The sequence below is a fragment of the Archocentrus centrarchus genome, chromosome 20 (genome assembly GCF_007364275.1).
Source record: "Archocentrus centrarchus isolate MPI-CPG fArcCen1 chromosome 20, fArcCen1, whole genome shotgun sequence".
Lineage (NCBI taxonomy): Eukaryota > Metazoa > Chordata > Actinopteri > Cichliformes > Cichlidae > Archocentrus > Archocentrus centrarchus.
The window spans coordinates 28,381,231-28,606,804 of record NC_044365.1 but is presented as its reverse complement, the minus strand read 5'-3'; the positions used below and the strand labels follow the sequence as shown (position 1 = coordinate 28,606,804).

Below are 225,574 nucleotides of genomic sequence, written 5' to 3'. Positions count from 1 at the left end.
AAACCGAACTGAAACTCTAACTCTATTAACAAATAATCACACAGTCATAGTCTTTATCATGGAGAGGCCAGCTTTTCAGAGAAGACGCAGTGATTGCACAGTACTGAAAAAGGTTAAATACAGCATGAGTGTTGATTCTTTGACTTTTTTTTTCCTCAGTCAGATGATCAGATGCAGCAGAGAGCACTACCCTTATCTGAAGGACTGGTATGTGCTAATTTCTCTTTACTTTCACATCTTCTATCAAATCCTTTAGTTTCCCTTCGGAGGACACTATCTCAGAGGAGGTCTAACAGAGGAAATCTGCATTATGATCACAGGAAGTTCAATACCGGAACAAGATAAGGAAAAAGGCATAGCAGTATGAGAAACAGAGAAAGAGAAGAAAAAGACAAATAAAGGGGAATTAAGTGGTGTGGAAAGGGATGGTTGTGACAGGTCCATTTTTCATGCGAACACCCCGAGGGAATAATAATTTGGTACAAATGTTCACATGGGCAAGAACAAAGACAAATCTGACAATATTTTTTGCACAAAATCTAATAGAATCAAATTAAAGTGATGAGATTTCATAACCAAAAAGACCAAGGTTACCTTCACTCTAACTTCACTTTAGCTCAGCAGCAGAATTGGTGACGCTAACCTTTCGCACCCATCTATTAAATCCCTTCCAAGTCTTCACTACATTTATCATATCATATCCTATCAAATCATATCATTATTTATTTCCTGTTAAAAGAAGTTTTTCCTTTCCACTGACATTAAGTGCTTGGTTGCAGGGGGGTTGTGCAATTGTTGGTGTTTCTTTCTAACATTGTAGGGTCTTTACTTTACAATATAAAGCACCTTGAGGCGACTGACATGAATTGGCACTGTATGAATAGAATAAAATAGAATTGAACTGAACTGAATTGAAACATATGAGTCTGGGCAGACATGGATATTACAGACAGTCTGACTGGTTTGCAGACGCATTTTAACCACAAGTTGCAGATCTTATCTCAGAACACAAAACATAGCAGCGTTAATCAATGCAAACTGCATAACTAGATGACTAGATTACTGATACAAATGGTGACATGATGTAATTGTCGCAGAGACATCGGAAAAACACTCTACATGGCCCCGCAGGAGCATTACGGTGTGTGCAGCTTCAGGTGTAGAAACAAACAATAATGTATGCATATTGCAATTAGCCTTCAGCTCCAAACTGTACAGTTGTTGTGCCACAGCTAATTCTAAAATATTCCATCCCACAATGCTGAAAACAGAGGCAATCAACAAAATGTAGGTCAACAGCAATCACTGTAAGTACTTTAAATGCCATTACAAATGATTGCGTGGCAAATATTTTGGAGCTAGCATAGTCATCTTTGTTTTCAGCGAAATGGAAAAAGAGGAGGAAGTATTACACTGGAAATGAGCTTGTTATTTCCACACATGTATAACTTTGTGGTAAACTTATAACAGTAGTACAGGCTGTACTGCAGGGCCATGACTCCATGAGTCTTCACCATTTATTCCCCAAGCCCTAACTGGCAAACTGAAACCTGTTGTTTCTCAAAGCGACAGTCTATTTATTTGAAGTTTGAGTAGCTTAATAGCAGTCCTTATTTTCTGCAGATCAGTGCAGGAAGGGGTCAGGCCAGCAACAATAATAATGTTGCAGTTTCCTCTTCTCAATGCTGGCGCTTGACTTTAAGCATCCTCAGAGAAAAGAGGCTGAATGTGTCCAGGACGGGATGAGGAAAAAAAGGAAGGCTGAATAGACGAGCTCACACACTATCCACTGCACACAAGACTTGACGCACATTATCGCACAGAGAAACAAGAGTTGTTTGCCTCTGTGGTTGCGGGTGTGGTTGTGACTGTCTTATCCTTGTAGGCTTTGTTCAGACGTAAGAGACAGTTGGAGCGGGGAGGTCCCACCCACCTGAGTCACTCCAGCCTGCCCGGGGCCATCTCTGTCAAAGGCTCCCCTAAAACCCTCATCCAGGTAAACCACTCTTGTTAGTCACAGTCAGAGGGAGAAAAAGCCTAATGCGGGGGAGGTGGGGACTGGTTCTTTGTGGTGGCAGCAGCTGCCAAAAGGTCCAGTGAAGCTTTAGTCATAGTAGATCTTTTGTATATGCTGGCAAAAGAGAAGATACCACATCGCTTACCAACTAAGTAAAAGTAAAAATGAAAGCATCTGTGTTAGACCAGTGCTTCACTAAAAAGGGAGACAGCTGTGAGATGGTCAAAGCACAGGAATGCAAATGTGTGCATGTGTGCTAATCCCTGTGTCTGGGGTTCTCTTAGGCTGATAGGTCCCGGCGACACTTGGCTGCAGCTGCAAACAAGAAAAAGACTAAGCGCAATAAACTCCGCCCTGGCTCCTTCTCTCTCCTCAGCAACAACAAGGAATCCACCCCCCTACAGGTGAGTCACCATGGCAACCCCTGTGCAGAGGAACAGCTGAGGCCGGATGTGCAAGCAGAGTCAGAAGGCCGCCTTATTTGGTTTTATTGGATCAGTTTGGTGTACTCACCTGGCTCATCTGTCTGAAATGGCTTTTTTGATATCAGGCAGTCATTCAGACGGCGCCATTTCAGTCTTCTGTGTGGGCAGCCATAATATCTGTGAAGATGCAGAAATAACACAGCTGTAAAGGACTAACACTGGTGTGTCTGGGATCACCTTTTCAGTTAACCAGAGCGAGGAGACAAGTGAAGCTCGATCCGAGCAAGAGGGGGAAATCGGGTCGCTCTGGAGCGTTCTCTGTTCTTGTGAGTCATTTGTCGCGTTTATTATCCTACACGGTGCGTTAACGATAAAACTCTGGCATATTTTGTTCAAACGACATGTCCCTGTGCTCTCCAGGGAGATCCTCAGACCGATGGACAGAACGACAGAACCGAATGGAGCACATAAAAGACGAGTGCTGGAGAGCAACAATGTTTCTTCTCATTCTGGCAAATCCTAACATGGGCCCGTGCACAGTGGAAATGTGTCCAGATTTAACCCCAAAACGTGTGGAGAAACTGCCAACTGATATGGACAGCATTTACAATAGAAAAACCTCTGTTCTTATTGTTTTAACTGTAAGATAGCTTACATTTATCAGCCAGCCTACATTTATATGGATACTTTTATATACAGTTTTTAATTTCTAATATATTCCTGCATGTTTTTGCATCACAAAAGATCCCATATTAATATTCTTCTTTGCTGTTTTGTTGTAACCTATTTAATCACAGATTCCTTATGAAGATTGGGGTTATATTTTTGCAGAAATATTTCCTGTGTTGTTGTATCAGGTTTCAATAAAAGTTTAAGTAGAGACATGTGGTGTCGAGGTTTTTAAAGTTTAAGCACTTTATGCTCCACTGGAGGACTGCACACTTTGCCCTTTTCTCCAGAATAACCTGTTATAGTTCTATTCAGATATGAAGGATTATTAATAGGTGCATATCAGGGAGGTTGAAATGCCAGTAAACCTCCAATTACAGATGGCAAGTGTTACAGGTATAGTACATGGCTGGCCATGAAAGCAGCAGGACAGACCAGCAGAAACCTCTTTTCATTGAGAGACCCACTGATCCATTAACGGTACAGGAGCCAAGGGCAAATGTGTGAGAGGGGAAAAAAAATCCAAAAATGTAGACCAGACCATCTGTTTCAGGAGTCAGGCTTTTTTCTATTTAAATATCTTGTGTCATTTTTAAATCATTTGGCCTCGAATGGAAACACATTATGGTCTAAACCAGAAACTCAGTCTGAGTGTTTCTGCAGGACGCTGATGTAAACGCAAACGGAGGAAAGCTACACCGAATGAATGAATGAATGAACGAATGTACAGAACGGTGGGTTGAAAATCAAACAAATAAAAACATTAAAAATGTACACAGAAAATCCCAAACATGAGGCAATCTGATGGAGAAAACGAGCCAGGCATAGAGTGACTCATCCTCCCCTCATTTACTGATCAAAGCCCATAGCTCATGACGTAGATACCCAGTGCTCACACTCTCATTTTTATGGTTTTATAGACACAGAGGCACACAACAAAATGCTATTTATTCACTTGGAATTTTCCCCAAAGCACATAATCGGCACTAGATACGCTTCAGCAGCTCGCTCTGGGAGAATATAAGGCCCTGAGCCAGTTGTTCAGTCACCAGATAACCTGAATTAGCTGGTTGTGAGGTGCCTCTGTGTCGTCTTGGTGACAACCCACAGCAGCATGGCATCCTGATCGCTCCGAAACACTGACGCAAATTAAGACCAATATCTGATTAATCCCATATCAGAGCAACGAGGGAGACACAGCCTGAGTCGACTCCTATGTAAACACACACACACACACACACACACACACAGATTTCTGTGACAGCTGCCAGCAGGATATCACTTGACAGGCTGTACCCTTGAGCTAATGCATCCTGGGAACTCCTTGTTGATGACCTGATAGAACAAGGAAATAGTGTTCAAGTGTACACGGCGTGCAAACAGACACATACTATAACCAGACATGGATGCTTTAAAAAGATTTCAGCTTTATAAAGTCATTTCCTCTTAATGATGTAAACCTTTTTTTTTCTTTTTTTGAGGGTGAGTCTACAAACTGTGCGTCATTGTGTGTGGCCAACACAAAGTGATCCTCATAACTGTGTTTCAGTCATTGCGGTGGTCATATTGATGTGTGTGTGGCATTGTTTCCACTCTGCTGTGGCAGCAGTCATCCTTTTGAGAACAAAGCTGACGATAATCACGGCTAAAAAAGTAACACGGAAGCACTGAATCTATAGAATTACTGTAGGAAATGACCCGATCTGTGTGACACGCAAGATTTTCCCATGAAAGCTCAGTCAGGTTTATGCATGTAGTTTGTGGCTTGCAGTCAACATCTTCAATCTCTGGAAACCACTGCGTAAGTATTAGTTTCTTGTTGATGGGAGCATCTCTTCCCAAACAACATGCAATGTGGGACAAACACAGTCAAAAACAAGTTCTATGAAAGCAGTGGGTAGAAGTCTGCCCTTAAGGAAGCCAGGTTTTCTTATATTTCAAGGATGAGGCTAGTTTTCATTTTAAATCATATATACAATTGTGCGTTTTGGTCATAAAAACTTATACCCACCAAAAGCTCAAATCTGGGAGCAAAAAACAGCAAATTTACATGATGAGACACCAGCAGCAACTCAGATATTTCTGCTGTTGTGCTCATATTTCCCCCCAATTAGAGAAAAAAAATCAATCACATCTAAGTGGGAGCATCCTGGAATGATGAATAAGCATATCAATGGCACTCCTTAGAGAGCACTTTTTGGCATGATGACAGCACACACTTCAAATGCAAAAAGAATATCTGTTTAATGAAATCTGATTCCACGGCTATCAGGGGGGGTTTTGCCATTTGTTTTTCCCTTTTTGTTCCCACTCTGTTATGTTTGTCTGTTTTCTTTCTGTTGTTTTCTTCCTGCTCCTGCCTGGGGACATCTCACCTGGCTTGCACGCCATAGCTTGAGAGAGCACCCACGTTTGAACCCCCGCTTTTGTGAGCCAGCGGTACTACCCGCGTAGCCACTGTGGTGCCCATGCGGCAACTCTCTCAAGTTAACTCAGCTTAATTAGCCAGGGTATTTACTGCTTACCTGATTGTTTTCTCTGTGCTCCAGAGCTACCTAGACTCTCAGTCTGCTACTCATGTGACTCCTGCCAACCAGAAAAAAACACCCGTCAGTTCCACTTACAACCACCACACTCCCTGTGAAACCTTTCTCCAGCTCACCCCCTGCCACCTTTGTACATCAGCCTGCCCGACAGTCATTACAGTTCTCTCTTTTACAACAAACACCTTAAAACCTGTTTCCCCATCTGAGTTTGGGTCCACTAATTGCCTAAGTTACTGTAACCAGTGGCATCTAATCTAGAACTGCTGATTCTAAGATTATGGACTTGAAAATGTGATATGTATTTGTTTATTTATGACATCCTTATCATGCCTGGAAGAGGATTAAGTGTTGAAATATGTTTCACATTACTGTAGGTAGCAAGCTGCAATAATGTACACCTATAAGACATTGCAAGTTACTGAAGTAACCGCTCTAAAATGAAAAGCTTGCTAGTTACTTTCTGAACTTACCAAATTGGTGCAAAGATAGTTTTCATGTGTAATGAAAAATCATTGCTAGTACTCTGGAAACATTTAAATCAGGCATCCCCTTCATACAAAGTGATCAGACTAAATTAGTGACTGACAGCTTGTGTTTATCAGATAGACTGGCTATGTTTGACTTCTCAGATCTGATCATTTGCAAACTTTGGATAATGCAGAATAAATTCAACTAATATAAATGATGACAAATTGAGCCAAGTTTGATTAAACTTAGCTTAAAAGTGACAAAAACCCAGCAGTGAAGACTGACAGTCGAGACGAGGTTCTCCCTGCTCAGTATTCCTGGGGTGATTCTCATCTCTCCTCTGTTCCCCCTGACCTCAGACTGCGGCCACGCTCGGGCTGAATTTGACTCCTCCCCTTCATCTCCTGCCACTTCCCATCAGATCAGATCAGATTCGGGGCGTTGGCTGTCTTCCCTCACCTCTTGTCTCTCTCTACTGTCGACTGACATCACCTCCCCTAAGCAGCTTCTCTAACTCTGGCTGTCAAAACTTCCTCTAACTGCTGTCACATCAGCCCAGCGCTGTCACATCACTCTGACCCTAATGAAGAAAAGGCAGTGAGAGAGGGAGAAAAACAGATGTATATGTGATATGTGGAAATCCTCAGTAATGATGGTGTGATGGCAGTTCAATATATCACCCTGCTGAACTTTAAACATGTACTGCAGCAGACAGTTTAGGCCATTTATGGGCCAACACAGAATTCATTGACTTTTTTCAGGCTCTGTCAGCCCCTGATAATAAACAAAGCCTTCTTTTGCACTTCCAGAGGCAGTCTGGCACCTGCAATCCCTACATGTAGTCACGGAAAACTAATGTACAGTCTCTGACACTGCCTGAAATATGACTTTGAATATAACATTCTAGTAAACATTACAGTAATACAAAATGTTGATGATAGAATATTGTAGCAAGACGGTTATGGACTGAAACCACTTACATAGCTAATTATTTGTAACTAATTGTGTGATCAATTACTGATCAACCTAAAATGTCAGCAAGTGACAAAAATTGCATTTTAACATTTTAATACAAGTCTGTATGCTAAACATAAAGTCAAACTTTATGATTAGCACAGATTAGCTCAACTTAATAGAGAAAAAGGTTGCTTAAGTGACCTATTATGCTCATTTCCAGCTCTTCATTTTTATTCTTGGATTCATGGTATAAAACAATCCTTATTTATCTTACACTGAGCCTATGTGCAGCCCCTCAGTTCAGCCACTGGCTAAAACGAGCCATTTTAGCTCCTCTCCCTTTAAGCTAGCCATCTCCTGATTGGCTGCCGCATGCAAACCAAAAGTTTGGACAAGAGGTATGTTGTTGTTGTCACAACCAGAGCCTCAAGCCTGAGATGATCATATTAAGAGTAGGGGCATTCTTTGACGTCAAACAGAGCCAAGAGGAGAAAAAAACTGCTGTAGCCTAAGAGTTTGGAGCAGCCTCGAGAGTGAGCTTTTGGCTCACAGAGAATTTTTGCATTCATTATTTGAAACTCGGGCCAGGCTTGATATGGGCAGTCAATATTTTAATACTGTACACTCATGGATCACTTAGGTGTTGTACACCTCCAATTACTCGTGAGTGGCAACTATCTTGGTGAAGCTGTCCTGTTGATGCCAGAGGTCAAAGGAGAATGTCGAGACTGTTTCAAGCTGATAGGAAGGCATCAGCATCTCAAATAACCGCTCAATACAACCAAAGTATGCAGAAGAGGATCGCTGAACACACAACGCACTGAACCTTGAAGCAGATGGGCCACAGCAGCAAGACCACAGGAAACAGGCTGCAATACCCACGGGCTCACCAAAATCAAGCAACTGAAGATTGTAAAAATGCTTCCTGGTCTAATGAGCAATCGATCTATTTCTGCTGCGACATTCGGACGGTAGGGTCAGAATTTGGTATTAAAAAACATGAAAGCATGGATCCATCATGCCTTGTGTCAGCAGTTCAAGCAACTGTGGGGCCTTAGCACCAACTGATCAGCATTTAAACACCACACCTTAGCTGAGTATTTGCGTATTGTTGCTGACCATGCCCATCCCCTTACGTACCACCTTTTGATGGCTGCTTCCAGCAGGATAACAAACCACGTCATGAAAATCAGATCATCTCAGTCTGGTTTCTTGAACATATGTTGTTGTTGAACCTATGCCACAAAGAATTAAGGCAGTTCTGAAATCAAACGGGGGTCCAATCCGGTACAAGCACGGTGAGTGTAAATGACAGGAAAAAGCTGAAACAATCAGCTTTAGAGGTTGCGTGGCCTAAAAAGAAACAGCTAGAATCAGGAGGTCACTACCTTGGCAAAGACATTCCTAACCACACAATTGCTGCATTTTTTTTTTTTTTTTTTACTTTCTTAATAAACAATGAAGTGTATTTTGTTGTATATAGATAGATCTACTCAGTTTCAGTGTTTCCTGCATTTTTATTAAGCTAAGTTAGCATTTTCTTTAGCTTAAAATTTTATGGGCAGATATGCGAGAAACTTTTGCCTTCTCACCTAACCCTCAGCAAGAGTTGCACACACCTCAGTGAAATAGGTTGGCTAACAGAGCGCATAATGACTGACAAAAAACAAAACACGGGAAAAAAACACTGTTGTTCTTTGCAGCCATCAGATCATCAAAGTAGGTTTTACAGCCTGTTTTCATGTCAGTGGCAACGTGCTAAATGCCACGGTGGACTGATGGAGGGCTGAAAGAAAAACAGGATTTTGTCTGCTTCTTCTCAAGGCACTTCATCCGTGTAGCTCTCCTTGAAGATGATGGATGCCTGCTGAGTCACTGCCATGCCCCAAATCTCTGCCCTGCACAGCACATTAAAGCAGAAAATATTGCTGAGTTTGACCCGCTGCCCACTATATAAGATCCATGGAAAGCTGATTTATTAAGAAGAGAATATTCACGGACAGTGTGAACCAATTTCATAGATACAGATTAAAATAGGATGGCAGAGAGGATAATTTCTCATGGAGGTATAATTCAGTTCCAGAAACAGGGTGTAAAAGGAAGAAACAGGGACAGAGGCAGCGAGATGAACGGATCCCGTGGTGGGTTCAGTTCAGCCTGAGCTAAGTACGCTGGAACTTCAGTTCCTCTCATTCGCTTTTCTCTTTATGACATAAAGGTCGTTGCATGCTGTGAAGTGGACAGGGCTGTCAGCAGAGACAGGAGCTGAGAGGACAGCACGGGGAGTTGGGCAGGCAGGGGAGGAATTCCAATCAGCCTGAGCCTAAGTTCTCCTAAAGGCTGTGAAAGACAACTGTGTCCACGCAAACTGAAAGAGTCGGTCAGGAGGGATGGACGGCCAAGCAATTGGTAATAAAGGTTAGGGAGGTAGGAAATAACATACCGCTTGGCTCTTGCTTCCGGCCTGCACTTCATTAACTTTGAAGCCATTTGTGAAAATTACAGGTCTTAAAATGGCACAGTTATGTCCTTTAGGTGAAAACAAGGGTGGAAAGGAACATTACATTCCTCAGTTACATTCCTCATGGGCACAGGAGTAATGGAATCTCTGGGGCAGTAAATATTATGAATAAGCACCATGAGAGAGCAGCATAACACATTAGGTCACTGTCTCTACGTCTACAAACCGCCTCGGGGGGCCTTTGGTGATGAATAAGTAGAAAAGTCATTTTGGCTTGTGGTCGGGAAAGAAACCTGCTTCCACTTTTCAAGCCAGTGTCGTGCGTAGACGTCTTTTTAAAAGACCAAAGTGACACAAAATAACTTCTGATTACTGGGAATGATTACAGCTTGCAAGGTAGCGCAGGCTGCTGATAGAAATCATGCACGCCTTTTCATTTCATTATCTCTCAGTCCGTAGCTGCCTCTGTATCACACGCTTATCTTTGTATCTGTCAGAGTTTGCAGAATAAGTGCATCAAAAGGTAAACATCCCTCACCATCGCCGATAAAGAATAAATTACCAGATGTTCTGTGGGAGCTGAGAAGAGGAGAAAAATACTGTCAGAACTTCCAAAAGTTCAACTCCAAGTCCATGAGGGCGACTGGTGCCAGCCAGGCCAGAAACATATTAATATTTTTATTCGAGCCTCAATCTCTCTTTGAACCGCAGTGTGGTCTCACTCTGAATTTTGAAGTCATAAATAAATGTTTCAAAGCTGCAGAGCGGGTTGAGTTTTAAAGGTCCAGAGAGGACAATAAATCATTTGGTCACACGTACTGTAGCTACGCCTGGGCCTCTCTGGATCAAACAGCTCTCTCAGCATCTGTGCACCACTCTATTACACAGGTTTGAAGTTCAAGGTGAGAGGAAAAAAAAAAAAGAACTGTGTGAGGACTTATATTCTTATAAGTGTTGCATAATCCAATTGTCATGCCACAGACATATCACTGACAAGGTGCGTAACGGTTCAGGCTTACTTGAATTATATCATCTTTGTGAATTAAAAAAAGCAGAACCACCAGATCGTCTCTGGTGGTTGTAAATCTACATGCTCAAACATCCCTGCAATCAAGTCAATACCAGGGATTCTTGTTCTGACCCCCTAGAGGAGAAAATTATAGCTGTGAATGTCATCCACAGTATAAAATAACTGCCGAGTCTATTTAGTGGCTCATTACCTGTCGGGTACCACTGCAATAATTGTCAGTGTAAAAATAAAGACTCACATGTGCAGGAGTGATACTAGTACTTTAATATTTTATCTCACAATGCTGTTCAGCAGATTTTTTTTTCTTTCTTGCTGTCACTAGCAACTGTTCTCAAAGTTAATTTGCTGTATTCACTTTAGTACAAACACAACTTGCTAGAGATTGCCCTCTTGTGGTAAATTTCTATAACGCACCATGTCTGAGCCATTACCATGAACATTATGACCCCTACATACACTCATCAGGCATTTTATTAGGTACAACTTGCTAGCACTAGGTTGGAGCCCCTTTTGCCTTCAGAACTGCATTAATTCTTCGTGTTGTAGTTTCAACAAGTAGCTGAAAACATTCCTCAGAGATTTTTGGTCCATATTGACATGATGGCATCACAAAGTTGCTGCAGATTTGTCGGCTGCCCATCCATGATGGGAATCTCCCTATCCACAACATCCCAAAGGTGCTCTATTGGCTTGAGATATGGTGACTGTGGAGGCCATTTTAGTGCAGCAAACTCATTGTCATGTTCAAGAAATCAGTTTGAGCTTTGTGACATGGTGCAGCCGTCGGAAGATGGGATGGACATAAAGGGATGGACATGGTAAGTGATAGTACTCAGATAAGCGTTTAGGAGTTTAAACGATGCAAAAATATTCCCCACACTATTACATCACCAGCAGCAGCAGCTTGAACTGCTGACACAAGGCATGATGGATCCATGCTTTCATGTTTTTTTTTATTATGCCAAATTATTACCCTACCATCTGAATGTCACAGCAGAAACTGAGAATCAGACCACACACTGTTTTTCCAAGCTTTTATTGTGAACCTGTGTGAATCGCAGCCTCAGTTTCCTGTTCTTAGCTGACAGGAGTGGCAACCGGTGTGATCAACAGCCTGGCCATTCTCCTCTGACCTCTGACCTCAACAAGAGATCTTCGCCCCTAAAAACTGTCACTCAGTGGATTTTTTTTTTTTTTTTTTCCGGACCATTCTCGGTAAACCCTAAAGATGGTTGAGGTAAAAATCCCAGATGATCAGCAGTTTCTGAAATACTTAGACCAGCCTGTCTGGCACCAACAACCATGTTCATTTAAAGTCACTTAAAACATTTGCTGATGCTCGGCTTAAACTTCACCAGGTTGTCTTTACCGTATCTATATGTCTAAATATATTGAGTTGCTGCCGCTGATCAGATTATTGTGTTAGAAAGTAGCTGAACAGGTGTACCTAATGAAATGACCAGTGAGTGCACACCTTTTCAGTGTACATTTAACAGTCTGCTCATACTCACATCTACCACACAGACAGAACTGCATTAGTACCGTGCTGCCACAAACCACACATTCTTATTAATAGCAAATGTAAGAGCAGGATGAACAAGAACGTCCTTTGCATTAATCATATCGTCCCCTGGTAGCATAGTTTCCACAAAACATATTTAGTACACAAAAGAAGAAAAAACTACAGATGTATTAAGTTGGCTTTATTTTTATATTTTCTTCTTCTAGGGGAAGAAAACACATGCTGAACCTCACCTTCACCACGGAGACAGCTTTGAGGGCATCTATCTACCAATACAGATGGGAAGGAAAAAATATCTACATTATTTTTATGATAGCAGTACTTTTTTTCTGTAAAATATCTCCATAAATCAATACACAGAAAACATATTTTCTGTTAACTCAAGCACATTTAAACATTAAAAAAATCTTCCGGCAAGATTGCTGTTCTGCTATATAAACGCAGATATTATTGATTGATATTGATTATTGCTTTGTTTTACGGAGCTTTCACTGACTGAGAAGCTGGAGGTCTCGGCTGTATGACTGGAGGGGCTGTCTCTCCGACACCCAGCTGTCCCCCCTCACAGAGGGTGTCGTGGTGGGCTTGGTCCCTCTCCGAAGCCGCCAGCATTACCTGCTTTAAAACAGCTTGGTATTTCTCATTCATCCGCTTAAGTGCGGGTTCGTAGCTGTTGCACTGCGCCTTGACTTTTCTCAACTCCTCGATGAGCCTGTTTCTCTCCTGGACAACCTGCTTATGTTGCATCCGGTGGAAGTCTCTGGTTTTCTGCACTCTTCCCAGAGTCCCGGCTGCTGCAGAGGCTGCACACCTGTACTCCTCCATCTCCCTCCGAGCGGTTCTCAGCTCGTTTTCCAGACGCTGGTTTTCAATATACACGTCTGGTGTCACTCTGAGAGCATCTGCGTCCAACAGTCCTTTCTGCATCATCTCGCTCCACTCAGTCTGGAAACAATCGAGCGTTTCTGTCATGCCCATTTGGAAGAGAAAGTTGCTTAAAAAGTCAACCAGGGCTGGTGGCTTGGATGTGCTGTTTGCTGCCCTGGGCCTTGCACTGCCTTCTGCCCGGTCCCATATGGCTTTCACCGTTGCTTCCAAGTCTTCTTCTCCTTCCCTTAAACTACATTCGTCTTCTACAGAAACCTCTTCACATTTAAAGCCGTCGTCACTGTCAGCCGGCACTTCGTCGCCCCTCTTTTCTGCATTTTTCCAACCAGCATCCATTGCCTCGTTTTGAACCCAGCGACCGAAAACTTGATGTTGCTATGGTAATACAGCGCTCACTCAACGCGAGATTTCACAAGTTCGCGTTTGCCCCGCTCCGTCAGACATTAAACAATCATGGCGGACTACCGAGAGGCGCCCTTGGCCAGTCGGCCAAAAACATTGGATCCAAAGGAATATTTCAACCTTTCCGCGGAACAGAGGCGTGCCGAAGAAGCAAGGGCTGCACTACGCGCAAAGCTGAAGCGGCAGTATCAGCTACAACTCAATAACCCGCACAGAAAAGAGGTCATTGTAAGTGGCTACTTGCTAGTTAGCAATGTCACCCTTGAAAAGGGCTGAAGTTAGTGGCTGGGGTGCTAACGGGTAGCATTAGGGGTACACCGAGAATAATGTGATAGAAAACAATGACTGTATGCATTTATTTAGTCTAAATTTCAGTTGCGGTTATAAACGCGACCTTCCTCGCCGCGCTAGTCATCATTACATTATGAAAAATACAGTTTTTGAGCCGATCTCTGCGCTGCAGGACAAACTACAGTTTTCCTGATATGTTTTTAACGCTGTGATCTGGTCGAGTTTGATAAGTCCGCAACTGATTCAGTAACATTTAACTTCTTATACTGCTAGGTGACAAATTAAAGGAATAATATGGGGATCTGGTGGCTCTGTTATGCTTTAGGAGGCATTTTGCTGGCGTCGTTTGGGTCCACTTTAGTGTGAAGAGTGGCTGTAATCAACAACAGTGTTGTTCTGAGTGTTCATGCTTTTTCTGTGATGAAACACGACTTTACGCCTTGGAGTAGCCCCGATCTCTTGAGCACTAGGGATCACTGAACGATATGATCCATATGACAATAATTTGAATCATGTCCAAGGCTGCGGCCTCACCGGATCCCAGCCCAGCTCGACACCTATGGGAGATTTTGGACCAAAGTGTTTAACAGCGTGCTCAGCCACACGATCATCAAAACACCAAATGATTGAACATATTTTGGAGTAATGATGTCAGTCCTTACAGTGGAGGTCCAGAAACTTATAAAATCATCACAAATGTGCTTTAAATCAGTTGTAGCAGCCCTGATGCTGGTTTTCTCATTGTCACCAGTCTGGATATACTTTGGTTCTTTTATAATGTCTTTATGTATCTCAGTTTTGTAATTTGACTAATTCTCTTTCCATTTATACTGTATATGCTGTGATTGTTTTAAAGGCAGATATTTTGACAGGGCACATTGTTACTGTTACATTTATGATGGCTTTGTTTTATTCGGGTCATGAAATTGGCTATTAAATAGAAGTTTACTGGAATCATAGCAGCTAAATGTAAACCAGCTGTCATTTATGGTATATGTGTATACACTATATTGCTAAAAGTATTTGCTCCTCTGTCTTCACGCGCACATGAACTTGAGTGACAACACATTCTTAATCCCTAGGGTTTAATGTGATGTCAGCACACCCTTTGCAGCTATAACAGCTTCATCTCTTCTTGGAACGCTTTCCAAAAGGTTTAGGAATGTGTTTATGGGAATTTTTGACCATTCTTCCAGAAGCGCATTTGTGAGGTTTGAAACCGTTGGATGAGAAGGCCTGTCTCACAGTCTCTGCTCTTAATTCATTTCAAAGATGTTCTGTTGGATTGAGGTCAGGCCAGTCAAGCTCTTCCACACCAAACTCGCTCATCCTTGTCTTTATGGACCTTTCTTTGTACACTGGTTGTCATGGTTGGGCCAAACTTCTGAAAAACAACCCACACCATAACCCCCCCTCCACCAAACTTTACACTTGGCACAATGCAATCAGACAAGAGAATGCATCTCTAGAGTCCAGTGGTGGTGTGTTTTACACCACTGAGTCCAATACTTTGTGTCGTGCTTGGTGATGTAAGGCTTGGAAACAGCTGCTCAGCCATGGAAACCCATTCCATGCAGCTCTCTACTGTTCTTGAGCTAATCTGAAGGTCACATTATGATGAGGTCTGCAGCAATTGACTTTGTTATAATACCACTAACAGTTAACTGTGGAATATTTAGTAGTGAGGAAATTTCAGGACCAGACTTGTTGCACAGGTGGCATCCTGTCACGGTGCCTCGCTGGAATTCACTGAGCTCCTGAGAGCGACCCATTCTTTCACAAATGTTTGTAGAAGCAGTCTACATGCATAGGTGCTTGATTTTATACACCTGTGGCCATGGACGTGATTGGAACACCTGAATTCAATGATTTGGATGGGCAAGTGAATACTTTTGGCAATATAGTGTATGCGTATAGATATATATGTAAACAAGTAGTTTTCCTGATGTGATATATCAAAAGGTGAAATGAATGAAAAGGTCAAAATGACTCATTGTTCTCTTTTCTGTTGTTTCCTGAGTTGTCCACTTAAAAGTATAAAGGATGGTAACATTATTATTTTGGTTGATTTGTTGTAAATGTTTGAGTCTTTTAGTTTTGTTTTTCCTGATATAAATTCTACATTTACAAGTGATTACTAATGTCTTTGCATTCTTCTGTCTGTACAGGAAGACCCTGCCCTGACACGCTTGGTGTACGCACGAGCCAACCCCTACACTCACTTCAGGCCCACAAACAAGACCTCTCTGTTGGGTGCAATGATTGGACTTGTGCCTCTCTTTGCCTTATACTTTGTCTTCAAGACAGACAGGGTATGAGACAAGAAACACAGCAGTTCCCTCACTCTTTGTCTGCTTGATATTTCAAGGGTAATTTAAACAGTAATGTAGCTCAGCTGTGTTTTTTCATTACTATGTAGAGAAATAGAACTACAGTTTAGGCCCCACTGACATTCAACAGCTGTATAAAGAGCACATGGGAGACTAGAACCAAAACAGGAACAGTAGAAACTATGAGATAATAAGAATAAATATCCAAGTGTTGTTGGAGGTTAGCAGAATATCACTACATTTACTTGAGGAAATTAAATAACTCTGTATTGAACACGTGGTTACTTTACAGTGTTATATTAGTGGTCTTTTTTTTTCCCAGCCACTCTAATAAATTGACAGTACCATTTACAAACCATTTTGAGTATTTGGCCTGGGCATTCGTAAAAAGTGATTTGGTGACAAATGCTATCATAGAAACTTGAAAAGCTATTTAGTTGATGATTGGGACTCATTATTCTCATGTAGGTGCACCTTTGATCTGGTTTTCTTTTTTTGACACAGACCCATTCAAGTTAGAAATGAATGCCTCATCCAAAATGCTGCCTGCTTTCATTTTCCGCCCCATTGTCATGGAGATTCACCCGCTAAGTCCTTGCCAATTGAGATTTCAGGGAGAATTTGGTGCAATTGTCACACTGCTGGGCTATCATATTCCTGTCCCACCCACCCTTCCCCCCACATCCTCCCTCCCCATTTCTGGTGAGAGGAAAAAGGGAAAAAAAACTGCTTTAAAATCATAAAACAATCACGAATAAAACATGCGGTTGGAGAAAATGTCCGCAAAGTAAAGAGGGCGAGGGCGATATGACTTTGTTTCTGTGGAAACGGCACTAACCTATCATTTATTTGTCGTCTGTTTTACAGAATAGGAAGGAGGAGAAGATTAAGGCCGGTACCCTCGAGCGCAAGTTCAGTTTGTCATTTTGAGCCTGGATGTAGAAAGAGATGATGTCCATGTGTTTAATTGTTATTAACCGAATAAAATTATATTGTCAAACAGGGTTATGTGGCTTTGATTTCAGAGGCTGACGTCAGAAGGGTGGGAAAGCACAATTTGCATATCTGCAGACATATTTGCGTAAACACCGGGGCAAGCAGGCTCAGCGTGGAGACTGTAAGAATGGATCAGTAGATACAAATAGCTGTCACATAAGTTCAGATTTGCACAGGAAAAGAAAATCCAAGACAGCTGATGTTAATGATTTCTGGTTCACATAACGCAAGGCTATATACATCCAAGAAGATATTAACGAATAATGGCAAAATTAGTACAACAGTGGCACAAGGGGAGAATATATCAGGTCATTAGTGGTCCTGCCAAACCACTGTTAGTAAAACTGAATTAAGGTTACCTTTTTATTGCGCCTTAATTTCCAGTTTAAAAGTGTTCGTGTGTCACGCTTTGGTTTCACACTTTACGTGAGAAAGAAATTCTTGCTGTAATTCTGTCAACGGTAACAAATAAAGCACTGGTTTGTTACATTTATAAAGTGAAATTTTTATTTTCGCATAACATTTGTTTCGATTTTTGGCTAAATGTATTCTAAACCACTGGTTTTCTACTGTTTGCCGGGCTTCCAGTTGGGGTTAAAGTGGCTGCGGAGAGCTTCCCAACACTGGTAGTACTTCTTGTCGAGCTTCTGGCATGTTTGTAAACCCCATTTAGTCACCGCCATGCTGAAAGATGACTCAAACATAAAAGCCTGGTGACAGAAGAGAGAGCATGCTGTGGTAAATGATATTGACTGGTCATGCTTTTAAGTTTCTGTTTAACCATAAGATCATGTGTATACATGCATCGTGTTTTTTTGTTTTTTTTTACCATGGTTCCCTCAGCCACCTGCTCTGGTTTGAGTTCAGCAGTGCTGTTCTTCTCAAAGCACTCAGCATCGGGGCCATGTGGGGTCATTATGCTGTGGAGGCTGGCCCCTCCTGGCTGGAAACCCTCCTCTTTGGCCTCATAATGGCCTTTGATCAGACCCATGAATTCACTCATGCAGTTACCTACGATGACAAGCAGGAGGTGCTGTAACACAGCAGAATCCTGTGCAGTTTGCAGTTGAAACAGTGGACACTGATTTCCACTAGATGGCCTTATAGATCTGTGATGAAATCGGACAAAGGGACTGTGTGGGGGGGGGGGGGGGGGCTCCATGAAGGGAGTCATACAGCAGGTGGTTTGTTCCACCTACTGTCTTGACACTGGCTGGGTAAATGGACATGTTAGCTTCTGGCTGGCTTGTTTCAGTCCATGATAGACTAAAATTACCCTCGCTAAGACAGAAAATTTGACATTTCCATTCAAATTTGCATTCAAATTCAGCTGTCTTAAGAATGCGCAATTCATTGTTTCTGCCTTTCTCCCATGCCCTGTGAAGTGGTGGATAAAGGCCCATTTGTGTGTGCGTGTGTGTTGGTGTCTTACGGTGATAGTACGGTGGGCGGAAGGTGTGGTCAGCAACACCCCATCGTGGGGGGAAGATGACAAAGTCGGCAATGGCAACACCTGGTCTTGTGGATTTGGCAGTCAGCACAGTAAAGATAGATGGATCCTATAGGGAGATCATAAATATGTTACAGCTGAGGCACATGGCTATTTACATTCAAAAGTGCTGTTAGCATGTCCTTAAACATGACTCTCACCGCATGGTCGAAGGCCACACAGTTGATAACCATGAAGTTCTTCAGGTGTATTGTAAGGCGTTTGTAGTTACCGTGCCAGGCGACCACATTGAATGGCGAGAAATCCTACGTGCAGCGCACAGAACAAAACAAATAAGAGGAGTCTACCCAAGCAACAAACACAAAAGACTTTAAATTGAGCTTTTCACAGGGAAAACGGAACAATGAATAATGCCTTTGTAATCTTAAATTCCCAGAGAGAGTACTTCTTCACATAAAGAGAAAAAAAAAGCTGGTCATAATGAAAAGGGTTGATTGTGAAAGAGGGTGTGCTTTTTTTTCATCCTTTCTTCTCTTTCATTCCCCCTTTTCTTTGTGATACGAGGCTCCAGGTATTATGGGGGTAATTGGCTTCACAATCAAACTTTCCCAAACTTTGAGCATTTTGACGCTCGCAGCAGCGCAGTTACGGGGAGAGGGAGCAGCAGCAGCAGAGGGTGCAGAGATATTTCTTTATCTTGATTGTTAAAACCACAGCATTTTATATAGTTTCTCTGTTCTGATAATGTCACTGCGAAAAAAGACATTCAACAGCAGCTCTAAAATCAATATAGTTCATTACAACTCAAGCTGCCTCCATGCTGACCTCCATGTTCCTCACACACAAGCTCACGTGCATTTCTGCTAATACACACTAACAATAAGAACCGGCAAATGCATATACATACACAGATGCGTTCACACACATTCATGACTAATGAATACCAAACGCAGCTTAAACACACACTCAATTGACAGTAGTCGACATACAAAGAGGCCTTCGGGAAATCCAGTGCAGGTAATTTCTTGGACATTCATCTGTGATAACTCCACCACATTCGATTAAATGAAGGGGGAAGATGGAGGCGAGCGAGCACTTGCGCACACATGCACACAAAACACAAACATATTGGTCCAGTCAAGCAAATATAAGTTAATTTGAGCAATTTCGGCACTCTGCGGGGGAACAAAACAGCAGGACCAGGCAGGAGCAGCAGCATTTCCCTTAGATGAGGCCTCTGCCGCCCCATCTTATTTTCTTACCCCTGTAGCCTTTCTGTCCACATTTGGGGAAGAGTGGACACCAAGGGAAAAAAAGTGTTCTCTGACCCCCACCCAGCATATAACTGGTGGCAGATATTCAACTAGAAGCAGCGAGGAGGATGGGAAGAGGTCTATTTTGCTTCAAAAAAGACAGTATCTTGCCCTAGTGTACTTCCTATGATGAATAATAACAGTGTGGTTTGACATGGTTTCCACGGTTACAACCCCTCCAACCCCCACCCCTGACAAACCTCTCCTCCCGCCTCCTCCCTGTCTCAGTTAAAAAAAAAAAAAACCTCCTGTCAGACATATGTGTCGATCCAATTATGCGCCAACAGGACATTTCAGGAGGGGAGGATCATTCCCCGGCTGAAGATGTTTGAAATTAATGCTTAACTTGAAAAAGGTTTTTCCCTACAAAGCAAAGCTTCACAGGTACACTGTCTGCAGCTCCAGAATGCCTTAACTAATTATGAGTGATTAAGACTCATAAGGGAGTCGAGGCGGAAACCTGCTGAATGGATAACAGCTAATGCTCGATATTAAATCATCAGGGATGGCAATTCAGTCGGCAGGAGCAGCTTAAGGGATCATATGCTTCACTTGGACAGTTTCCTGTTAGTCACTGCGGCAGTTCGATGGCGTTCACTGAAGCAGACGCAAACTAAATAGGGGTAATAGGGCAAGTAAGCCACATGTGTGTGCGTCCCTGTCAGACAGCAGGTTACAGTGATACAGATAAAGTTGTATGCCACAATAACCACTGTTGGCAGGCAAACAGCTTCCACCTGGTATTTATTGATGCCGGTGTAACCAGTGGACACCTTTTGCGATCCTCATACCAAGCAACTGGACACAGGAAGTCCCTCGGGTTGGCCAGGCCATTGGCTCCTGCAAAACATACACAGTGTCAAACTGCAATATTTGATCATAAACCAAAGTTTTTGCCAAATTAAAATTTTGGAGTTATGGCAGCATTAGATTTAAGTATGATAATAACTGTGATATTTAAAAATAGGAAATTCTCATATTAATGTAATATCACACATATTCATGCAGTTTCTCCTGACTCAAAATGGGCCTTTGGGGTGTGACCGGGCATGTACTCACAGTTGGTCTCATATAGTTGAGGCAAAGAGCATGTTTAGATTATTTAACAGAATTCAACGCATTTTTCTGCTATTTAAGCCATTTTATAAAGAAAAATCTATTTAGGTTAGAGTAAATGAACCTAATTATGGGAATTCATCCTAAAAGTCATTAAAGTCCATCCTGAGAAGAGAATAAATGTGTTGTGAACCGAATTTCATTGCAATCCATTAAAACAGCAGTTGAAACATTTCACTTAAAGCAACAATCTTAAACAGATTACTACAGCTACAACTCAGGGAATCACTAAGGTAAACATTATCCTCTGAGAACCGTGAGCGGTGGAGAGACTGGCTGGAAATCAGAACGAGCCACACTGACACTGGATGGATTTGCAGAGAAAAATTTCAAACATCAACGGCACCTTCCAAGAAATAGATTTAAAGAGGCTGGTGTGCACATTTCAAGGAAAGGTGAACACATATACGGCACTCATATAGTCTTGCAAATAGCATACAAACCTATTGGTCCGAGGTCGGGGAGTTCAAAATGGGCACCATACACCTCCAGTATGTAGCCTCTGGTTTTCCCCAAACACATCCACTCTGAAGCGCATCCCTTGCTTAAAAAAAAAAAAAAAAAGAGAGAGAAAAAAAGTGAAAAGTGGCAGTGAGAAGAAATTTTGTCCTATTAAGTATCAACAGTGTGCTGTTTCAATTCTGAACGGACTTGGAAAAACACACGTGCTGCCTGTCCAGGTGGTCAGGCTTTCAGTAGCTTAAACCTCTTTTCCACTGTTGCTTATTTTTGAGGTCACTTCAAAAAGCACCAAACAATGCCTCTCTAAATATGGTAAGTGGGTGTTGGGGCAGACAGAATGGAAGATTTCTTTGAAAACCGGGGAGATGGAAAACATACAGCCCACCTGGATGACACAGATCTCGTTCGGCTCGACCATCATCTTCCCAAACTCTGTGGTGATCAAGATCTCTCCCCTGCTGAGGGACTGCGCACACAAACAGACAAAGAAAGAAACAGAGAAAAAGAAAATTTGAACAAGAAGGCAGGCTGATGCTTGAGCTATCATTGTTCTTATGAAAGATGACAGTGAAAACAACAACAGCCCTTTTTTCCTCACCAATCAGAAAGTCTCCGTCTGAGTTGTTGAAGCACCTAGAACAAGGGGGGAAAAAAGGATCAGAGGAAGGCTGGCAATATTTTTCATTAATGAAACGTGTCCTTTTCTCACATTAATTTGTGTGCAAACACGCTCTCACCTGTCGACCATGGAGGTGTTGCAGGTGTACATGTGGACACCAATGCCACTACGAGATTTGGAATCTCCAGCACCGCAAGACGGTATGTAGACCCTGAAACACACAGAAGGACACAATCCCAACAAATCAGATGAAATTTTTTATTTTAAAAGAAAAAGAGAAAATAAAAGATCTTGACCTACAGCAACAAAGTCCACTTTCTTCTCTGTAGTTTTGGGAATGGTGAATGGCAGCCATCGAAGCTGTTAAAAAAAACAAACCTCAGAGTCAGAATCTGCTGTAACAAATTTCACTGTGAAATTACAATAAACTACCTAACAACTGTTATTTTACACTGGCTTGCTTTTACAGCTTTTATGTTTGTTTGTTCTTTATTTACTAGATTACTTACTAGCTTGCTGTTAATATTTCATTTACCAACTATTAGTATTTACAGTATTTACCTCTATTTATGAAGAGCAGTTCTTTGTACAACCCATTGGTTGCAGAGTACCTACTCTGTATATTCAGAGAACTTAAAGATTAGTTCAGCTTCAGTGGCTGTATGGTAAATATGAAACTAAAGCCATAAGACTGAAAATGGAGGGAAACTGCAAGCCACTCATTGTGTCACATACCTAGTTTTTGCATGGTTTAAACAAGAGATACCACATTAATGTGAGGTTTAGAGGAGAGAATAAGTGGAGCTGCTTACATCGGGACAGCTAATTGCTGTGCTAAACTTAGTTAAGCTGCTGGCTCCAGCTTCATATTCACACACAGACATAAAAGTGGTGTTGTAAGAGTTTTGATTATCAAGCAAATCCAAAATGAGCCACAGCTCCTTCTGTTGATATACCTGGTTGGGATCAGGCTCCACTTCATTCCAGTTCTCTGTTAGATCCCCGCAGGGAAGTGGGGTGAATGGCTTGTGTTTAACAGATGGAAGGATGCGGTACAACCAGCTAGAGAAAGAAGAGGGGACAGTTTAGTTATCCATAATGTCTGGGATCCATTTAGGATTACTATAGACTGACTTAGGATTCAAACAGAGATGGGCACCTCCTCTTATTGGCTGGGCGTGGGCAGGTGAAGGCAGAGCCAGAGAGCTGCTCAGCGTAGAGGCCATAAGGGCAAACCTGAGGATTATTCTGTAGCCACATGGAACAGTAACACAATGATAATGTTGTGATGTGATATATGTACAGCATATATATGCATAGGTATGGTGATCAATTAATCTTATTTTCAATAATTAGAAAAGAATAATGACTAAATAACAAAAGGAGCCCAGTGTGCGTTTTTCTCCGAGTGCTACCTGTCCCTCGGGTAAGGATCCAGGACAGCGAGGGTCTTCAGAAGAGAACTCGTTCCCGAAGCCACTCATGTACTGAAAGAGACAAACACGCATTGAACACACAAGTGGAGCCAAGTTGAAGTGAAAAATTAAAAAAAAAAAAAATACATCATGCAGCTTCATTGTAATGCAGGATAAATGTGTTCATGCTGGTTATAATTAAATTTGAAGGCTTGTCATTAAGGCTTGTCTTTTTGTTAATTGTTGTCATATTGATTCACATTAGATCTATGATAAAACAAACTGCAGTTATGCCAAATTTCCCCCCTTGCAGTCATCCATTATTTTGTGTTATTGTGCCACAGAAAGAGCCTAATTACACTTGCATCCTCTGCAGCATGTTTTGATCAATGTTTCGGCTACGATAAGGGTGTTGCTTTACATCTAACCTACACCGGCACTCATCGTGACTTCTCTACCACAAAAAAAAAAATAATAATTTTTAAATCGCAAACTTGGCACAGTATAAACGCAGCTTGCTGAGTCATTGTTACTTTGCAAGAAAGCACACTCGCAGGCACGGATGGTTTCCATATGTGCGCGTTCATGTGCCCAAAGAACATGTTTGGAGGCTCCAGAGTGTCCCATTGTGAAAGAATGCTTTGAAAGTCTCATTTCTGTCAAGTTTATTAGAATCTGAGTAGCAAACTAGATTTGGCGATGATTCCAGCATCACTTGGATTTTTGTTAATAGGCTGAAACCATTCTCCTATACCCAAATAATGATCCTACCTTATAAAAAATTACTCTAAGCACAGGGCCAATACTGAACTTAATGGCCACAACGCTGCAGCAATGCCAATAAAACGGGGGGGTGGGGGTCAAAACACGGTTTTTGCCTTGAATTTAAGCTTTCACACTGAAATCTGAAAAATTCTTCTGCACTTCAAACCACATCTGGGCAGCTGCGGAATGCAGCACTCTGATTGGTTGGAGGGAACGCCTCCCTTCAGTCAGCGGCTGCTGGAGCCGTGATGGGTTTGGGGCGCTTTAATTTAGCACGCCTCTGGTGCAAAATAAAAAGTTAAAGTGCCCCCTTTTTCTTTATTTCCTGACTAATACAGAACTGCACCCTACTTGCACATATATGCACAGTACCGCTCTTTTAATCGACACAGATCCAGCTTATAAGCCATAATAAATGAATAATTACACATTTAGTAATCGTTTTGCTTCAAGTAAATGCTGCCTTACCTTGAGTCCAGCCATTGCGTTGTTGTTAAAACTTTTCTGGCAGCTGCTGAGCGCTTCGAAGTGGTTACAAATTAACTTTTAGTTTTTCTCTTAATGTTTTCCCTTCGTCCAAAATCCACTTCTGGGCGCCTGCATAGCGATGCGTGGACAGACTAGGAAAAGGGGGCTGGGATTTATACACTTTCTCAATCTGGGTTTAATTAGGGTTTAACTGGCTCTGTGACGCAACAACTGGGAGACATGTAAAGGTGAACGGACGGGTCGGATGGTCAAAATGTGCGCAAACAAGGGCCACTGTCACTGCCAAGACAAACAAGAGCCAATATGTGAAATTTCTGATGCACGTAAAGAACAGTAAGGGATTAAAGCTCAAGTAATGGTTTTTTTTTACAGGACAGCGATCCTAGCACTGACAGCACATGCAGAGAAAAATATAAGGATGCCAGGTAGTTAGAAGCTTGTAATACATGGAATATGTTATATTATGATATCTATTAACAACGTGATACAAAAGACCCAATATAAAACCATTAAAGGGTTGTGCTGAAATTGTGGTGACCTCATGCGCACTGCTTGTGCAAACACTGGCGCCATGCACATCCTCACGTCCTGCAAAGCAAACATCTAAGTAACAAGAGTTTATTTAATTCTTTAAGTTCCCATATTTGGTGTGTAGCCTACTATTTAACATTAGTGTTTAGACAAGCAGCAGTGGTGCAAATGTGCCATCAACCGCTGCCCCCCCCAGCCCCGATTTCATTGCTTTCATCAAATTCACGTTTGCCGTGCTTGACACAAGCACAAGTGAGTTATCGTTCCTGTAAACCCACGTAATTAATTTATTTTTCCTAAAACCAGGATTAGCCTATATTTGGATGCCCTCTGCCCGCTGCAGCGAGCCCGTCATTCCTCATAAAGTGAAAACAACAGCACGGGGGCTCTAAAAGGCCTATACATTACTTCACGCAAAATTTATTCAGTTCATTTCTTGAAATAGGTGGTCAAACGAGGTGTACCTAATGTCCCCCATGCAGCATGTATCAAAAAGAATCAATTTCGCCTCTCTCATTCTTGCCTCGCTTCCCCTGCTTGTCTATTTCTTTTCTCTTTTTTGGGTGGGTGGGGGTAGGGGGGGTGCGCTGGGGAAGGGTAAATGATGGCAATTCTCATAGCGAGGCGCAAATAAACTCGCCGCGGCAGAAGTAACTGTTCTCCGGCGAGGCGTGCAGTCAGGCCCGGGCCTCCCGCTGGCAGCCAGTCAGGGTGCTGTGCCAAAGACGAGAAAGCCCAATGGCAGGAAAATATCACGTCCCAGTCTCCGGAAATTGATCTGCTCCTTGTATGGAGAAAGAAAATGAGCGATTTTAATTTCATCCCCGAGTCTGATGATAGAATTCTAGAGTATCTGGGTCCAATCCGGATGGTGCCTGTGTGTTTTAAGAGAAGAAGAAATAGCTGGAGACGGGGAAAAGGGACTGTTGTTGCCTACTGACAGTTATATCTATGCATGCGTAAGTGGGCCATAAATGCTTTGTTATTAGATGCCTGCTGAATTCAATGGTTTGATGGTAAACGGCACACTCACCTGGCACAGTCTATCCCAGTGTGCATAAACAAGCAATCTCTCTCTGTCTCTTTCTCTATCACACACACACACACACACACACACACAGAGAAAGTATTCTGTTTTTGTGATGGCATCTTTAGCCTTTCATATCACATGCAGGTGCACACACTTTTGCCCCCTTAGTCTTGGTCTTACCATTAAAGGTTCAGTTCACCCAAAAGACACAAAAATGAATATTGTGTCAAATCCCCATGCATGGTTTTGCTTTTAAAGACCAACACCATTGCCCCAATACAGCATGATACACCCCAATTCAAGATATGATGTATCTGTCAAGAATCTGTGCCCAGACCTTTCTGTGTACTGCTTTTATTGTGACAGTCATTAAGGATGAAACATTGTTTGCTGCTTTGAGAAGCACAAAAATTACTCAGTTGGATTGGAGCATTGTCAGAAATCTCAAATAGAGATTACCCATTAAAAACATGTTTTCCTGGTATGTTATTAGGTTGAATTCGTCCTTTAATGAATGTATGCTATGGACTATGCATAGTAATACATATAAAAATGATATGTTGCCCCATCCCACCAATTATTTTCAAGCAAGCATTGTCTAGATGCTGCTGATCAAGGACTGTCTACCCACACACAACATCTTACCTGACCAACACAATGGTATTTTTATCTTAAGCAAGTTAGCATTGGGGCCTGAAGCATTCACCATACCACACAAAACATAACGTACTTTTAAAATTTACTGTTTATATGCTTAAACTACAGTCCAAACGCATTCCTGGTGAGTTCAGGGTCTCTAGTTTCACAATATAATGATGCTCATTTTGTAAATCACATTCCTAATTTGTGTCCAAAATGATGATTAAAGCATGGTACACTTTAGCTGCTGTCAGGGAGTGTCATTGCCATGGGGCATGCATGTGAAACTAATCCACGTGAATGCCAGGACCCAAAGCTTCCCGTTAAAACACAGAATTGTAATAGGATGGTCGATGCTATTCCCTCCACCTGTGAGGGTCTTTTAATGTGGCTGAGAGGTGTATGCTATATCCATACTAGTAGTTAGAAACTGTATAGATGAACAGCACTTTTCATTTAATTAGGTAGTGGCAAGTAGCAACAACTAATTAGAGTGTGCTTGTACATTTTCCTGCTCTTTCTAAATCTTTTCTTCTTTCAGCAGCTGCAGATCTGATACTGCTCAGAACAGAGCCATCCACTTTATACAGTAAAGCTCGACGTGCCTATAAAAACCCCACAAAATACAGCCTTTTGTTAGTCTGCTGATATTGCACAAAATGCAACCATCAATGCAAATGATGTCAGCAATTTAGAAAATGCTAGTAATGTAATTTGTTCTAATTAGCTGCTTCTTTGTGTTCTGTAGAGCTGCTGCCACAAATACAATTTGCTCGACACATTAAGAAAAAGAAAACATTAAAACTCAACTTTGTGAAGGACATATAAGTGCACGCGCCGTCTGAATTGTTACCATTTGGTGTCATTTTGTGTATCAGTGGTAAATGACTGCTGTATTTAGATGTCACATCTGGATTCTTGCATTTTGTAATTACAGCCCTGTTATATACTGTTGCGTTTTAATGTTAAATGACTCCTGACATGAGCCTTCCAGTAGCAAACACACACTCACAGACACACACACGCATTTGACAGCTCCATTTAACGCTGATTAGATTTGCAAGGACGTGTAGTATACCCTCTCTGTGGCTCCTGTGTCTACTCTCTCTCTGTCTCTCCCTGAGTAGGTTGAGTATCTCCTGAATCTTATCTATCGTGGTAATGTTATGCAAATGGTTTAATATGAAGATAAAAGACTGTTGCAGCGTGTGGCGCTCTCGTGGTTCACAGCCTCGCGTTTCCAGGACGATAGCTCTAACGAGGAGGGCACTATTTGGGAGTCATTAAATGATGGCCTTCCTGACATGCACCCGCTCACCACCACCGCCACCCGCCCCGCGTTGGCCATTAAAGCGGCTCACACCCACACCAAGACACACACTACAGACACCTTTTAGCGCCAGCTCCCAGTTTCTTACACATCACAGTGTCACAGAATAGAAAATTACACTCTCCTCCCACAGAGAAAATTGCTTTGGAATTGCTTGGTTATAAAGATGTGCTTTAAAGAGAGGGGGTGCATGCAATAAAAAAAAGGACACACACAAACACAATTACTTAAGCACTCTAAGGACAATTCTTACAAGTTAATCAGAGGATTTACCAATTATTGATGTCAAAAGGATTTTGTTGTGTATGTGATTCTGGCCTATGTTTGTGTACTGCATGTACTCATCTTTGCATTAAAGGTATTTAGTATGCATCCTCTCTGTGTATGTACCACACACACAACCACGTACGCACACACAAACTCAAAATGTGCTTTCTGCAAGGGCATAGATGAGTTATTAAATTTAAAAAAAAGAGAGAGATGCAAGAAATAGTTGGATTTAGGCAGGGATAACTGAATGAAATGCTCCATAGCAAAGGCACAAGTGGACTATTGAAGACAACAGGGTAAAAGATGTGTCAGCATCAAGAGACAAGAGAGGCGTGAGCGAGCTGAAAGGGAGAAAATACAAAGTGGAAAATAGCAGAGAAGACAAAAGGGACAGAAAAGATACAAGATGGCAGCGCAAACACAAGTTAGAATGAGCAAAAAATAGGAGATTAGTGGCTATATAGCAGAGTATTACATGATGGGAACGCTCTGCCTTGCCCTACAGAGTAAAAGGTATAGCGTATCTCTAACTTCTTACATTTCCATTAACTACAAAATAGTTTAAAAACACAGAATCTCCTTTTTAACTGCACTGGTTTTGTAATAAGTGCACTCTCTGCCACAGAGAGACAGCCAGCAAGACACTGAAGTGTTAGTGAGCCGGTGAGATAGCTACAATCAGCATTTTACAGTAATCTATTTAGAAAGATGACACTATCTTCCCATGAGAAGAAAAGTGATGTAAAATGGATTATAAAATGCAGAAATGTGACTGTATCTGTAAAAACCAGGAGGTCTTCCATAATGTCTTCCAGCTCTTCTCTCGAAATGAGCTATGTAGTTCATAGGTACAGAGACTTACTGAGCCACAAATGTCCACCTGCAGGACATTCTGTCACACTGTTTCTGGACCCTTCCCAGCAGCACATCATCACAAATAGAATTAGCTCCCTGGACAGAACCAAAATGACAGTCCCGGGATGTTTGGCAGGAAGTGTAATGGCATTGGGGAGCCGGTGGTGTTTTCCTTGTAGGGGAACCAAAAGGCAGCAGTGCATATCAGTCCAGGCACTTGCTGTGGTGCCAGTTATACTATTCACTCCTCCCTCTCTGGAGTGTGTGGACAGGTAGTGTGGATGCCTCCTCTAAATCTGCAGTTTAGCTGAGGTAGGTTTGAGGGGTGGCCTAAGATGTGAAGAGGAAGACTTGAGGTGAATGGTCTTTGGACAAGGAATGAGTGTGTTCAACATCAGAGAACGAGGAGGGTGTGTTTATATCTGTGTGGTTTTCTTCTCAAAGTGTGTGTTTGACTGGTGCAAGAGTGTGACTGATGTTATATCAATCTGGGAATGATTGTGTGTGAGTTTCCTTGTGTGTACGTACAGATGTGTACATCTCTGTCTGTGTGTATACATGAGTATATCTGTGTCTGTCCCCAGCACCATCATTAGGTCGTAGGCAGTCCCAGTGCTGGGGGTGTAGCTCGGCTGCTCCTGCGGCCTCTCGGGCCAATTTAGGTGGAGAAAAGCACTTCGATCCTGGCCTGCAAGTCTGAGGGTCCCCAGCGGGAGGCAGCGCAGCCCTGCAATCTATATTGGATTTATTCCTTTCCCATCTACAGGCCCCACACACCCCACAGAGAGGAAGTCTCAACTGCACTCTCTCTGTCTCCTTAGACAATATGTTATGGTACACACATGAGTACACATAATCGTGTAAACACATACAGACACACACATGGAGACACACTCAGATGCACCCACACCTAGTCCATCTTCAAGGCGCACTCCCCCACAGCAAGGAAGTTATCATGGCACACTTTCTGTCACTGTGGGAGTTGCACCGGGGTCAAGGTATACTGAGATTTGTGACAGACAGCAAGAGAGACACAAAAGAGGCAGTCAGGGAATCATCCAAGCTACTGAAACACTGAGTTATGTGAGGCTGACCATTGTTTCTCTCATGGAAAATATTGTTCAGATTTACAAAGGCCAAGGTTTAAAAATGCACTTTTATCACATTAAAGCGAGAAAAAAAAGAATTTACATAAAACTCAGACAAGGTCAGGGAGAAACGAGGTTCTTAATTTAGTCTAATCAACTGTCATTTGCATCGCGCCATTTGCGCAAGGTATTGCCACTAACTGAATAAATGGACTTCTTCAGACTCAAGGGGGGGCACTCCGGTTTTGATAAGCTGGCAACATAACTGATTTGCATATATTACTTTGATTATCTCATTACTAGGATGATTCTTGCGGAATTTTTGACACTCGCGCAATCGAATTAAAATTAAGGCACGCAATCAATAAAAGGGCAACGCGCCTGTGAAAACACACAGCGCCCCAGGTTTGTATGGTCAACTAGTGGTGATGATGAGGATGATGATGTTGACGGTTATGGTGACGATGAAGCACGATGACCTCTTCAGCTCACGAGCTCCTGGACCACGCTGGAGGTTTACGAGAGTCTCGGGCTCTTGATTCCTGTGATCAAAGTAGTAATCAGTGGAGACAATGGGGGCCGTGAAATTGCCGCTCTCGTGTGGGTGACCTATCCACCTGCCATGAATCCAAGAGTGGCCCGCAGGCGGCTCATGTTCCCTCAATCGATAATAGCGCTCGCATCTTTCCTCCGACTCAACCCATCTGTGGAATGATGAAATCATGCGTAAAGACGCGCATGCAGACACTTGGATGATTTGCGAGGCGGTAGCCACAATAACCTGCACATTTGGGGGGGGGGGGGGGGGGGGGGCATACAGCCGTGGATGCAGCCAGGTATCATCTGCCACCAAACCCTTCAAATCTGGACTCCTGGCCGACATTAAATACTTATTATTACATTTAATGGTTTACCAAACTACATGCCGTCCATATTCTTCTTGGTTTGCTTTTTGTTCTAATGTCAAAATCTATTATACTACATTATAACAAGTGGCCCATTTGTTGCCATACATAATTTGCTTGAGAGAAGGAGACGTGGAACTCCTTCTCTCCTCTCCTAATAGACTCTCCCTCGTCTGCACACTAACCGGGAGCAAAGGCACACGTCCACGTTTTAAATTCGTGATGTAAATAATTATGGGTCTGGAAATTGATTTCCTTACCACCTCCAGCAAACTAGGCCTCCAAAATCCCCCCCAAAGAAAGCTACTTCTGTTGAAGCATTAAGTCATTAATTATTTTCCTTACATAAGGACAAATTATCGAGTCAGTTGAACGAAATTAGAACCCTTTGTTTCTGATCAGACCGCATTACCGCTGGAAATTACGGATGATGGCTGCGTGCGCGCTCGCCTTTGTTGTTTCGATCATCGCCTGTCGCTCTGAACTCGCGCTAACAAAGTCATTAAATTGACTCCCTCTCGCTCTCATTATGCGGGCTGTTAATAACCGCTAATTAACTTTGCTTACGCGCGCCTTAAAAGCCTCCCTCCTCTTCCAACACACACTCGCTCCCTCTCTCCTTCTTATCCTGCTTGGCCTCTCAAGCAGAGCAAGTGTCCAATTATGTCAGAGCGCAAGGATGGATGGAGGATGAGCCGTCGTCACCAAGGACAGTTGGTGCAACATGGCGATGCAAAGCAGAGGCAAACTTGAGGGATAAGAGAAAAACGACTGCAAATTAGGATAAAATAGTATGAAATGTCTCGTGTGCTGACCTGTCTCCCAAAGGTGGGTGGAGGTTTCAGCTTTTATTAAATTTAATCCAGGAAGGACCACGCGTATGCGTGGGTGGTGAAACTGGCAATACAGACAGTAGCAAAGACGGAGTAGGAAAGCGCAGTTCCAGATGGACGGTGCGATGTGGACAGAACAGGAGCGTCAATATATGAAGTGACTCTCACCTGTGTGTGAGCAGTTTGCTATGCCGTCCAGAAGATGGCGCCAGTTGAATGACCTGCTAGGCGCACCACAGCCTGCTGGACCTAAATGGACTTATTAGTATCACATCTCTGGCCTTTCAGAGAGGACAAGGCACGAGCTGCAAAAAGGCCGAGGCACCACGCGCCACCGCACGCTATTAAAATGCATGCACTATTAAATACTTCTGTTACACTGGCCTTCATTAGAGGAATCTTCCTAATGATTGAATATATTAAGAGGAAAAGGACCTCTGGACTTCCAGGGTCTAATACACAGCGGCGCAGCCACTGTATGTGCCCGTTAAACGAACGGAAAAGCGCACAAACCGATGTTTCCCCTTGGATGTTATCAAGTTAGGATGTTATGAAAATACAAGGGGGGAGGGGGCAGGCGGTGGTGAGGTGATGCTGAAACTGAAGGCGGCCTCTTTCCGCCATCTCTTCACCTGCACGTCAAACAGACGGAAAACTGAAAATGTGAAAATTACGCTCAGGCTATTCCGTCCCCTCTAATGTATGCGCGTAATTAGTGCATTTAAACAAAGCGCGGATGTCCTGCTGGCTGAAATGGCGGCTGACATCTCTTTTTCCACAGGGTTAATAACAGTGTGCGGATAAATGAATCAAATTGTGGCCCCCAAATTACAGAGCGACTCTAAATACCCGTCTGTATTACGCACGTCTGTTTGTGACCGCGCAGGGAAAAGGCATAACATTTTATATTGTTATTACACTCATTACATTGATTTGCGTGCAAATAAACAAGCTCGGAAGTTTGTGACACCGCAAAAAGTTGCAGATAGATTAAATGTGACACCATCCGTGAGGTGACAGCGCGCAGAACTGCATGTTTTATAAACGCGGATGACAATAAGATATTGACTGTTGTCTTTGTGCTGTCTCATATCACCGATCTAACAGGCCTTAGAGGAAATGTGCAGCACGAAAGGTTAATATTATCAGAAAAGCGTTACCTTTCTTCTTATGTTACTCTGGTACCGACACTTCTATGAAAGCACCTATGTTAACTTTTTCTGCGGCTCTTAAATGGGGGGAAAAGAGAGAAAGATGAAAACTGAGTTAGGTGGGTTTACCTCTTCTGATACTAAGCGACCTCCACCTTAACTTAACTTTTCAGAGATCAATTGCGCTCTTATTCCAATTCCAATCACAAAAAGGCCATAAAGCTCTGACTTAAAAATAGATAAAAGAGAGGGGGAGAAAAAGAACAACTTGTGCAATCTTGGACATATATTTTATTGTTATTTTCGTCTGCTGCGAAGCTCTAGCTGGGCAGATACATAACCGAGGGGGAGAGAGAGAGAGAGAGAGAGAGAGAGAGGAGAGAGAGAGAGAGAGAGAGAGAGGAGAGAGAGAGAGAGAGAGAGAGAGAGAGAGAGAGAGAGAGAGAAGAGAGAGAGAGAGAGAGAGTAAATTGCAGCTTGCTGAAGTTTTTGGATTGAATTCTGAAAATGATCCTTTTAACAGTGATGGGCTCTGAGGCGAGGATAGGGGTCATGCCATTCACAGCGGGTTTAAATAGACTTTCATTTAAAATTACATTCTCGATCCATCTCTCCATCTCTCCCCCTCTCCACAGCGGAGTCCCTGCGTGCCATCCCGGCTCCCCGTGTGGCGTCTCATCACCGCGCGCCACCCTCACTTTTTAAGTCAATCCCCCAACTCCAGCAGAGAGCAGGCAATTGAAGACAGACAGAGTAAGAGATAGATAGATAGATAGATAGATAGATAGATAGATAGATAGATAGATAGATAGATAGATAGATAGATAGATAGATAGATAGATAGATAGATAGATAGATAGATAGATAATCATATTAACCGCATTAATGCTTACAGTTCTATCAAAATAAAATGTTATTTTTAAAAGCTACAAAATTCTGATCCATGTGTTGATATTTTAGATTTCTATGTGACTCAGTCTGTGACATGGCACTCGCAGGTGCTGTGGTTTAAACACAAACTCCGCGCCAGATTTGTTTTCATGTTGGCACAAGGATTCAAGCCATGTGCTTGAAAAATATAGACAGAAAGAGAGGAAAACGATGTCGCCTACAACATGGTCCCAACAGTACATTAAAGTGGAACAGTAATAATAAATACTAGGGAAAAAACCTATTCATTATTATTATTATTATTATTATTATTATGCTATTGCTGTTGTTAATTTGTAATATCTATACATCATTAGAAGAAAATAAAATCAGTCGCAATGGGCCCTATGAAAGAGTTAATTATAAACATTTCTATTACCGCCCTCTGCCTTTTATGACTAATTATTCTGTTAGTAGCATATTTTATTAATGTAGTAATATACAATAAGAATATAATCTACATAGCAAATAGGCTAGCTGTTAGTAGGCCTTTCTAAGTCTGGCAGGGCAGATGACTGTTTTATTCAGATACCCAGTCAGCCTGCGCCAGTAAACCAACAATATCAGCTAAAAGAAATTCAGGTATCATTAATTTTATCATTTATGTGTGCTTTTATTTTGAAACGTAACATATGCAGCCAAAAAAAAAAGCTTGTGAAATTGTGAAACTGTGCCATGCATGTGCAGTACTTTTCTCCAAAACTCATTGTGCTGGTGACATTGTTGCCCTTGTTAGCCTGTCAGCAAACCTTTGCTCATGCAAAACATACTCGTTTTATTAAATCAGGCTATATCACTGGTATATTACTGTGAGTAAAACTGTTAGAGAACATTTACACCAACAAGCAGGAGAAGCCGCTTTTTAGGTGCTCTGGCTTTTGCAGCTTCAGCCGCTTGAGTTCGTTCCGCGGAGGAACGGAAAAGTCCATGTCGGGTTTTGATGCCTCTCCCTCAAATTAACTTTAATCGTAAAATATATAAAGCAGCTGCGCGCTGTCTCTCTCCCCACATACACACATACGAGCCAATCAAGCGCGCAGTAACAGCCCACACGTAGCCTATGCTGAGCGAGCGCGCGGAGCGGAGAAGCGCCTGGCAGACCCGGAGCGCAGGGCGAGGCAGCCAAACCGCTGTCTGTCATTAGCTGGGAGTGTGACAGAGGAGTGACAGAGGGGAGAGAGGAGAAGGAGGGAGGAGTGAGCGGTCCCGGTAAGCAGACACACCGGCCTAAGAGGACAGGAGAAAAAAAGAAGATCGCCGGACCCCGAGAGAGAAAGGGGAGAGAGGAAGAGAGTGGGAGACTGACAGGCGTTACCAAAAGACGAACCGAAGCGTCGACATGAGCGGTCAGTTTGAGGAAGATATCCACAACCGGGGTGAGAGGAAGAGCAGTAAATCCCCGACACTGCTCTCCTCTTACTGCATAGACAGCATTCTGGGCCGCAGGAGTCCCTGTAAGGTCAGACTGATAGGGGCTCAAAGTTTGACGGGTCTGCCCGGCAGAGTGGAACTCGACAAGACCGCCGACGGTAAGTTTATTACTGTGAATGCTGCAAGCATTCACAGTATTGTTCTTGTTTTAAAGTGAAAATTGGCAAGGTAGCTTAAACTGGTTATTTGGCAATATTGTAAGGGGACAAACGTGTAATAAGCAAACTAATTTAGACCTAAAGTCTGTAGGAAAATCGTCTACAGGAGTTGCTTTAGTGACGCTTGTAGGTGAGCCCGTTTTATCCTGAATAATCTCTTTTTGGTGTTTCCTCGACTAAACCGGTCATTTACATGCGTGGGAAAATATTAAACTTTATTTGCTCCTTGAAGAAAAATGAGCTGCCTATTTAGTGCCATTTTGTTATTCATTATTTTGACATCCTTCACCTGCTTCTTTCTCAGGGCCAACGAAAGAACCTCTTTCTCTCAGCGCTGACATGCACCTGCCTCCTAAGCTGCGCCGACTGTACGGACCTGGTGGGAAGTACCTCCATGAGCACGCAGAAAAGCTGGACAGGGAAAGGCTCCTCCTGGAGCAAGCCAGCGAGAATCTCAAAATCAGCCAGGCGCCACAGGTGAGCATCAGCCGCAGCAAGTCCTACCGAGAGAACGCGTCACTGAGCCGGGGAGAGGGCGATCAGAGCCCCGGAGAGGCCTCGGAGGACGGCAGCATGGGACTGGTGGAGCTCGGTCCGTTGAAATTCGAGGAGGACGCGGGAAGGAGGAAGAGGGCTGCGGGGACGCGGTGGCGCTATCTCCGAAGGACGAAGAAAGGGAGAGCTTGAACGCCGGGGATGGGGACGTGAGGGACGGGGAGGACAGCGTGTGTCTGTCGGCGGGCAGTGACTCAGAGGAAGGGATGCTGAAACGGAAGCAGAGAAGATACAGGACTACCTTCACCAGTTACCAGCTGGAGGAGCTGGAGAGAGCGTTCCAGAAGACGCACTACCCCGACGTCTTCACCAGGTCAGAGAAATGAAAACTTGAAAGAGAAGTGTCTGGAAAAAAATATATATTTTTTTGGTTTTTGTTTGTTTTTTTTGTTCTAAAATTTTACCTATAAAAAAAAAATCTATTATTAGCTGTTCAGTTATTCTGCATTACTCCTTTACAAATTAAAAGGCGACGACTGTAGGCCTATCAAATCAAATTTTAATTGCCATATAAAATATCTATATCTATAACTGTGTTGCCCCACAATACATAATAATAATAATAATAATAATAATAATAATAATAATAATAATAATAATATCTAAGATTTAAGATTTAAATAAACACGCATAAAGCGTTTAAATATGCAATATGTTCTTTAATAATTCCATGACTGAAGGTGATAATTAATTGCATTTATTTTTAAATAAACACATCCCCTAGCTCATAAAAATTTTTTTCAGAAACGGTCCCAGTAATTCCACGCGTCTGTAACAGGACACTGTGCGGATCACAGCTCATAAAATACCCCACACTAAATCCGTGCTTTAAATAAGTGAACACAATGGGCCTGTAAGTGCTAACAGGAAGCCTTTTTTTAAAACCCATGCAGTCCTATACAGTGTTCCTGCGTGGAGGAATAATTAAGTGGAGCAGCTCAGGTTACCTGCTGGACATGATACTGCGCTAAAAGTTAGGGCCTAACCTCAAACCCAAGGGCAAGTGTACGCGCACTTTGTTCAGACACACACACACACACACTGAAAGAAACGCAGAGCTTTACAACCTGATATTTTTGCTTTTTTTCCCCCCAAAGTTGAATTTTATTTAAATTGTTTTTTGGGATCTTTTTTTTTTTTAGTTTGGACCAAAACCAAATAAAATAGCCCAATAAAAAAAAAAAAAAATCACATTCCTCTTCTGTTGAATTGACACTTTTATGATTGCTGTTGGTTTCCTCTGAAACATCAAGACACGAAAAATTAATTTTTCCAATTTTCCCATTTGGGATTATTCATATTTTTTTTCAATCGATTTACTTTAAGGTGACTTGTAGGTCTAATTTGGACTGCGAGCCCATCTTGAAGCTGAAGGGAGCGTCAATTGCTTTGTGGCAGGCTAGTTTAGATGTCATTATTTCAACCATTATGTTGTTACGGTGACAGGCCTTGGCTAAGGAAAATCTAACAATCACTAGGCCTATTTCTTTCCATCCGTGACAGGGAAAATAGAATATGGCTATGGCGTCTTTCTGCAGTTCATGCCGGGGAAGAGGGAAAAAAATCAAGCCTATTTTGGTCGTCTATTGTTGACAGTGAACAACAGGAGGGGACAAAACAGCAATTCTGCGTTGCTTCCAAATGGTGGCCTGTAACCTTGAATCTTTTCTTACTGTCTCTCTCCCTTTTCTCCCTTCCTCTTTCTGTCTTTGTTATTCTTTTCAGAGAAGAGCTCGCAATGCGCCTGGATCTCACCGAGGCCCGCGTTCAAGTAAGTGGCTCCATGTTTATCTTTTATCTGAAAAGAGAAGGCTGACTTGTAAATCAAATACAAGGGGGAGGAAAAGCAGCATCCTCTGGTGTTTTATCTATCCTCTGTAAAATGTCTCCGATATGCCGCGCTGGATAATAACCGGTGATATGCGTCACTGATTGAGGATCAACGATTACGGGCCAATTTGAGGCAATAATTTATTACAGTAAAATGTGTTAAATGGCCCCAGTCGCTGTGCGGGGAAGGTCCTTCCTGTTATTGAATGTTATTACACGCGAACAGGGGACGTTTTAGTGGCTATTAAGCGGAGGCTGGCGATTCATAAAAAGCATACTTAGTGCAGGAGCAAACACTGTCTGTATTCTTGGTGTTTGAATTCCCATCTGAGGGGACAGATAGGGGGCGAGGCCGAGGTGTGTGTGTGTGTGTGTGTGTGTGTGTGTGTGTGTGTGTGTGTGTGTGTGTGTGTGTGTGTGTGTGTGTGTGTGTGAGGGCAAAAAGATGTGAGGATTGAGAGGAGAGATGGGAGGGAGAGAAAGAGGGGAGGGATAATGCTATTTGATTTCCCATTATGTGATTGCAATAGACCCGCATTGATCCGATGCTTTGCACTTGGGAGCGAATGAGAGACCATTAAAGGTGTTTGCCCCCCCCTCCCGCCCCCCATCCCACTCTCTCCATGCATCCATCCATGCCTCCCTCTCTCTCCCTCCCTCCCTCCCTCCTCACTTTGCTCTGAAAGCGTGGCTTGCATGTCGAAAGCCCGGGCTCATAACCAGAGAGACAGTTCAAACACGGTGGAAGCTCCGAGATGTTATGGCCGAAGGTAAAACAACAGATGTCTCTTTAGGGGCCGTAGGTGAACAAATCACTTAACGGGCGCCATCAGGAGGTGATAAAAACTCATAAATTCCCGAGGGGCTGTGTAATGCTAAACAGCCCTCTGGGAATAATGCGTCCGTGTGTGTGTGTGTGTGTGTGTGTGAGAGAGAGAGAGCGTGTGTGTACGCAGTCCCTGTCGCTCAAGCCCGCTCTGTTCAGTCACTTTCCACATGTTGACATTTTGCTCATTGTGAGAGCCCCGTGCTTCTGCAGTGCAAACTGGGCAACAGTGGATGCGTGGGAAAGTTAAATACTCTCTTGGATGGAAGTCACTCGTTCGACGTCTCTTAAGAATTTAATTTAAAGCGCATTAATTGTTATTGGAGCCAGTTCAGCGGTAATTTTCTGGATCTTTTGTTAACACCGCTCTTAATTATCTCTCTCCACCCCGAAGCCCGTCTAAAGGGAGGAGGGTTTAATTAGACAGAAAGTAGATTTAAGGGACCGTGAGCGGCAGGGTTTACCTTGCATGTAATTACCGGTGACTTTCCGCCTGTTGGCCACCATCTGAACTAGACAACTATTAGACTACACTGACACAACATTCAATAGAGATTATGTTAATTAGAGTGCAACATTGCTGTGAAGTAAGAAGGGATAGTTATAGATGTAGTTTTAACCTGGATTACAACTAGGTTTAGCTTTTGAGCATTTCCTTTTCCTGCCTCTATGTAGAAAAAGGAACCATTTAGATTATTCTTTTGCTATTTTTGTTTCTACCTCTTTTACCACTTAATGGTATAGAACTATAATTTATCTTCTGTTGTATCTGTCATCTTGCTTCTAATGTGGGAAAAACTGATATTAATCTGTGTGTCATCTTTTTCTGCCCTCAGGTGTGGTTTCAGAACCGCAGGGCCAAGTGGAGGAAGCGTGAGAAGGCCGGGGTGCAGGCCCACCCGTCAGGCCTGCCATTCCCAGGGCCTCTTGCAGCGGGCCATCCTCTCAGCCACTACCTAGAGGGAGGGCCCTTCCCTCCTCACCCGCATCCAGCCCTGGAGTCTGCATGGACGGCTGCCGCAGCTGCAGCTGCAGCCTTCCCCGGCCTGGCTCCACCGCCTCACAACGGCTCTGGCCCACCCTTGGCAACCCCACTCGGCCTGGGCACTTTCCTGGGCACAGCCGCTATGTTTCGCCACCCTGCCTTTATTGGACCCACTTTTGGCAGGTAAGCTGGACTGATGCACAGACCTCCCTTGGATCTAATATGGGTTCTTTTCTACAAATCTCTGCACTTGTTGAACTTTGCTCCTGACCGCCAATAAAAAAATGACCTTCGTGCATTTTACAGTAAATGACAACTATTTCAGAGGCAGACACGTGCACGGAAAAATGGAGAACAGCAACTGAGCTTAAAATAAACTCTCGGCACATCATGTAACTCTAATGACTGATGTTTACACTAATCCTCAGTCACACTCCCTCACTGTTTATCTCAGTGTCTGATTACAAATATGTTATACTGTTAACCATTCACAGTGGCATGTAATCACTCTGTCAAACACCTTAATAAATTAACAGAACGTGTGATTGTGCAAGACAAGCTGTGAGGAGGGGTGACATGATACTCTCCATATGCCACAGTTACCTTCTCCATTATACAGCATTATACTTTCCATTTATCTTTTATATTAAGGAAATCAGCATGCATTAGATGACATAAATCTCTCCAAGGAGGAGGTTTAAGAACCTTAATTAACAGGCAATGCTGTTCCGCTTTCTATGTCATCACACAGACAGCATTTTGGGTCACGCTGCACTCTGATGTAGGAAGCAGACAGACAGTGAAATGCATAAATTACACTTGAATATGGTTTTAATTTAAAATGCTACATGTAGGCGGCTGCATTTTGGTCTTCTTTCAGGCTCTTCTCCAGTATCGGTCCTCTGACCAGTGCTTCCACCGCTGCAGCTCTTCTCCGTCAGCCCGCACCTCCTGTAGAGAACCCCTCCCACACGGGCCCCGTCCTCCCTGACCCATCCTCCTCTTCCTCCACTACTCCTTCTTCAGCCGCAGCAGACCGCAGGGCCTCCAGTATCGCCGCGCTGCGCCTCAAGGCCAAGGAACACTCAGCTCAGCTCACCCAACTAAACATCCTGCCCACCGGAGCCGCAGGGAAGGAGGTGTGCTGAACACTCCACACCAGCTCTAGACCTCTCCGTCCTGGGCTTATGTCCCATTCCATGATACCCACCCACCCAAAATGCCCCCAAACACCTCATTCATATCTCTGGAGGCTGAAGTCCTGATGTTACCCCCACCTCCCATTTTAAACTGTCCCTGTTACCTCACCCCCCCAGCCCCACCCCCCCAAAAAAGCACGACCAAATTTAAAGGAGCACTGGTTTAATAAGGTGTGTGTTTGTGTGTGTGTGTGGTAATTGCAGCTATTATAACATTGCTTTACACTCCATACACACTTTTCTGAAAGACAGTCCACTAAATTACATATTTTTTTTCCACTGAAAGAGCAATTAGAATATTTTAAGATGCAGTTTAAAAGAACTCATTTTTAAAATTATTTCTTGATTATTTCACAATATATTATACATGAACAGGGCTCATTTATATACCATATGTATACAAAAATATAAATAAATAAAAATAAATAAACATATCACCAGTGGAGGAATGTGGCAGTTAATTTACCAAAATAATGTACCTAAGTAAGTAATTAGTTGAGTATTTCTACTTCACTTTGCTACATTTCAGAGGCCCTTACATTATTTTATTGTAATATAAAACTACAATTTAATTAGAAATTTAAAACTTCCCCCACAATACTTTTGAAAGTTAACAAAAATGTTTACAACTATTTCCACTCATTGTAATCCATTTTAATCTAATAAATTCTGTTCATAATTAAAATAACATAATGTGTATGACACTAACTCTGCGTTTTTAATCCACCGTTTCTGTGCATTTTTATAATTATGCTTCTCTGCATTCACTTATTTTGAAAACACTTTTTCTTTTAACTGGACTGTCTTTAGGCTCTCTCTCTCTCTCTCTTTAACACACACACACGCACGCACACACGCACGCACACACGCACGCAGTGAGAGCTGGAGAACCGCAGGGGAACCCAGACTTTTAGAAAGAAATCTTGTGCTACTTCAAATGTGGACAACGCGAGTGCTCGACATTAACACTGCTTAATCTGTATGCATTGATGTGGGCTGAGCAGGTCTGCATCTATAACAAAGGCGTGTTGGAGGAGGTCCACCCTGAACCAAAGGAAAACTGTCCATAGACCTTCCATAGCCTTCTCCTCTCCACTGCTCGCCTATCCGACAGTCACACTCAGCCCTCACATTCACATATACATATATATAGATATATAGATAGATAGATAGGCCTATATTTTTAAATCCCTGTATCAATTCAGTGTGATTTAAGGTGGTTTGAGTCCACGTCAGCGCGAAATTTCTGTAAATTTACGGCAATTTTCTCCTCCCTGTCTGATTATCGCAGCAGTGGCATTTCCGCTGGGTCTGACTGCAGGGCACGCGAGCAGCGTTGAGATCTGAGGTGTTTCTTTAATGACCTGACTGTGTGAGAGAAAACTGTACATATTGTGTAAAAAAAAAAAAAAAAAAAAAAAAAAAGAGGTGGGTGGGAGTACAAAAAAAAAAAAAGATTTTCAAAACAAGGTCGTGTATATTTCAAGAGACCGTGTTTTGATCCTTTGCACTCGGTGTAGTGTTTAATGAATGTCGCCCTGTGTAGAATTCCACCCGTGTTTATGAATTATTAGGTTTTTAGATAATTATTTATGTCAAAACCTTTCCCCCTAAGGAAATGAGTGAAGGACGTTTTTTTTCTCTTCTTCTTATTATATTAAGTGATTGTAAGTTTCCTGGTTTAATATAACTAATTTGAATAAATTACATTGGTAAAATTTGTTATCGTTTATTATTTCAGATTCCTTTAGGACTCACATAGGTCTAAACCAGGAAAATTAAATAATGAAATAATGCGAAACAGAATATTATAGAACTATTAATAAAATGTGTTATGAAAAAAGCGCTTTCTGTCTTACATTGAATATATATACATTATTTTTTTAATTGATGCCATTGATGCTATTAGAGAGCAATGTTGGAATGTAAGATAAATATCCATCCAGCTTCACTAACAGGTTGCCTGGTGTTCACCATGCCTGCAGGCCAGCTGAAACAAAGAAGAGGAATTTATGGAGATGCAGCTCCACCTGCAGAAGCCAAAATCCATGAGGTGTTTAATCCGGCGCGCTGCGTGCGTCTATCCTCTTCAGTGGAGTTGACAAAATACTGACCATATATTCATGAGCTTAATCCCCAACATGTGAAACGCGCGACAAAGGAGAGGGGTTTTCAATTAGATCGCCCACTTTATCTTGGGGGGCCCGTCACAAAACTTCCTTTAAAACCCTTTAAAGGCGCTAAATTGGTCTTAACATCTGTAATGCCGTCTCGATGGAAGCGAGTCCCCTTTGTCATTAATGAAGTAACAAACCACTTCATCAAACGGCTTTCACACACACAACCTCGTAGAGTTAATTCCCCTCAATCCCCCTCTCTCCATTGGATTTCACTATACTGATGCGGGACTATTATAGCAATCAATGGTTATTCTCCTCGGTGCCCGACCAAATCGCATGAAATTACCCTGCGGATTAATGTAGCCCCTGTTTTTATTGTGTGGATCTGTGCTCTCCTTATCCCCCTTCGGTGCTCTTGCTTTATGGTTCCTATACCTGTTAATCACTCAATTTACTCCAAACATGCAGGAATCAGATCCGGTAGGAGACTGATGGGAAGATGTATCTAAATTTATCCCAACACAGCCTCAGACAAAGTCACCCAGCTGCTCCTTGGAGCATAATGCAAAAAGGGAGAAGAAAAAGATAAAAACCAATTTTCTCCTATGTGCCCAAACCACCATCCACGATGTGTGAGAGCGCCATGTTTTTTAAAATTCCCATTCTTTTGCTCAAGCTCAGTGAAGCGTGTGTGGGTTTTTTCCCCCTGTATAGGGTTTTGATGAGATTGTCCCGGAGAGTTTTAATCTTATTGTGAATATAACTAATGAATGGCAAACCAATTTGTCCCTAATATCAGGGGAATGCCAGGAGGCGGATGACCCGCTGGGAGCGAGGCTTAAACTTTCTTTGCAGCGCAAAAAGGCGAGAAAATTGAAATGCTGTCGAAGGGCAATGGCTCTGGATTTATAAAGTCACACTTGTTGGATGTGTGCCCTTCCATTCAAGACAGGCCTCCACTTGGGATTAGGCCAGGAGGCTCCTTATTGCATGAATGACCATGATAATGAATGTTGATATAAAAATGGGACCGGCTGTCCAATCACGAGCTGTTTTCCTGCAAATTGGCAGCAAAAAAAAAAGAAGATAAATCTGCATTATCTGGTGGATTGCGTCAGTGCATCGGGCCTTACTGCTGCCGCCCGCCTCTCACAGGTAAATCCAAACGTCCAGAAAATGTTCCCCCACCGACTTGTCTGCCCATTTTCATCATTTAACCCCCCCCGCCCTACCCCAAGCTGCTTGGACTTGATTTGGTCTGTGATTTGGATTCTCCCGGGCCTCGTCTCTCCCATCACGTTCCTGCCCGAGAGAATAGGCCCAATCACTCCACAGCCTCAGCCGGATCAGTCCTCACTCAGTCCCCGGGAGAGGAGCTCTAAAAGGCGCTTTGATGAACGGCTCCCCCTCTTTCCCCCTCCCCAGGCGGAGAACCGGCCCGATGAAAGACCTGAATAGCAGGGCCATGGCTCTCCGCTCCCCTCTCGGATCGCCCCTTAATTCCCCCGTCTCTCTTGCTCTCATCCAATTAGCTCAGTGTATTAAGCGGTTTATCGTCTCATAACCGCCCTTTCAGCTCCAACAAGGGAGACACTTTGCAATAGGACCAGCTCTCCTTTTGACACCCTCTCTGGTGCTTGTATGTTCCACCGCGCTATGAATAACAGGGACAGAATAGGGGACTAATTCCCTCATCAAAGCCTACCTTGTCCATCGCTGGTCAAAACGACAAGCAATAAAGCTTAACACGACAATACAAAGAGACTTGTTCGACCTTATTAGCTTAGCAGGGTCAAATTAATGCAGGGGACTTAATTTGACTGGTTTACTCCAAAGCGGGAGGACAAAACGGGGGCCCTTACTCAAAAAACCTGCAGTCTGATAGAGAGGGGGGGAAACAGGAGGCCTGAGCACATCTACTGTGAGATGAGGTTGATTAAACGGAGAGGAAAGTAAAGAAAAAAAAAAAGTTAGTGAGGGAGAGGTAGCAGAGCTAATATGGTTTAATAAATATGTAAAGTTATGGCTGTAAATGCATGCAGACACTTTCTCTCACACGCAGCATGTTCTATCCATTGCATAGTGAATCACGGTTTAAGTGTTCAGCCCACTTAAGGTTGCCTTCACAAGTCACAGTGGTTTGAAGTGATTTGTGAGGCGTACAGTGTTTATGGAAATGCACACGGTAGGATGGAGTAAAAAAATTCCCTCGACTGTATTAACACAAAGGAGAATTCTTGGAGGAAAACGCTAGAAACACTTGAAGCAGCGGGTTACGGGTTAGAGCTGAGTAAATATAGGCAGTATTTAGAACACACAGGCTGGCATTACTATAGATTAACATGCATCTGTCAAACGTTCTAGTTCAGTCCTTTTAACATGTGTTTGCACTGGGACCAATCAGAGAGCAGGAATGATTTACGCACCAGGATTTAACTGGCTAAAATATTGCACCCTCAACTGATTACCTAGAAGAAAACTACCATGTCAACATATAGGCTTATAAAACGTCCTTAGAGAGGGCTTTATCTCCTCTGCCAGCTCCTGGTTAGACATTTATATCACAAACATATTTAGAGAATTTTCCATATTGGTCTTTTTTGTGAAAATATTTCATTAAATCCATCATCTCTCCAAACTTTGACCTCTACAGCCTGTGACTCTTAATCCAAAGCACATGCACTCTTTCAGAAGACAAAAATATTTATGCAGTTTTAAGATAATTTAATTTAGCACTCATTAGGGACGTTTATTAGCTGCAGTTTAATGCAGGAGCGACATTATAAACATTATATATAACCTACAGCAGCAGAGGGTCTCACTGTGTGATTTAGAAGATCTGGACCCTAAAAAAGAAGAGGAAAAAAAAGCTTTGTACCACAGAGAAATGAGCTACATCAGGCTGTGGACACAGATTACTGGGTAGCGTGATTGATTCATTGTTGCTTTCAGTGGTCCTGTGAAGAAATGATGCTGAAGGATGCTCTATTTAGCTACCCAGATGTCCCAATGTTATGAATTTTTTTTTCCCCTCATTTAATAAATTTGAGTTTTATCACAGCAGCATTACAGTGTGTAGTAGTAAAACAGGATATCCACCCACCCAGTTCCGTTACCCCACCCACTCTGCAAAAGAAAAAAAAAACAAAAAACACAGGACTAACTTATCCATTTACCTTTTTATTGAGGTTTCAGTATCAAAAACAATCGTTCAATATCAAAATATTCTGATCATTACAAAGAAACAGGACATAAACCCACCTGTGAAATACAACTCAGATACATAGAAAATTAGATGCTTTAAAAACCACAATTTGCACATGGGGGTGGGGGGGGGGTGAAAGAAATGAAATGACATCAGTTAAACAGAAGCAGTGGAGGAGAAGAAGATCAGCTGTTCGATACTGGGACAAAAAAGGGAGGGAGCAGCGCGTGTGGCCTCGCTCACCCCGTCACTCCCTACATCCTCCTTTACTCTTTTCTTTTATCCACTGAGCTGACTCACACACACACACACACACACACACACACACACACACACACACACACACACACACACACACACACACACACACACACACACACACACACACACACACACACACGATGAATAGTAGTAATCAGAACAAGTGTCCGATCGCTGCAGGCATCCACTGGTCTCAGAGGCTGGGGTCACTATCATTGGGTAATTAGCTGCTTTTGGACTATACTGGCTGCTCTGAGGATAAGTCATTTTTACACACACACGCACACACATCTGGGCACAGCTAGCCCTCTGCACGCACAATAGGCTGTCATTTAGATATGATTGCTGCTCCCCTTTACCATACAGAACCAGGGTGATGGGGTCAAATAACGAGAGTGTGCGCGTGCAGAAGGGGAAGGTGTGATTGGGTTTTAAGCTATATTACAAGCCCATTAGCTGCAGGGTCGATGACATAAGGGTTAAGAGACCGAGGCCTATACCTGGAAACCGCAAACAAAGAAAACAGCTGTGGTTATATGTGCAACTGTCCAGCTTTTTGAGTCAGACACTGGAGCCTCTTGGCGGCGCTGTCTTTTGGAGGTGTGTGTGTTGTTTTACTTGAGGGATGAGAAAGCCTGGAAGAGTTTGGCCAGGTTAATCTCCGAGTAGCCACTGGAGGCTAAGGCTTTGTCTGGTACTTCCTTTAGCCTCCGATAGACCTCTTTTTCTTTAGCCAGCTTGTTAACAAATTCTGGGGGAGGACAGAAAGAAGATTTGTTATTGTTAGAGTTCAATGGAATATCATGCATGCATTTCAACCTAACTATTCACTTTTGGATGACTTCATCTGCCCTCCATCTATGGGATTAAGCTGTGCAGAGTCCTACTGTAGAGTAATGGAGAGCACAATGGCTTTGTTTTGCTACTGATAAAAACTTAAGAGCATTTTACCCTTAAGTGAAGAGCTAAAAGATCCAATGCTATCTGTAAGTAACGCTATCAGTTTGAGGGCTCTGAGAGCGATCACACAGAATTGGATTGATGGGTCGATGGCAGACACACACACACACACACACACACACACACACACACACACACACACACAGAGGATCATAAGATCGATAGAAAAACCCAACAAGAGCATCAAGTCAATATTTTGTCCCCCGTTATCTCTCCAGGTGGGCCACAATAAGGCTAGAGAGATGACCATCTCAGGCAGGGCGGCCACCACAACCAAAACTTTACGATATTATACGGAGCGTCAAGTGTAGATGAAGTATCATGAAACCAAGTAATAACACAGCATCACACCAATGAGTGCAGCAAGCAACATCAGGTATAACAGTGAGCTGAAGCTGGTGAAGAAGCAGGAAAATGGGCACTGTGTTTTTATCTTTTCATTTTCAATTATAGGTGGTGGTGGGGGGGGGCTCACTCCATTCGTCACTTTTATTCACTTTACTTGCAACACTCTGGTCCTCGGAGCTTGTAATAAAACTCATTTAGGCACCAGCACCACTTATTTGTAAACAACAACAATCAGAGGGTGTCAGCAGCAAATTAAAGTAAATGAGCAGTGAGGCTGTGGAAAATTGCATGGGGCATTTTTTTATTATTATTTCCTGACATTTTATAAAACAATAAAGTGAGTAAATAATTTGCATATTAACTGATGATTAAAAAGCTAGCTGCAGCTGCGACTGTGGCCGTCTTCAGATGTTAACTTTGGACAATATCAGGAGGATTTTTTCCACAATTGTAGCACCCAGCAGGAGTCTGGGTGCTTCATGTGCACCCAGACTCATTCTCAAGACTGGAAATACAAACATTTGCTAGCAGTGAACGCACCAGACATCAACACAGAAGTTGTGCAGAAGCAGGCTAAGAGTCGGCTAATGTCTGAGTGGACTACATCGGACATTTATGCTCTCTGGTGGGCGATGCCTTTAAGAGCTGAGGGCTGCAGTGCATGTGTGAAAACTGTTTATGTCAATGCTTCCTGCAGCCCAAACTGATGAGTTCACAGTGCTTGTTTTGGTGGTAGAATTCCATCAAAGATTAACGACTTGTACTTTTTCTTCTTAAATGACGAAATGATTAAAATAACTTTGTTCTGATGAATTAAAAAGAGTGACTTGTATTTGTGTGCATGTCTCTTTTTATCTAAATCACACACTGCACACACACACACAGAGTGTGACACAGTCATCCATATGGCCGACTGTCATGTCCTCGCCATCTCCACAGCCCTATCTCCTGTCTCGTCCTTCCTGCCTGCTGCATTAGTGGCTGCTGGATAAATACCAGCCCCCCGACTGCCCAAGGGAACAAAGGTTAGATACACAGAGATCAACAGTGAGGCAGACACGCACACACACCCCAACAGAAAATACATGACAACGAAGGTAGTTAAACACTTAAAAAGCACAATATATCAGTCACTAAAGACATCTATGTGCCAAAGAAGCAATCACATATGCATGTGCGTGCAAACACACACACACACTGACACACAAACAGAAGATGGTGTGGTTGACTTTAACACCAGCAGCCACTATTACCAGATAATCCTCATGTTAGCAAGGATGGACAGGGATGAAGGGAGAAGAGAGGCAGGGAGAGGCAGACTAGTCTATTTATCTGGGGAATAGAAGGGGGGGTGATGATGCATGATCAAGCGAAAGCAATCATGTCATCATTTCTGAAAGGTAGGAGAAAATAATTCTCCCCCTCCTCACTCCTTTCTCTTTTCCACCTCAATCACTGCGTGGCGAACAGATAAAAGAATGATTTAAAAGTCACAGAGAGGAAAAGAAAGAAAGGAGACACCTTGCTGCAAGTCGGGGCACAGTGGGGAGTGCAGTTCAAATAAATAGATTCCCCCTAAAGAGTGAGCGTGAGGTGGAGATGCGAGCAGAAGAAAGGGGTGGGGAGACGCTGATACTGGGGAGGCCCAGATGTGAAGAAAAAAAAAAAAAAGGGGGCAAAAATGGCAAAAAAAAAAAAAAAGAAAGATGGACAAAGATATGAGAATAGAAAGCACACATCCGGAAAAGTTTGTCAAACTGATGAACCTGAATGAAAATTTGTCAACCACGATACCATCTTTGTCTCCGTCACACACACACACACACACACACACACACACACACACACACACACACACACACTCACACGGACTCGCACGCGCACACGCACGGTGAGTGTATCAGGGGTTATCTCTGCTCTAACTAGGTGTTGTCACACACTCGCGCACACGCTGGCGGTGCTGGGCACGAGTAGATCGGGGCTCTGCACGCTCTAACTAGGTGTAAATACAATAACAAGCCTGTAATTAAGTGAGCATGATGAAGTTAATGGAGATCGGCCATTCCGTCGGCCGCCTCCATGAATATTCTATTAGGCTGGTGGCGACGGGCAGCTGGAATAGCAGTTAATTTAATCACCACTCGGAGCACAGGGAAACTTCTTTGTGTGAGTGTAATTGCACAGAATGAATAATTGATTTGACAATCGCACCCGCGGATTTTGCCACCCCGCTTTGTATCGCCGGAGAAAGGGAGGGGAGGCGTGGAAGATGAGGAGAGAGTGAGGGAAGAAAATGGAGAGGAAAGAGAGGGAAAGGAGGAGGAAGAAGACAAGAGTGAGGAGAAAAACGACGAGTGGGAGGGTAGAAGAGGACCAAATGCAGAGCACTGAGAGGTGGCAGGGAAGCTGTCGGTAAATGGATCATTAGAAAAGCGCAGCTCAAGGACAATTTATATTTTATCAATGCGGCAAAATTACATTATTGCTCACACACGCAATCATACTGCCCACACTCAAGATTGAGACCTACGGTGTGGGGGGGGGGGTGGAGGGAAGAGAAAAGCAACAGACACAGGAAACAAGGGAGGGAGATAAAAAGGGAGAGCAGGGGGAGACTGAGAGAAGAAAAGTGACATGAAATGATTTGAAAGTCATTGATACGGGATGTTCCCAGCTAAGGAATGGACAGCATGTTTTTTTCATAGCAGTGTGTGCCTCGGTGTGTGTGCGTGTGTGCGTGCGTAATCTATTAGAGATCTCCTGCAGCGGATGAAATTACCTCCATGTTTTACTCAGTCGCAGCAATCAGGCACAAAAATGCAATGTACATGTAGATAAGACAGGAGCACGCTTGCAAATGTGCGCACACTCACAAACATACTGAAGCACTGCAGAGTACAAACACACAACACACGCACACACGAGCTGATCAAATTACGTTCTGCTTTGAATCAGAGCTCTTATGTAAAGCTATTTTCTTTTAACGGGCTTTATTATATGTTCAGTATAATGGTAAACATTCAGACTTTACAACGGTCGGACAATGCATAAATACCCAGATATAATCAAAAGTATGTGACATAATGGGTAGCATATCACGATGCATGTTTACTTTTAGTAAACAGGAAATGCAAACACAAAAGGATAAAGCCGCTGGCATTCTACGCCGCTTTGTCAATACGTTCCCTCAAAAGACCAAAAGCAACAACTTGTTAGTCATCTCTCTAACATATACACAGCTATCAAGCGTGCTGACAGTATGGAGTCTGAAAGATTGAGAGCAGCCTGCTGTGAGTAGCAGCAGTAGAAATACTACACCTAGTGCTGCAGCTAGTGGTTTCCAGCGTTGATCAGTGTCATAGACTTCCTGCCATATTTCCATGTATCCAATGTTGTCACTATTCGCCTATGCTAAGGTTCAAGCTAGCAGTTCAAATAAATGACCTTGGCAAGTGCTGAAGGTGAGACTGAACATTAGTTCAGAGTTAAATGTCAATGCAAACATTAAAAAAAAAATAATCTGAACAATAGAGGAAATGGAGTATCAACTACAGATGAATGCACATTTTGTGGGTTGGTAAGTATTTTTGGCAGCAAGCGTGCAGAGCGGCAAAACAACTGTGAATGTGTGTTTATAGTAATAAAGGAACATGTCATGCTTTGCAAGTTGAATGCAGGCAGGGTGGAGTAGATGGAGAAGAATGTCAGCAGTGATTTGCCAAAAAAAAAAAAAAAAAAAGGTTTACTCGATGGTAGAGAGACGATGTATGTCACATTGGTTGGAGACGGGAGGCGGAGCTGGAAGCTGGAGTTAAAGATGCTGCACACACCACCCAGAAGAACTTATAATATTAAAGCTTAGATGGTGTTTGTGAACAAACAATGCTCATAACTCAGTGCTGGTATACAGTGACACAGTGTGGAGTTCTGTGTATAGGATCGTATGTCTCCTCCTTGTAATCTGGGCCGTGTGGGCCCCTGGGTGTGTAATGCAGTAATCTGGGTTATTACTGCCCCAGGACTGAGGGATAACACCATAAACCTATATTTTATAGCAGCATGTGAGTGTGCATGTGTATATTTTGCTGACTTTGAGAAAACAAGTGTGTGTTGTATATTAATCATTTCCAGTGGTGTGCAAAAGTCTTGAGCCAGCCCTCATTTCTTTATATTCTGCCTGAAAAATGAGGAATAGGTGCGTGATTTGTTGAAATGTGCAAACATACATGGAAATACAGTATATAAGGCAAAAACTGAGTTAGTACTATTCAAACTAACTTCATAGCCATCCTTCCACTGAGACCATTTCTGATGAGGCTTCAGTGAACAGTCGATGGATGCACCTCAGGCCCGGTGGCAGGTCTCGGCTTAATTTTTTTTCTTCCCTATTTCTAAAGGGCGTGACTTTCAGATACTCTTCCCCTGCTGTAGATAGTTTTTTTTTAAGACTCACTTGTCCAGTCTCCTTAAACTTTTTAAGGACACACTGCCTTGCTGAGACATGCCAAGTTTTTGCTGAATAGCTCTTTGGGAATCACCTTTTTCCATAGATTCATTAAAGAAATGGAAACAAATAAATAGAATAAATAAATAAAAAAGGTGCAGCCCTCCTAGTACTACAAAAGTAAATAATTACACAAACCTTTATTTCTGGGGTTTGACAAATAATTCTTAGTCATGTCAGCTGTGAAACCACCCAGGACGGTCTTTACAATAAATACTACAACCACCTAAAAACTATAAATCTATATTACAGTAAAAGCTGAGCACAATTGAATCATTAACATCAGTAAAAGGGAAAAAATAGAACCCTATTTGCTCCAGGCTGGTATATTCAGGTTAACATATTCCATTTACTGTCTAAAAGCTTTTCCCTTAAAGTGAATTGTGCAGTGATGAGCTGTGTTTGTGTTTGTGTGTTATTCGAGCAGGACTGCAGCAGCTCCAGGAAAACAAAGTCATGGTGATTTTTCACATCAGGGCATTAAAGCAGGGAGGGAGGATTGCAACCATGCAGCGGCTGCGTAACATTTCATCGGTGAATCCCCTGAAGCGGTCACACACTCTGCCTCTCAAACAGGTTTTGGGGATGAAGCATGAAGCGAGGAGTAGCAGCGTTTAGGAAACTAAACCATCCAAAAGAAAAGAGTGAAGGACAGAGGAATATACTCTGATCCGGTGAGCAGAGTAACAAGTTAACGCGACGGTATCTCGGCGTGACTTGTAGTTATCACCATCGTCTGGTGGCTCATCATGTTTCTCCAGGACCCTTCTGCGCTGTGCGTCCCCCGATCTGTGACCCTTCAATGTGACACTTTTTCTACCATGTCAAGAGGAAACTGGGCCACTTCTCTCCACACTTGTAGCTGCTCTTTGTACTCTACTGCAGTTGCAACATACTCATGTTTAACCTACACAAGCAAGACAGTAATTATAAACATGATGTGTAATGTCTGCTACATTTTTGATACTGCAAATGAGCTCTTGTGCTGGGTGTTTATCATTTTGGTAGGGATATCATTTCTGGCCATGAGATGAGAACAGTGTCTGCACTACACTTTACTCAGTCTGTCCCTACAGGAATGCTAGCCAGAAAACTACTGACATCAGACTGATATCAACAGAAATCTGGTTGAATTAATAAGCAGACTTTTATTTTTTGCCACATCTTTGCTCAAAGTGCATCTCTGCATTTGGTTGAACTATTTGGTACTCCCTAAATTCACTTAAATGGGCCTTTGGGGGGAAAGGGGGGGGGGGGGGGGGGTTCACAAGGAACTACGCAGTTTTCATTTCAGCCTGATTCTTGAAGGTGACGTTTCTGCTCGGTGTAAATCAAAAAGCTCTCAGGAATCATGAGTTATGATGTTAAACAGACCCACAACCATCCACCATTTGCGGTTTACTGAACACTGCACAGTAAATTGTGAGTACTCTTTAACGTTAAGTAAAGAATACACTGTATTGTACTGTGAGACACAAAATGAGAAAGTGAGGAAAAGAAAGTTCACGCGGATCAAAAATCACTGCAAAGCGCAGGAGCATAAAGAAAGTCGAGAATTGATTGGCGACGATTTCTTGCATCTGGCCAAAGACAGAAATAAAAGCAAAAATGGAAGCTATAATCATGTTAGTGCCCCCCCCCCCCCCTTACAATGGTCCAATCCCTCTATTTTAGCTCCCTCCATCTTCTGAGTGGTCATCTGTTGATTACACGTTATATTTAACTCTGCTGCCTCACTCCTTCCCTGCCTTACTCAGGTCTCAGTGTGCACACTTGCAGCGTTCAAGCATACATACATAAATAACATACATACATAAAAAATTTAATCAAATAAATAAATCACTCGGCCCAGCGGCCCTTTCTAATCAAGTGACATCAATCAGGGAGAACTATGGGTAAAGAGGCCTTGTGGCTGACGCCTACTGAGTGCGCCCAGATCACTGGAGTAGCGTCTATTTGAGTCCAAGGGGGGAAATATACGCTCCATGTCCCATTATATGAGAAGGGCTATCCTTTCGTCAGCGCGCCCATTACTCCCCCTATCATTTCCCCAAATCTAAAACCTGTTTTCAATCAACACAGCCAAACGAGTGCCTGTCCAAGAGAGGGGGAGAGAGAGAGAGAGAAAAGAGCGAGAGAGCAAGGGAGAGAAAGCAGTAGAGATGGACAGTGAGGGTAGGGGTAGAGGCAGAGCGATGGAGGGCTCTCTCCTTCTTTCTTCTAGTGATTGGAGCGTTTTGCATTCTGTATGTGTGTGTGATTGAATCCGACTCCTAAATTAGGGCTGTCGAGTCGAGGAGCTGAATGTCCTTAACCCCCCTTCCCATATCCAATGCCCAGGCTCTGCTACTTTTGTGTGTGTGTATGTGTGAGAGAGAGTGCGTGCACATGTGTGTGTCACATCACTGGTGAATATTTTAAGTGCAGCCTGGGTAAAAGGTTTATGTTGAGACATTGATTGCTAATGCTATGTTGTACGTGTATTTGTGAGGAAGCTGTGTTAGGACATTAAAATTCAAAGTTCAGCAGTGGCCCTACTAACTTGATTTCACTTTCAGTGGCTGTATAGCAGAAAAGCAACACACACACACAAAAAAAAAAGAAGAGGAAAATATGACCAAATTTGGAAAAGTCAGAGCCTGTTTCACAACAAATACAACGCAAAACTTCAGGGCACCGACTGCCCCAAAATGTACCTTTTCTTTATCACACATAAATCATAAAAATCTATACTTATTTGACATTTATTCATTTTTCATTTGACATGTAGTGCTGCTCAACAATCTACTGCAGATGGTTTCAGTGGGAGCTGGCTAGTTTTGGACAGATCATCTGTAGAAACATCTGAATTCTTTTGAATATAATTAAAGTAAACGGCGCGTACGCAGCAATGCCTCTTTCAGAAATAAGTCACAAAAAAACAAAACAAAAAAAAAAGTCCAAGCATTGTGAGCATTTTCCATCCACCACCTGTATCACTCTGAAGAAGAAAGCATCCACGCACCCATGATAAAAGGGTTAACACCAGCGACAGTGTGATCTCTCCAACACTGGGCAACTCAAAACCTCTGCACTACAGGCCAGATGGAAAGCATGTGAATTAGATTTTGCATCATGCATGCTGTGTGTGTATTCTCTTACTTTTTTCATCATTATTTAGTACTTTTGCAGTTGCGTAGTCCCAGTCAAAGATGAACCTGTAGAAGCACAGCTGGTTGTATAGGGCCTTCTCGGAGTACTGCAGAGAGAACGCACACACAAACAGAGTTACTTCAACAAACACAAAAGATGCACTTTAAGGCAAAAAGCTCCGTTGTGTGCAGGTGGATGAGGAGCCTCGTGCTTTATTTGTGCATGTGCGGAATATCCCTGTCACTATTAGTCTTATCCAGCCACCTCACCGACAACGCTGCTGCTCCTTTTCTGCATTAATAAGTGATTAATCATCATTATTCAGTCAGCTGAGAACAGAGTCAAGATCATGACAGGAGAAAGAAAGCATCCAAAACAGAATAATAAAAGTGGTTTACCAGTTTGAAAAACAGGCACATTAAACATAATTCTAAGAGGGTGCACCTAGCTCAAATGACTATACTTCCCTGAAAACATCTCCCTTCCTCTGTGTGACACAGTAAAGCGAGAAAACAAATTTGCTTGCTTTGTTAATCTCCACTGCAATTAAGTGGAGCCACACGACAGCCTGCCAGAGGGAGAGAGGGGAAAGAGACGGAGAGGATGAGCAAGATGGGGGTGGGGAGGTGTGTGTGTGTGTGTGGGGGGAAAAACAGAGCAAAAGAAAGCAAGACTCGGAAAGAAGTGAGAGATGGCGAGAGAGAAAGAAAAGAGGGGATCAGGCCTGAAATACCCTCCCTCATAATAGTTTGTTGTGATAAGCCATTGTGAGAGAGGCATGTGAACAGCCGAGGCTGTCAATTTGATTAGCCATTATACTGCATGTTTAATTGCAGTTATTGGCTCGTCATTTCCCTGCTACGCTGCAGAGGGCACGCTAAGCCCCGACCCCACACTGCCATCAGGTGTGCGCCGAGTGCTTTATTATTACCACCAGGAAGAATCCCCTGACAATCCCTGTGTGTCAGTATCTGTGTGTGTGTGTGTGTGTGTGTGTGTGTGTGTGTGTGTGTGTGTGTGTGTGTGAGTGAAGCGAGTATGTGTGTGCCCATTATACCTGCCAATCGGGAATGTGCGTAATTGTAATTTCAGTTTTTACTGCTGTGGCATAATCAAGTGGCAAGAGTATCTAATGCAGCTATATGCAAACTGTGTGATGTGTGAAAGTGAGTGTGTGTGTGTGTGTGTGTTTAATGGCTTTCTATGGCTGCCCACATGGCACGCACAGCTGTTGACCGCTGATGCACTTGCCTAGTCAACAACCAAACCATGCGCATCCCATAATGGAGCCTCGGTTACGGTTGCCAAGGTTGAACAAGCTCGGTCGGCACAAACACAGCGCGCCGCTTCTTTCTCTTAAAAAAAAAAAAAAAAATGAAACACTCAGAACACACACAAACACACGAAGAGCTGCACACAAGACTCACGTTTTGAACAATATAATGCTGATTGTGGGCGGGCCAGCCGCTGCATACTGACTGACAGGTGTCAGAAAGGCGTGGCTAAAATGTTACAGGATTGTTATTGAATTTAGAGCCCCTCAACCCCACCTCACTCTCTCCCTCACACACACACACACACACACACACACACACACACGTGCACACACCTACCTCGTCATTCAGCTCAGCGCTTTGTTCCTGCACTGACACCATTTCAATTTGCTCCACAAATCTGCAGCATTTTCAGCCTGACTGCCTAAGGAGCAAACCAGCTGTGAAATTGCCTCTCTCCCGGGAGTGTTGGACCCCCCAGCCCCCACCTCGTACCCCTTGCTCCTTTGCCTCCCTCATCCCTGACTGACTACCCCCCCCTGCCTCCCCACAGATACACACAACCCCCGACCCAGCTACACATGGCATAACTGTTTTTTGCGTAAGGAAGATGTGTCAGAAGGACGGTAAAGTGGGGGAGAGGATGTATACAATAAGAGGTAAAAGTAAGAAATAAGAAAAGAGGCTAAATCATACAAATTGATCCAAATCACAGAGCAGCAGTCTAAAACGGCTCACGCAATAAAACAAGCACTCAAGACTTCCTCAGTCTTAAAAACACCTGCCTCTATCTTTTACGTGACACGCACGCACACATCCGACCTCCAGAGAACTTTTGCGCACTATACTGTCGCTCAAGTACACCAGTGAAGCAGTTAATGAAAGGTAGTCAGACAGACAATATTCTGCGAGCATGTGAGGCAGAGACAGTTCAGCAGGCCAAACAAAAACAAAAACACAGCCGGTTTACAGAGGCTGGAACGTGTGCGAGCTGCTGTAAAACTACAAGCATGCAGCGCCTTTGACGGCGGCAGAGAAATATCCCGGCAGCGGTGACACCCACAAGGCCTCGGCGTTCCACGCTTCTCTGCATGCTCTTCTCCGGCTCTGCTGCAAACATGCATTGTCAATACTAAAGCTACAAGCACTCGTGCTACTGCAGCTGCAGAAAGAGAGAGGGAGTGAGAAAGGGAGGGAGATGGAGAGAAACAAACATACATTTTCCCTCAGCTGTGAGGCCACGAGGCTTTAAAACTCTTGAGCTTTTTAGATGCGATGAGCGTTATTGCCGGTTGTGGTAGTCACGCCGATCAGCTTCACAAGACACCATAATGAGTCAATATATGTAAATCTTTACTAGGCAAACACGGCGGGAAACAAAGGCATTTAACTGGTGCTCTCGCCCGCAAGCCTCCAACGATTCAGCACCGGTAATTTCTCCCCATTGAAAGGCATAATTGCCTGCTATTTGAAGATATTCATGCTCAATTTTTGAAATTAATTTCAATTGGGGGGAAATGTAGAAATGTCAGCTCCAGTGAAAGGGATTTGATTTCAATTATCCTCGCTCAAAGGACTGTGATTTCCAAATACACTTAAGCAAAATTATGACAAGAATTTTTGTTCGGCAAAATTCAGTGTTTAAAGAGCGATTAGGCGATAATGGGGCAGCTTTGAGCCGGCAGTGAATGCAGCCGTCTCCCTCTGAAAGGCACTCAATTATCTCTGATTGCTCCCGCTATAATGTATCAAATAGAGATACCTGCTATTGCCGTAATTTGTGTGAAAATTAACATGCTGCAATTTCCACTAGAGGGAAAAAGGGAGCTCTAATGGGCGCCTGAGCGTACATCAATAAAACGAGGGGAGAAAAAGAGAGAGAGACAGAAAGGGAGGGTGAGAGGAGGAGAGAAAGAGCGAGCCAAGAGAAGAGAGAATAAGTGTAAGAGCTAAGGAGGGAGGGAGGGGAGGGAAAGAAAATGAAAAGAAAGGAGCAGGGAAAGAAAGCAGTGAATAAAAGGGGTGGGAAGGGGGGGGAGAAAAAAGGAAAAGTCAGGAGATTTGAGACAGGGTGAGAAAAAATAGCCTATTTGAGTTAAGCACTGCAGAGGGAGTGAGAGGAGAGAGGGAGATATGAAGAGTGAGGGAGAGAGGAAGAGAAAGAAATTTAATTTACTGAAAATATTACAAATTGCACCTGTGCATAACTCCCCCAAATTACCAACCAATCAAGGCAGAGTGCCTATTACTCTCCCATTACATGGAGATCAGATCACGCTCTGAATCTGTGTCCAGAGAGAGAGAGAGAGAAAGAGAGAGAGAGAGAGCGAGCGAGCGAGGAGGGAGGTGGAGGAAGAGGCAGAGTGAGAGAGATGGATGGAGGAAGGAGAAGAGAGAAGAGGCAGCCCCACAGTGATGGTAAATGTACCATGATGCAGAGAGACAGGAACAAGGAGTCACAAACAAGATACTCCTTTTACGGAAGCTCTGGCACAAACAAGTGCTTTTGGTGCAGCGTACACAAAGCAGAACCCCTAATTGTCTTTCTGGCTGTTGCAAATTTTAGACTGATAAACTATGATGATACTGGCAGATGAAAAGCAGAAAGGGAATGCGGCCAGAGTGATAAAGCAGGCAGGATGCACATGAATCTGATTGCTGTTTCAAAAATTACCAAAACTTTAATGTATTTAAAAAAAGAAAAAAGAAAAAGACAGCCTCTCAGTGGAAACTGGTTAATTTCTCGCCTTCTTGACTAGTGAGAGCAGTCCACACCAGCTCTAACAGCCATGAATGGTCTCAGATACTTTGCATAATTAGCAGCAATTAAACATGTAAGCTGCTGGACTATTAATCTCCATGCTCTGGCTCGATTCAGACAACAGTGCTGAAAAGTCAGTCTTAGCCTTCTATGAATCATAACATGAATTACACATATATAAATCTAAAGATGATAATTAGAGTTTGAATGTCTTGCTTCAGGGCACTGCAGCCTTTAGGCAGGTATTTAAAGGGCTATAGTGTGCTAGCATGAATATTAAAGGCTAATGAAGACTCAGTGATGTACTTATAACAAAAGGTTTTTTTTAGATTAATTTTTAAATGTAACTCCAGTCAGTTTATTTACACAACCTGCACTAAGTAGATACAAGGGGGGGGGACTTCCCACTTTGCAGCAACACCATCTTGAAAGAGTGGTTCAACTTCAGAAGTCTTGAGTCAGGTTTGTTCCCATATGTAAACATATCTGCTTGACCAGATACAGAGGAAGAGCTTTTTGAATCATCACACCAGCTCCCAAAATTTGAAGTCTCACTTTGCGACAGTCGAGCTCGCGGAAACAGCAACACTGTAAAAGGATTATTGCTTTAAACACGTTCTGCATCCTTCTGCACTGTGTGCCACATGTCTGCTCATTCCGACCTCACGCTAAGCGCGAGTCAGCATTTTTCTCAGGTTAAACGGTCACAGCGCCCCACCACATTAATGCTCATCAACTGCGATAGATCAGTTTAATGTCAGTGTCCAAAATGACCTTTTTTAATTCACCTGTAACGTGTGGACAAGACTAGCAGGTGAGAAAGATCTGCTCTCTCTTTCATTTCACCAAGACAGTCATCTGCTCACTCCGCCCTGCTTCTGATCAGCTGTTTGTTGCTCAGTTAGCCATCTGGTTACATGGTTGGTTAGATAAGCCAATTGGAGTCAAAGCAGGGACAGGTCTTTGCACAATACAGGCAGGCAGGAAAAAAAAATACAGCACTGTGCAAAATTCTTGAATCACCCCTCGTTTCTTTCTCTCTTTAAGAAACTGGGAAATAGGTGCAGAGATTTATCACAACATGTACACAGATATACATGGAAATACAGTATGTAAGACAAAAACTCTCAGTCAGCTTTCTTGTCATTTCTTTAAGTAGTCTTCAGTGGCAGGCCTAAAAAAAAAAAAAAAAAAAAAAAAGCTTTCGTCCTCCACTTATCCAGTTTCCTCACATTTTTAAGGACATACTGCACACCATGCTGACATGCGCCAAGTTTTCGACTAACAGCTCTTCTGTTTTTGTGCATGCTTTTAACAGTGTCCTTAAAACCATTCAAAACGCTTTTGAAATTCACCTGAATGAAAATCTACACACGTTTGGTGCTTCACTGGACTGAACTCATTCCACCTTTAAGGTCAGTGTAATGAACTGATTAACCCCCACGCCCTCAACAAGATCTTTAGTGTGCATCTGTCTGTGGAAGCAGGATGGGTTTATTCAAAAACAAAAAGCTACACATAATATTAAAATCCAGATTCCTTACTTTACCATTTGTTACCTCTTGCTTGAATATAACAGAAGTATTTGTACTGTATGTGAGGAGAGAGAGAGAAAAAAAATTCTACCTTTTCTTTTTTTCCAAATGTACTTTGATCTCAAATGATAGAGCTGCAAAGTTTTCTTGTTTAAATGCTGTATATATGCAAAGCACCTTGCAATGGGAATTAAGAACAGGCTCCAGATGAAAACCTGTTCCAAATTGTCCAGTCCATTGGAATTGTCTGCCTCCAAGCCTATCAGTTCCATTTAGCGATGCTGGCATCTTTTCCTGACAGTTGCACGTTGCCAAACAAACATTTTGGACACCTGAGTCACATGCAATGCAAATGTAACTGAGATGAAACAGTTGCGCTGATGCTGAAAACCCATGTAGACCGATGCACCCCCCCCCCCCCAAACACACACACACACCTCATATCTGTCTTGATCATCAGTAACCCACAGATTTAGACAAAAAGGCCAAGCTTCAGGAGTGAAACTGTGAGGTAAAAATGAAGACAGGCTACAGTTTTTTAGGGTAGAGAAAGGGTGCATGAACGGGCACAGAGAGTTAAATGTTTTATTCAGCCCACAGTTTAAAGTGCCATGGCCCTCAGGCACAGCAATGGCTGCCTAAGTGGCTACAGTGACAGGAGAAATTGGCCTTCTGGTTTACAACCTGTCGCCACACAGCCAGACACAGCAAAGCAGTCGGTGGGGGGGTGGGGTGGGGTGGGGACAGAGACGCAGAGCATGCACGATAAAAAAATAAATAAATAAAAAATAAATAAAAAATTTGACAGGGGACAGTTAAGGCAAAGGGTTGAAACAGGAATGGTAAGAATGGGACAGACAGAAAAGACAAAAAGTAGATTGAACTGTCACGCTCAAATTGAAAGGGAGAGTGTTTCTTTTAAATCCAGTGGTCAAACTAACAAAGTGTTCATAAGGCGGCTACCAGAGCTGGACAGACAGATGCTTTTAATGGCTAAACTACCATCCAGCTCTTAGTGCCTTCTAAACACAGGCAGGGTGGCACATGTGTGCACTGACGCACACTCATGCACACACACAGAAGCTCTAAGACAAAGCAAAGGTCAGTTTGTTTTGTTTTTTTTAATCGAAGTGTGTTTGAGGAAATGTGACACTAATGAGCAGAAACGTACAGCGCGTATGAGAGCGGATACCGCGGCTCCATAGCACCATCAACTGGAAAAGACCTACAGAGTACAACAATGCATGCTGCTGTGTAGATTTAACTCAGCCGTGCGAAGCAAAGCCACGTGTGTACTAGTGTGAATCCTGATGTTTGTGGGTGTTTGTGCGTTACCTCGGGTCTAAGCGTTGCCCTGCTGCAGGCGGGGCAGATGGGTCCATGTCGGGAGAAGGCGATGGGCAAACGTCTGATCTTGTTCTGACAGGCCGGGTCCTCGCACACCAACCAGCCCTGAAAACACATGAAACTCTTTTAGCTCGGCCAGCTGTGAAACAGCTGCAAACAGAGAAAGTTCTCCAAATTTTAGGACTTGTTGCTTGTTGAATTTGTTACATTTTTTTTTTATATGAGGTTTTGGACAAAATATTAACTTGTTTAGTTTAAAAAAAGTTAAAAAAAAAATAAAGTTTTAAATAAGTTTTAAAATACTCAAATTTGTCCATCTCTGATTTTCCATTCAGTTTTCAAAGCATTTATTACACGTTCTCCTCTGTAATACTCATTAGAAACCAAAATATGCCATAAACACATGAATTAATGTACATTTCCATCAAACAGATGAGCACAGAAAACACATTCACAACAGCCAATGTCATTACTCATTTATAAAATGTGTTGATTCACCAGTTATTTTACTGCTTATTAAAGTGTTCTTAAAAATTGGGGGGAAAGAAAAAAAAACTTGTTGTCTTCAGATGCTTTTAAAAACAGTTTCTGGTAATGAGGAAATTTTGCTGAAAATTGTTGTTTCCATTTAGCTGCTCTAATTTTGCACAACAATCTGACAAGAAATGCACTGCAAATAGGATTTGTAAAATACAAATACAAAAAAAAAAACCTGGATGAAAGAACAGAAGTTTACTGACTTCACATTCTTCCTTTTCATGCGTCTTTTTCTTTACATTTCAATCTATTTTCAGCTGCTGTGTGTCAGGGTCCTGCTCTGTCATACGGGCAGAGCAGCAGACAGCCAAAACGGCAGCAGTTAGGACCTCCTGGAGTGAGGTAGTGACCCTGGGCAGGTGCTGTGGTCTAACCCTCTCAATCTCCACATATTCTTCCAGGCCACTCCTCCCCTTCTGCTTCTTATGCCCTGTCATTACTAAAGGCGGTTTAAAGGGGAGGGGGTTAATACCCAACTAATGACAGAGCATAGGACCGACCGCCATCAACGCCTTTGCTCCTTTCCTACGTCCAGCTACCCTTCCTTCCTCAAAATAAACCCCTTCAAAACTGCTGCACCTGTCTATCAATACCACACCTCCCACCCCAGCCACACACACGCGCACACACACACACACACACACACAGTGTGGCTCTGATTGATTTTTAGGCTCACCTTTGTCTCTTGATCGGTTTTGAAAAGCAGCAGCTAAAAGAAATGGTGAGGATTATTTTCTTTACAGCTGACTTAACCTCATGAAAAACATTTTTTCTCTGTATTGGTACCTTCAAAAATCTGTTAGGTTATTGAAGGTACCAGTAAAAAGTATATTTGATTTTAAGGACATGCTTCTACTGCAAAAATGAGTGAAGATGTTGATGACATCTTTAGGATGTTTCTATGGTAAACTATCTGGACAATACAGTAATGGTAAATGGACTGGTACTTATTTAGTACTTTTCTACACTGAGCACTCAAGCCACATTCACCCATTCACACACACAGCTCTTCATTCTGTGAATTTAACTACTTTCTATCACACACACTCTCCCACTGTTGGAGCACTTTGGGGTTCAGTATGTTGTCAAGGTATGCAGGCTGGAAGAGCCAGGGGCTGAACTACCAACCTTCTGAGTGGCAGACGACCCACTCCACCTCCTGAGCCACAGCCACCCCAGTACAAGTGAGCAGCACTTCAGTTCAGCCACTATTTCTTGATGCAACTTGGGTTTGACTTGACAGTCAAAAAATAATAATTTTTTTTTTAAATTACTGTATTTATTATTCCATTCATCCATCTTCTTCTGCTTACCTGAGGTCGAGTCACAGGGGCAGCAGCCTAAGCAGAGAAACCCAGACCCCCCTCCCCCCAGCCACGTCCTCCAGCTTATTCAGGGTAAACACCAAGGCATTCCCAGGCCAGCTTAGAGATATAATCTATCCTGGGCCTCCTCCTGGTAGGACATGCCCGTGAAAACCTCACCCAAGAGGTGCCCAGGAGGCATCCTAGTCAGATGCCCAAACCACCTTAACTAGTTCTTTTTGATGTGGGAGAGTAGCAACTCTAATCTGAGCCCCTCTCATATGACTGAACTCCTCACCCTATCTCTAAGGGAGAGGCCAGCCGCCCTTCCAAGGAAGCTCATTTCCACCACTTGCATCTGCAATCCCGTTCTTTCGGTCACTACCCAAACTCGTGACCATAAGTGAGGGTAGGGACATAGATCAACTGGTAAATCGACAGCTTCGCTTTCACGCTCAGCTCTCTCTTCACTACGACAGACCGACGCAGTGTCTGCATCACTGCAGCCACAGCCCCAATTCATCTGTCAATCTCCCGCTCTTCTCTCTCCTCACTTGTGAACAAGACCCCGAGATTGGGCATTCCACCCTTTTCTGGCTGGGGACCATGGCCTCAGACTTAGAGGTGCTGATTCTTATACCCGCCGCTTCACACTCTGCTGTGAACCAATCCAGTGCGAACTTGAGGCCACCACCTGATGAAGCCAACAGGACCGCATAATCCACAAGAAGCAGCAGATTAAGATCACTCTCTGGTAGAAAAATAACTTCTCTCAAGTTTTTAAGTTTCTCTCCTTCAGGATACACATTTATTTTCTTGCCTTGCTCCCACTGATGTAGTTTTTACCAGATACTGCATGTGCATTTTGTGATGGGACTTCTACAAACCTGTTTCCAATGAAGCTGTGATGCTGTTGATATTTACTTGAGAATATTTAATGTTAGAAATTAGAGTTTTTCTTTGAACTTTTCTTCTTTTTTTTAATTTGATGTAGTGTAAAGTGTAGACAGGGGCATGCTTTCCACTGTGTTGCATCATCTCTGGCATAGACTCAACAAGGTGCTGGAAACTCGACACAATAGCATCGCACAGTTGCTGTAAATTTGTTGCACATCCATGATTTGTCTCTCGTGTCCCACCACATGCCAGAGGTGCTCTACTGCAGTACAGTGAACTCACTGTCATGTTTAAGAAACCAGTGTGAGAGGATTTGAGCTTTGTGACATGGTGTATGGACATGGTCAACAACAATACTCAGGTAGGCTGTGATGTTTAAATGCTGCTCAGTTAGTACTAAGGGGCCCAACGTATCCAAAGAAAATATCCCCCATACAATTACACCATTGCCACCAGGGCAGGATGGATCCATGCTTTCGTGTTATTTACATCAAATTCAGGCTCCACCATCTGAATGAGACTCAGATTAGGTAACATTTTTCCAATCTTGTAGCCAAAGTTTCCTGTTTTTAGCTGACAGAAGTGGCACCCGGTGTGGTCTTCCGCTGCTTTAGCAAATCTGCATCACAATTTGATGTTTTGTGCGTTCTGAGATGCTCTTCTGGATACCCTGGTTGTAACAAGTAGTTATTTGACCGCTCACTTCCTGTCAAGCCTGATGCAGTCTGGCCATTCTCCTCTGACATCAATGAGTCATTTTCGCCCAGAGAACTTCCACTCTCTGGATACTTTCTCCCTTTTGGACCCTTCTCTATAAACCCTATAGATGGTTGTGTGGGCAAATCCCAATAGAAATAGACCAGCCTGCCTGGAACCAACAACCTCAACACGTTCAAAGTCACTTAAATCAACTTTCTTCCCCATTCTGATGCTTAGTTTGAACTTCAGCAGGTCGTCTTGACCACGTCTACATGCATAAAAGCACTGGGTTGCTGCCATATGGTTGGCTGATTAGATATTTGTGTTCACAGAGAATCATTCTATACATCTTAGAAGACAAATAAACCTAATCTAACTATTCTTCTGCAACGTCACACTTTTTTTGTAATTCCATACTTAAAACTCAGGAATTTATCATATTGTGCATAAATTATTTATTGGGTACAATATGAATACCTGACAAATGTGCAATTTTTAAATACCTTACATCCCCCCAAACAGAAGTTGAAGGTGCAGACAGTGAGAGAACTGGTTCATGTAATCTACACAAACAGGCTACAAACCCCCCCCGCACACACACACACACACACACCCCAAAGAGAGAGATTTGGCCAATCTCTTTTAAATGAAAACCAAACATACACATATGTCCCAAATCAATTAGAAAGTCCCAGAGTTCACAGCTTTACCCACAATACGCAGCGCCAGGACTAATTATCCAAACACCTCAGCTGCTCTTGTGCAAAGAGCTAAGCACCATGGGAAATGAGACTGCTTCACCATGTCTGATAAAGACATGGTGCAGGACAATAGTTCATGGAGGTAGGAGATAAGGAGTATGAGAGTGGAAGGCTGTTTGTGCGCAGTCTTTTTTTTTTGTATTTCTTATGACACAAGCCTTGGCACACACCGCTGTTCCCATGGGACAGATTCACTCGCACACAAACATTCAGTGTGCCTGCAAACATATTCACTGCTGGCCATTCACATGAATTAAAATGAATTAACAAGGCACACATCAAAGACTGAGGAGGTTCAAAGGAGAAACCCACAATGCCCTTCTGCTCTGCTGCCGTGACCCCCCCAGACCCGTCGACAAACAAGCTGCACACCGAAAAAAATAAAAATTAAGTTAAGATTAAGTGCTGCAGACCTGTGAGCCACATAGAAAGGACTGAAAACAAGAAGCACATCAGGACCAAAGGATATTTAAAGAAAAAAAAAAAAAAAAACATCTAATTGAGGCATTTTGCGAGAGCGAGGGTGGGGGTAGGTGGGGGTGTACAGTCGGACGCAAGAATAAAGGCTCATAATTGCATAATTATAGCAGTGGATACCTGACACACTGAATGCAGACGTCAAATGAGTTCCACATAATTTAACCAAATAGAGGCAAGACCAGGGCACGACAGGGCCCACCACGAAATATACCCTTCCTCTGCATCCTCGCCTTTGTCTTTGAAAAAAAAACAAAAAAAAAAAAACACGTTCATTTCCTCCGAAACCCTCCGCTTTGTTACATTCTTACAATTCACTGTCCCGCTCAATGATGTAATTCATAAACCTTCCTTCATCCTTTCTATATTTTCTTATTATTTTAGTAAGAGATCCTGCAAGCGACGATCAGTTTCATTATTGATTAATGTCCTGATAATCTTCCATAAATAACTGATCGAGTGCCCAACTTTTTGTGCCAGTTTAGGCATTTTAAATGCAGCTTTGGGAAGCAGGAAACTTTATGTAATTAAAGTAGCAGTTTGACCATTTTGATCAAAGTAGTTCAGTTACCTTTGAATCATTATTGTGTAGTTATTTACAAAAACTGACAATTTTAGCTGTAAAGGGCATGGAAGGACTTTAGTTTTTTTAAATTTTAACATTATTTATCCATCCACACTGCATCCTGATCCTTAATCCTCTGAAGGCTCACCCAGGCAATGCATCAGTGAGGAATCCACCACCACACGATGATGCAGCCCACGTGTAAAAGTGCTCAGTGTTTAAACCGCATCATCATCATAGATGAACCTCCAGGAAGTACTGGTTTCGTATTATTTATTATTCAAATGTTCAGAGACGTTGATCCATCCAGTTTAGAAGATAACTGAGCAATCCTGCTCGGTACGTCCTGCTCTAACTTAGTCACAGTGACGTAAAGAGTAAAACAACCAGTTTGAAGTAGTTTCCCCAGCACTGATCTTAACTTTACTCTCAGAGAGCTAATATTCACATTTGAAAAGCAACTCAATAACTATTGATAATTGATGTTTTGTCAATCAAATAATTGATTAATGAGATAATTTGAGTTCTATTGTTGTACTGTACGAGTGGAGAAGCCTCTCTGATGTGACTTCTGCAGCACAGGAATCCACCTGCCCCCCCCACACACACACACACAAGAAAGACCTCTAACTGTTTTCTGTGCTTTTGCAGTCAACACTTCCAGCTCTAAAGTGAATAGACCTAAAAATCGGTCTACTTCACCGACACACAATCTCTCACACTCTCACACACACACACACACACAGTGAAAAGAGCTCAAACGGTTCCACTTTGTACCTCCTCCGCTTAATCAAAGCTTCTCTATTCAACAATTTGACCTTTTGTTCAAAACAGGATTATCACCTTCTCTGGTCTTCATTCACCCTTTCTCTCTCTCCCTCCCCCTTTCTTCTCTTGCCCCTCAGCCCGTTTCCAGGGGCGACCCACATGACGAGGGTAATTGCAATAATTTGTTAAATGCCATGGTAACGGTGGTTAGATGGGAGGGGTTAAAAAAAAAAAAAAAAAGAAGAATTGGGTGGTTCAGGAAACAAGCGAATCTCTCATTTTGCCAAAGACAGCGGGATGAGTGGAGGGAATGATGGCAGCGTGTGTGTGTGTGTGTGAGAGAGAGAGAGAGAGAGCGAGTGGGAGTGGGAGTGAACAAGTGTTTGCCCATTCTCAGGGAGCTGGTTTATTGATAATGGTGGGGATGAGGTGGGGTGAGGTGGGGAGCAGGAGGTAATTTCACTAATGATTAATGTCTGTGGTTGGAGCTAAAGACGCCAACACATATGTACATATATTCGTACACACACACACACACACACACACACACACACACACACACACACACACACACACACACACACACACACACACACACACACACACACACACACACACACACACACAGAGAGAGAGAGAGAGGTACTTTCACTCTATCTGCCCAGACAAACAGCTCTATTTGAACTCTCCCTCGGCCTGAAAGGAATCCTTAATTACACAATATTACCCCTCTTCATTGCCCTGCTGTGTGTGCTGTGTCTACTGCTGTTCAAGTCCTCAGTTCGTATGTGTGTGTGTGTGTGTGTGTAAGTGTGTGTTGCTGTGTGACGTGTAAGTATTCAGTGGTAGCAGCTGTTTCACACATCGTGACAAAGGGGCTGAGGGGGACTCACTACCCACACATTCACCACGCTAATTGATTTCTGTTCAGCACTGTGGGAGAGTTACCCCGCTAAACACACACACACACACACACACACACACACACACACACACAGTACATTCCACTCACTCAAGACCAAGGTGTTGGAAGCTATGAGGGGATAGAGTCCCCTACGAAGGCAGCACAGGGATCCTGTTTAATTCACTCTCAAAGTGTAATCACTGCAAACTGCCTACACTGTCCTCTGCACCTTTGTGTGTCACAGCCTCTGGATCCACGCTGTCCAAAAGGAATCTGCAGATATCAGTGTTCACATACTTTACTACCATAAATCAGAGTGCCACCGCATGGCTGTCTTTTGAAAACGACAGAGAAGTAAATCAAAGTCTTTTGCGGGAACACTACAAATCATCTTCTCAGGGTCTATATTGATATAGCAAACGTCTTGAATTTCCTACAACGGCCATGTTTCTATTCAATAACTTCACTGACACTTTAGCTAACACAGTAGTGAATTATTACAGTTCTATCATGTACTGCATATTTCTTTGGAGGATTCCTGCTTAGGGCCAACTGCCATCAAAAAAGATCACACGATGATACGGACGAGGATCTGAATTGCTTACAAAGAGGTTACTTGTAGGTTACTTGTCTAACTTTATGAAACAGGCAGACAGTCACACCCACCTCACTCCAAGTCTGGCTAACTGTGTGGAGGTGAGAAAGCAGCTCATGCTTGAACTCTCAGCTCTCTCTTTTATTTGTTACCAACCAATTGTGGACTTTTTACATGTACTACTGAGTGCAACCCAATATTGTGTGAAACTGTGGATAATCAGTCCTGTTTTTAGATGATATGATGTTTCCCTTTGCTAAAATGACCTGTTTTCCACTTGCATTCCAGTGTGGCTACATCACATATTTGGCGGGTTTTGTCTAGTTCATCCTGGGGTAACATGAATGTCTGCATAAAATATTACGGCACTCAAGCCTATAGTCCAGTTTCATTCATCTGCACTTCTTTTTTTTTTTTTAAAACCCAGAATCCAAAAGCACCATATACAGATGTAGTCAGATGTCTAACAGCTAGCAGTGCTGACTATTAACGCTATAACATTAACTCCTCATCTACCCTCCTACTTTGAGACATTTTAACTTATGATTGTTGATTTAGGAATGCACCCATCCAGCTTCTGCCAGTTATGATCTGGTACATATACCTCCGCTTATGGTACCTGGCAATACAGAGAACTGAGCTGACATCAGTGTTAAATGAATAAAGCTGTATTCTTCACTGTGAGGAAGAGAGAAATCATATTTATGGCTCAATTGAAATGTTTTCCCAGCTTTACAAAATACAGTGTGGCTAATAATACATCCAAGAAAATTAATATACTATATTTATTAGTAACTCAATAAAAGATTAAAAGGGCAAAACCCAATCTATTTGCACTAGCCTCATTTCAGCTCAGTGTAGGAGTCAGCGGCTGCTGTTGTTATCTACAGTCACTGCCAATGCACAGCTGAAAATATGTACCAGTGTAGACAGATGAGTCACACTGTCACACCTTTCATAAATGCACTTAAATTCAACCTGCAAAAATGATTTACACTAGGAAACCTACAGAGAAGAAAAAATTGTAAATAATCTTTCAAGCAAAGGGGCGCCTTGTATTGAGACAAATCTGCTTGATCTTTAAAGTCCATTATGTTTGATTTAACGTAATTTAAGTTTTTGCTCATACCTTAATGACCCAGTTCCCCACATCTATCATTTAAATTTCACCTTATCATCTAAAACTGTACGCGCGTTTTAAACTTGGTATTCAGAGTACAAATGGCCATTTAACTATTTCCACGATCATGCGCCGACATATCTTTCTGGAGCTCTTTTCCATTTTACATGCAGCGTGCTCTTTGGTTGAAAATGTCAGCATAGTGCCCTGCTGAGGTTTTCTTCATCTTTTTGCCCAACATCCTTTTGATAGCTTCTCTTAACATGACTGCATCTGTTGCATCCCCCATTGTGTTAAATACAGTCCAACCCTTTCACAGACACTTCGCGGAAGGTCAATTTTAGCAAGCTTTGACGATTTCATTACACGCAGCTCCGTTTCTGTGACCGTTTGAGCTTCTATTTTGTCAGCCAAGTCGTTTATTTAATTACTTTAGCAACGTGCTGCTGTCGTATGCAACAGCCATAAGGTTTAACAAATCTAAATGCAACGTTGTAGACCGAAGGCACACATTCAGGTTTTGAGTTTAGTTATTTGGAGTCAGCTGCACATCCAGACCTCACTCTCATACGCAGACTGGAATACAAACAGAAACACTCACAGAGTAGTATTTTTTGATGCAGGAACGGATGTCAAGAGCGAGCTTGTTGCTGATGTTGACAACGTAGTCAGCTGGGGAGCTTCCACAAGGGATGTGACAGCAGCGCATCAAACTGGGCTCCACCTTTGCCCCCTGAGAAAGAGAGTATGTATTACATCCCTGAAAAACAAGGAAACCAACACATGCAGCCACATACACGAAGCTGGCACAATGCTGTATCCAAATAAACAGACTGGCTTTATTTTACTGATGGTAATAAAGGAAAAATTAAAGGGAACCAACCCTATTAGGGACAAAAGTATTTCTATATTTTACATGAATTAAAATGCGTCTGCAGGTCCAATGGCTTCTAAGGGCAAACATCTACTAGTCTCACTGCCTTATATGCATAATATATGAATTCATTACAGCTCCATATATAACCCTGTAATGAGGAAACACAGTTTTGCAACATAACAACATGACCATTACTTTTAAACCTCATCAAAGAACATGTCAAACACAGAAGAGCTTAAAGCATCCCTGGGTCCAGTAGATTTTAACATTATTGTAGCCTGAAGAAAACAGGTCAACATGACCCCGGACCCCCGAATTGCCCGCTTGACAGCGAGGTTTATAGTTAATGCAATAAAAAAAAAAAAGGAGACGCGGTACATACCAATTACACTAAATATAACGCCTTTAAACACTTTTTCCTTTAAACCTCAACTCCATTTACCTGTCGCACTGACAGCTGCAAAAAAAAGGTTTCTGCAGCGAAGTCTGTGACATAAAAGAATGCATGTGACACCCCCCCACCCAGTCACACGCAGGCTTTTTGTTTTGCCTACATTATTCCTTTTGGGGGGAAAAGAAGCACACACACACACACACACACACACACACACGCTTTTCTACCAGTTTGAGACAGCCAATCAACTCATTTAATTTCCCTCATAGGCAGCTACACCCATGAACCCTCCCCATCGCTTACCTTACTTTACTTCTCTTATTTTAGTCTGCTCTGGATGACAGCAACCTCCCTTCTTCTGTCTTCACAATCTCCTTCCCCTCTCACACTTTCTCTCCAAAGTTCATTTTCATGAGCAAACTCTTATCCAAACAAGTTACATCTACTACACCACCTTCTTGTTAGTTACTTTATCACTGGGCAATTAAATGAAAATATGAAAGATTCAATGTTCTGTCTTTGTGACTGTGTGAGACTTATGAGACGGGGATGATATCTACTAACACTCCCACTTCTATCTACACACACCAACCGTTATCTGGACTGCCTCATGTCCGCACGCTAAATAGACTCTTGGAAAACAATTTGAAAACGTTTACCATGCCAGCTGTCTAAGCAGGCCGTTTTGTCAAAGTCTTGGTTTGTGCGGCTTTCACAGCGTGCTGATTTAAGTGCCTGCGTGGGATAACTTAATGCTCTATTAAAACTGAACTGAGGGTATTTCCCTACAGCCTTATTAAACATTTTTTTTCCCCTCTCTGGGCTTAATCTTTTCATCCTCCTCTCCTGCTACCTCCATCAAACAACTTTCCTCCTCTGTCTGTCTTTCATCATACATCACCGCCTCCTCCTACCATCTCTGGCTCTGTGTCAGCGGTGGAGTCAAGGCCCATCTGTCCTCCCCTCTCTCTGAGCTGTTAGACCATGTTCGCCACCTTAATTAACTTACTGTCTTATCGGTATCACTCTGTGTGTGTGCGTGCATACCGGCCTCTTGCACGCAGAGGAGAATTAACATCAGTAATCAGATGATTCCTGGTTAGTTTAGACTAATGCTATATTTTATTCTGACATTTCAAGATCACGTCTTGTACTCTTAATAGTAAGACGCAGGCCGTTTAGTACAAGCACGATCACTCAAGCAAGATTATTTTTGCTGTTTCTTGTGCAAGTGTTTCACAGTAAAACATACCAGCATATCTGCTCAAGTGTGTAATGATTTTATCCTTTTATGGAGCGTGTGTGTTTAACACTCCTGTTTTAATTTAATGCAAGTTCTCTCCACCACTCGAGGCCAAAGGCTTGTCAGTTTTATTAGAGTCTTCCAGACAAGAAAAAGCTGCGTGCCCTGCTCCTCATTAGAAGTTGATAATACACACACACACAAAACCTTGGCCTGACAAATGGTAGGAGATCAGTGTGTGTGTGTCTCCATAGAGCGGCAGGGGTTAAGGAAAGGCTTTTCAAGTTGTGGAGTCCAAACTATGCCAATGAAAACAGAGTCCATGCTGGAGCCAGGCAGCTGTCTTAAAATACAGACAGAGACACAATATGGAGGATGACTAACGCATGAATCCTTCACAGGAAGTTTTACTGAAATGCCTTCGGAAACATTATTCTCCCGCTGTCACACTCTTTATTCGTGTCTCTACTGATTAATCCATTACACCAGCGAAACACACCATTACTGATAAAAGCCGTCTCCTCTTTCCCTTTCAGTCGTCATCCAGATCTGTGAGGTGCTTTGCGTGTGTGTGCTGCGAACACACAGCACATTTCTTCTACTGAGGTCTGAATGTAGTTTAATACGACTTCAAATGTAACTAACAATGAGTCCTGCAAAAAAAAAATAAAACACAGAAAGAAATGCATCGTTTTATGATGGACAGCAGTAAGTTCATCTACTCACAGCTCCTTCAAAGACGCTGTCGTACAGGTTGTCTTTGCCACACTGAGGACAGGTGAAACAAAACCTGTCGCAGTCTTTATAACGCTCCTCATCAGTCAGCTGGATGGGAACTCCCAGCATGCCGTCGGCCTCCTCCTCCCTCTGGTGCTGCTGCTGAGCTCTGAACTGACTTGGGTCCAGACCTGACACGTGGAAATAAAAAGACTTGTTTTTTTAGGTTTACAGCAGAGCACGTGTTTATTCAGAGACACGACTGAAGGCAAAACTCAAATTTAGCATTTATGAGAAATGTATTGCACTGAAATTGCAAATAATTTGCAGCATTTAAGACGTTTATTAAGTAGGTTTTATGTCTGCTGGGAAATAGAAGAAGAGATCTACATATTATTTGTATCCAAGTAATGATTTAATCATTAAAACAGCTTTACGAAAGCAATGTTTTGATCTGTAGGATCTTCCTCAGGCAACTTGGTAAGTTTATCTCAAATTAACACAAGTCCTTCAAACTTTTTTGTTACTAATTCACATAATTTATCTTTTTTTTTAAGGTATAAAACATTCTTAATCTCCTGACTTCATATTGTAAAGGCTTCTGGAGTCTACAATAATTTATGATCAACTTACCCAACCACGAGGCTATGAGCACACTGTCAATACCCTCAATAGGGTCGCAGATGCGAGACACCACAGGGTGGATCTGCTGGGCCAGGTAGTACTGTGTGTCCAGAGTGAGATTCTCCTGTTTCTGAAGCTGCTCTAGAGCATAGGCTCTCTGACTGGCTGGCAGATTGGAGCCATCCTAGTGGACAAAGAAGATACATTTCTAATGTATTTGCACTGAAAACCACACAGATAAATTACTAGTGAATAATCCTCTCTTTCTCATATACACACTTTACAAATGATGTAGGAGACGGTATCGCCCGCTTTGACCCGACGGCCACCCTGAGAGTTGATCCACAGAGCCACGTGGACATGAGGGAGACTCTTCTTATCAGGGTAGTCCTGAGGATCTTTTGTCAGCGCCTGGAAAGAACAACACAGGTGGTGAAGTCAAGACAAGTGAGCAATAATGAAGAAAACAGCATCTGCAGAGCCTCAAGCCTCATTTTACTGGTGTGAAACCTAAACAGAAACAGCTGTTCCCTCACCTTGTGGATCTCATACTGGTTGAGCGGTATGGCTCCGCTTGCTACCTTCTCTCCCAGCTCCACCAGGTGTTTCTGGATGTTCTCCACAATGACATCGCGACTCTGATCTGACAGGATCTGACCAATCACGTAGCTAGAAAAACAAATGAGCAGAATGAATTTATCAAACAAATCAAAGTATTTTATGAAGAGCCTGCAGTGCTCAGCATCCCTCCTGCGCCATTTGCACGGGAAAAGTCACCCATCTAACGTACTTGCCGCATTCCTTGGCCAGGCCACACCAATCTCTGCGGACGATGTCCAACCCTTTGAGCTCCTGCTTGACACTATATTGTCCTTCGCCATGATGCTCCACCACAAGGGCGGCATATTTCTTCTTCTTCAGCAGCAAGAGCGATTTGAACACACCATCGATGTCGATCTCCAGCAGTTTGTACAGCTTGTTCACTTCCGCCTTCACCTGGGAATAAAGCGTGCACGCACACATGCATTCAGCGATGACATCCGATGCTGAAACGATTCAAAAGAAAGAGCATAAAACACGCAAGACGCGCACCTTATTGCCAAGTTTGTAGACTTCATCCAGAGACTTGCTGTTTGTGTTGATCATAATGGAGTCAGTATCTCCGTAGATGACTTCCAAATTCATCTGAGTCACACACACACACACACACACACACACACACACACACACACACACACACACACACACACACACACACACGTTCAAAAAAAAAAGAAAAGAAAAAAAAAGCAGCCATGAGCTTCAAATTAGGAATGGGGGAAAACATTTTTTTTTAATAAAACACCAACACTGAATTGCACAATTTCTAAAACAAGACAATTTAAAAGATATTTAACCCAAAGGGCACCAATGCAATTCTCCTAGAAGCTGAACACAGAAGTAACAATGCTGAGCCAGTGAAATGATTAATTAGAATAGTTTGTCCTGTACATTCTGCCCATTACTACATGAAACATCTGGGATATTAAAACAGGAACAACCTGCTAATAACTGACCTTCTGAACCATGTCTTTGGTGTGCATCAGAATCTGGAGAAGAGAGGAGACAACGGTATGAATAATGCCAACAACAAAAACAATACGCAGAGTAAACAAACATGTCACTCAGGAAGATGAAATGATTAAATATTAAGTTTCTGTGTTATTTATTGTGTGTGTGTGTGTGTGTGTGTGTGTGTGTGTGTGCGCGCGCGCGCGCGCGCACACGTTCGTGTGGACATGGGAGCAGAGCAGGTGATTTGCTTTAAATGGGGGATAATTGGCTAAGAGGGCAATTATGAGAGCATGCTGTGACAGGCGTCTTTTCAACCCACACAAATTCACAGCCAGGCGACACACACTCAAATGCACACATGCACCTTAATGACTTGTAATGGCCTTTATAACCTTCAGGGGGACTGACGGAGAAATAAGAGAATTCTGTAAACGCAGATTGACCACTGTGTGTGTGTGTGTGTGTGTGTGTGTGTGTGTGTGTGTGTGTGTGTGTGAGAGAGAGAGAGGAAAGCTCCAAGCAGCAGAGGGATCCTAACAGGTGGGGGCCCAGAGGAGGGGAGGGCAGTGTGGGGGCCTCGGGTCGCTAATCTGGGGGGGTCGGAGGGACAGAACGCAGTGTGACCTGTCACCAGCAATCTGCTCCTCAATCAACCACGGCTGCATATATACACCCCAACTCACACTGTGCTCCGTGTGGGGACAAGGACGTGGCTATTTCAGAGTGTGAGGAAGGGGCGGGGTCGGGCTTCCACTCCCTGAAACCAGAGTGGGCCGTAAGCATGCTTTATGGGCTGCTACATACCACTGTACGGCGGGGGGAGTTTGAGTCATTCAGGGAACAGCCTCCTCCATTAGGGACTGCAGTCAAGGTCAAGGTCTTACCACAAACACACACACATGCACACACATTCACAATCACACACCCAGTTTTTCACCTCTGCACTTATGCAGTGAATTTTGCTGCAGACAAAATGACTCCTGCCTGTTTAGCAGAAGAAGAAAGGTTGGAAAAGCGGGAGCTGAAAGAAGTCTTCACACAGACTCAGCCTGAGTGCACAGGTGCTCTACTCCCATAATTCTTCAATACAAAACTAATCTGACATATTTTTAAAACTGCAAAACCAAAAGTAAAAGGCCTCAAGTGATGGCTTAAAATGTGAATGACAGCTGCCTGCTGTGAGCGCAGAGTCGTTTATTTACAACAGAAAGCGAGCCGGAGGAAACGATCACCGAGAGATATAAAATAAAATGTAAAGACGGCACCAAACGTGCTGAGTTAGCTACGCAAAAGGTCACATTTACTTATGCCTTTCGTAAAATTCCATGCATTTGAAAACAATTTTGACATTTAACAGTATGAAACACTATAACTGAAGAATATAGTTTCGAATACAGCCAGCCAACTAACACAAACACCACAACGAGCAGCTCTGATGGTTCAATCTCTGGCACAGTGAACCCTAAGTTGCTCCCAATGGCAGGCCAGCACCTTGCACTGGTGTGTGTTTATGTGATTAAGACAGTAAGTCTGCAGAACACTTTACAAAGTGTTATCAAAGTGCAAGCCCGAGGTCACAGATATAATAAAGTATCCGTCTTGGAGGGAAAAATCAGGCCATGTATGCTGAGCCAGATTTTCCTCTGTTAACAGCTGTCACTGAGCAGCGCTTCAGAAAAATTCAGCTGTGCCTGAGCTCAACAGTCCATTTGCTTGAGAAGAAAAAAAGAAGAGAAAGATCTCTAAAACACACACGTGACATTGCAGAGAAGATTCCTCCCATATTTGAGTCATTAGAAGTAAAACTTGAAGCGGCATGGTTTCATTTTGCTTTCTTAGGTAATGTGATTTTACGAGGCTCAGAGTTACAATGCAATGCAGTTCTAGAACCAGAAAACGGAGCCGTTTCAAGCCAATTTATTTGAATTGGACACTGAAGTTCGACTGGGTGACGTGACTAAAAGAAAAAAAAAAAGAAAAAAAAAGTTACTTTGCAACATCAGTAAAATACAATTAAATGAGAAATGTAACAATTACTTATTCATTTCTCAGCAGACCCCAATGCATCCTGATGGTGTTTAGCCACGCTAATGTCCCACTCAAAAGAAACAAGGCCTTTATTTGAATGGCTGCATCCTGGTTCAACTTTAGCTCTAACACACTGCCAAAAGCTGCAGGAGAATAAAGGAAGAGGCAAAAAAAATAAATAAATAAAACTTCAAATTCACAAATCTGTTCCTCAGACAGACACCCTGGATTGTCTTTCATTGCTTATTGCTACTTGACACACCACACGCCCACTACAAGGCTTTAATGCACGCCTGTTGATACAGACAGTAAAGGGGAACTGCCATACTCGTTATCCTAACATCTCCTATTGTCAATCATCCCATCGACAAATCTACGAAAACGTTGCTTTTGTACTGAACTTTGAAATCTTCGCTAACACTATCAATACACAACAATATAACAATACAAAAAAAAGCACTGAAAGTGAAAGAGCGAGAGCCACGAGATGAGGCTGAAACGATGGGGGGGGGGGGGGGAATAAAAAAGCGCAGAGAAGTGATGAATGGAGAGATGTGGGAAAGAGAGACAAGTGAGGCGAGCGAGGTGAGAATGCGTTGATGTAATTGATGTGCGGACTCATTTAGACGGGTTTTCCATATGCTGTCAGTTCCAGCTGGACAGACCGCTTTAAGGAATGAACTGTGTGAAAGACAAGTCGTTTGACCATGACGCTGGAATGTGTGCAACTGACAGTGTGTGTGTGTGTGTGTGTGTGAGTGTTCATCTTTAAACACATACCAACATACACATACTATACGACCCAACGCAAACACACATCCGCGGGGGGGGGTAAAAAAAGAGTGTGCTTGTGTGTATGTCTTCACTGTGATGACTGCACCAGTCAGCACTGCGAATGCCGCTCATTCTGGGCCAAACAACCGGAAAAAAAAAAAAAATAACCTCAGCAGACGACCCGCGGTGCTTAATGTTAACCTGTTAACATCAATCAGCTTGATCGGATCAGTCTGTACCCTCGCTCAGCTTTGCGCTGATCAGATTTTGGCTCCATCTACAAAATTCTAGTTGTTCTTTCAATTTTTGCAGTCATTATTTCCTGACTCAGTTTCATCCATCTCAATATCTACAACCAGCGCAGCTGCTTCGCTTACTTTGCCCATTTTCTACAAAGTGAATTTAGATAATCTATTCAAAATCTTCCAATTACAAAGTTGCTCTTTTTCCCTCACACTATAAAACCAATTTTCTAACATTCCTGCCTCTCATCCTTTTTTTTTGGCTCCTTGGTGTTAATACAGTGTAAATAGACCGGACAGTAATTGAGCAGCTCACTGACAAGTGCTCCTGCAAAGTGAAAGATGGAGGCAGAAGATATAAGCCTGGATTTTCCACATTTGTAATCCCTGTTCCCCTTCCTTCCTTTTCAGGTCACATTGCAGGTGAGGGCTCAGATGTCAGGTTGCATTGCTTGGACTGAGCTGCCAAATAAAAAGAAATACCTTCCAGTAAGTAGAAGATATTCTACTCTGTGCATATGCAGCAACATCAGCTACTGCTCCTCACATTTTTTTTATGGATCAGTCACCCGCATTTGGCAACCAATTGCAAGCAGTTGTGGTGACCCCCTCACTTATTTTTCAAATCTATGAGGTTCTGGATGGACTTTAAGGAGTTAATGTGAATTTCTGTGCATTTTCTCAGATTTATCACAATTCATTGCTGCATTATCACAAACAGATTGCTTATCATTCCCAACCTGACCCTATTCAAACCCAAACTTTGTGCCACAGTCTCCAACCACTGTTTTCCCTCGTGAGACTGTAACATTAACCGACTCAGAACATTCACAGAGCAATAATTCCAGCTGGTACTCAGAGGCAAGTCTGACACAAATAAAGGTAAACATGGTTGAACACTCATTCCAACAACACATCATAAAAACCATTAAGGTTTGACGTGTGTACTAATTAGTAAGAACCACCTTAATCAAGAAAACTGCAGAAAGAGTGCTTTTACATCTGGAGTTTGGTTAATTTGATTTAAAGACATAATTACATAGCTACTGTAGGTTTGTAGCTTGCATTAATAATACGGTAATACTGAGTATTATATCGTCACATCCTGCATTATTAGATCTGCACTGACCTAAACCGCTGGTTCCTAAACTTTTTCCTTGCATGTCCCACTTCAGTCACTGAACAAGGTTCACAAGCCACAGCTTAATTAATCATTTAAAAGAAATAATGACAAAGTGCAGCACAACAGCATTCGTTTCCCTACAAAAATTTATTTAACTAGTTTCACTCCACATTATCCACAGCCATGCATCATATATTCTAAATTAACACTTTCAGCTGCAACAAACATAAACCTGTGACTTGCAGCAGGTTCGAGACACTGCAGTTGGTAGCAGCAGCGCTTTCAGATGCTCTAAGTTTAGATTCAGCAGTTACAGTGTGAGTGCCGTATTCCTGCAGGATTTTAACACTGACGTGCGCAGCTTACATGTGACATTTTTTAAAACCTAATGTACCCAACGAATCTGCCGTGTGACTCCAGCGCACACGGACTTCAGGGCACCAGAAGATGTACTTTGGTTAAGTGGCGCTACCATAGTTTGTAACACTTAAAGCTGCCCAAAAAAAAAAAAAAAAGTGACCAAGAGTGACAACTGCAGGACAGGTGTAAAGGAAATAATACATCCTGTCCAGCTGAATAAAACTTGGATTCCAAATCAAGGTTTAAAAGCAGCAATGGATTTAAGATTGAATATTTTTTACAAAGCCATTTAACACAAACCCATCCACACTTTTTTTTTTTTAATACCAGTCCTAATGTCTCACTGTAAAAGCTGCACTTTCCCACTGTCTTTGACTTGACTTTTCACAGCTTGTAATTCCCTTTTCATTTAGTGCTTTTAACAGTGTCTCATGTCTTTGCATGTGCACCTGTGTGCCTGCACACGAGCTGTACCCATTAGCTGTGCGTTATTGCACCCTGTCATGCTAATTGATGAGTGGTTCAGCCTTGTTGTGATATCCTCCTTTTCCCAGCTGTTGCTCAGCTTTTTGTTGGCCTCATCTATTAGGGACTTACATGTCTTGTTGTCACGTCAATCTCGTGTATTCTTTATTTGAATCCACTAATCCCCCCTACCCCCACCCCCCCACCCAAACACACAGTTACACTTCTCATCAAAATATCTTTTGTCTTTTGCCAGGCTGTCATTTTAATAAGACTATTGGTCTTAACTGACCTGCTTGGTTGAGTGATGAGTAGTTTGTAGACTGAAAGGAAGCAATAAAGACAAAAGACAAATGAGCGAGTCCCCACCCACCCATTATCATTACATTTTGAACCCCGGTGTGCAAGCGCACACAGAGCATACATCCTACTGCTGATCAGTAGATCAGAGGCGGCATGTTAAACCTCTGTGCAGCAGAGGGCCCTTGTAAAAAGAGTCTGGGGCACTGTGACGATTGTTTTGAAAAGCACTCAGCTGAAAAGCATTTTGGGATGACAGTCGGTCGACTGAAATAGCACCTGTGGAGGAACACACCACTGTCAGAGCTTTTGGGGAGGGGGGTGGTGGTGGTGGTGGTGAGGGGGTGTGACGTACACACAACACGTCCACAAAGCGGCTGAGCATGCATGCACACACACACATTTTCAAAGCTCTCTTTCATGAACACACTCACACGCAAAGATGCATAAAAGACTTACAGGCTCTCTTCTGCTACCGTGATGTTATACGTGCACACACCTCCGATCACACCCACAGAGACGGAAGATCCTTCTTTCACTAAAATGACTTCACTTGCATGTGAGAGTGCATAAGCGCAGAGACACACAGACACAGACGCACACCTGTCCTGGCAGATGCCAGAGCTGTGTTCTCATGGCTGCCATCGGGAAGGTCAATCTGTTGTAAAGCTGTGACTGATTTAATACGACCGGCCGAGATCACAAACGCCGACACCGATTGAAAATAACTCAACAATGACAACAATCCTCCTGTTGTCTGCTCAATTATAATACTGTACTTTAATAGCAGGAAAGGACACATCCTGGTATGCCCCTGCATTTGCTCTGGCGCAGGCAAAGTTTTTAATATGCTGTTAAGTAAATAAGTAATAAAATGACAGACACTTAACAACAGTAGTGGAGCCAGACCATCTTTATAGGGGTAGCACTACAGCTGCACAATTATGGCCAACCCCCCCCTCAAACAATTCTAGTGAAAATGATTGTGCCCTATATTTAGATTGTGATTATTTAATATGATTATTCAGATTTTATAAATCTGTGCCACATCAAATATATGGATCCACCCACAATGGTGACTGCCTGGGAAATAAGGGAGCAGCTGAAGGTACTTACTCAGACTCTGGAAAAATACTAGAATTACTTTTTAAACAAGCACAAACAAACACGCCACAGCCTGGTGGAAAGTGAATTTGAGAAAGTTGTCCCTGAAAGACAAAAATGTAGCAGCATGCAACTTAATATGGGACAATAATCATTTTATGTCAAACATCTTTTTTTTTACTAATTGCTGAAAGCCAACACTGCAACTGAAAACAGCACACCATATAGCCATATATAACAGAGTAAGAGATCTAACTTGCTGGATACAACACCAGTTTGACGAGCAAGTGTGCAGCCCCCCAGCAGGCTTCACCGTTGGCAGTGTGGGGTGGGCTGAGGCTGTGGCGCCTCTAAAATGTGATCTTTAGGACAGTGCCAACTAACGGTTCAGAAAGATTAAACATCATTCATCAGCTGATAATCCTTCCCATAAATCAACTCTGAAGTATATCTTAAATGACATGACATTAAAATTCACTTCATTAAGTCACAACCTCGGCCAACCTAAAGCCAAAGACCTGCAAACTGAGGAACAAGCCAAAAAAAAAAAAAAATTCTTTAAGCAGTAATTTCTCTGTTAGCTGAACTTCCTGAAAATAACATTTATTCAGAAACTGGTGTCTAAACTCCATCACGTGTCAGTGTGTGACTCCTGCAACGCAGTCACGTTTGTGAGGTCATAATCAGGAAACATCACCGTTTTAATGGAACCGAACATATGCGCAGTCTCCTTGACAAGCCAGTTAAAACCATTTATTAATTATCCACCAAGATGCAACTCTATCTGTGACCCTGACAAAAACGCAGCATGTCAGATGAATCCATTATCAATTATAATCTCTGCCATAAGCTCATTCTCACATGGCCTCATTAGCAGGTGTTACTAAGTCGCTGTTTAAACTCTGAGCCCCTGTGCTGTCCACTGTCCGCCCTCACAGAAAAGCTATTGGAGCCAGAATAGCAGCACTGCTCCCATGTGACTATTTGTTAAGTCCACTCCTATCAGGAGAAAAGCCCGCTCTTTAAGAGGACTACAGGACCATGGAAACATTGCAGCCCGCATTCCCCCAAATGCACCGGCACCGTCCGGCAGGCTTATGTATTCTTATGTCTAATTCAGGGAAATGTAAAAATGACCCCAGTGATTCTGAAACAGAAGCAGCGCTTGAGACCCCGAATGAAAGAAATGGGGGCAACAATATTTACTCACACGACATCGCAGCACGCAGTCTGACAGATGCGACCACAAATGAGACATGATACGGTGGGTTTAGGTATTCCTGCGTCTAATTCTGGGAAATGATTTGTGATTCTTGAGACAAGAGAGATGATACACAGAGGCAGAACAAGGGACACCGGGGGCAACAATATTTACTTAGACTTCATTACGAGCACACGCGCCCTTGCACACGCATACGTACAGGGGTTTAACCTAAACCAAACTCTGACCTCTCTGCACCCTCAGCTCTGTTACACAAGCCTACTTCTATCTTCACTCTGCATGCCATCCAATAATGTCAACTACGAGCTCCTGTCAGGCTGTTTTTAAACACAAGGACAGAGACTCAATTACAGCAGAATGGCTTTTAGGAGTCACCCTCCATCCTGAGAGACACACACACCTGCTAATGGTTGTCAGATTTGCCGGCAAAAGGGTCAAAGGTCAAACCAATCTGCGATCCACAACAATAAGCAGCTTCCCTCAGCCTGTGCTGTTAACATCACTGAATTAAGAGGACATAAACACACTAACACGCAAGAGAAGCAGGCCAAACTAAACAACATAAGAGTTTCTTAAAAGACGAATGAAATCCAAGCGCAGACACTTCTCTGTTTGCAGTGATTAGAAACATTAACGCCGACGCAAGAAATCTCAACTGCCGACCAGGCAAATCATGTAGTTACTCTAATCCTGCAACTGATTCCTCAGCCCCCCAGCAGAAACTTAATTCTCTCCATTTATTAGATGAATTCAGAGAGCCGGCAGCCAGCGGACAATAAAAAAATCTTCCCGGTGTGGCAAATGCATTTATCAGCCCATTAATATCACATGCGTGCAAGCTGTCTGTGTTTCATACATCCATTTCTCTGCACCCAAATGCTCTCTGGCGAACATACAAAAGAACCCAAAATAACGCTGAGGGGTTGAGGGGGACATCAATCTGCGGAGGACCCTCAACTGTGTAATCCTAAACCTTCACCTTCCTCTTAATACCCCCCCCCCACTTAATACCCACACATACCAGGACAAAACAGGGCCACAACAAATGGTCCCGACAAAGGGCAGAGTTCGGCCAGTAGCACTTGTGCACGCACACAGATGGGTATTAACACATGCACACGTGGCCCCACACACAGATAGAAGACATACCCAAGGAGTACATACAAGAATCAGGAGGAGAGATAAGTGGGGGGGTTTCCCCTCTTAAGCTGGCAAATTTGATCAGAGGGTCCACAGCCAAGGGTCTGTCAACCCCATCTATGCCTGCTCATCTAAGCCCTCCCAGGGCTGACACGCCACTGTGGCCCGCAGCCTGCGCCATCCGGCCACACCAGGGGTTAGGCCTCATTTTAAAAACGAGAGTGAGAGAAAGATGAGAGCCGGGCCAATCAATAAATACGGAGAACACATGCACATTCACTCAGGACACTCATCCAAACAGATGAAGGGAACAGAGGCGGGAGGGTGGATTTACACTGCGGACAGAGCGCCGATCAGCGTACATGTTACAATTACAAAAATAAAAAGCCTCCTAAATCATGAGATGAAAGTGGAGTGCAAATGTGACGATTAAAATGGGGGCGGGAGTGCAAATGGCAATGCCCACAAATACACTAGAAACCCAGTTATAAATGCCAGCTGGCTTTTCTGGCTCGCTGCAGTCGGAAACTACCGAGAAACTCTCGGCTCGTCTCCTGTTAACTTTAGGACTCCATACAAATGCAGGAAAACGCACGTTTTGTTCATACTATTGGTGCTCTGCTCCTTTTCCTAGACCAGTCAGTGTGCATGCGGTCCAAGAGCGATGGGAAAACTGTCCTGCAAAGTCCTATTTCGACTTTGTGAGCTCACATAAGCGAAGCATTACCTACAAGTTTCTTTGCTTTACCTAAAAACATTATTTAAAAAGTAAAGAATATCCTCAATAGCATGTTGCCTCATCATCAGTGGGGCTGTGCTGAAGCCATGTTCTTCCCAAACACATAATCTGCAATATAAATAGAGTTGTGCGGTAGAGTCATAGATACAAAGTAAACAAAACACTAAGATTGTGTGAAGTGGGATCTCCTGCTTCATCAGCAAGCCGAGGCACATGTTGTGTACACAGCACACTGCGACTTCACATCTGACTGACGACCTTTTCGACGCACGTCTCTCCAATTTGTCATGTCGCTCTTTATTTTGTGTTGTTCACACTGGACAACTCGAGAAGATTTAGAAACCTCTGGAAGCAAAGTGAGTTTCCAAATGAGCTGCAAAGCATCTGAAACCAGAAGATACGCTCAGCGGACACTTTATTAGGTACACCTTGATAAAAACCAGTGCACTCTAATATAACGCACCTGCAGTACAGCTTTCTCTATTAAAGCTTACAAAATTCAGCAACTGTCTCACGTCAGTGCTGATCTAACTGGATGGTACAGAGGCTGTCGTAAGCTCATTTTATTTTGGAAATCCCATCCGGAAGTAACACTGATCATTGCCGTCTGACTGGGATTTTGCCAAGCTTGCTGAGGCCGACCCTAATCCTCTCTTACAGTTTTTGGTCATACAGATTTACAGTCATAGAATAATTTATGCATTTATTCTCCATGACACGTTTTGTCCTGTCACCCTCCACTCACCCCCCAACTGGTCGTGGCAGATGACTGCCCCTCTCTTCCTGTTAAAAGGGAGTTTTTCCTTCCCACTGTCACCAAGTGCTCGCTCTGGGTTCTCTCTGTAATTCTTGTATGGTCTAAAACTGAATTGAGTTTAACTACATCTCTATAAAAATCAGCTGTTCTCAGGCTTTTTCTGACATGCCTTTTTCAGAAGCAAAGACAATTTCGCACCCTTTCTACCCCACAATTTTTTTAAAAAAAGAAAGAAAATGAAAAAAGATTCAAGCTAAAGGTTAGTCTAATTTTACTGTTACACCTTTATGTCTCACAGGTTTTTATGCAGCCTTGGCTGGACATGTATAATCTGTTTATTATGTGTAATCCCGTTTTCTCCATTGGCATAAGATAAAAGTATCACAATTAAGATGATTCTATTGAAATGGTTTTACTTTCGGGCTCTGGCAGTACAATCAGCTTTAAGGTGTACAGCACAGCTGTCTTAATGTGGCTCACTAATGGTGACATCTATGTCAGCATGCTCTCCAACTAAATTTGCATTTCTTGGCCTGGTGTGATAACTAACTTTGGGATTTCAGCTTTTATACACCAAGAAAAGGTTGTGAAAATAGCTGTACCTGTTCCCTGTTAAAATACATTCCAGATGATTAAATTAAGGCTTCTAAAACTAGTAATACAGGCAAGCACAAAGTCTTCAAACAATGGAAATCTATCCTACTTCTCATCTAAGAATGGCGATGCGTCCTGGATTATGTAAAGCAAGCAAGAGGTAAAAATGTAAATGAACCCATCTACCTCTGGCTGTGGACAAATACAAGCTACGAGATGTAAGCAGTGAGTGTTGAAGGACAGAAACTCCCACCTGCAGCAGCAAATCCAATACACAACTTTAACAATGTAGCTCTATGAGCTGAACAACAAGCATGACTGGAGGCCCAAACGGACTGACAAAATAACAAACAGGCACAGTGAGTTACTGCCCTGCCCTCTATTAGGGAGCACAATGAGTGTGTAAGGGGATCTTAATGAAGGAGTCCCCTGAGGCAAAGCCTGATGCCTCTGCTGAGGACTTGTACTGTTAGAGCTCATTAAATGAACATGAGTACTACCACTGACATGGTGTGCGTGTGTGTGTGTGTGTGTGTGTGCGTGTGTGTGTGTGTGGGGGGTGTTCAGTTACAATACCAGCTTTAGCTGTTTATGTCATGCAGTACACATGCTGCTTTGCACCAATTTATTGAGCGTACATGCCCCTGTCATTCCATTTGTGTGCTGAAAGAAGTGCTCACACAATGAGACTTTAAATGGAGAGTGTGAGATTCAAGAGCGCCTGTGGCATTCTGTTATTGGAAAACACTCGCATAGTGTCACTGATATCACCGAAAATAAAGCAAGTCTCTTATTCTGACAAAATGAACTTGAAGATATAATCATATTTAGAAGGAAGGAAGGAAGGAAGAGGGACACGGGGTGAGAGAGTAAGAAAGAAATCTGTAGAGACAAATGTGAGCCGGGATAAAGCAGAAAACAAATGAGAAGTCAAAGAAAATAGGGCAGAGTAAGCAGTGCTGCACAGTGTTGAATATAATGTAGCAGTGCCCTCTTGTGGATGAAAATGGGGGTATTTGTACTTTTAAAAAATAAACTAGGGTAAATCTGTATTTAATCAGTCTGAGTGTATTTTGTAGCATTCATGTTCAATCAAAAAGACGCTTTTATTAAGACACCACAGTACATGGATCTGCATAAGGAATCAGCGAAACCTTTGGGTGTCCACAAAGTCTTCAGTGCCTGCAGCGTGTTTATGTACTCACCTCTCTACCTTTGTGTGTAACCAGGGCAGCGAGTGGCTTGGCATAAAAGCGGCTGTAGCTGAATCCCAGACAACCGTACATACTGTTAGCAGTCAGCTTCAGAGCCTTCTGACGGATGTCGTACTGAGGGACAAAAATATTTTAATGGGGAAAGCGGCTAAAATATTTCACAACAGATTTAATAAATCAGATATGGTACCTTCAGCAAATGAAAACAAATGATTTTCTCTAAGCGCACAGGATCACATTTCCTGTTAATTGTAGTTACAGAATTAATAATACAGCATGTCCAAAACCACCTTCCAAGCCCAGAAGTTGACACTCATGAGGTGTGTACCTGCAGGTAGAGATCCGGGTTGAGGTCTTGCTGTTTCATGAGCTGTTTGACCTGCTTACGCCGTTCGACCAGCTTCCTGATTTCCTTGGGCAGGATTCCCATTTCCAGGCTAGGATCTGGAATCTCGGGAATTTCCTCTGGTTCATCCTCCTGCTGCCACGAAAACACGAGTCACAAGTGTGGAACTGGGAACTCTGGCACTGAAGCATTTGGCAATAAAGTTGCCGGGCAATAGGCTCAACCTGTAAACCACATCTTGACGCTGCAGTTTTTGAACACTACCTCGCTCTTCCTCCGTGAGTTGTGAGCCTCCCTCTGCACAGTGGTGAAGCAGATGTTGAATTCTTGGATGATTGAAGGATACAGACTGTTGAAGTCAAGCAGCAGCACAAACTTATCATAGAAACCTATAAATGAGAAGAAAAGAGTTAATATGACAAAGGATACATGAACAGTGTGTAACTCTTTAGTTACACACAGCGCTTACCAACTTTAGGATCCAGTACCAGCCCTCCAGCATAGGCTGCCTTCTTCTTCCTCTTGCCTCTTCCTGCATCCACATCATCTTCTCCTTCAGCCTGGAACAAAAAAAAAAAATCATCATAATATGATCAAAAACTCAGCTGTGTGTGTTACTTGGCTGCATGTTTACCGTCTCTAGCTGGGCTTTTTTGAAAGACGGTTTGTCAGGGACGATGTAGTCTTTCTCGTGGAAGGCATGAAGCAGCAGGAACTCGTTCCTCTCGGAGCGGCCTCCCATCAGAGTACGAGACTGCAGAGATGAGGCAGAGGCAAGAATTCATCTTCCAGGACATTTTCTCTCACGTACGGCTATCGAGGCTCACAGAACAAGGATTTCTGCCTCACGGAAAATGGGATAATGTGTTAGTTTGGAAGTGAATTAAGTCAGATGTCAGACTAAAGCACTGACTAACCAACTGACCATCATTCTCGTCATTCTCTTATTACTTGGCACCAACTACTAATTTTCTGGAACTGTGTCTGAATGAATGAAAACTCAGTGAAACAGTTTTTTTTCAAACATAAATATGTCAAATTGTTTTAGCAGTTTCCTGAAAACTGCAGATCCTGAAACCAACCGCTTTAAAATATGACCCTATAATTACAATTTTCGCTTCTTAGATTCAGCCGTCTTTTTGAATAACGATGCTTTTAACATTTCACCTGTTGCTTTTATAGAAAATACCAAAGTATACAGCGCACATCACCATCCAGCATAAAAACATCAACATGATTTTTTGGGGTTTTCTTGCCCAGCCCTACAGCACACAGCTCTGACATCAACAGCCTGTTTCCATACAGCGCTCCTCAATGTGACCCACTTTACTAGCTTTTCTATTTTCTGTGTTTTTAGTCCCTGAAGCCAACTTCACCTTCAGTCCTTACTTTTGCTTGCTAAGGTATTGGCTTCATATTCTTAGAAGTGATGTGATGAAGCTACCCCAAAACATTTAAGTGAGAAAACTGCTGGGAAGAAACTTCAAAACAACTCGCCAGTCAGATGCTATTCAGCAAACTGTGTGCCAAACTATTAAAAACACTGTGCATATTAAATGATGTTAAAAGAAACAGCAGCATTGCTGGTGTTACCATGACGTTGCCAGCAATATTGGTGATCTGCAGGGCGAGCGGCAGCACGTTGAGCTCACACATGATCTGGAGGATCAGCTTGGCATCTGTCCATGTCATCTCCAACAGGTAGAGGAGGTGAGGAGAGTCACTGACACACATATTCATTCATATATTAGTCTACACATATTCATCCCCACATTGATTTGTGAACAAATACATACATACAGAAACATTTAAGAAGAACAACATGAAAACAGTGGATACCACATGTGTGGTGTAATTTATTATCCTGTGCTTTTGGTGAAATTACCATTTAAATGTATTACTGTATGTACCTGTAAAGATTTTTAACATCTTCCTGGGGGACTGTGATTCTCTCCGTCTTCAGCACCTGAGCAGCGAGTTCAGTCAGATGATAACTTTTACAGCGAATCAGCTCCTTGGCTGAGATCTCCACGTCACACACCAGACGCCCACAGGTGGCGCTCTTCTCTGCAAAGGCGCTACGACCCTGCAGATATAAAAGCACCAGCACAAATGGCACAACAAACAAAAGTATTTAGTTGTTTGGGGTATTTGTAGCATGTTCGAAGACACAATTCCTAGATCATTTTTTTTCTTACCCCTAATTTTGGCATGTTGGCCCTCCTGAGGCGTCCAATTTTTGACCAGTGGGGAACCTTGCACACATTGATCCGCTGCAGAAGAACTTCCAAGTCAAATCCAAAGATGTCATGACCCTACAGAAAACAAAAATGTACAGTTTTTAATCTTGAGAAAAACCTCATAAAATAATTCATAATGACAATCTTAACGTCTCCTACTCACCACCAGCACATCAGGGTCTATCTTGTGCATCTTGGCCAGGAAGAAGCCGAGCAAGGTCCTCTCTGTAGAAGCTATCTCCACCTTCCCGTTCTAACAGAGGCAAGAAAGGAAGCATCTTGCTACTGACATATAGTCATCAATCCAAAATATGATTTGCATGAATTATACTTGCATACCATTCTGTGAGGCACTTTAAAAAAACAAAACAAAAAAAACAAACAAACAAAAAAAACTTCCTATTCAAGTTCCACGTAAAGCTGCACAATTAACTGAATTTGAATCTGGATTAAGATTTTGGCTTCCCACAGTTAAATGAACATGATGGAATGATATTGAATGTGTGCTTCAGCAATAAACCCCAAAGCAAAAGCCAATCAAGCGCTCTCTAAATCGCCACTGATGTGCTCGCATGTGCCAGTCACAGCTGTTCCCCGCATCGCGCAGCATCAAGTTTCCTGAGTGCACTCGACTGCAGCGATACAGACCATGGAAACAATCCACCAACCAAAAATAAATAAACAAATCAAATGTCTGGCATGGCAGAAAGTGACGAGCATCCCTGTTTGGAAATACTTTGGATTTAGGGTGAAATGATGTTACCAAAGAGGAATTACAAAGCGGCACATCTAACTTGTGCAACCACCTGAACACACACCACAAACTCCAGTAAGATGAATGCATGAAGGCCAAGAAAACAGTGCAGTGGCTGCTACTGTGAATCATCTAAATAAACTCAGATGTCTGTAAAAGTGAGCCGGTACAGAGCGTCAGCGAATCCATCAAGCTCGCAAAGCTGCAGTAAAAATCACCAAAGCCGTTGCATTCTGATTGGCCAAAGATAACCAGCCAAAGAACACAGAGTAACAAAGGCTTCGGGAAAAAGGTCAACAATGTGTGCAAACGATATGTTATCCCCTCGTGCAATTATTTATCCTAGGCGGCAACACCTGCGCTGTATGCAAAACATCGCAGGGAAAAAAAAAATCGAGAAGGATCCACATAAGAAAACGATTATTAACCCCAGATTTGTTTATATAATGTTTGTATACATTTTATAAGCAGCAATTTGTGAGTATGCAGCTTATGAAAAAGTGTGGACAAGCTGAGGTCTACATCCAGATAAGAACCCACCTTCTTTCTCACAGCCTCTTTAAAGTCGTAAGGAAAGATGCAGTCAGCTGGTCTACTGATCACTGAGAAGACAAACGACAAAATTACAGCTCCACTCATTTAGTCTTTTGCTTTACTTAACCCTTTAACTGCGAATGCATCCGCCGTGGCACAGTGGACCGTTCACAAACTTCCGGCAACAAATACCGTAATACTCCTATATGACTACGAAGTGCAATTTCTGAGCTTTCAGGAACCATTTGAATTTTTCCGATAGGTCAAACAGTCCCGGCGTTACGGTAAAAAGCCAGCTGATCAATGTTACTGTGATCAGCCGACTCTGCGGTGATACGTTACGTCTTCACCAGCTGTTCGCCGCTCGGAAGGGCAGGAAACCGGCGCTCCAGCGGCGATCACCCAAAGTTAAAGGGTTAACTCACTTTTTAGCAGACTCCTTATTTAACATCTTATGGATGTGGATTGCTGAAATAATTCAGTCTATTACAGAGGGGGGAAATAATTATTTGATCACCTGCTGAAGTTGTAAGTTTGCTCACTTCCCCAAAAAAAAAAAAAGAACAGTCTCTAATTTTTATCAGGAGTATCTGTAATTAATCTGTGGGCACACTGCCAACCTGTGAGAGCCAGAATTCTGGCTGGGCTGTAATACTTATCAAATACTTATTTCACTCAATCACACACAAATTGATTTCTAACTTTTATGTCATGTGTTTTTTTTCTGGATTTTTGGCTGATATCCTGTTTTTCTCCATTAAAATAAAACGACCACAGAAATTTGAGACTGCTCATTTCTTTGTGAGTGAGCAAGAAATTCAGCAGAAATTCAACCCCCCCCCAATATATATAACTATGTGTAAAAAGTTACACTCTCATAAATGTGTTTCATTTCTGTTACATTTGTGCAACATCATGAAAAAGAAAAAACTCACCACAGAAATAAGCCTGGTATGGAGGCTGAGGAGGAGCTTTATCCATATGGAAACAATAGTGTATGAGCGCAGCTAGAGACACAATCTGCAGGGGAAAATGACTGCATTAAGTCCTTAGTATATCACTCTGTTCAAGACCAATGTGAAATTTACACCAACCAACAGAACATTTGATCGTGTGTGGAGCTGGCAGTGTTCTGACCTCGTTTTGGTGAGTTTTAGGGTTCTGGACCGTCTTCAGACTGATGGACATGACAGTGAGCGGCGGAGGAGGGAGGTCTTTGACCACAGTGACCAAGTCACTCCTCAGAGAGAGAGCCTCCACCTTACACCAGCTGACGGGCTGCTTCATTAGCTCTAACATGGACACAGTGAAGTTCTAAGTTTAGAAATCAGGTTCAATATGTGATCTGAAATTTTGTGCAAAATTCCTTACAAAATAAAATTAAACTGTGACAGTCTAGATGTCCTCCTTACGTGGTGACTTGATATCCAACCAGCAAGGACCTTTAATCTTCCTGCTGAGCAGAAAGTTCTCCAGACTGGATGTATTGGTTCCAAAAATGTGGGAAAAGGTCTCCCCTTTAAGGTCCGAAGGTAGTGAAGGGAACTCAGCCTACAAAAGGAATATTTACCAAAGATTTCAATGGGACTTCAACAGAAACAGCTAAAGGCCTGGACAATCTGGGAATGGTGTATATAGGAGTCTACTCACGGAATATCTGACTTCCAGGTACTCGCACTGACTGGGCACATCGGGAATTTCAAAAGCGTAGTTCTTCACCACTTTCTGCAGGAAGAACAAAAAGAAAACACGAGACTAAAACACGCCTACATTCACACTTTACAGTCCACAAACAGGGTCAGCGCTGACCTTCGACTTGAACTTCATGATCTTGAACTTCTCAGAGAGCGTGTTGAACTCCTGGTAGACATCCATCATCCCTACAGGAGTGTCGGACACCTCCCCCGTCTTGGGATTTGTTTTCTGTTGAATACGATTCCAGCACGAATTAGACATTTTAAACAATAGATATTTCTACATCATCTCTTTACTCCATTTTGCACAGCAGCAGTAACATTCATCTTAATTCTTAGATCCCAGCAAGTATAGTTTCATATAATGAATCGAAAATTAAATCTTAGCAAGAGTTAAACAACACAATCAAAGAGCTTTCTACTTTCACAGGTTATGAATTTATCCTGAATCACAGGAACACTGATGCAGATGTTAATCCCATTCTTGGACAGATGAAACTCACATGTTCGCGAGGCAGGAGGTGCACGGTCCGCTCAATGTTCTTGACGGTAACACAGCAGCTGACATGAGACTTTGCGGACTCAATCCATACTTTTCCGAACAGGTACACCACACCTTTAATTTAAATTCAGATATCAGACTGTGCTCTACAAAGCCTGCCCTTGATTTTTTTGGGACTGCAAAGTAACTGCATTATATTTTATCCTCACTGACTCACCTGGCTGGTTGTAGAGGTCCTCAAAGGCATCCAACCAGTAGAAGCGGAAAACCTGCTCCCCATCCGGCCCCTCCACCAGCGGAAGTTGGCTCGAGTCGACCTGCACCTCGGCTGGAGCGTCGCTGGCTCCGCCCTCCTCCTCTTGTCCCCAAGAGCTTCCAATTCTGCTGGCCCTTGAAAAGGAATACAGCAAAGAAAGTGCTGATATGTGAAGCATTCCCATTTCAGTACATAATTAGCACTGTGGGTCACACTAACTGCACCTGTTATCGTCAGAGTGACTTCACAAAACAGTGAATATAAATATAAAAGGTTCCTATCACTTTAAAAAAAAAAAAAGGCATGAGGAACTCAAGTCTGACTGCTGCTGACTTGCTGGGGATCCATTTGTGATCTCATGCAAGTTGACAAGATGGTTTACAGGTTGTTTTTTTGACTGGGAGTTACTCAGAACTACTACCATCATAATTTTGGACCATAATGGATCTAGTAATTTTATTTTTGTTTGTTTTGTTTAGTTTGACTGTAGGTGGGACACAGTTTTTTCTTCAGTGTATGGTGATCTGCCTGCCTGGTTTGGACAGCTTTGGTCTTCATTCAGAGACAAACAAAATCTCCAAGATGGCATTCACTATAAAGTCGACCATTGAAGTGAAATGAATTGCAGTCATTTTCGTAATAGCCTGTGGAATAATCAGCCATCGCTTTTTCTTTAGACACCAGCATGTACAGATAAAAACACAGGGGGAATAGATGCCCCAGGTGTAAACACCTGTTTTAAATGGCATTTAAATTACCTCAGGTAAATATCAGGTTAACTTGGCTATATGCATTTTATATTTTCCTTGCCCTTGCTTCCTTTTCCACTAGAATGGAGGAGACAGCAAATTCAGTAATAAGATGAGGCTGAAGTGAACAAAACTCACATGAGGGCTGGGTCCAGAGGTTCAACTTTGGCCTCAACTTTAACCGCAGCCACTGCTGCCGCTTCAGCTTCAGACTCAGCATCATCTTTAACTACAGTCGTCTCCTCCACCTCGAGGCCAACCTCCATTGGTTCATCAAAGTCCACCCCATCAAATGCCATAGCATCATTCACTGAGTAACATGTTAACATAAAGTTAGTGCATAAACCTTTTAGCAAAAAACAGCAAAAAGCCAGAGACTTCATCTATATTACCTTCTTCTTCTTTGTTCAGCTCCTCCACTTTTATATTCTGCTTTTCCAGAGGACGAGCAGATGTGGAGGAAGGAGGGCGGGCTGCCGGCCTGGGGGCAGAGCCTGAAGGTGGTGGTCGAATTACTTTTGCCTTTAGCCCTGCAGCTGACGGTGGGTCCTGCTATCAAAGGGATGTTTCAATATTATTTGAACTAAACCATTTTATAAATATAGCTAAAGAGCTATGCTCTGATTGCTGTGATTGGGGGTTGGGGGGGTTACCTTTGGCAACTGAGGTTTGATGGAGAAGGGATTCATGGGTGATCCCACAGACCTCTTTTTCTTTAGCGTAACCACTGGTGGAGGAGTCAGAAGAGCTGGTTTCTGGAAAGACAGAAATTTTAAAAAGGTATAAAAAATAGCATATTAGGCAAAATAAAGACACCAAGAGAAGGGAAAGAAATGAGACAGCAATGTGTCATCATGCTAAAAAAGAAAAAAAAGTCAAAAAAATGTGAAATGAAAAATTGCAGGTTTTAGAAATCGCATACACAACCTAAAGTGTGCTTAACTGTGGAAAACCTTGTTATAGACTGTTGTCACATTTTTAAATGAAGCACTACTAACCTCAGAGTGCAGGTCCTGTAAGATATCCCCTAACAGGTCATCTTTGGACAAGTCCACGTCTTTCTGTAAGAGACAAAAATACAAACACATCTGGCAAACGCATGAGCAAAAAGGGCTGGGGTGTTGTGCTTTCCACCCACTGAAATATCCAAAGTAACGAGCAGGTGATGAGACAGAAATCATGACATGCAGATCTGCATGGGGGCATTTTTAACAGAAGCAGATCAAAGATGCTAGCAAATACACACCTCAGCTGGCCTCTTGACATTACTGTTCATGAACAGGTTCTTAATGGTGTTGGGCTTGGCCACCACAGATTTCTTCACACTCTTCTTTGAGTTGGCTCCTTTGGCGCCTCCTTTTCCTGCTATAACAAACAAAACCTATTCACACACCTGATCTGTGCATGTTCGGCCACAGCCTGCTCTCAAAAATGTAATCGACCCCTCGCGTTTACCCCTTTTGTCTTCTACTACATCATCGTTTAAATCATCATCAAAGATTTCTCTTCCATCCTCCACGTATCCTGTTCCATCTGGGGGGAAAAAAAAAAAGAGGGAAAGGTGATAAAGGAATTAGATCTTCATCACAATACACATATTCCTGAAGTGGAAGTCAGAAAACTGAAACATACCATCATCAATAATCCAGTCATCCTCTTGCCTCTCTCGTACCATCTTTGAGTACTCCTCCTCGTCCACTTCCTCATACACACTGCTAAATTCCTTCACCTGGAAAACACCAGCACAGATGTACAAATATGAAACCCACATACAGCATCACAGGTTGGAAAACAGCACGCATTACTGTAGAGAGTCAAAAATAGATGCAGAAAAAGCAAACCTTCAGATATGTAACCAGATTTGGTTTTTTAAACCACACTGAAGCAATCAGAACAGGTGATGTCAATACCTGTTTAATTCAGTAAGAGAAATCAGGCCGCTCAGTGGATAATTTAATCTAATTTAACGCAACATGGCTTTCCTTTCATACCTCATACTTGATCTTCTCCCCCATCTTAGCCTTCTTGAGCTGTTCCAGTGCAGACTTCCTCCCCACCTTCTCTCTTTTCTCCCGTCTGGAGCGAGACTTCGCCAAACCGCAGGCTTCACTTCCATCATCTGTGAAGAGCATCAGGACAATACAGTATGAGCTCGTTTCTCCCAACAAATAATCCACATCTGTTTGTTTTACTACTCAATTTAAACGCCTTGCTGACAGTCGTTTTATTGATTGACTGGTCGGCTGACGTCTCTTTCTTTCGTTCTCGAAGCGGCACAGAAGGTTTTAGTGGCAAGTTAACAGACCGCCACAGAAACGCTCTTCTGTTAGCCACCTTTATTTACCTTCATGTCTTCATACTTGAACCTTAACAACACTGCTGCACACTGAAAAATGCCAGCTAGTAGCCAAACGCGGGCACTTTCAGTGTAATGCCAGATAGCAGGTGTATTACGAATACGTGAGCTAGCTAACTTGTCAGCTAGCTTCTTCGCTTTCCCATCGCAAAAAAAAATAATAATCAGCGAAATAGCCATCGATACGCAAACTCACCGCCGTCCGGAGCGTCCATGTCTTTGTCAGGGTTTGACACTGGAGCCATGACGAGGAGCGTGCTTTTTGTCTTATTTATTCGTACGCTGATGGCAAGTCAACACAACAACAGAACAGCTCGCGCCAAACCGTCTTCCCGGGGAAAGTCATATGTCGGAAGTGACGCCACAGCGCGCTCAACCAATAAAATGGCACGCCGCCTCGGTTCTGTCCGCACGGTGGCAGTGTTGTGCAGTGTAAGCATTCGTTTACCTCAGTGGGCTGCGCCGTAACTTCATCTGGATGGCGCGATGTGTAAACAGAGCATGCGCTCAAAATACAGTCAACATTTTGACTCTGCAGGATTTACAACACTGAAAGGAAGTTTTTGTAACTATTACTTATAAACCAAAGCTTTAAACCAGTTTAAAATGCAATCAAAGAAAAAGAAATAAAAGAAAATGTATGTTTATAAGCAAACTTCGGTAAAAAAAAAAAAAAAAAAAGTTTTTTAAAGGGGAATTTATATAGGTAATAAATTGCATAAAGGTTTGGACGCATTGTGTCCAAACTTTTGACTGGTACTGTATATTCCAACATCAATATACACTCATATTGTATGAGGTTCAAACGACTTTATTTGTTTAATTCATTTGAATAATTTCCGGGGCATCGAATTTTGACTAAAAGAAACAAAACAAGAACACAAAAACAAAACAAAAATTTTTTTCAATCAATCAATCTATAAATTCGCAGATTTTAGCACTGGGGGCATTATTTCCCCTGTTTTTCAAAGCCTGGGTACCCCAGTGAAGTTCGTTTCCACAGCAACCAGAGCGGTCCATGGAGAGGACAATAGATTCCTGTCCCAGATTGGGGCCACAGAGACACAGTGCGTCCAATAACGAGAACACAAAGCGTGTTTTGTCCTCCAGTCCCACGGCCTATTTTGCCTTTCTATACATTAAATGACAGTGATTATTCCGCCAGGTCTTATATGGGCTGTACAGTAAGCTGCAGGCTAAGACCGGCTGTAGTATTCATGTTATTTTTGTTTTTCAGGGGACACATTAGGGCTATTCACTTTTCTCACTGGGATAACAGATTGCATGAGTTAAGCCGTTTGGTGTGAAACAATATGAGAAAGCTTCATGGCTGAATTAGTCCACCATAAGCTCTGCTATATGGACTGTGGCCCACAGTTGTCGCTGCGCATCAGCAGTGAGCAGCTGATGCGTCCTTTGGTCAGTGTGGACAGACCGCTCGCTGTTGCTCTGCTGCACTCTTCCTGCTGCGCACGAGCCAAAACAGGCAGCTTGCTTACTTTATAAAGAGCAAATCAGACAGAAAAGTGAGCCTGAATCGATTCGGATATTTAGTTTGATTCGGGGCCACCATGGTGAAACAAAGACGCGTCAGAGCTCATTCCTGTTGCGCAGCTGTCGCGCCTTTTTGCTGCAGAAGAGGATCTCTGAAGGTAAAGAAAATCCCAAATCAAATATTAGAATAATTGTTTATTTTTATGAAATTTATACTCCAGTTGTTGCCTACTTTAAAGAAATCACGGGGGGAAAGTTTGGCAAGTAGCTTGGAGGGTAAACTTATGTGAGTAGTTTGAAACTAACACTAAAAAATGGGCCAAATATTAAAATAGGATGCGACTATAGCATCTAAAAGTAACTGTTGGATTTTATAGGGGCTTGTTCTGCCTTCAGAAAAACGCATCAAAAGACATTAAGCCTGCCTGCACAGTTTTTTAACCTATTGCCAAAATTTTATTGTTTTCCACAATCAGGTGTGTCCACAAGTCTCACAAAAAGGTAAGCCACGGCACACAGGTGAAAATCCACATACTTCTATTTAAATCAGGGTTTGGCTGACAGTGGTGCCACTCAGTACTGTCTTTCACTGATGGTGCTATGGGTTGCTCCACCAATCCTCACCGCCTATACTGCCGGGCTTCCGAAGCTCTTCTCTCATTGGTTACCTCACAGTGCTTTCTCTCTCCTCTTTTCCGTCGCCATGGAGAAAGTGCCTGAGCGCGCAAAGATCGTTTATGCAGACAGGGACTCATTCACAGCTCGTAAAAAGGTGACCGGTTAATCTCTGTCTTCATCTCCGCACTGTTTTAGGTTGAATCCGTGCTCACTTGTTAATAGGCAGTAATAAGCAGACAGATCATAGCAAATCAAAATCAGATTTTTTTTTAATTTAATTTTGTCAGATATGTTTTCACGTGCAGCGAGTTCACCTTGGAGTCCAGCAATCAGAAGAAGAGTGTTCTTGTGTTTCCACATATGGCCTTAAGGGGCACTCCTGAGCAGACAATATTAAGGGCCTTTTAACTCTGGGAAGTCTTGTATGTTGAAGAACGACCGCCTTCGCCATTTAATCAATAGTGCGTGATGTTTCTTTCATTATTATTATATTATTATTATTATGGTAACTCTGAAGGCAGAGTTTTGAGGTTCCAAAAAATAGTCAGAGTGAATCCTCTGCCATTCCTCTGCGTCTCTGCAGCAGAGAGGAGGAGGAGGATGATGAGGAGAGGACAGACAGAGAGGCAGAGCAGAGAGTGGGCGCGGGGGGGGTTAGAGGAAGGAGACAGAGACAGAGCGGTGAGGAGAGAGGCATCGTCTCACTGATGCTGAGTCACATATCAAAGGGACCACAGCTGCATCCCATGAGTCTTTGGGAATAATGGAGGAGCTTGAACACACCTGCCCTCATCCCCGAACGGTAGGGCATCCGCGCCTTTTTTTTTTTTTTTTTCGTCGTCTTGCAGTGCGCATAGAGTGTGTGAGACAGAGAGAAGGGGACAAAGGGTTCTGTTATGAAACAGATCCCCCTGTAGCATGTGGCTGTGGGAGATGCTTTGAGTGCTGAGTGGACAGTGTGTGGGTGTTTTTCAGTGTGGTGCCAAAGGAGGGAAGGGGTCCAGGAGCCAACATAGGCTGAACGTCCTGCCGAGGGGACATTGCCGCAGCGAGGATACAGAACCTCCTGTGTTTGGATGCTCCCTCTTATCTCTGCTCTCTTTTTGTGTAATTCCTCACGCTGGTATAATTTATGGCTTTAATGCATCTAAAATACCTCAATTTTGTCTTTTCCTTACCTCTGTCTTCACTCCCTCCTGATCTTTATTCTTCTTAAGAGGCAGTTGCATCGTTACTGTTATGGCCCGTGTCTCCCGTGCCCCCCCCCCCCCCCCCCCCCCCCCCAGCCTTAATCCTTCTTATGCCAGATGTTCTTTGCTTGTGCCAGAGTTGGGCTTTACTGAGCGCGCTCACGCCGCCCGCCCTGATAGGTCAGGTCCTTGTGCTCCTGGTCACTTAGTTTTTAGGCTTTGCCATCTGTTGTGTTCGGATGGTGGCGCTCCGTTCTTCCCGGGCCATAGGTGAATCACGGGTGAGGAGGTTGCTCCTTTTGATGTATTTTATTGCAGCCCCGATGACTCTAATTTAATTCTGATGCCTCCATATTGTAAATAGGGCAGTTTATGCGAGGTTGTAATGAGATGACAAGCAGCAAACGGTTCATTAGGATAAGGCTGTGCAAGCAGGTTCATCTTATTTTGCTTTCGCTTGTAACAAAGTGGCAACTGATCTAGTACAGAAAGAGCATTTTATGACGGAAACATTTGAAACTTAGTGCGTTTTGCATCCGAGTGCATATAAGCGCAACCATTAAGCTTCTTTTCTCTAATAAACTTACCGGCTGCATTATTGTCTGTTACGGCAACGACTTTATACAGCAATAGCTATGCTGTATAAAGATAAAATATTTATCCACGATCCATCCATGAGCATTCCCAAAGTTAGATAATAACATGCATTTATTCATGTGGTACAAAGATGGCAACTTTATTAACTACTTTAAATGACTTATCTCCAACACTGAGGCAGGATCAGTCAGGGTCTAACTGTTGTGGTCCCTGTTGTTTGTCCTCGATTCCTGTTTTAGCCTCCTAGATCTTTATTTTAAGGATTTATGGCAATTAACAAGTCATACCTGAAGTGTATTAAACATGCGTGCACTGCACTTTGGGTAAGCTCTTGCATTGCTGGCTGACTGTTTCATCTTACTGGGATACATAGTGGAATTGAGCCGCTGCCAATGAAATACGTTTCATCTGTACTTTTGCTGCTACAAATCAAAAAGGCGGCAGTGAAAAAGGTTAATAAGGATGCCAGGGTGGGTCTTGATTTATTGCTCAAATTTGAGGTTGGGAATAAAAAGTCAATAAATAAAGGAGGCAGTTTTCTTTCTTGATTTATGGCAGTTGAGTAGTGTGGCTTTAATTAAATTGCTTTAAGGTCAATTTATAATACTTGGCAGTCATTTCCCCTCCATTGTACTGGACTGCTGATATAATATACATATGCAAATAATAAAAACTAAGTGCACTGCTAGGAAATTGTGGAAACACCAACTGTGCAAAACCTCTTCCACCTAGTTCTAGGTTTTATTTTTCCATCTATTTACCTTCTCTCCCTCAGACCACCTTTCTCCTGGTTTGTCTCCATGCCAGGCTAGTTGCTGCTCCTGGAGCACACGTTGACGTCAGGTGCCTGTTTAGTCCACAGAGGCTGAATCTGTCTCCGTGTTTTCTTCCTCCTCTCACACTCCCACGGCTTTCTGCTCTGTGCTGACTCTGGCTGTGAATGAGATGCAGCGTTTCTCCTGCAGTTAACAGATGGCTCAAAATGACAAATTTTCAGGCAGGCTGCAACACTTTGACCTTGATACAGCTCTGGCACATGCTGACAAGCACCCTTATCTCACCTGTGCTTTCTTGTCCTGTCTTTGCTCCCATGTCCCAATGATAAATGTCCCCACCTTGTTGGCTTTACCACACAAGTGCCTGTTTTCTTTTGCATTTTTCCTGGGAGGCTTTTGAATCAGTAGCGCTTCCCTTAGTATCTGTGCTGTCATCCTACACACAGGTTACAGAGAAGTAAATGTCTGCCCACGCACACTCACTGATCGATAACACTGAGTGCAGCACTGTCTGCCTCACGCTCTATTGTCCCAATAGGGAGCAGGAGTCAGCTGTGATCAATAACTTAATGGAGGTTACAGTAAGTGGGAAGGGCGTGGAAAAGGGAGGCATGCTGTGCGCAGCTGAAGTGATAGATGGGTGTGTTTCTCTGCAAAGGGATGTCTCATGCTTTGGGTGCCAAAATAACTATCATCAGTCTCCCTCATTCATTCTATGTATAACTCGGTCACTCTCTGTCTCAGACTCTCACCGAGCCTGCCATCTTTGCCAGCGAGACCAGCTGTGACTGTCGTGCACCTCATGAGAAACTCACCATCGCGCAGGCCCGCAAAGGCACCCCAGGTAGACCTCCCACTGTTTGGCTTCCTTCTGTCCTGCACATGGCCTTCTCCCAGCTTTGATGCTTTTCTTTTACCGCTCTCATCTGCATTCCTCTGCAACAGCTCTCACAATACTATTACTTCTTTTTTTTTTTACTACTACTACTACTACTACTACTACTGCTACCGCTTCCATTGCTCTTGCAACTTTTGTTTCTGTTCCAAGTGTTTGTACTACAAACTCTCACAACCGTTACCACACCCTTACCCCTGATGTTAATACTATCACTAAGACTGTGCTAACTCCTTCCACTAAATGTGTTGTTGTCTGCTGGTGCCATTTTTACCACTGCCACCTCCCATGTCCTCTTGTACTTATACTGCTACAGTAATTATAGTATGTGAGATAATAGTATGTGTTTTTACAAGATAATTGTACTGAAATGGACAAGTCATTACTAGTCCTACTCATGTCATCCCCACTGCTGGGGAGGACTGAACTTGTAATTAACGTAGGGGGTTTAACAACATATTGCAGTATCTTGCTTGCAATTCAACTACATTCATTACCACCTTTCTTTCTTTCTTTCTTTCTGTCTTTAGAATGATTATTTATTGTTGCTAGGTAGGGTAAAAATTGACATTTCGCATCACACCTACATAAATACACATCAGGGGAAGACAACTTCTTGATATACTCAGAGAAATTTTGCAAACTAATTCGTTATCCAGGGACTCTCATGTGTGGAGCCGCTCTGTGCACTCTCTAAATGCTCTTGAGTTACTTTATTTTTTGTGTAGCTAGTTACTGAAACTAAAAGTGTTTTTTTTTCTGTTTTTTTGAAGCAGCTTCAGCTACTTTTTCCAAGTAGCTTTAGTTAACTAAACTGTATTTCTCACCAAGGTAGTTTTGCTGAAGTTCAGCTATTTTCAGGAAGTCATTTGTTCACCGCTACTAGTTCTAATTTGCCCCGGGGTCGGTGGTTTGGACTAATTCAAACTCTGTGGCTCTAGATGAAGCTGTGTAAAAGTGACTTGAGGCTACGTTGACTGTTACTCTAACAGCACACCACTGCACTCATTTGTGCTTACCTGTTCCTGTGTTGTTGTACTGTTGTGTATTTTCAGTGGACCGGCCGGTCAGAGTCTACGCGGATGGCATCTTTGACCTGTTTCACTCTGGACACGCTCGTGCTCTCATGCAGGCCAAGAATCTCTTTCCGAACACCTACCTCATAGTAGGAGGTAAGACCGACCACACGCTCAAAACAACCCATACAGTTGCGTCTCACTGATACAATCTGACTTGTTGTTTAGTATCTATTCCTCACATGGGTTTCATGTTTTTCTGTATTTTCCTGCTGTGTTCTTGGAACAGTGTGCAGTGATGAACTGACTCATAAGTACAAGGGCTTCACAGTCATGACGGAGCACGAGCGTTACGAAGCGCTGAGACACTGCCGCTATGTCGACGAGGTCTTGAGAGATGCGCCCTGGACTCTCACACCCGAGTTCCTTGAGAAACACAAGGTGCGTGTGTGGGAGCTTGTTTAGAGCATCTGAGTTTTAAACAGCATGAAACATCTCGGGGCCATGTTCACAAAATATCCAGGGCCAAACGTAGCTCCTAATCAGCAAAGTTATGACAGACTCATAGCTCAAAAATTAGGATCATGGCAATTCCTTTGGTTTTAAAATTTTTGGCTTAAGAGGGATTTATAAAGATTTTTAGCCCCAGAAGGGTACCTGCGGACATTACGAAATTAAATTCAGTTTTACACTTAATTTAATTTTATGATGTTTCATTTTTACATTCTTAAACCTAATCTAATTTAACCTAGTCTAATCCGGTTTAGCATCTTTAATGCTGCATGTCGAAACATCCTTGAGGCCGGATCCTGAACCCCAAGCTGCCCGTTGGAGTGCACGTGTGTGCGTGAATGCTAGACAAAGTGCATAAAGGCATAGAATAAAAGTGCCGTGTGAGTGCTCAGAGTAGAAGTACTAGTACATTTACTATACGTATTGTAGATTTTATTTCATATTCAGTGACATAAACCTAACAGCTGTGAACTGTAGCCAGCGAGTAAATGATTTGAGAAAGATGCTGTGTTGTGAGGAAGAGACTTTCTTTATCATTTAAGGGACCTCTAATGATGAGACGCCTGTGAATACGGCCCCGTGTGTGAAATGATGTGTATATTTTGCAGAAGCTACATTTGAAAGATCCACTGTATGTTCACTTGAGTTTTCCTCACCTTGTGTTTCTCTGCCAGTGCCGTGTTTTCTTCCATACAGTACGTGTCCTTTGATTATTCCTCAGATCGATTTTGTGGCTCATGATGATATTCCATACTCCTCAGCAGGAAGTGAGGATGTTTATAAACACATCAAGGAGGCAGGTCAGTGTACGGTAATTAAAGGAACATAAAATAACTGTTTTTTTTTTTTTTTAACCTTAAAACATACCTGCTGTGTGTGTGTGTGTGTGCGTATCAGGGATGTTTGTGCCCACACAACGCACAGAAGGAATCTCGACCTCTGACTTGATTACGAGAATCGTCAGAGATTATGACGTTTACGCCCGACGCAACCTTCAACGTGGATACACGGCCAAGGAGCTTAATGTCAGCTACATCAACGTAAGAGCACTCTACAGTCTATACCTGCTGCTCTTACTGTGTTTCTGAACATCACATTAATCCAGATTTAATATGAGAAGAAGATTATGGATGCACCAATTGTGAAATTCTGGGCAAGAGCAGCAGGAGTGAAAGGGAAGGTTTACAAGGTGGTAGTAAAACTTGGTATGATGTATGGTGCGGAGATGGCGGCTCTGATAAAAAGCCAGGAGGTGGCAGAGGATGTTGTTAGGGATAGGGTGAGATGGAGACAGATGATCCGCTGTGATGACCCCTAAAGGGAGCAGCCGAAAGGAGAAGAAGAAGACTGTATCATATGAGTATAATTCTATAGATTTTGAAAGGAAGCAGAGTTCCCTCTCTTGAGATAGTAACAGGAAGGGTGTGTTAGTTTGTAACAATTTACCACAATATTTGATGCCCCCAGGAGAAGAAGTACCGGCTACAGAACCAAGTGGATCGCATGAAGGAGAAAGTTCGTACAGTCGAGGAAAAAAGCAAGCATTTTGTTTACCGTGTGGAGGAAAAGAGCCACGACCTCATTCAGAAATGGGAAGAGAAATCCAGAGAATTTATTGGAAACTTCCTAGAATTATTTGGACCTGATGGGACATGGGTAGGTAACTCTACATTACAACAAACAAACAAACAACCAAAACAAAACTGTATTTCTTTAGTGCTATGCAATGCAAAAATATTATTTGATATAAAAAAAACATGCAAATGTTTAAAATGTAAAAGTTTGTGGTGCTAAGAAATTTCTCATAACGTGATCTGATTTCCAACATTTCAATCTTCGTGCTGTCCATCTTTTCTTTCCCCCTCTGTCTGCGCAGAAACAAGTGTTTCAGGAGCGCAGCGGTCGAATGCTCTCCTACGCTCTGTCCCCCAGAGAGTCGCCCTGCAATAGCCCACCCCGCGAACTGTCCCCCCTGCGCTCCCCCTCTCCCCCATCTCCCCCCGCCCGCTGGCACAACGCACGGCCCTCGCCCCCCACCTCCCCTAAAGGAGCGTCTGCCTCCATAAGCAGCATGAGTGAAGGGGATGAAGACGAGAAATAGATGGACTGCTTCAAACACACACACAAACGCGCACGCACACACACACACACACACACACACACACTTCACTCACTGTCTGTGAAGTGCTCACCCACTCACAAATACTACTACAAACACTGGCTGAAAAACTGAAAAACAGTTATCCTCAAGGATGTTGCAAATATGCAATGCAGCGCTCACGGGGAACGCAGTTTTGAGCCGCAGAGCTAAGAAGGCATCAAGCTGGCATGTTGTGTGTGAGCAACCAAGCAGAGAGAAGGAAGGGGAAGGAAGAAGAGGATCAAGACACAATTTCAGATTTTGTAAGGACGAGAATCCTGTGCGATATCTTTGAATTTGTTTTGGATTGTCCAGCGCTGATAGAGACTGTCAAACAGCCTGCTTATTATATCAACAGGTTTTTTTTGGTTTTTTTGGGGGGGGGGGGCTCCTATTACTGTATGTAAGATCATCAGTTTCTCTTCAGGATGCCATGTTTTCTTGTGACTGCTGTGATCACTATTTTGCGTGAATAGGCACAGAGTTACAGAAACACCTTGTCTTACTTTCAGTCCTCCAGGTCGTGTAAACCTGAACGGGTTTCATTCATTTCTTTGTGTAATTTCGTGCTAGCCGAAGTGACAGAATTTAAATGAGAGACCCCCGCAAACTAGAATAGCAGAGGCGACGCCTGGATAACCTCTTTGCACACAAACACATGGCCTCTGCTGTTTTAGATCATGGTCACAAAAACGATTGAAATTCACTGATCACTTGTTTTCCCGCCACAGTTTCAGTGGTATTTCTGAAGATAGTCACACGAAATTCTCCGCAGGGATGCAGAAGCAGCCTGTATATTCTAAAGTTTTATCTGAAACATAGATGATAGGTGCCAAGAAGCTTAAGCAAAACCCAATTAGATATAGAAAACAAGGGTTTTCAGCATCTAACAACATAATTCTTAAAGCTTTGAGATGTTTTGAGATGATTGTAAGACAGACCCTGAAATGAGCCCTTGAGACTTACAGCGCCAAATATTGTGATGAAATAGAAAAAAAAAAAAACAGCCTTCATTTATTAACCTCTTGAATGTAAATTGCATCTTTTACACTCCACAAAGAGAGAAAATGTTATCACTCTCACATCTAGCCATACAAACACACAAATCTTTTGGTTCCACAGCCATTCAGTAGCCCTCACAAATGTTACGTCTCACCTATGAGAAAAAAAAAAACAAGCCATGTAATTTTAAGCAGTTTTCCATGTTTAGCAGATATTTTTTGGGGGGGCTCTTTGGAATTTGATGTCAGCCGTCCACAAAAACCTGACAAACTCTGATGATACTTGAAATATCTCCAAAAAAAAAAAAATTAAAGCTCTCGGGGTGAATTGTCAGGTTTTCAAACGCCTGAGCATAGCGCTGTTTTCCTTAGGATTACTGGAAATGTACGTTGCTCACGTCTGCCTGAGCAGACCTCTCTTCCACCCCAGCAACACAATAAATACCCTATAATGCAATGTAGAGACCCTAATGTCCTGTACGCACTACATGTTAATCTGCACTATGTGTACAAATTTTGGGAATGTGTCTTTTTTTTTTTTTTTGGAATTAATTTTAATGTTCAAATGGCTCAAAATGTAAATAAAACAAAAAAAATGTGTAACAGAATCTGAACTAGACTTTTAGACTTTTTACTTCCTGCTAAAATAGACCCCCCCCCCCCCCCCCCCCAAAAGAACACATTGATTACACACAACAGCAATTCTCTTTAATTGTAATGTTTGACAGTTGGTATCTGAAGTTCATTTCATGCAGAATCACATTATAAGAAACTTTTTTTGGTGTATGTGGATGTCTGCATGACCACCTCTTATCCAGGCATTTGTGGATACAAATCCAGTATTCAAGCTGGGATGTACAGTAGGGTGGAAAACACACTGATCACTCCACACTGGCTGTATGTACAGCATACACATTTTATATATTTAAGGAATATTTTCTAAAACACTCTTACCACAGAGACAGTCTTTAACAGTAAACTACTAAAAGTAGAAGATCTTCTTTTCAGTAAATCAAACTGGAAGAATAATATTGATGAAGATGTGGATTCTAGGTGACTGGTCTACAACAGGACCACCGCTAACCTATAACACAGCTCATCCTCTACAGCGGGATTGTCGCCGAGTATCAGTCAGACTGGCAGGTTACAAAGGCATTGGCAGTGATGAGATCTGACGGTGAATAAGTCAGTTTCCACACTGACTTAAATGAGATGAGAAAAGTAAGGTCAGTTCAGACTGGTGAAAATCTCCCATCATTCGATTTTAATAAATCCAGGTTTGGGCCATCACTCATTTAAGTTTGGTCTTTTTCAGTAGCTCCAAAAAATGCGTTACTATTAGTAAGTTCTGACCTGATTTAATTAGTTCCTGATAGAGGTCTGCAGTGATTTTATGAAAGCTACATGAGGTTAAAATATACATGTAGGATTAGTAAAGTGCACAAAAAAAAAAAAAAAAGTTCCTGAATATGATCCACGTTCCAAAAAAAAAAAGTGGATGGATTGATGCGAAATTTCAGTGCCCAGGAGGCTCTGCTCCTTTGACCACATTTTCCTCCGCTGACTTATCCAAACCCTCACCTGTGTTTTCCACATGACTTCCTATTGTATAAATAAGGAAAAATAAAGTTAAAAACGTACAATCACTAAAAGAGGAATAAAAGCAATCATGCCAAATGCAAAAAAAAAAAAGAAGAAAAAAAACAGCAAAGCAAAGGTAAACAGTGCACAATCTTGTCGTGTAAATAAACTGAAAGCCTCTCAGGTATCAGCTCCTACATTTAGCTTCTTATTCAGCCATTTCCGCTCATGTTAACAAAAGCAAAAGTACTTTTTTTTTTTTTTTTTTAAATGCAAAAACTTTGTTCAAACTTAGAAGACTGTAAAGATTAGTAAGTACCACAAAGGGGAGACAAGGCTGACTGGATGAAGCACTGTTAGGAAAACAAGTCCAAGCTGCGAGCAACTTGCTCATCCACCGCGGCATGTCGGCAACGTCTGCAGGACGAAATTAAGAAATGCAGAAATAAATGCTGCAATCCTGCTTTTTAAAAAAAAAATTAGTCCACAGCTGATGCAGCAGGTCATCCCTCTTAGTGAGGGGTTTTTCTACAATACACGGTGCTGGTGTGGCTGAAAATGACAAATGCAGTACTATTACTACAACAAGGTAAAGTAAGTTAGTACGTTTTATTGACGAGAAAGTCAGATTATATAAATATGTAATCAATATTCAAGCTAGGTCTCTCATAATCGTTGCTTTTTAAAAGGTAAGGACTAATAATGATAATTGCTACCATCATCTGAATCACAGTGAGAAGACAACTCTGGTGGCATTTCATAAGCATCTGAGAGACGAGCATTGGTCCATTAGTGGTTGTTATATCAGGACAAAGAGCAGAAATATTTGATGAGGGTTAGTACCATCTGTCGATGGTCTGCAGGCGGCTGGTTATCCTCTAAGAGTAAAGCTAAACAAAGGTAAGAAAGTGGAAGAACTTCCACTTCTAACATTCTCCCTTTTTAAATGCTCTTCGAGACGTTTTTAAAACAATAAATACGCCATACGTTCCAAGAGGTAAGGCTTTCTATCGTTGTCATTAAATAAAATCCTGACTTCTAAAGCTTTAAAAATAAAGTGTACACTTGATTCATTGCTTCCTATTATTTTCTCCTCTATAAATAATCTACTCTTTCATTTTCCCAGGCTAAAAACGGGAGTGCAGCCAAAACAAGGGCACACTGGCCTAATTGTGCGTTCAGTCAAGAGTGTATCCGAAAGGAAGGAAGTGAAACCTCCTTCTATTCTAGCTTGCACTCGAACTAACCCCCTCTCCTGACTCTGCCTGTGTTTTGTGAGAAAAAAGGAAAAAAAAAAACAACAAAAAAAAAAAAAAAACAGCATTTACCGAGAAAGACACTCAATCAGCAGTGGGAGCGCTTATTCAGCTGCACAGAGCAGCAGCCTAGTCAGCAGCAGGCCAATGTGCATGAGACAGAGGAAGAGATAGCAGTACTGCTAGAAATTAAGTCTGAGAAATTAAGTCTCTTTGTAAAAGTTCACCAGGATAACCAGCTAAAGGGGGTTAGACACTGGGGGTCTATAATTTGGAAGAGGTTCATTTTAAACCATATTTTACAGCCAGTGGTGATGCCACAACAATGAAAGCTACGCTGATGAAGGCCATTGCCATTGGGTACGGGTATAAGTCAAGGACATCTATCCTTTCAAAACCTTTAGCAACTGGAATGTGAAAGCAGGTCTAATCCCAACCCAGGCGTTTACCCAAGGGCAACATTTCATCGTGCATGCTCTATGCAGAGTGCAGGCGTTTTGGCTCCCAGGAGAAGGCTTTGCTAGCGAGCTGGGCAGAGTTATCTGTTGGCTTTGTATTTGGACTTGCTGGCATCACGTGGCTCTTTGCTGGGGTTGCTCCAGTCGTCCGCCTCGGGGCTCGTCTTGTAATGCCGCCACGCCGACTTGTTGAAGACAGGCAGACGCTCAAAGGACTCACTGGACAGAGCCTTAAAAAAAAAGAAACAAGAAACACATGAGCCAAGAAAAAAGAACTAGTTATTATTTTTTAATTATATGCCAAGAGGTGGATGGGTCTAAATAACCTAGAAGCTGGAGATGATAAGCTTAGCTCAGCATGAAGACTTTAAATGCTGGAAGCCGCCAGAAACCACGTTCATACTGTTTTGTTGGTACTAAAGTGATGAGCCTAAGAGTTCTTCTTAAACTTGAATAGTGCTATGCAGGGTGTTTACACTGATTCACGTTTTATGCTTAGCTAAGGTCCTCATCTTCTGGTTAATCATCACACTTTGAGACCTTTGATGATCACCAGCGCTGGTTAAAATGTTCAGGAAGAAGGTAACAAAGAGACGAAAAAATAAAAACAGTGGCAAGCGGCGTGCTGCTGCTCAGAGAAAGCTGTTTATAGCAACATGTAGTTAAAATCCATGAGAAAAAGTCAACCTTGGTCTGTCCACTGTTAATTGGATAACCGACTTGCAGGTAGTTTCGTGGCCATGACAAATTAAGCAGATAAAAGATCTGAGTTGATTCCAAGTGTTGACATGTCATTTGGTAGCTTTTCACTCTAACTGTCAATATGAGGCCCAAAGAGATGTGATTGCAAGGGATGCCATCAGACTGAAAAGCTAAAATAAACCTATCAGTGAGATACCAAACACTTCAGGAGTGGCCAAATCAGCAATCTGGTACATTCTTTAAAAAAAAAAAAAAGAGAGGGGATGTATTGCTCAGCTCAGCAATGCTAAAAGGCCTGAAAGACCACAAAGACTAAAGTAGATAGTGACAAGATTATTTCCATGATTTAAAAAAAAAAAAAGCAGCTTCATAACATCGAATCAAGTCAGGAACACTCAAGGAGGCAGGAGTATCATTATGAAACGCTACAATCAAGAGACGCCTGTAAATACAGAGGGTTTATAACAAGATGTAAACTACTGTTTGCACTCATGAAGGGCCGGATTAAAACAGTCTGCACAGATCTGGAAAAAAAAAAATCTTTGGACACATGAAACCAAGTATGGAGAAAGAAATAAACAGTTCATGATCCGATGGATACCACATTATCTGACAAACAAGGTGGAGGCATTTAGGTTATGGCGTGGGCATGTGTCAAAAAATGTGTCAGAAGGGTTCTGGGTCATTACTTCACCCATTTAGCTTCAACACACCTCTGTGAACCTCTGGATTCTGTAAGTATCCAAAAGTCTACAGGAGGGATGGAACGCCATTCTCTCAAAGGTGATGCTAGTGGAGAGGACAAATACCCCACAGTACAATTCAGCCATCGGCTGATGTGATATATGTAAACCATCTGATGGAGTTAAAAAAAAAAAAAAATGTTCCTACATGTTTATATTTTATAAACCAACAAGTCATTAACCCAGTTATTAAGAATAATAAAAAAAAAACCTCACTTGCAGTTGCTCATAACTCTTATTTCCCTTTTCCTTCACCTATATTTACCATCTCCTGTTCCACCTCTGCTGTCAGCTGTCACTGAGGGCAGGCTGCAAACCCAAGATACCAAAATGTGACAGAACTGCCTCAGGTGCTGTGACAAAACACTCATATCATGCACGTGTAATAGGTGTAGCAGAAAATCCTGGAATAGGAAAGCCTGAAGGGGTGGGGTGCCTCCGCATAACTGAGGCATTGTGGGGGGGTCAAGGTTCAGATTTTTCCTTTAATTCGTCACTCATCTGTATCATGTCTTGCAGATCATTGCAACATGCTCCAAATTTGGATAGCTTCCTTCACCTTCAGATAGATGACAGCATCCGTGCCAACTCCTTCCATAGAGTACAGTTTCAGATCCCCCTGGAAATATCGGGCATACAGCCTGGAAATTGGTAAACCATAGCCAAAACCAGCCTGTGTTGAAAAGGAAAATAACTTTAGATTCATGTCATGCCATATACTGAAAAATAAATAAATAAATGCATGAGCTAAAAAGAGGCTTTTGGTCACCAAGGTCAATACTGATTTGACTTTATGAGTGAGTGTACCAGCGGGACAGCTCCTGGCTCCAGGCTGGGTGTCGGGGCAGTGGAGTACATGTAGTTGAAAAGACGGTCTATCTTCCTCAGAGGAACTCCTCCGCCTCGGTCGCTGATCTAGACACCAAAGGAAAAAAAAGGGGTGGGGGGGTGGAGAAACTAAAACGCCAAGGAAAAAAAAGGTATAATGATGCACGTGCATGTGTTCAATTTACCTTTATTGAGAGGTCCTCTTTACCCAGAGTCACTTTTGTCTTTACCGGTGGTAATCCCTCCTTACTATTCTCATAAAGCTCCACTGTTGCTCTCATGGAGTTCTGCAAACATCCAAAGAGTTCATTAACTCGGCTCAGCAGCAGCCCTTAAAGAATCATAATCATGTTACACTTTAACTGCATTTAATTAGAGCTGGGCCAGTTAGGTTAGGAGCACTGACACTGGCCTGCCTACCTTAAAGAGCTCAAATAACATGTGGAATAGATGAGAGGGCACATACACCACTTGGATGGGCCTTTTGGGAGCCTTCACTGGAAAAGAAAGGAGCAGAAAGATTAAACATACTGAAAATCAGCTTCTTTTGAAGTAAATGAGGTAGTGAATCATTACAGGACTAAATCTGAACCCAATCTGTGCCCACAAGCTCTAAACAGACCGGTAACAGGGCATAGTTTAACAGTGCTGTGACTAATTATAGAGAAGAATGGCTAAATGCTATAAATGCACAAAAGCACAAAGCGCTCTTACTGTTGAATTCCTCGATCTTGAGCTCGGGAGCAGCTGAGTAGTACTTCTCACACAGCATCTTGGCAGTGTCATAAGCATCTGTTGGAGGAGGCAAAACAAGACAAGTCAGACCAGAGAACAGCCAATATTTCTCTTCATATTCCTGCTAACAGCTCACAAATGTAGTTCCTGTCCCTCCTCGAGTCACTGAAAGGGCAGCACCGGGCCCACGCTGCTGGAATTCCTTTAAAACTATCATTATGTAAACAGAGCGCTCAGCAAAGACTGATACTCTTTAGTTTGATTCGTGTCACTGCAGAGAGTGGCTGCTGTGCTAACCCTGCTTCTCATAAGAAGAATGAATATATTTGCTCAGTATAACAAAAAAAGGCAGAACCATAAATGACAAAAACATTCCCACACAGAGAGATTAGACTGCTGCTCAAACTCTGCATTAGGAGCAGCTCAGTCTGGATGCACCAGGTTAAACCGATTGTATTAATTAACTCTTGAACTTACCACTCACAACTTCTGCCACGTTGCAGGTTGGATCAATGCTGCCTATGTGTTTTGGATGTGCTGGGTTGGTATCGTTACCAAAGAGGAGTGCTAAAACACAGAGACGTGAAAATATGATGTAGCTGCACAGACGGGTCCCAGTGGCTAAACGAGACATACGTTTTAGTGTTTTGGAGACTCACTGTGCTGGTTGATGAGCATGCGGAAAGAGATGCGGTTGGTGTAAAAGCGGTCGAGGAAATACTGGACGTTGCTGCTGATGAACGGGTCAAAGCCGAACTTCTCCTTGTACTCGATGACCCCCTGAGCCATGGTGGGAACCACGTCGTTGTGGCGGTTGCGGATCTCTATCAGGAGCTCCAGGAAACTAAACATGAAATGACAAGAAACAGATTTTATGATGCACGAAAGAATAAGGCAGAACTTTAAATGCAGCCATTACTTCTTTGCAAAATGCACCGCTAGAATGGGGTTTGAACTGAACTGAACAATTAATGGAAATGTGTTCTCTAAACAGAAAGGCCTCACCACATTCCTGTCTATGTTTATCAGTGATACATGGCTGTTTAGCAAAGGGGGATTTTTTTTCCTGTATAAATACACTGTTACCTGAGCAGTCAGCAGAGCTCTCTGTGTGCTAAGAGGATTAGCTGCAGTATCAGAGGGACTCTAGTCTTAATGACATAAGTATACAACAGCTGGGTGTTGTAAAGCTTTATTTACTGTACATACACGGTGCTTATTAACTTTCTATAAAGCTAACGTTCACTCACTCGTTCAGAGTATGCGGGTCCTCTGGCTTTCTGTTCTCATAATCCAGCAGCTCCACAAAGCTCTGCATGTACCTAATAAATCAAGCAGAGGTCAAAAGTCTTCTTAACAATTAAACTATAAACCTTGCGACAATCATACTACTATAAAAGTTGTCCTCTGGCAGCCATGCAAAGAGCATTTCTGGAGGGAGTGTCTTACCATTTCTGCACTAGTTTGACAGAGGGCTGGCTAAGCAGTTTATCAGGGAGGAGGTTGACCTCTCTCATGGTGTTGGCCAGCCGCACGGGCAGCTCCTTACGCAGGAACATGAAGGACGTTTTCTCACATGCATTGTCCCTGCCTGAGGGAAGCAGAAGTGAGAGGTACAGTTAGGTCCACGAGTATTTGGACTATAACATGTTCTGTGATGCTGGTCCAGTACAGTGTCACAGTGGATTTTAAATCAACCAACATGTGACTGAAGTGCAGACTTCCAGTTTTAACTCAAAGGGGTTTAACCAAAGTTTTACATTAACTGTTTTGGAACACAGTCTCCCATTTTTAGAGGCTCAAGAGTGATTGGACAATTAAAGGAAAAGCAGTCTCATGGCCAGGTGAGGCCTGTTCCCCCATTTGTCCCCGACAAAATAAGCGGAGAAAAGATCTGGAGTTGATATCGAGAGTTGAGATTCTTTTTTAAACTGCAAAAAATTTAAAAAAAGCAGAAATGCACCAGCCAGTTCAGCAACACTGAAAAGCGTGAAAGACCACAGAAGACAACTAAAGTGCATGTTGGCAGAATTATATGCATGGTTAAGAAAAGCAACTTCTCAACAGCTAACCAAGTTAATGACTCTTTTTAAATACATGGATGGCGGTTAATGACTGCCTGAAATCTAGAACTCATGGACATCACTAAATGCTTCAGCTGCTCTCTCTCTCTATCCCATTTGTTAGGTTGGAGGGTTGCTTTTGCAGATTGCTTTGGATCACTATCCATGTGCATTGTGAACTGCTGTCTGATCAGTTTTGCAGCTTTTGGCTGAATCTGAGCAGAGAGTATAGCCCTGTACATTTCACAATGAATGATGATGTAACTGCTTCTATCAAGAGTCACATCAGTAAACACCAGCGGCCCAGTTCCACATACGTGCCCACGCCATAATACTGCAACAATCATGCGTTTCTCTTCATGCTGGTATAATTTAATTTCAGTTTCATTTTTCCAAATATTCCCGGCCTGCCAGAGCTGTGCAGATTCTTTTAGATGTTTTCTAGTAAAGTTTAGTCTGACCTTCCTGTTTCTAACACTTTCATAATCCTGTGTAATCGCTGTCAATACTGAATCCTGATTAGAAATTTGGTTGCTTGCTGACAGTCAGAGTGGCTCCTGGATCACAAGGATTTTACTCACACTCACAAGGTCAAAGTGAAAGTTAAGCCTACATGTAAGAAGGTGTATAAAAAGTAAGTGTGGCAACCTCATCAAAGAGAAGCACTTGGTTTCAATATCTAACCTTTAACCTGATATCTTAAACCTTGTCCTTGCCATCTGGCTACAGCTGTATCCACTAGTGCGGCAACATTTGAACTATACAGGGAAATCATATTTGCATGGAAAAAGGAATGTGAAGGGGGGGTTCTTGTTTTCTGTCTGCTGCGGTGAAACGGCGTGGCGCTTCCTTCACTCGGCCACACTGGTGCACAGCGGTTGAACTTGAAACGATCAGACAGGAACAAATGAGGGAAAAGTTCACCCTGACTCAGCAATATAAAAAGGGGGAAGCCTGTGAACCTGTGCGTGAGAACAGAGAAGCGTGCGCTGACTATCCCCTAGTAGACGCCTCATTTGCGCCAGGTTTAGTCTCCCTTGGTCCCCAGCAGGGTTCCTTAATGCAAACAAGTGCATCGCACTCCCTGTCACACATCCCAATCCGCAGCTGTGAGAACAAATTACGCAACAGACATGATAAGTGTTTAATCAGAGACGGATTAAGAAAAGCCTTGAGTGCTTCTGCACCATTAATAACTGTCATCTTGTGGCACATTGCGAGCCACGCTCACTGATGGGATCTCCACATGTTCTGCTGTATTCGGGGGGGAATCAAATCAAGAAAAAAAAATAGAAATGCATTTCATACCTCTGTCATTTCATAAAGCAATGAGTCATTCTCTTGAACGACCTCACCAAGACGCAAGTGGAAAAAAAAGAAAATGAGCAAGCCTTCCAGAGCAACTTGGCAACAGGAGCAGGGTTGCCCTCCCTCCACTGCATACGTGCCACTGTACCAGTCTAACCGAACATACCTGCACGCATTAGGCTGCCTGTCAACACCTGTTTACAACCTAAACAAATCCGCAGCAGCAGCAGAGGAGCGTCCCGCTCCGGGTGGTTTACGACATTCAAACGCCACATCTGACCATAACAAAGTCTAATGTTTCCTTCTATTAATAACAAGCCGGGGTTTGAATCTTGAGGTCCACAGACGCGGCTGATGAAATGACAAAACACAAGGAAACAACAACAACAGCAGCAAGGCCTTCCTCATCCCGCAAGTCCTTAAAGTCCTTAAAGATGCCAGCGGTCCATTACTCACCAAAATCCAAAAACTGCTTGATGGAGAGCGGAGACGGTGAAAATCTGGAGTAATACTCGATTTTGGGGTTGCTGTTTTTCAGCAGAGACAAGAAGATCCTCATTTTGAAAGTTTGAACGATGATGCCCCGGGTCTGCGTGAGAAAAGATTACGAAAACGCTGACAGATGCTCGGACGGTGCTTTTCTTCCAGGATCGGCCACATTTCCACCGGCCACGGCGGAGACGAAGCGACGCGACAAACCCAGAGCCATAAGGTTACACGATAGGATGCAAGCACGGACGGCTTCCTGGATCTACGTTTCTGCACGTTCAGATGAGCTCAGCGCTGCAAAGCCCCACGTCATGAAACGACAACTTCCTGTCATGCTTTTCAAAATAAACCAAGCAGCGCTCAGTTCATTTACATCGTTTTATATTGTCTGCAGAGCAGCAATACGCTACAAGCCGCAAGGTAGAAGGGTTATTTGAAGCACTGAACTAAAAATTTAGAATAAACATTATTAATGGTAATATTAAACTAAAATACATAATATTAAAAAAAATAATTTATTTATTTTAACGTACAAAAAACATGAAATAAAAAATGCAAAGGATTCTGAACTTTGCTCCATAGTCTTATACTTGCAGTATACTTGACTTATGTTAAACTTATTTTAAACTTTTCCTCACGACCCATGACTTGCAACATTTAAACACAAATTCTATCGCTTAAAACTAGTTAAAAAATACTTCATTATTGGCTTACACTTGATCAGTAAGGGTCGTTTACAAATCATTATTACACCTTTAATTACAATTCATCAGTGCCATCCCAAAAACAGATGTTTAAATAGCAACCTTTCGATTATTTTTACTCTTTTACAGACAAATATTTGACTTAATTAATTTTGGCCACGCAGTGATTAATTACCTATACCTAATTAACTATAGTGACTAATAATAGGCAATAAGAGGCTCATCATTTTATGTTTATGCTGAAAGTTAAGTTAAACTTACGTGTTTCTGTCAAATTTAGTTTAACTGATCTGTACTTGCACAAGAACATTTTGGCAAAAGGGATTATTTTTGACATCTTTGGAGAATTCTTTGTGAATGTATAATTTCTGTTGTTTTTTTTTTTGTTTGTTTTTTTTAATAATAATTTTAAGAAAATATAATCTTTGAAAAAATTGTTTTTGCCTTGGACCAAATCTAAATCTGAACAATAACACCGCACACCAATTGAGGTTATTAAACGAAACCATTTTAGTTTCACTAGCATGTTGTCGCATCACCAAAAGCTTTTTATTTTGAAGGACTCATCTATAAACTTCCTGTCTAATTGCTGTCCTTTGACGCTTTTTGGACAGCACGTACCTTCGAACATTTCGACTCAACCGCACTTGGTCGCTGCTTGCCGATTCACGGCGCTGATTGGCTCGAAACGGGGAGCGACAATGTAATTGGTCAGAGGCGTGTCAGTCAACCTTTACGTTACCTGTTTATCTGGTTGTGCAGTCACCGAGCAATGAAGGTAAAAGATGGTGGGCACAGCGCGTAAAACTGTTAACGGAGAGCAGAGGTTTAGGCACCTGTAAGCAGGTGATGGTAATTTTAAAATGAAATGTGAGTCGCTGAGCGGGTTTTGGTCTCTACTGCCCCCAAGCGGGCAATGTTTTAAAAATCCGTTTGAAACCTTTTAAAAATACACGGTGTTGGTAACAAAAATACAGTTCACTATCATGCAATAATACCACACTTAAAAAAAGAACAGGTAAAGCTTTCTGGGCTCCTGTAATTTCCTGAAAAAACTAATTAAACTTTTACTGAGACTGTTAAACTGGCTTGTTTAGTTCATTCCAATTCTCACTGTAACCCAGAGTAAAATGTAGTAAACTATAAAATGTACCTATCAGCAAACATACCAGTCAGCTTATATGAAGCAGATATTTTTCAATAATAAATGAATAATAAATTACAGTACTGTCCAAAAGTCTCAAGACACCCTTTATTTCTTTATATTTTGCTAGGAAAATGGTTAATAGGTTAATAGCAATGTACTGAAACACATGTAACATACATGCAAATGCACTTCTACAATTCTAATGAGCTTGAAACTCAATATTTGGTATAACCATCATTATTCTTCAACACAGCCTGAAGTCTCTGAGGCAGCTTTCTTGCAATTTCTTTAAGCAGTCTTTAGGAATAGTTCTCCAGGCTTCTTGAAGGGCATTCAAAGCTCTTATTTGTATGTTGGCTTCCTTTTGTTTTGTTCTCTGTCGGGATGATCCCACGCTGCTACAGTAATGTTGAGGTCTGGGCTCTAGGAAGCCAATCCATGACTGATAGTGTTATATATCCAGGTATGCTCCTACTGCATTGGCGGTGTGTTTGAGATCACTGTCATGCTGAAAATGAAGCTGCTGCCAATCAGATGCTTTCCAGGCGGTATTGCATGGTGGAAAAATATCTGAGGGTACTTTTCATAATTCCATTAATTTTGACAAGATCTCCTACACCATTGGCTGAAACACAGCCCCAAACCATGACCAAGCCTCCACCGTATTTTACAGATGGCTGTAGACTCTCAACTCTCTCCTCACCTCTTCTGCACAGATTGCTTGATTTGAACCAAAAATGTCAAATTTGGATTCATCACTCCATAAGAACTGTTGGCACTGATTTTCAGTTCAGTTCTTGTGTAATTTGGCCTTTTTCTCCCTGTTTCCCTTCATTAAGAATGGCTGTTTGACAGCCACCCTTCCACTGACGAAGCTTCAGTGAACGGTAGATGAATAAACTGAAGGGTCAGATGCATCTCTGATGTTCTGTCAGGTCTTTGCTCATTCTTTTCCCCCTGTTCCTTAAGGACATGACTTTCAGATTCTGTTCATCTGCTGTAGATAGCCCAAAACTTGGCAGATCTTGGCATGGTGTGCAGTATGTCTTGAAGAAAACTGAAGAAACTGGACAAGTGGAGGACAAAAGAAGAAGTGGTAGACCTATAAACTAATTACCTTGTTGGTGCAAAACTACAACTTTTTATTAAATTTTAAACTGTGTTGTCACAGATTTAACTAAAGAAATAGGAACAAATGGTGGTTTTTGTGACAGGCTTCTAGTAACAAAGTGCCTGAAGATCCCATTTAAAATTGGTTCTTTGCTAAGATGTTTGTATTCTGTAGAGACAACCCCACTTAATCCCTTGAGTTAGACTCCTTTTTCATGCTTGAATGAGTCATAAAGTCAGTGTTGAGTAGCATTCTTCTGTGTACTTCACAAGCCATTACACATATGGCATCAAATTAGCCTCCGTAAATCTTCTCGGGAGAAAAGAATTATGGGGGAAATTTGATATTTACAAAATAAAACCATGTCACACATATTTCTTCTAAAAATGTGGAATTCTCCTGATACCATTTAATTAAAAACATGTGGATCATGGGTGGTGTGGTTCTGTGGTTCATTGCAGATGATGTTTTGGAGGAACACTGGGAGTTTTCTGTAATAAAAATACCCAAACAAGTAGACAAGGAGACCAGGGGAGCCAGAAAAAAGAATAAGTTGCTAAAACCACCTAATGACATGTTCCATTGTCTTTTAATAAAATGAGACTAGGATAAATCCACTGAGTCTTCAGTAATATTATTTTTCCTGTGCTATGATATATTCTAAATCTTAACTCTTCAAGCAATATGTGCATATGGGCGTCTGTTTTTCAAAGATTTAAAAAATAATGGGGAGGCTGGATCAAACTTTACATAGTTATAATGATGCCTTTAAAGCCTGTGAATAGGAGTATGTTCATCAAAAAAAGGTGATATTTAATATAGAAATTCTAATTAACAGCAAAACATCCTTGTGCACGGTCCTTGGGATGGGTTTGTTTTGAAGTTCAGACAGATTTATGGAACGTGGTCGTGGTAATTGTGGAAAGGATGTGATATTTTAGTTCCAACTGTGTTTAAAGATGCAATTGCAGTTTTTACCAAGGCGCTGGCCTCTGACGTTTTACAACCCCAAATCCAAAAAAGTTGGGATGCTGTGTGAAATTTGAATAAAAACAGAATGCAGTGAACACAGAAAATATACCAAATGTTTAAACTGTATCATTTTAAAAAAATAAAATAAAATAAGGTGACTGTGAATCAAAGAAAAGTTGGGATGGGGCAACAAAGGGCTGGAAAAGTGAGCGTTACTAAAAATAAACAGATGGAGGAACATTTTGCAACTCATTAGGTTATCTAATAACAGGTCAGTAACATGATTGGGTATAAAAAGAGCATCTTAGAGAGGCAGATTTTCACAGAAGTACAGACGGGCCAAAGGCTATTTTTACATTAATATCAGCCATCTAGTTTATTGGCTTTAAATAAAATTCACACCCTGGTGGAAGTGCAAGTTACTGCAACGACATTTCATGTCTAGAACAGGCAAATCCTGACATCCACACGATTTCCTGGAGTGTTACACACTTTGCCACGATACTGGGTTGGATGGGCAGAGGTTCACCGATCTGCAAAAATCTGTGTCTACAAATCGTGGAACAATTTCAAAATAATGTTCCTCAACTTAAAATAAAAATGACTTTGAATATCTCATCATCAAAAGATTCAGAGAATCTGGAGAAATTGATACTGGATGTCCGTGACCTTCAGGCTCTCAGAAAGTTCACTGTGAGATCTGCAAATGCAGGTTATTAAAGCTCCATCATGCAAAGAAGAAGCCAGATATGAACATGATCCAGAAACACTGCTGTCTTCCCCCATTGAAGTGTGTGGCATCATCATGCCAAGATCTAAAGAGCTCTTTAAGCTCTTCAGGAACAAAAAAGAAAAAAGGTTGAAGAGTCTGGCGAGCTAATCTAAAAGATCTCTAAAGTACTTAAAAATCATCCCAGTGTAAGGAAGTGTTTAATGTGAAAACGAGTCAGAAACAGCAAACTACGATCACAGGATCAGAAACTGGTAATCAGGCCAACTGTAAAAGACACATAAGAGGTTATTTCTGCTAAAGGAGGCATTAGTCTCTGAGGCCGGGTGCTCACTGACTTCAACTACAAAATAATATTACATCTGTTGATATCTTTGTTGAATAAACTATTTTCCTTGTGTTATTGTGTTGATCAAGTGTCCCTGATTTATCTGCAGGCAGTCTTTCAAAGAGAATAAATCCAATTCTATGGGATGTACTTATTAATTTCTCATGCTTGCATGCGACCTGAGTAGCCTGTCAATCAAAACTTTGGAGTGGTTTCACAGCCTGTAAACTTTAATCAGCAACCACACGATCCATTTACATATAATTCATATTTATTCTTTTCAAAATATGCAACGTCTTAATCAAATACCTGAAGGAAAATATGAATGGCACACACACACACACACACACACACACACACACACACACACACACACACACACACACACACACACACACACACACACACACACACACAATTAGTTCTCATGGAGACTCTGATATGGCAGTCATTCTTGTGTTTTCATTGGCGTCCTGTTCTTCAGGTAAAGGATCGTATTGTCGCCGATACAGCAGCCGTGTTACCATCGTGATGATGAACATCTCCATGATCATCAGCTGCTGACTCATCACTGTGGAGGCAGAATAAGGAGAAAAACAAGCTCAGCTGTTGCAGGATTAAATAGGAGACTTCAAGAAGTCACCACTGGTGAAAATGGATGCGTAATTAAACTGATACATTTGTCGACCGTTTGAATAGATAAATATGCGGATGACTTGTCTGATTGGTGCCGATGGATGCAGACTTACTGTATCCTCTGACTGCAGCAGGGAAAGGTGGAGAGCAGGCAATGGTTCCCTTTGTAGACAAGATGTTGATAATAGCTGACTGCAGCTGGCTCAGGATCAGGACCAGCTACAAACACACAAACAAGAGCACATGAGAACTAATGGAGTTGCAGCTTGAGTGATCCTGGCAAAATAGTCTTACAAACTTAGACTATTGTTGCTACATACTCTTTATCAGGAAGAGTTCATGTATGCTTCTTCAGTATCCTACCTGGTACATAGCGTATTTAGGGACAATCTTTATCGTTTGCAGGGCAGTCTTCAGGTGTATGAACATGATCGAAACAGGCCACAGAGCTGTGATTGTCAAGACGCCCACAAAACAGTTGATCCATATTCCAGGTTCTGTAATGCCCATCTGATACATGGTAACACACACACACACACACACACACACACACCCACACACACACACACACACACACACACACACACACACACACACACACACAGTGGAGTTAATAAAAAATTGGAGTTATCATAGTTAGCAGATCTTAGTAATGCAGAGCAGTAGGTTAAAAACGGCTTTAATGTAACAGCTGGATTCAATTAGTCTTAATGAGCTGCATTTCTGCCACTGCTTCCTGCTACTGTGGTTCTGTCAAGAGAAACTAACAACAACAAAAAGACAGAAATGAGAACAACTTTATCAGGCTTTTCTATAGGTTTCAAATACACTATATAAAATCACCAGCCACTTTGTTAGGTACACCTGTTTAACTGCTTGTTAATGCAAATATCTCATCAGCCAACCGCATGGCAGCAAGATTGGCATCGTATGAATGTGGAGCTGAAAGAAATATCAGATGCTATCTGTAATGCTATCATGTTTCCGAGGAATGTGCCACAAAGAATTAAGGCAGAACTGAAGGCAACAGGAGCTTCAATTTGGTTCCAGCAAGATATACGTAATAAAGTGTCTGGTGAGTGTATTTGAGGACAAAGGATTAGCAGAGAAGCAAACATGGTGGCATTAGCTGCTCGAATGTGGAGCGTGTGAAGATTCTCGTGGCTGGAGACAGGAAAGTGGGGAGAGAGAAACGAGAAGATACATAGCAAAGTTGCCTCAGGCACATGGCATATGGCTGCCTGCTCATCCACTGAGCTAAACTGGCACCTCAACTGAGACATTTTTTTGTGTAAAATTTTGGCTCATTTTGAATTTGATGGCAGCGACACTTCTTTAAATAACTGGACCAGAGCCATGTTTACTTTACCACTGCGTAGCATCATCTCTTCTTTTAACAACAGTCTGTAAGCGGTTTATGATTGTCTTGCTGAAATACGCAAGGCCTTCCCTGAAAAAGACATCATCTGGATGGGAGCATATGTCGCTCTAAAACCTGTGCATACCTTTCAGCACTGATGGTGCCTTTCCATATGTGCAAGCTGCCAATTCCATAGGCACTAGTGCACCCCAATACCATCAGAAATGGAGGTTCTCATTCCTAGCATTCGTTTCGATGTCTCACTATGGGATGCGCCTCCCTGCGTATTCCTCAGAAGCATTTATCTCATTACGCCAATCCTGATTGGCTGGTGATCGCGATGACCATGTCAGGCGGAGCCACCCACCTTTAAGTAGCTTGCGCTACAACATAGTCATTATTCAAAAACCTCTTCTCGCTTCGGAGCATATCTCAGGAGCAAATAGGCTAGCTAGCTGAACTGTCCACAGACAGGAGTGTCAGCTAACTTCTCCGTCGCCGGGCGCTAGCTGCCTTCTTTTGCTCACCTCTCCCCGTGAGTCTTCACCATAGACCAGGGCGTTTTACCACCTACCCTCCGGTAAGGCGGTTAATTACGGTTTGGCACGCCAGCCAACACCGTTCTCTCTTTTGCTGTCATCATAGTTGGCACCCCAGCTAACGAAGATGAACCCGCCATTCCCTCACACCAGAGGAAGCGGAGACTCTGGGGCTCGACTCTGCGTTTGCGGCAACAAAATCTCGAGCAAAGACACACACCAGGTCTGCTCTTGCTGCCTCGGGCTGGAACATGCCCAGCTTGCACTCGAAGCCCCCGGTTCATGCGTGCACTGTGCCCGGTTTACCATGAAGAGTCTCTGTCGACGGCTAGCGCGCCAAGCTAGCCTGTCGGGAGCAGATCCTTTCTTGCCCACAGCCGGGACCGCGGCAGATGGTGGTGACAAGGAAGAAATTGCGGAAGCCGAACCGCGCGCTGGCACCAGCTGGGGCTCACAGCTGGACCTAGCTGCGACGGCTCCGCCGTTGGAAAACGTGCTAGAGTTGGATTATGAGGATGATGATGAGGACACCTCAGAGCTCCTCGTATCCGACGATGAGGTGGACGAAGATGAAGTTTTCGTTCCCTCCCCTCAGGCTGTCAAGCCTAACACTGCAGCCACCTCCCGGGGCGAGGACAGCGCATCAGCTTCCCCCGCTCCCAGCATGGATTTGCAGAATGTGTGCAAACGCGCTGCTTCCAGGCTGAACATTCCGTGGCCCGACGTCGTAATGGAGACCACCAGATCACGTTACGAGGGGAAGAAATTGCCCCAGGCCACCAGGGCGGCGAAGCAGTTACTCCCAGTCTTCCCGGAGCTGTTGGAAGAGATAGCGGTCTCGTGGAAGGACTGCCCGTTCAGCAGCAGAAGCCCAATACAAGGGGCTTCTTCCTTGGATTTTGAGGGCATGGAGAAGCGCGGCTTACTCCGCATGCCCCCTATGGAGCCGTTAGTTGCAGCCCACCTCCATCCACGGCGAGCAGCGGCATCCTCCAGGAACCCCACACTCCCGTCAAAGGCGGACCGTTTTCAGTCCGTCATGACTGAAAGGGCCTACAAGGCGGCGGCCTTGGCTGCTAGGGCGCTGAATGTCTCCTCCATGCTCGCTGCTTATCAAGCAGAGCTGTGCGAGGATATGACGACTAGGCCCGACCCGAGTGTGTGGGAAGAGATCACTGTGATTACGGACATTTGCCTCCGCGTGCAGCGCTGTGCAGTCCAAGCCACAGGGAAATCTATGGGAATGATGGTGTTGCAGGAACGCGCCAGATGGCTCAACCTGACAGACCTATCAGAGAGGGAAAAGGAGGACATCCTTGACATGCCGATCATGCCTGACGGCATTTTCGGAACTGCTCTGGCTTCCATGCAGCAGAGATGTGAGGCAAAGAAGAGGGAGGACGAAGCTCTTAAACTTTGCCTCCCTCGGAAAACCGAGCCGATGCCTCCTCCGGCCCCGCGACAGACCTTTGCACAGGCTGTCCCTCGGCCACCCCCTCAGTTCAGAATCCCAAAACGTACGAAGCCCCAGCTGCCCTCCGTACCCCCACCGAGGCAGCATACGGGGGCAGGCTGGCCACGGAATGGCCGGACAGCGGCTCCGCCAGGACGACCAGCGCAGCCCCTCGATCCTCAGGCCAGGAAGAAGAAGAAGGCAGCCTGACAGGCTGCTCACTTCCCACAGGTGAAGAAGCTGGAAGTTCCCTGTTCACCAGCCCCACCTGCTATGTTCCAGAGTGTGTCGCAGGGGTACCCCCGCCCCATCGACCCCTCGTCGCTGCGCGTTATGCCCCCTCAGAGCGCACACGCACAGGCCACGAGGAAAGGAGACTTTGTTTCGGGAGCAGCAGACCCTGCCCCTCTCCTGAGTCGCAGAAACACACACTCTTGTTATTTAATAAAGCATGTTCCACTGCAGCATCCAGACTTACTGTCGAGGGCGCAGTCAAAACAAGAAAACAGCACAATGGCACTGCTGCCTCGGGAGGGGGCTGCACTTCCCCTCAGGAAGAGTGCCATAACCGACGCTGTGAAAAGTTTAACACCCCGCGCATGCGCAGTGTTAACCTATTGTCACCACGGTACCCCACCGCAAGATGGCCTCCTAACACAAGTTTTAGGGGCCCCCCAAGCGGACGAAACACAAGAAGTTGCCACTTCTCTATCTCGGAGGAGAGAGAGATGGGCGGAGCTCACACCTTCATCCTGGGTACTGAAAACAGTATCACGGGGCTACAGGCTTCAGTTTGCCGTTACTCCCCCTCGTTTCTTGGGCATAATACATTCCCAAGCACGGGGAGAGTCTGCTCGCATTCTACAGGAGGAAATACACTCGCTGTTAGAAAAGAGAGCGATATGTATAGTGCCCCCCGATCAGAGTCGAAGCGGCTTTTACTCCAGGTATTTCCTGGTCCCCAAGCGGGGAGGGCGCGGACTTCGCCCTATCCTGGATTTGCGGGCTCTGAACAAATTTCTCAGAAGTTCAGGATGCTGACTCATGCATCTCTGGTACGTTTGGTGCGCCAGGGCGACTGGTTCACTTCTGTCGACCTAAAGGACGCATATTTTCACATTCCCATTTACCCTCCACACAGGAGGTATCTGAGGTTTGCTTTTCGGGGCATCTGTTACGAGTACAGAGTGCTGCCCTTCGGCCTGTCCCTAAGCCCCCGGGTGTTTGTACGCTGCACCGAAGCAGCGATAGCGCCGCTCAGGCAGCAGGGCATTCGTCTGGCTACATATCTAGAGGACTGGCTCCTTCTAGCGCGATCGGAGCATGAAGCTGCAACACAGACGTGTGTCGTCGTGAAGCATCTAACCGATCTGGGTTTCATAATAAACACAGAAAAGAGTGTGTTGTCTCCGGCACAACATATAATATTTCTGGGTTTATCTCTGGACTCGATCTCCTTCACAGCCAGCCTGTCAGCCGAGAGAGTGAAGGCGTTCAGAGCGTGCCTCGCTATTTTTCGTCTACACAAACTGGTCCGCTTCAGGTTGTGCCTTCGCCTACTGGGACTGATGGCTTCAGCCATCCTTGTAGTGCGACTCGGCCGGCTGCATATGAGGGATTTTCAGCGCTGGGTAGCTTCACTCAGACTGAGCCCCGTACGTCATGGCGCGCGGAGAGTTACACTAACAGTGGATTGCGCAATGGCTTTACGCCGTTGGCGACATCCGGATTTTCTGACTCAGGGGGTACCCATGGGCACTGTTCATTGTCGGAAAGTGGTCACCACGGACGCGAGCCTGTCCGGTTGGGGCGGTGTCCACGAAGGGCGATCTGTGAGAGGTCTCTGGAGCGGCACTCTCCAACGATCCCACATAAATTGTCTGGAGCTTCTGGCGGTGTTTCTCACCCTCAGGCGCTTTCTCCCGTTCCTACAGGGACATCACGTCCTTGTAAGGACCGACAATACAACGACGGTCGCTTATATCAACCGTCAAGGGGGACTGCATTCACGCCAGTTGCACATACTGGCACGCAGACTGATCCTGTGGAGCAGCAAACGTCTCCTGTCTCTGAGGGCCACGCACATCGCAGGCTCTCTAAATCTGGGAGCGGATCTGCTATCCAGAGGCGCTCCGCTATACGGTGACTGGGCCCTGCATCCGGCCATTGTAGAACAGCTGTGGCTGCGCTACGGCCAGGCTTCAGTGGATCTTTTTGCTTCAGAAGAAAACGCGCAGTGTCCGCGTTTTTTTCTCCTTGCGCGATCAGAGCGCGCCTCTCGGTGCGGACGCGCTCGCGGATGTTTGGCCACCCGTGCTCCTGTATGCTTTTCCTCCTCTGGCGTTAATACCTCCCACTCTGTCCAGAGTGAGGGAACATCGCCACACAATGATTCTGATAGCTCCGCTCTGGCCGACAATGCACTGGCTAGCGGAGATATATCAGCTTCTGTGCGGGCAGCCGTGGCAACTCCCGTTGCGCAGGGATATGCTGTCCCAGGCACGGGGGTCGATTTTCCACCCACATCCAGAGCGCCTGGCACTTTGGGCCTGGCCCGTGAGTGGGTTAATCTAAGCATGGTGAATCTTCCCCAGGGGGTGATTAACACTATTCAGAATGCTAGGGCATCCTCCACCAGGTCTCTGTACAACAGTAAGTGGAGGGTGTTTGAGGACTGGTGCCACGAGAAGGGTCACATTCCCTTTCAGTGTCCAGTTGGCCTGATTCTGTCATTCCTACAAGACTTGATTGACAAGCAAAAAGCCTTTTCCACAGTTAAAGTGTACTTGGCTGCCATTGCTGCCTTCCACATGGGGTTTGGTGATAAAACAGTTAGCCAACACCCTTTGGTTTGCCGTTTTATGAAGGGGGCCCGCAGGTTACTCCCTGTCTCCAGGCCACTGGCACCCCCTTGGGATTTGGCGGTGGTTTTGGATGGGCTTTGTTGCCCCCCATTTGAGCCTCTACAGGAGACTGATTTAAAGCATCTGTCCCTGAAGACTGTGTTGCTGCTTGCTTTAGCCTCGGCTAAGCGTGTCAGTGACATTCATGCCTTTTCAGCACACCCTTCTTGCACTCAGTTTGCCCAGGGGCAGGCTAGGGTACTGCTGAAGCCCAACCCAGCATATGTGCCTAAGGTGGTTGGGTCATATGTGCCAATTACCTTGACAGCATTCTCCCCGCCTCCTTTTTCTTCTGATGAAGAACAAAGGTTGCACATGCTGTGTCCTGTTCGTGCTTTGCGTGCTTATTTGGACAGGACTAAGGGTTTCCGAGGAAGTGACCAGCTTTTCATTTCATGGGCAGGTCCTCACAGAGGCAAACCTATCACTAAGCAACGGCTCTCACACTGGATTGTGGAGGCGATTGCGCTGGGGTATTCGAGTCAGGGGCTGCAGGCTCCAGAGGGCCTGCGGGCTCACTCTACTCGTGGTCTGGCGGCATCCTGGGCCCTGTTTAAAGGGGTGTCAATCCAGGACATCTGTGCAGCCGCAAGCTGGTCTTCACCTCTCACTTTCGTCCGGTTCTACAGACTGGATATCTCTGCTCCAAGTGTAGCCCAAGCAGTACTGAGCTCTGGCTCCTCACTTGGATAGGTGGACTACTTGCTATTTAGCTGGCGGTTGCTTGAGATAAGCTCGTCTGACAATACGGGAGTCTCCATTTCCCATAGTGAGACATCGAAACGAATGCTAGGAATGAGAACTTTAGGTTACTTGCGTAACCCCGGTTCTCAGAGTAGCATGAGTGAGATGTCTCACCAGACAGCCCTTCTTGCTGGGGCGAAGCGAGAAGAGGTGCTTATCTTGAATAATGACTATGTTGTAGCGCAAGCTACTTAAAGGTGGGTGGCTCCGCCTGACATGGTCATCGCGATCACCAGCCAATCAGGATTGGCGTAATGAGATAAATGCTTCTGAGGAATACGCAGGGAGGCGCATCCCATAGTGAGACATCTCACTCATGCTACTCTGAGAACCGGGGTTACGCAAGTAACCTAAAGCTTTTGAACTGAGTGCTGATAACAAGCTGGATGCCCTCTCTTCTCTAAGATGCGGCATCCACGTTTTCCCTCCAAAGAATTTCAAATTTGGATTCGCCTGACGACAGACAAGTTTTCTATTTTCCTCAGTCCATTTAAGTTTCTGGATCATGTTCACATGTGTCTTCTTTGCATGACAGAGCTTTAACCTGCATTGTGGATGGCACAGCAAGCAGTGATTGACAGACAGTGACATCTGGAAGTGTTCTCGAGCCCATGCAGTGATTTCCATGACAGAATCATGCCTGTTTTTAATGCAGGCCCAAAGATCACAGGCATCCAATATTGATTTTCAGCCTTGTTACTTGCGCACAGAGATTTCTCCAGATTTTCGGAATCTTTTGATGATATTCTGTATTATAGATGATGAGATATTCAAAGCCTTTGTTATTTTAAGTTGATGAACATCCCTCTAAAATTTTTCCACAATTTGTAGACGCAGGTTTTTACAGATTTATGAACCTCTGTGGATCCTTACTTCTGAGAAACCCTGCCTCTCTAAGATGCTCTTTTTTATGCCCAATCATGTTATTGACCTGTTGCCAGTTGCATTCCAATGTTTTTGAGATGTGTTGCTGCCATCAAATTCAAAATGAGCAAATATTTTCTCATTTTTAACATTTTATATATTTTTATGTGCTATTGTGAATATAAGATTTGTAAATCATTGAATTCCATTTTTACTGACGCTTTACACATATTCCCAGCTTTTTTTGGAATTGGGTTTGTACATGGAAAGACGGTCATTTTTTTTTTCAACTCACGCCTTTTATGTCAAAATTTCCGTTGTTCCAGAGAACAATGGAAAGGATGGTGAAGGCAGTCTTCAGGACAGCGAACTGGAAGGAGCCAAGTTTGAGCAGGAAGAGAGAGCGTCTGGATGTGGAACAAAGAAAACCATTTCATTATTACTGCTGGTGAATAATTTAACCTCTGATTTACAACCAAAGTCGATTACGCAACTCCCCTCTAACTGTCCTTGAATATTACTGCAGGATGTTTTGAACTACACAGAGTAGACTCATCTTTGTGTGCTGTAGGCATGTCAAGAATTGAATGTTCTTGCACAACCACAGCAATGCTCTGCTTCTAAGGTGCATTACTTTTTTCTAAATATATAAACAGGGCACGGTGTAGCTGAGCATGCCCAGGCTAGATCATTGTCATCTTTCAGCGCAGGATGAAAGCTTTAAAAGGATTTTCTGTTTACTTTGCACACCTGTCTGTCATTGCCTGGCATAAATGTGAAGAAGTGTTGGAGTGTGATCTGATTCCAAGAAACTATATGGGAAGGATAATTTATGTCGGACAACCTTATCCATTTTTTAAAAACCGTTTAGGCTCCATAGGATTATGGTTGGGCTGGAGCATCTCTTCTACTAAAGAGCAAAAAAGGAGGCAACGAGGACAGGTCGCCAGGGGTAACACAGAGAGGCAGAAAGCCACACTCTCACATCTGGCCTTTATTAGGACTAATATACTGAAATTTCAGTTTTCAACCTCTTAAAATCAGCACATGTCTAAGGGGTAAAAATGAAGTCTTGTATAAATTGGGGTGCTGGGTTTGTTCAAATAGTACATTCTGCAGATAGATAACAAAATAGTGCTGTATGTGTTTAAAATGGACAAATTAATTACTCCACTGTGACAAACAGTGCCGCTTGACTTTGTCCTGCCAGAAAGGGGCATAACTTTGTGTAAATGCTGCCCCACCCTGACAGAGTTGAATGACCAGGAGTGTGTTTAATCTGTGTTTGCAGAACAGGAAAGGACAGAAACTCTAGTATGAATTCAATACTCTATGCACAGAGGCTCTGTGCTTTTGTAATATTTGAACAGGACACAAACTACATCAAAGCAACCTGACATGATAGAGACTGCACAGGGTCTGTGTTTCATTAGCATTTAACGATGTTACCATTACTTGCTGTGTCATGAAGCGATTGCCCAATATCAGAGCATCAGTGGAAAACTTCCATGGAAAGTGACCACTCTTCAGTGAAGCTATTAAATACAGACAGTTAATAAATAGAAGCTATTGCACAGATTTTACATGTAATTTCAGGTCTGTTCTTTCATGCAGCTTTATGTTTGTTAAACTACAGTAAAGTAAGCCTGGATTTCAGGCAAACAAAAGTTCTCATTCATTCATCATTGCTCTGGTATAATTGTTCCCAGATTTATCTGATTGCATCCAGAGAAATTTTGCTTCTGCTGCCAAGGATAATGTCCACTGTAAGACTGGAAGATGTCCTTCATCACAAAATCAGCTTCAGTCATCATGCTGAAGACATACAAATGTTGCACGCTCTCCAGAGATCATTCATTTTTGTTTTAGGTTTGCTCTCAGCTTACAAGGCAATACAAAAGTAGAAAAGTTGTACATTGTGTCACTTGAGGATTTACCGTGTGATGGCCACATGTGGCAGGCAGCGACAGCAGCAGCAACAAGGCCCCGTGCTGATCCTCAGTTTATGTTTCCCTGCACGCCTCAGAAACGCCTCGTCGCCACCCACCTCTTCCAGCATCAAGATCAGGAACTTAAACACCACCGTGGCAAAGTAACTACAGTGAAATAAGAGGAGCAGATACAGGTAAATGGAAATGAGGAAATACGGTAAGGAAATCTAGTAAAGTGGGAAGAATAAGAGAAAGGGATCTCGGGGGGTAGGGTTCAGGAAGATTAGTAGAAAAGTAAATGAGACCTCACACATTACGTAAAAGTACTCCTGTTTTCAATTTTCTGTAGGTTCTGAGGTTCAGGTTTCACTATGATCTTTCACAGCAGGGCTCTGCTGGTGAGAGAGACACACAGCACAGTGGGGAAATAGAAAGTGAATAGGAGAGAAGGAAAGAAAAACAAAAAAGACCCACCAGCCAGAGAACATATCAGTAAACATGGTAGCTCTGGGGATCCACATCCCCAGACATGACATGGTGCCAATCATCTGAAAAAGAGAGAAGAAAGATGGAAATGTCACATGAAGATGCAGTTAAACGTGCAATCAGTGTCATCGGTTTCTTTTCTGCAAACCATTCTTACCGGTGCTGCCCCATTCACCCAGATGATGACACTCTTTTTATTGGCGGGTACTTTCCTATAGATGTAGATACACTCCTCTAAGAAGACCAGCGCAGAAATTATTGCCATGAAGGTCAGGATGCCGTACAGGACATAGTCAAAAACACCAAACTCTGAAATTAACAAAGGGAACGGAAAATAAATGAGCTGTGCTCGAATCTGAGGTGGTTGATGTGATGTTTTGCGATTAAGCTCATGGGGATTGTTGTTGTTCCTTTAATGCAAGCAAGCAGCATAAATCATTACTAGAAAATAACCATAATTGCCTTTTGCATGAAACACAAACTAACGCTGAGGCCAATGAAAATGTCATGTGGCAGCATGAAAAGCTAAGTGCCAAAAATTCATATGTAAACCACTTGGACAATTTTGGAGTTGGAGAATTGGGCCGCTGTGTAAAGTCTTCTCCAGCACATCCCAAAGGTTTGAGCTCAGTGAATCCTGCCATCCTCTCTGAATATGTCTACACCATCAGGAAAGAACGAATTAGGCTAACTGGCAGCATGGAGCTGAGCTCCTTTTATTTTAGGATGAACCTAGACCTGACCAGCTGAAGCAACCGCAGATCATAACACTGCCCCCACATGCTTGGATTGTGGGGAGCAGGCATTCAATCCAGACTCATCAGACCACATGACCTTTTTCCATTTCTTTAGAGTCCAATCTTTATGCTTCATAGCAAACTGAATGACTAACCTCACTGAACATGTAAACAAATGAAAAAATTTATTAATTTTTATCCCAAAACTTTACTTTTGTGGATCAAACAATGATGTTACAAATTTGTCATTTTCCCATATAATGTCATTTATTAGTGGTTTCTTTTAGGTTTTAACCTTTTTTTCAAGCCGTTTTTTATCTTCAAATATTGCCTGTAAAAATGGTAAAAATGTTCATAAAAAAAAAAAAAATATATAACTAACTTATAACATAATAGCTATTTTGTGGCAAAAATCTTTCTAAAATCCACAAAAGCAAAGTTTGACAGGAATAATCGATATTTTCGATTGTTTTATAATTAAAAGAAAGAGTTAGAAAATGATGCTTGTGAAAAAAAAAATTATGTTACATAGTGTAATTTGACTCTTCTGAAAATGAGTAACATCTTTCCCCACGACCACATGATATGTCTTGTGATAAAGAGGAGCTACTCACTGCATCAGTTATATTTAAATAACCTGTTTATATTAATCACTGTAGTAATTATCTAATGAAAGGCTCTTATTTTCTTAAATCCAGGCAGTGGGGCAGTGTATCTGGGATAGGTTAATATATCTGTGAGTCTCTAAAGATTTAGCAGTTATTCAAATAAACTAGACTGAAACAAGCTACAGAGATCCTGTAGTGTTGGCCTTTGTTGGGCTTCTCAGCCCAGAATGATATCCAACAGCTTTGTACCAGCAAAACAAGTTTATCTCACAGTCACAAGCAAAACTACCCTCAAAGACGTAAAATGAATCAGTGCTCGGTAAGCTTCTGGTAAACTGGGTGATGATTCTGAAAGATGAAACCAGATGCCCGTGCATGTGGGCAGACTTATGCACAGTGGAAAGTAACAATGCAGGGCAGCGTGTAAGTTCTGGAAACAACCTCAGTACCTGGAAATCAGCAGCCATCAAGTCTAATTACAAGTGAATCACGCAAGCTGATGCTCACGAGAAAGGACAATATGTTATGATGAAGCTGCAATCCTGTTTGTGACTGAAAAAGAATGGGAGGAAGGGCCGAGTAAAGGTCCCCATCTGCTGTCACATAATTAGGAGTATCCTCATGATGCGTCTCATTCTTCTCTTGCACACAACGCAGACAAGAGATGTTTGTTTGTGATGATCTCACTCCACAGGAGCTCACTCAAATCTGTATTAATTTATTCGTATTCTTCTTCTTCTTATATTTTTTGTTCCCAGATACAGGTGGCATTTTTAACTTTCCCCTTAACTACTCAAACTACCATACTCTTATCCACCTGCAGCCAGAAATGTTCACAGCAGTCTGCGTTATTCAGCAAAGTGGAGACAAAGAGTTTTGAAGCTGTTACTGATTTCTGAAGGTTTATAAAAACAAGACTCCCCACAGGCCAATTGTCTGTTTTCATTTCTTAACATAATATTACTCATATTTTTAGCACATTTGCTGGTCAAGATATGCACTCAGCAGGATATTTGTTAGAGCTCTCTGACATAATTTTTTTTAATGGACCCAAAACATTTATTTCAATTATTTCCCCCTCACACTGCTGCTGCTGCTGACATGTCTGAATACACATGATCAGTGTGTGCCTGTCCCCCCCCCAAAAAAAGGAACATTCAAAAATAATAAACAAACATATAAAAAAAAATGCCCACAGGCCAAATGGCAAAACAGAGAATAAACCTAAAGTGCAAATATGGCTGTTCTCACTTTCACACCATGACTATTGGAACCTAAAGAGCTTGAAATAACAATATTAACTCCTCGGTAGAAATTTTAACTTTCCTGTGCACTTTGTCTCTTTGCTGGCTAATGAGTTATGCTTACAGTAAAGCAGAGGAGGGAGAGTCTGTAACTGTACAAAAAAGATAATTTATTGCACACTTCACTGGTAGTGAAAAGCCGAGCACGTGGTGGCACAGGTCGGCCTTCAGTACAGTGTCAGCTGAGACTAAACAGCAAGGCAGGAACAATCTGTGTGAGAGATATCATCACATTATGTGCATGATATTCTTGTCTGCATGTTAATTACTATATTGTTACACTCCATACGTGCAACAATTAAAGCAATTTAAAAAAAGGAAATTTGTGTCTCCTAATGATGTCTGGGAGGGCGCAGTGGCCCAGATGGGTTATTTATGTATTTATTTATGAGGCCAACAGGTTGCCAAACATCTGAAGAGTCCTGTAAGAAGCTAAAAAGCAACGAACAAGTTTCGACTTGACTGCTGGCATGGATATTAATGTTTCCTATCATATAATACATTGCCCTAAAAGGTGGAGTCAGCAGGGCTTTTGAAAGCATGTCAAAAACAAACAAACAAAACTGCTGGGTGTTTTCAGGAAATTTATTTCATACGTCTAACAAAGACACATTATTGTAACTTCAATTATGTTACGGGAGGGTCGGGGGGCGTTCACCACAGGCTCAGTCATTTATTCCCTAACATGGTTCAAAGACTCCCAGGAATCCTTTTTTACTCCTAATGAACCACAACCAGCCGTTTACTTTCTCTACTCCTCACCAAGAGAGCTCGGTGCAACATAAAATTCCTCCCACTAATTAAAATTCCTGTGGATGAAAAGGAATAAGGAGCTGAACCGCTATAAAGACGCTCATCGGGCGCAGCTCATCGACTTCGTGTAACAGGCAAATCTGCGGTGCCGAGCCCGCTGTACTCACTGCGGATGACTTCGAAGGCGAAGGGAGCGCCCCCCTCACACCTCGGGTCAATGGATCCATTGCTCATGTTGGCTGCTATCGATGCCGTCTCAGCCCCGTTTCCATCCATAGACTCTCGGTGCGTAAAAGTCTGAAGTGGCCTCTCCTAAGAGCGTCCTCGAACTTTATAAAAGGGCATTTCTGCCTCCCAGACACCCCGAAACACTTGTTAGCGTAACTGGGCCCGCCTCCTCTGCAGAGCGGTGAGTTATCGCGCATACATCTGACGAGACACTGACGCAGAAATCAGTTAAGACTACTACCTAAAAGTAGTCTTCCTTTGAATTTGCTCATTATTGATTTCCCCGCATTTTATGCAACACTAAGCTGATGGAATCAGGTGATTTTAAAATAATCTGGTAATCCCAGGGTCTGATTTGGATAGTTGAACATGCCTCCTGTAAATGTTGCTCACTTGAGAGTTGAAATGTTTCTGGCATTGCTGAAAGCCAATACAGGATTTCTCCTCTCCTGTTCATTATGACAAAAGACACACACACACACACACACACACACACACACACACACACACACACACACACACACACACACACACACAGGGCGGACTCTGACTAGATTGTTCTTTTCAACTTAGGAGTTCAAGATGAGTGGGAACATCTTTTATAGGTTACGGGACAACCATTAATGCGGTGGGGGTTTAGGACGGAGGAGGGGCAGTTTCACAGCCTTATGCAGGGACGTTTCTTTGGACTGGAGCCCTTACAAAACACACACATCTTTGTTTTCACATTCTTTAGAATACTTTTCAGCAACACTCAGAAGGCTGTTTAGTAATCAGAAATATCCAGCTGAGTTTTGCAGCATCAACATTGGACAGGACACCTCACTGGATATCGTCTCCTTTGTTCCCTCTGCTTGTTCTCCGAGAACATGATCTGTTTTAGACTTTTTTCTCTCTCCCATGAATCTTATCTTTCTTTATATCCAAGTTATTTTATGGGGATAAACCTTGGCTTCAGGAGGATCTGATAGTTTTATTTTCTTTGATACTGAGATTATATCTCTTTATCCTTGAGTTGCGGGTACAGACCTGTCTAAAGAATGATTAACAGATCCGACTGAGGGGCACAAAAACAGGGAAACTTTTCATGTTACATCCTGTACACTAGTATGTATCCTTCACTGAGTTCATATAAACACTGAATCATTTTATCCAAGCCTGAGCAACTCTCCTGCCACTCTGGATTCACCTTAGTTGGTTAAGACTGGGCGTACACTCATTAGAAATGATTTGCCCTGACTGGCCTGCATTTAGGAAGTTTATAGAAAAGTTCCAGGACTGTACAGTCTTCATCCCTGACACAGCTTTTAGCATCGCTGTATGTGTTTGAACAAGTTTCTGGTCACAGCTGCAATCTCAGGTTGCTACGGTCAGTGATTAAGTGAATAACTCAGCACACTGTGAAAGCAGCATTTGTTGACGTGACTGTAACATGGGCAATTTCTGATTCACATCTGGAAGCCAGAAATTTAGGTTAAAGTTCATTTGGATTTACCTTAAATTTAGTTGCTAAATTTAAAAGAAAACTGTCACCTGATGGGATCTGTGTTTGTACAGCCTGATGTCACCATCCAGTATCATTGTTTAATGCCTTTGCCTTTAATGGATAAGCCACAAAGTGAAACTGTGCCTGTGTTTGCTTTGCGGACTTTTTTCTTTTTCTTTTTGATAGTTTATAGCTTCCCCTGAAAAACTGAGCCAGAGTTCATTACCTTGGGAGGCTTAGTTTACATGAGTACAAACACACACATTAGAGCGGAGGGTACAAAAAGGGTGAATTTTGAAAGATTAATGTAAAAATAGCATTTTCTATGTTTTTAATTGTGCGGGAATTATTGCGATTCTATTTTAAGAAGGCTTACATGTTTTCTTTTTATGAGCAGTATTTTTGTTTTTTACTACATTTTGCTGCGGTAGCCGCTTAACTGGACCTGCGGAACAGATGCGGTGCAGGCTGTTCTGCCTTTGTGTGCCAACACTTTGATTTGCAGACAAGCACAGCGAGTAATTTTGCAGAGAAAATTACCACGAAGGACAAGAGAATGAGCAAACAGCACCCTGAGCACCAGAGGTCAAGGGCCTGGATGTCAGACAAATAGCAAAGGTTAATGCTCAACAGCGTTCCTGAATCTAAGTCCACAACGAGTGTTTACTCTTTCTAATCATGTCTGACAGCACATGGCTAAACACAGATACCAATTCAATGAGGAAGCTGTTATTATATGCTTGTGTAGCTTGATAGTGCATGTTTCTTTTCAGGAATTTAGCACATGCAGATGCTGGAGTCTGTTCATAAAAGAGATGTTCTGCAAGCACTGTCTGAAGCACTCTGAAGCAGTTGGTGGCACAAGAACATCCGGTTTCACAGCTTATTTTCACTTTGAAAGTGTCAAAACTGCTATGAGGAGATGGTTTTGAATATTTAGCTTCACTATATATATACAGTATATATATATATCACAGTTTCAGTGGCTCTGATCTAAAGATCTTATCTCTTGTTGCAAATTGCTGCATTCAATCTTGTGAAATAAGGTGGTTTCCAAACATAAACTGACACTGTACAAAGTGTTCCTCTTACTCTCCTGTAATTCAAAATTTAAGCTGCTATTTTGAATGTGGCCCATTTAAGTGTCGAGTCATACCACAAAGAAAAATGCCACGTATAATAATCTACTTATCTTAAACAATTAAAGGGTAACTCTACAGGCTTTACACACTGGACTCTAGTCACGGGCAGACGTTTACATATCAGAAACAGAATGATACACTGTAAAACATAGCAGCCTCATTTAGTTAAATCCACTTACTACATTTCTTTAACACAAAGAGCTCTGACAGTTTTTAAATTTTGAACTCTACATTATGAGTTTTAGAAAGTAAAACTTACAGCTATCCATTGTGTTGACTATTTGAGAAATTTGTCCGATTTGTATGTGTTGATTGAACTTGAGTCTGTAAGTCAGAAGTTGAAAAAAAAAGGAGAGGATAAAAGGCGGGAAAGTAAAACTTAAAGTTATTCATTGTGTTGACTCTTTGGGAATTTGTCAGATTTGATTTAACTTGGATTTGTAAGTCATCAATTTGAAACAAGGAGAGGGGAAAAAGGCGGGAATGTGGGATTGTAGCTACAGAAAAAATTTATTTGCAGTGACTTTTGAATTAAACTGTCTTCTTCAAACCAAGGCAATATGGAAGAATGGAAATAATAATTTATACACTACAGTTAAGTCATATATCGAATCCCATCCAAAATATACACATTTTAAGGTACATTGTAAAGGACTACTTCCACCAGCGGAAGGAGACTATTTCGCTGACAACGGCCTGTTGCAGTAGGCGGAGCAATACAGCAACAGTGTCAGTGCCAGGTAAGTTTAATAAACTTAAATTAACTACTCTTCTATTAATCGTCAGTGCAAAGAGTAACTATATAGACTGTGTTTTTTAGTACCCGGGAAAAATACATTTGAAGCTTTGGTTATCAGCTGACCCCCCCACCCTCTGCTTTGCTGGACAGATTTAATCTTATTCGATCAGGATTTTTAAAAAGAAAAAAACAAACAAACAAAAAACAACATGTTACATAACTGGTGTAGTGTTTTAACGTGACCGCAATATACGTTGTTTTCATGTTTTCTTACTCAGTACCTTCACCAAAGCATGAGCTAGCTAATTAGCTAACAGTCAAGGGCATACAAGGCATTAGCTTACTGTAAATGTTCAATATCAAATGACTTTATTTATCAGAAATAGGGCACGGTGCTCATGCTTTGCTAACATTTTATATTGACCAATAAACTAGGAAAACTTGGTAATGTAGTTTGATATCTGATTTTATGCTGGTTACAATTTGTTTTAGTACAGCTCATGCAGTAGGACTTAAAAACTCCATTCTGAGCAAAATTTTCTTCCCTCGCAATTTCTCCTTTTGCCCCTCGTGTGTGCGCCCGTGCGTCTGTGTGGGGAATGTTTGCTGGACTTTTGTGTAAAAGCGGGGCACTTGCAGCAGATAGCAGAGCAAATGTTGCCTTTGTCATGTTAAAATAATATGTTTAATGTAGTCTCTGGAGCTTGAAAAAGGCGACTGGACTTCTTTTTGTTTCTTGAAGACGTTTCACCTCTCATCCGAAAGGCTTCTTCAGTTCTCAACCAAATGGTGGAGAGACCCAGGTATTTAAACCCCTGTGGGCGTAGTCCCCTGGAGGTGGTTATGACCCTCTATTGATCATGTGCGTGAACACATGTGCCCAGGTGTGAAGGGGGCGTATGTTTAATGTATGACAGGAGTAAAATGTAACCAAATTCCTCAAGAGATGGTAGCTCTCGATGCCTGTTCGGTATGTTTTGCATAGTGAATTATGTTAAAACGAAAGTCATTTTTAAAGAGAATTATAGTTTTGTGGCTAACATGTTTAGTGGACATCTGACATTTAATTATCTAACACTGTCTTCAGTCCTAAGTGCTTTTTATTTTAACATCGGATGAAAATGTAGTCAAGCGCAATATTTAAGAACAAAATCAAAAGTCAATATTTGAACATAAAGTTTGTAATTCTTGCAGGGTTTTTGCAATGTACTGCATAAGTTTTAGGTAATCTTAACACAATAAGTGTTTTTAGAAATTAGATGTCAAATGTCTAGTTATTTTTTGTTGCTAATAGTAAACTGTTTTTTGTAGCATGTTACATAAAATGAAAACTGGTCAGAATGTAGAAACTGGAAAAGGGTAATATTTGGCATATTTTTTTTGCAAAATCACAAAGTGCAACCATTGTCATATTTTGAAGGATTAAACAATTTAAGAATTTATGAACTAAATATAAAAAATATATATATTTTGGTTTCATTTTTTTTAACATGCAAATTATTTTTGTTTACAGAAGTGAACAAGGATTTCCAGTTCATGAAGTGGAAATGTAAGTTTTGTGCGTTCTCCTCCAATGGGCAAGGAAGAATACTGCAACATTATAAAGAGCGTCATGGACATCATCGGAGGTGTTCGGGGCTTGTCTGTATTTATGAAGACTGTTTTAACACATTTCAAACCCAAGCTGAACTTCAAAAACATTTGAAAGAACATGTAAAAGATGATCATAAAATTGTGACTAAGTTATGCTGTGATTTGTGTACATTCTCAGAGCCTAGTACCATTAACAAATATTTTGCTCATCTCAAGTCTCATTTGAGGAACAAGGAAACAGTTAAATGTCCATTTGCAGATTGCTTTTTCAAATCCAGTGTACTGTCAACATTTACTGCTCATAGAAGTCGCTGTCACAGGTTTTCCACCCTAAATAGTTTAAGACCAGAGCTTTTTGTACACCATACACATACAAATGCAGTGCTAGAAGATGAATTTATTTCTGATACTGAGGCATCACCTTCATATGGTTCAGTACCTGAGGTTGAATCTGATTTTGACAGTGGAGAGGCAATTAAACGTCAGTTGGCATCTTTATTTCTCCGTATGCAAGCAATTCTGCATGTTTCTAATTCTGCAGTACAGGAAGTAATTGATGAGTTATTTGACATTGGAGACTTTGCTTATAAAAATATTAAGAAGATTATAGAGAACGTTTTGGAGGAAAATAACTGTGCTGCTGATGCCTCTGTTGTAACATCATTGTCTGATGAAATTCAGTCTTTGAACCCACTGAAATTTCTTTCAAGGGCAGGGTCTTTAGGCACAGAGCGAAAAAGGCAATCATTTTACAGAAAGAACTTTACAGTTGTTGAACCAGTTGAGTATGTGCTAAATGCACAAGAAAAAAACCATTCATTTGTGTATGTTCCTGTTTTAGATTTGTTAAGTAAGTTGTTAGAAAAAAGTGAGATTCTTGAAAGATTACAGAGATCCAGTGAACAGGAAGGTTGTTACAGTTCATTTCAAGATGGTGAACACTTTAAAGAAAACAAAATTCTCAATGAAGAATTAGGCATAGCTCTCGGATTATACATTGATGATTTTGAAATTTGTAATCCTCTGGGGACTTCTAAAAAAATCCATAAAGTCTGTGGTATATATTGGGTGATAGTCAACTTGCCCATAAGACTTAGATCAACATTGTCATCAATTTATTTAGCTGCATTGTGCAAAACTGTACATATAAAACAATATGGTTACAGCAAAGTTTTGGAGCCTCTGATTAGAGATCTTCAGCATTTAGAGAATACAGGTGTATTTGTGAAAAGATTTGGGTCTCGTATCAAAGGTACTGTTTTGTATGTGTCAGCAGACAACTTGGGTGCACACTCCCTTGCAGGATACCAAGAGTCAATGTTGAGAAATTTTGCAGATTTTGTTTGGCTAGCCTTAAAGATATTCAGCAACATGATGTCAGAAGTGGGGCATTTACTTTAAGAACTCCTGAACAGTTTGATGAAGCCGTTAATGTACTAAACACAACTGATACCTCATGTGTTGATGGCTTGAAGAGAGACTGTCCTTTAAGGAGACTTGCCCACTTTCATCCTACAAAAGGGTTTCCACCTGATTTTTTGCACGATATATTAGAGGGAATTGTACCTGTGGAACTATGCATATGTCTTTCAGATTTGATTGCAAAAAAGTATTTCACATTGAATGAACTTAATGACAAGTTAGCATCATTTCCTTTTCAGTTTTCTGACAAAACTAACAGACCTCAGACAATACAAACAAACTTTGTAAAAAAAGGAACTATTGGTGGCAATGGACACGAAAACTGGGCTCTTCTGAGATTTCTTCCACTGTTGATTGGCCACCATGTTCCAGAGAGTGAAAAGACTTGGTCTGTGGTCCTTGAACTGAAAGACATTGTGGAGCTGCTATCAAGCCCCTCATTCACAACAGAAACCTTGTGCTACCTACAAGCCAAAATCTCTGATCACAGACAGTTACTTTATTTCCTGATACTAAATTACGCCCCTACGGGTGGTTCCTTGGGGACCGGGCTGGTGGCGTCCTGGGGTCGCTGTTGGCCCTGGGGTGGTTTCCACTTGCCCCGCCTTCAGAGGGTGGGTAGCTATGGATGAATGTGTGTCTTTGTGTATTTGTCACCGTCTCCGTGAGTATGGGTGGGTGAGTGAATGTGTATGTATGGCATATCTGTGTGTGGGTAAGTATGTATGGGCATGTATGAGTATCTGTGTATAAATGTGTACACGGGTGTCTGGGTGTGTTTGTATGTATGGCTGGACCTGGGTCTGGGCCTTGTGCCTTGCCTCCTGGCCACTCCTTGCTGGTTGCCTCCTCCCCCCTACCCCCCTGGGATGGGGGTGCCTCGGGGTTCCTGGGTGGGGCTGGGTGTTCTGGCGTGGGTACTGGCCTGCCCCCCTTGGGGGTGCGGTGCGGGGCTGCGTTGGCTTCTTCGGCGTGGGGGGGGGCTCTGTGGAGGGTCGGGCGGTCCTTGGGTGCCGTGGGCCCGGGAGCCCTGCCGCCGGCCAGTGCAGGGGGCTGGCCGCTGGGGGGGGGCTGGCTTCTCATCGCCTTGGGTTCCCTGGAGCCCTCGCTCCTCGACTGGGGGGGCTCCGTCTGAGACCACCCTCTCCCGTCTGCTGGGGTAGGTGTGCGGTTGTCTTTGGACTGAGTGGCCGGGGGTCTTCCTGGCTCTTGGTGGGCTGCTGGTGGCCTGGGGTTCCGGGGGCTTTCCGTACCTGCCTCTGGCTTCTGATGGGTGGAGCTGCAGCGTTTTGCCCTCATTGGTAAGTACGTTCCATGACACAGACACAAACATGACACAGACACAAACGCCCACTCAATCACAACTCAACAAAATTGTTGGTGTGCGTAACATGCTTTGTTAGTTTTGTTTTTCACACACAAATTTATTTTTGCAAGTATTGATAGTCAGTCAGTCAGTCAGTCAGTCAGAATACTTTATTGATCCCAAAGGGAAATTACTACTGTTACAGCTGCAACCGTTTCATTTAAACGAGTAACCCTAAAACACAATAACATACACTAAAGGCATAAAAGTATAAAGACTAAAGAGATATTTTGACTATATACACATCTAAATCTATACACATATGAGAATTGTGAGTGCAAAAATTTTTAAATAGGTGTCATTATATATATATGCACAGTCCTTTTTTGTACAATGTATAAGTGTATGTACAATGTACAATGTATATAGTGTATGTACAATGTATATGGAAATTTAAACAATTTTATGTACAATTGAATACTGATAAATGAGTGACACTGATGAACCACAATGTCACCTATTAAGGGAGGAGTTATAGAGTCTGATGGCCACAGGTAGAAATGACCTCCTGTGGCGCTCTGTGGTGCATTTTGGTGGGATGAGTCTTGCACTGAATGTGCTCCTGTGTCCCATCACTGTGTTGTAGAGTGGGTGGGAGCCATTGTTCATAATGGCCTGCAGCTTAGACAGCATCCTCCTCTCCGACACTGCCATAAGCGAATCCAGCTCCACTCCCACCACATCACTGGCTTTGTGGATCAGTTTATTGATCAGTTTATAGTATTTTTTTATATGTTAAAGTGATGAAGTATCTGATTAATAGACTTGTGCTCTTTCCCCTTTTTTTTTTTTTTTTTTTTGCTCCCTTTCTCTCTCCCTTTTTCTTCTCTTTATTTTCCTCTTCTTCAGCCTGTCAGCTCTGGCTGTTACATAGTATGTGGAAAAATAACTCAGATAAATAAAATAAAGGGTTAAAACATCAACAAGAAGAGCCTATTGAGAACCTATAGAGCTCATCTTGAAATAGCAAATATGTTTGGCACAACAACGCATTCAGATCACAGTTCTGCTTGCAAGATCTACCAGACATGACAGGCTAAAAAAAAAAAAAAAAAAAAAAAAAAAAAAAAAAAAAAAATTACGCCCCAAACATCATTATCTTGAACATTATCCTGTTCTTATCAAAAAATTTGGACCATTGATTGAATTCTGGACAATACGATTTGAGGCAAAACATTCGTTCTTTAAAAGAGTGGTTCACAACACTGGCAACTTCAAAAATATTCTGCACACTTTGGCCACAAGACATCAACTTATGTTGTCATATTATTTGGAGATGCCAACTATTTTCAAATCAAGCATTGAAACTGGGCGAGTATCAGATGTGTCTGTCGGCATCTTAGATGCTGCCATCAGAGAGGCTCTATGGAACAAGTTTAAAGGTCTGGACTCTGTTTCACTCACCTCCACTGCTTATGTAAAGGGGACAAAGTATTCTAAAGGAATGGTGCTCTCAGTTGGACAGACATGTGGACTGCCAGATTTTGGGAGAGTATTGGAGATATGTGTAGTGGATGGCTGCATATCATTCATTTTGGAACTATTCGCAGTGACCTTCCTGGAGCATCTAAGGTGTTACCAGCTCACCAGAAGAGACCCTGCAGCAACTGTGGTTGTTGACCCTGACGATCTGAATGACTACACCCCACTTGCTGCATACCCTGTTGAAGGAAAGCTGCTCATCACTCCAAGGACGTTCATGTTACATTAAGGTAATTGTTGATTGGGCAGGTTGTCTAAAATGTAAAGACACACTCAATCTTTGGAGCTTGGAAATCTCGGGGGTGGGGTAGATCAAATGTGGTGAAGCAACAATGAGCAGGAGTGGTCAAGGGCTCGAGAGGAATGGAGAAGAAAGATGTGTGTTGGGGGGGCAATTCAGGGGATAGTGATCTGTTGTGATGTGTTGGTGGTAGTGAAATGTGTGCGCAATAGAAGTCATTTTATCTAGCCTGTACTGTTTTGACTATAACTTATTTTAGATTGAGTTTTTACTATTATGTGAAGTGTTTTCTTGTTTTTTGTCTGTGTTTCAGTTACTGCTGCCTCATCAATGATGCTTCTCCAAGTCATTGTCTCACCTCAGGAAATAAGATGTTCCCTCATCAGTTGATGAGATATGTACAGTACTGCGTAACACTCTGGGACTCCGAGGGAGCTTTCTTTTATAGTTTGAAGATCCAGACTTTGGGAATGAGCTCTGCAGTTTGACTGATATCAAGGATCTACCAACTGAACGAACAACACTGAAAGTCCTCTTTCAGTGTTGTCTGAACCACATTCTGACTCAACATTAGATACTGCAAGCCCCGGTCCCCCAAGTAGTGCAGATCCAACAGAAGGGTCTGAACCATTTATTATTCCACATTTCTCTCATGATGTTGAGTATCAGCTGAGGGTAGCAAATGATGCCTGTGCCAATGATGGAGCTGCGATGGTTGTCTCAAAGAGTGTAATACTGGACAGACTGGCTGATTGCATCACCAAAATCACTCCCTATCCTACTAGAGACAACATAGAAAGCGCTGGTGGTCAAGCACCCTTGCGTGAGGGAGCCAGGTTCTGGTCAAGGATGGTATTTCTGGAAGTTCAGCTTGTATTCAAGATGAGCAATTATCAGAGGATGATGGCAGCTGGATGCCCAGAAGTTCTGGTAAATAAAAGAAAAAGAGGAAAAAGAAATGGCAAGCCACTCAAGAAGTCAAAAAAGGGAGAGATCCACTATTTGCCACAGCCACCTGAGGGACAAATTGCAGTCAAAGCAGAGAAGGATCACAAGACCATGGCTCTAAAAGTGCAGAAGAAAGATCCAGATTTACAGGTCCTGGATGAATTGATGACTGCAACATTTGCACAGCAGAGACAAGAAATAATCAGTGATGAACCTCTCATCTTTGTTGTCAAGGACAGATGGCCTGCATTGTTTAGTGAGCGACAGGTAATCCTTTGCCAACTGAATATGGCATAAAAATCTTATATTTTGTGACTTTAGTGTTCATTAATCAGAAAACATGTACTCTTTGTTGCAATAACTTATTTCTTTGAGTTTCTGTCCCCACAGTTCTATGCTGCTTATATTTTCCCTCACTCATGGCCTTTTCTGTGCTATTTTGTTACCCATCTGCTTCAGCTAATTGCAGAGTTCTGGAGAATTGTCACCAAAGACCTGCTGGAATCCTTTTTGGGTGGACGTGATGCCTTCATGCTCAGTCTTCTACAACTTTACAAAACAGCTGCTGCATCGGGCAGGAGGTTGGCCCTGAGCAGCATTTTGGATTGCCTTCAAAAGGAGGTATGTACTGTGTCAGGTAAACAGGTTTTTTGTGAAGGAAGACACCTGAAACACTATAGTTAAAAAAGTAAAACATTTAATGTATTAAAGAATCAGAAAATATACACATATACACATGGCCATGCGGGAACCCAGAGTAAGAGTGTGCACTCTCTCTCTCTCTGAGCCCGTGTTCCTGTCTAACCAAAACATTTTTATACATGTTGTTATCTAAGCATAAACCATCTCTGGGCGCTATGAGTTGACCTTTGTCATTCAGTCTTGTTCTGGCTGGTTTTTCATGACCCAGATTCCTCTCAGTCATAGGCACATCTTCTTCCTGATGTTCTAATTTAATCAGTACAGAGAAATCTTGTCCAGATTAATGACAGAACATGGTGACATGGGTAATGTTTTATTTGTACGTTCGGTGGCCGGACCTTGAGATAAGGTGCACTGAAAGAGAGAAGTTAGTCTAGAACTTTCTGATCTGTTGATCTCTGTCTAATGTATTATTTAATTGCTTATTATTTGGTTGATCCACTGTTAATTATTTAATTTACTGAAGTTTACCTTTAAACATTTGTCCTTTATTCACTGAGTTAAAAATAATCCCTAACAACTGTATAAAAAACATTTTCTACAAATATGTACTAAGATTATTGTTCCTTTTTTTGTATTACATTCATGTACCTTTACCTGTTTTGGCAGGACGTAAACCAAAACCAAAGAACAGCTGCCCTTCTTGGTCTCCTGTGCTACTTTTCAGACGATTCCTCCAACATAATCAGGAAGTGTAATGTAAGACCCTATATTTACATATTCTGTACTACTTTTCCATACGCACATGGTTAAAACTCGGGGACATGCAAATTGACTTAGATAACTTATAGCTATTGTGTAACACGTGATCAATAGAAAAAAAATTGTAGCCCACTAGTCAGTCATGCTATCATACTCTTTTCTAATGTCGTAATGAAATCGTGATCTATTTAATAGCTAATGTGATTAAAAGTTAGCATCAGCAAGCATTTACATCAAGAAGAGTCTAAATATCCTTGCTGAGGAATCTTGTCTGACTTTGAATTCTGGATCATTATGGTGGTCTCCCAAGTAGTTTTGCCATCACCCCACTCTACAACACAGTATTAGTTTCATGTCCCTGAGTTTTTTCAGTCAAGTTTAATACACGTTTTATTATATTTGCAGGAATCATTTTATTTATTAGTGGTTGATACATAGCCTTTCAGTTCCATTATTTACAACACTCACTGACTGACACACTCACTCACTTGAAAGACATATATAGCCTTTATTTATTAATATGTCAGTGATGTTTTTAACTTGGAGAAGTAAAGATGTATATGTCTTTATGTCTTTAGGCTCATGGTGAAACCCTCGACGTGATAATGAGCGGGATGGAAGTCGGACTGCTGATCGGACATGAAAGCCCTCTGCAGGATGCATTCCCTTTAGAGGTCTTCAATGTGGCTGTGGTAGCAGAGGAAAAGATCATCCTAGATGACATCAGAGATGTGCCCACTGGCTTTGCTGTGTTACTGGGCACCATCTACTGCCTTAACCTTGAGTACCCACAAAATATGAGGTACTCCTTTGAGCTCCTGCAGAAGGTCATCATGAACATTAAACCAGACCAATGCTCTGCAAGAGTCCAAGGACTAAGAAATAAACTGCTTAGATATCGTGTGTAAAAATTTAACTTGTGTTTAAATAACACCAATGTTTTTTTGATTGTTTACAATGTTGAGCATTTTTGTTCTTTGTTCATAAAGTTTTATGAACCTGCCTACAACTCTACCTCACCTTCTCCGTGTCTGCAACCTTCTTCCTCCACTCAGTCACTCTGTCTCTCCTCCCCACGACCCCATCTTCTCTTGCTACAACCCCACTTTCTCCATCCCCCTCCCATGTGTTTTGCTATCTGGTTGTGAAAGCATGGTGTTAAAATTTATAAAGATGTTTTTATTAATAAAATTTGGATATTTTGGATAAATGCAAGCATTCAGTGTGTTCTGTCATGTATCATGTAAGTTAAAACAAATTTGAAATTTAAATTCTTTTAACTTGAAATGGAATGTTGAATTTCATATAAGTTATTTGAACTCAAAACAGAGAGTTACAATCATGCAGAAATGTGTGTTTGTTCAACTAGCTAAAGAAAGTTATTATATTGATGATGTTTGATATTTTATTGTTTTGCCTTAGAATATTAAGTTGAAACAACAAGTGATAAACGGTTTTTTTGCACCGATAATGTGTAATGATTTTTTGATTTAACTCAAAGTATCAAGTTGAGACAGCAAGTGATAAAAAGTTAAATTAACTTTGACAACTTAAAGAACTACGTTAAGACAACAACAACAATGTAGTACAATCAACTTTTTGAACTTTAATTTCTGAGTTGAAACAACGATAAACTGCTAGTTCAGTTAACATGCAATTTTAAGGCAGCAGGTGGACTTTCATTTGCAAGTTTAACTGACTTGAAATGTCTTACAGTGTAGGTGGAACAACACTGTTCCTTGTGTGACACGTTTGGTGGAGATTTTTCTCCAAGCAAAACATCCTGGGGCACTTTATACCTGGCAATATCTTCAGAAAAACTGGGTCATCCCGGAGACAAAACACCCAAACACAAGCTCAACAGTACAGTGCAGTGCAGTGAGGAGTGCTTGCATGGCGCAACACAGGAGGGCCACCTCTTCAGGACAGGATTTGGCTATCATGTGCACTTAAAATGAGAAGGGACATTTTTTGGAGGATACAAATGTAAATCTCTTGGACCTAGAAAACAGATGGTTTCAGAGGAGTAACTAAGGTCATGCACTTTCACCTGGAACCATCATATTGAACGGGGGTACTGACTATTAGCCACCTCTTGAGATGCTTTCCCAGGTAATTGAACCCTCAATCACACCTTGACATTTGTAACCTTAATGACAGCTCCTATCTTGGTTTGGGGGCAAACTGATTCACAAGGCTGGAACCATCATTGGCCAGAATCTAGAGGCATTTGAGTCAGTGAGGGACAGGAGGTCACTGAACAAACTGTTCTCCATCATGGACAACCCATCTCACCCACTCCACTCCACACTACTGAGGCAGCAGTGCTCATTCTCCTTTAGACTGCTTCAACCCCGCTTCCATAAAGGAAATCAGGAAATCATTCCTACTGTTCTCTGTGAAGTTGCAGCTGTTCCCTAGATTCATAGTGAACATATTAGTACCTACAATAGAAAGTCCGCCAGACCATATGTTTACATTTTTACATGCTGTAGTGCCATTTTTTGGACTATTTCAACTTTCTATACATCAATAGAATCCTTACATCCCAAATTTTAATATGTATGAAATAAATCCATAACAACTACAGAAATTAGCTAAAAAGTGCACTAATCCAAAAAAAATTAAAATCGCTTTTTATTTTTACATATTTTTCTAGATAAATAAAATCCATAGCTGTATCCCTCAAAATTGTAAACGAGAAAAAGATGCACAGAGGTCTTTCAAACCACAGAAAAGTTATTTGGAGTGCATCCATAACTTCATTTTGGATATACACTCATTTTTATAAACTGTAGCAAAAATGAAAAATGCAATATTATGAACAATTTGCAAAAAGACAGCATATATATCAAAAATAAACTATGTACAAAAGTGCAATCAAATTTTTAACTGTCCCAGGAATTCATAAAAAGAAAGGCATTGTTAAAACTTTCCATTTCATTAGCACCGGTGGAGCTGTGATAGGTTATTGAATTTATTGAGAAACGCTCATTTTTAATGCAGCAAAAATTCACATAAAAATTGTATTGGCACAATTTGCAAAAAATACAGCATTTACCTCAGAGCAAATTATTTACAATAGTACAATCAAGATCCAAGTGTCCCAAGAACTAAAATACAGAGAGGCCTAGTAATACTTAGTACTTAGTAGTACTTCTCAGTACCACCAGGGGAACTGTGATGGCGCCAAAGCTTCATGCACAGAGTACCGTTTCGCGGGTCCGGGTTTTCGCGGTACCATGATTTTGTGTGCGGCAGTGTGTAGTGTGTTTGTGGCAAGGTTGCAATTTGTGCGATCTATGTGTGTCTGTGTTTTTGCAAGCGAGAATCCCACTATGAGCGACAGCGAGAGCGCGACTACAAATGAGGCGAACAAATTTCCCGGGAGATGACGTCACTTCCTGTTATGTTCAATGGCGCGCCAAAAAAATCCGAGATAGTTGATGTTGACATCGTGATGGCATGCATTTCAATGTAGGAAGCCCCGTGAACAGCTAATTGCATCAAAAAAGCAGCCGCGTCTGGATTATAATGTTTTTATTGTTTGCGCTTTTTACAAGATTTCTACAAACCTGTTAGAGAAAAGATGCCTGGGGACACACTGAATGCACAAAATGTAATTGTAATTCCTCTGGTTTTAGATGCAAAAAAAGTGTTGCTGTCTCTTTTATTTGGTTGCAGTTCTACTGAGGTTACAAAATGCATATGCAAATGGGAGCGCCCGCGCTCCCGTCGGTACTAAAATTTGCACTGCTCTCTTGCACAGTCTCTTAATTTTACTCTTCTTTACCTTTTTTTAATCTTTGTTGTACACATAAAATTTTTTGTTCTATCTCACAGCATAAAGCCTTCATTATGTGCCTGTGCTGTTTTTACTTTGTTATACACTGTAGACTGTAGTATTTTTACTCTTTATCCTGCTGCTGTAATGCAACAATTTCCCTTGTGGGCTCAATAAAGTATCCATTTATTGATCTCTGATGACAGGGTGGGCCAACACCTGGGATCTCCAGAGGTGAGAGATTCAACATCTTTAAGAACCCAAAAAATAAGTCCAGCTGCCTTCAACTAAAGCTCTTAAGACTACCAAGACCTGGATGACTGAGAACCTATAGAAACACACTATATATGAAAAACAGATGCACAAAATCTGGTAAATTCCATACAAGTGATATCATTTGAGGCACCACTGACTGGAGATGAAGACCTTATGTCTGAATATGAAACAGTGTCTGAAACACCAGTTCCCCAAAACTCTGCTGCCTTCTCCTCAACTTGGGTTGTGAGAAGGCTGTATAAACTGAATTGATTTTAAGGAGCACTTCTAAATATAACTTTATTTTGATTGTCAACCTAAGATCGGTTGTTCGATCCCCAGTTGCATGTCGACGTTTCCTCAGGGAAGAAACTGAAACCTGAATTGTTCCCAATGGATCCATCGGCGTGTGCACGAATGTTACGTGTAGAAAAAAAAGAAAAAGCACTGTGTGTGAGATTGGGTGAATGAAGCTAGCAGTAAAAAGTGCTCTGGGTGCTCAGATAGAGGATAAAAATGCTTTCCAATCACCAGTCCAGTCCAAAAACAAAACTGGCTGAATTTTTAGAAAAACATTTATTGTTATTTTCATGTTAACTGTGTAGAGGCATGTACTTCATTCACAAAATAGGAACAGTAAAATTAATCAGACAAGAAAAATATATGCTGTCTTCTGTTTTCTTATATATATATATATATATATATATATGTATAGGACATTGTAACAAAAAGAAAGCAAAATGTAGCAATAAGCAGGTTATGATGGCTACATCTGCACTGCACTGTGAACACAGATGTAGCATGTGGTCAGTCTGAAAAAAACTGATAATAGACTGAGATTTTCAAATCCTTCTTCAGTCTTCAGAGTTTTTATGGCTTCGTTTATAAAGTTGACACACACCAGAGTAAAGCTGATTTAAAATATAACACCTAGCTATAGTTAAAAAAGAAACAAAAACAAACAAAACAATGTCTTTTATAACACCACAACCTCCATTATCATGGTTAAACATCTTTACAGAAGTGAAGCCATGCTTTATAGCATTAGTCAGTTACGCATGTTCACAGAAACGGACAAAAAAAAAACCAAAAAACAAAAAAACCTTCTCTCCAAGACAACAATATTACAAAAGAACACTCACTTAAGCATTACAAAACACACACACACACACACACACTTTATTCTCAAGGACAAACAGCCCAGAGAGAGAATACAGGCATTTGTAAAACAAGACAACAGGTCCACAGTTTTAGAATCAGTGGCTGTAAGTGACAAGTGGAATGAGCCAGGCTCTTTATACACAATACAAAAATGTCTTTTTTTTTTTAAATTATTGTTTTCTTTGAATGTTTGAGTGTGACGTTTAGAAAAGATCTACATGTAATTATAACAGAACCTTGGCTTGGATCATAATCTTAAAAAGTAATTTAATCTGCTACTCTTTTTTTTTTTTTTTTTTTAAAGATTCAACCACAGTGTCATTATACAATAATGAATATCCCCCCAATCACTGGTCTGCAAAAGAGTAATTATAAATACACTTGGGCTCAAAAGGTCAAAGATGATTGGAGGATTAAAAAGTAAACATGAAGTTTAAAGATCAGGCTGTTTTTAGCACTCATACCTTCGCTGTCCTGTCTGTTGTACATTCAGCACACTTTACGACAACACTAACACACTGTACACGATAGAAACAGCTGTAAACTTGTACATCACCAGTATCTGGTTGGATATATTAAGCAGGCGGCTCGCCCAGCAACACTCAGGGATGTGATCCGAGGTGTGAGTAATGATGGACATCAGGAATCTGCTGTATTGCCTGTCAATGTGAATTCAAAGTTTGAACCAAAACAACAATATTCCTCTGAATAATGTATCCTCCTCCTCGGCACTGCCCCTTGTGCATTATAAATGCTTATCCTTACAGCTTTCCGCAGACCTTGCGAGTCAAAGCCCAGGTGTTCCAACACTGATACGATATGGGTTTTAAACTAGGCTAAGGCTCAAGAACACAACACTGAGCGGATTCCAAAAGGTGAGCCAAAGCTGTAGCCGACATCTCTATCAGAGGGGTTGGATTACACTTTCAAATTAAATCTAGGTGAGTTATTACAAAGATTTAATGCATATTAATTGGATATTAATAAAAAGATTTAATCTGAAAGTGAACTGAGCCCCGAGCAAATGATGTAGTGATACAAAAAAAACACTAAGCTGAATGAGTGGACAAAACAGGTGTCTTGTCTCCACCTGCTGGCCAGCACTGGTATTGCACAGACATCATGAACCACAACAGGTCGGACCGACAGATAAATGTTGTACAAAATATTGCCCCACAACTACTGTTAAATTCAATTTGGTTATGATGACATTAGCCAGTGAGGTCAGGATAAAGCTAATATGCTGTAAACACTTCAGGTTCAGAGGTCAGCGCTCCTGACAGGCCAGCCCTTATTTGGCAGATTGTTGGTGTCTTTGTAAAGGTTGAAGCACTGAGTCGTAGAAAAACAGGCTTGTGCACATTGCGGGCTAAGAATCGCTGATCAGGCTCTAAGAGAACAGTTAGTGAGTGTCGCTGCACTTTGCACTGTGTGAGCTTCATCTCCAAAGTTAAACCATCCATTTGAAGCAGCAGGTTTTGCCACAAGATAGCCACAAAAAAAACAAAAAAAAAAAACACATAAAGCTGATTCTTTTAGTCTCTGATAGTAGGAAAGAAGAAAATTTTTACTGCCACTTCAACTGTTGCACACATTCTCTCTCTCACGCACATGCACACTACACCATAAAAAAACAAAAAAAGAAAAAGAAAATCACATGATCGTCCAACATCCGTTGCACCTGGGATGCTTTTTGGACATGATTTTAAAAAGAAAGAAAGAAAAGCGGCACCTTTTTTTTTTTTTTGATGGATAATCTACAAAGTGCAAATGCGCCATCTTGTGCTCTGATATCCAAAATTCTGCCCAAAATCCAGCTACAGTCTTCCCTGTTGCACACTGGTTCGCCGAACAGCAGAGTCCTCTGTGAGATAGTCCAGGTTCATTGGGAAGTATCCATCTCAAAAGGTGTGGATCATTGATACGCTCCAATGTTAGATTAGTAAAAAAATTAGACTAAAAAAAACAAACAAAGGAAACAAACAAAAAATAAAATTAAGGGTAAAATGATCCACCTCCGCATCATGCGCTGCCTTCCTAAAAAAAAAAAACTGATCCGGGTTCAGTTCACTGCAGCTTTGTCTTGGTGCACCCAGGAGGGGGTTCAGTTCACTGCAGCTTTGTCTTGGTGCACCCAGGAGGTTTTTGGCACAACAGTAGCTTTGATTCACTCCAAGACTTTCTTCATTAATAAATGCTTCACTTGTAAGAGTTGGGAAAAAAAAAAAAAAACCAAGGAAATATGTATATAGCTGTTACTGTTAGTGTAACTGCGAATAAGCTTGTCTCATGTCTTATGAAGTGAGATACGCTCATGACACTGCATGCGAAAATGCTAATGCCAGGGAATACATGAGTGTGATAATGGACTGTACTTCCATAGTTACTGTGAATGGGTCTGAATGGGCATCTGCTGGCGGACTGGTGATGAACTAAACTCTAGCGCTGCTTAAGGCATCGTAGTAGATGACTGAGGAGTTTCTCCTGTGGCAGCGAAGAAACAAAAAGAATATTTTATACAATATTTATACAAAGTACTTCTATCTGGAAAAATCTAATTGTTAAAGGCATACATGGACCATCAAGCCAGACCTACAGACTCACTGAGAGGTGGCTGACTGTGATTACCTGGTTAGGACTCGCTCTCCATTGAGATTGTAATGGTTTCACTTTCAGCTGCGAGGACAGGCAGAACAGAATACGTGACAGGGTGAGTTGTTAATGTAAATTCTGTCTGTGTAATAATAATAATAATAATAATGATGATGATACCAACACTGCCGGGACTCACCTGATTTGAGGGTGTTATTTGCCAGATGGTCTCCGACGTTATTAGCATGCTGCTCGTTGCTCAGGAGGCGGTTCTGAGACTCGCTGAGTGGACTCACGGTGATGTCAGCAGCGCTGGAAAAAAAATGAACTGCCATTAGCACCATTTTTCTCAAAATAAGCCTTTTCAAAAGCTTCCATTATTGGACCCAGATTTAGCACCTTTTACTGGGCTCTGACTGCAGCGTCACTGTGGCCTGCTCCACATCAGGGTTGACCAGCCGAGTGGGGAACGTCAGACCATCTCCCTGGCTGCAGTAAACAAGGAGAGAAACTAAAGATTAGGAGCTGTCAACCTACCAGAGGAAAAAATAAAACTAAAGCAAAGTTAGACCTGCTCAGGAGCTGCTGCAACTGCAGACTGTACATAAAAGATGAAGATAGCATTTGCAGACTGCTGTTTTAAAAGCTTCAATTTAGCATTTGGTACTTGTTGTATGTAATAAACCAGACGTGACAAGTGAGGGGTGGACCTTACTTTATTTTATTTTCTGACTCTAAGCATTTGTGGCCATAAACTACTCAGGAAAGTGTTTACTGAGGTCACATAGCAAATGAGAAGTACAGGCATTTTAGCACAGGTTTCTATTAAAAACAAAAAAACTTTTTGCAAGCTGAGGAGTCGCCCCCTGGTGCCCATTAGAAAGAATGCAGGTTTAAGACACATACAGTCTGTGGCTGCAAGTTAGCCTGATATTTAAAAGAATAAGATCAAAATTTAAGCCTTTACTTCAGCTATTAAACAACTATGTTAGATTTTTCATTTTTTGGTACAAAACCAAATACTGTGTTCACAATTTAATGCAGATGAACACAGACAAATATCCAGTCCTGCTGGCTCTGTCAGACCTCCTCTGTCTGAGAGGTACTTTAGGATTACTTGTTTCCCATATTTTGCAAGGAGTCTCCACAGCAGATGGATCTACACATGGTTTGGCATAGATTTTACGCTGGATGCCCTTCCTGAAGCAACCCATTTGTCCGTGTTTGGGACCGGCACTAGGAATACACTACTAGCTTGTGATCCTGGAGAATGAGTTTGTGTCTCCTCCCAGTTTCAAATCAGGGATCTTTTGTGTGCAAGACAAAAACATCCATAAGACCATGGAGCCACTCCCTTTGGCCCTTGTGTGTCTCTCTGTGAAATTCTAAGTTAGTCTCTTTTTTTACCTTGTGAAGATGGGCAGCAGCCAGTACATCTCCTGATCACCAAAGACCTGAACGATATTCTTTCGGAAACCCAGAGAGAAGCCATTTTTATCAGGACCTGTCCTAAAGACTGGTGCTCTGAATGCCTCTGCAGGGTAAGAGGAACATGGAGAAAAGGGACAGAGAGAGGAAAATGAAAATTGTTAGAAACCCTAATTTATTACAGTGACAAGGATTCTTCAGTGGAAAGGGAAAAAAAGTTTAAACAACTTGACACATTGTGTTAGCAGATTTGAAATCAGTGCTAGATACATTTTAATACAAGGAAAATATGATGACCCGTTGAGCTGGTTTAAAAAAAAAAAAAAAAAAAAAAAAGGAAAAAGAAAGGAAAAACCTCTTGAATGTGTGTGTGTGTGTGTGTGTGTGTGTGTGTGCATGTTTGTTACCTATAGTCGACCTGTTCTTCCCTACAAGCCACAGGTGGTAGCTGAAGAGGGACAAAATACTGATGCAGAACATGGCGGCCACAAAAAAAAGAAACAAGACATGGAATTTGGCGTGAGTGTCTGGCAGCTCATTCTGGGGGCAGAGATGGGAGAAGAGGAGAGCGAGACAGCCATCAATAACAACTTCACATCTCTGAGATTTGTGGAAAAGCAAGAGCAATGATAGAGAGAGAAAAAAAAAAAAAAAAAAAAAAGAGTCTCATGTGAGCCACTTCACTGCATGCACACCACAAAAAGAACAATGGCAAGGACGGTGAGGGAAAAGCTTCGGAGGATGGCTGCGTTACCTTTGGGCAGTTTTCTGCCGATTTCCTCCGGCAAAGCTTTAGTACAAACAGAAAACGAGAGTGGTTAGCAACACCAGGAGAGACCCGACGGGAGGGGAGGGGGAGCACTTAGAAATCAGGAGGCAAATACAAGTCAAGGCCAAGTTGGGCAGAGAGGTGGGGAGTGGGAGGATGAATGAGAGAGAGAGGGGTGAAAGAGAAAACTGTGCCTGGATTGGCAGCAAACAAAGGGATAAAAGAGGAAGAGATGAGAGGAAATTGAAGTGAAGCAGCTGTAAGAGAGAAAATACAAGAAAGAGAGGAGGTGTTTGCGGCCACGTGAGTGGTGTGACTGATGGATCTGATAGTGTAGAGGGAGGCAGAAAAAGAGAAAAGATCGGAGAACAATGACCCAGTGTGCGAGAACTGCGGATAACAGAAAGGGGAAAAAGAAAGAGGGGGGGGGGGGGGGGGGGGGGGGGGGGGGGCTCAGAGGGTGAAGGGTGAGAGAGGACAGAGAAAACAGAGGAGTGGCACAGTGCAGCACAGGAGAGGTCAGCGCCATGCACAGCCAATTCAAGAGATGCTCATCCCAGCTTTGACGCGCTACCCGAATGTGCATCTGTGTCACACATTCACTCCGTGCTGTGGTGTGAGTGCATCGTTACTCACTGTCCAGAACTTTATGAAATACTGCAGAACGGTGGCTGCAATGAACAAACAGTACACGAGCGAGTAGGCCAGGAAGAGGATGAAAAACTTGTAGTTGGAGAATCCCACACAGTTGTTCACCCTGCAGACACACAAAACACCACACTGGATGTTATTTCCTCAGAGGAGAAATCTCAACGTTTGCCAGAGGTGAAGGCTAATGCTAAGGTGGCACCAAGCAAACAGCATTCTTAAGCCATTTTTTTTTAAACAGGTTTAGCAACATGTCACGCTCTAAGATATTAGTTATAAAAAGTGACAGACAGTCAAATGAGCATCAGTCCAGAAGGCAGTTTACTCTTGGTTGACTAACTCAATGAAACAGATGCAATAAAGCAGGAAGCAGTTCTTACATACCAGGGACAGTGATGGTCCATCTTCAGCACACACCTGCCAGAGAAAAAAAAAAATAAAAAAAAAAAAAGATGAGCTTTCAAAAACTGAAAAGGAAGAGAAAAAAAATATCTGCAGGAATTCACAAGGAAAGATGATTCTTACATGTCACATGCCGAGCAGTGATGACATCTGTCTGGCTTGATAACTTGACAGCGGTCACAGTAACGGATCGCTGCAATAAATTAGCACAATAATCATAGTGATAATAAATTCAAAACAGGACAAATTCATTCTCATTTACATTCAGAGACACACGCGTACCTCCGGCGCCTGTGCGGGTGTACAGAGGCAGGCTGCTGGCAGCTCTCCACAGGATCTCTTGCTGAGACTCTAGCCTCTCCTCCTTCTCATAACGCTCCTTTTCAGCCTTGGGGAGGCAAAACTGGAGAGAAGGGGGCAGCATACCTTTTTTTTTTAAAAAGATGCCTTTACTGCAGCGGGGGATTACACATACAGGCAGACAGAGCAGGCTTGTTCTGGAGAACTGGATTAGTGGCATACCTCTTTGGAAGGGTTGGCAGGCTTGGTGAAGATGGTCTTCCAGTAAGACCACACAAACATGATGAAAGAGAGGTGGAAGAAGATCAGGTAGATGACTGGAGGGGGGAAAACTGAGCATCAGGATCAATAACATACACACTGATATGTGTGGGCTGATATAAGGAAATGCCACTATAACTTGAGATACGAGCTAAAAGGAAAAAAGAAACCTATGCAGTTAATTAATGAGAGAGGAAAGCTAATAGTTTATGCTGAATGAGGAGGAGCTGCTGGGCTATAGCAGGCAAACCTCAGCACTTTTAGAGGAAGCACATTTTCTGTGCCAGCCTCCCCCCCCCCCCCCCCCCCCCCCCCCCTTTCTTAAAGCCAAGTCTACAGAGTACATTTCCAGAAGCATAAGTGAGATTATCCCAATAAAACATGCTCAGTTCAGTAAACTTCCATTCAGGATCTATTAAACAAACACTGTTTGATCCCCTGGGACACTTACTCTGCTCTCCTATGCTGGGGATGGTGACTGTAAAGAGAAAACAGAAGATTATTGATAAATTTTTATACATTATTTTGGTGGCTACAGACCCACCAAAAATAACTAGAAAAAATAATCATCATATCATTTATCCAGACTGTATTTGCTTCTATGAAGCATGTTTTACAAAATACTAATACTGTACCAAAAAGCTTAAAGAGATGACAATGACCCACAAATCCAATCTGCCCTTCTGGAGCATTGTTTAATCTTACTGAGCAGACAGAGTTCATCCACTCCTTTTCAAATTTTTATATTCACATTTTTAGGCAGAAAATGTAATGACTTGACATTATGTGACAACCTCAAACTTCACCAGCTCAGTAAAAATGAAAATAAAACCGATGGACACTTTCACCTAGTCATTCATTTAATAAAAATAAATAAAATCTAAAAATGGGAAATAAATAAAACTCTCACACCCTAAGAACAGCGGCAATATAATCTGTCATATTACCTCATTAATCTGAACAATACTGGGCCAATTTAATTAGTCCTCCAAGTTGGAGATAACAAAGATAAAGTTTAGGACCTGTTAACTAAAATACACAAGGTGGGAATCATTCACAGCTCAATCTTGTTTTTGCCTCTAGACACAATCTTACACAAATACATTTCTTTTTAGAAGAAAAACAACCAATCTAATTAACAGACCCTGCAGTCTGGCATTTATGTGGTCAGCCGGCCAAATACCGTTTAGTTTTAATTCTCCATCCAGACTCATTAAGTTGGACCATAAAACCACAGAGCTGCCAGTCTCGGGCAGCAGAAAAAGAAGAAAAAGCAGCACAGTGCTAGTTTTTCTTTGACTAAAATAGTCCTCCTCTGAAAATATGGCACCCCAGCCGTGGCAACCAACAGATAATTAGCTGGATCTAGATTTGGACGGGTTTGCCAACACCTTTGTTGAGCTGCAGTTCATTTACTTCCTGCTGGCCAGCAGTCGCTGCTGTGTGTGTGTATCAGGAAATATGGTTAACACCGGCTTTAAAAGAGGCGACAGACGGCGGCGGGGTGTCTACTTACATATACAAAGCTCCACCACATAAGCGTAATACGACCAGCAGACGACGAGCGCGATAAAATCACAGGTATCCATGCTAAGCCCCGTTGACAGCATCTCAGTACGTGTGTGGGCGCCATCTTTCTCCCTCTGCTGTGGAGAAGGGCGTGTCCACGCGTGACGTCACGAAAAAAAAACCAAAAAAACCCGAGACAGGAGGTGAGCTGAGCAGTGCCGAGCCGTGATATACGGACAGGAAATCAACTTTAATGCTTTAAATTACAACTGAAAACGCAAACAAACGCTTCAAACCCAGCTAGTTTATCACGTTGATATAATACGCATCATAGAAAACGCAAGAAATGTAAAATGTAGGCTGAATCGATACTTTTCCTGTACAGGGACCTGTGTACAACAAAGAATGTGAACAAACAACAAAAACAAAAAACAAAACCAGGGCTTAAAATTAAGTAAAATTGAATTAAATTAAATACTGATCAGAATAAATTCTTTATTCTTAGAAAATAAAAATAAAGATTTTTCTTTTTAAGATTTGCTCCTTTTTCATTTTGTAATTGCTTTTTTTTTTTTTTAAATAAACAGTGTGGATAAAACAAACAAACAAAAAAACAAAAACAAGAGTTTTACTTGGACAGTATTTTACGTAACTTCTTTTTTTTTTTCTTTTAGTGAACTTCCTTTAACACTCCGCCTGCAGGAACTGGAACAATAAAAAAATATATATATAAGGACGCCATATCCAGAGGCGAAAATGACTTCCGTGGAGATGGACTTGGAAAAATATCTGGCTCGTATTGGGTTTAGGGGTCCTGCGGAGCCAAGCCTAGAGCTGCTACGGTCGGTTCACACCTGTCACCTCATGTCGGTGCCGTTTGAAGACCTCACGGTGCACAGCGGCGGTCGAGTCCAGCTCGACCCCCCCCTTCTGTACGACAAGATCGTGAACCACCGGCGAGGGGGCTTCTGCTTTGAGAACAACGGACTCTTTTCCTGGCTGCTGACCAAACTGGGCTTCCAGGTCACTGTACTCTCAGGTCAGGTGAAGAACTCGTTCACGGGTTACTACGGGCCACCTTTTGACCATTTGATCCTACTAGTTGAACTTGAGGGGCGGCGCTGGCTGTGCGACGTCGGATTCGGGGTTCCCGGTTTCAGTGTCCCACTTTCACTGGACACTGAAGACCCCCAGGAGCAGGGCCACCGAGTGTACCGCATCAGCAAGGACATGGGGATACACTTTCTGGAGTGGCAAAAGGAAGAAAACAGAGGAGTAGCTGGAGACTGGCATGAGATCTACAAGTTCACCCTTGATCCTCGGTGTCTGGAGGACTTTGCTGAGATGTGCCAGTACCACCAGAGCTCTCCAGTTCCATCTTCTTCTGCAAGTCCCTCTGCACTGTTCTGAGACCAGGCGGGAGGCTTACCTACATTGGTCACAGGGTAATCGCCACCACATTTCCATCAGAAGAGACAGGACATGTGGTAGAAACTGTCACAGACCTTAAAGATGAGGAGATTCCTGGTGTTTTAGCAGAAAAATTTGGAATTGTACTTCATTCCCACTTATAGCAAAGGATGAGAAAATCACACCACCTCCGGTTATATATTAGACACACTCCCAGTTATATATAAATATATGGGATAACTTTATATCCCTTATGGCTCCAAGTCAAAAGATGCATTAATATTCTAAGATTATGTCCAGCAGCTTTTGATATACATATAATCCAAGATTTTAAATTGATCTCATTACTCCGGTCTGAGTAAAGCAATCTTTACATTATTGTAATAATTTAGAGTTGGAAACGTAGGTTATTTTATATTCATCACTGCACTAAACACAGATCTACTAGTTAATCACACACAGCAGTGCCTCGAGAATAGATGCAACAACAAAAAATAAACTGTCATTTGATTTAATAAATTATACATACACTTTTAAGATGTACAATGGTCATTGCATTAATCCACATTGCGGTCCTTTAAGACAAAGTCTGCTTTCAAAGTATTTACACATGTACAGTTAAATCAGGCAGCACTTTATAAAGCAAGGCATGAATCTCAATACAGATGCTGGCTTCAAAAGAAAACTTTAATGCTCCTGCCTATTCCGTTCGTTTAAGGGGATTACTCAGCTGTCCCGTTATTATACTAAGTTTTCCCATCCTGCCTTTTGATGAAATGAATCTGAACAACACCCATAAAAGTCCAGCAATAATCACAGGTTTAATCAAGGATTACAGTCTGAGGGCTGAGCTGAATCAAAAGGGCTGGACGAGGTGTACGCAGGGTAACAAGTGCAAAAAATGTGGCATCGTGTGACACAGATTTACTCTGCCACAGGGTTGGAGGGTGGGACTGAGCTTCCTCTGCCAGCTTTGCGCTCGTAGTTGACAAGCCTCTGGCCAACCAGGTACCTGCAAAGACAAATATTATTACATTATTACTATTAATTTCTACATACTTTGACTTAAATGACATTTTTCATCAACGATACTTTTTAAACCAAAAATATCCAACTGGAACAAAACGGTCTGAACCACATGTTTAACTTTCTATATTTAAACTGAAATTTCCTTTATAGCAGATCCATACTTGTCGTTCTTGATGTGTTCATAAAGGCGTTTTAAACTGTCGGATCTGAAAGGAGAGGATGCCGATAAGTGAGACCACCATCAAGAGGAAGGGGTAGATTCTCCTCTGCATTAGAATCTCCATCTCTGGGGTAACACCTGCAAAGCAAAGCATCATGTCATTCAATTATATGATATTTCAATAGAAATCCCACTAACGATCAGAAGAAATACAATATTTTGGGGACAACTATTATGTTAAATCAGCTGTTAACTAAATTAGATTTATTGACTCGCAATTGCAGGCCACAAACAACCAGCTGAGTGACTGTTTATCCAGTTTATCATCAGGATACTGATTGAACTGGTTTACAGAAGATTTTGTCAAAGTAAATCTTTCACTTTTACGACATAAGTTAACAATTCTTCACTTATCCTATTAGGCATTGCCAGAAATAAGTGTTCTGATTAAAACTATGGCTTTCTAAGGCCACAAGGATCTTGAACGTTAACTGCCAAATTTGCCAGATGTAATGAAAACACCACTCTACATATCCCCCGAGACATCTTCACAAAACAAACAAAACAAATGTACACATGGAACAAACTGAAAATGACTTTTTTCCTCTGGTCTAATGCTGTATCACAAAAGTATAAATCTAGTGGAAACTTTTGGCGCTTTTACTTTCTTTTGCCACTGAGACTGTAATGCACTGTATATTGTAAATGTGAAAGTCCTAGTCTGGTTAGGAAAGTCCTCAACCGAGGAGGTGAAGTTCAACAAAGTTAGCAAAGGGGTCTGTATGTGGATAGTTGCTCACCTACAGCTGGCACCACCCCAGCAGCAATCACATATGGCACACACAAGGACAACAGCAGGACTGAAATAACAGGAGCTGCCAGTTTACGGATGATGAAATGGAGATCAATGTTGCGAATCCCATTTGCATAAACCTAGAAAGGCAGAGAGAGTTTACCTTTATACTCTACTAATTGTTAATGATCTCTATAATCAAACAGATATGGCAGGGATCGGCTCAAAGATGCTGGAACAGGAACACAGACTAACAAATTACAGGCTCTGTTTCTTTTCTTTTAACTATACACTATGAGTCAACAGACTCAAAACCATTCACAGTTATGTAGCCAAGTATAAGTCTGATATTTGGTCATAACTAAAACAAAGAGTTTGCATCCAGTTACCAACCTGCTCAATAACAGCTTTAGCCACCACTGAGGGCCCATGAGAGTGATGGCAGCAATAATTTTTGCATGAAGCACTCCAAGAGCCCAATCCTGCAGACAAGATCAATGGAAGAACATAACCGTAAGAACCCCCTTAAATACTCTTAAGTAACCTCCAAGATCCCGCAAGGAAAAAGCAACACACATGCATACAATCCTACCTGCCAGGGATAGAAAAGGGGTGTTTGGTCCAGGGGTACCCTGAGTGGAGCCACGATGACTAGTTCAAACAGAAGGCCCAGTAGCAGAGGAATGACTCCAGCAACCAGCAGAGCCACAACAAGAGTCTTCAGGATCTACACAAACAAATGAGGGTTTTCAGAAAACATATGCAGACATGACACTTCAGGATAATAAAACACTTGTATGACACCTTAAATTTTAAACTCCTCTGATGGTACAAAACTCTTGTAATATTACTTCTAGGAACATTTTGGCAATTTAGGATATTGGCTAATGAGCCGTTTTCAGTTTGGCCCTAGAGAGTGTCAAAGCTGGAAAGAGAGCAACCAATTAGCATAACACTCTGCTGCCCAATTTTGAAGTCTGCCAACAACCGAGTGTGCTCACTGATACTCACCATGAGCGTCCACTCCTGGACTTTGTGTATGATAACAGTGCGTCCCTGCGGCATCCACGCCAGAAGAACAGTGACTCCGCGGATAGACAGCCAGCAGACATACAGACCGCACGCTGCCGTGTACAGCTCGTGGATTTTGGAATTTCCTGTCCAGAAGGACATCAGCCAGCGGCCAGTAAAAACTGTAAAACAGGTGAAAAAAGAAACAAGTTAACCACAGCATTTTCATATTTGTAGTGCCAGCAAAAATTCAAATATAGATTCAAATATCACATACACATGCACGAGAGAGAGAGAGAGAGAGAGAGAGATGTACTTTATAATTATGGTTTGTGTGCAGGAAAACTACCACATCTCACCTGGTAGGGTTAAGCACACCAGACTAGCCACTAGCAGAGTGATGCACATGAATGCTATCAGCAACACAATCTGGGAAAAAGAGGACAAACTTTAGGTCAAAAGTTACAAGATGGGACATGCTGCAAAGTCCAAGTTATATTTTACAGATTCCTGTTGCAATGTCTACAACTAGAAATAGTACAAATAGGGTCTTACAGATGAGGGTGTCTGACATGAAAGATGAGTGTAATAACAGACTTGTGTTGACTCAGATGTACAGTGAGTGGCAGCTAGGGTGTTGGCTCATTTCTAAATTTGTCTCAGAAACCACAAATTACAGGAACAAACACATCCTTAGTTTAAGACTCCTGTTATCTATAAAAATATCCTGCCTCTGTTTTTACCCGATCCAACCATTTGATGTTTACGTCAGCAGTGTGTTATCGCTTAACACTAGAACCACGAAAGGGGTCATTTTAAAAATCACATAACTGTTAAATTAAAAACACCATCATCTCATATTTCATGACGCTTTCTACAATGGTCTTATTCGTCATGTAGTGAATTTTGTGTGGGGGATAAAAAGAAAGAAATTACAACCACTTATACCTAAAACTGCTGATGACAATATTTTGAGCCCACAGAGATAGCTAGATGTGACTGATAAATATACAGGCTACTGTAGTTAAATAAAAAAACATGCTGTGGCAGCCGGCAGTAGTTTAGCATTATTGTGGTCACTGTATTTGCACAAGCATCACATATCTGGAAAAACACTGGAAAGTTTATGAGAGCCAATTCAATTATTACATCACATTCATGCATGAGAAGAAACCTGGAAGTCAGTCAGCTTTGTCAGCAGAAGTTAAAGACATGCACTAGAGCACTCCTGACCATGGACGCTTTTCAAATATGGCCACCTATTCACTTCTCTAAAAGCTGTCCAGTTTTGGAGCCACAGTATCCTGGTTTACCCAACACATATCTGTAAAGTCAATTCCTCAAGTCAGGTCTTTAATACATGGTCAGTGCTGTGAGATTTCTCACCCTTAAAGGGAAGCGAAGAGGACGGTGGTAGGGCTGGAAACCCACTGGTCCCCCTTGCTGCAGGATGGCCTGATGGGCTGCATGCAGCCCTTCACCAACAGCTGGCGCAGGGTTGTTGTTATTGTTATGATGACCATGTGGAGGGTTGTTATTGTTGTTGTTGTTCACAGGCTGGTTGGCATCATTGTCCTCTTGTTCACCAAGAAGGTAGGAGTGGAGGTCTCTGCAGACAACACAAAGTGGTGAGATAGTTACAGACAGCCGGTATTACAAGAAAATATCACTGGCTGGGGGTGTATTCAAACTTGGCTTACAGTAAATATCCAGCACTGACTGTCCAGGCTCTGACCAGGCCTTTGAGCCACTGGCGAGTGTGTCCCTGCTCCAGTAGAGCTGGAAGCACAACCTGAAGCAATAGCAGCTCCAAGGACAGCTCACTGACGGGGGCGTCACTGAGGGGAAAGAAAAGAAAAAGAAACTGAAATTTATCTAACAAAACCAGACTAAACTTTTTCTATTACTGGAGGTTTTTAACAGCATAAACTTAAGTGGATTTGTCACTGCAACTCTCAGTTTTTGCCTTGATAACGTTTCCTCTTTGGCCTGAACAGGAAGTGATTTCTCAGATAATTTCAGATAGCCAGAGCAGCAGTTTCATACAGTTTAGTGATAAGCGACCTGTATCTTTGTTATGCCTGCAGCATACCTATAGAGCATGACATTGTAGGGGAGGAAGGTGGGCAGCAACAGTTTAATGAGCTTGATGGGTAGCCACAGCATGAGCAACACAATTGAGCCGAAGACAACCACAGAGAGGATGAACCGCCGCAGGTGTCTGTAGATGGGCAAGTGAATCATCTCCTGCACCGGGTTAAAATCTGGATCATTGAGGTTCCTCAGAAACCACAGCACTCCAGGTCTCAGCACCTAATGGAGACAGAAAGTAAAATGATTTAGAGCACGGAAGATTTTTTTTTGTATTACTGGTATTTGAAAAATTAGCTTGAAGCACTCGGGCCTTGTTTCTCTAAATGACTGTATTGGATAGCCTGTTTTTCTTACCTCTCTCAGCAGGAGGATGAAAGAAGCAAAGTAGAAGACATAGACCATTCCCACAAGCCAGTGCAGGAACATGGTGGTACCAGGTGCCGATTTGAAACTCATTTCTCTGTCTTTCAGTGAGGCATCAAACATCTCCTGCAGGATGAATCAAAAAAAAGACGATGCCTTGTCATTACTTATTTTTGGTCAAAATCTGCTCTAAACTTACATATTTGCACTGTTCACACTACTTTAATAGAGATCATATCTATGCTTTATCCTGACATGGGAGAAATAGTTTACATTCAGATATATATTACAACTTCAGGAAAACTGTACTGTACTGAAATGGAAACCACACTCGCTTATTAAAACCAAGCGTGAAACTTTCTGGTTTTGACTGCAAAGCGATGAGGGCTGCTTACACCACACTGAACATTTTCAGGCCAATTAAATTCTTTCATAAGCAAACAGCTGCAGAGCAGATGAGACATGGTCCCCTTCTGCTGTGTAAGCTGCACCACCTGTTGTGAGGAAGGTTGTTTGGCTTAACAGGACAGGCTCAGGGAAAATATATCAACTGACATGTAATGATTTGGAGAAGTAATATTCAAGCCTATGTTGTGAGCCTATGAGACTTTGTCCTAGTTAAGCGCTCGCACATACAAACTCTAACACACAAGAGAGAATCACAAACAAAGAGAGTGAGAGCCACAGCACAGGGGCGTATGGCACTCGCTCACTCTCCAGCCCTACAAACCAACCTGTTCTCCGTTTTCGTGTGTGCTGATGAACGTATGAGCTGTGTGAGCTAAAGCGCCTGCTTTTGTCTGTGTGCTGAGCAGGCCTGCTAAAAGCCACTTCAAAGGTTTTGTGACAGAGCCTCTGCGGGTATGAGCCACCACTCTCATTTGGCAAATGTATGAAAATGGAATAAAACACAAGTATTCACTGAAATTTCACGGCGAAAGAGAGAGATATTCAGTCACTGGTGCTGGGAGAACGCTTCTAGATTTGAAACATACACATTTATCACTACAAAATATCACTTCCCGACTACATCGGCCAAGGATGGGAAATGCTTTTAACCTTATTGCATATACACACAAATTCATTATAGAGTGTGGGACCCCAAACTAAAACACTCAGCCTGTTTAATTACAAATCCACAGAGTAGGAGGGTAATAAGACACGCTGAAAATGAGCATGAAGAAGAGCAGTAGTCTCTTACTAAAGAGCAGATGTCAAGCCACCAGCCACAGATCAAGGGAAAAACACCGATCTCCACAACAACCAGCAGAGAGACCTGTAAAGAAAATAAAGGTTTCTTACAGTATTGGTTAAAACTAGAATAAACAAAAAACTGAAAACCTCTGCGACAGGTGGTGACACACAAATACCTTGATGTACTTTTTGTAGACAAATCCATTCAAAACAGAATTTAAATGTCTGCACTTGTGGGTGTTCTCACAATGCAGGGACCTATTAAATAGCCAGTGGCATCTTTACTGTACAACTGCAAACAATCTAATCTAACGGCATGTTCACATCTTCGGTGTGCTTCCACGAAGGCCAGCGTCCACATCACTAACACAAAGAAAAAAAAAAATGTTACCTTGACAACAATGTAGCAGACTCCAAGCAGACGACGGGAGCGCTGGAAACTGACCAGAGCAGCCAGTCCCTAAAACTGCCATTAAGGATCAATACTGCACATACATTCTTATCTGCACACACCTAACAGAATTACCTCAAGAACTGTCAGGACTTTTTAATGATCTTAGATGGAAGGATACATGACACAGGATGAGAGTCATTGCTAGCAGTATGTATCCCACGATTGTTGTGATTAAGCCCTCAAAGTGGGAAGCCCGGACCTAAAGAAAGCACAAAGATGTAATCAGTAAATGATTGAAGGAACATGCCACTGCATTATAAAGCTGAAGAGACTGAAGCTGTTTCTCACGTATTCCTCGAAGCCAAGACCAACAACAGAGAAGTGCCCAATATGGTAGGGACAAAATGCTGAATGAAAGACAAGAAAAGAAGACGACATTTTTACTAGTGTATAAGTTATAAGTCAGAATAATTACAGTATGACAAAAAGGACTATTGTCATGGTGATGATACACTTTGCTTCAGTTTACTCACCAAAGACCAGGATGAACAGTGTGTTGAGAGACACTACCCAAACACATGCTCCTAGAAGACAGAGACACCAGCCTTTACTCGAGAAATCAAGTGGCAAGATTTAAGTACTTTTTTAGATTTTTAAATACACCTTATATAAAATATCACAAGAGGTACACATTAAAACCTACCAAAAACACCAGTGAACCATCCAGGCCAAGCATCTGTATGGAAAATTGAAATACTTGACATTTTAATGTAAAAAAGAGGTAGACCACAGACAGAAACTGCAACGAAATAAATGCCTGAAGATCAGGAATGTTATGCAGGAGTTACCCTTTCCCAGGTGAGCTCCTCTGCTGCTCTGTCCCACTCCAAAGCATTCCAATTCATGTCATCTACAGAGACAGATAAAGACATAAAATACAGTGGAGATTAATACACAGCAGTCAGCACTTTCAAAGTAATCAATATAAAGACAATCAGTTTATCTTTCTGTATGTCAGACATAATCACAGAAATACAAAAATCACATTTTTATCCTGGAGAATCTTTTGTGGCGCTGCGGTTTTTTCCTTTTCCTGCTTTTTCTTTTTTGCAAACAGGAAAAGTAAAAGTTATGTTTTCCCTGCTCTGGTGAAACTGTTATTTTTACATTATTAATGCTGTTCTGGGAAAATCTGTTAGCTTGACATGAACAGCGTGCTACCGTGAGGCTTTTCTATGTAATTTATTTAGCTGCAGTGACACCCAACAGCTGTACAGTAATGCATAATACAATCACAATTTATTTTGAGGGTTTTCTGCTTTGCTCAATGCAAAAAAAAAAAAAAAAAAAAAAAATCAGTTCATTAACAAAACTAAGCAAATGAGCATGATTTGAGGGCTATGGGCAAAAATTTGACATAATGTTATATTGTTCCCAAATCAGTTGTGATGCTTTGGCAAACCATCAAACAAATTAGGCCACTTTGGAACCCATTTGTATGCTGTAATGCCTGTGCTACTGCTCTTGGGTTTGTTGAGTGCCATTTCATAAACCTGCTGTTTGAAAAATGCAAAAATCTCTACTCCAGTACACATGCTTTCGCTTGTTCGGCTGCTGGAGAGGATTTATTCAATTATTTGTGCAATGAATTAAAAATGCAATAGGCAAACGGGTAGAGTGAGACATCTTAAAGAAGATTAATCTGTTTGTTTGCCACTGCAATCTATTTTGCATACTAATGTTAAATTTAATGAAACTTAACTTTAGTACTGATATATTACAGCAAAATCTACCTAAAAAAAAAGACTTTCATGGTATTTCATTTTACTTATCTGAAAATAAATTACACACAAATTAAATAAAGAAATATTAAAGTTCCACCTTGTGCACCATTGTTGGGGTCTGCATCTTCAGCAGCTGCTGCCTCCTCTTCTAACTCTGGATCATCACCTTGCTCTTGGGGGACATCAGGAGGCTCGGGCTCTGCCTCATTCTGGGCTAGAGGATCAGCAGGAACTGGCTGGGCTGCAGGGGCGTCACCAGGTGCTGCCTGACCTGCAGCTTGTGCCTGAGGGTGGAGGAGCAAGGTGCATAACTTCAATAAACAAGGGTAAGAATCACAGAGTAACTTGCAATCCAATAAAATCAAATGTTGCCAAGCACATTAATTATCTACAATACAGTCAACCACAATCTGTGCAACTAAAGAAGAAGAAGAAGAAAAAAGGCAAAACACAGAAAATGCATTTATTTATTTGTTTTCTATTTACGTTGAATAGTCTGTCCCATCACTATTATTAAAGTTGATTAGGAGTAGCATAATTGACATGGATTCATGTGCTACAGTAGGATATGGTAAGCAAATCATGCACACATACGGTGTATGAAACATGTTATCATTTAAATAACTTGTATTTTTAATCTATAGTTTAATACATCACTTAAATCAGATTTATGCAGTGTGGCATTTTGCACCTCAAAGAAACACAATAATGCTGTCCATTTAAGAATCTAATATAGTAATCAGTCCATCAGCGTACCTCATCGGCTTGTCCGGCCATTAGGCTGTGGTGGCTGGTGCTGCTCCAACCACTGGGGGGCTCCACCGTGGACTATCTGTTCTCTGAGCCATACCAGACTAATAAATGCACACAGGGTGCAGGTAACCACAAAGCAACCCTGTAGACAATCTGCAAGCAGGTTCTCCCTGCGGGAATACAAACAATAGCACACATTCAAACATGCAAAAACACTGGAATGATCCTTTGTAACCCGTCTACTGGCCAGGAAGGAAAATAAACAAGCTGAACAATCTAGATTTCTATCAGGTTTTATATCTTTCATGCTACAAATGGTGAGAAAAACCATTATCACTCACGTAGAGAGCATGTCCAATGGCAGTGTCAAAAGAGAGCTCACAGAGCCAGTAAAAAGACACTTATAGATGAGACCTGGGGGAATAAAAAAAGGTTTAAAATGTAACTATTTTCATAATATGGAAAATGACATAGTTCAGGCCTATATTTCTTTGTACATTAAGTACTGAAAGAGATTTACATGTCTTGGAACAAACAAGCAGTGTTTCTTTTTATGTAATGGGACACTGTCACTGTGACTGTATTAAGCACTCCCGAAAGGGGAAATGAGTAAAATATGTAAGTGCACAAACATTTCCTTTCATACATACTGAGACATGAAAGTAGAAGAGGAAATACACTTAGAGGGTCACTGTATAACAAGCCACTTGCTCCCAAATCTATTAAACAAATTGGTCATTAACACTAAAATAACATTATCCCATATTCCTACTGAATAATACTGCAGCGTTATTAATGTGAAAATGTAGAACAAAAATAAAATTTCAGAAACAATACAAGTTGGATAAGAGGTGCTTGAAAGATAATTTGTCCTTGTATTTATGTGTGGATACTTACATGCAGTGAGAGGAACAACACCAAGCCATGCAAAGGCCACCAGTGTGTAATGGAACCAGTAGCGGATGGCAGTGCCCACGCTGGTAAGCAGGCCAGCACAAATGTCCTGGATGGGCAGACGTGAGGGCATGTCTGGGGAGTAGACTGAAGAGGACAAATGGGAGCGTGTGAACCAGAGACATTCAAATTATCTTTGTGCACAGTAATTTTCTTTTTTCATAATAGCAGTTATTTTTATTCCAAAATGTGTATCACCAAATGAAAATACCACCAACTAATGAATAATCACATAAAAAAAACAAAAAAAACAACAAAACTGGGACACAATGATTTATATGGCCCCATCTGTAGGGCTAAATTGGAAACTTGGCTCTATACAATGCATTTAAACAGATGATCTATAATGTCACAATGACTTACTTGGTGTGAAGGCAATCTGTGCTTGCATAATTCACAGTACTCCTTCCTGCTGTGCTTCAGCCACTGGACCAAACTGTAAAATTACATTTAAAAGATGAAGAAAACTGATGTAAACAATGTAATATGTGTGCTGTATTTGTATACTTTAAGCATATGAATAATAATTGGGTTGAAGACCAGCTTCTTACACGATGGGTCTCAATATTAGATATTTCCCATTGTGGAAACATGTATTATATAATCGTAGGCATCTGAAACACCAAGTGAAAGTCAAGCCACTTTCTGGTTCCAAATGTCATCTTGACAGCACTTCAGTTATGTTGGTTTTGTTTTGTCCTTTTGTACTAAGTCCTTTCAAAACCATATTAAAACTATTTTAAGGCCACAAACGGCTATACAATACATTTATTAATAGGATGTTTTAAGGTTTGGTAGTAATTTTTAAAGATTTTTTATCAGTCCTAGTTTGGCCAGTATAAGATTATTGGATAAACTGAAATAAATGAAACTGTCATTGGAAACGACTGCTGTTGCAGATTTAAGAAGAGAAGGTCTGAAATGTTGACCCGACACGACCTTTTCACGGATACCGCTGCCATGACTACACATTATGATGCATTGAAAACATAAATGCAGCTGGCTCTGACAGTGACTTGTAACATTTAAAATGTTTCAGTCATTGCAAATCCATAATAAACCATTGCAAAAGCTTGTTGTCACTTCCTATGACACAAGATAATCTCATCACATTATCATATTATCTAATAACAGCATCTAATAGCACCATCCCAGCTCGCTGGGATATTGACTATATTGCGACATTAAGAGCTAGGTTATGAAAGGTTACACGAGGTGATTCTGACACTACCACAGCATTAAGATTAACTTAATGGCAGAATCACAGCTTAACTGCAATGTGCTTACACTCAGCAGAACTACACTATCCTGCCAGAACTTTCCAACACCACAAAACAATCTAGATCTGGTGCTTTGCTAATCTAACCACATTCACAGACAAGAAAAACCAGCACAAACGTCAAAATATCTGCAGATTTAGTTTTTACAGTGCAAATTACTCACTCAAGGCCAGTACTTTGATATACTATATAATCTGGATGTGCTATAAGACAAGCCTGTTCTGCATCCTTTTTTTTATCATTTTACTGTTACCACTATCCAGTTCTTAACAAACATAACTTGAGTTAAGAAAGGACATTTCATTTTCCTGATAACATTGATTTTCAAATCAAGTGCAAATATCTGCACAATACTGATTACAAAACTATCTGATCTATAATTTAATGAGCACAAGACCCACATACACACAATCCACATTTCTGTTTAAGACTATGAGATTAAAATAACAAATACAATACACCCCAGGAATATTCAGACAAGAAAAAATGTTGTAAACATTATAGTATATCATGTGCAGTAACTCAGACAACATGTGTCTGGTCTGTTTGTATGCATTTTTTTTTTTTTTAATGTTTAACAAAAAAAAAAAAAAAAGGGATAGTTTTGCTGGGTGGGGATCAGAGGAGAACTGTTTCCTCACAAGGTCACAATGAAAGCTGACATTTAGAGGAAGAGGCAGTCTGACACACTTACCATTCCTGGTGGATAAACTTGATACTGCCAGTGCAGACACAAGGATGGTACAGGGGTTTGTCTGGGGTCCCCTCGGAGCGGCACACGCGACAAATATCCGCTACACACAAGCACACAACAGTTAACATTTAACTTAATATGTGATCCTCTTCGCCAATGCTTAGCAAAACAGACGCGTGTGCGGACGTGCCAGTGTGTGTGTGCGCGCGCTGTCATATATATCATTATAATTGTTATGGATACATTATAATCAAGGATATTTATATATAAGAAACTTTTTTCTTTTTTAAGAAATTTGCACGCGGAGTGTGGCTTATGTAAACAGAGCATACAGCAGGGACTGATGACATCACTGGTAAATTCTGGTCCTTTCTATACTCTCTGCTACCTTTTACACTATCCCCTCATGTTAACACCTGCTGCTTTAAAACACCGCTGTCTCCCGTCTTCCTTAATTTATTTCACACTGCACTGACAGGTAGTCAACTAAGTTTAACCATTAGCAGGCCAGCTCAGCGGTAGGCTCAGCTCGAGGTGATGCACTTGCGAAGCTAATGCTAGTTACCGCTGAGAAAGAAACTACGTGTTTTTTTTTCGTTTTTCTTTGTTTACCTTCTTCGGCAGTATCCATGTTGCTCGCTAAGCACCGGTTACCGTCTCTTCTAGTAGTATCTTGTACCGTGAACCCATCCACGACACAGACAGTATCGTTTAGCTAGCTCAGGTAAGCTAGCAAGACGACAGTATCCTAATGGGTCGAATGCATGACAAACATAAAATGGTTTCCCCACAGATTAACGCATAAGCGCTCGCTTCGCTGTGTCCTCTTGCGTCTACTATACGTTCGCCAGTGCAAAAAGGTTTCTAATTCACTGTGTATGTCTAATGTAACACAAGAAACTGGGGGAGAAAGCGCTACATCTCAGGGTGTTGATCATACGACAGTTTAAACCTGGGAGACAAATGGCTAGCATAACCTGCTAACGCATGCGCCAACAGTTCTGCTTCCCCGCAGAGTTACGAGTTTACGGCAGGGAAACGACATAACAACCGTCACGTGGTTACAGTCAGCGTAATATTTTACCAAATAAAGCAAAAATAAAACTAGGAGCAAAGTTGCATAGAGTGGAAAGATAAAGAGCACCTGCAATATTTAAAAATAAAATTAAAGTGTCCAGTAGCAGTCATTATTTAACAGTCACATCTACAGGACATTAACAGAAACACACTTTTTTGGGGAGCTTATTCGAACAGATGAGAGTTGTACTTTTGTATGAATACGTGGTCCAACTTATGACAATTTTGTTCACTTATAAGCTCAACATTCTACTGGTGGATTGGCCATCCCTACTTGATATTTCTACTTCAAAAATAGTTTCAGTATTTATTTATTTTTGAGCTTTATTTTACTCTCTGTATGTGTCTTTTCCATTTCAAAGCCAGCATTTAGTATTAAAGCGTTACAGGTACCTAAAAAAGACAATGAATATCAACAATAATTAAAGAAAAGAAAAGCTATCAGGACTGCATGCACCGGGCCAGAATAAATGTATACATTCCCGCGCATATCGGCGCCGTGGCTTAGTTGGTTAAAGCGCCTGTCTAGTAAACAGGAGATCCTGGGTTCGAATCCAGCGGTGCCTTTTAATCACGTACAACAAAGAGAGTTAATGAACTGTTCTAAAATATACAAATATATCACTGTAAGTCTGATCAGCTAAGCAAGCCAGAACCAGCAAGGCAAAATCTCAGTAGATAGACGGTCAGCACCTGATAATGTACTAAACACAGCAGCAGCTGATTAGTCTGGGGGCCAGATTTTGCAAGGAGACGCACAGACTATGAAAATCTTTGCTATTACGGCTGTTAAATACATTATATAGTTTAAAATATTTAAAAAACTCAAAATGTGTTCAGTTTGTATCATAAAAGTACTCTATTTAAACATGTTTCACCATATGCTTTATGACTTTCCGCGTGGTATTTGTAAAAAGCGCAGTGACAACCACATTAATCGTGTCCAAGCTTACTTTTATTTTGAAAGCGGGAGTGGCAGGAATTTCAACTTTGTCCAGCTGAGTTTATGCTGCTTTTCCTCTCAACTTTTTTTTTGGAGCCATTCGAGACTAAAACTTTCCAGGACCGACTGCTACACGGACACCAGCACGGTATGTGCATCTGTGCAAACTGACTTTGAATTTCATCTGTTTAATTAAAAAATGAAAAACTGTTTATTTAGAAAAATTTGCGCAACACAGTGACTACGCAAAACGCTTTGTCGCTGTGTTGCGCAAATGCCGTAAGTGACTCCAGGTGTGCGCGCAGGACATTATTTTTAATTTGATGCATTACAGTCTTACTATATCCTTTACACCAGCACTTTCTATCGTTCTGTCTTTTTATCTGTCAGCAGATGGCAAACGAAGCCAAGCCGTGTCCCTGCGATATTGGTGATCGGATGGAATATGGAGAGCTCGGCCAGGAGGTCCAGATAGAGCACATTAAAGCTTATGTAGTAAAACCATCCGCTGGATCTGACAAAAGCCATTATTGTCATTCAAGACATCTTCGGTTGGCAGCTTCCCAACACTAGATACATGGCTGACATGCTTGCTAATAATGGATACATGTGCGTTATATAGCCAAATCTAATACAGTAAATAACTAACTTGGTCATAGATTGGATTAGTGGCTACTGAGTTTTCAGATTTTGCTGAGTTATTGCACATGCCACATGATTTTTTTTTTCTCTTTCTATTATTTTATTCTGAGCAGCGCCATTTGTCCAGACTTCTATGTTGGAAAGGAACCTTGGAGTCCATCAAGTGACTGGTCCAAGTTTCAGGAGTGGCTTCAGGACAAAAAAGCCAACAAATATTACAAGTAAAACATACACACCTATCACTTGATGCAGCTACTGCTTGGTGACGTCAGGCTTAATGGTCAAGATAACGTCCACTCACTGAACATTTCCTTCCCAGAGAGGTGGATGCAGTGTTGAAGTTCCTGAAGGAGCGGTGTGGGGCCAAACATATTGGAGCAGTAGGTTTTTGCTGGGGAGGGGTTGCTACACATTACTTGGCCTTACAGTATCCAGAGGTCAAAGCTGGAGTTTCTGTTTATGGTATGCCATTGTTATAGCAGAGCATGCAGTATGGCATTCAGGAAAATGTTTTTATGTGGATTTTATGTGATCCTGTGCAGGAATCATTAGAGAGAGGGAGGACAAGTATGAGCTGAAGAGCCCTACACTGTTCATCTTTGCAGGAGAATGACAGCGTTATCCCTTTGGACCAAGTTAGTGTGAATGTGCACTATTGGATGGTCTTTTAGGACCAACTATGCAAACAATAAAAACTTAAAATGTCCTAAATTTCTTCCGTGCCAACATTTTTTTTGCTTTTCAGGTGAGTGCCCTCGAAGCAAACCTGAAGGAGAAGTGCAAAGTGGACTACCAGGTGAAGATATTTCCCGGTCAGACTCACGGGTTTGTCCACCGCAAAAGAGAAGACATCAACCCTGCAGACAGACCCTACATCCAGGAGGCCAGAAAAGACATGCTAAACTGGCTCAACAAGTACATGTAAATGGGAAAGTCTGAAGAAACACCTTTAAAATCAGTCATATAATCATGCCTTCACTCATTAAGCAGAAACTTATAACCAAATGGAAAAATGTAGCAGTGCTATTCAGTAAAAGGTGAGCATAATTAACTTGATTTTGTGAGTCTGAATATTGATGTCTGTATCTTATTGAAGCTTGTTTTTTCCCCCATTTTTGCTCTCCACAAGTCAAGATTTCAGGTTATATTAAGATTTCAACTAACCCCAAATTAGGGTTGGTCTGAGACTAACTCAAAATGCCAAAATGGGAAAAAAAAGACCCCCCCCCCTTTGAAATTCAAGTTATTAAGCCAAAATTATGACTTACAGATGGCTATTTTTTTCTTTTCCAGCCACAGCAGAAACAAGCTTCTGTAGTATATTAGGAGTTTAAGGAATTGTGATTTTAATGTTAATGGAATGGGAATTCAAATAGAAACTATATGTTGCATTACAATGTTTTGTTAATCTGTATTAATTATACTTGCAAACAGTTGCTGAAATAATATCTGGAAAAAAACAATAAAGCACATGAAAGCAGAAGTGCGGAAATTTCAACAGACCAACATTTTAATAACTTTAGTGACTGAAACTACAACAGCTTGAACATGTTGTATCCAACTATAAATAGCAATACACAATGCGGTTTGGATGCAGTGCTCGGGGAAGTGCTGAAAACCTCTAGAACAACATTAGTTCGAGAGAACACCCGAGCCTTTCTTGTGTACAGGAGGGCTTCAGTCCTCGCTCTCTCCAGGGCTTCGGATGTCATCTATCTTCAGGATCATCTTGACTACCTGAGTAGCGAGCAAGATCTGCTGCTTTTTGCCAATCAGGGTCTCGATCACATGTTGTTGTTTCATGTCTGCACAGGAGCAGAAAAAAAACATTATCTTGCTTTGGTATGGAAGAGCCTGACATCTGCAACTGTGGTACTGCACGAGACTGGGGCCATGTTTAGTTTAACAGCATCTACTCAATTGCATCATTAGGCTGCAGCTGGTTCCTTACCATTGGTGTTGTTGTGTAAACAGTCAATGCCGAGGAAGGGGTTGTTCTCTCTGACTTGTCTGGCTCTGACCTCTGTCATGGTCTGGATGGGGTTCAGCCCGCTGTTCTCCGCCAGTGCCATTGGGATAACCTCTAAAGCATCAGCAAAACCCCTCATGGCATACTGTTCCAATGATGGGCACTGAAGAGAAAATAGATGTTAATGAGATTCAAGGAACAAGGATAGGAAGTTTCTAGTGTACTTTTAACATTTGATTTCTCGTACTTTGTCTGCAGCCTGGCTGACAGCCAGGGCGCAGGCGATCTCTGAAGCACCACCTCCGTACACAACTCTGTTGTCTCTGATCAAATTGCGGATTACACACAGAGCATCATGGAGAGCACGCTTAGCCTCCTCAATGATCTATCAAGAAAGATAATATGAGTTAACCAAACTGGCATAAATAAAAAAACATATTATAAATTTGCTTTTGGGCTCACCATTTTGTTGCCTCCACGGATGAAAATGGTTACAGCCCTGGTGTTTTTGCACTCCGTGATGACCAACATGTGATCCTTGGTTGTGCCGAAGGAGATCTCCTTCACCAACCAGCTGTACCGAGCTTCTCTGGTGTCAGCTCGCAGAACCTCGGGACGATGCGGCCTCCTGTGGCTATTGCTATCAACTGCAGAGAAACAATTGACATCAGATACTTCAAGATTAACAACTCCACTTTACATTTTGTACTTATCAGCACTGTGTGATAGAAAGCTGCAAATACCTGACTGCTCAAAGTGATGAAGGACATAAAAATGTTTTAAGAGAACTTTACAACCCATCTTACCTCAATCTCAGGTCCTCCGACCCAACGCACTGCAGGCAGTTCATTTTGCAGCAGAAGATGGTTGGCTTCATCATCAAAGCCCCACTGGCAGATGGCCAAGTTAGCCCCATTACTTTTGACCTAAAATAAAAGTGTTTTCATAAGCATGTGCCGCTACGTTTATATGTGTTTTTAACTGCGATATTTATGATAATCAGACTCTGGGGGTACCAACCTGTTGGATCATCTCCTCAAACTTGTCTTTTCATATTTCTGGAGGGCTTTGTAGTCCTCCACAGAGGTCACATCCAGCTTATGCTTTGTCTTGGGCTTAGGAGGCTCAAACGGGCAGGTAAGAATGGCAATTTTAGCATCCTTCAGAACCTGAGAGATAAAGGAAAAACTGTCAGGGATACCACTGAAACCACAGAGCTGTGAATTTTTTCCTGGTTAAACCCAAATCCTCTGAGAAATTCCCTTGGATCATACCTTGGGCATCTGAGGGTGGCTGAACTCCTTGTCGACTATGACCCCCTTGATGAGCTGTGTGTCCTCCAGCTTTCCTCCAACCTTGCCCTCCATCTTGATGAGTTCAAAGTCTACATCCTTCCTCTCCATATCGGCCACGGTGAGGATGGCGTTCACTGCAATCTCTGCCATCTGTCTGTGGCACCGGTTAATACTGAAAGACAACAGAATTGTAGATAAAGTACAGTAACGAGCTGAAAAAAGGTTTAGATATTCTAACAGTTTAAATAAACACGGCTTGTTCACCTTCAAGTAGTTGGGTCTATTTTATGATGAGACAATACAGCTGACAAAAAATGTGACCAAAGCTGTCATAAGTATAGGAACAGAATACATTAAAGCCTTTGACAAAGAGTGATGGCTGCAAAATGTGCAGCATATCATTGTGTGAGCAGAGGGCCTGTTGATAAAGTGCACTCATGCTAAGTTAGTAGGCCAACCTGACAAAACCACTGGCTGCACTGATCCATAATGCCTATTTATCTACATCTGCACTTTATCATTTTCCAGGGACAGGTGTCAGACAGAAATACAACTGTAGGTTCATTTAAAACAGACAGAAATATCTTCTCCTCCACGTTGGAGGAATTATGAAGATTAAAAAAAAAAAAAAAGTCAAACAATGTTTCTTCCCCCTTTATCTGACTCAATAACAAAATAATACTCAGCAAATGAATCCACTGACGGTTGCTATCTGCAGCTTTAAGTTAATGTAGGAAAAATTTTACTTTTTCCTGAAGTGCCAGATAGGTCAAAAGAGCTTGTGGAAATGCAGACAACTAATAGAAATCAGTCCAATATCATCCCTCTTAATTGTATTGCTTATAACACAATAGTAATAACAATAGTAAAAAACAAACCAATCAAAATAAATACCCCAGCAGTGTTGTGTATGGGAGACTTACACTTTGGATCCCAGTGTTGTCATGGCTGTTTGAATGAGCGGTTCTGTGTTGTTGGGATCGTAGGGGAAGGTTTCCCCAATTTTGTCCAGCTGCTCGATGGCAATGCGTGCGGCCTGGTCGTACCCGTCAGAAATCCTGATGGGGTGGATTCCGCGGTCCAGCAGCTGCTCAGCCTGCTCCAGCAGAGCTCCGGCCAGAACTGAGGCAGCAGAGAAAAACAAAACAATGACCAACCAAAGCAGGAATATGATTGCAAGAAAATAAGTTAGGTTGTTGTGATCAACAACAATAAATGAACTCAATATAGAAAAAACGTCCTCTCATACGATGGAGGTGTCTACATTGAGACCATCAGAACTTCTGCAAAATAGTGCAAATCCAGATCTACAGTCTTAAAGGCATGCTCCTCATCCTCCTTTTCCGTACCAACAACTCCGGTGGTTCCATCACCAATCTCATCGTCCTGGGACTTTGACAGCTCCACCATAAGTTTGGCAATCTGGTGATCCACATCCATCATGCTGAGAATGGTGGCTCCATCATTGGTGACAGTTACCTCTCCATCTCTGTCAACCATCATCTTGTCAAGACCTGAATGCAAAGTAAAGAAAGAATATTCTAATTGCCATTTCCTAAATCAAGAAAAACAGTAGTCATATAATTTACAACACAGAAGCTTCCCTTTCAAAACGATTAACCATTTAGAAAGTTTTAAGCTAATAAAATTAAGCATGACAACACGAGATTGGTTCAGACTCACCATTTGGTCCCAAAGACGTTTTAAGCGTTGACGCGACTGCCTTTGCGGCCATAATATGAGACTGCAAAACAGAAACATTTCATGTACAAGTCATGCCCATGTTGAATTTTATTCCAAAGACAAGCAGAAGTTGCTATTTTCCCGAAAGCTTTAAAACTTATATTCATCACCAGTGATCATTTTGGGCACAGCCCTGTCAGCAACACCCAGCGGCTAAACGCATTACAGAAAGCACATGGGCCCCTGCGTTAGCATGACAAGCTAATTCTTTGGCTAATGCTATAGGGGTGCGCCTGCATCATTAACTTAGATTACCCGCTAAATGCGTTCGCAATAATCGCAGTCCACCAGTCACACAGGATTTGCGTACCCAACTTATTAAACTAACTGTAAGACAGCAGTTTTCTAGCAACCAATTGTGGACCGCTTGCTAGCCCATTGTACCTTCAATGCGTCAATGCCCGTTAACCGTGTCTTCTTATCCTGGTCTTTAATGATGATAAAAGGCCTTCCATACTCATCGAAAGCCAGTGTCCCCAAAGTGGACATGTTGACTGAGGGATTGGGTCACGTATTAAGTGTTTAGAGAATAAGATAATGAGTTTTTATGATGTAGATCCGGAGTTTGGCTGAGCTGCGAGCCGCACGGGTCTGCCGGCGACTTCTGGAAGGCTCCGCGGGTGGAGGAGGGCGGAACCAAGTATCACTAAGTGTGGCCTATTATACAGTTGTACGCTCTTTTTTTATAGGCTGGTAGTAAGAAATAAACGATATTATTTTGAAACGATTCTGAAAAATATTTTACAGCTCATATCATATAGAATATTGTAATATTAAAGTAAAAACATGTTTTTTTGCAATATGGTTCCGTCCGATCACGTTCAATCTCAGTCTGCGCCTTGGTCTCGCGTGAATTGTGGTGACAATATTATAAATTCCATGGGAAGGGCAGGACATCTTACTGTCTATGGTTTTCACCGCACTTTTGTAAAGGTAAACATCTCCAGAGAACTGAATACAACACTTATGTCTCATTTGAATTACATATAAACATGTTTCACAAAGATTTATCTTTAAAAGACGGGACTTATATGTTGACAACATGGCCTGACTGCGGGTGTGTCAGAGTTAACTTGTTAGCTGTCGGTTGTTACTAACTTTTCGCTAAAACATGCAACTTCGTTGACTTCAATAAATCAGCTGGTTTTGATAGTAATTTATGAAACAGCACGCTTGTACCCACGTGGACTATTATGGTAACGTCTGTAAACGTCAAAAAATGACGCCACGTCCGGGCACTTGACGGTGGCGTTCAGGGCTGCTGCGCTTCTCAAAGCTACGAAGGTTGTTCTGTGTTTTGTCAAACGTTCAAGCATGTTGGTAAGCCGACGCACCTGTAGCGACCACCTGACCACCTATCGGTATTTTTTGTTCAGCGTTGGTCACCTCAGTGGCAGCTGTCATGTCGACAGAAATTACTTTATGGTACCTCTGTATGTTTACCGTGGATTACAAACAGAAATGTTTGAGATCAGAACTAAATTAATACGCTAGCTATACATTTAGAACTGGAGTTGTGCTAAAAAATGAAAAATGATGCTTCTGTGTGTTTTTTTTATGTGTAATGTCTTTGCTTATGTTGGTAAATAGACTGTAGTCAACAGGATTTATGAAGGGGATATGCATAAAATAAAGACATTAACTATTTTGCAAGTATTCTTATGATTCTGTGTTATTGTACCTACATTATAATCAACACTGTTCTTTTTACCCACTTAAAATATCTTTATAATGCTGTGAGCTTATGTTTGTTGCAATTTCTGATGCCCTCTTGGTCAGATCTGTCTTGAAAGACATTTTTAGTGTTAATGATATCTTGAGCTTGATACATAAAGAATATAAAGTCACTTTGCTAATATTTAAGCTGCAAGCATTTTTTGGCAATCTTTTTTTTTTTTTTTTGCAAATACCAGTCAGCAAGTACTTCATTTGTTATCTAAATTTACACACTGTGGTAACATAGGTAAGCAATGTTGGTTAACATGGCAAATCAACTTATTAGTACTACTTATGAGTAATGATATATCTACAACAGCTGTATTTGCGATATTTTTTTGAGATATTTTGTCAATTTACAGAGAGGGCGTAGCAAATGTGCATTAGGTGCTTCATCATCAGGCTGTGTGCACACAGTCCTTGTTGGAACACGTGAAGAAAGCCATGTAGAAGCCACAAATGAACTTGTTTCTTTCTGGATTGTCTAGCATGCCCTGTGAAGTGAAACCTCGGTTTGTGGTCCTGTATGGGTCTCAGAAGGGCCAAGCCCAATCCATAGCAGAAGGGATAGCCGAGGAGGCAGAGGCGCACGGGCTGGTTGCCGATCTCAGCTGCTTGAATGAGAACGAAAAGGTACATTCTAGCTTTCACTTGTGTAGTGTTGTGTCTGTTTTCCCAATAAATGAAAACATGCAGCTTTTATTCCTTCCTTTTTCAGCATCTGTATAGAGAAAGTTTTACCATGCAGGCCTCAGTTCAGCAGTGGTAGACAAAGATTTACAAAAGGAGAAATAACGCCAAACATAGCAACTGAAAATGGTACTGGTAAAGTTAACTGTACCGCACTTAAAACACAACATAATACAAGAAAGTGTCATTAAATTGTATTAACTAAAAACAAACAAACAAGAAATTCAAACATCACTGCATAATATATCATAATTTAACCAAGCTGTCTTTGTAAAGTAAAATAACACAATTCACCACATGAAGGCCATGGATGAACAAGGGGCTGCACACAGCAGGGTTACCATAGGCACACCATCATCCTTCATCCATTCTTCTCGTCGTCTTCTAACCCCAACCAATGGCCCACCACAAATTGGGAGCACTAACAACTAAATACATGCATAAACTTAAAAAAACTGAAAATGAACCTACCTAAAAATGGCAGTGGAACTCAACTAACTTTATTACTCTGCTACACTTGGAACTGTGTTGTTCTTGGAGCCCATCGTCTACTTCATGGCTTCTTGTTCACAATAACACATCAGCAACATTTTAGTAAAAATGATGCTGACTGATGATTGTGTGTCTCTCGTTATTCATATAACTAATTCCAGTACAATTTGGAGAAGGAGAGTGCCCCAGTGGTCTTTGTCGTTTCTACTACTGGAGATGGGGAACCACCGGATAATGCCTTTCAATTTGTAAAGAGCATCAAGAGGAAGACCCTCTCCACTGACCACTATAAACACCTTTGTTATGCACTTTTAGGTAAATTCCTTTATGAAGGTCTGTGGTAGCTCCTCTTGTAGCTCATCTGTCAGTATGGGAGCTTAATTTGCAAAACATGTTTGTATAAATCATCACGATGCAGAGCACTGCACTCTGTTACTTTCTGAACAGTTGCTGCAGAGTATCAGTCTGTTTCCCTCTGTCTGCTCCAGCTTTAGGAGACACAAATTATGCAAATTTCTGCAACTGCGGCAAGACCATTGAACGCCGTCTACAAGAACTCGGAGCCAAACAATTTTATGCAACGGGTTATGCAGATGATGGTGTAGGGTAGTTCTGTAGAGAAAGAAATGTATCCATCCAAATTTCAGCATTTTATATTGAACCCACATTCTTTTCCTCTTGTTTACACTGCTGTCATTTTTGTGAACTTTGTTCTCTCCAGGCTGGAGTTGGTTGTGGACCCCTGGCTTAAAGGACTGTGGAAAGCCATCAAAGAATCCTTATCAAAAATGGCTTCCGATGGGAATGCTCACTGAAAGAGAGCCCAGAGGATTCATCCAAAAGAAACTCCAGATTCATCCGTTCCAGATGTCCAACTGAACCTCTTAAGCATCACTGACCACCAGAACTGCGCGTCAGTCGGGGCATCTGTACCCACGGACTCCAAATTTGCATCTGTTGCTTCATCTTCAGCTTCTGCTGTTTCTGATCTCAGCCAGCTTTGCCTGCGGGAGCACTGGGTTGGCATCCCAGTCTGGTGGTGCTGCCAGTGTTTCCACATCAGCATCAAAAACACACACAGAGGAAGCTGGAGTTCTCCAGGTTGCATTGGCAGCCTCACTGACATGCTCTGTGCCGCCGCTGTGCGAGTCCTCACTTAATGTTCCTGCTCTGCCTCCTGCCTACTTAGATGTTTCTCTTCTGGAGGTGGAGACTGTGGAAGAGGTGATTAATGATTAATGCTGTTAGAACCTGAATTTATCCCATAACCCCCCCCAATCTCACATTATCTATCTATCTATCTATCTATCTATCTATCTATCTATCTATCTATCTATCTATCTATCTATCTATCTATCTATCTATCTATCTATCTATCTATCTATCTATCTATCTATCTATCTATCTATCTATCTATCTATCTATCTATCTATCTATCTATCTATCTATCTATCTATACATCCATCCATCTATCTATCTATACATCCATCCATCCATCTATCTATACATCCATCTATCTATACATCCATCCATCTATCTATCCATCTATCCATCTATCTATCCATCTATCCATCCATTTATCTATCTATCCATCCATCCATCTATCCATCTATCTTTAGATCGTTGGGCCATTACACAAAGAAACTCTTCATCATGTGCAAATATCCAAGGCAGTTCAACTTGACCAGAGGAGATGTGGTCAAGACAAGCACTTCTCCTAGAACTGGACATCTCTGTAAGCATGAGAAACAATGCTTATTTAAATGAAACTAATTAATACCCCAACAAAGAATTTAGTTTGCGGTTCAGTGTTGTCAGTTTCTTTTTTCATTCTCAGGCTTACCCGACGATGGCCTATCAGCCAGGGGATTCCTTTGATGTGTTCTGCCCCAAACAGGGCTGCAGAGGTGGACCATCTGCTCCACAGGTTGGGCCTTCAGAACCAAAGGAACCACCATGTCAAGATTTCTCTGAAAAAAGACACTAAGAAAAAAAGGGTAGTACTGGATCTAGTACGCTCTTGAAAATAAAACTGTAACATTGTGATGCAGTACAGACAACACAATATTTCATCACAGCTATCACCATGGCTGTGAAGCTGCCCTGTTAAGTTCATCCCTTTAATGTTCGTTCTTTCCCTTTTAAAGGTGCCCAGGTGCCATCCTACATCCCACAGGATGTTTTCTCTGCTGTTTCTGCTCACCTGGTGTCTGGAGATCAGAAGTGTTCCTAAGAAGGTACTATCTGTCCCTACGTTTGCTTTGCAGCTACTGCTTTTCAAACTGCATAAGCAAAGCCACTTTTTCATGTGACACCGTCCTTGTTATTTTAGTGTGTCAGCATAATAATAGGGATATGTGTTGTCCCTCCCCCCACCCCACTATGTCCCATTGTTTTTTTGTTTTGTTTTTTTTGTTGTGTCAAAGCTTGGAGAAAAGCGTGTTGCTTATCATGTAGAAGTGCAATTATTTCTTTAGTCTTTAACATCTCCCTGTTTTCCTTACCAAATATGCCAACTGGTGCTCAGATAGTCTGTGTCAGCACTAGTCTGGACCCAGAAGATTTACAGGGGTTTACAATTTGGTTTAATACACTTATGCAAGACTGTCAAAAATGTCAAATTGCCTAAGTATTGAGTTTCTGTCAGTTTATGAGCTTTGGCTGGGGATGTGGCCTGCATTAGGTTCCCCTGATTCTTTAAATCTGATTCCTAAAAAACAGTTAATGGTGAAGTTATTATGTTCACGGCATCCTGTTTTCTGTTTTTTGCTTTTTGAATTATGAGAGCTTAACTGATTATTTAATGAAAAACAAGGGAAAAAGTAACAAAATTAATTTCCATCTGGCATGAGCTCTATCAGTTGTTTACTCTTCACTACACACAAGACAGTATATTTTAATAACCCAAAAGCTCTGATAAGCGTATCATTGTATTGCTCTGCATGCAGTGCAGGATTCCTTTTGAAACCCCAAATCACACTATATTTAAACACAATTTATATTTGATGAATAAATGCTCAAACTTGAGGTTTGCATTTATATAGAAACAGGTTACATTTTCTGGGTGGTTGTGGTGTTTACCACTGTCACCTCACAGCAAGAATGTCCTGGGTTCGACTCTGGATTCTGTGTGGGGTTATCATGTTTTCTCCAGGTACTCCAGCTTCCTCCCACCAGTCTAAAGATTATTATTAGTTTGATTGGTTATTCTAAACTGGCTGTAGGTGTGAATGGTTGTCTTCTCTATGTGTTAGCCCTGTGACATCTGGGATAGTCTCCAGCAACCCAGAGTATAATAAATAGAAGAAAATGGACAGGTGGAATAAATTTTTTTGTTATGCATTTAAAAATGTCTGAAATATAAAACCCTGCACAATAAAATATTGCTGAGCCATAAAGTCGAATTAAGTTAGAGAACCATTACGATTAAATTCTGCTTGGATTTTATTTAAGAACATTTTTGAGCTGCATTCAAAAAAATTGATAATGTGTCAGAAAGCTGTAGAATATCTAAATTTTAGCAGTTGCACTCAGTTCAGTTCCCTCTGAAGTGTTTATAGACATTTTGTTCACAGATTGCTCTATTAAATTCCTGCACAGAAATAGATTTTTTTTTTTTGATGTCACTGTGTTTTCTGAAGACTTACAGACAATAAAAAGTTTATTTTACAACACCTGCCTGTGTAGTGCAGACAGTTCAGCTGTTTCTCTAAAGCCTGCAATTTTTAAACTCCACAGTTTTTAGGATTGGGAAAGATAATACCTCCTGTTCTTTGGCAAGAACAGTTCCCGGTCTTAGGTGTAACAGCATCAGACACAGGCAGATACAGCTATACATCCTGATTTCTCCAGTTTGATGAGAAAATGTTTACAGTTGCTCAGTGCAGTCTACAAGAATGTGCCACAAAATCTCGCATACATGCAGGCACAACTATAATGAGTCACTGAGAATTATACGGAGCACTTATGCTTGACAGATATTTAGAAGTTCAGATTACGGATTGTGATTGATTCATGTTGCAGACTAAATTTTAAGCAGAAGCGTTTAATATTTCTCATGATCCCTCTAATCTCCTAATTTTAATTGCTGCTCACAATAAAATAACAAGCAGTTACTAATGAAAGGCCGATTAAACTGCAGCGTGTCCTCTGCAAAGGTAACTGCGTAATTAATTTTGTTAATAGATTTTTAGGACTTTGTTGAGAATTAAAAGATTGCCTCTGCTAATTTCTTGGTAGTCTTAAAAGCCTTTATTTTTAACAAAATTATACTTTTAGTGGAAGCAATGCTTGTGCATATAAAATAGCTTGTATTACATAACGGGCAGGAGTCAAGGTTCTACCTGTATAGATTTCAGACTTGTAATGACTTCCATTTTCTAGGAACTTAGTAAAGGAGCTGCTCTCCTTTTTGAAACTGTAGTTCATTGTGAAAAGTTCATCATTGCTTGCTGATGGAGGTGCAGAACAGGCTTCACGTGACCGAACGTGTGATTTTCTGTGTCTCTGTCAGGCGTTTCTGCGAGCTCTGGTGGAGCATACAAGGGACAGTACGCAGAGGAGGAGACTGCAGGAGCTCCTGCAGTAAACAAGGTGCTGCAGACTACAAACCTGTATGTGCGAGAACCGAGCCTCAGTGTTTTTGGAGCTTCTTACAGCCTTCCCATCCTGCTCACCTCCTCTCAACCCTCCTCATAGGTCAGACTCCCTGCTGTTAGCTCACTCACACAGAAATTTCTGGCTTTTTTTCACTTTTTTTCCTCCACATGACTACTGAGTGGGCAATCTGCTAGATAAAACGATATTTTCTAGGTGGTTAATCTACTGTGACATCTATTCCAAAATACAAAGTCTGATCAAAATCACATTTATATTCATAATTTTGTGTCAATCTTCATAGATAGCTACATTTTATGCTCAGGATTGTTCCAGTGGCTACAAAAAACTCATTTTTTGAAAATTCCTAATTATAATAGATGCATGTTTAATTACAAACAGGTTTTCATTTTGCCTCAAGGAAATGGAGAATTTCCTTGAGGCAGTCAAAAGTGGGATTTTGACTGCACCTACACTAAGTGTCAGTGGAGTAATTTGCTTGAGAACTATTTATTTCACTTTTACAAAGACCTTGGGTTATTGTCATACCTGCTTTCTGTTTTTGTAATTCAGGGTTTGTCTGTCTGGATCATTTCCATCCAGTAGGGGTCACTGTAGACTTAGTAAAGCATGTTGTGTGAGCACAGGGCTCATGGTTGATTTGGTCAGAGCATTTAATTATACCAGATAGTCAGACGTAGTGCATCAAAAAGGTTCCCCAAAGGGTCAACACTCATTTCCTCGTCTCATTTTAAATGTGCAGCTCAGTATGGTTCGTTTCCCAGTTTCTGTAATATAATGCCAATCTTGATGCTCTAAGTCAAGATATTTTTTTTGAAGTTTGTTCATTATCTCCCACTTTGCTAATAATAATGATGATTTATTTTTTTTGCTGCTTGTCTGCCACCTATCTTCTCCTTTTCTTTGACCCCTTGGACGTGAACTGTGCTTAAGAAACCAAATTTCCTTCTCAGCTCATAAGATAGTTGGCTGGTCATTCATTCCGGTATAGATCTAATAAGCTTTGACTGAAACTTAGCAGACAGTGAATGAATGAATTGAAATTAGTTGGATACAGCTTTATGTACAAGTGAGCTGTCCTCTAAAACAGCTGTGTCACAGCTCCTGGCCTACCCCAATGTCAGCTATTTTAGGCCTACTTGCCAACCACAGCACCTTTACTGTGGTGAACTGATGCAGAAATTGGCAACGGGGACAATCGTGCCCTCATGAAGAATGCGGTGTTGTGGGCCCCTCAGGGCAGCAGCTGTTATTTGGTATACTGGTGAGCCACGAGCTTTGCAAGGACACAAATGCGCGGGGTCAGTTTGGATCATAGGTTAATGGTAAACTCTGACTCAGGGTGTCGCTGTTAAAGTACACTGCTGCATTTTTGCACTGTTCTTGGTTCATTACCTCAACTGAAGGGGAGGCATTTGCTGATTAGGGTTTAGGCTGTTTTACACTAACTGTAAATAATGAGGAGAGATGTCTCTGGAACCACATGTCTTTGGCCTAAGTGCAGGCTGGGTGCAAAAGTAGATGCTGGGTATAAATTGAGAAAGATGCCCACTCCTCAGAGCCAGCTGTCTTGCTGATTGTTCATTGATTCATACAGAGTGTTAGATAAAAACTTTGGTGTCAAAGCCCCAGAGAATTGAATGCTGTCCATGAGCATCTTTTTCAATTTGCTTTACTGCAGGCCTCAAATGAAATTGTACAAAGGTGTAGTCTTATTCTTTTTTTTTTTTTCTTTTTTTAAGCTTGAATATAACTCGGAGAAGAAAATAATTCTCCCTAAAGTAAAGTAAAGGGAATATGTCTGTATCCCACGAGGTTAGAGGCCCCTCTGTTTGCAGGAGAAGCATTCAATTTAAAATGAATTTTCCTGGTCACAGAGAACGCACTTATATTCTCACTTTATTCGTTTAAGTCGTAATAAAAATGCCATGGAAAATGTTTAAATGGTTTTGGAAAACCATGAGCTAGCAGGTCCTTCGCTCAGAAATAACTTGAAATTAGCATTTGTAGGCTATTAAAAACTACAAAAACCATCCCAAGGAGAATTCCACTTAATGCCTTCATGCTAACAACTTCTCTAATTCCATGCACAGCCAAAGAAACTCTCCATAAATCTTGAGAAGTATATACTTTTATGTGCAACCACATTTCTATCTCATTTATTCTACTAAAATGGTACCTCTGCATATAAATTGCAGCACAGAGACTTTTGAGATGAAATAGATTATATTGTTGTGCACTATGATCGATGATACCCCTGAAAACATAGTGGGGATCTTGGGACTATGCTTTTTTTTCCTCTTTCTTTTCTTTTTTTTTTTTTAGCCTTTTTTGGATTACATATTTAAAAATGTATCCTCGAGCCACTGACTGCAACAAAAAAGCGTTGCACTCAAGAGGTTTTTAAAGTGATCTATCCTCTGTATCTACCAGCAGTATCATTGCAGCGCAGTGATGTGAGATGATGGATTGATTGTCCTCTGATTCAGACATGTGCTGTCACTCTGTGATAGAAAGGCAGCAGCTCAAGCTCTGCACAGCTGTAGAGGATAAGCGCTAACATACACGACACGCCCTCTGATGCGCTTTTGTGTGCGCTTTCACCGAGTGAAAGGATTCTCAGAAATGTTGCGTGTGAGGATTTGTCCCATTAAGCAGTAACTCAGTGTTGATTTTTGAGAAACTTTAAAAACAGGAAAGATTTATTTATTCGTTGTGTTGCAGCTTAGCTCTAATTATCTCTAAAGATTTATTTACAGATGATTCACTGTGGGTTGTATCTCCACTACAAGCGTATTGATTATAACAAAACAAGGCCATCCTGTAATCTTGGCTCACCTTGTAATACATTAATACATTTTAAGCCTCCAAGTTTAAACATTTGGACTCTTTTCAGAATGTAAGACCTTTTTGCTACATATTACAAGTCATGCTGAATATTTGAGCCATTCCACAGAGAAATAAAAGATGCTGCTATTTTCAGACTTCAAAACATATAATAACACTATATAACAAGGGACCTTTATTGAACATATTTATGCAGCCTTTCAAATGTTCACATTGCAAAACTGCCCCTTGAATTATATTTACATCAAATAAAATTATATATTTTTTTCCTAAATAGATTTTTTTTACCTTGTCGTCTAGGTTTTCTGTACACATCTGATTTTCTGTAATAGTAAAAATGATTTTATGCTTCACTAAGATGACAGGCTGTAAAACATACACATTCACTGGCCACTTCTTTAGGTACATCTGTTCAACTGCTTGCTCACAGAAATATCTAATCAGCCAATCACATGGCAGCAACTCACTGGATTTAGACATGTAGGCATGATGGTCAAGATGACCTGCTGGTCTGAGTATTTCAGAAACTGTTAATCTACTGGGATTTCTCCACATAACCATCTCTAGGGTTTACAGAGAATGGTCCAGAAAAGAGAAAATATCCGGTGAGCAGCAGTGCTCTGGTTGATGCCAGAGGTCAGAGGAGAATGACCAGACTGCTTTGAGCTGATAGGAATGCATCAAATCATCACTCGTTACTACTCAAGTATGCAGAAGAGCATCTCTGAATGCACACGTCGAACCTGGAAGCAGATGTGTTACAGCAGCAGAAGATCACACTGGGTGGCCACTCCTGTCAGCCAAGAACAGGAAACTGAGGCTAAAATTTGCACAGGACACACCAAAATTGGACAGTGGGAAATTGGCCTGGTCTGATTAGTCTCGATTTCTGCTGCAACATTCAGATGGTAGTGTCAGTTTTTGGCATAACAGCATGAAAGCATGGATTCATCCTGCCTTATAACAACAGTTCAGGCAGATGGTGGTGGTGTAATGGTGTGGGGGATATTTTCTTGGCACACTTTAGGCCCCTTAGTACCAATTGAGCATCCTTTAAATGCCACAGCCTACCTGAGTATTGCCGCTGACCATGTCCATCCCTTTATGAACCACAGTGTATTCATTTTCTAATGGCTGCTTCCAGCAGGATAATGGAAAATGTCACAAAGCACAAATCATCTCAAACTGGTTTCTTGAACACAACAATGAGTTCACTGTACTCAAGTGTACACTCCAGTTCCAACATGAAGTGGTAAAAAACCCAAATCCCAACCAGGTATTAAATATCTTCACTTCCTTGAAAATGTACAAAAAAAACCCCATAATCTTTTGCTTAATCTGTTTATTAACCTACTGTTCTTTACTCTCTAAAACTGATGCTGGCCTCTGTTTCTATTTTTTCTGTTTTGATTGTTGAGGCTGTGTGGATAAGTTATTAGCAGATGGCTGCTGTTTCAGCAAGGCCTTTGCGTTTGTTTAAAAATTTCAGCTCAAGAGATGAAATGGACGTCAAAGTGCGGCGCTGTCTCTCTGAAACTCTGAGCTGTTTAGATGTCAGAAATCCAGAAAGAGAGGAGAGAGCAGATTTAGACCAGCTGTTTGTCTTTCTGGCAATTTAGCAGAAAAATGTGTTATTGTACAGCCTCAGCTGGTACATATGGTGGTGGTTTACTTGTCCAGCTTCATCGATCACTGAGATAGAAATAAAATGAAAGCGAGTGGACAGCAATCACGTCGCACAACTCTGAATATCTCTCTTTGCCAGCGTCTAATAAGTGGTGCTGGGTACTGGATAGAGAACGGCATATCTTGTTGCTATCAGGTGAAAAGTTATCTCAAACTCTTAAAAGTTTTCCTGATTTAACTGACACCTCCTCACATTTATAATGTGTGCGACACATTACCCAAAAGAGGGCACCTTCATGGCTGGCATTGAAATAAGGTCTGCATAAGCAATCTGTTTCCTACTGGCTCCACATCTGGACACTTGGGATTCTATAACCCTGAGTTTGTAATTTCATAAATATAGAAGTGTGTCCTAGAAACAAGACTATAACCTGGGTGGGGGTTACTGAGGATAGATTGGTAGGTAGGATGTTCAATGGACTGAAATGACTTTCACATAATTTGTCTCCTCTCTGTCATGATTGACTGTGTAACCAAATCCTAGCAAGACAGCAAGATGATTGACATTTGTGCTGCATTTCAGAGCATTTGCCGAAACTGCAATCCCGGCCTTATTCAGCAGCCAGGTAAGGTGACAGGAAAGTAAGACTGAAGAATACACTTTATACTGTATAAAACTGCACTAGTGTCCTTCATCCAAAGTAATGACCCCCCCAAGCATGTCTTTTTTTTTTTTTTTATTCCAATTGACATTGGCTGCTTAAATCTTCCTAACTTTAGCTGGTATTATTTTATCTGCCACAATAAAATTATCTTGCATGTATAGTATGGAGGTGGATTAGAGCAAATGGCATGGGTAACTTACACATCTGTGAAGGCCCCATCAATGCTGAACGGTATACCCAAGCTTTGGAGCAACATCCAGAAATTTCAGCACAATGATGCCAAACCACATTCAGCATGTATTCCATCATGGTGGCTCAGTAATAAGAGTGCTAAGCTAACCTGTCTGCAGGCTAGAGCTGCAGTCACCCAATCAAAATATATGGTTCATTATGAAAATTTTTTTTAATATTAGTAATTAAAAATTTACCAGACCTTCCAGATGGTTAGCACTGCTGCCTCACAGTTAGAATACCATCTGGAAGGCCTGGGTTCGATTCCAACCTTGGCCCAGCCCCCTCCTTCTCTCTCTCTCTGTGTGGAGTTTGCATGTTCTCCCCGTGTCTGCGTGGGTTTCTCCGGGTACTCCGGTTTCCTCCCACAGTCCAAAGACATGCGAGTGTGTGAATGTGAGTGTGGATGTTGTCTGTTCTCTCTGTGTTGGCCCTGCGACAGGCTGGCGACCTGTACAGGGTGTACCCTGCCTCTTGCCCTACGTCAGCTGGGATAGGCTCCAGCCCCTCCGCGACCCTGAATGGGATAAGCGGAAGTGAATAGATGGATGGATGGAATTAAAATTTCTCATTTACACACGTAGTATAGAAATACATGGATGATGTTTGTGTGTATGCGTGTTGTTTGGTCTTATAGCTCCCTAACCTCGGTTTGAAAATCTTGCTGCTGTTTTATTCCTATGCATGCATCATGATATATCACTGAATCCTCAAGTTATTTATTAGGCACTGCTGGACAAGAGAGTTGCAGTTTGTATGATTAAAATATTGATTTTGCCCTGTTGGCAGCTGGGAAATGAAACAGCATCCACTGGAAATCTGCTGTTTTGCCAAATCCTTTACAAGGGTGGATTGAGCTTTCAAATTATTGGACATTAAGAGCGTTAAGGAGAGCGAGAGGCAGAGAGAGAGTTAATAACATCAGAGTGAAGCTCTGTTAAGCTAATAAAAACTGGCATTAATATAAAATTAGATTTGTAGAAGTACTTAGAAGTTTAAAAAGTAATAGGTACAATAATTTTTACTGTACAGGATGGCAATTTAAAGGAAAAACCTGAACTTTATATCTGCAGCAAGGGGATCCACGGACTTGCTATACTGTGTGCTGGCATTGTGTTGACATGGTTTGGGACACTGCAAAGCAGTACGGTGTTCTGAGTGACCACCTCCAGTGAAAATATTTCTATCCTGGTATGAATAGTTTCTACCTGGATGGACAGTTCTCTCTTCCATAGGGCACAAGGGGACGTATAGAGCATGAAAATTATATGAATCATATGCTGTGGCCTTTGTAGACGCCAGATCTCAACCCATATATACGCCTTTGGATTATTTTCGGTTCAGCATATTAGATGCGCTCTCCATCACCAAATGTGGGAGTATCTTTGGAAGAAGTGTGTTTCATCTCTCCAGTAGAGTTTCAGAGAATTCCTGCCAAGGCACAATGAAGCTCTTCTGGTGGCAACTGGCAGCCTAACACTTTACTAAGAGACTTTAAGGAAGTTTTCCTCTAATTCGTCACCCTTCTGTATGGATGCGCGCATCTGTCTCAAGCTTGTTTTGGATTCTTTTTGCCAGACCTGCAAATTATGCTGTATACTTTACTTTGAATGGCTGTTTGTAGATTTCATTGGGAGGAAGACATTGCATAAATGAATGGACTTTAAATATTGCATAGACTTTAGCTAGCTGTGCTGAGTTTAAATAGGCCAAGTGTTCCTTCTTTTTTCCTCAGTTAGCTAGTCATTGATTTGCTCTCCCTTTTAAGCTAGTGCCCATTAGGTTTGCTTTGAGGCTCATGTTGAACAGCAACATCTAACGCAATGTCAAAACTTCTCCGCTCCTCTCATTAGTCTCTCACTTAGCTGCTTGTGTGTGTGTGTGTGTGTGTGTGTGTGTGTGTGTGTGTGTGTGTGTGTGTGTGTTTGTGGGAGAGACATGGGGGAATGGACAGGAGAGAGGGTGGCTGTAGTTTATCAGATGTGCAGAGACATTAGAGACCTGCATTATTGATGCTGTGGTCAATAGAGGTCTCCAGTGGCCCACAGGAAACCGGTGAGTGAAGGATAAGAGTGTGCGAGAGTGCTTTAGCTGGCAGTGAAGAGCGGAACAGAGAGGAGGGAGAGGCATCTTTATCGAGGCAAAAAGAGAGAAGCTTTTATTCTTGCAGCATGCTTCTGTAGTTGAAATTAAATTCTGATTTGATTAAAGATATATATATATATTTATATTTTTTTTTTTTTTTTTTTTTTTTTTTGTGTTAAGGAGGCTGATAAACAGAATGATGCACATTTTAAGCAGAGGATCCAATAAACACTACCAGATACAGTGGATAAAGACTCTATAATTTCCTCCAAACGGAGTCATTTGTAGCACTTGTTGTGCCGGAGATATCTTTAAACAGTTGAAATTGTTCAAAATAGGTAGCTGTAAGTAATGGCCGTGCTGAAGTAATTGGCCTAAAATAATTTCACCTAATTTTCTGCTCTCCCTCTGCCTCTGCCTCTCTGTCTGTGTTTCACTCTGTTTTCACTTCATCCCTGCTTGTCACCGTCTGTCTGTATGCCTCGCACACACACACACACACACACTCACACATGCTGATGTTTCCCCCTGTCTCTGCCTTTTTCCATCTCAAACCATCTGTGGTGCAATCTCTGTAGCTCCATCTTAGACACCCAGGAAAGCTTCATTTTGTCTTCAACGTGGTAGAGATCCCAGCATGCTCTGGCCGGCCTGCGGGGAGGCGAGGCTTGTGTACTGGCTGGCTGTTTGACCTCATCAATCCTGGCGTGGTTTTCCCTGGGAAGGCTGAATCGTCCAGCAGCCCAGCGCTGCCAAAGGTAATGAGTAGACTGGGGTAGCGAAAACTGAAGTGACTGTGCACATTTGTGGTCTTGGCTGATAAATTTCTAAGTGCTCATATTTGCTGGTACAAGTGCTCAAGTGCTGTAGTAGTTGTAAGCGAACACTCGTAGGGTGAGAAAAAATAGATGTACCCCGTCTGGCTAGGTTGAATTCCTGCTACACTTTACTGGTCCTTACTTTTTCTTTGTTTTGATTTTTCCAATAAAATGGCAAGAGAGGTTGACTGCCCCATTCTCCTTTCAGTATTATGGTTCAAAAGGTACTAGAAGAAAAAAAAATGAAAGCAAGTGAACACAATGGCATGAAATTGTGCTGTGTTGGGATTCAGACGGTTTCTACTACATGTCTTATGTTGCTCTGAAAACTCAGCTTTACTGCATGAGACGTGTAAAGAGAGGAAGTTTGGGGCCAGTTGTGTGTGGTTAATTAAACAAAATTAGTTCAACTATGGCGTAAGATAACTGTCAAAAAGATGAGCCGCACAGTTTCTCAAATACGAATACGAATGTTAGAATTATGCACGCATCTTTTTGACAGTTATCTTACTCCATATTCAACTTACAGGAAGCAAATCCTCTCCACCACATACTCTATGGATTCCAATTGAAGCTCATGAGTTTCCTCATTAGTATATCTTAGAATATCAAGTAGATCAATTAATTGATTGGCAAGCCCACAGTGGCTTCTCAGCATTGTTGTAATTACTCTCATTGTTTTAAATGCTTTTTAATATCCTCTGACGCCAGATCCATGTCAGTTTGAGACCCAACTCCTCCTTTCGGCCGCCCCCTGACCCATCAGTGCCCTTCATCATGGTTGGCCCTGGCACTGGAGTTGCTCCGTTCATTGGCTTCCTCCAGCAAAGGTACGATTACACAATAGAATATCAACTTGCAACACAAGTGACTTTTTTATCAAATAAGAGGCTCGTTGCATATTTTGAGCTCTCCCATTTTGGAAATGTCTCCATCAAGAGGATTCAAGTATCATGTAATAATACACTTGAATCTATGCCAAAATCGCAGCTGAAGTAGGTCACTGAAATGTTGGTGTCAAGCATCGGGCTATGTGCTGATTTGTGCGAAGTGTGGCACACATATTTTCAGCTGAAATTACGCACCCTTTAATGAATATTCACAATGTTGAAGTGATGTTAAGTGCTCATCATCTCTGCATATTTTCTAGTAATCTGCAGAGACAATTAAATAAGACCCTTCTCAAAGCCGATAAAAAGACCACGTCATGTACATCACATAAGCCATAATAAATCTAGCAGCGAGGGCTGCCATCACGTCAGGGATTATGTCAGATGTTTTACTTATCTCTCCAGGAATAAATTAGACCTTCTCTGATGCACAGATTTATGACTTCTGTGATAAAGGGCCGAGAGTTAAAACAGCACATGGAGTGATATTGATTTGAATGTAAAAACTCCAGTAGGGTGGTGGTCATGTTGGAGTAAATCACTGGTTGTAATTGCCAAAGAAGTGATGGGAGGATATTGACTGTTAGCTTAGTAGGCTGTAGTTCTCTCCAGCTAGTTAAACCATCACTGCGCTGTAAGTCCGTGATTGAAGGGTACTCTCATTTTGAGGAAAATATGAGATTTTGTTTAATTGTCTGAATTGATGGTTAAATCAAGATTGCAAGAAGATGACCTGTCAGAAGAATTTAATGTGATTCAGGCTGATGCCAGTGTGTTGAACCAGGCTTACAGCCACCATGAATTGTCAGAAAGCGCAGTAAGCCTTTTTAGTCAGACTGACATGTCTAACTCTTGGGTGGCTTTGTATAAATGAGGTTGTGCCCAGTCAACTCCAATTGTCTCTAAATCCCCCGGATGTCTGCTCTGTTGTGGCGGGTGGTGTCCGCGTGTGATTGCTCTGAGAGGTGACACAGCTCTGGCTGAAGTGATGGCAGTGTTGGATTGTCTGCAGCAGATTTGGAGAAGGATGAGTGGTTCATCTGGGGTGAGACTTTGCTTGTGCCTGTGGGATGGAGCAATGAAGATAGCACGTTTTCTGACTGACCTGGTCACAGCACTCACAGGCAGACTCTTCTTCTTGATGATAAAGGCTCAGCCAGAGGACAGTACTCTGATGTAAGGCAGTGATATGAACATATTAGTCTTACTTTCATCCTTACAGCCGAAGCCAAGAATTGCTCTCTAAAATGTAAATCTATAAAAATACGCATTTAAGTGTGTTATTACAGCAGCACACGAGGACCTTGATTGATTTTTGGAAGGCTGTGTGTTCATAATGCAAAACCTTCTAATCAAATATATCCTTAAAGTTCAGTTTAGGATTTTTTTTTTTCTTATTATTTTCTTTTGATGTCATGTAGCTCGTCGCTGTTCCAGCATAAGCCCATGTGAATCAATTCATCAGCCCAACTGTCTCAACAGTCCCTTCTCCCCGTCTGTGTGTCTCATCTTCTCCCCTGCCAGCTGCGTATTCTGCTCGAGGATTGTAAAAAGCTGTCATGGTGCGCGGCATTGTGCACAGTCTAACTTGAGATTCCAAACAAAGCCTCGGCGGCTGACGCTGCACTCTGATAGGAGATAACAATCACCAGTTTGTCAACGGGATGCCGTATCTGCCTCGAGGCCCGAGAAGGGCCCTGTTAGCAACAAAACAACATGGGGACACTTCGATCTTCCCACCTCTCCCCTCTTCCACCCCCACTGTTAATCGATGGCTGTTTTCAAAAGTACTTTGTACGAGTTTGTTGCACTGGTAACAAGTAGAAGAAGAGTCTCTAAAGGTCAGAAGCTCACTTGGTAGTCCCAGGAGATTTTAATAAGGCCCTCCAGTGGTCTGGTATTGATTGCTGTGGTGTGCGTGGAAGGGTTTTATGGAGAATGTGATTTTCAGTGTCTTTCTGATTAGCTGGAAGCAGTGACAGTTAAACAAATATTGTATTTTAAGTGAGTGGTTAGCCTTAATCCTCTTTGAAGCCATAACATAAGTTTTTCTTTTTTTTGGGGGGGGGGGGGGGGGGGGGGGGGGTGGTCTGTTTTCTCAGTTTAATGCTGAGGTGTGCCAGTAGGCATACTTGGCACATTCAGTATGACAATTTGTATTAAAGTTTGTCTTTTTGTGTGAGCAAATATTTAACTTCCATTTATCAGTCTAAACAGGCAGCTGACTACAGTTAGTATCTTGCTTCCTTATTATGAAAACGTTTTGAATTCATCATGTTGAATGTATAGTGTAATTCTGCAATGTAGTTTCAGTGATTAAGCCTCAAGCTGTTGTTGTGTTTTGCCTCTTTGTATTTTTAGAATGTAGAAAGCCACTCAGCACTACTCGCATTGAGGTGCAAAGATGAAAATGAAAGATATGAGATAATTGTGATGTTTACCAGGTCTTAACCTCAGCTTCCCTTGCAGTTTCCACCTCCTGCTGATCATCTGAATGGCACTGAAAGGCAACCGCCTCTGATTTCGACCCCAAATGGAGTTCTCTGTAGATGCTGCCTTCCCCTGGGATTTTATTGCAGGCTGTTATAGTGTGGGTATGTGGTGTGATGTGATTTGTATTCAGGGAAAGGCGCCGGTGTGGTCTACTCAGAATGGAATCCAGGTTTTTCATATTGGTATTGATCCCTTTAGGGCAGGCGGCGAGAGGAGAGACGAGCACACTAAAATGAGTTTACTTGAGGCTGTTTGCAGATCAGAAGAATCTCGTCCAGGATGCTAATGGATGGGATTTGAGCGTTCAGATCAAGTCATCCAGACAGCTCTCTTACTGGGTCTCAGTCACAGGCATAAAGTTCAAACAAATATATTTTCTAAATCATTCTTACTAACTCGTCAACTTTACATTTAATTAATGAGAGCTAAGCTTTGTTTTTAGTATTCGCAGTCACACTTGTGCATTGAGTTGCCTTTCCCTTTGGCTAATTGGTGTAGAGCTACAACTAACAATTGATTAATCTCTTCATTATTTAAAAAAAAATGTAATCCTCTAGTCTATAAAATGTCAGAATATACAACCTAATTTCCAGAATAACCTGGGATGCTGTGTTAAATTTAAGTAAAAACAGAACACAATGATTTGCAAGTCATTTAGGCCTTATATTTAATTTGGTGTACTACAGAGGCGTCATAGAAGAATGCATGCATATTTAAAGAACATACTCATTTTCAATTCGATGCCAGCAACATGTTTCAAAACAGTTGCAACAGGGAAAATGAAATTCAGAGATGTGTTATGCTAAATAAACACTTCATAAACATCTCACTCCTAAATAGGTGAATTGGCAGCAAGTAAAGTAAAATGATTGGTGATAAAAAAGAGAATCTCAGCGAGGCCGAGACGTTTCTGAAGCAAAGAGAGGGAAGGCGTCACTACTCTGTGAAAGACTCTGTGGGGTAATAGTTGAGCAGTTTCAGGCTGAAAACACATTATGTAGAATTTGGAAATTCTGTCATCTTTGTTACATAATATCAGTAAAATGACTATATGCAAGGAACAATGCTGAGAACCAGTTTTTGATTGGCCATGAGTTTCTTCAGGTGGAACAGCATTAGGAACAAGATGTGTCTCCATAGTGGAAATCACTGTGTGGGCTCGGCAACACTTTGTCAGTGTCACTGAATTCATGATTGCAAGTTAGATCTCTACCATTCAAGGGAAATCCATACATAAACAAGATTTAGAAATTGACCCAAGTCAATTTAAGATAGACTGAGGGGAAGTGGAAAGCTCTCCTGTGGTCTGGCCAATCAATATCGTAAATTGTTTTTGGTAATCGTGGACGCCATGTCCTTCAGGCTAAAGAGGAGAGGAACCATCTGGCTTGTTGCAGTACTCAGTTCAGTACAAGCATTCCTGATGGTATGGGTGAGGGCAATATTGCACATGGCGCTGGCAACTTGCACATCTTTTAATGCGCCATTAATGCAAAATTTTGGAGCAACATATTTTTTTTCAGGAATAGCTTACTTATTTTAGCAAGGCAAATGCAAAACCACATTTTGTGTGTTGTTCAGCAGCGTGCGTGTTTAGTTAGTTTAGTTATATCTGCAAAGTGGTAAACATGCCTGTATACCAATTGAGCATGTTTTCCAAAAAAAAACATAAAGCATCCAAGTTTTAATGCCTAATATATTGTCTTTCTGCGGTTTACAGTTAAATAGGTTTATGACTTGCAACTCATTGGATTCTAATCTTTTGTACATTTTACATCATGTTCTTTGGGAACAGGGTTGTAAGAAAAATGTTTAGAGGTCAACTCGACTTTGTTGCATTGCCTGTTTTGTCCAACCAACAGTCTAAGACCTGAACATATTTAATATACAGAGAGATAAAAGAGTGAATGGCAACATGTTCAAATTTGATATCCAGAAACAAGCAGTTATTTGAAATATTTGCTTAACAAATGTATTAAATCAGCATTTTGCAAATTCTGTCCACCACAAGTCTCTTTAAATGCAGAAACATGTGCCGCGTCCTTTATAATCCAATTCAGAGTTTTATCATCCAGTAATGGCAACACAATTCAGAGTCAGAGTCTTCTGCTAAATTTAGATTTTTTCCTGACTTTGAATGAGATGTTTGTTTTTGTGGATATCACATATTTCATCTTGCTGTTCCGGTCAGATTTTTCCATCTTGTTTAAGTAATCTGCCTCGTGCTGTTTGAACTGTCTTGGCTACCTGAGTCTTATTAGCTGCTCTTGTGCAAAGGCAATCTTGATTATTTATTGTTCCCACGTGAAACATAACCAGCCCAGTTCTAACCTGTGCCTTCAAAGGAGGCCCTACACACAGAACTGCCTCCACATCCATTCAAAACTATATTTTGCATGGAGAACGATTCATGTGCAGTCAGCTTTTTTTCTTAATATCATATCATAAAGAGAAAAAAAAAATCTTCTCTGCTCATCTTGCAGTTTTAGACAGAGACATGAGATGATTTGAAGCCAGCTGTGCTACAAGTGTAATGTGGAAGCTCACAGTCCTCAGCATTGTGTTCAGTACTTGAAAATTTGCATCTTTTTAGATTATTTAAAAAATATTTAGATAACGGTAATTCAATTTCTTTTGCAGTTATTATTCTGTCACTTAAGCTATTAAATTAACCAGCAAACTATTTCAGCACAAAATTAAAAGTATCATCACCTGTTTAAGCACAAGATCCCTCCATTAGTCTCAGGCGTTGGCTGCCATTTTAATTTTGCGATAGCTGGAAAACACAGCAGGATTCAGTCTGTCTGTGAATACCAAAGGATGGGATTTAGGGAAATGGGCACCATATCCTCTGAGCGCAGCAGTGCAGCACAAAGAGCCCAGTCTCAGTGCCTCTCTGTGGTATTTCTCAGCCCCTTGTCATGGTTGGTCACTTCAGCCAGCCCCCTCCCCAAATCACCCACCCACAGCAAGGGTAACAGATAATGCCGGTCTCTTTAGACAGTCAACTGACTGATGGCATCATGAAAGGTTAGAGGTCAACTGTTATCTGGGAGAGAGCTGTCACCTTTGCAGCAGGTGTGTGGCACAGATAACGGCATCCTCAGAGCCGGTTTGTGCTGCTGCATTGCTGTTGCCTGCAAAGGACTCTGGGAGGTTTGCCAAACTCCAAAGCCACAAGAGAAATCACTTTTTCAGGAGCAGTTTTTCTTTTTTTTTTTGCACTGAGTAACACTTGTACACACATAAATGTATGAGTAAAACTCACATACATACACACACACACGCTGAGCCCTAGATTCATTTTCAGCAACTGCTTCTATTGATAGGACCTGTGTTTGTGTAGAATGTAATAATACATATAATGTCCTTCCTTATGCACTCAGGTTGTCTCTGTGTATGAGGTAATCATGCCACTCAGTGTCCTGTCATTACAGACAGTGTTTAATAGCATCACATCATTTCTTTAACCTTTTGCTGTGACGAAGGACTCGCTGTCCTCCGCTGGGCCTCAGTCTGTTTGTACTGATTGACCACTAACATCTGTTGTTTGACTTTCAGAGAGGAGGAGAGGCAGAAGAACCCCAAGGCCGTATTTGGCGAGACCTGGCTGTTCTTCGGATGCCGCCACAGAGAGCGAGACTATCTGTTTAGGTAAAGTGTATTTTTGCTTTCAGTTCTCTCATCATTCAGACCCACATACCTTTTGTGATTCAGATTTAGTACTCTTCATACCCACATCCCTCTTTACCTTGCTAATGCACTTTCCGTGTATTAAAATCTGTGACCTGCATAATGAAGACTGCAGTTTATTAAACTCAGCGAACAAAACTTTTTTTCATTTCTCCTTTTTTTTTTCCCCATTTGCAAAAGTAATATTTAAAATATTTAAGGTAACTAAATCACAAATGTGTGATATTAAAGCTACACTAAAGATGTTTTTATGAAATCATTAAACCTTATATTTGTAAAATTGGATCAAAAGTCTGTTTAAGGTTGGTTTTAGTGTTAATTCTGAAAGAGAATTATCATCCAAGTTTGTTGTTCTGCTTAGCTTTTTGCCTCAGTCACAGTAGAGTAAAAATACGATGACAACCTCCTTGCAACTACGAAACATCAGTTGGTTGTCCAGTGATTGCATTTAATTTTTTCACACAACCGATTGCAAGTCATTGCAGTGATCACAAGGTGATCGCACAGGTTGTCTGGAGGGAGCCAACCAGTCCTGACTCGGACTGAGTGCAATCACTCTCAGACAGATTGGCAAAAGGTTGGCAAATAATTGCCATTTAATTTCAAAACACAAATGCTTTACCAACACAGTCGATCTGAGTCTGTTTATAATAACGATTGGAACTCATCTGCAATGCGACTCTTTGCAACAGGGTACTCAATTCAACTGGTTGTATTCGGTTTATATTCCTACATAAACGCAAGGTTGCAGAGCACATGGCAACTGACTGCGAGTGGTTGCAGACCTGGACCCGTCTTCGAAGCAACCATTTCAAAGGCAACAAAATCACAAGTTCACTGCACACGGTCAAAAACATTTTGGTCGCACCGTGGTCTCCATCCCTTGTTTTCCCTCATTGCAACTGTAGCATTAGGAGCATTTTAGGTTCTTTTAACTCATAGTTGTAGTCTTTTCAATTAAAAGCTTTGGAAAGTATATTGTTCACATCTGTATATATATATATATATATATATATATATATATATATATATATATATATCCTTTGTCTGTTGCACAGACCTGTAAATGCAACAGTTATGTTAGCCATAACAACTTTCAGTGTCAACAGCCAAACCTAAACTGATTCAGTATTTGCTAATGTATTTAGATTCAATGAATGGTTGTACTCAGTCACAGCCTGGATGTTTGTGAACTGGAGCAGTGTTTTTCCCTCTCTGCCTTTTTTTTTTTTTTCTTAAGGCGAATCTGAAGGACTGTCACTCCCCCCCCTAATGAGCCGTGTTCATCTCAAGTAACGTTATCTTCACTCCCCGGTCTCTATTCTGCTTGGTTGTGATCCGTGTGTGAGGAGAGGTGGATTGGAGCAAACAGGGGAAACAGACACACACACATACACACGCACACGTGCGAGCGTGCACGCACACGATAACCGAGGGCAGAGGAGAGACGTGTTACTAGCACGGCTGTAAATGACAGCAACAGCTCTCACATTGTGCTGAAATCAAACAGTTTCACATAAAAAGGATTTTGTTTCTCATTCTTTTTACCTTTTCTTCTTTTGGGTGGAAAGAGAGTGGTCCCACTGAGGAGGGGAGGCCCCAGGAGGGAAAGGTAGCAGAAACCCCGGAGAAGATTTAATGCTTTAGATTTCAACGCAGGCGCTAGGCTGTATTATAACGCGGATCTGAAGCAGTTACCTTAAGTTTGAACCATTTTAAACTGTGCTAAATATTATACCGCCTTTCTTGAATTGTGAGCTGACATCATCCTCAGAGATCTTTGGTCTGATTAGTTTGTTTTGGCTTTTCTTTCTCCTCACTCCATACTAATTGATCAGCTCTTGGTAGTATCAGCAGTGAGCGTGTGCTCAACGCCGGTGCGCTGATCGAGTTCTTTTGCAGGATTAAATAGCATGAATGGATTAGCATCCTTAATCAAACAAGAATAGATCACAGAGGATGTTGTTTGTTCCCCTTTGTTTCCTCTATCTGTTAGTTAAATACGAACTCGCAGCCAGGTAGCAGGCAGTGTTTGCTCACAGTGTGGGCTTCTCTGATGAATACCCCCCCAGTGTTGACCAATATGATTAGTCTGTGTTTTATGAGCCACCCATGAAGCGTTTGTACTTAATTTAAATAGGTTAGCAGAATGAGAACGACATGCCTGTAGTTGAATTGACTGCTTGTATTCATCCCTGCTGGATTTCTCTTAAATTAAGTGCAATTTGATGTCTGGCATTGCCCTGGAATGCAAAAACCTGCTTAGTATAGTCTGTCGTGTTTTTTTTTTTTTTTTTTAAAGTGTCCCAGGTTTTAAAAGAATAGTTCAGCTGCTGTCAGGAATAGGGGTCGAAATGTAAACTTGCATAGATTGCTTTTAATGCTTATAAATATTAAGAAGAATGTCACGACAGGATGTGACCAACCCGCCGGTCGTGCTCTGAATGCAGAAGACAAACAGGGCTCGCAATGTGCCTCAATCAACCGCAGCACTTAACATCCCTCTGAGAGATTCATGCTCATCTGCCTGCATGCCACATCAAACCTGTCCTCCCCTTTCGCCTCTGCTGCACTTATCCCTCCCTCTGATGCCTCAGCCTCTTTATGGCGTGTGATTTCGTGCTGTAGGGAAAACATGACTGGAAGGCCCGCTGGGTTCACGTTAGGGTCCAGGATATTGCCACAGGCTGTTACGTGTAGAAATACACCGAGGAGTCTGGCAGGTTTTGGCTCTCATAAAACCTCGGTTTGTTGTGTGTTTCTAAGAAGTCAACTGTCATTTATCATCCGCCGCTTTCTGCTCGCACGGTTATCAATCTACGATGATTTATATTCAGACGTCAAGCAAACAAACTCGGCAATCCTTCTCCTTGCTATTCATGTTGTTGCTCTTGTGTTCAAACAGACTTCCTAATCACATATCTTGGTCAAAAAAAAAAAAATTCTTTTTAATTTAATGATGCCTCTAAATGAAGGTTAGATGGTAAACACACTGCAGAAAAACTAATAATTCTGGACATTTCAAATAGAACAAAGGGCAACAGTGTGCATCGCTCCCTTTAGTATTCACACCACAGCGTCTCTGTGTTATCAAAAAATGCCTTATTTTAGTCTAGGGGTTACTGCAAAACACAGACCCCCTGAGGCGAAGACCTTCACCCCTGATCTCGGAGCTGGGGCTGTTATGACTGTGTGTGTTTCTGCTCATTCTGACTGCTTAACTTTAAACAAGATGCTCTGAGCCACAATAAACCTTACTCCCTCACCACCTTCCTCCTGCCTTCCCTTCCAATAGCACCCCAGGCCCTGTAAAAACACTGAGGCAGAAGAAGGACTAGTTGGCAAGCAAAACACAGATAGAGAGCAAGGTTACACCCCACTGCCAGGCTGGGAGGATTGATTGTAAAAAGATGCTTATAACAGTGACTCGACCTTGCTTATGAAATCCATATTTTTTCGCACTTCTCTTGTTAAACAAGACAAAGTGGTTGTCTGGCACAGTTTTTGCTCAGACCTTTTGCCCATCAGTGTTCTGTGTTGAGTTTGACAGGGGTTTTTTTTTTTCTTTCATAGGACATGTTTGTAGTTACTGTCTTGTGAGACGGTGGAAACTATTGCTAAATATCCCAAGGGAGTGTTGGTTGTGAAAGAATAAATAGACACTGATAAACTGTTAAATTAAAAGTTTTTTCCTGTAAAACCATGAACAGGTGCTGTCTCACACAGTTGCTCCCATTCACTGTCACCTGATCTTTTCTCTACACCAACAGACTCTATCTTTGACAAGTCTAATTTTCACAAGTAAGGAGCAAACTGCCCAAGATTACAGGAACAACTTTAATAACCTCTGCTTGCAATTTGTCTTGTCCCAGAGAGGAACTTGAGGGCTTTGTGTCCAGCGGTACCTTGAGCCACCTCAAGGTGTGTTTCTCCAGAGACCACAGGGAGGACGAGGACACCACCACCTCAGCTGCATGTCCCAGATATGTCCAACACAATCTGCTTCTTAACAGCCAACATGTCACTGACATCCTGCTCAGACAAAACGGTTGCCTCTATGTCTGCGGGTAAGAGTGACACAAATTTTATTTCAACCTTAATTAATTCCTGACTGCACTTTTTTTTTTTTTTTTAATCCCAATGTTCACCTTGTTTGGCTGTGTCGTGGATGCACTTCTGTTAAGTGTATCAGTGCCTGCTGTAAGTGAAAGGACTGAGAGCATTTCACTCAGCTCCTCGTTTTGGCACGCACTTATGCTTCACCATCATAACATCATAACCATAAACCCCTCCGAAACCCTGCAATGTAACCTGATGTGCACCTTCCTGGAAATTTATTTACACGTCTCGTTAATGCAGCCCAGAACTACTGTGATTGGTCTGTTCAGAAGTTTCAATTCCTCCTGTGTATTTCCGGCTACTTTTTCATCAGAATTTTTGAATTTCTTATTCCTTTAAATGATCATCTCAATTAAAGGAATAATAATCGTAGTATCAATACAAGTACTCACAAATAACAGCAAATTCCTGGAGGGAGGTTGCTGAAACTATCGGTATGTATGTGTAGGAATGTACAGAGAAGTGGAAAAACTTGAGGGATAAATATGTTTGTCCCAAAAAAAAAAAAAAACAACTGACCACCACACATAGTGGGGACCCAAGAGGGGAAAAAGTACCAGCATTTTATTTGTTTCTATTGGATGTCACCGCATATTAAACACTGGACCACAACTGCAAGGTAATTAATGCACAATGCACCAAAACAAGCATAAATGGTGGCAACGATGTCAGGCACTTATGTAGGTTATGTTGTAGGCTCTACAAAGCTTCACCGCACAAGTCTAAATCAGGCCGTAGGCTCTCTCTGCATGCATGGTTTACCTTTATCAAGTCAATATAGATTATTTTCAACATTAGGCACATTCATATTTTTATTCTAGAGTAGCTTTGCATGATTTCCAAATGATCCTTACTTATCTCATATTGGGCCTTTGTGTAGCCAGTAGGTTCAGTCAGTGTCTCACAAACAGAAGGCTACAAAAGCAGCTCATTGGAGCAGTCATTCCAAACCTATGGTGTGTATCACCATAATGAAGTTTATCATCTTGCAGAATGAATTAACTTTGAAATATGGGCAGCGTTTGGGATTTGGGCTCTAACCCTGTTAAACTGACTGTGTGCCCATGCACGCAGAATACAAGACTGAAGATTTGAGGCAGGCTTCCTGAGTTAGCGTGCAGACTTATGGTCATTTCTGCTCCTGAGTCACTGAAGATGACTCAGGAGTTTTTCAATGACTCAGTGAATGAGCAGGAAAAATGATAAAGCACATAAGAATCTTGTGCTTTGTTTATCTGCTCATTATACGGTAATGCAAAAAAATGTAGACACTTAAAAAGTAATGAAGCTTTGTATTTTATTTGACCATCCTTTGGCTTTAAAACAGCTAACACTTGCAGGTGTTTGACAGGTACGTTGTTTCAGGCCTGCCAGAGAACTTGCCATGGTTCTAATGTGGATTTACAGTCTTGAGCTCTTTTTTGCTCAGATTCTGCCTTAATCCCCCTAAGAAGACCCCTGTTTATGACATATTTGCTTGTTTAGACTAAACCACACCACCCCAGTGTGTGATTTTTACATGGCATGTCAGGGTTGTGGAATCAGAGAGGCGTGACATCTAACACAGCAGTGTCAGCTTCCTGCTGTGCCGGCTCTGACTTTTACACAGACGACTATTCGGCTCTTGTCACCGCTTCTGCTGCTGGCTTCAAGGTGCAGCAACAAAGCCTTGCCATTCTGTCTTTGTACCTTTTATACAGAAAGCTACGGGCAAAATAAAGGTGCAGTATTCCCTCCTTGAACATGCTGTGTGAAGGGGCTTCAGTTGTTTCATGTTGTCTCTTCATGGAATCCCAAACTCGGTTGATGATGTTGAGATCAGGGCGCTGGGGGAGCAGTATCGTCTGTTGCAGGACTTCTTACTTCTTGTCTTTGAAGATATTTCTTTTGAGTGTTACTCACTGATGGATCAAATAAAGTACCATACAAGAAAGTATAATAATTTGAGGCTATTTGACATGAAAATAATAATGAGTTATTTTCTGAAGCTTAACTCGTGAATGATAGATGCTGACGTGCCTTGTTTGTAAGAAAGTATATTTTTTAAAGCTGAAAATAACATCCCTTCCTCAATATCTTGGCAACTGTTGCTTTCACTGTAATGCGGTATTGTGTTATGTTTATATTGTATATGCACCCCTTCTCCCTGCACCACATTGATTCTGTCAGAACAAAGACCTAACTGAACCCACAGAGGCATGTATGTGTCATGCCAAATCACGTCAGGGTGATATAGCTACATGCCACATTTTTTTCCCTCATGTTTCATCCTACTTGTCTGCTTTCCCCACCCTAGAGTGGATGACTTTTGAAACATCAGGACTGGGTGAATTTTTTAGAGTCAGAAAATATCTCAGTTGGATGATGAATCTCCCCCAGTATGACTGCAACAGCAAGATGGATATTTCAGCTATTTCCTTCCAGGATAGACTCCAGCCCCGGCTGTGCTTGCCGGGTTTCTAAAAGATTGCTTGCCACGGTGTATGGATATATAAAAATCCTGTCGCTCGATTATATTGCTCTTTTGCCTACTACATCTGTTCTCTCTTTCTCCAGGGACGCTAAGAATATGGCTAAAGACGTGAATGAGACCCTGATGGAAATAATTAAAACAGAGCTGCAGGTGGACCAACTGGAGGCCATGAAAAGACTGGCAGGGCTTAGAGAGGAGAAGCGCTACTTACAGGACATCTGGGGCTGACAGTTGATGATTAGATAAGGGCACTTTGCAGGATCCACAGGGCTTTCTTAAACCTTCTTTAAAAAAAAAAAAAATCAGCATCCTCAGCTGTGACCTCGAGAACCATAAAATTGTGCTGAAGCCTGGAGATAGTTTACACAACTCAGTGTTGCCAAGAAGGGATGCACCATGCTGACCCGGGGATATCGGTTCACTACACCATCTTTGGCTTTGCTGTTTGAACAGAAATGACCTTGGTCAGGGTCAGGGTGCTGGAGATTGGTCCTGCAGCGTGGAAATGCTTTTAGTGTAGACAAGCCTCCTCCATTTGTCCTTGCTTGGGAAAAGGCATTTACTTCCATCAGCTGTGATGGAGTGATTTAGATGAAACCAAGAGCGGGATGTCGCTTCTGCGTAGATGGAAACAACTCAGCAATCTGTAGTTGTTAAACGAAACACACATGGGAAATGGTTTATTGTCATTCAGGGATAAAAGAAATAGTTTTTTTTTGGGGGGGGGGTGCCAAACCACTACTGCCTTCTACATTTATAACTATTTACCTCAAGTCTCAAATTTTGGATGCAGGTTTTAATGTGTGCGATCCTAAAAAAAAAACGGTTGATTGACAGCTGTATAATTTAACTCTGTGGAGATGAGGGAGGATTTTCAGTCATTTATCATTACCGTGTGTCAAGACTCGAGCACAGAGGGTGTGATTCTCACTGATAATGCAAAGACCTGACCAGAGCAATTCATCTAACTGACTTTGTTTGTGTCTGTCTGCCCCCACATACCCTGCAGACTGCCAGTTTGGAGGCAGCGAACTGCAAACTTTTCTAAGTCCTGCAAAACCAGCTAAAACCTCTCAAACTGTGGGTAAAACAAACACATCTGTGCTTTGTGTGATCGGGAAATAAAAGACATTTCACAGTAAACCTTTGTTGTCTAGTGTTTCTTTCTGCTGTGCACCCACAGGTGTGTTTGTAGATGACCTTACACGCATACATTTGAAGTGTGGCTTTGCATGAAAGGAGAGGCTTTTGAGAGGCAATGGGAATTATATGGCGCTAATGAACTGTGATTGATTGGGAGCGATTGTTTTATTTAAATTTAAAGATAATTTGATTGTTCAAGGTGACTTTGGTCAGAAGACGAAGGCTTGCTCTGCTAATTGAAGGCTTTTCACAATGGGCTTCTTAGTGCAGCACAGAACCCCAGAGAGAGGCTTCTCAGAATTAAATCTTCTAACAGCAGTCGTCTTTATTTATCCTCTTGTAGGAAGGGGGGGGAGAAAAACATGTTTACAATCTCCACTGCCTAAGCTGTAGATGACAACCCACTCGCTACTTACTTTTTGGGTTTTTTTTTTTTTTTTGAGCTAAGCAAACAAAACATTTACTGTCACGGGAAACAATCCCTGATAGTGAATAATTGGTTTAATACAGTGTCATCAAAGGTGGTGCTGTCCTTGTGTTTGTCCAGGCGCAGCTGGCTGCACCTCCTCACTCTCATCTCTCAGCGTCCCACTGCTTCGCCTAGTCACCAGAGCAGGGGAGGACAAAATCAAAATAATGATGCTGTGGTAGCCTAACAGCATCACCAATCTCATCTCGCACTCATACGCGCACGCATGATGCATGGCCTCTATTCAATTCAAAGTTGCAATCTGAAATTAAATACTAGTATACAAATTGTTACAAGAAACAAAGTTTAATCAAAGTGACGTGACTGTAATCGCTCTGCCCTTATTTACCTGCTCTATTAACATGCCCTCGTCACCGTTTAAAAAATGATGCCAGTGTAGAGCCTGACGGCTGCTTATGTCACCCTGTCCAGCGACCACCTACGACTGATGAAGTATTAAATTATGTGTTGATAATTAAAAAGGCTCACAGCTGCAGTTTTGTCCTGCAGTGAGAGTGAAAGACAGAGCAGAGGAGACGGTCAGGAATAAATCAGCGTGCTGGAGGTCAGCTCGACCGCAGAACGGTAGCACCTCCGTGATAGATGCTCCTTGTTAAGAATGGCTTAAATGAAGCAGAAAGATGTGTGCTGAAGATAATGACTCTTATTATGAAAGTGTTGAGTGAGCCAAGTGGGGAGATGCACTTTATATCAATGAGCTCCCAGATTTTTTTTTTTTGTTGAAAAGACCTGCTTAACATTCGACTCCTCGTGCAGAAAGTACAAGTAGCGATGATGATGAGGAGTGTAACTGGAACCTCCCACACGAGATCTGCTAGGATGGTTCCTTAATTAGGCAAGTGACAGTATGTCCAATTCATTTGGCAAGGGTCCTTAGATAATATGACTAAAGCTCAAACAACAGCGGTAGTTTTAAAAGTAAACAGTAAGTGGAAACCAAGTTTTGTCCCTTGTGACAAAACTATGGAGGATTCAGTTTCGCAGAGATGCTGTGTGTACCTCTGTGTGTGTGTGTGTGTGTATGCGTGTGCATGCTGCTGGGGATAGGAAATGGAGGATAGTGTGTGTGGGCTTTTTTTTTTTTTCCAGTTCAGCTAAAATTGATAGTTGCCCTGAATGGCCTTGTTTTCAAACTGGAACATTTGTATCATATTTTCAGCAAAGGATGATAATTGCATCCTTATTTGCAGGTGCTGCAGTCGACACCCAGCACTGTAGTTTCTGTCAAAAGGCCGAAGTTTTGATTTAGGTTCAAAGCTGTTGAGAATCCTTCCTTTACTCTCGCTTTGACACAAGCAGAGAATATCTTTTTGTCTTCTTCAAGTTCAGCTAACTTATCCTTAATTGTGTTTTACCGTTAAAAAGAGGCACTTACACTTTGTCTCAGCTCTGTCTGCCATGAGTGACTCGGGAATGTAAAGTCATCTCTTTCACGTGGCATTGATGACAGCCCTGCAACACACACACACACACGTATGAGTCAGCCTTCTCTCCAGCATCCCAGCTGCGCGCACACACACTTTAACTTCAGCATCTGTCAGTGCTGGAGAAAAATCTATGTTTTCCTAAAGAGGCGGCAGTGCTTCTATTGAGTTTCCTGTTTTCACTGTGAGATACCAGTGTTGTTCTGGTCTCTGTTTATTGATGCACCAGGAGAGATACCCCTGCTTCCGATTTGGCAGAACAAACATTTGCTGTAATTGATACTGGCAGGAGGAGGAAGTATTCAATAAGAAAGTATTGTTCTCCCACCGGGTAGGATTCAAATGGCCAAAGTGAGCACACTGGAAAAATATCAGAATAAATTTCAAATATATGCTCACAGACATTTACGTGTGACCTGTGGAGGAAGGATTTTTTCCATACCACTCAGGTACCGCGTGTCCAAATGAATTAAGCAGAAAGTGCTTGGCTCATCAAATGTATTAATGATGTTTCAGCAATGGATGTGCTTTCTGTCTCCATTAGTCAAAAAAAAAATGTAAAAATTGGTTGGGCATTTTTAAACTTACAACGACGGATGAACACTTAGCAGAATTTATGGTCTCCTCGGTCCTGACAGCCATAATGACTTATGCAAATTGGAGGTTAAGTGCTGAGATGAGGCAGTTCAGCAAAAACATGCACGTACCACCGAGGATGGATGGAAAGGTGGAGGAAAACGCAGATGGAAGGATAAACTGTGACCGCCTGACATTTGTTCAACAGACATCTTTATTTGTTGAGTGGGATATGGTGAGTTTGTATTGCTACGTAGCTCAATTTAATATGTCTGGGGATATCTAAAAATGCACAAAATAAAATTAATTTAAAAATATAACAGATTCTCCGGGTGTCAGCTTATGTTTAGCTTGATCTCGCAGTGATATATTTGCTCTGTAAAATGACAAAAAGATAAGAATAAAGTTCTTAGAATTTAGACAGATGGTTGGGATCTGACCCCCACAGCCCTGAGATGGACTCAAGACCCCGTCAACACCAGAGGGGGTCTTGAGTCTAGCTCTGGACCACCTTAGCAATTACATGTAGCTTGGAAGGAGTCGGTAGAGGTGGTTTGATCAGGATGCTGCCCGGGCACCTCCTAGATGAGGTGTTTCAGGTATGTTCTACTGAGAGGAGGTGCTGGGGGAGACCCAGGAAATACTGGAGAGACTACATCTTTGGGCTGGATTGTTCCCCCAGAAGAGCTGGAGGAGGAGGGGGCAGGGAGAGGGAAGTCTGGGCATCTCTGCTTAGACTCTCCCTGTGACCGTTGACAATAAAGTTATGGCTCTCCAGACATGGAAGATTCTTAAACCTTCATTCTTTGTAAAGACCACTCGGGGAGGTGAGAGCTGTGGTTGCAAAAACCCAGCAAACATGGTTGAAATCCTGATGTCGTCTCCCTGGTCAAAACTGATCGTGGTACGACTGCAAAAGCTGAATCTTCAGGTGTTGTCAGTTTTAGAGTAGAGGTCTTGTCAGACTTACCGGTTTAAAATCATGCACATATATGTTTTAATTATTTATTTAACTTTTTTTTTGTTATTGCCTCCCATCCATTTATTTTAATTATTGTTCTTTAACCACTTTTGATGCTTTTTCCCCTCAAGCCTGTTCATGTCCCCTCAGCTCTTAACAGAAACTTATAATGTAATGTTTTCAGACTCGGATAGCTAATATGTCCACAGGTATTCGTTGTACTTTGATATGACAGGTCTTTGAATTCAGTTTTCTGCGCAGTTTTAAAAGGCTTCGCTGCAGTGACAATGTTTTTATCTAAAACCCTCCCCTTGTACTTTTGCTATTCCACCCTGGCACTGGCAACTGTCCTAATATCCCCCAATGCTTGATAAGCAGGCATGAGCTGTCTGGTGAGTGGGGCTCATCAGTGGCAGATTAATACCCAGCTGTACTCCCTGCGCCATGCTGTGAAAGGGATGAACAAAGTGAGGCTGAAAGTAGAGTGACACAGTAAAGAGGGAAAGACTAACCGTAAAAGCCTGGAAATTGGGCTAAAATATAGAAAGAGAGCAGAGATTGAGAGAGGCATTCAAAATCAATTTTCCTTTGAGAGGATAAGGATGGGAAGATAAAGATGGTGAAGATAAAATGGACAACGGGAAAATGTGAGAGGTGCCTGACCCTGAATCTATTAGTATGCTTTCTGTGCAATGGGAGGGGAAGCAGGTTGAGTTACATCACCTGAACCTTTTCCAGGTTTGACTCCTGTAGAGACGGGCTCAGTCATCCCACAATACAAACACTCCCACACACACTCCCACACACACAAACACACACTTTAGCACATTAATAAATAATACACCACAAACTGGTTGTCCTCGTATCCAGGGTCCAAGAGCCATATAAAAAGTTTATACCTTCATCAAAACTCATAACATGGAAAAGAAGTGAAATATAGCCCCCGAGGCAAAAGAATGCATTAAGGATGCATTTAAAAATGAGCAACTGTTTGTGTGATTAATCATCGTCCCACAAAGTGACAGTCTGTGTGTATGTAATGGGACAACTGGGATTTTCCTGCGTAATTATGGTTTTATTGAAAAATCTGTACATACGGAAGCGCAATTACGAAGGTTACAACATAAACTGTTTGCAGTGCAGTTCATCACCGTTCAAGGCAAATCATGCAAGAGTGCGGGAATTATGTTTTCTGCTCATTTGAGAGATTGGGCATTAAATGAATTTGATATGTGGAGATATGCACATGTATTAAAAATGGAGATTAAAAACAGGGTAAACAAACTAGTGGAAGGAAAAAAGTAAGTTTCAAAAACAGACTTTTGGTCTATGTAAATTATAAAGTTTTTAACTATGTGTTTATATATATGTGTGTGTGTGTGTGTGTGTGTGTGTATATATATATGTAAAATTCATGTATTCTTAAATGCATTTTTTGTGTCTCCATCCAATATACAGTATATATTTTTTAAATGGTTCTGCAGGAGGTTTCTTCCTCTTAAAAGGGAGTTTTTCCTTCCTGCTGTCTCCAAGTGCTGCTCATAGAAGCGTTTGTCTGATTTTGGGGGTTTTCTCTCCACTCTTGTAGGGGTAAATAACTAAATCTTTCACTGCTAAATGTTCCACTGTGTTCAACACTAAGCTGCTGAATTGGTCTGACATTTGGAGCTTTTTCACCAGAAACAACTTTCTACTGTGGACAGAGGTCAACAAGAGCAGTGAGAGTGAATCAAAACAATAAAACCCGAGTTGTAAAACAAAGGATAGAATGAATATAGTAAGATGAATACACTGCTCAAAAAAAGAAAATTAATTAATCATCACAGTATAACACAAAGTCAGTTAAACCTCAGGGATATCAGTCTGTCCAGCTAGGAAACAGAAACCATTTTTTTCACCTGCTTTGGTGCAAATCAAAATGACAACAGGTGCACTGGAGAGGCAACGAGACAACCCCCCCCCAAAAGGGAATGGTTGTGCAGGTGTTCACCACAGGTCATCGCTCTCTTTTCTTATCCATCCTGACTGATTTTTTTGAGTTTTGCTAGTGTTCTTGTCACTGCTGATAGCATCAGACGGTACCTGCAGACCATTCAGGTTGCACGGGTAGTCCAGGTCCTCCAGGATGGCGCAGCCATACGTGTCATCACAAGACGACTTGCTGTGTCTCCCGGCACAGTCCCAACAGAGTGGAGAGGAGCCCAGGAGAGCTGGACAGGGCTACATGAGGACATCAGCCCAGCAGCAGGACCAGAATCTGCTCCTTTGTGCGAGGAAGAACAGGAGAAACACTGCCAGAACGACCTCCAGCAGCTACTCATGGCATGTTTTTTTGACCAAACTGTCAGAAAAAGACTCCATGAGCATGGCAACAAAGGCCCCTTAGAGGGACTTCTTCTCACAGACCAGTGCTGTGCAGCTCACTTTTTATTTTTCCAGTGAACACCAGTACTGGCAGGTGCTCCAGTTGTGCCTGTTCGCTTCACTGAAGTTTAACTTTGTGTTATTCTGCGATGGTGAAGTGATCCTTTTTATTTTTGAGCAGTGTATTTTCTTTGACTTCTTTGTTTGAGTCTTTCTTTGTGTTGTTTCCAGTTTTATTCCGAAAGTATGACCTTATCTGATTTCCCGTATTTGTTTCTTTCCCGACTTTTGTGGTAATTTGCTCCACCCTTATTAGGTTCTCTACAGAATCAGAATCAGAAGAATTTATTGTCATTACATGCCAAACATACAGTGAAATTACGTTCCAGAACACCCATCCAAGAAAAGACAAACAAGTCAAGCAAACAGGGGAGATAAGTGTCTGCAGCCTTGCAGCCATCAAAGGTGCTGCCGTTTTAAAAGGTGGAAACATAGAGAACACAATGGGGTAAGTGAGGAGAAAAAAAGCATCTCATACTTTGCCCCGTACCAGGGCAACATATGAGGTTAAAAAAACCCCTCTGCACATATATGCAACTCTTCACTCCCCCGTCAGTCCATCCTTTTCTAATGTTCCTTGGCCATCTTCAGCTTTCCGATAAAATTCTCACTTTGTTGAATCTATTTCCTCAGTTTTTGTGTTTACCTGAACTCGGGTAACTTTTGATCAACTTCTTGTTAAACCTTAAATATTTTGTATTTGACCTGTCTCTGTCTTCTGTCCTGCATTTGGGTTGCATCTAATTGATTACTACTGAATTACTGATACAAGAACTATTTATTAGTGCGGGTTTCATGTAACCTTCCCCTTCTTCACCCTGGTGTCCCCATCTGACTTGTTTAGTCTACATTTGGGATTTGGTACCACTCTTAAAAGTTAGTTGAGTCATTGTTAATGCAATAAACACTTATGAGTGCAGCTTTGATGTAATCTTAATTTAAGCTACTGGTTATCAGAAGGAGTTTAAACGCATGCACTGCATAAAAGCGCACTAACTGTGCAGATGATCAAACTTGTGAGCTCCTTATTGAAGCACTGTTGGAGAACCTTTCGCATTATATCAAAGGGCTAAACGATTGAGCCGAGACACATGTTCAGTGAAGGGTCGGAGTTCTCCCAAAAAAACCGTTATCCTGGAGTTTGATCCAGAGCCAGTGATTAAAAACAGCTTAAACACGGCACTGTTCTTTGGGAGCTGTGATAGTACTACAATGCACTGCCACGGCTGTTGCTAAGTAACTGCTACAGCAACTGATCTTTTCATTTTTGTACTAATAATAGTGAAGGCTTTATTTCTGGCAGTCAACACATCTTCCTCTTAAAGTAGTGGCAATGACACAACTCTCGTCATTTTGATGACAGTAACGATGAAGGAAAACAGCGAGGTCCTTCCCCACAAGCGCGCCACATTAAGCTACACTTGTGAAGTTTTTTATTACAGCGTGTAAATAAAATAGATGAACTATAGGACTTCCTGAATGAGGGCAATGCAGGGGACACGCTCATGCAGTTGGAGTAATCATCTGCTGATTTGATCTTTCAGAGGACCCCCCCCCCCCCCCAGAATAAACAGCCAGCTCGCACAAAGCTGTGATTCTTCATCATGCGATGCAGTGAAAACTATTTGCGCACAATTTAGTTTCATCTCGTATTAAACAGTGTTTAAAAACAGCTGTTGGAAAATGCAACAGTGTAAAGTATGGAACATGCACCGCAGAGTCCCGGTTGATTCATTTATTAACACCCCTCTGTTCATGCTATTCAAACATTGGTATTAATGATGAAACTGGTGCTCATAAAAATACTCATCATTTTGCCTTGCAGTAACAACCAAAAAAAGATACACCTACAGTTTTTCTTTGACGTACAAATTCCCCACATTTTATTGAAGTTACAAACTTTTGACTAATCAGAAATAAAACTTAGCTCTTTGCCACCTTTGTCCATCATTTTCTCTTGCTTTACTGAGCTTGTTCTTCTTTTTAGGTCTTTTCTTCTTTCTTCTTACTAGGCCTCTTTCTTGTGTTTGATGGTACCCCAGTAAGCCATGAGCCGTAATGCACGATACCAGGAACCTGAAACAATGGCAGGTAAAAGAAAACCAGGCATAATTTATTTTTCTGTGAAATGTAAAATGTCTTTTAAGGACTCCAAAAAAAAAAGTCATGCAGAGAACTTTTATGTGGTTTGGATCCAAAGTGCTTTTCAGAAAATTCAGCGGCTTCTATAAGTTGTATCTTTATAACTAGAAAACGAGTTCACATTTAGCTTTGTGTATTCAGTTTTTTTTCGGGTTTTCTTAAGGAAATTAGGTTATCAATAACTGTTGGCAGGCTACAGATTAATGTGTTTGATCTGCAGCCACATGTAATCACTCTTTTTCAACCCCCCAAATTGGTCTGGTTTAAACCTGTTGTGTTTCACCCAGGTGATCAATAATGATGCTGCTGAGATTGTTTTCACAAAAGAATTTAAGACTTTCCTGCACTCTTTTTAAATGAAGTAGTTTTGCCGTTAATGATTTGAATGTTGGCTTTTAGTGAGGAACAAAAGGATTGGTGGGAGATTTTGGTACAAACATTCAATTATTGCAGCAAAGTCTGGGCGATAAAGTATTGATCCAGTTAACTTGCACACTTGAACTGCTGCAAAAGTTGCTTACATGGTCCAGATAATTAGACGAGTGTTTCACAGTGGATGTTTTGGCATTTCATAGCTAGAAAATGTCTAACAGATAAAGTTAGAATGGCTCCATTTAGGTGAGCCAACTCCAGGTATGGGGTATGCTGGCTTGCTGTAGCGCTGGAACACTTACTGGAACTGAGCTGAATTTGTTTCACCTGTGCTTTTCCTCTTGTGGGAAGATAAAATGTGAGCCCTGAAAAAGGTTTGGTGCACACTCACAAAGATTTTGGCTCATTCGCCCTCTGCTGAGGTTGACGCTCCAAGACAATTTTTTATTTTTTTTTTGTAGCACACATTTTAACATGCTGGTGTAAAAAATAAATAAATTAAAAAAAGCAACAGAGTCATTATTATTGTTTTAATTCAACCACTTCTCATAGAAATGAACTAAATTGCTTTCTAACCAACAAAACTAACCAACCAAATTGCTTTCCCAGTTGCGTTCTATAATCAAGCCAACAACTGAATTGCGGTTCAGTTGTTGGCTTGATTACACCCAAAAGCAATTTTCTGTTTAGCAAGAGAGCACAGTGCCATAGTTACAATGAAAGTCCACAACCTTTCCTTAGCCTGAACTGGGCGCTGTGAATGACTGTGTATTTGCTACAGGCAGAAACTGTCCTCCGTTATCATTGACTATGTTACAGAGGCATTCAACATTAGTTAACCAAATCCATCCTTATGTTTAAAGAAATAATATGTTTACAATTAGATTTTCTTCATAGTCTTACTGTGCCATTTAGGTGTACGAAGAGGTCAAAATTACAGCAGCTCTTGTTGTATACAGAACAACCAACTATTTGGGCATGTGCCCTTTGTCAAGAGACACCCATCCACAAAGATGGGTTGGTCATGTGGCTCCAAGCCAGTTGCTGTCCCAGAAAAGTCAAGTGCAGTGTCCAACAGAGGATATGAGTCAGTGTTTGGTCTATGAACTGGAAACATGCAACTAACAGCAAGTTAAGTTTGCACAGAAGTGGCTTTTCCCTAATATATGCTTATTTTATGTGGCATAGGCTTATAATGTGGCAACATACTACATGCTTAACCTAACTTATCATAATGATGTAAATATTGATAAGCACAGTGCAGTTTCTTTAAGTTATTTTGAAGGATTTTAAATAAAGTACAGTCTTTAATGTGTGTGTAGTTTTTTTCTATCCAAAAACTTGCTCATCTCTCTGTTAGTCTTTGAATTTGAGAAACAGTGGGCCTACCAGGTGGTGGTCGCTAAGATAAAATGTGAAGGAAAACAAAAAAACCTTTAAAGGAAACTTATCTTGCAATAACATTTATTCCCTTGGGGAAAAATCACCATTAATAAAACAGCCTTTCAGTAATATCCACCACTCCTTAATGCGTCCCTATTTTTCAAGTCCTCGATGACGTTTCCTTGGCAAGAAGAAAGAACAATGTTGCAAAGTTTGTCAGCAGCTTTTTGCTGAATTCACCACTCTTCATTTTTATTTTTGAGATCTTCTGAAACTTGGCACAAATACTCTTTGGGTGAGGCTCTACAAAATAGGGGAGATGGATTTTTGACTTTAAAAAAATTGTTTTTTTTTAGGAATTTTCCAGAAATACAGTACATCGATGTTTAACTTTAATCCATACTCCTCCCTGATTCCTAGGCCAACTCTTCTGAAACTTCAATGTGCAAAACTCTACAAAATGCTTCAGACAGTTTTTTCTTTTCATTTTTTTCCAATTTGTTTTGAATTTTTTGAATTTTGATGATAAACAGTACATTTATGTTTAACTTCAGTGGCTACTATTTATTGTCTTTTCTTTTAAAACTTACTACAAG

At 41.9% G+C, this 225,574-nt stretch overlaps 14 protein-coding genes, 1 non-coding gene and 1 pseudogene across 22 annotated transcripts; 8 read left to right on the top strand and 8 right to left on the bottom strand.

Moving 5' to 3' along the window:
• Positions 1-12,264: 12,264 nt before the first annotated feature.
• Positions 12,265-13,357, bottom strand: LOC115799638 (sperm-associated antigen 16 protein-like). The gene is made up of 2 exons (XM_030756874.1): positions 12,592-13,357; positions 12,265-12,361 (listed from the first exon to the last, which is right to left on the bottom strand). The coding sequence occupies exons 1-2, from the start codon at positions 13,317-13,319 to the stop codon at positions 12,358-12,360; spliced, it is 732 nt and encodes a 243-aa protein (XP_030612734.1). The 5' UTR covers positions 13,320-13,357; the 3' UTR covers positions 12,265-12,357.
• A 37-nt stretch (positions 13,358-13,394) lies between these two features.
• Positions 13,395-17,010, top strand: ndufb4 (NADH:ubiquinone oxidoreductase subunit B4). Of its 2 annotated transcripts, none has more exons than XM_030756872.1 (3): positions 13,395-13,607; positions 15,845-15,988; positions 16,874-17,010. In XM_030756872.1, exons 1-3 carry the CDS (start codon positions 13,437-13,439, stop codon positions 16,934-16,936), a joined length of 378 nt encoding a protein of 125 aa, XP_030612732.1. In that variant the 5' UTR covers positions 13,395-13,436; the 3' UTR covers positions 16,937-17,010. The 2 variants fall into 2 exon arrangements, with proteins under 2 accessions (XP_030612732.1, XP_030612731.1); XM_030756871.1 differs by having other exon boundaries at positions 13,395-13,613.
• Positions 17,011-17,486: 476 nt separating this feature from the next.
• On the bottom strand, positions 17,487-24,770 carry hgd (homogentisate 1,2-dioxygenase). The gene is given in 18 exon segments (XM_030756873.1): positions 17,487-17,712; positions 17,832-18,013; positions 18,435-18,561; positions 18,653-18,757; positions 20,479-20,541; positions 20,544-20,605; positions 21,325-21,388; positions 21,390-21,425; positions 21,729-21,797; positions 21,799-21,809; positions 21,942-21,976; positions 22,081-22,157; positions 22,159-22,173; positions 22,263-22,322; positions 22,919-23,024; positions 23,122-23,210; positions 23,378-23,449; positions 24,611-24,770. Coding segments are annotated over 18 exon segments (1,332 nt in total). The 5' UTR covers positions 24,626-24,770; the 3' UTR covers positions 17,487-17,568.
• A 10,451-nt stretch (positions 24,771-35,221) lies between these two features.
• On the top strand, positions 35,222-42,849 carry arxa (aristaless related homeobox a). The gene is given in 6 exon segments (XM_030756913.1): positions 35,222-35,722; positions 36,087-36,395; positions 36,398-36,650; positions 38,063-38,108; positions 39,830-40,161; positions 40,859-42,849. Coding segments are annotated over 6 exon segments (1,398 nt in total). The 5' UTR covers positions 35,222-35,532; the 3' UTR covers positions 41,127-42,849.
• Positions 42,850-46,846: 3,997 nt separating this feature from the next.
• Positions 46,847-98,483, bottom strand: pola1 (polymerase (DNA directed), alpha 1). 5 transcript variants are annotated; one of them, XM_030756552.1, is made up of 37 exons: positions 98,350-98,483; positions 97,789-97,916; positions 97,430-97,526; positions 97,253-97,330; positions 97,044-97,162; positions 96,796-96,858; positions 96,451-96,552; positions 96,190-96,349; positions 95,936-96,107; positions 95,010-95,182; positions 94,794-94,906; positions 94,406-94,519; positions 94,247-94,321; positions 94,009-94,147; positions 93,734-93,888; positions 93,532-93,616; positions 92,603-92,664; positions 91,472-91,561; positions 91,267-91,383; positions 90,979-91,154; positions 90,662-90,791; positions 89,703-89,822; positions 89,538-89,628; positions 89,333-89,457; positions 89,051-89,203; positions 88,714-88,836; positions 76,663-76,695; positions 76,199-76,291; positions 75,897-76,102; positions 75,643-75,775; positions 75,386-75,517; positions 75,116-75,290; positions 74,492-74,673; positions 71,853-71,984; positions 62,613-62,729; positions 55,717-55,813; positions 46,847-47,514 (listed from the first exon to the last, which is right to left on the bottom strand). In XM_030756552.1, the coding sequence occupies exons 1-37, from the start codon at positions 98,396-98,398 to the stop codon at positions 47,378-47,380; spliced, it is 4,446 nt and encodes a 1,481-aa protein (XP_030612412.1). In that variant the 5' UTR covers positions 98,399-98,483; the 3' UTR covers positions 46,847-47,377. The 5 variants fall into 5 exon arrangements, with proteins under 5 accessions (XP_030612412.1, XP_030612413.1, XP_030612414.1 ...); XM_030756553.1 differs by having other exon boundaries at positions 89,051-89,200; XM_030756554.1 differs by having other exon boundaries at positions 96,190-96,346.
• Positions 98,484-100,916: 2,433 nt separating this feature from the next.
• pcyt1ba (phosphate cytidylyltransferase 1B, choline a) lies at positions 100,917-123,912 on the top strand. Its single transcript, XM_030756759.1, has 9 exons — positions 100,917-101,067; positions 103,573-103,672; positions 104,779-104,895; positions 105,029-105,180; positions 105,974-106,052; positions 106,150-106,292; positions 106,720-106,908; positions 107,129-107,416; positions 123,878-123,912. The coding sequence occupies exons 1-8, from the start codon at positions 101,029-101,031 to the stop codon at positions 107,351-107,353; spliced, it is 1,044 nt and encodes a 347-aa protein (XP_030612619.1). The 5' UTR covers positions 100,917-101,028; the 3' UTR covers positions 107,354-107,416; positions 123,878-123,912.
• Positions 109,080-118,831, bottom strand: pdk3a (pyruvate dehydrogenase kinase, isozyme 3a). Of its 2 annotated transcripts, XM_030756757.1 has the most exons (13): positions 118,524-118,831; positions 116,146-116,287; positions 115,947-116,018; positions 115,356-115,540; positions 115,174-115,263; positions 114,676-114,753; positions 114,382-114,458; positions 114,147-114,248; positions 113,941-114,048; positions 113,693-113,806; positions 111,798-111,918; positions 110,294-110,391; positions 109,080-109,995 (listed from the first exon to the last, which is right to left on the bottom strand). In XM_030756757.1, exons 1-13 carry the CDS (start codon positions 118,624-118,626, stop codon positions 109,804-109,806), a joined length of 1,482 nt encoding a protein of 493 aa, XP_030612617.1. In that variant the 5' UTR covers positions 118,627-118,831; the 3' UTR covers positions 109,080-109,803. The 2 variants fall into 2 exon arrangements, with proteins under 2 accessions (XP_030612617.1, XP_030612618.1); XM_030756758.1 differs by lacking the exon at positions 110,294-110,391 and having other exon boundaries at positions 118,524-118,828.
• On the bottom strand, positions 123,802-138,616 carry LOC115799538 (organic solute transporter subunit alpha-like). The gene is made up of 9 exons (XM_030756760.1): positions 138,488-138,616; positions 138,034-138,306; positions 134,622-134,773; positions 134,453-134,526; positions 133,985-134,143; positions 132,343-132,454; positions 124,548-124,694; positions 124,298-124,403; positions 123,802-124,119 (listed from the first exon to the last, which is right to left on the bottom strand). The coding sequence occupies exons 2-9, from the start codon at positions 138,140-138,142 to the stop codon at positions 123,974-123,976; spliced, it is 1,005 nt and encodes a 334-aa protein (XP_030612620.1). The 5' UTR covers positions 138,143-138,306; positions 138,488-138,616; the 3' UTR covers positions 123,802-123,973.
• A 7,106-nt stretch (positions 138,617-145,722) lies between these two features.
• LOC115799093 (uncharacterized) lies at positions 145,723-151,084 on the top strand. 2 transcript variants are annotated; one of them, XM_030756055.1, is made up of 6 exons: positions 145,723-145,777; positions 147,393-147,554; positions 147,879-148,780; positions 148,973-149,134; positions 149,825-149,914; positions 150,496-151,084. In XM_030756055.1, exons 3-6 carry the CDS (start codon positions 148,277-148,279, stop codon positions 150,823-150,825), a joined length of 1,086 nt encoding a protein of 361 aa, XP_030611915.1. In that variant the 5' UTR covers positions 145,723-145,777; positions 147,393-147,554; positions 147,879-148,276; the 3' UTR covers positions 150,826-151,084. The 2 variants fall into 2 exon arrangements, with proteins under 2 accessions (XP_030611915.1, XP_030611914.1); XM_030756054.1 differs by lacking the exon at positions 145,723-145,777 and having other exon boundaries at positions 146,927-147,554.
• Positions 151,085-154,551: 3,467 nt separating this feature from the next.
• On the bottom strand, positions 154,552-163,152 carry LOC115799736 (palmitoyltransferase ZDHHC20-like). Its single transcript, XM_030757010.1, has 13 exons — positions 163,034-163,152; positions 161,969-161,995; positions 161,479-161,573; positions 161,239-161,359; positions 161,080-161,149; positions 160,939-160,971; positions 160,543-160,663; positions 159,545-159,677; positions 159,117-159,243; positions 158,109-158,198; positions 157,909-158,021; positions 157,746-157,793; positions 154,552-157,601 (listed from the first exon to the last, which is right to left on the bottom strand). Exons 1-12 carry the CDS (start codon positions 163,125-163,127, stop codon positions 157,750-157,752), a joined length of 1,068 nt encoding a protein of 355 aa, XP_030612870.1. The 5' UTR covers positions 163,128-163,152; the 3' UTR covers positions 154,552-157,601; positions 157,746-157,749.
• A 563-nt stretch (positions 163,153-163,715) lies between these two features.
• LOC115799462 (arylamine N-acetyltransferase, pineal gland isozyme NAT-10-like) lies at positions 163,716-164,938 on the top strand (annotated as a pseudogene).
• LOC115799463 (E3 ubiquitin-protein ligase MARCH6) lies at positions 164,932-177,949 on the bottom strand. Its single transcript, XM_030756640.1, is given in 28 exon segments — positions 164,932-165,448; positions 165,627-165,658; positions 165,660-165,763; positions 166,426-166,558; positions 166,808-166,900; positions 167,011-167,145; positions 167,430-167,611; positions 167,789-167,858; positions 168,816-169,038; positions 169,130-169,267; positions 169,522-169,742; positions 169,878-170,012; positions 171,088-171,162; positions 171,472-171,540; positions 171,653-171,733; positions 171,823-171,881; positions 172,008-172,055; positions 172,174-172,210; positions 172,323-172,384; positions 173,356-173,542; positions 174,015-174,033; positions 174,035-174,181; positions 174,353-174,425; positions 174,909-175,052; positions 175,329-175,343; positions 175,346-175,401; positions 176,940-177,039; positions 177,552-177,949. Coding segments are annotated over 28 exon segments (2,745 nt in total). The 5' UTR covers positions 177,571-177,949; the 3' UTR covers positions 164,932-165,360.
• A 560-nt stretch (positions 177,950-178,509) lies between these two features.
• trnat-agu (transfer RNA threonine (anticodon AGU)) lies at positions 178,510-178,582 on the top strand. Its single transcript has one exon. It is a non-coding gene; the product is annotated as a tRNA-Thr (tRNA).
• Positions 178,583-179,352: 770 nt separating this feature from the next.
• On the top strand, positions 179,353-181,099 carry cmbl (carboxymethylenebutenolidase homolog (Pseudomonas)). The gene is given in 7 exon segments (XM_030756821.1): positions 179,353-179,460; positions 179,462-179,568; positions 179,715-179,822; positions 179,921-180,063; positions 180,144-180,205; positions 180,207-180,236; positions 180,347-181,099. Coding segments are annotated over 7 exon segments (738 nt in total). The 3' UTR covers positions 180,527-181,099.
• cct5 (chaperonin containing TCP1, subunit 5 (epsilon)) lies at positions 181,089-185,097 on the bottom strand. Its single transcript, XM_030756820.1, is given in 13 exon segments — positions 181,089-181,406; positions 181,553-181,733; positions 181,818-181,955; positions 182,033-182,139; positions 182,142-182,217; positions 182,377-182,496; positions 182,591-182,616; positions 182,619-182,739; positions 182,845-183,037; positions 183,789-183,987; positions 184,215-184,379; positions 184,549-184,609; positions 184,993-185,097. Coding segments are annotated over 13 exon segments (1,620 nt in total). The 3' UTR covers positions 181,089-181,278.
• An 814-nt stretch (positions 185,098-185,911) lies between these two features.
• On the top strand, positions 185,912-215,194 carry mtrr (5-methyltetrahydrofolate-homocysteine methyltransferase reductase). The gene is given in 24 exon segments (XM_030757204.1): positions 185,912-185,928; positions 186,813-186,957; positions 187,668-187,821; positions 187,995-188,112; positions 188,228-188,500; positions 188,502-188,730; positions 189,126-189,185; positions 189,187-189,213; positions 189,215-189,241; positions 189,344-189,394; positions 189,396-189,497; positions 189,650-189,688; positions 189,690-189,743; positions 192,020-192,085; positions 192,087-192,113; positions 192,115-192,147; positions 192,149-192,191; positions 197,168-197,222; position 197,283; positions 200,156-200,335; positions 201,107-201,225; positions 207,340-207,432; positions 211,344-211,538; positions 214,147-215,194. Coding segments are annotated over 23 exon segments (2,235 nt in total). The 5' UTR covers positions 185,912-185,928; position 186,813; the 3' UTR covers positions 214,292-215,194.
• The last annotated feature ends 10,380 nt before the right edge of the window (positions 215,195-225,574 follow it).

Coding starts and splice junctions, on each gene's coding strand:
- LOC115799638 (XM_030756874.1), bottom strand. CDS start 13,319: ATGGATGCTGGTTGGAAAAATGCAGAAAAGAGGGGCGACGAAGTGCCG.
- ndufb4 (XM_030756871.1), top strand. CDS start 13,437: ATGGCGGACTACCGAGAGGCGCCCTTGGCCAGTCGGCCAAAAACATTG. Junction 13,614..15,844: donor CGCACAGAAAAGAGGTCATT/GTAAGTGGCTAC, acceptor CTGTCTGTACAG/GAAGACCCTGCCCTGACACG. Junction 15,989..16,873: donor TTGTCTTCAAGACAGACAGG/GTATGAGACAAG, acceptor TCTGTTTTACAG/AATAGGAAGGAGGAGAAGAT.
- pola1 (XM_030756552.1), bottom strand. CDS start 98,398: ATGGCTCCAGTGTCAAACCCTGACAAAGACATGGACGCTCCGGACGGC. Junction 93,617..93,733: donor CTAAAACTCACCAAAACGAG/GTCAGAACACTG, acceptor TTTCCCCTGCAG/ATTGTGTCTCTAGCTGCGCT. Junction 92,665..93,531: donor ATACCAGGCTTATTTCTGTG/GTGAGTTTTTTC, acceptor TTGTCTTCTCAG/TGATCAGTAGACCAGCTGAC.
- pcyt1ba (XM_030756759.1), top strand. CDS start 101,029: ATGGAGGAGCTTGAACACACCTGCCCTCATCCCCGAACG. Junction 103,673..104,778: donor GGCCCGCAAAGGCACCCCAG/GTAGACCTCCCA, acceptor GTGTATTTTCAG/TGGACCGGCCGGTCAGAGTC. Junction 105,181..105,973: donor AGTTCCTTGAGAAACACAAG/GTGCGTGTGTGG, acceptor ATTATTCCTCAG/ATCGATTTTGTGGCTCATGA.
- pdk3a (XM_030756757.1), bottom strand. CDS start 118,626: ATGAGGATCTTCTTGTCTCTGCTGAAAAACAGCAACCCCAAAATCGAG. Junction 114,049..114,146: donor AAGAGGACCTCTCAATAAAG/GTAAATTGAACA, acceptor TTTGGTGTCTAG/ATCAGCGACCGAGGCGGAGG. Junction 113,807..113,940: donor AGCCAGGAGCTGTCCCGCTG/GTACACTCACTC, acceptor TTTTCAACACAG/GCTGGTTTTGGCTATGGTTT.
- LOC115799538 (XM_030756760.1), bottom strand. CDS start 138,142: ATGGATGGAAACGGGGCTGAGACGGCATCGATAGCAGCCAACATGAGC. Junction 134,774..138,033: donor CGCCTTCGAAGTCATCCGCA/GTGAGTACAGCG, acceptor TGTTAATTTCAG/AGTTTGGTGTTTTTGACTAT. Junction 134,527..134,621: donor GGGTGAATGGGGCAGCACCG/GTAAGAATGGTT, acceptor TCTCTTTTTCAG/ATGATTGGCACCATGTCATG.
- LOC115799093 (XM_030756055.1), top strand. CDS start 148,277: ATGGTTGTCTCAAAGAGTGTAATACTGGACAGACTGGCTGATTGCATC. Junction 148,781..148,972: donor CATTGTTTAGTGAGCGACAG/GTAATCCTTTGC, acceptor CATCTGCTTCAG/CTAATTGCAGAGTTCTGGAG. Junction 149,915..150,495: donor ACATAATCAGGAAGTGTAAT/GTAAGACCCTAT, acceptor TTATGTCTTTAG/GCTCATGGTGAAACCCTCGA.
- LOC115799736 (XM_030757010.1), bottom strand. CDS start 163,127: ATGCTGTCAACGGGGCTTAGCATGGATACCTGTGATTTTATCGCGCTC. Junction 161,996..163,033: donor TGTGGTGGAGCTTTGTATAT/GTAAGTAGACAC, acceptor TTCTCTTTACAG/TCACCATCCCCAGCATAGGA. Junction 161,150..161,238: donor CACCCGCACAGGCGCCGGAG/GTACGCGTGTGT, acceptor AATTTATTGCAG/CGATCCGTTACTGTGACCGC.